The 259,824-nt window shown below is 41.2% G+C and overlaps 3 protein-coding genes across 6 annotated transcripts; 2 read left to right on the top strand and 1 right to left on the bottom strand.

The window, feature by feature from the left end:
• Positions 1–86,553: 86,553 nt before the first annotated feature.
• On the top strand, positions 86,554–194,394 carry LOC128733078 (J domain-containing protein). Of its 2 annotated transcripts, none has more exons than XM_053826677.1 (4): positions 86,554–86,800; positions 86,878–87,156; positions 140,555–140,656; positions 193,638–194,394. In XM_053826677.1, the coding sequence occupies exons 2-4, from the start codon at positions 87,067–87,069 to the stop codon at positions 193,971–193,973; spliced, it is 528 nt and encodes a 175-aa protein (XP_053682652.1). In that variant the 5' UTR covers positions 86,554–86,800; positions 86,878–87,066; the 3' UTR covers positions 193,974–194,394. The 2 variants fall into 2 exon arrangements, with proteins under 2 accessions (XP_053682652.1, XP_053682653.1); XM_053826678.1 differs by having other exon boundaries at positions 86,859–87,156.
• Positions 194,395–196,012: 1,618 nt separating this feature from the next.
• Positions 196,013–214,362, bottom strand: LOC128736354 (prolyl 4-hydroxylase subunit alpha-1-like). Its single transcript, XM_053830865.1, has 7 exons — positions 213,941–214,362; positions 204,441–204,667; positions 203,893–204,380; positions 203,516–203,688; positions 202,903–203,454; positions 196,593–196,758; positions 196,013–196,533 (listed from the first exon to the last, which is right to left on the bottom strand). The coding sequence occupies exons 1-7, from the start codon at positions 213,941–213,943 to the stop codon at positions 196,451–196,453; spliced, it is 1,692 nt and encodes a 563-aa protein (XP_053686840.1). The 5' UTR covers positions 213,944–214,362; the 3' UTR covers positions 196,013–196,450.
• Positions 214,363–221,706: 7,344 nt separating this feature from the next.
• Positions 221,707–233,526, top strand: LOC128744515 (neutral ceramidase-like). Of its 3 annotated transcripts, none has more exons than XM_053841580.1 (5): positions 221,707–221,897; positions 222,015–222,535; positions 222,817–223,032; positions 223,105–223,965; positions 232,378–233,526. In XM_053841580.1, exons 3-5 carry the CDS (start codon positions 222,898–222,900, stop codon positions 233,482–233,484), a joined length of 2,103 nt encoding a protein of 700 aa, XP_053697555.1. In that variant the 5' UTR covers positions 221,707–221,897; positions 222,015–222,535; positions 222,817–222,897; the 3' UTR covers positions 233,485–233,526. The 3 variants fall into 3 exon arrangements, with proteins under 3 accessions (XP_053697555.1, XP_053697566.1, XP_053697572.1); XM_053841591.1 differs by having other exon boundaries at positions 221,982–222,535; XM_053841597.1 differs by lacking the exon at positions 222,015–222,535.
• Positions 233,527–259,824: the final 26,298 nt, after the last annotated feature.

The following is a 259,824-nucleotide window of genomic DNA, read 5'->3' as shown; positions in this document are numbered from 1 at the left end:
CAGCATCGAACAATGAGATTAGTTTAGAACATTCAAGAGCGCGGATCGATTTAGTAACGGAAATAGTTTTCAAGATGGAGGGCAATGTGGCAAATTTAACTGCCAATAAATTTGCTCAAGGTTATTGGACAGATATAAATAAGAGGGAACGTGATGTAAATCAAATCAAATACCGCACTTGAATCGTCGTTTTCTAATCTGATTTTAGAAAGTATAACGGAACACTTACTCCTATTGAGTTGACCATCCAGTCAGTCCACTGGATCAACTTACCTGCAAATGAAAAAAAAGTCATTATTAAATGATGTGAATTTAGAGCAAGGATTTTTTGAACCAATGTATCAATGTAACAGCACAAGACTTTTCTTCATTTTTTTTAAATAATAAGTTGGCTGGAACATTTTCAACAGTTGCAAACAAATGCTCCAACTAACAGTCATTAATAAACATTCAAAAACTCACTAATTACTTCGCTTCATATATTTCATAAATCCAGCCCACCCCCCCAGTGGATATCGAAATATATTACATTCAGTTGTTCAACGTGTCCTCGGTCGAGCGATCGGTCAGAAGATGGCGTTCAGCGTTCACCATTAAATAGATCAACCGCGCTGGCTGTCGCAAGTTGTATATCAAAGGGGCCTGGCGTTTGGCCAATCTGTGTTGGTCAGACCCATCAACAGTTAACAGGTTTACTTTATGGGATTTGATTTAACTCAATCGCACGAGATGTTGCACGGCAGGGTAGTGGATCAATTTCGATTGATAAATTTTAACCGACAAAAACGTGTGTCGTGAAAGGTACAGTCAACAAGCAAATCGTGCCTAATTGCGGCCATATCCGGCGACTCTTTTATATTCCGCAGTTTTGTTTTGGCACGCTTCGGTTGTAGAGAAATTAGCTGTAAAACTTGTGAACAAGGCCGTTTCTGTCTTCATTTTGGGAGTTTAATCTATTCAAGAGGCCCGTTAACCTCGTTACTTAGAATAGTTTTCTGCAAAAAAACCTCAGCCGGTAATCGTTTAATTGGATTTTGAAACTAATTAGTAGTATCAAGTATCAGAATTAGAAACGAAATAATAAGTTACACGTGGAGATCGGGTCCGAGTTTTTTAACTCATTCTGCCACATCTCTAGCGTACCACAGGGGAGTAACCTTGGACCACTGCTTTTTCTCTTATTATAAATGAACTGTCAGTTCTCCTTCCACCTGTTGATCTGTTTATGCTGACAATGTAAAAATCTTCAGCGTTGAATTGCAACGCCTTGTGGACAAATTTGAAGATTGGTGCGCGAGTAACATGCTTACCGTCAGCAACTTAACCCGAATCATCCCAATGATATTATTATTTTTTGAAACGGTGGTTCTACAATTGATGAAGGGACGGTAAGGGAAAGTAATGACATTTTTTTTAATGGATGGGAAAGAGTGGAATGGTGAGGGGGAGGGGGGTTATTGGTAGCTACGCTTAACAAGTTGTTGTTGTGACTTCTACCTTTTGTCCACAAAAGTCTACGTTCAATTTCAAGACTAATTTCAAGTCCGATTTCAACTTTAGTTTTAAGTTCAATTTAAAACCAATTTACATTCGTTTCCAAATTTAAGTTTTCATTAATGTAAAGTGATGATGGAAAACTCCAGGCAAAAGTCGAAAAACTATGTTCTGTCACATGAAAATTTTTGGATTTTTTTTGTATTTGATGGTCAATTTTTAATATTAATAGAACTTAATTGAATAATGTTAACATTTTTTGTTCTTCCTGAGTTATACACAGATGGATTACCGTTGGATCAGTCATCTGCCGCTCATGGAGAAAAATATGGAAAAGAGCACGGGAGAAAATGTGACAAAAATTGAACAAACGGGATAGAAAAACAGGTAAAACGCGAAAGAGGAAAATAGGAAAAAATAACACGAAAAATAAATGGAAGGGAAAACGGGACGTGAAAATAAAAAAATGAAAAAGAAGAAAACGGAAGAAGTAAAAGGCAAAACAAAGCAAAAAAGAGAAGAGAAAAGAAGAAAAATACAGAAACGAGTGAAACTGGAACAAAAAATTCAGAAACGAGAGAAACTGGAACAAAAAAGGAGAAAAATCAGAATGGAAAAGATGGAAAATAGGAGATAATACGGGAGCAGGAAAGTATAGAAACGAGCACAGAAATAGAGAAAATTTGAGAAATAAATAAACGGAATACAAACGGGATAAAATGGAAGAGAAAAACAGAACTTGAAAGAAAAGAAGGAAAAGCATTAATAAAGCGAAGAACGAACGCCGAGAACAGACGAAAACGATAAAATAAAGAAGCAGTTAACACGACAGAAAACAAAAGTCAGTGAGACAAGGAAAGGAGAAAAACGGGTCTATAAATGGGGAAAAATGGGCATGAAAATAAGGAACACGGAATAAAAAATAAAAAACGAAACAAAAAAGAAAAACAAAAGGAAAATCTGGCCCGAAAAGGGCGATACACGGAACAGGAGAAGAAGACAAAGAGGACACAGCAAGCAGATAAAAGGGAACACGAGAGCAAAAAGGAAGGAAAACGAGACAAGAAAGGGAAAGAGAAAGAGAAAACAAGAAAAACCAAAAGAAAACCGAAGAATAGCGAGAGAAAGAAAAAAGAAACCGGATACAGAAAACGAGGGAACGGGAAAAACAGAACAAACGGGATATAAAAAGAGAAATATTTAACAAAAAAGGGGAAAATGAGAAAGAAAAAGAAGAAAAGAAAAATTGGAAAAATCGTCCAGAGGAAAATGTAAAACGGGAGATATAAAGACAAAAACAAACGACAGTAAAGAAAGAAAAACGAAGAGAAAAGGAAAAGAGAAAGTTGGGATGGAACAAGGGAAAATAATACAGAAAGAGAAGAAAAAATTTAGAAAAAATTGACCAAAGAACAAGGAAAAACGAGAGAGAAAAAGACAAAAAAAATGAGAATAAAAAAGGATAACCGGTGAGCAATTGACAGTGACAGAAAAGAATAAAAACGCGGCATCTGAAAGAGGAAAAACGGAGCAGACGAAGACGTTAAACGAGAAGGAAAAGAGATAAAATGAGTTAGATAACAGGAAAAAAGGGAAAATAACAGACGAAAGACGAAAAAGAAATTTTCTATACCTATAAAAATGGATTTCTGTCTGTCTGTCTGTCCGTATGTTCCTTATAGAATCGAAAACTACTGAACAGATCGGTGTGAAAATTCGCATGTAGGGGTTTTTGGGGCCAAGGAAGGTTTTTATGATGGTTAGAGACCCCTCACCCTACTAAGAGCTGGGGCTCCCATACAAATCTGTACCTATAAAAATGGATTTCTGTCTGTCTGCCCGTATGTTCCTTATAGAATCGAAAAGTACTGAACCGATCGGCGTGAAAATTTGCATGTAAGAATTTTTGGGGCCAAGGAAAGTTTTTATGATGGTTAGAGACCCCTCACCCCACTAAGAGCTGGGGCTCCCATACAAATCTGTACCTATAAAAATGGATTTCTGTCTGTCTGCCCGTATATTCCTTATAGAATCGAAAAGTACTGAACCGATCGGCGTGAAAATTTGCATGTAAGGGTTTTTGGGGCCAAGGAAAGCTTTTATGATGGTTAGAGACCTCTCACTAAGAGGGGGGGGGGCTCCCATAACAAATCTATACCTATAAAAATGGATATCTGTCTGTCTGTCCGTCCGAATGCTCCTTAAAGAATTGAAAACCACTGAACCAATCGGCATGAAAAACATGTAGGGGTTTTTGGGGCCGAGGAAGATTCTTATGATGGTTGGAGACTTCTCTCCCACTAAAAGGGGGGCTCCCATACAAATCTATACCTTTAAAAATGTATTTCTGCCAGTTTGTCCGTCCGTATGCTCCTTATAGAATCGAAAAGTATGAACCGATCGGCGTGAAAAACATGCAAGAGTTTTTGGGGCCGAGGAAGATTCTTATGATGGTTAGAGACTTCTCCCCCACTAAGAAAGGGGGGGGGGGGAGCTGCCAGACAAATGAAACACAAATTTCTGTCTATTTGTCCGTATGTTCCTTATAGAATCGAAAACTACTGAACCGTTCGGCGTGAAAATTCGCATGTAGGGATTTTTGGGGCCGGGGAAGGTTCTTATGATAGTAAGAGATCCCTCCCCCACTGCCATACAAATGAAATACAAATTTCCTCATAACTCTAGAACTCATCAAGCAAATGGAACCAAATTTGACATGTGGGTGTTTTTGGAGGCAATTTTTTTTTCTATGGTGAGTTGACACCCCTCCCCTCTTTAGGAGGGGAATTATGAACCTCCCGACCTATAAGAGGTGGGCTCCCATAGAAATGAAATACAAATTTCCTCATAATTCGAGAACTAAACAAGCAAATGGAACCAAATTTGGCATGTGGGAGATTTTAGAAGCATAAACTTATTTTATGATGGTTTGAGACCCCTCAGAATAAACGAAGAAACGGAACAATGAAAAAAAAAAACACGCGACAGAAAAAAAGAAAAACAAGAGAAGAAAAGAAAATCGAAAGTAGAAGGAAGAAAAGTGAGAGGAACACCAATAAAATGGTACAAAATGTAGAAAATAGTAATCAAAAAATAGTAAAACGGGGCTGGAAGAGCAAAAGGGACAGAAAAAAGGTAACCGTACCCCGTTAGATATACGGACGATAGTTATACAAACGTTAAGCATACGGACGTTAAGCATAGCGGACGTTAGACAGAAATACATTCGACATAAATATGTTGTGTATAATGAACGTTAAGCGTAACGGACGACAGACGAAACGGACGTTAGGCGACCTGCTATTAGCTTGCAAGTCGTCCAACCGAATCAGTTTCAAAATACATTGCATACAGGGTGAGTCGGATTATCTATGAATGGCCGAAATAACAAATGGCATAATATGTCTAATGGCCGAATCACAAATGGTCGAATCACGAATGGCCGAATCACCAAAGGCCGAAACACGAATGTCACATTCGGCCGAAAATATTCACGGCCTTCAACCTGCACAAATGTTAGTTATATGCAGTCTTTACTCGCTGCCAGGGCTTGTTCGTTCACTTTGACTCAATGTTGATTCATTTGCCAATACCGTCTCAGTCGAGCAAAATTTGACAAAGTTATGTATGGGACATTTGTAGAACTAGTTATTATCTACAATTTTGCTGAATAAAGTTTTACTGTATCTTTTGTATTCACGGTGCTACAATGCTAGTACCTTATTAGTGACTAAATGAATGCTCATTTAGTTACTAATGACGTACTAGCATTGTATCATCGTAAATACAAAAGATACAGCAAAACTTTATTCAGCAAAATTGAAAATGATAACTAGTTCTACAAATGTTCCACACACAACTTTGTCAAATTTTGCTCCGCTGAGACGGTACTGTCAAATGAATCAACTTTGAGTCAAAGTGAACGAACAAGCCCTGCTCGCTGCCGTTCGTTCGTTATTTAAAATTGGTCATGAAAACCACTACAGGAACGTAATAAAACATAGAATTGTTACTAGGGTTAAGTCTATCGTCCATTATGCCTAACGTTCATTATGACCATAAATCGCGCTTCCAAAAGAGGTAAAACGTTTGGTAAACGACGAAACATGTCAATCCTAGTTTCAAGTTCGAATCTAATTTCAAGTTCATCTCCAAATTCAAGTCTAATTTAACGTCCATTGTCAAGCTATATTTCAAGTTCAATTGTATGTCCGATTTTAATCTCAATCTCAAGTCTAGTTTAAGTCAAATTTAAACTCCATCTCAATTTGAATTCATATTTCAAATATAATTCCAAGGGCAAGTCTACCCTCAAGTTCAATTTGAATTAATTTGAAATCCAAATTCAAGTTTAATTTCAAACCCAATTTGAAGTTCAAATTTCAAGTTAAATTTCAAGTCCAATTTCAAATAAAAACGTCAAATTATCTTTTAAGTCCGATTTCATATCTAATTCCAGGTAATACTTGCGATCCACATTACTCCTAAGTTAAGTGATATTTCATGCCCTATGTCAAGTCCGTTTTCTTGCCCAATTTCGACTTTAATTGCCAGTATAGTTCCAAGTCTAATTTCTAGTCCAATTTTAGCTTTGGTTCCCGGTGTGGTTGGTAAGTGCAATTGCACCCGAAAACTCGAAATTTTCAACCGGTAATCAGCCGGTATTTTTTGTCTGAAATTTAAAATCAAAAAGAAAGCTTTCCAATTAAATTCTACTATGTATATTTATTCCTGACAGATACGTATTTCGCCTACGACTTGCAGGCTTCCTCAGTAACTGTTTTCGAAAACAGACACTAGTCGTTGGCGAAAAACGTATCTGTGAAGAATAAATATACATAGTAGAATTTAATTGGAAAGTTTTCTTTTTAATTTTAAATTTCAGGTTTCAAATTCTACTTAGACGCTCCAAAAACTTCAGACGGCATTTTTGTGATAAATAATAGTAGATTCATCATGCTACTCGATTATTTTCCAGGCCAAAACATTTTCCTGAAAGTCGGGTGTTCTACCTTTTGTTTACGTCTGGACACGCTAGTGCTTGCGATCAGTATTTAGTTTCAGTACAGCCACAATATATCCACATATATCTACGTTCAATAAAAGTTCGACTTGATTTTATAGGTATTTTTACTTTATATGATATTTTTGTTGGCACCGTTTGTGCACACTCTCACGTTTCCAGCTATGGTAAATGCAAATCGGAAGATATTTATAGATGATCTTGAACTGAAGGAGCGGACTCTTTCCTCTTTCCACATGCTACGTAAATCTTTGTTCTTAGCTGGATAGGTGCCAGTTCAGCTGTACCGCAAACTGGATATTATTTACTTCTAAGGGAAAAGCGAAGATGAAAAATATTGATTTTGGACGGAAAAGACAAACATTTTTTTAAAACTGATTCGTAATATTTTTAAAATGATCTGAATGTTCGACAATCTAGCTGAATGGGAAAAAAAATAATTCCCCCAAGCCAATGAATGAATCTACCAAACGTACTAAAAGTTTCACCCAAAACAAATATGAATATCACGGCTGTCATCGCCTCGCACAACGCCAGCTAGCCAGAAGCACGGGGCTGCTGGCCTGCTACCAAACCCATATTATCCCAACGACGAACTAAACCGAAATCTTTTCCCTATTTTCATTCCCCACTGTCACGTTTCCGTGTAAATGTGTGTATGCGTGTATGTGAGGAATCGGCTGTAAAATTGGCTTATGCGAGTGCATTGAACTCCCATTAGGGAAGCACAGTCTCTCGGGGCATTTTCCACCTGCATCTGCCTGGTCTGCCCTGGGTTGGCCTGTCCTGGCCTCTGCAGCAAATGGTTTCAGCATTACCGAGAGCAGCCAGCAGCCGGCCGGGAAGGAAATTTCCTCCACCTTGTCGACGCGATTTTCCCGTTAATGAGCCATGCTAGCCGAACAAATTGTTTTAATTTTAACCCTAACCGATGTCGCAGTTGTGGTCATGTTCTTGGTACTTTTTTATTTATTAAAATTTATGGTTAGCAGGGTTGGGAAAACTTCCTTGCGTCGAGTTTCTGTTGTTAATTATAAATGGAGATTTGACACTTTGGCAGAACACTTTTCGGGACGTCAAATGACTGCTTGCAATTTGTTTTAGCGTTATTTGATATATGAGGTTGGATGGAAACCATTTTAGGGATGTCACTATACATCATTTATATTCTTATATAAATTCTTTTGAATTTTTATAGGGAAAAACTACCCTCACTTCCGAACGCGTAACCCATAAATCCGAATCGAATATTTTGCAATCCCTTTGACCGATTTTGACTACCTTTTCTATTGGCAATGATACCTTCATTTATTAAGTTATGCTGACAGCGAGCTTTGAAGTATTAGTGTTCGACCAAATACCAGAACGTGTGGTAGTTTGGAAGGCGGTCAACGAGAGGATGTATCCGTTGAGGATAAAGGGTCGTTTTTTCAATGACAGCATCATTGAGATTCACTACCCGCTCGAAGGTAGACCCGACGATGAGAAGGAAGTGTTCTACTCGCGGCTGGAAGCAACGTACGACAACTGTTCGTCACGGGACATCAGGTTTGCCATTAGGGATATGAACGCCTATTCAACTCCCGAAGACGGTTGGGGCAGAATACACTTGGTCATCGGAGAAGCCACTACCACGGTTCTAAGTGAAGAACATCGAAGTATACGAAATGATTGGTTTGAAGGGCCCAGAAGGACAGTGAAGATCGTGAAGAATTAGAACAACTATTCCGAGCGAATGACACGCTTTTGAAAGGGGGATATGAAGAGCTTTGAAACGAGGAGCACGATTTTCAGCAGTAGTAGCCAACTCCTAGGCTTCGCAGATGACTTTGGATTGCATAGCCAAGAACTTTGCGACGACGGAGGTAATCTACACCGAACTGAAAGCGGAATTTAGAAAGATTGGGCTAAAAATAAATGGCTCGAAAACTTAATATATGAAGAAGAGGCTCAAAGGAGACGAGCGCGCTTCCCATTTATCGTAAAGCGGGTAATCGTTGATGGCTCTGAACTAGAAGTGGTAGATGAGTACGTGTATTTGTTATCGTTAGTGACCACGGACAGCAACACTAGTAAGGAGATCCAGCAGCGCATTCAAACGAAAATCGGGCTTACTTTACCCTTCGCAAAACACTACGGTCAAGACAATGTACAAAAGGTAGGAGTATGGGGTTACGAACCTGGGTAACACAGTGGATCCAATCATACCTTACCGAATGCTCTGCTTTTGTCAGCATCAATGGTACTAATTCGGCTTGTTTCGAGGTGCCATCCGGTGTACCTCAAGGCAGCCATCTAGGACCCTTGATATTTGTACTTTTTGTTAACGAGCTGTGCAGCCGTTTGAGCTGTTCTAAACTTATGTTCGCAGACGACTTAAAGATATTCCGTGAAATTAAGTCCGCACTTGATGGGTGCCCTCTTCAAGGCGATATTAATTCTCTCTCACGATGGTGCACTCTGAACGGCATGGAAGTTAACGTCACGGAATGTTGCGTCATATCTTTTAGCCGTCTACGTGACCTCCTGCAAAACGATTACACTATCGGGCAAAGCCATTTACGTCGAGTACAGGCTATTAAGGATTTGAGCGTTACTATTGATCGTAAAGACAGGTTCAATGATCACATCTCTATAATAACAGCTAAGGCTTTCGCAATTCTAAGTTTCGTGAAAAGAAACACTACAGCATTTCAGAATATATACGCACTTAAATCTTTGTACTGTGCACTTGTCCGCGGCATTCTGGTATACGCTGTTGTTGTATTGGCCCCATACCATGCTTTGCATATCAATAGATTAGAGGCTATCCAAAAAAATCCAATTCCTGAGATATCCTCTGCGTTTTCTGCGCTGGCACGATCCTATAAATCTACCAGCCTATGGGGAACGCTGCAACCTGATCGACCTGCATTCGTTAGCTGCGAGACGGAAATTATTGCAAAGACTTTTTGTTTTCGGACTACTAAACGGAGATGTTGATTGCAGCTCTCTTGTAAACCAAGGCAATCCCCCGAAGGCAATTCCGGAATCATTCCCTTCTGTGGCAGCCGTACAAACTACGGGTACAACGAACCTTGGGCCATGTGCTACCGTGTCTTCAATGATGCTGGTGACGTGTACGATTTCGACATTAGTAAAATTATTTATAAGCGTAGGATACAACTATTAGACTAAAATAAATTGTCTGTACAACTCTAAATTGAAGATAATATAATATAAATAAATAAAACGCTTACTAAATCGTTAGTTCTTTGTGAACTTGAAGCTGAGACGCCCTTGCTGTGTTCGAGCGGAAGGTACTGCGGACGATATTTGGTGGAATACAAACTGACAGCCAAGATTGGTGGAGGTCACAGGCACTGGTTGGAGAGATTCCAATCGTTTGCCAAGTGAAAGTCGGTACCCTAGCAACAAATATTTGGCACTTTTAGTTGCAGCAACTCATTTATGACTGAAATTAGTCATAAACCGGTAGCCATAACCGGTTTGTAACAACTGTGCTACTAGGGTACGGTACGGTGGGCCGGACGCGTCGTAAGGATGCCGTACGACAGTGCGACGAAAACGGTTCTCTTCAACGATTCCACCTGCACCAGGAAGAAAGGGGCCCAACGTGCAACATGGCTCGACCAGCTCGAAAGCGACTTGCAATCAGGGCCCGACAACGTCACCTTCAGTTACAAATCGTCACTCCACAATGACGCAATGATGCTTCGGTTTCAACTGAAGCAGCACCGCTTCGCTTCAAAACTGGCTTCAATCAGCGTCAGTCTTCACTTCATCATGACGATCGGTTTTAAAGTTTCATTTATACCTTTATACGAAATATTCACTAGAAGGATAATAACTTTGAATGCAAATGAATCGCATTTGAGTATATTTCCATTTACATTTGAGTACATTGAGTACAACATATCCTACAGTGTAATGCATATTATAATTAACCTAGTCAACATCGACAAATCGTGCCTGACTTTCAGTGCCCTTATTAATACATACTAGATTCCTGTTTCAGAATCCCGAGGATTCCTATTTCTTAGTAAAGGAGATTCCTTTAGCGAGTTATAGGTATCTTGGGGATTTGCTTTTTGGATTCTTATTCAAGAATCCTGGTTATAGAACCATGGCATTCTGTATGAATCTTATGCAGAATTCCTAAATACGATTCCAATACGCGCAGTCCCAAAGAATCTATGCGAATCTTTTTGGTTCGTCCGGGTGGTCGTCACTTGAAACAATCGCTAACTTCAGCTGAACAAGTGGCTTCCTGTATGAAGCGAAGGTAAGAGACAGTCAGTTTCATTTATTTGTTTCGACGATGCCGGGCCCTGCTTGCGACTTCTGAGACCCCTGGCAAATTGGTGACGAGTGGCTTAAGCTCGAGTTGGATGGAGACGACTGCTTGAAACAGTCTTGACTATAACAACGACAGAGAAACGTCTTTGCACCATTATTTTTTATTCTATACTGGATTAATTAATTAATGGTACTGAAGATGGAAATAACCACACAACGGAAGGCTTCCAATGACCAGCATCAAAAGGCGAAGGCAGGCCAGCAGTGATATTGCTGACCCAGATCAATCTCAATTATAGCGACACAGCACAACAACTGTTGTGGCAGTCGACAACGGAATCGTTGTGTGATGTCGCAATAATTGCAGAGCCGTCCCGGTTGCATCTCGTAACGGTAGCTGGGCAGCTGATCGAGCAGCAATGGCTCAAATAAAGGTAATGGGGAAATTCCCGATCGAAGAGGTGGTTTCAAATCAGCACGAAGCCGTCGCGATCAACATCAACGGGATCTTCGCGTGCAGCTGTTACGCGCTCCCAAGATGGACCAGTTCAACCAGATACTGGACGCGCTGACCGAGAAACTCATCGGGCGAGACTTCAATCCTTGGGCTGTGGAGTGGGGCAGCAAACATGCTAATTCCAGAGGTTACAGTTTGTTGGTAGCCTTAGCTAAGCTGGAAGTCGCGCTGCTTAACGAAGGGCACTGTTAGTACATTTCGTAAGGACGGCCGTGAATCCGTCATCGACGTCACCTTTGGCAGTCCATCGCTGATGCCGAACATGAACTGGAGGGTTTGTGAAGGTATACCCACTGCAATCACCATGCGACTAAATATAGCATCGGTCGGCGTAATCCGGTAACAATGCAAAGAGCTAGGATCTGCGAATGGAAGTGGAAGACAACGGCCTTTGACAACGACTTGTTCGTTGAAGCGCTCTGGGTAGACAGCGGAAGATTGATTCTTAATGCGCGTGAGTTGACGGACACGCTGATGAGGGCATGTGATGCTACCATGGCCAGAAAACTGTAGCCGAGAAATGCCTTAGCAAACTTTGTGCTAACTGTCTCAGAGTCAGAAGACGAGTGCTGTGAGATAGAACGGCAGGGTAGCGTGAAGATCATGATTTTCGGATTGGCTAGGGCTGCTTTGAAGCAGGAGATAAAGCAAAGCACGTAAACTACAAGTAGCTGTGCCGACAAGCTGACGCCAACCCCTGGGGTGACCTGTATCGCATTGTTATGGCGAAAGCCGGAGATCCTTACACAACAACCAGGGGGATGTGCCCGGATAAGCTTAAGGCTATCGTGGAGGGACTTTTCCCGATGCTCGAGCCTACGTTTTGCCACCAACATCGTATATTGTAGAAGAAAGGGATAATGCCGACGGTCTGCAAGTCTCTAACGATAAATTAGTAGCAGTGGCTAAACGGCTAAAAATCAAGAAGGCACCCGGTCCGAATGGAGTCCCTAACGTGGCACAGTGGACAGTGCTACAAACATGACAAAAAGTTGGTCACTTCTCGAACCAATTGAAGCTCCAAAAGCTAGTGCTAGTGCCGAAGCCAGGAAAGCCTGCGGGGGATCCGGCGTCATATAGACCGATATGTTTGCTGAATACATGTGGAAAACTCCTGAGAAGATTATTCTGAACAGGTTGACGAGGTACACGGAAGGTGAAAGCGATCTCTCGAACATGCAGTTCTGCTTCCGGAAAGGGAAACCTACTGTAGATGCTATTCAGATAGTAGTCGAGCGAGCCGTGAAGTCGTCCAAACAGGAGTGAAGAGGAGATTATGTTTGCACCGTTGTATGCCTTCACCAACGCCTTCAACAGTGCTAGCATTCAGACCATTGCCGAGTCGTTGCATAGAATACAAGTCCCGGCATATCTCTGCAGAATTCTGAAGAGTTACTTCCGGAATCGGGTGCTTGTCTACGAAACAGCCAAGGAACGTAACACGATGAACATTGTGTTAGGTTAATATTTTTTTTGAAACGGTGGTTCTACAATTGATGAAGGGACGGTAAGGGAAAGAAATGAAAATTTTTTGGCGAAGGAGGGGAAAGAGCGGAACGGTGAGGAGGGGGGATGGCGGTATTGGAAGCTACGCTTAACAAGTAGTCGTTTTGACTCCTACCTTTTGTCCAACGCTGGAAGGTGCGTGGGTCGAACCAGGGCATGTGGCTCGCTGGTACTTGTACCAAAAGAGTATAAATCGGTGTGGTCATCTCTGAGAAACGTTCGACTAATTGACACCTTGAAAAAGCACATTTTTAAGCATAACTTTTGAACTGGTCGATTGTTTTCGATAAAACTCTCCCAAAACATTTGATGGTAAGAGCCTTCATTTGATACTAAAATTATTGAAATCGGTTGAGCGGTTCCGGAGAAAATCATGTCACGTAATTTTTATATTTTTTCTTATAACTTTTAAACTAAATGTCGGACCGCAAAACAATTCGATAGTAATCTACAAGGTGATATCACCTTTCAAATAAGCGTAATAGCGAACGAATCGGTTCAGCCATCTCCGAGAAACAGACGACTAAAGTCAAGCGTCACACACACACACACACGCACACACACACACACACACACACACACACACACACACACACACACACACACACACACACACATACACACATACACACATACACACACACACACACACATACACACATACACATACACACACATACACACACATACACACACACACACACACACACACACACACACACACACACACACACACACACACACACACACACACACACACACACACACACACACACACACACACACACACACACACACACACACACACACACACACACACACACCACCTACGGATCAGCTCATGTCTCGACAGGTGTAGCACAGATTATGTTTACAACTGCAACGACAGTGGAGAAATTACCAGCGAACTACCAATCCCGATTAGCATTGTCTCGGCAGACGCATCGATGGAGCGACGAGCGCGACGGAGCAAACCAAGCTTGGACAGAAGCGCTACGAGGGCGGCCGTGAGAGGATGGATGATATGTTGGTCGCCATCCCTGGATCGGTTCGCGTCTCGACAGGTGAAGTGGAAGTGCAGTGGTGAACTCGACGGAGCAGTGCTGAGCCTAACAAGAAACCCTGCGAGGGTGGCCGTGAGGAGATGGAAGTCATGACGGTCGCCATCTTGGATCGGTACACGTCTCGACAGGTGCAAGGAAAGTGGTCGGTGAAGGAGTGAAGGGAAAGTGAACTGGCGAAAACGACGGAGCAGTACTGAGCCCAACAAGAAACCCTGCGAGGGTGGCCGTTAGGAGATGGCAGTCAAGACGGTCGCCATCTCTGGATTGGTACACGTTTCGACAGGTGCAAGGGAAGTGGTTGGTGAAGGAGAATGTAGTAGCAACAAGAATGGCAGAACCCTGCGAGGGTAAATGTGAAGGAGTGGACGGTCGTCATCTCCGGATCTGGGTGTACAGACACAGCCTCCCCCGAAGTAATACTTAACGGTAGTTCCGGGGGGGGGGGGGGGGGTTAAGGTCAGACACCCGTGAGGTTTTTAGTGGGTTAGAGTCCCACACTGTACCACGTGATGTAGCAATACATCATTAGTGTGCCTGGCATTGAGCGTGTCCTCACGAAAAAAAAAACACACACACACACACAGACATTGCTCAATTCGTCGAACCTTATCGATTGGTATATGTGACTGGGCCTCGGATCACCTTCGAGTTTTTCGACCAATTTATATTGTGTCCAGAATTAAACCGAATAGCTACAGGTTTAGTAGTAGCAAGCGACGCCTGCTGGCTAATGTATCATCGTCGATACTGCGATACGGAGGTCTAGCTGGATCAAAGCTTAGCAGCACGTACGAGCTCATGGCCGTGAGAGTCGCCCGTGCATACAGAGCAATATCGTCGGAAGTAGTATGCGTTATCGCTGGAATGATCCCCATTGTCATCATTCTTTGTGGAAGATAACGAGTGTTACGGACGAAGAAGCATTCAGTTCAGAAGTTCAGCAGCTGGGGAGGGAGGAATTATTGACCGAGTCATAGCAAGACTGGGACACGGCCGAGAACGGTAGATGGACGCACCGATTTATACCGGTTCAGACGATCTGGTTGAACAGGAAACATGGAGAAGTCGGCTTTCACGTGAACCAGTTTCTGTCGGGTCATGGCCAGGGCTTCGACCGATCCTTTTTTTCTACCGCAGTCCCACCAACGCGCATTCAAGTTCACACCGTCCGTTTAGTGATGGAATACGAACGCTATGCATAACACAACTGGCAGTTTGCTCAGTCAAACGCCGATGGCACGCAGTAGTATGAACGGATTCTAAAGCTTTTTAACATTTTCGTTTCGATCAAGTTGCCTTTACCGTTTGGAGCAGCGAATGACTGCAAAACAGTCAAATGACTGGCAATCACCACGCTACGAAAAGCAACCGCACAATCGTATGATTCAATACTACAAAAAAACAACCACTACATGTGCATGGAAGAAGTCGGTCGGACTCCGTCCAATACAAACGAATATTTTGCTTGCGTCGGACCGACGTCTGGGTGACAAACTTTTACTGTGAGCAGCCGATTTGGAGACAAAAAGAGAAACGAAAAAATACGTCACCGTATGCTTCCAGTCAGTTTGCAGTTTATATTCTCAAAGCGCAAAGCAAAACGGGAGATCGACTGTTTGCTTTTGCTGAGATGCCGCATGAATTGTAAGATGGCAGCAGCGCAAGCGGCAGATTGACTGGATTCAAAAAACAATCAAATGATCGTTCAAAAAGCGGAGTTTGAATGCGGAAAGTTCGCATTCACGGCAGTCACATTCAACTTGCGATCCCTTTTTAAGCCCTGGTCATGGCAGACGAGAAGTGGAGAGAGAGAGAGAGAGAGAGAGAGAGAGAGCAACTATTGCCTCACACTCTTCTGTAGTCGGAAAATTGGATTTCCCAAAATTATCTAGCTTTAACGCAGCGATTTAAATGCTATCGTTGAGAAAACTTGCGTTGCAATACGTTTATGTCTCCGTGAAAATTGAAAGAGAAAAGCACCAAAGAGAATATCTCAATGTCGCTTAAGTCTTTCATTTTTCTATTCTCCAGCCTTTTTTCCATAACCCTTTATTTTGCGGCCCTCAAATTTTTTTCGTTTAACTTCCGAAACTAACCCTTGCTAAGATGAAATCAGAAACATTAATGTCGTCTTAACGGGAAATTAGCAGTCATTAACTTTTCGTCGGAGAGCCCAATTTCGGAAGCAGTTTTTGAATCCAAAGGGGGGTTCTATTTAAAAAAATGTATTCACTGCATTCTTCTTGCCAATCTGAACTCAGCCAATATATTTTCATGAACAACCTTTTTGTTTCAAACAAAAAAACTGCTTTTGAAATTGGCAGAATCGATGACGACTAATTTCACCTTAAAGAAGTCTATTTTAATGAAACTCCAAGTGACTGTGAGTGTGGTAGACAGTTAAAGCATTAGGAGCAATATGAGAGAAATTTATGTTTAAATTATGTGTGTTTTTACTTACGAAAATTGTCATTGTTAAACGTAAAACATAAATTTCAATTCAGTGTGCAACTATGGTTAAAGAGGTTGCATGCATCTGATGATAGTCGACTAATCCCAAGCAACAATATAGGTTTTATTGCACTCTTATAACGGTTTTGAAGACCAATTTTGATCATTAAAGCCCTGACAGAGTAATAGAACACAAATTGTTGCTTGGGATAGATAGACTGAAACGTGACGTGTTAATAAAAGGATTTCAATGTTCTCATCATTTCACCGAACATATCTTATACATAACTAGGTTGACCTCTTCTGGTTCGAATCCCATAGTGATCGACTCGGATTAAGAACCATTTCTAACCAGGAGATCTTCTACATAACGCGGCAGAATATTGCGAACTACGAACCTAGCAGGTGTACTACAAATGATACTGTTATCATCTAGTTGCTCTTCCGCCATCTCATCTTGTCCCACCCTAAAAATGCTATACATAAAAAAGAATCAAGTGTTACCCACCGTCGTGATGATCTCCGTCCGAGACCATTCTTTCTCATAAATACCCATACTGGCTGTCACTAGGAAGTAAATTATCACAGCAAAACAAAAACTGAATCACAAAAGAATCACTTTACATCACTATTGAGACGGACCGGGGAACTATCTTGACATCGAGGTGATGATCCTCGCGTACTAGCATATGCGTGTTATCCAATTATGTATTCGCTGTCACGTTCACATGTGCTAACAATTTTTCCCGGTTTTCTATCAATCAATTCGGAATCGCATCCAATAAGCCAATTTCATCTGCTGAGTGCTGAAACAATAAACTTGCACATTTTAATCTTTTTAATTCTTCAATACTTTCATCGTAGAATGAAGCAATTTTTCCTTTTTTTCTGTATTTTTTTCTCACATTTACACTTCACTTTTCTACGTTGATTTATTTCTGATAAGAACTATTGATTTAAACAGATTCACTGTTGTACTTGAATTTAAATGAATATGAATTTGGAACATTTTGAAATTCCCAAAAAATATTCTCAAATTAAAAACTGCGTTTTCGCAACTCTGCTTTACGTTAATTAACATTATTTACGAGCATACATTTCTGGCTGTGACAGATTGACGGCCGGATCCTGCTGCTACCTACAAACCGTTTTTCTTACATCTTTAATGCTCCGCTAAATGGAAGCAAAAAATTAGCGCGTGACGCATGTCTGTCACCTAAATATAAGATTCACAAATCCAGAATTGTCTACCGTTTTTACCCCCATGCGTCAAGTAGTGAAATTGAAATCTTATCGCTCCGACGCGTCGGAAACTCGCAATCGAGATTGATCGCCACAGTTGAAAGGTTTAGCTTAAATCTTTCCGCAGTTTCAACCTGTTTGCATCAATTAATTGTCAACCTCGCAACCTCTTCTCGGGGGAGGAATTGTAGCGCTCACAAAAGTCCACCTTAGTTTAATGTTAATCGAAAAGAGATACAAATTTTACACAATCTAGTAATAAATCTACCAGACGGTAGACTAACGATGTTGGTTCGAAATTTTCAAGCACTCCCGAACGAGAAATAAAAATGAAACAACCAATAAATCCAGGTGGATCTAAATTTTATTATTTGCTTTAGAAAAAGGTGTTTGGAAATATCAAAGTGATGTTGAAAACATGTTTTTGTTGAACCAAATTTACCTTCTTTATTAACGAATAAAGAGGTTAAAGTATAAGGACTTGTCACTACAAAATGTAAAGAAAGCACATCATAATATTTCGAATAAAATGATGAAAATTGTGAAAAATCTCCATTTCCATCTCCGATTTGTAGCATAACACAACCATATCAGTGATTTGTTTTTGAATTAAAAATGTTCTTAAAACGCAAACGATGACCAATAATTTTTGAATAATTGACTGTTTTGCGTTTAGCTAACGTATCGAAGTTTATAGAAGCTTAAAGAAGCTTGATAAACATGTTTTGCAAAACTGGTGTTAGCCCACTCAAAGTCACACATGACTCATGGAAGGTAAAATGTAAACAAGCTCAGGCTTCTCCTGCAATGGCGAGTGAATGAGAATCCAATCCCTTTAGCCAGCTCGAACTTTTCCATTCACTTAGCTGGGTTCGAATCGCATTCGAAGTTCAATCTCAAGGCAAGTTTCGAAAAGTTGGCCGTTGCTGTTGGTCGAATAAATCACTCAACAGGGGCAGGCATTTGATTCGGAGTGCGCAGCAATTTTCACACTTTCACACGGTTGTTACTTTGTATCTGGGCGGGCCTCTCACACTACTGCCGCCTACCCGTGCGTGTACCGGTTCGAAACCGCCAACCTCCGCTGCCGTCACATCCAAGAGGTTCGAGACAAACCTCGAGTGATAAATTATCACGGTTTTGATCCACCCGCCAGACCAAACACGTATTTTGACAATCGAAAAAATCGGCAATATTTTTCTTTCCCGGTCCAGATCAGAAACGCGCTACGTCTCGGAATTTTCTGTTGTGTCGCGAAGCGAGAGATGATTTTTCACTTCCTTGTTAAGATTCGGTCGGCTGAGTAGAGTATAGTTTCTCACATTTTAACAAAATAAAACAGTGCCAAATTTCGTTACACGATCATCTCACAGTCCCCACAGGTTTATAATATCCAGATGTCGTTTCAGCCGATCAGCAAAGGACGGTCGAGTTCACTTTTCTTTGTTCGGTTGTGTCTCGACGAATTAAGGAAAAATACCATAATCGTAGTCAAGGCAGCTGTTAGGTCATTAATCTGCGGTAAACGCGCACTGCAATCCGATGTGGCCACCGCCCTTCGAACGGTGAAGAATAGAGGACCAGACACGCACTCACCGACACACACACGCAAACAGGTCCTCTCTAGTCGCGCCGCCCGACCTCTTCGATACAGAAGAAAGGTGTTGCTTACGGATCAGGGAAACGTGACACACTCAGCGGCTCTCGGTCTTCACGGGTTCGTATTCCGACTACGACTAAATTTTTGCCGGACTCGCTTCCAAAGAACTTGCGGCGGCGATTTTATTGAGACCAACCCACTATACGGAAACTTCATGCAGGCGGCGGCGGGTTGGTATAGAAAAATAAAAACCGGGAGATTTTCCACCAGAATTTTCACAGTTTCTGCCGTGTGCTTAAAATGCACAACCGGTGCTGCTTAGTATACCCCATTGGCATGTCCAATCGTACACCGGAGTGCGGTGTGGGACGCGACGCGACGCGACCAGCAGCGGTGCTCTCATATTTATGTTTCGCATTTTCAGTGTTTGTTTTCCTTACTTTCCACCGGATTTATCTGATACAGAGAGTGGCACAGTTATTCTGTGTGGCTGATTTTTCCAGATTTCATATCGTCCGTGAGTGTACTTTCCTTTTCTGTAAACGTTGCGAGCGTTGAACTAGTAAGATGGAACTCGTCGAATATCAATCAGGAATAAAGGAACAATATATAACTGCAATTTTTAACAGGGTTATGCAGTAAGTTACTTTCTGAACATATCTTACAACACTAGTAAACCTAGTAAAAAGTGAATTTGACCTTATTTAGTAATAACAAAAAATTTTAAACGAAATGTCAAATTCACAACCTTTTTGAAGAATATTTTTTTAAAGAACAAATTCATCTTATGAAAAAAAAGCAATACAATTTCTTCACTAAAGCATAACACACTAGTAATGTTAATTTTACGTTTTGGATAAGAACGGCCCATATTGGTAAGATTTATTCAACTTAGTCTACGAAGATGTCAACAATGGAATATTTTCTATATTTGCGAATTTTTGCATAATTTTCGAATCAATCAGCTCATAACAGTTTCAACTACTTTATCTAATGTCTATTTCATTTCTCAATCAGAGACATCAAAATGATGTACCATATGATAGACGATGTCCAACTGAAAAATAAACTGCAGTCCAGAAACCTAGCAAATATATTGAATTCGAATATTTTTGTCATTCATACATTAGATATCTTCTCTGAAAATAGGAATTGGTATTGGTATTGGTTGGAAAAATTGTTAAAATTGGAAGTGACCTTCCCCGATACACTTTGAGAAGTTGTTTGCTGATAGAAAGTTTGACATTCCGAAGAGGGATTTCTTAGGTCAGGGAGCCTAGTGCCCTCAGAAATACGGTCTGAGAATTTAAAGGCGGCGTGCCTACGTCAACGGAGCAGCGGTTTTCTCTTGCGCTGACGTAACTTTTCAGAACTGATGTTGCCGTGTTCGACCTAAGCTTACTTGCCCACTTATGGATCCATATTCGCCGGTTCGGTGGAACAAATAAGAGATCTTCACTAACGAAGATCACCCGTCATGGCTTTTACCGGCCGCCAGGACAGATTCTCATCAACAGCCCGGATGTCATTTGATATACTACGTCGCCATGACCCGCTGGCTCTGCCTCCTCTCCTTTATTCTTGCGGATTCCAATCATACGCTTCTTTGCAGATCTTGTTCGCTCTTCTCTTCAAGGAGTGTGCTCGATTAACTACCAGCTTACGTTCTATAATTTCTGTTTCGAGCACCAGGTGATTCGCAAATCTCTAAAGGTATCCATGGTGTGCCTGATTCATGTGGCTTCTCCAGTCTTGGAACCACCGTCGGTCGTTATCTAGGTACCAAGATATTGGAAGGTTTCCACCTGTTCAACTTGTTGTTCCTGGCCTGGCCTAGGTCGCCAGATTCAGAACACGCGTTAGTAACATTACAATCCAGTGCTAGCACCAACAGATGCTGCCGATCTGCAGGAGAAAGAGAGTTTCTACAGTCAGCTGAACAGCGTACTCGAGAGATTCACTTGGCCTATTTCAACGCAAAGATTTGCTCAAACAACGCGGACCTTGGAACGCCCATGACGCCATGGCCTAGGAGAGATGAGCGAAAACGGGGAGCTGTTCACAGAGTTTCGTGGTCTTTCTCCATACGCCAGCACATAAAGTCACGTGGGTTTCCCGCGATGGCCGAACAGAAAACCAAATCGACCACATCTGCGTCAGCCGAAAATGGCGAAGGAGTTATCTTGATGTACGCAACAAACGCAGTGCTGATATTGCATCCGACCATCGTCTTGGTTTCGCTGAGATACTGAGTTTGCGCGTCGCACGTGTCCAACGACGGGAGGAGAAAATTTGATACCGTTACGACGTCCGCCGATTGTAAAACCCTGAAGTGAAAAGGGACTTTGTCAAACAACTTGCATACTGAGCCTAGGAGTTGCCCCTGGTGAAGCCGTCGAAGAGCAATGGGCAGGCATCAAGAACGCCACCACAACCAGTGACGAAACCCTCGGCAAAGCACGCAGCGGGCGGAGGGAGTGGATATCGGACGAAACTTGGAAGAAGATAGATCGACGAGCGGAGAGAGGCGAAAGCCGGCATTGAGCGAGCGCAATCCAGATCGGCTTTGACAGTTGCCCGTCAACGAAACGTCGAACTGGAGATGGCTGTTAAACGATCTTGTAGGCGGCACAAGAGAGCCTGGACTAACTCCCTACCAGAACAAGGGGAAGCCGCCGCCGCCAATGGTGATATCCATTTGTTGTACGATATTTCTCGCCACCTTAATGGTGCCAGGATGAATACAAAAATGCCGCTGAAGGACAGTGCTGGTCAGCTACTGACTGACCGTACAGAACAGCTTAAGTGATGGACTGAACATTTTGAGCAACTCTTTCGAGTTTCAAATGTCAGAGACCAACAAAACCAACAGCGTATGACGCCTGCAGTTCGTCAATTCATCGCGTCAGGGATAGACCGTATTTCAGCCGAGCTGGTCAAAGCTGATCCATCTTTGTCAACCCAAATAATGTATCAGCTTGTCGGCAATATATGGGTAACCGCAACTTTTCCGGCGGACTGGATGCAGGGCAAATTGCTCAAAGTCTCTAAGAAAGGAGACCTAACTGAATGCGGTAACTGGCGTGGCATCACGTTGCTCTGTATTACTCTCAAAGCACTCTATAAGGTAATCCTGAACCGGATCCAGGGGAAGATTAACACTACTCTCCGGCGGTAGCGAGCTGGATTCCGTGCTGATCGATCATGCGTAGATCATATCCGCATTATACTGGAGCAGATCAACGAAAACCAGGACTCTCTTCTGCTGGTGTACGTTGACTTCGAAAAGGTGTTCGACCGTCTCAACCACGAAAACATCCGGGGCGCACTTAGGCGTTGAGGAGTTCCAGATAAGCTAGTCCATCTCATCGAGCCTCAGTATGAGGCGTTCTCTTGCATGGTTTTGTACAACAGCGTCTTGTCCGACCCCATAAGGGTTACTGCTGGCGTGAGACAGGGCTGCATTTTATCACCGTTTCTGTTTCTCATCGTTATGAATGAGATTAATTGGAGCAATAGATAGTAGACCAAATCGAGGATTGCTTTGGGATCCCCCAACGATGGAGCAGCTAAATGGCCTGGACCTAGCCGAAGATATTGCCTTGCTCGCACAACGCTGAACCGATATGCAGAGCAGATAAACTCTCCGAGAGCTCCCAGGCAGCAGATCTCAGTCAATGTAGCAAAAACTAAGTCTATGGTAGTGAACCCTGACAATCATAACAACTTCACAGTAGCGGAACACCAAATTGAGCAGGTAGACGCCTTTCAATATCTTGGTAGCCAGACAACGCCCGATGGTGGTACCAAGACTGATATAGCCACATGGATTAGAAAGGCCAGGGGTGCCTATGCAGGTCTGCAAAACATTTGGCGCTCAAACCAGATCACTCTACGTACAAAAGCCGGAATTTTTAATTTAAACTTTAAATTCGTTCTGCTGTATGCCTGCGAAACGTGGTGCGCCTCAGCGGAGACAACGCAAAAACTGCAGGTATTTATCAATCGGTGCCTGCCAAGGGCGCTAGCGCTTGGGGGCGCCAAAAATGGCCTGCATTTCAGTAAAACAAACAGCTACGTTCGTACTGCCAGCTCCATCCCGCAGCGAAGAAGTTGGACATGATAAAGCACTTCGTATCCGCCGAATAGAGCCAATCTGGCAATAACAACATCATCCCCCGCGACAAAGGCGAAACCGACGTGAAACGGACGCCTGGTTCCGGCCAACCGACAGTGCCGCGCGACCGTAACGTGCGGCAGAAACTGAAGATGAAGACCGAGAGTAAGGTGGTCTCATGCTTCCGCGTGTTAGACCGGGAAGTCGGAGGAACCGGCTAAATGGTGCAGAAGTATTTGGTCAAAATGGACATTTTTATGCGGAAGCATCAGCCTATGTTGGCTGTGTCTGAGTAGCATGCAATCGCCCAGCGAACGGCTGAAGGTGCTAGTGAAAACATCTTTCCAGCAAAGCACGTAGTCGCGGCTATAATTGTCGACGGAAACTACTTGGGCGGAAATGACTGGCAGAGGACCGACTACAGTAGTCCCCCGAATAAGGCGGTGGGTGGTGGTGTATGCTCACGGCGGTGTCTTAGTTGTCCATTACTAAATATTACTGATTTGGGAAACAAGGAGGCGCCAAATTGAGTTTCCGTCAAGGGCGCCCTCTGCCTGCGATGTATCATTTATGCCTGATGACCTGATAATTGGATATCCATTGAGGAACTTCATCGTCGCTGTCATCAACGGCCGATAGCAACAGAAATCCATGAACGTAGATGGAAGTGGATCGTTCATACCTTGAGGAAAGGAACGAACGAAATCTGCAGAGAAGTACTCGACTGGAATCCGCAAGGACAGCGTAAAAGAGGCAGACCCAAAGGCTTATGGCGACGCAGCTTATCCAACGACTTCCACGCTGTAGACGAGAACCTGGCGACAGGTAAAAGCCATGGTGGGTAACCGTCAACAGTGGAGATCTCTGATTTCATCCCTTTGTTCTGCCGAACCGGCGGACATGGCCACATAAGTAAGTAGGTAAGCTGCCAAGCCATCAAGTGACACATTAGCCATGCCTATAGTGATTTTCGAGCGTACAACCGTCTTGAAATCCGAACAAGTTGTGTTCTTTTGTCAACTTTAAGAAAAATGAAGATGGCCTCCGTATAGATCTATTTTGGACCAACGCTGCTGCATGATAAATATCAGCTCTTTGCAACACACTTCATGCAGGCTTTTAATCAATTTTCTGCTTCCTTGGAATAAATTGCCCAGGGACCGAAACGGCAACATTTTTTCTTTACATTTACCAGCATGCAATGCAATGTCAGACTCTAACCAATACCATCGCTCTGTGACACATTCCAGTGTTACGGAACTCAATTCGCAACCATTTTTACTGTATAAATTGGTTCTTATTTCATCAAATGTTTGGCAAATAGCTTGTAAAATCTGAGACTGAAGGGGACTTTACTTTCCAGTTATGTGCCAGGAATTTAGTTTAATAGAAACTGAACTTGCGAGGTATTCATGGTGTCCCGTAACGCTGGAATGTGTCCTGTACTGTATCTATATCGACAGTGCCTCTCTCTTGCACGTGTCGAGACTAACCCGAATACGTACATGATAATAAGCAAACATTTTCGTATGTCTGCCAACCATTCATACAAAATGTCGTGTAGAAATGACATGCATTTGTCGCTTTTTGCTTACAGTTGTAGTTGGAATAGTATGGAGCAGTGATAGAGAATAAGGTGTATTGGGGACCTTCTTATTTAAAACCGTGTTGTTTGGCGGAAAGCTGTATGTTTGGTTTACGTGCGCCACAGCAAAAGAGAATATAAAAAAGTGTCTCCAAGATTGGTGACATTTTCTCCCCGATATCGAAGAGTGTATGACACGTAGACCAAGAGATGTTTTCGTTGTTCTTGTCACCAACGCAGTACATTTTACATCCCTGAAATTGCCTCCGCTGTTAGATATTCCGAAAGCAGTCGTCAACCTCAACGTTTGACGTTTTTGCAGGTAACGGACGAGTAGCTCGACCTGACGGTATTTCATCTTATATCCTGAAAAACTGCGATACTGTTTTTGCTGGACCTCTTTCACAATTGCTCAATGTTTCAATCTAGCAGTGTAAGTTCCCTGTCCAATGGAAAACGAATTGATGTTCCCTGTACACAAGAAGTGTGATAAGCGGTACGTTGAAAACTATAGAGGAATTAAATCGTTATGTTCTAGCTCTAAAGTGCTCGAGATAATCGTGAATCGTGACCTTTGTTCGCTAACTGTCCATGCTACATTTCCTCAGACCTGCATGGATTTTTTTCCAAAACGTTCAGTCCCTACAAATCTCGTTGATTTAGTCTCGTTCTGCCTGCGCAACATGAACGAAGGAGTGCAAATTGAATTGACCTGAGAGCAGCGTTTGATCGGGTGGATCACAGCATTCTGCTTGCTAAACTAGAGAAACTGGAATTTTCTGCAACGTTATGCAAGTGGCTCCACTCGTACCTAACCCACCGTAGGCTGAGTGTGAAGATCGAGTCCGAGTTTTCCGACTCGTTGTGCAACATCTCTGGCGTACCACAGGGAAGCAACCTTGAACCACTACTTTTTGCTCTTTTCATAAATGAATTATCAGCTCTCCTGCCATCTGGTTGTCGGTCGGTTTTTATGCCGACGGTGTAAAAATCTTTAAAGTAATCAAAATGGATTCCGACTGCATTGAACTGCAACGCCTGGTGGGCTTGATTTTCTGTTTTTGTTTGGAACAGACTTCGCAACCAACTGTTAGAATAGAGGACAATTGCGGTGCTAGTGCTACGACCCTCTTGACTCTTACAGCCTCTTCCAGCTGAAATCGGAACATACAATTACTGACTTTGTTAGACCAACGTCATACTTCGAAGCCGTCTGGAAACATTCTTTATTGTTCCTAAAAGGCTGGATATAATTATGTTGTAAAGGAACAAATCTTCCACACGATTGGGATGAACATCCTCATCGAGCCACAGATGCCAGAATGCTTTTGTTGGATTAACATAATTTTTGATGACAGATTTCAATTCAAAAATCTCCTCAACCAAAGATGTAATGTTGCATTTAATCAACGGAGAAACAATTCCTTAATACACCAAATTTCCAAATTAAAATTAGATTCTGCTTTTTTATGATGTTACGTAAAAACCTGTCCCAAAAAAACACGGCCACTGATGGTCTTATGCAACGACAACATATATACCGAAAGTTATGCTTAAATCATGATTTACGTCGACAGATGGTTCGAGACCACTCGACGCTCGGAGTACCAACGTTGGCCAATAGTTACACCCGCCTCGGAAACACTTAGAACCAATTATAGAACCGTAAAATTATAAATTGTCATAAACTATGAACAGAAAAATATTCCTAGCCATTACAGCATTCGGCACTCGGAACAGTGCTGCTGAATTTCGAGTTTCTTTACGATGTTTATTGTGGCGTAAGCAACTCTGCCGACACCAGCCAGCCAACCAGCCAGCCAGCCGCAGTCCTACCAGCACAGAGGACGGAAAATGTGAATTATAAACAATCGACCGAGAGGATTACCCGTTAGCTTAACCTAATTTCTGGGTGTTCTGGCTGCAGCTTGCCTATCAATGAATCATGCGGAAAAATATCTGTTGTTTTGACAGCGAAAATGCCAAACCCAGCCCGCAAGGAGATGGGCCTGTCAATAGAGCGCGAGCAGATCATTTCGAGTAGGTTTTGTTTCTTCATGATTTTATTTTATGATATTATTTTTTGGAGTGTGGGTGACAGCAACCGTGCAACGGTTTAACAAAAATAAATAGATGGATAAAGGACGGTGTAATCCATTGCGACGTCTTTCGTTATATAATCCATCAAAACATTGCGAAAAAAAACTGAATCTAGTATAAGAACTAGAAAACGTAATTTCATTCGTTTATTGACCAATCAAGTGTAAATTTTATGGCAGAACTTAGCACTGATAAGTTCATGATAAAAATAGGATGCACACAGAGCAAATCGAATGTTAGTTACATCGTATGGCTTTGAATCAATTAAACGAACTGTAAACAAAGACTTTACGTACAGACAGTACTGACTGATTTAGTATTTGTATGAACTAGGATAGGAGAAGTCAGACTCGTGGTGACTGCAGTGACACCCACCTGATGTTTCCTGTTCTAGTGTATCTCTAGACTCATCTGATGCTACTGGTAACCTTCTACCAGTTAATATAACAGTTAATTCAATAAACCAGAATCCTGAACCTGCCATTTACAGGTGACAAACATAAATAATGAATATCAACGATCTTCCAAATGAGGTAGGCAAAAGATTATCGGCAATTTTTTTTTCAAATTTGAAGATTATGTTATCTGCTTTCAGATGTTGGAAAACATTTTTCGGTTTCTTCCGTTTCGAGATCTCAAAATCGCATCCATGGTTTGCACGCAATGGCATCGAACGATATTTTCACGAACGCGCATGCAGAATGTTATTCTAGAACTGATAACAGCTAGATTTAGAAATCTACCGCTCGTTGAACTGGAGATCAGTGAACGAAGTTACCGTAACATAAGAGTACTGTTCAATAGTGTTCAAGCCGATCAGCAGTCACAGTGGTACTTTCTTAAACTTCTTCGAAACTATCGTAACTCAGTACGGCGATTAGACATCGTTTGGAAAATCTATGATAAACCACTAGATTTGGTTCTGTTAGTGAAAATTGCAGAAATGGTTCCAATGCTGCAACAACTTAACATATTTGATCATCAAAACAATGGCTGTGAAGAAAATTCTAACCGATTGACCGGAATACCTCCAATGAAATTTTTGACCAAACTCCGCCTCCCTCGTTGTGTGATGGATGATTTTGGTTTTGATTTGGCACGATTTGCACCAAACACGAAAAACATTGATGTGGATTTTGGCAAAGGACACCCGTGGGAAGCGCTTGGCGCTTTGCAGCGCCAGCTGCTCACGATGTGTATAAAAATGGAATCCAAAGAAAATTTTGTACACTTTTGGACCCTAAACGCTACCAAACTACAAAAACTTCGACTGATTCGACATCAGTGTGAGGAGCTTGGTGAGTCGAATGATTTCGAAGTTGTTGGGGTTCGAACTTTTTTCCTAAACTGTCCGGTACTCACTGTCCTGAAGCTTGATTTGAAAGTCCCATCGGAAGTAGTTCAAATCATTGTTGAAAGCTGCTTACAACTGGAGTCGTTGATGCTGTGTTGCATAGACGATGGCTGGCAAATGTTATCCATCGTATGTAATTTGAAGAACCTAAAAAATCTTTCACTGATAGCGGCAACTTTTCACCCTCTTCTATCAGCTTATCAAACACTTCGTTTGCCAGGGTTGCAGCACATAACACTATGTGCACCGGATTTTTTGGATGTATCACAATTCTTCGAGCAACTGAATCGGGCGGCACCGAACCTAGCTACACTTCAACTAATTCACTACAGCCAAATATGTGACGAAGATTTGAATATAAGGACCCTGCAGGCTTTATTTCAAAGTAGAATGCAAATGTTAAGAAAACTCATCCTGTTCGATTTCGTATGTCGCTTCAATACTGGTAGAAAAGATTTTGTTTCACTGTTGAAAGGGTGTTTAATTTCAGTGTTGTGTATTTCCTTCGCATCTCATTGATCGGCTTAAGCTCTTTCCTCGGCTGAGTGAACTGTGGCTAACTAGCAGGGCACTTTCTCCATACTTTGAACCCGTGACGGTACCGGCAATCCGAAGGCTAGCTGTGGACGCTCCGGTAAGTGTTTCTCTTTTTTCGGAATGTTACAAATTGATAGTGTTCATTTTGCAGTTAAACCAATTTCTGCTCCGTTCGTTGCTGGAAGTTTTCCCATCGTTAACCAGATTGGAAGTATCGGAAGGAAACGGATTTCTTGATGAGAAAAATACGGGACACGCCATCAATTTTTGTAAAAAACGATCATTATTGGAAGACCGTGCTGATTTCTAGACATTCATATCTTGTAGTTCACAGGTCGTGTTGGAAATTCAGAAGAATATCTGTTAGTACGAATGTAGTGCCAGAACGTAAGAGGTTTTAAAAGTAAAACTAATAACCTATATCTGCTGCTGCATCTATTCGAACCACGAATTCGAAGAGCAGGTGGTACAAAAGAAGAGAAATGCTAACTGGAGTCAGCGTTTTGAACTGAGCAGTGTCGCCAGACAAATTCTACACGACGAATCTTCGCTTAGCTATTGTTCAATTTTGTAAGGCATTTAGTCTATTTATCATTTTCCGTTCCACGTTTCGATGAACAGTGTAACTTACAAGTGTGGAGATTCAGCAGTTGCTGATTTTAAAACTTGTTAGCCTCTTGAATACTAAGTTTACATATAATTTGAGCTACAAAGTTGTAGTTGAAAAAATTTCTTAGCCATACAAATAATGAATGTTTTAATCAGTCTCATCTTTTTGTGTTGACTTTTTGTGTTCTTAAAGAGAGTTTTTCAAGTAGACGAAGGAAATGACAGAATAATGTAATGAACGATAGCTGTTTTATAGTATCCTCACGGCGGAATGAGACGTTAAGTTAAAAGAGCGTAAGATTAGATTAAGGGACGGTCACTGAAGCAGCACTTACTAGGTGGATAGACCAAGCTATAACAATGGGAGCCAAATATAAATGGATTCGAACCCAACTTTTTTCTCAGGCCCCATAGTTCTCCGATACTGCGTAACCCTTGAGCCAAACAGGGCTAGTAAAAGGAATCTCTATAAACTGCATTGCTGTATCCCGCAAGCTATACCGGAGATGGCAGACCCATCAGCGGGATGTAGGTATCGCGACCCCGGTGAGGTAGTATACCGAAAACTCAATTACCACGAACAACGAACAAAGATATTCAGGACGGAACAATCGGTATAGGACACGGCAAGGGACAAGGAAACGATTAAGGGATAACGATTGGAAACTTGGTACCTGGAATGTCCGAACTCTCCATGAACCGGCACGGGCTGGCTTGCTTGCTCGAGAGCTGCATCAACTCGAAGTGGAGATCGCTGCTATACAGGAAGTTCGGTGGTCAAATTCCGGAGAAAGGGAGTTCCGTGCAGTAGACCCTATTGCAGGCACTTCTTTCAAGTACTACCACATCTACTACAGTGGCGGTAAGAAAGCTGAACACGGAGTCGGTTTCGTAGTGTTGGGAAAACAAAAGCAACGAGTTATCCGGTGGAGGCCCGTACATGACCGTATCTGCGTGTTGAGGATTAAGGGCAAATGCTTCAACTATAGCCTAATCAACTTATACGCACCGACAAATGATAAATCCGATGATGCTAAAGACGAGTTTTACGACAGACTTAAGAGGACCTATGGAGAGTGGCTAATCTCAAGTTTTTAGTCTTGACCTTGAAATGCGGTCATACATGTATATTAATATTTTTTTTGAAACGATGGTTCTACAATTGATGAAGGGACGGTCTTAGATTACAGCTTGGTTCGACTCATGCACCTTCCAGTATTGGACAAAAGGTAGGAGTCAAAATGACTACTTGTCAAGCATAGCTACCAATACCCCCCCCCTTCCTTTCCGCTCTTCCCCACCTTCACCAAAAAATTTTCATTTCTTTCCCTACCGTCCCTTCATCAATTGTAGAACCATCGTTTCAAAAAAAAATATTACTATGGAGAGTGCCCAAACCACGACGTGAAAATCATCATCGGAGATGCAAACGCGCAGATCAGGAGGGAGGAATTCTTCCGTCCAGTCATTGGAAGACATAGCCTCCATCTGTCGACCAATGATAACGGTCTGAGGCTCATAGATTTTGCCGCGGCCATCTGTAGCACATACTTTCCACGTTTGAATATTCGGAAACAAACCTGGAGGCATCCAAATGGAGACTTTAGTTCTCAGATCGATCATGTCTTGATTGACGGTCGACACTTTTCGTATTTATTTATTTATTTATTTATTTATTTATTTATTTATTTATTTATTTATTTATTCTTCGGATCATCTGACAACAAGGTCTACATGAGATAAAAAAACTACTAACTAACAAATTAAAATGAACTACGATTACGTAAACGACACTTGAACGTTTCACTGCTAATATTTAAATCAAACAAGTAGAACGCAGAGTTAAAAACTGCACACATAGCGGTAACAGGTTCATTTTGCCCATATAATGTCCGATGAAATGGAATTCTGAGGAAGTCAGTAGAACGAAGAACTCTCGAGGGCGCGTTCATATTGACCCTTGCCAGAATCCAAGGGGCATCAATTCTTCCACATAAAATATTTCCAACAAATACAGCACGCATATCATCCCTTCTCTTTTCCAATGTGTCCATGTCCAGCAGCTTACACCTGTGTTCATATGGAGGAAGTTCGACTGGATCCGTCCAGGGCAGATCCCGAAGCGCGTATCTGATAAACCTTTTTTGTACAGATTCGATCCGTGCAGTCCAAAGGCCGGTGTAAGGGCTCCAGACAACAGCTGCCGTCTCCAATGATGAGCGTACAAGTGCATAATACAAGGCTCTTAGGCAGTATGGATCACGAAACTCTCTTGCAATTTTCATTATGAACCCCAGGTTCTTGTTTGCTTTGGAAATGATGCTACTGTAATGGTCCTGAAATGTAAGCTCGGTATCCAACAGAACACCAAGATCCTTGACGACAGTTACGCGTTCAATATTCTGGCCGTTTATGGAATAACTGTATTGGATTGGAGCCTTCTGTCGGCTGTAGCTGATTACAGAGCACTTGGAGACACTGATACTGAGCCGGTTACATACACACCAACCATAAAACAAATCGATTAGCTTCTGTAATTCGATGCAATCAGCGATTGACCGAACTGCAAGGTAGATTTTGAGGTCATCAGCATACACGATTCTGCATCCTGATGCATCCTGGATGCATCCTGCATCCTGTATGTTATCGATGTACGGTCTTTTCGTAGACCAAATATCGACTCTGACCACTATCTCGTAGTGAGTAAGATTCGCGCAAGGCTGTCGAACACGGCGAAAGCTCGCACTGAGAGGACGCTGCGTTTCAACATCCAGCGGTTAACGGCAGACGGCGTAGCAGTGGAGTACGCCAGGAAGCTTGACCAGCGAATCGCTGAACAGCAGGTAGAAGAAGAAGATATAAATGGGCTGTGGATGTTCCCATGGTGCCATCCAAACAGCAGCGAGAGAGGTGGTAGGCACGACGCGTGGAAGACAGCGTAACAGCTGGTTTGATGCAGAATGCCAGAGAGTGACAGATGAAAAGAACCAGGCCAGGAGTCGCATGCTCACTGCGGCAACGCGCCAAAACAGAGAGAGATACAGAGAGACTAGAGCTGCGGAAAAAAGAATCCTTCGTCTAAAGAAACGCGAGTACGAAGAGCACGTGCTCACCGGTGTAGAGGAGCGATACGCTAGCAACGACACAAGGAGTTCCTATAAAATGGTGAGATGCAGGAATTTTGCCATGCCTGTGATGTGCAATGATAGTGCTGGCAACCGGCTTACCGACAAAACGGCGGTAGCAGCCAGGTGGAAGGAGCACTTTCAGACTCTATTGAATGGAGAGGTAAATGCGGAGATCAGCAGGGGCAGGATAGAAATTGTAAGCGATGGTCAAGCTGTGGAGCCACCAACACAGCAGGAGGTTAAAAAACCAAACAGTGAGCTGAGAAACGGTAAGGCTGCTGGGAAGGACGGTATCTTGGTTGAACTTCTAGAAGCGGGGAGCGAGCGGCTATACGAAGCAATCCACCGGATCATTGTCAGGATCTAGGAGGAAGAACAAATGCCGGAGGAGTGGTTGGATGGCCTCATTTGCCCAATTTTCAAAAAGGGAAATCGAATGGAGTGTAAAAACTATCGAGGAATTACATTGCTCAATTCTGCCTACAAGGTGCTTTCCCGTATCCTGTCCTGCAGACTGAGACCGTTAGCGGAGTCCTTCGTCGGCGAGTACCAAGCGGAAAAGTGGTTGGCAGGCATCATATGCCCCATTTTCAAAAAAGGACATCGACTCGAAAACTATCGAGGCATTTCATTGCTCAATTCTGGCTAGAAGTTGCTTCCCCGTATCCTGTACCGTAGACAGAAACCGTTAGTGGAATCCATCGTGAACGAGTATTCAGCTGGTTTTCGTGAGGGTCGCTCCACGTCAGTCCAGGTTCACGCTTCACGTCAAGCGTCAGTTACTAGACAAGTTCCGGGAGTACAACTTGCAGACTCGTCATCTGATTGTGAACTTTAAGGCGGCGAACGATTCAATCAAACGAAATGAGCAGAATGTGGCAGATAATGCTAGAACATGATTTTTCGATGAAACCGACGAAATTACGCCGATTCGCGCGACACTGGATGAGTTAAAATCATGCGCCAGGATAGCTGGTGAGACCTTGTTGAATGGACTGAAGCAAGCAGATGTACTCTGTAACCTGCTATTCAACATTGCTTTGGAAGGTGCAATACAAAGAGCAAACGTGGAAAGAGTCCCGTTTTCACGAAACCTGACATGTTTTTGGTTTTGCGAATGACATCAAATATCATCGGAAACAATCGCAGAGCAGTGGAAGAGGCTATTAGGCGAGATTGGGACTTACCATTAATACCGCCAAAACAAAGTACCTGGTTGCTGGCGGAGAACGTGTGACTCCAAACAGTATTCGTGCGAAAGTGGATCTGGATGGGGTGCGATATGAAGTAGATGAGTAATTCATATACCTTGGAACGCTCGTGACATGTGACAGCGATATAAGCCGCGAAGTGAAACAACGAATTGTAGTCGCGAATCGGGCGTTCTATGGATTACGTAGCCACTTGAAGTTCTGTAGTTTGCATAAAACTGGCGCTACCGAACACTAATCCTCCCGGTGACTCTGAATAGACATGAATCAAGGACTTTTCGGATGGCGTTATAAAATTAACTAAGACAGCTAATTGAGTGTGATAAATTTCCCATGGAAGGTAATTATATTAGCTTACTTGAAAAAAAAATCTACAGTTCGAACTCAGCTATCAGTCGAACTCTAGGCGAAAACAACTCTAGGCGAAGCTACTCCGTTCAGAAGTGTGCGCGTTCAAAGAACGGTACCCCGCCGTGTCTAAAACCGACACCATGCGGCATTTTGTGGACGCCGGATACACCCGTTCCGGCATCTATAACATCTTGGCACTATTGAACAATAATCAGAGTATCGAAAGAAAGCCCGGTTCCGGACGGCCGACGACCCTGAGCGACAAGAAGCTCCAAAGGATGCCGAAGAGGAAGACCGAGGGGAAAGTGGCTACATCGCTGTGTGCGCTTGGCCGGGAGGTCGGTGCAACCGGCCAAACAGTGAAAAAGTACTTAAGTAAAAAGACAAACATGGACATACACGTCAGAAAGCAGCAGTCCCGTCCACTGGTCTTGAAACTGCAGGCAATGGCGCAGAGGCACCGGCTAAATAAGATGGTCAAGACGATTTTCCCGTCGCGACGTGGCGGTGACGATGGACGACGAGACCTAGGGCGCAGATTTTTTCTGCAAGTAAGCTACTATAATTACCTTCCATCGGAAATTTACCAGACTCAGTAGTTTTTTTAATCTCCATCCGAAAAAAGTTCATTTTTTAATACATACGTTGGGTCGGTTCTAACCTGAGGTAGTATTTCTTCAACGACTGTAATGTTGACTGTTTTACCTGTAGAGTTCTGTTTTGCAAGGTAATCCCTGTTGGCAGGTTGGATCTTGAATTAGCTGAGCGCCATTTTGAATCTTGTTTCGCTAGGAAATGTGTTTCCATCCTCGCTTAGCAGTACTCTCTGTCGTTCCGTAACTTGCTGCTTCACCCAACATCGGGTTCAGTTCAGAACATTCTTCGACCGAGTTTAGATATTTCGCTCTTTGACCGATTTTTGCACCTGAACGAAATAATTTGGTAGAAAAAGGTCGTTTCCAGCTTGCCACGCGCTCACGTAAACGATGCGACACTAAAGGCCCTCGCAGAATTAGTACTTTATGGTAGCGATTGCGTAGATTTGACAGATTATCTGTCAAATTGTATGGGTGAACTGTCAATTTAACGCATACGCAACCGCAAAGTACCAATTCTGCGCGGGCCTTAATCCGCACAGAGTTGAATAGATTCTACAGGTGAACGAAGTGATAACAATACATCACAACACCCGCTGACACGGGTATTCCAATACCCCTCACCACAAAAACGATCCGACTCTCTAAAATGGCCGACTACCTGCATACGCTACCGCTCAACAATATTCAAACAAAAAAATGTAATCACACTTCAGGAGCTCTCCGTATATCATATATTTCGACATTTGAACGATTCTGCGAATTCCGCGAACGACGATATCTATACCTATAAAAATGGATTTCTGTCTGTCCCTATGTTCCTTTTAGAATCGAAAACTGCTAAACCGATCGGCGTGAAAATTTGCATGTAGGGGTTTTTGGGGCTAGGGAAGGTTCTCTCGATGGCAAAAGACCCCTCGCCCCACTAAGAGGGGGGGCTCCCATACAAATCTATGCCTATAAAAATGGATTTCTGTCTGCTCTATGTTCCTTATAGAATCGAAAACTACTGAACCGATCGGAGTGAAAAGAGGTTTTTGGGGCTAGGTAAGGTTCTTATGATGGTTAAAGATCCCTCTCCCCACTAAGAGGGGGGGGGGGGGCTGCCATACAAACCTTATCCCTATAAAAATGGATTTCTGTCTGTCTGCCAGAATGTTCCTTATAGAATCGAAATACAAATTTCCTCATAACTCCAGAACTAATCAAGCAAATGGAACAAAATATGACATGTGGGTGTTTTTGGAGACAAGAATTTTATCTATGGTGAATTGAAACCTTTCCCCGCGATAGGAGGAGGGCTCCTATACAAATGAAGTACAAGTTTCTTCATAACTCGAGAAGTAATCAAGCAAGTGGAAGCAAATTTGTATATTAAAACACCCATGAACGCCCCAGAAACTTGCAAAACTCAAGATTGTGACAAAGGTCATCCGAGATTCACGATTTATGTACAACACAGTTTAATTTGTGGCAATACGAAGTTTGTCGGGTCAGCTAGCCTGCTTATAAAAACAAAAACGCGACGCACAATTTTGCACATCCGATCACTTCAACTTGGAGTTAACTCCAAGAAACCGTTCGTAAGCACATGCTAGACCCGTGAACCGTAGTTAAAACAATAGGCATTTGTTAATGCTTATAGAGCTTTCTGACAACTTAAGCACCCACACTAGCAAACACGAAATACGCGTGTATATACATGATATTTGACTCATTTTGGGGAAGAGCTGATGCCTGTTTGGATCATTTTCAAGCACCAACACACACATAAATGGGAATGTCTATTATCGGCATTACTGTCAAAGCGACTACTGCAAAATATTAGCCAATATGATTCACGACTCGTCGAATGAAAATTAGCAATTAATTAGATAGTTCGAAATCACCATTTCACCACAAAAATATTTAGTTTCAAAAGCACTCGCCGCCGCGAGTAGTAAAAGTGGCTGCCAAAAATCAAAATGTAAACAAACAGAGAAGTGTTGCGAGTTTTTACGGAACGTTTCTTTTTCGTTTTTGTGATTAGAAATTAGATGGTTTTGTTGAATATAGATTGCCTGACATAAGGCCAATAAAACTCTGGTCACTCTATCTCAGTTCATTATCTTTGGGAAGGTGAAATGTAAAAATGATCACCTTTGGTTAAAATATCTTGATCATAATGAGCAAAGAAAGAAATGGAACCTATTGTGCTGTGTAAACATTACTTGTTTGTAGGTAAGTAATATTTCAGTATATATTTTAGATATCTTCCCGCTATACAGGCCAGAGTGGCCTTTCAATTGCTGCTCGGGCAAAAGAAAAAAAAACACTGTTTATTTCTCTTAAGCGTGACGCCAATACCGCTGCGCAGAGAGCGGTAAGATTTGGCACTCTGCTCACCAGCACCACACCAGCAGCGAGCGGAGCGCCAGGCAGCGGAGCAGTAGCGCACCAATACCAAGCACCATTTTGGACTCGGATAATTTGCTGCGCCCCAAGCCGGCAAAACAAATCTTCCGGAGGATAGTTCGTTCACATGTGTGTGTTTATGTGATGCGTGTGTGTTTAAAATTGAATTGGTGGCGCAACAGCGGCGCAAGCTAAAATTAACCGCGCAGATACTAAATTTGGAAATGTTTTGCGAATTCACCATTCACCATGCGCTTCCACCGAGTTTGAAGCGCGCGGTTGTGTGTGCGAATTTTGATGGCAGGCATGTGCTTGGCTGTGGTATAGAAGTCGCGAAGTTCTGCTCACATGGAAAACTGTGCCATAGGCCAGCAACCAAGACGAGCAACTGCCGCGAACTGGCAGTTCCTGTCCTGCATCAACAAAACTGGAGTACGAGCGTATAAGGAAGTATGTAATGGAAAGTCACCTATTAGACTAAGAGAAAGAAAAAAGTACTCGAATGGGTTATTGGCTTAGAAAGTCCAAAAATAATAGATGAACGCACCATCTGAACAAGCAAACGGAATTTTCCGTGCTGCATTCGTGTGAGTATTATTTATTACACAGTTTGTTTCGATGTACAAATTGGGTTGACCCACCGTGGCAAATAAATATTTCACACGTAAGTTGAGTGACTTTTCTGTTTCTCGAATATTTATTGTTCCCTTTTTTGTGGCTGTTATTATTATTTGAGTAACACTTTTCATTTGTTAATTTCCAACATAAAGATAATAACTTACTTTTTAAGTTGAGTTAATTTATATCGTTATATGTCACCCAATTCATCCTATTCTTACGAATTGTTATGATCGTCCGTAATTGAGACATCGTCATTATCATAACGCCAACGGCCGGCGGCGTTGCAAAGCAGCTACCAACCAATTCCGATTTTCTAACGGATTACATAAAAACAGTAGATGAGGTCTATTTTTATCTTCACACCCGCCTATGACGATATGGCGGGATTATACTGACTGCACGTAGTGAGCGACGGCTGGGTAAACCGATTCGATTTTACCTCAAAAATTTTTCAATAAATTCGCTAGTCAATTAATACTAAATACTCGACAATCGTTTTGTAGCGCACCGGTTAGATAAACCAACGCACAGTCTAAATTTATAGAAACCAAACAACGTTCAAACCTAATTGCAAACTAAGTTGCTTTCGATATATGCAAATAAATTGACTATAATTTTTCAACTGTGCAAAGATCGTGAACCAGACGAAATACATGAAAAAATGAAAATTGAAAAAAAAGCAGACACTTGAAATTTTTTTCTTCATCAGCTCGCGTGGTGCAAGATACTAAATATGGCTGACTGATTCTGGCTAAATAATAATTTTATAGCCAATCAAAACATGTTTCATAAAACTGTTCCAGCTTCCGTTACGAAATTGACGTATGGTCGATGAAAGTTAGTAAATAAACATAACACACACATACACAGTAGTTAATTCACCCATTCCCTCATTACCGGAAGCTTTGGTTTTGTTCCATTCTGACACTAATCTTTCTTAGATATAGATAGGTATGTACCATATGTCAGTCTTCTACTAAGCGTGCGCAGTTTGTTGGTTCAGTCAAGTACGACTACAACCCATTTCAAAGTCAAGGGATGTTGGTTTGGTTGGGTTATTCTCTTTATTTTTTCGACGTATTTCGGGAAATCATCTTCAAGGTAAACTAAACAGTCGTCAGTCCCGTTAGGTTGGTAACGCTTCTCTGCTGCCATGTCATGTGTCAGTGATGGATTGCCCTTAGTAGTAGTACCTACCACTGAAAGACTGTGAAAACGACGCAAATATTCACTAGACGAATTGATTCCAATAGCCAGATTTGTGGAACCGTTTTAGTGCTGTTAATGTAAATAGCGTGTTTGTTGGCTTCCATTAAGGCCTAAGCTTGGAAGTAATTTCAAAAGCACATAAATGTCAAGAGAAAATAATGTGTTTATTACGGTTGATGATAGCACTGGTGGTGTTTATTACACTTCCAATAAATTTTTGCATTGGTCCTAACAGTTCATCGGCAAACTGCTATTGAGCCGAATATAAACTATCCTATCCGTTTTTATGCGACTTAACAGTCTGTTTTAGAAAATAGTCTGTTTTACAAAATATCACTTAGCGCACGTTAGTGAAACGTCCTAGATGAACGACAAAAAAGATTTTCGGGTATTTGAAATCAGAAATTGCTCATGAAAATTCTGGCTTTAGTTTTCAAAAGGTCGCATAATGTATGTGAAAGGGTTGATTATGCGACTTTCTGAAAACTAAAGCCAGAATTCAAATTAGAGCGTTGCCCGTTAACGACGATGTTTCATCTCAAAACAAGTGAAACGGGCAGCACTGGTCGATCAACTGGTTTTAAATGTAAACAAAGCGGGATCTAAGCTAGGGAAGTCAATCATTTCGTTCAGCGTAGAAATAAAACAGTCAGTAAACAGTAAACTTTTCCGCTGCTGTAACGGCTTGATGAATCAGGCCAAAACTTTATATGGAAGAATACGCTTTTCCAGGTACTCCTACTTATACATTTTGGAATCCATTAAGTCGTGACAAATCAACGAAATCTGGGTTTTGTGTCCACAGCCTTACCAGATTATAAACTTTATTGTGAATTTACCGGTAAAAACGAGTTTGAGCTTACTAGCGACATCACCTCGACCGATGGTTTTAAAGAACTTTTGTCCGGAAAGCTGCCCGTAATCCATCTTCACTTACGTTTCGTCATCCATGAGGATGCATCTTTCGTACTTCGTTACAACCTCATAGTACAAATTCGAGGCACGTCTCTGTTGGCCACTAGATTCTGCTATCCTGTTTGGTTGCTTACTGACTCGAAAAGATGGAAATCCTTCTCACCGTTGTAATCCTTCTGACGGTGCTTTGGCTGGCATTGAATTTCTTGGCGATATCGTATAATTGTTCTCGATTCCTTCAAATGAAACTTCCGATCCATAGTTTCACTACGATGCTAGTTCTACTGCGAAGCTTAATCTATTGATCTTGCCGATCAATAGTATGACACTTAGGCACATGTTTGAGAACGCTGCACACGGTCTACACGTCAAATTTCAACGATTTCGCGATTTATGAACCTAACCGACGACGCGTTTCATCATATATAACTTCTTTTAAACAAAATTAATAATGACGAACTTTTCAGCACGGAAAGAGGAGCACATTTCAACACAAACTGCTATCAAAACATTCTAAATCCGATTTTTAGGAGCTCTGTAGTAAAATAGGCAGTGCCTCCCGATATTGAATGGCTCAAGCTTTTCGAGCAACCTTAATGGAGATCGGGTTACCAACCTTGGTGGAAACCAAGGTCGTGTGCTGATAAAATAGGAGCAGCTCTTTTGCGCTTCGTTGATTTCCGGTGAGACGCAGGACTGCGGTGACTTGCGTATGGTGTTTCTTTTGACGTAGGACTGCCTGTCTCAGGAAAGTAGCTGGTAGGGGAACTGTGGGTAAGACGAACAGGTTAAGAAGAACAGCTAATATAATACAAAGAACTTATGATTTATAAAACCTAAATACAGTTTACTTCAGTTCAACATATTGTTTTCAAAAGAAGCTAGTGAAATATTTAACAAAAAATGTTTTTCAATGTGTATTTTGAGTTTTAAAAATGGTCCGAAAAAGTGAACTTTTTTATTGCTGCGGGTGAAACGGACAATGTGTGGGGGTAAGATGGACAGGTATTGTGAATCGCCCCAACTGAGCGCATATTATTATTTTTGACCCTTAACAAATTGAATACGTAAAATATGGTGGTGTAGCGTGCAAAAAATGAAGGGGGCAGTCCACCCCCTCCCACTAGAGGCAGCCAATATAAAGTTGTTTAGCAGCGGCAATATGAACAAGCATTCCAAAAACTGTTTCATGCCTGGCCGCTGCTGATTTGTTTGAAGTTCGCGTTTTCCGGTTAAGTTTTCATTTAAATGCTTGAGATATCACTAAGAAGTAAAATCAACAATTTTAATCTAATATGTTCACTGACCATCTTACCCACACTAGCAGTTGTCCATTTCACCCCATCATTATACATTTTTTTAAAGCGTTCACAATTTTTCATACGCAAATGAAATTACGTATTATTTCAATGCAGACGTTACTTGAAAAGGTATTAAATCGAAATACTTCATGCTATGGGCAACATTTTGGTATTAAACCACTAAAAAAGCTTAATTCCGACGGAAAAAAAGTTACATCCAAACGCAGAATCATGTCCAATTTTTAGTTTTTTTGTACTTTATCGAAATTGGAAAGTTTTAAATGATGATTGAAACGTTCAGACATCATGAGATAGCAAGCTGGTTGGATTCCCATCAAAACATTTACGAATTTTAATGCTTAACTGGTAGAATCAACCACCTGTCCGTCTTACCCACCCTGTTCGTCTTACCCACAGTTCCCCTACAGGGAGTAATTTCAAAAACTCGAAAAATGCGAGCGTCACGAAAAAATGAAAGATTTTGAACGCTAATGACACATTCCACGCACTTGTACACCAAGAAATCGGTATTTAAAACTGCATATTTCAACTCATAACTGCTGAACATTTTCAAATTGTCAAGTATTGTCGAATTGTAGCCTCCTTCGTAGTCGTACGTAATATGACGAAAAAGTGAAGAAAAGATGATAAAAATATGATAAAAAGTTAGTCAAAAGACGACCAAAAGAACACACGACAAAAAACCTCAAACAGCGTTAAAACGCGAGAAAACATGCAAAACGGGCGATGAAAAGAGAGCGGGCAAACGTCAGAAAGACAAGGAAAGAAACAATGTAAAAGCAGTAAAAAGACACTGAAAAAATAGCAAAACAGTGATTGTTTGGATTCAATATTTCTTCCTAGCGGTCGAACCCTCTTGTACCGAATGGGTAATTTTCCCAACCTTTACACATACGACCGTATTCGTTCTGTACTGTAACAAGAGAGATGATTTCATTCGAAATATACCGCCATTGCGCACTGACGTGTTAAAACTAATCCCGCTCAATAAATGAAAAAAGTAAGGTGAAGTGCCTTGTTTCACTAAGTTATATCGCCGAAATTCGCCGCACCACCAAATCAAAAGAGACACCAAAAGCTGCAACGAGAAAGTCGAAAAAGAGCAGCATACCGCCGAAAACAGCGTCAAAAATTAAGGAAATACTATAAAAAGATCATAAAAGACCAAGAAATGGGTACGACTACAAAGAAAAGACAGCAAAGAGAGGATATAAGGTAAAAGGTGTCGAAAATACGATAAAAAGGATAAAATGAATTAGTAAAGATGAAGAAAACTTGATGACAAGTTGATGAAAAGACGAAATGCAATGAAAAGACACCGTAAAAACGGTAAAGAAGCTACAAAAATATTAAAAAAAGACACTAAAACAAGGCTATATAAATAGCAGTAAAACTGGCGATGGTGAAAACAGCAATAAAGAATGTTAAAAAAAACTGCAAATGACAATAAAAAGTCGCCATCAAGAGCAACAACGTTACAAAAGAAAATAGAAAATAACAGCTAATCGCTGAAAAGTGATGGTAAAAAAACGATAAAAATCGAAACCAGAGAACGACACTATACACATATAGAAATTACGAGAAATTAAAAACAAAAGACAAAAAACTAGAAAAGAAAATGAAAGTTGTAAAACGAAAAAATCAAGAACGAAACATCGCAAGTAACATTTGAAGTTTTATTATGCATTTATAACAGTTTTAGTGATTAAAACTGGCCATGAAAACTGCAATAAGAGTGTCATAAAACTGAAAATATTACATGGGATAAGAGTAAGGGTAATTGAATAATTAAAGTCTAATCTCAAATGTTGAAATTTGATTCAAAAAAGTACTAATTTTCTTCAAATGAAGCATAAATGTCGGTTGAACATTTTATTTAACCTAAAATTGGATTAAATTTCGCTTCTTCATAATTTTCAAACCAAATCCATGACCTTTGCTTCGGTTTATCACCGATGATAAAACTACAGATTTTTTATGCAAATTCTGACAACGCTGCCGCTGCGAGTGCTTGGCGCTTTTGAGAGACGACTGGTAAGATCAATCTTCGGCGGCGAACAGTACAACGGAGTATGAAGGCCGAGAATGAACCGTGCATTCGCGCAACTCCACTCCTTGAAAGGTGGCTGAAACTGGACGAATACAGTAGACAGGGCATATTGCAAAATGCCTCAAATTTGGTAGGGAAATAGGCGATCATCAGCACAGCAAGCAAGATGATTATACCCGGGGAGTGAGATATGTCAGTGAGTATACGGATTTGTTCAAGGGATTGGTGAGTGGCAACCAACAATGGATAAATTGGAGGAATTTAGTTCATCAGGCTATGTCATGGGACAAAAAAAATTAAAAAATTAAACAAAAAGGTAATATCAGCATACCATTTTAGGGGATGGTTTTCTTTTAGGACACCAACATAATTGTCACGTGATTGGAAGGAAAACTCTGTCTCTTTTTCGACGTATATGGAGCTGAATTTACCAATATGTTGAAAATCAGACCACCCAAGCAACCATCTGAGTTCTATTGTACTCTTATGATGGTCTTCAAGACCAATTTCGGTCTTAAATACCATCATAAGAGTGTAATGAAACCCAAATTGTTACTTGGGTAACCCTGTTGCGTACAGAAAGAATTTAACAGCGCAATCAGTTGATTTGCCAGCAGGCAGCAACCATGACGAATACAGTCGAGTGACTACGCTCGATGCTTTGTTCGTACTGTTAGATTCAGCCCGGCACGAAGTGGTTGACAGATGGAAGTAGTTCTTCGATGAGCATCTTAACGATGATCCAACAAAAGGAGATGCCACGGTAGTTAACCTAGGAGCGCCTACAAACGATAATAGCGTACCGTCTCCCGATCTCTAAGAGATCCGACGAGAAATCGGTCAGCTGAAGAATAATAGATCCTCCGGAAATGACGAACTCCCGGCAGAACTCTACAAAAATGGCCAAGAACTGCTAGCAACTGCACTTCACTGGATAATTTCAAGGATTCAGGAAAAGGAGAAACTACCGGAGGAGTTATGGCAGCTAATGCACTATTACGGTTTTTCGGACAAACGGAGCGAGTGATGTGTTATATGCGCGTTTCGTGGCACTCTCGAATTCTTTTGAATCGTGTAAAGGATTGCGGCAAGGAGATGGATTGTAATGTTGCGAATCGAGCGAGAAATCAACGCTCCTTGCTCACACGCGAGTGAATTTGAAAAAAACATACCATTCAATGCTTACACCTTGCACGCTGGCGTAAAAAAAACGGCCTCCGTTGCTGTGTGAAAGCATTCTGCTACCTCACACTCGCGCACGCACATCCTTACATCGTCTTCCTGCGTAGCTTATTCGCGAGTCAAATAACTCTTGAGCAATAAGCTGCCCGTGGCGCACTGGGATACAAATTCTGCATTACTTTTTCTTTTCTTCTTCATCTTCGCCCTCGATTCTACTCACGGGCGGGCGTGTGAGCCCTTGCGAGTAATCGGAATCAGCAGCTCGAGCTGCAACGACGAACGACAAGCGACGACTACAGCTGTTAGCTAAACACACCCTCTCAAAAACTCGTTGCAGTGCATGAATAAATTACACTGGGAGCCCGAGAGATGCGCTTATGCTCCCGAAAGAATGATACGAAAGAATTTATTTACCAAATTTTACCACACGAGTGTGGGCTTCGCAACACTGATGGACTGTTCTGTATGTTATTGAAGGTATGACCTGGTGAGCAAGCATCGAAACGAGAGGAACGATCTTCAGCAAGACTAGCCAACTCCTAGCCTTCACAGACAATTTCGACATCATTACTAGAAACCTTGGGACAGCGGAGGCAATCTACGCCAGGCTAAACACGGAGGCTAGTAGAATCAATGTGATACACACAGGTGTGGCAATGTTCGTTAAGTGGTGTTAGTGCAATGAAGACATTTCATCATGGTGTGGGTGGAATCGTAAGTCACGATGAAGTGTGACGTCAAACTCCAAAAACAAACCCCATTGTCCGAAGCGGTTTGTTTTTGTAGTTTGACGTCTTTTCTGATTTTTCGCTACTAATACCATCAAATGTCTTCATCTGTCACACCTTTTCAAACCTCATTGTAGTAGAATTAGGTTAAAATATAATATAATTTGATCTAGTTTATATCAAGATGTGTCACGAAAACCAGAATTCGGCCCTGCTTTATAACCAAAATGTAATAACACATGTTGTAAGTAACAGAACGAAACAGAATCATTCAAAAACAAAAATTCAAAAATGTTTGTTAGAATCATCTGATCGGGTAGCAGAGAGTGGCATAAGTGTATGAACCACGAGTTGCAGGCACTACTTGGAGAGATTCCCATTGTACACCTGGCAAAAGTTGAGGGACTACGGTAGGTCGGTCGCGTCGCAAGGATGCGCAAGAGTGTAAGACTAAGCAAGGAATAGAGTTTGACCAGGTCGAAACCGAATTGCGTGTGTCAAGACGCTGAACGGATTGGCGACTAGTAGCTTAGGACCGAGCAGAGTGGAGACGAATTCCTTATAAGGCAAGAGCCACTCCGGCTCTCTGCTGGTAGAAGAAGAAGATCCAGCCGGAGCAAAGAAAATGGGCACCATAAGACACTCAGTGTCTGTCAGATATAGGCAATCTGGTATATTTACAACGTCCTCTCCCTTTTGGAGAAAGACAAGAACATCAGATGGAAGCCTGGTTCCGGAAGCCCGATGGTGCAGCGCGACTGTAAAGTATGTACGTTGAAAGTAAAGTAAAGTAAAGTAAGCTGAAGAAAAAGACCGAAAACCAGGTGGCCGTATCGTTCCGCATTGTTCGGCCTAGAGGTCGGAGCAATTGGTCGAACGGTGGAGAAGCACCTGGTCAAAATGGACATTATTACGCGGAAGGATCAGTCGAGACCAGCCGTCACTGAGCAGCAGACGTCCTCCCAGAAGGAGATGACGTCAAATATATCTCCGACCACAATTTTCTGAAGAAGGTCCTTCTATGGCTGACGATCAACGAGAAGGGAATGTCCAAGCCACTGTTCTTTCCTTCGAGGTTTGTGGTGAACGGGGAGATTACAGTACGAAGCACATACTGGAAGTTTCATCAAGAAGTACTGCGCAACGGAGAGCGCTTCGGCCTATTATACCAAGAGAACACTGGAAGTGATGGACCTAAGATGCTAAAGATAAACGTCCTACCGGAGACCGCTAAGCCTCCCGATAGAAAGTTTTTGAGCGAACCTCCAACGGAGTATGTACTCCAATAATTTCGTTGCTGGAACGCAACGAAGCAGCTGATCGCCAAGGCCATGAAACAGCTGAAAAGCGTGTCGACATCCATCTTTTCATCGGTAATGGGTAAGGTTCCGATTATCTACCGTAAGGTCGCGTGGCAGGGCGTTAAAGCATTTTGGCAGAAGGCTTAATAAACATTGGTTGTAAGGAGACGCATGGTAAATACAATTCGATTGACGCTCACGAAATTACCACCAGAATTATGACTATTTCACATTTTTTAAACCAAGCTTAACAATTGTATGCACCAGATATTACTGGGTTAAAATCTAGCTGATTGTGACTGCATGTCACACAGGCTGAGCAAGTTTGCAGAGCGCGCCTGGTGCAAATTGTCCGATAAACGGCATCCGTCGTACTATGCGCTGCGCACACCCCAATTCACCCGTTTTCGGCAACTTGAAACAGCGAACGGCGCGGCGGCGACTTGAGTCCAAGGTCTAACGAGCTCAGCTCGACCACCTACACACAACGCGATGTCCGTTTCGCTTCGTTCTGAAGCGGCGGCGGCGGCGTCGTCCGTCAGTCACCAGCGCCCGAACTTCCCCTTGCGCTCGCCTGCCTGCAAGTGGAAAACAATGTTTGCCGCCGAATTTATTTCCTACCAAACACCTGTCGCCTGAATTTTTGATCACTCAACTTTATTCGCTCTCACACCATCTGGCGTAATTATCCGTCGTCCGGTGGAACTCTTTCTCATCAAACAATTTAAGTGCGCGTGTATGTCAAAACAGTGCGGTCGTTCAGTGTGGCGATTTGGCGGACTGCGCAGGTGCGAAGGTGAACCAATTTTGACGTCACCGTTCAATTCATACAAGTACAAGTCGGCCAATGTAAACATTGCAGCGTAAAGTACGGTCTTTGCACGAAAGGATTAATTCTGCACTTTTTAAAATATCTGCTATTTTCATTGCGTACGCTAAAATCTAGGTTACGCTGCCAAAATACAATCGTGCTTACGTGTTTTTAAATCAATCACATGTTGCAAATTTGTCAGAATAGTACGGCTACCCGTCATTTTTTCTTCTGACACCTGTAAAAGTGTGACCGAAATATTAGTTCCGTCTGTCATGCGTTGTGTTCGACGTACTTTCACCTGCGATAGCTAAAAACGCTGTCTTTCTACTTGACTCGTTGATTTCCAAGTTGACAAGTATACAGTAAGAATCGGTTATACGCAGTTATAAACAATCTAAACGGTGTCAACTTGTTTGTGGAATCAAAAACTTTGAACATACTTTAAATCTTCGATGCACGTTCCGTGCCGTATGCGTTGAACGAGTTAGCCCGATCTGTCGTCGTGCAGAATTTATTAAAAAAAAACGGAATATCAGATTAGCACATGCACAGTATTAATTAAATATCGTAGTAATGTACCGTACTTAGTCAAATGGAGCGGAAAAAAATTTACTAATTATTCGCATCTTTATTAGACTAAAAAGCATCAAGGATCTCCATCGAGTTGGAATGAATGGTGTCGCGTGACTATAAACGGATAGTTGGCACCAAGTTTTGAAATTCATTTATGAAAATGCATTCTGTAGAACAGCTGAAGGGAATAATTGGACTACGTCTTACGAAAAAAACTAAAAATACACGCGTCACGAAAAGTAGTTACGTTTTTTACACTTTTTTTTTTACAGATGGTTGCAAATCTCTAGGACCTTTCCTTACAAAGTTATCACTTATTTAAGCTTTATTTTTCCTTAACTTCTTGAGCCAAAAGCGATAACTTTGTAAGGAAAGGTCCTAGATATTTGCAATCTTCTGCAAAAACGTGAATTTTGAGTCCTTCAATAATCGCCTAGAACAATATATTCTTGTAAAATGCAATCAACATAAGCTAAGTATGAAAAGCTGATTTTCAAAGAATTTCCAAAGAAAATGCTCTATAGCTCTGCACTCCATAGAGATAGGAATGTCATTTCATTAGCAAAGTTATTTGTCTTTATATTTTCCATAACTTTGTCGAAGAAACCATGTGTCTATCTACCCGAGCAGGAGCGAAGAGCAAAATAATATAAAAACAATATCAAACTGCATTTTAATGGTATATTTTGTTATTGAATAGATATTGAGATACATTGATAACACATTTTGTTATTGCGTAGATAACTGATTTTGTTATCATATCTTATTTTGATTATTTAAAATGATTTTTTAATATCTCATATACTACTGCATTTGTTATTCAATACCTTAATAATACTAAAATATGTTGTTCTAAACTTTGAATACAGTCATGTTATTGCTTTATTATTCAAATAACACAAGTAATTATTCTTTTGGCCTTAAAGGAGTAAAATTTTGATATTATTTTTTGTTATTTTACCTACTATGTCAGCCAAAACGAGACCAAATTTTGATATGAGTTATTCGATTACCAATAACACATTTTGATATTATTTTGCTCTTTGCTCCTGCTCGGGTACTCACACAAAAGAATGGACGAACGCGAAACACATAAAACGTATGCTTGCCATGCTCTTATTTGGGTGGTTAGGGACAAGCGGAACCCATACAAATTTATGGTACTCGACTTAAGCTTTAAGGTGAAGCACTGATTTCATTAATCCACTTGCCCCATTTTACCCCATGGGCTACTGAAGCTATGGAAATTTAAAGCTTGGATATGCGATAACTCAGCAAGTAAAGGTCAGAGATTTGCGGTCTTCTCCAAAAACGTGTATTTTGAGAGCTCCGATGATTGCATAGAACATTGCATACTTGTAAAATGCAACTAAGAAAAGCTAAGTATGAAAAACCAATTATTAAAGAAGTTTTAAAGAATATGCCCTACAGTTCAGCACTCGATAAAGATAGAAATTTTATTTCTTCAGCAAAGTTACTTGTTTTTACATTATTTACAACTGTGTCTATATTTCCTAACACAAAAAAGTTATTTTTTTATTTTCATTATACTAAGCGATGACAAACTTTTGACAGTTTTAGATTAAGGGGTATATTCATACGAACAAAAGTGCTGAAGACTATAAATGATAAAATGAAAACAAAAGACACTAGGAAAAAAGTTCCGCTTTTTGCTCTTTTGGACTACTGTGCGCTGGCAGCTAAAGTTGGCGCTGTTTGAACCGCAATAGAATATAGTAGAAGTGTGCCTATTTGAGTTACATGAGGACTTTCTCGAGTAACTTTCCTTCTAGAGAGGAGTGGTTGTTAGGATACAAGGAAAGAAACATTTCCAACTATGGGTCCGAAGGGTTTCCTGTACGAAGGTAGCCCGCGGGTGCTGGTTTACTGCCGTGAGACGGTATGAGAGGAATCCTTCTCATTGGATAGTTACTACACCATTTTTTCAATTTAAGATCGTTTTCGATTTTAGATCTCTGTAATTATTTGCGAAGCTCAGTTTGCACTTCAGAAAGGACTGATAGACAAGATTATCTACCCAGTAAACCATTTGGTTTGTATATCTCGATTGCAACTGAGATATACGAAATCATATCTGAACGAAAAAGTTAGGGGTAGACGGGGTAAGATGGCCCCGCATTAGCAATTAAATTGCTAGCGTTGGAAAGTTTTTCGTCAATTTTTGAACCATCTAAATATCACGCGTCAATTTTCAGGCGGGGTAAGATTCTTTATCGAATCTAAATCTTCATAGGCCGACGGCGATGCGTTTGGGTAGTCGACTAATTTGTTTACCTTGGCTCACTGGTAACGGCAGGCAATGATACTAGTCGTGAGATTCGGAGGCGTATTAACAGCGGAAGACGTGCTTACTATGGGCTTCACAAGCAATTGCGGTCGAGCAGACCGCCCTTGTACAAAGCGTACCCTGTGCAAGACGCTTACTAGACCGGTTGTTCTCTACAAGCATGAAACATGGCCAATGCTCGAGGAGGACCTGCGAGTACTCTGTAACCGTCGGCTTAGTCTCTGCCCAAGATTTAGGAGACCGTCGCGCGTGCAAAATATTTTACCCCGCATGTTCCGCAATAAATTGTCAAGAGAGTAGTTGGAACACCCTATTGCGAACAGCTTTCCCCGATGACGTGTACGCAGCCATACGTCAACGGCTTCCACCCGCCCACCACCAGGGGACGGAAAATGGAGTCACACAACTAAGACAGTGAAGACAAGACTAAAATAAAAGTCTGAGCTGAGTGTAGGAAGCTACGTATCATAAACTTTTAGTGAAAAACCACTACAAATATACAAAGTTTAAAGGTAGACTAAAAAGACGTGCGAAAAGAAGCAAACAGCAGGTATAGCCATTCAGAAAATTCCTACGGCATATTTCCGACCATGACCGCTCCAAAACTCGACACTAAGCAAACCATCTCGCTCTTAAGACCCCTGAGTTTCCTGAGTTTTCTGCGTTTACCTGACGGTTACCAATGTGACCCGAAACTGTACCTGAGTTGTGCCGAATTTTGCCCTCACGTCCGCCGTTACCACCACATCCGTCAATCCTGAAGCTGAATGATCGCCAACGACGCCGTAACATTTACGCCGCGTAGTCGCTTATTCAGAGCCCCAAGTGAGCCCGCAGCCGGAACGCCGGGAGTAGGCCATCAAGCTTCGTGCCAAAAGTCATCGACCTGACCGCAAACGGATCCCGGTCAGCATCTCCGCCGGAAGTGAAACCCCTAGATATCAAAAGGTAGGAGTTACCGAGGGAAATCCGTTAATAAAGGGAACAGTTTAGCAGAAGGTTTTCAGGGGTTTTCTTGACAACAAGTCGCGAACGTTTGCAGTCCCTGAGGTTTGTTTTAGGAGGTGTCGTACGTGCTGGGTAGTTACGACCCCGCCAGTTACAACTCGGAGGTTTCGGAATACGAGTACTAAGAACGATCTTCGGCGGCGTACATGAAAACGGAGTATGGAGATGGAGGATGAACCACGGATGAATGATGAACCATCAGCCAAACGATGAACTTGCACAGCTCTATGGCGAACCCAGTATCTCAAAAGGTGACTAAAGCTGGACGGATACGATGGACAGGACATGTTGAATTCCAGGACATGTAGAATTCCAGACAACTACCCTGCAAAGATGGGGTTTGCCTCAAATCCAGTAGGAAGAAGACGATCAGGAGCGCAGCGAGCAAGATGGTTAGACCAGGTGGAGCGAGATCTGGCGAAGAGTACTCGGTGTCCGAGGAATTGGAAAGCAGTAGCCCACATCCGAGTTAACTGGCGAAACGTTGTTCAACAGGCGTTGTCTTAGGACGGAAAAATACTTAAGTAGGTAAGTAAATTTTCATCGGCATGTTTGAGCAAAAAATGTCCTGATTTTTAGTTGGATCGATATGGTCACCCTAGGTAAGAAGGACCATCAAAGGGGTTAAGACAGACCATGACAGAGTTAGACGGATCCTGGCAGTTTTTAAGCGTTTTTAGAGTTGCAAAACTAACTTCAATAGTATTTACTCAACAGAAACAAATTTTTTAAAGATTTTTCATAAAATAGCATAAAATTAGATTGTAACCAATATAAAATTAAATTGTACCGCTCAGCCAACTCAAATGCCAGTTCTTTGAACATACTGAGTCCATAGAACCGCTCCTTCAGTTCTAGCAAATGCTGAACAAGTTCAAGATCCGAGCCTCATTGTCGGCGTATCGTTACGTACTTTAATCTACCGACGAAGAGTGTGTTAATTCCGAATGTGGTAAATGTTGTCCAGTTGGACATACCTTTATCAATGGTTAATTTGACCTGATTCAGGCATCTACGCAAATAAAAACGAACATCACCTTTTATCTCGTTTTACAATCTTCACCAATTTGCATTTTTCACTCAAGCCGTACTATTTGACATACCTGTTTCGACAAACACAAAATAGAAATCGTTTTACAAACGTCAGCGATACGGAGAAACGTCGAAATACTGTTTGTTTTGCAAAAATCCCTTAAATTTGTTGCTACTAAAATTAGATCACACAAAGCCACGACCCGCTTACCAAAAATTTCGGATGCCTGGCAGAAATCGAACAGAACTAGTCTTCATTTTTCGCTCGATTCTCTTTATGTCAAATGTGACACTTTGAGGCAGGAGAAAAGCGGTTCATCAGTTTTGCAGTTTCGGGCAAAAGGTAAGAGAATAATATGGAACATGACAAAGCAGGTAGGGTAAGGTGGTGCAGAATGCACCGCTTAAGCAAAACATAATTTTGCAGAGCAACGGCGTGTTTGTTCCACGTTTTTCAACTTCTAGAAGACTTTGGGATCTTTTTTACTTTTACTCCTGGTGAAATTTCCTAACAAAAACCTATATTTTTTGTTATTTTTGACGATTTTTGGCAAGAGTCAAAATCATTATGTGAGGCAGAACGCCAAAGCCCGTGGACAAAACGCTCCAAGTTTGCCCAACTAGGCGTTAAATGCAACCAAAAAATTTACCATTCAATCACGTGTTCGATAAACTCCTAAAACTAGGCTGCCGAAATGGCGAAAGCGTTCGTTATAGCGTTTGTTGCAAACGCTTGTTTGCTGGGACATAACGGGTTCATATCTCAACATAATTGGCAATAAAATTTAATCATCTACTTTTCTCCAACTGATAATAAATAATCCGAAACAAAAGATGTACTGCAAATTCATTGGCGGAACTAGCGTTCATTGCTAGGGGGGGCTATAGCCCCCGGCATTTTTTCGACTATTTTATTTCCTCGGCATATTAAAATTAAATGTACATTGATGCATAGAAACTTTAAGTTGTGATGCATATAAAAATTACTCTCATGTTTTTATTATGTAAAGTTATCTAACTGTAGTTTTTTCTTAAATTTAAAAAATCCAGCTTAATTTTTCTAGGGGGGGGGGGGGGGGGTAAATGTCTCCTAAGCCCCACCTAGCCCCCCCCCCCTAGTTACGCCAATGTGCAAATTAAAAATATTTTATAACTGTTCGATCCTGCTGTGATGCATTCTGCCCCTGTTTTGTATTTTGAAGTTGTTTGCAATATATGTGATCGAGTATGATAGCATATCAATTAGATAGACTGTATTTATTATGAAATTTGCATACCGACTAGTGGTAAAAGCTTAAGAGAAAACCGTGATTTCTTACATGTGGAATGAGATCGCGGAAAATCGCTTGATTTTATTGGATGTGGCTATGTTTGATGCTTTTACATGCTACATAATTATGAATTAGCGTGTTTTACACCAAAATAAAATGCGCATTCATAATTTTACCAAATAGTTCTCGCGTTTTTAAGTAATTAATAGCATGGGCTATTCTACCCCCACGGTGCGTTCTGGACAGTCCTACCCTATAATTTAATTGTTAACCTGTTTATTGCACGCTTCGTGCTGCTACAGTCCGCCAAAAAGGAGGGAAAGCTGAATTGGTACAAAACCGTTTTTATTCGAAACCTCTGGCAGAAATCGAACCGAAATCCGGCAGAAAAACCGCGTCGAAATTTCTGCCCGAATCGGATGTGTCATTTCTGCTAGTTTTCACGGGTGACAGCGGCCAGAAATCCGGCAGAATGTCTGGCAGAAAAAGTTTTTCGCTGCCAGATTTTTGTTCGATTTCTGCCGGACGCGCCTAAGCGGGGACGAGCGAGGTTTGTTTTGATTCTAGTGTTGACGTTTCGTGTGGCCGATCACCACAGAGTGTTTAGAAAGTACTCAAATACGTTAGCAAAGAAGGTACGGTAGTATAATTGCAGAAAATTTAAGGATTTCTATTCGGAATCGATGTGGTCCGTCTTACCCTGCCGGATCTTCTTACTCCGTCTTACCCTATTTCATTGTTAAACCTTGTGACAAGGTGGCAAAATTTCTTTTGCAACACTCTAAGTTTAATTGCAATGTTCTAGTCAGATCACTGACCGGTCACTGCATACCATGTAAATTGTAACTGTCCTACAGTAACATAATCGCGTCATAAAAGCTTTGGATCCTACATCTTAAATGAATCGGATTTTAGGAAACTAAAATTGCGAGACGATTGTTCCGTGTTATTTTGGACGATAAAAATGATTGTTTTTCTAGAATGGAAAGAAAACCAAATTTATAAACCAGCAATGGTCACCTCGGTCATAAGGATCAATCACATCTAAAAACAAACAAAAAAAAACACACAAGGCTCTATGTTTTGTGCGATTACCGTCCTGTAGCGGTACCTGGGGTAATAAGCACCGTCGAGGCAAAATGCACCCCCTTTGTGTCTAAGCCAAAACACAATTTAAAAAAAATGTAATTCTGCCTGTTAAATCGATGTTTGCTTTGGCTATTATGTGAATTTGGCAGTTCTATCTAATAAGGAAACTTAAATAATAACAAAAATATGTTTTCTATAAATAACCTGTAACTTTTTGCTTCGCTTTACTAACACTTTTTAACTGCTCCGACCAGATTAATCGCTGGTAAATGTTATAATTCGATTAATTGTAGTTTGAGCTACACAATTCTGATAAACCATCAGAAGTTTTGATATTTATTACTATTGTTTTTACCAGGAATATTTTTTGTGTAAGTTCGGGGCAATATGCACCCCGTTATTCGGGGCAAAATGCACCCTCAGCAAACATGCTTTATTTACTTTGCTTCTTTTTAAAAATGACACGCAATTAGGTCCGAATGTCTAATATGTTGTCAGGTACTGTTAAACAACTGTAGTCAGCACTGGAGGCTGTTGAATACTGTGTATCAAAAATTATACTACTCGGGTACACGGAATTCCAAGGAAAACACACCTCCAATAATTCATCTTCCTTCCCTCGCTTAGGAACTGTAATCACAGCATTTGGGAAAAACTAGAAACGACATTGTCAGTTAGCACACACGAAATTCCCGTTAATTGATACAAAACATACATGGGTGCATTTTGCCCCGGCTAGTTGCATTTTCAGACTTTTGCCTCAGTTCCTCAGTATCAAAAATCACTTTGCACGACTTTTTCATAAATGTTTTCAGCATTATAGCTTCAGAAATTTTTAACTAATATTCATGAGATTATGCTCAGTATTTAAGATTGATGTTTGCTTTACGCTTTAATAGGGAAAAACCACGATTTCCTTAAACGGTACATATTACCCCAGGTTACCCTAATTGGATATGACCATTTAAAACCATCTGAGCTTGTTGATGGCAAAAGCAATTTTTCGATCAAACTGAACCGCCGAATGACCAGAGTAGACAGAAAATATCTGTTTTATTAAATTCATTTCTTGGTTAAATAGATTAGATCCGCTCCGAGGAGATATTGAACAATGTTATTTCGGGAAGTTTTGCATGAGCTTCTTCAAATAAAAATAAAATTGTGTTTGTGCTGAACGGAATTATAACTGGCCTTCAACACAGCTCCATGCCCTAGATAAATGACAGTGTTGAGCTACACGTTTTCGAAAATAATTTGCAATGAAAAGAACAACAAAGAAATGCATATATCATTAATCGTCGTACCAGCTCACGGTCATATTAAAAATTGTGCGCTGGCGATGGCGTCTTCGCCGTTCAACGCACCCACGGTGGCCATACAGGGGAAGGTCAGCGTAAATTTACTCCGCCATCGTCGAATACCGAATGCCACCCGACCTTAAGAGATTGCGATGACACTACTCAGTGTCGAGTGAGATTTATCTACTAGTGTTGCGTTTCCGGTTCATATCCAGCGATCCATTATCCTATCCGGCAAATTTACTATGGCCTTTTCAAAGGCCGTTGTAGAATAATGAAATACCAATGATTAAAATCTACCACCATTAAAACACCCGCAGTTTCGAATGAATACATTGTTGAATAATATTTGTTTTCACCGTTCAACATTCATTCGAATACAGCATTCTTCAAACTCACTGCTAATTCGACTTGGCCAAACTAGACAAATTATGGCCAGAAAACGCGAGTCCTCTCACTAATACTCCCGTGTTCAGAAAAAATATATCTTAATGTCCCTGTCTTCTGTCAGCAAGTAAATTTTCGCTCGCCGTAGAAAACGAACAAGATATGCCGAGATTTTAAAAATAGTTACATCTTTTTCGCTAGCGTTTTTATTTGCTTTTTACTTTCAGCAGCCAAACAGTCAACCGAACGGTCAGTCTGGTCTGGTTACAAATAAGTACACGCGTTTTTGGCTTACGAAAAATTCACGTACACATTCGCACGGAGCGCAGCGGAGAGTTGGCAAAAACAGTGCGATTTTTGCTAGGATGGCAACACTGCCGACTGAGCCGACGGAAAATGTCATCCGAATTATTTCTCTCAAAGTGGTTGATTATTTTTGCAATCATGCGAATCGTACTTACTTCCTGAATCCGGAAAGTGGTTGTTGATTTCCTCGTGACAGTGTGAGTCTCCTCGTAATCCATTATGTCTGGTTGTTTGGTTCGCACTAGCAGAATTTAATGTAATTTTCAGTCACTTTTCTCTCACTTTGAACTATTTAGCCAGAAATTTTCGCAGATAGAACTATCTTCTGTGACAGTAGTCGTAGATTTACACTTTGCACTTCAAAAAAATAACAAACTTGAGACACTTCTTGCAGCGAACAATCATAAAATCTGTGACCTTTTGTCTCCCGTTCAATCGTGTAGGATTAGCTTCTTTTTTTATGTGTTACATAAATAAACTCATAAGTTTTCGTTTTCTTCATTCACTTTCCCCGCAATCGACGATCGGCCTGCTTTGCGGGAAGCAAATATCCATATTCCTTTGGCGCAACTCGAGAGCGAGAAAGTGCAGAAAGGGGCTCCCGAAGAACGCACCTCGCACACCGTCAATCTAAACTTTTATTGGCCACCTGTCTGCACTGGATGCTGCTCATCAGAACACTTTCACGGCTCTTTTTCCAAGCGATTCTCGCGACACCGCAACACGCGTAATCCCTCTGGTTGAGTGTCAAATTACGCGTACAGATCAGTGCGGACTATCGTCGTATCCTACCGACCGACCGACCAACCGATCAACGATCGTCTCTCGTGTACTGGGTCCACTACTGTCAGCTGAGAATAAGAAGAGTAAATAGAACAACTGTCAATCAGTCGCATTTGCTCATGCTTTTTCCCACTGCAGATAGGTCCGCTCGAGGAGGCACACGAGAAAATTCACGCAAACTCACACAAACCCAACGGGCGCGCTCGAGTTGGAAAATTTCCTTCAAGTCAGCCGATTTTCCCAGAAGCTTACGCTTGTTGAAGCAAGGCCTGACAAAATGAGCACAACACACGAAGCGAAGCACGGCGAAAAAAGAGAATGTCTTTCAAGTGACCAATAAGAAGAAACGAGAGTGACAGAGAAAACGACTCACACAGACCCAGAGCGAGAGGAAAAGAAAAACAGCATACGTCATCGTCACCCACTGGCATCCCATCGGCGTCAGCTGATTGACGCATGAAAAGTATAAATATGAGATCCAAGACAGCATGCTTGCAGCTCCTTCGCTGTGATCCCCAACCGATACGCGTTCGATTGATACCACAATCGATAATGCAAAATTTAATTTCGATCTTGAAAAATGTTGACGTCATTCAGCCCGTTCAGCGTTTAAATAAAAGGTTTCGTTTTATGAACATTGTTTTGGTTTTTACAAATTGGATGCAGTTATGAATTTAAATGTTGCGTTAAAAAACCTGCATTTACGCTTCAATGACGGAGGCGGGTGTTAAAAAAATACTGCGATGCAGCATTCTCGGAAGTGTAGCGCTTGTTTGTCATTCAATTTATTACCGCCTATTTTTGCAAAGATGCCAGATTTGTAGACACACTAGCGCACAGCACAACACAGTTTTATTGCTAGGGAAAAACGAAGGTTTTCTAGACTGCTGGATGAGATCAATTAGAGTATGAATGTACTTTAATGCAAAAAACGAAAAGTGGTTTGATTGTGATTGTGACCGTTTTTATGGTTAATTTTCAATATTGCTGCATCGAAAATAAAATATTTTGATTTGAAATTAAAGAGCGGACGGTCGTAGCTAGGCTGAAGTTCAGGAAGTTCGATGGCCAAATTCCGGAGAAAGGGAGTTCCGCGCAGAAGACCGCATTGCAGGCACTTCTTTCAAGTACCACGTCTACTACAGTGGTTGTAGGAAGGCAGCATATGAAGTCGATTTCGTAGTGTTCGGAAAGCAAAAGCAACGAGTTATCCGGTGGAGGCCCGCAGATGACCGTATAAGTGTGTCGAGGATTAAGCGCAAATTCTTCAACTACAGTCAAATCAACGTATATGCACCGACAAATGATAAATCCGAGGATGCTGCGGAAGAATTGTACAACAGAATCGAGAGGACCTATGCAGAGTGCCCAAAACATGACGTGAAAACCATCATCGGAGAAGCAAGCGTGGAGATCGGGAGGGAGGACTTCTTCCGTCCTGTCATTGCAAGACATAGCTTTCATCTGCCGATCAACGATAACGGTCCGAGGGTCATAAATTTCACCACGGCCAGAGGAACGGCCATCTGTAGGATCTGCTTTCCATGTCTGAATACATATTCGGAAACACACCTGGAGGCATTCAAAGGGAGATTTTAGCTCTCAGATCGATCATGTCTCGATTGAGGATCGCCACTTTTCGAATGTCATAGATGTACAGTCTTTTCGGCAACCAAATATCGACTCTAACCACTATCACGTCGTGTATAAGATTCGTGCTATGTTATCAAATGCGGTGAATGCTCGCACTGAGAGGACGGTACGTTTCAACATCCAGCGTTTAACGGCAGATGGCGTGGCAGCGGAATACGCCAGAAAGCTGGGACTGTAGAGGAACCTCTATTGTGCCATTGAAACAACTGCAAGAGTGAGATTAGGCACGGTAAACACGGAGAACAATAGGATAGGAATTGTGTTGGCCAAGTTGTGATTGCGTGGTTGCGTAAGAAAAATCACTCGCGTCTGCTTTGTTTCCGTGTATGTATTTCTAAACTAAGCCTAACTTACAATTTCGGTAAATTCAATATTTTTCGATCGGGTCGATCGGGTGACGCGGTGTCCGAAGCACAGAAAAAGAGATCGAGATGACATTTGAACGGCCTATTATAGCTTCTGATGATCGATTAATTTTTGACAATAGTAGCAATCGATCAATCCAGGGAGTCTATCCAGGAAGGGAGCAGCGATAAACTGGTAGTAGATACGTCTCACGTATAAAGAGCGTAAATTTTGTGTACACATGAACAACAGGAAGAGATTAAGAAGGCAATCAGGTAATCAGCTGAAAAACGGTGAGGCTGCTGGAAAGGACGGTATCTCGGTTGAACTTCTGAAAGGACTTCTACGGGGAGCGAACGGCCGTACGAGGCAATCCACCGGATCATTGCCAGGATCTGGGAGAAAGAACAAATGACAGAGGTGTGGTTAGATGACCTTATTTGCCCTATTTTCAAGAAAGGACATCGACTCGACTAGATTCGAAAACTATTACATTGCTCAATTCTGCCTGAAAGGTGCTTTCCCGTATCCTGCTTTGTAAACTGAGACGCCTTTCGTCGGCGCGTACCGAGCTGTTTTTCGTGAGGGATGCTTCACGACGGATCAGACGTTTACCCTGCGTCAGTTACTAAACATGTTCCGGAAGTACAACTTGCAGACTCATTATTTGTTTGTGGACTTTAAAGCGGCGTACGATTCAGTCCAACGAAATGAGCTGTGGAAGCTAATGCTAGAACATGGTTTTCCGACGAAACTAATTATGCTGATTTGTAGGACGCTGGATGGCTCAAAATCATGCGTCAATACCGGGTGAATCCTCAGCCGCATCACGAAATTGGATGGACTGAAGCAAAGGGATACACTCTCTAACGTGCTATTTAACATTGCCTTGGAAGGTGCAATACGAAGAGCAAATGTGGAAATGAACGGGACTATCATCACGAAATGGGATTTCTGCGGATTACGCAGCCAGCTGAAGTCCCGTAGTTTGCAAATTCGCACAAAACTGGTGCACTACAGAACTTTAATCCTTTCGGTGGTCATGAATCATGGACGCTAAAGGGAGCTGACCGTCGTGCGCTTGGGGCTTTGAGCGTAAAATTCTGCAATCAATCCTTGGTGGCAAACTAGAAAACTAGGAGTATAGCGCAGATGCATTAATCACGAGCTGTATCAAGTTGTAAATATGCTGATATTGTGAAGGTAGTACAATGTGGTAGGCTGCGGTGGGCTGGGCACGTGGCCAGAATGCCCGATGAAAGAGCAACCAAAATTATTTTCAGCAGAGAACCAAAAAGAGGTCGTAGACTTCGGGGAAGACCCCGCACCCGATGGATGTGCGCTGTCGAGACCACACACGGTCAGCTGGTGTTCGAGTGGATTGGAGAACGATAACCCAGGCCCGGCAGTACTAGAACTAGAGGACCATTATTCGTTTGGCGCAGGATCGACTGACCGTCGACACAGGCATTGGATTCGATCGGCCGATTATGGTTGGCAAAATAATCAAACCAATTTGGCCCAAATTTGGGCGGATAATTCATTTCAGGTCAAAAACTGAAAGTCCCAAGTTAAACCTGCCCATCAATCCGATTCTAAGCAGGCGGGGCGGAATGTTGTGTCCATTTCCGTAGTTGACAATTGGCAAACAAATGTTGGATCAACTTATCCCGCATATATCCCGATGTTACAAACGAGTAAAGCTGCGCTATAGTATGAGCAAATCTCGAGGCAACTCAAGATCTTGAAGTTATAAAACGGGTAGAATAAGATGCAAATAATATCAGCATAATCTTCGTTTCCTGCCAAGTCGGTTACGATCTCACTTTAAAGTCGAATGCACTTAACCCTGTCGGTGGGTTAGTGTTTCGTGAAGTTGAAGATTGTTTTGCCAAAACATCGGAACTACGCGTCGTCAACCTGACACCAACGCACAGTACTCCACTAAAGGTTGTGACGTAGGGGAACCACCATTAAAATGCCGTCTGCCTTAATTGACGAAACTTGGCGGTGTGACCCAGGAATCTTCCTAATTGATCCATTAATATTGAGGTACGATGCTGGTCTGACAAGCCCTGGGCGTTGTTATTAGATAGTGTCAGTAGGGTCATTGCACTGACTCCGTAATTGTACTCAGTCGGCCAAATCTTTAATGACCTAAGACCAAAGTTTTTTTGAACATCCAAGAAAATCGTCTTTGAACATTAGATTTGGACTCAGGTATCGACGAAATGAAAACATGGAAGAGAAGCTTGGTACCTGGATCTCTACAGAGCTTTTTTGTACTCAAGCAGTCAAAACCCCCATACCCCCCCGATATTACGGCATGGTAGATGGTCTATCGCAAAGCTGTGAAAGTCCATGGCGCCGTTTCGTTAATCACAGCGACGTCAACGAAGACAGATCAAGACGTCATCGTTCTGCACGCAATTGTAGGCAACGTACCACAGCTGTTTGCCACGGGACATTGAGGCCGTTTCTGGGGATATGGACACTCAAAACGGTACTAAAGCAATGTGTAGACCGGTGAAGAGGCCGCATAGGTTGAACAACGACATGCACGATCACGGCTTTTTGAGGCTGTAAAAATGAGAAATACATTCTGCCTCTACGGGGTCCCGTAAAGATATATACCAGACCCCCTGTAGTTCATCTGACCAACTACCAATGAACCAAATTTATCACGTCATTATGAATGGTAGGATGGTTCTCTAACATACCTAATATAAGCTTCGGCTAGGTAGAGCTAGATGCTTCAACCCTCGAACCCCTCAACCCAAAACTACGCCAGGTAAGGAAATCCCGATGGAACTCTACAAAAATGGTAAGGAACTACTAGTAACGGCAGTTTACTGCCTAATTTCCAGTATTTGGGACGAGGAGAAACTACCGAATGAGTGGACAGAAGAAGTGATTTGTTCAATCTTCAAAACGAGTGAACAGCTGGATTGCTGTAATTACTGCTTCATAACGCTGATCAACGTTGCCTACTAAATGCTCTCCCAGATTTTGTTCCTTCACTCATTTCTGATCGTAAATGATTTCGTCTGGTAGTACCAGCTGAGCTTTATGGAAATCCGGGCTACTGAGATCTGACAGGAATGTCGGAAGTACAGCATACCCATACAAAACATTTTCGTGGCTTTTAGAGCGATATACGATAATGTCGAGCGCGAAGAGTTATGGCAGAAAATGACCAGTTGACTGACCCGACTGTTCGAAGCTACCCTGGAGCGAGTGATGTTCTATGTTCGTGTTTCGGGGGCACTCTGGAGCCTTTTCGGATCGCGTAAAGGGTTGCGGCAAGGTGATTTACTAATCTGTATGTTATTCATTGCTATTGAAGGTGGGTTCCAGCGAGCGTCAAACGTTAAATCCGTATTGCTGGTATGCTTGCAAAACGTGGTGCGTCTCAGCGAAGAAAACGCAAAAACCGCTGGCATTTCTCAACCGCTGCCTGCGATATTTAATCTGTGTCTGGTGGCCTGACAACTGAATATCCAACGAGGAACCACAACGTCAATATCATCAATTATTCATCCATGGCTTTGTAACAAGGACCAAGACGAAGTAAGGCGGATTGTGGTTACGTTGAAGGTTTGCTAGAGTTGTAAACATAACTTCAATAATCTATACCTATACAAATGAACTTAACGAATACTTATGTACTTGGAACCTACTGAACCGGCGTGGCGGCGTAACAATTTGTATGCGGGGGTTTTTGGAGCCGGGGAAGATTCCTATGATCCTCTGGAAGGAGGGGGCTCTCATACAAATGAAACGAATATTTCAACCAAACATGAGTATTATCTAGGGTACTAAAATATAAAACGTATATTTCTCGGGTAAGAAGCATGTTCTGATAAAAATTCGAACCCCTCTTTAGTCAAGAAAGGGAAATGCTCGAGCTACTCTCAGTGCCACATTATGTACAAGAAGTTAAATATAAGGTTATGCAAGAGAAAATTACGTTCAAACTTACAGGATACGGCGTAGTTTGAAAATTAAATTTTTGTCTATGAAATGGCATAATGGCATGTTTCAAATGAGACACCAATATCTGATCATTGCTTTAGAGTAAGGAGGGGTAAAAGTGCGATGCGGGTAAAAGTGCGATTCAATGATTTATCAGTGCGGATTCCGAGTAAATTGACTACATTGGCATGGATGGGTGACTACTTTGACAGCTTAAATCTATCATATACATTTGTTGTTTACGAATCATAGTTACTGAGTTATGGGGAAATGTTATTTTAGAACGGTTTTGATGTAATATTTCGTTGTACGGCAAATACGATATCAACAGGAGGATATTACTTATTGACAAATTGTAGCAGCGTTTTACATCACTCAGATATCTCTCTTGAAATTGTTAAGAAGAATTTACAAAATATATTTTGCTTTTCCATAAGTTAATCAAACCCCATCAAGCGCCTGGCGGGGCAAAAGTTCGATTTATTGACGGGGTAAAAGTTCGATTCATGGATCGAGAATCTAACTCATTTTACTGACGGGACGACGACACTATGCAAGTCCTTGCGACTTGTAGGGTACTGCGCGCGACGCTGTTCGTCCGTCAGTGTTATAGCCGCGATTCTCAACGGGGCTGTTCGGGGGAAAGGTTTCGTTTCTATCACGGAGCGAAAAAATTCCAGTTTGTTTCAAACGAAATTTTTATAACCTAAAAATATTTTTGTTTCAAAACGAAATTCTCTTTGAATCCAGAAAATAACAGTTTTGAATTAAAAGTAAAGTATTGTCAAATTGAGTTTTCGATGTAAATATTTTCATTTCAATCATACATATCCGTTTGAAACGAAATGAAATTTCTGTTTGTGCGTAAAACAATCATAAATGTGGTTGAAACTTCATTTTTACCTTTGTTATAGAGTAAGGATGCGATTTAATGATTTATCGGTGCAGATTCCGAGTAAATTGACTACATTGGCATTAATGGGTTACTACTTTGACTGCTTGAATCTAACGTAAACTTTGGTTGCTTAGCATAGTTGCTGAATTATGTGCAAATGTTATTTTAGGGCGGTTTTGATGTAATTTTTTGTTATAGGTACGGGTAATACGATATCAACAGGAGGATATTACTTGTTGAAAATTTGTAGCAGTGTTTTACATACCTCGCATATCTGTTTTGAAAATACGGTGTAAAGAGTTTACAAAATATATTTCGCTTTTCCATAATTTAATCAAACCCCGTCAAGCGCCTAATGGAGTAAAGGTGCGATTCACGGACGGGGCAATATTGCGATTCACGGACGAGGCAAAAATGTATAGCTTGTATACAGCTTTCGGCACTATATTACAAATACTAGAAATGGAAGATCTGCAGAAAACTGTGCTCTACAGATGTTGGTCGATGAAAAACAATGTTTTTTCACTGATGAAACAAAAACCAAACGTTTGGGAAAGTTTCGATCTAACGGAGGCTGCAATACACCAGCGCAAAATAGGAAAGGTGTAAATTGAGAATATTCCTTACCGAAACATACCACAGATTGACAATAATATGGTTTTGTTAGCTACTGCTGTGCTAATTTCATGAATTCGAGCTTCGCACTTTTGCCCCGCGGTATTCGAACTTTTGCCCCGCTAGTGGGGTAAAAGTGCGAATCGGCACTTGAGCAGAAGAATGAAGAATTTATTTTCGATAACACTATTATTGCAGATGATTTATAGTTGAATGTAAAGACATTGAGTAGCTGCATCACAATAAAACATATTTTGTTGTTATCCTTCTTTGTATCTCGCGAAAATTGATGACAACTTCAAACATCGCACTTATGCCCCGCCCTACTCTATATATTTTGATCATTTGGGTGCCTCCTTGAACGATGCAACATTTCGCAATCCGAGATTTTCCGACTGGGAACTCTTTGAGGAGGAACTGGCGACGAAATTTCAAGGATTCGAACCGACGATTGAGTCATCGATCGACTTGGATGTGGCTGTAGATGTCACAACATTTTTTATTGCGTAAGCTTTTGAAGTAGCCTGCCCGCTAAAAACTATTAAAACGACTAGAGGAAAACCATGGTGGAACTCTCATCTCGCGGAACTACAGAAACGATGCAGGAGAGCCTGGAATAGACGTCGTAGGGATGGCGTGCAGCCTTTCAAACAGGCCCGGAGAGCCAATGCAAAGGCTCTACGATCTTCAGCACGCACGTGCTGGCACAGGTTCTGCAGCAACGTTTCCAGTTTCGGCGAGGCAAGACGACTTAATAAAATACTGTCAAAATCGAAAGATTATCAGGTTAATAACATTCGAAGTTCGAACGGCGAATACTATTTTTATTTCCTTATTTAAATTGATACTTTTCGGTGAAACTTGATACAAAAACATTTATTTATAGTTTACGTTTCTGCCTACTCGATTCGGCCATCATCAGAAAATTTTAAATTCTTTGACATATAATAATTATTCGATTTTAATCTTCTTATTATTATGTGTCTAAGAATTTAAAATTTTCAGATGATGGCCGAATCGAGTAGGCAGAAACGTAAACTATAAATAAATGTTTTTATATCAAGTTTCACCGAAAAGTATCAATTATAATAATTTTCGCACGGTGATTAAAATAGACCAAAACGGCGAATACTGTTCGAATGACAATGAAATCCTGGAATGTCTCTTTTCGAAACGATCCAGAAATCGTTTTAGGTGGCTTAGACTCATGGGCTTTTGCTCGGAGACTTGTCACAACTGAAGCGATTGAGTGGGCCGTGAACAGCTTCTCTCCATACAAATCTCCTGGAACAGATGGAATATACCCTATTCTACTGTAGAAAGGATTCAAGTACTTCAAACACATTCTGAGAAGGATGTTTGTGTGTAGTATTGCTATTGGGTGCATCCCAACTCAATGGCGTGAAATAACCATTAAGTTTATTCCTAAAGGTGGACGCGCGACATACGAGCAAGCAAAAAGTTTTAGACCAATCAGTCTAACGTCTTTCTTGCTTAAATCACTTAAGCGGATTGTTATGACGTATCTTTCGCTTCCATTTTGGAGGCTGCACGTTATCATAATGTGCCTTCAATAGTCATAAAGTGGATAGAACAGATGCTTAGTAACCGATTGCTTTTTTCGTCCTTACGGCAAGCAAGCATTTGGAAGCAAAGTGTCTGTGGATGTCCACAAGGTGGCGTTCTCTCGCCTCTTTTATAGAACCTTGTGACGGATGGCCTACTGAGCAAACTCAATGGTCTAGGCTATCCGTCATATGGTTTTGCGGATGACTATCTCATCCTAGTAGTTGGAAAGTGCATAAGCACATTATTTGCCTTAATGCAGCAGGCACTACGTGTCGTAGAAACGTGGTGCCGAGAAACTGCACTTTCGGTAAATCCGAGCAAAACATCTATCGTCTTATTTTCAAGACGTAGAAATACCAATGGAGCTCGCGCTCTGCGCTTTTACGATTCGGATGTTGATGTGGTGAACGAAGTGAAGTACGTGGGGTTGATTCTCAACTCCAAGCTTGACTGGTCCACAAATATAGATTTCCGAATTAAAAAAGCGTGCATGGCCTTTGGGCAATGTAGACGAGCAATTGGCAACTCTTGGGGGCTTAAACCCAAATACATACACTGGTTATACACGGTCGTTGTCAGACCAATACTGGCGTATGGTTGTCTTGTATGGTGGCAGAGAGGGGAAGTTGTGACTGTCCAGATAAAGCTAAACCATCTTCAAAGGATGTGTTTAATGACAATGTCTGGTGCATTTACTACAATTCCTACTGCCGCCCTAGAAGCTATTTTCAATATTAAACCTCTTCACTTCCACCTGAAGCAAGAGGCACTAATATGTGCTTATCGACTACACGCGATTGGCCTTTGGCAGTCTGTGGACGGATCCACTGGTCATACTCGATTGTGGTCGCAAATTGTTGCTGAGGACAAGTTTGCCCTTGCTCCTAGCGATGTAACGCTCATGAGTACTTTGCCGTATAGGACTTTCTCAAGGGACTTTCCTCCTAGAGAGGAGTGGATGTCAGGCTATATGGAAAGGAAAATTTCCGACTATGTGGTCTGTTATACCGATGGTTCCTTGTACGAAGGTCGCGCGGGTGCTGGAATTGGAGGAATCCTATTTGTTGGGTAGTTAGTGCACCGTTTTTCAAGCTGAAATCTTTGCAATTATGTGCCGAGCTCAGTTTGCACCTCAGAAAGAACTAACAGGCAAGATTATCTTCTTCTGTTCTGACAGCCAAGCCGCTATAAAAGCCCTTTGTGCTGCTAATTCTAAATCTAAAACAGTCATCGCCTGCCACACCCAAGCATTCCAAATGCCGTTCATCTGGTTTGGGTTCCTGGGCATTCTGGTATAACCGGAAATAAATGGGCTGATGAACTAGCAAGATCTGGAGCAGAAAAGTTGGTTTTCGGACCGGAACCTGCTCTACCAATTGCGGCATGTTGGATAAAACAAAAAATTCGATCTTGGTTTTCATCTGAACATGTACGTTATTGGGAAAATCTTGAAACTTGTCGTCAAACGAAAAGTTTCATTGTTAAGCCTTGTGAGAAGGTTGCGAAATTTCTTTTGCAACACTCAAAGGTAAATTGCAGTATTCTTGTCAGATCACTGTCTGGTCACCGCAGACTAAATTATCATATGGCTACGATTCAGCGAGCTGAATCGTTTCATTGTAATTTATGTGAATCCGACTGCGGTACACCGTATCACGTAATTTGCAACTGTCCTGCAGTAGCACAATTGCGTCATAAGATCTTTGGATCTTACGTCTTAATTGAATCGGATTTTAGAAAACTAAAATTTTGATGTTTCCTATCGAAAGCGGTATTGAGCTATAAGCTCTTATTTATTTATTTATTGTTTTTTTATTTTATATATTTATTACTAGTCTTCGATAATATCGCAGACAGTTCCTAATATATGCTTATTCTAAATTTAAAAGCTGGAATTGGAGGAAATTCGAAATTATCATGAGTATACCCCCCCCCCTCCCCCCCCCCCTCCCCCCCCCGGGGGTGTACTATTGATAAGTTAACTACCAAGGATTGCAGTTTCCCCTCGGGGGTACAAAAACCTCTCGGTATGTATATGTTTGTGTTTGTCCAAATTCCTCATCCACCCCTTCCTATTCCTCCTGGAAGCTTTGTGCCTTGCCCATCTTGCCCGTGTCATCATTTACCTGATGAGGACGGGAGTTTTCCTTCCCGTAAATGATGACACGGGCAAGATGGGCAAGGCACAAAGCTTCCACATGATTGTGAGGAACGTGCTGATAAATGCTTATTGGCTTGCATTTAAATAGCATTGGTAATGCTTATTGGTTATCTGGGACACACTAACGGTTTTTTGCAGAAATTTTTTTCTTTTAATTCTGCTATGATGATACACTGATATGTAAACATTGCAGTAGAAAATACTATTATGACCTGTCAAAATTTATGGTAGTTTTCACGATATATTTCTAAAGCCATCGAGTGTTATTTGAGTGGTACTTGCTAGCTAGACGTAGATGGTTTTGGATCAGACAGGATAATCGCAGACTCAGGGACAATTTTTCTTCTAGAAGTGACACTTGGTTGTGGAAAGCGGGTGAGCTTTTAAATTTATATCATGCTTTGCACCACTTTGCACAAAGATTAAATTCAGTGTAATGGGCCTTTCCAAAGGTGTGTAACGCTATTAATTGAAATATTGTGATCAAGTTTCATTGACCAAATATGAAATAGGCCCTGTTTAATTAAAAATAAATATGTAGCGATAATGACATTGCCAATATTGCCATTGCCGTTTTTGCAATCCTCGAGAGATAAGATTATTACAACAAAACCTGTCTCCAGCAATTGTCTATACAATGCCAAATAAATTGTGGTTTTTTGACGATTAATGCCAATATCGGAGTGTAGTTAAAGCAAATGTTGGAAATGTTTATCTAGCACTAATAAGCTTAGTTATTAATAGATCTTTAGATCTTGATAAACAGATTTTAAACATTAAAAGCAACTTCCTTTCTATAGCTTTTTTAGAAAAGTTTTAATCATAATTTTGGAAACCGACTACATCAGTTACAACAACATCAACATTAAACAGATCACCGAATGTGTGCTACGATCGTCACTCGCCCTGTTCACGAATCGCTTCGCTTCGCATGTTGCCTCAGCTGTACGGATCGGCGAGTGTTTTAATTAATCAATAAATACTGTATTAATAAACTATCATCCTTCATTTCCGAAAATCGCTCGTTGCGTGCTCTGCTCCGATCGATGCTGTTACTCTAGGCTTTTCATCGCGTATTGCTAGCTCTTTCGCACTGCTTGATCTCGTATTTGTACGGAAAACCACTGAACACATCCGCTCGCGCAAGCGTGTAAATTATTTCGTGTCACTTGAGCCGTGAGCTCCGGTCACATTCTCTTAATCAAACTACCCGATCGATAAAAACAATTTCCAAGCTTCAGTTTCAACTTCTGCTATCTCCAAAGGAATTCTCGATGGTTCCTTGGTCGCACTGCCAACATCCGTTCGACCAACCGATCAATCTTGTATACCTTGTTGTGAAAAATTGAAAACCCAAAAACAACACACTTTTCTAACGCCAGACAAGTAACTCTCGCCGCACGCGAATCCAAAGAGACTCGTTTCCCGGCCAACTAACTCACTGCGACTGATGATCGGCCGGCGATGAGTGACGGTTAGCTTACTTTGTGGATTGGCTAAATGGAATGGGAGATTTATTTTCCTCCTCGAACCGGTCTCCGATCCGCCGGCCCGGCGCAACTGGCGGCGATCAAACAACACGTCAAGCGCCCCGGGGACGTACGGAGTCAGATGCTACCATCATGGATGGGGCTCAATGGCTAACCACGGGGTCACGATTGGTCTTTGTTCTGCTGGAAATTCGAGACCAACACGCGCGCGCACACTCGCGCGTCTCGTCTGGTAGGTAGGTTTTCCAGCACCACCATTTTCCTCAAACGCCGGCTCAAATCACTTGTGGTGTTGTTCAAACAAGGGTGCCTTGACTTGTGCCGAACAGGAAGCGCGGACGGAAGATGCAGTTGCAGAGCTCACAAACCTAGACGATACGCTAACAAAGCTGCTGCACGCTGAACGAATGCGCGTGGGCAAGTGATTTGAAAATCTCGAGGCGGCCTAAGAATGAAAAGAAAAATGAAAATTCTCGGAAAGAAAATGTTTCTTTTACTTTATCTTTCCGTGCTAGATGTAGATACGTTGTAATGGCAATAAGGAAACTAAAGGGATATTACAGTGACAACAGCAAAGCCAACGTGACTTATTTATGAGCTTGAATTTGAGAGAGGTTGGGCGTACATCAACAATACTTCTTGGATGATGAATGTAAATGAGGAAACAACTAGAGTTAAGTTTCGTTTATCACGAACTTCATTAGTTCTCTGCTCAGTAATAGACATATTACGCACCAATTTGGTGACAACTAACAATATTCTTTAGATCTTTAAAGACACCAAATGACATGATGTAGATATTTTTTGTTCTATTGATTTATATTATTTTATCCATTTTTCTCTAATAAACTTAAACCGTATCCGAAACTGTTGCGTCTTCGAGTGTTCCACGTTAATGACCAGGCGATGACCTCAGATTTCGGTTTTAGACACGACCCTGATGACTTGCTCCACATGGTTTCCCGTAATAATACGCACATAAAAAGTTATTCAGTTAAATAAACATTCAGTTGACAATTTCAAGATTCGCAATCTAGAAACCAGTCATAATACACGTTTGTCCCCTCTCACTTTAACGTATTGTCAAAGCCGGTGCGTTTAAATCAGTATGTCTTCGTCTTTCATCGTTCGCATTAGTGCTTCGGAAAATAATTTCCCATCGTGCACACACTTTTTTCTTTAAATTTTAGATCGATTTGTTCGTCCGGCCAAAATAACTACTGTAGACCGCTTTTTGCGCCTTACCGCGTCCTCCTCAGCGTGCCGCGGAATCGACGAATCGGCTCTTTCTTTCAGCAGCAATGCAAATGTGTGCGCGCTATTTATGTTTATTTTCTTTTCCATAGTCGTTTTTCATTGCTGCTCCCGAAATAGTTACCGGAAATTTATTGATGAGTTTAGTATGTATTTTGAAGGGATCAGTACAACGGAAACAACTTTTCGATTGTCATATTTTAGTACTGGAAGCTGTTGTTGATACCAATTGTTCTGCATATTATCATTCTTTAAAATTGGTCAAATCAATCTAATTAAACTTTGACATTTAATTTTTACACGTTTTTTTTTCTATTTTAGCTTCATCTGCAATTAATACAGTGGACTCTCGGAAAAGTTTGGTCGATTAACTTTTCCGAAATGTTAACTTTTTAGAGTAAATAGATTCTCGCAAATAGGTGCACACACACTCAGGATAAACAAATTTCTAGCACACCAACCGCTGAGGTCGTTCAGATGTCGTTGAAATTCATTGCAATCAGCTGTCGAACTTTCAATATGGTAAGACTTTAGATCGTCAGCATAAATTAAATAACGGCTTGTTGGTATTATGTTACAGATATCATTAAAAAAAGGAAAGATCCCAGATTACTTCCTTGTGGTACGCCCGACGAGTTGATGAAGCATTATGATTCATAACCGCCCATTTGTACAGATATAGATTACAGATACATCTTTGAGTTTTTGTGGATGTCGACAAGATGGTGTTCTCTCGTGTTAATCCTCCTCTTGTGGCGGATGGCCTATCTCAGGAAACTCAATGCAAGACAAGCTCATTTGTTTATTTTGTAAGTGATGGAAAACGCATTCAAAATGCAGTTTGTTAATGTTTCTCTTATGTGTGATATCTTGCGGTTCACCATAACACTATAACATGCTAAAAATACCAGGATACCACATTATGCTAGGACTATTCTACCTCAGAAGGGTCCCGATTTTTGCGATAAACACTGTAGGTTGCTCCAAACAACTGAAGCGAGGTGATTTCATCATTTAGCCAGATTTCATTTAGGATGACGTCGTACTCAGCATTGGAAACAGCTACAAACTGTTCATCGATTTTTGTGCGTAGACCTCTGACGTTCTGGTAATATATATTGAGCTCTTTTCTGCGTAATTACTTAAAGTTTATTCGTGAAAACTAAATCTATTCTTGCTTTTCACGTACATATACGATGTTGCTTTCCATGTGAAAACCTACCAAAAGAGAAAAAAAATTTTCCGGAGAATCGAATGGTACCCACCCACCCCTTTCCTGTTTGTCATCGGGAAGTGCCCCATTTCGCTCATTTTCCCATATTTCACTTATTTTTTATCCTCATCGGACTATACCAAGCACGGCTTTGAGAGAACATAACTTAAAAAAGTGATATTTTAGTGTAAAGTAGTCCAGTAGTACAATCGAATAGGGCTTATCCCATTTAGATTAGAGCACATTGGTTTTTTTGGTTGTGTTCCCGTTACCAAACTGAACCAAAAAAGGTTACAAATAGGGGAAAACTAGCAAAACGGGGCACTTCCTGATGACAAACAGGAAAGGAGTGGACATCATTCTTTTCTCCAGAAGATTTCACATTAATGCATTGTTTAAATTTCCACTGCTGTTTCATGCTAGTAGCGTTAGCACAATTTATTTATTTTATGCAAAAAGTTATTTTACATACGTTAAAAAATTTTTTACCCGCGATTTATAAAACCAATTTTTAAAAGTTGCGAGTGGAGGAGGGTGTGCAAAAAACATTTTAAAAATAATTTGCAATAGCCTTATCATTGTTCAAAATCTATCATTCTTTCGAGACGCTGGCCTAAATCTAAATCTTGGAATGACACCCTGCGGTAAGACATAGTTCTGCGTCAAAAAAAATTGACTGTAATAAGTTTTCACAAAATATTCTATGGGGGCGGAAAACTCGAATGAAAAACCGGTAAGACTATATTTTAATTTTGGGCAGTGATTGATTCAGACTGGAATCTGAAATTGCTCTGAACTCGTTTGAAATATACGACAAAGTGTAAAAACTGAAAACTCAAGGACCATACCTATATAGAAATATTTGTACAGCAGAACGATGTGTCTTCCATTGGAAAATACAAGATGTGTACATATTAGGTACATATCGAGTAGAAAGCGGATTGCTTCTATTTTCTGGGGATCAGCGATTTGACTCGAGTAACTAAAAACGTCGCAGGTTTAGTATCCCGTAGTGATAACTTTCCACGCTTCTGAGCTTGCATGCAATTTTGTGCGCAAGACGCGTGGACAGCGACATCTTACTGTCACTATCCGTACGTGTATTGCGCGCATTTTATTATTTTTCTTTCAGGTTCCAGCGCTCCAGCCTACGATGGTTAAACTTGGGTCAAGTTTATTTGCTCCGGTGATTCCGCTTATTCTTACATTTCTTCTTTCCTCATTGCTTAAACGGCCAAAATTACCGAAACAAAAATTTCAGCATAGGTAGGGTACGGGAGGGTATTTCCAGCACGCTACTAAATTCGGCATACATTACCTTTTTTTGCTGCGCTTTCCCAAATAAAACATTGCCGCCATATAACAATGCTGAAACGAATGTAGCACTCATAAACTTTAATGTGTTATAACTATTTTCATAAAAATATAAGTAATTTGCTTTATTCAATAAACATCAAAACTACTGTTTTTCCACTGGCAGGTAATCAGGCTGAAAAACCAGCAGCAATCGCTTACGCGTATCCGCTCTTGATGGTGGTTTGGAAAACACACAATTATGATCACGTTTACTTATTCTAGCAACTAAACAGCTGTGAACACAGAACAATTGTATTTCTTTTTATCACGGAAGGACACAAAAATTCCCCTCTGATATGAAAATATAAATCAATTTTCACTCACTAGCAAACTGCAGCATTTTGCTTTTAATTTCAGCATATGCTGCTTTATTTATACTACTACCAAGATGTGATGCAGTTGCGCCTGAAACTCTTCTATCGTGTTGACATAGCTAATATTTGAGTGACAACCACTTGCTTCTGGTGCTAATGTATATGTACGAGTCAATGATACACTAGCGCCAGCTGCAAGCTGTTGTCACTGTAAAACTAGTTATCTTCAGTGAACCGGTATCTAAGCAATACCGACACGTTATCCATCGGTCTCTCGTTTGATCTGTTTTTGAAAAGCATCTAATCCTTGTGCAAGCTATTTCGGCCGGTCGGATTTGAAAACACAGACACCACTATAGAAAATGGGCCCAATTTAGCCGCAGCGACTTCATCATTTCTCGTGACTATAACTCAAATTCAGTAGCGTTTCATTAAGACCAAAATACACGCCGTTATTCAGTAAATATTATTCTATCAACTGGTATAAAAATCTTGTCTCGAATCAATATAATTCCTGAATATTGTTTTTGCTACTGCTTAATGGGCTGAAAATACCCTCCCGTACCCTACCACTCGTTTGAAAATATACGAGAAAATATAAGAACTGAAATCTCAATGAACGTATGGGAATTTACCTTCGATTGGTAAATGCAAGGTTGTTTTCGCGTAGAAAGCAGATTCCATTTTTCTACTTTCTGGGGATCAGCGATTTGGCTCGAGTAAAAGCGTCGAATGCAAATAGAAATAGTATCCCGGAGTGATAATTTTCGATGCTTGTGAGCATGCATGCAATTTTGTGTGCAAGGATCGTGGACAGCGACATCTTATTGTCATTATCCGTGCGCTCATTGCGCGCAGTTTAAACTTGGGTCAAATTTATTCCTACATTCCTATTTCCCACATTGCTTGCTTAAAGCGAATTTTGGTTGTTCAAGTTTCTACGGCGAGCCGGAACGTCATTATCAAACCTTCCTGAGTGCAGGAGAACTATTTCTCCTCGAGCGCCCCATAGCCCAATTAGGTTGGATTAGTCGGACGACAAGGATAATCGCAAATAAACCATTCTTGTAATCTAGATGCACTAAAAACTGTTAATATTTTTTGAAACGGTAGTTCTTTTACTTCGTGTTATTCTGAGCCATTTCTTGAATTTAAAAAACGCCTGTACTACATTTTCCCTTTATTTTTCAATAGGTAATGGCAAACCATGCCAAAAATTTCGACAAAAAAAGTACAACACTTTTTCTAAAACTTGTATTATTCCACCTCAATTTTTTTTGGCGTTTATTGCCCTTCTTAAACGGCGCGTAATAAATTAACATCCCAGTAATGTAGTGTAGCAAATTGTATACTATGAACATGAAAAGATCACAGATTAGAATAAAAGCAGCCTAAAACTACTCAAGTGTACCGGCAATTTCTCATTTGTTTTTGGAACCCACGAAAGTATTTCGCTTTCAAAAATATGCTTAAACATCAATCAATTTCCACATACATGTTCAAAATGATTCAAAATAATGACATCAGTAAGTGCAGGAAAAAATGTTTGTAGTTGTAGAATGTTTCGAAAGGTAATTTTTTAATTTTGGCGTCGGACTACGTCTTTCCGCAGGGTGTCAAGAACTTGCTTGCATCCTTTTAATAGCTCTTGTCGAGCTTTTTAAGTATAAAATGGTTGCAATCGTAGAAAAATCGTTGATTGATTATATTTAGCTTTATTTTTGACCAACAGAAATTCGTGAACGTAGCTGGAAGTGGATTCTTCATACCTTTAGATAAGGAGCGAACGAGATCTGCAGAGAAGCACTCGACTAGAATCCGCAAGGGCAGCGTAGAGGAGGCAGACTCAGCTTTCCTTACAAAATTATCGCTTTTGGCTTGCGAAGTTAAGGAAAAATAAAGTTTAAATAAGCGATAACTTTGTGATAAAAGGTTTTAGAGATTTTCAGTCTTCAGCAAAAACATGTGTTTTGAGTTCTTCTATAACTTTGCCGAAGAAACCATGTGTCTATCTACTAACACAATAAAATAGACGTATATCGAGCCTTAAGCGAACGCGAAACACATAAAACGTATGCTTGCCGTACTCTCGTTTAGGTGGTTGGGGACAAGTGGAACTCATACAAGTTTATAGTATTTGACTTAAGCTATAAGATAAAGTGCTGATTTCATAAATTCGCTTGCTCCATTTTACCCCATGGGCTCGTGAAGCTATGCTTGAATATGCGATAACTTAGCAAGTAAAGGTCCAAGAGAATTTCGGTCTTCCACAAAGACGTGTATTTTGAGTGCTTCAATAATTGCTTAGAACATTGTATTCTTGTAAAACGCAACTAAGAAAAGCTAAGTATGAAAAACCAATTATTAAAGAAGTTTAAAAGAATATGCCACGGTGCTCCAAATGGCATTATTATCAAACAAAATTCTCCATAAAATCCGAGTATACCAGTCGATTTGTATTACTTTCCACCATCTTCAGTCAAAATTTTAAAAAAATCGTAGGCACAGTTTTGGTGAAACGGCCATTTAATGTCAAAAAGGCATAAATCTCGTAGCAAAAGACAAAATACATATACAATTGTGCTTATTTTATCACACAATGATTTGAAATAATCATACTGCTGCCATTATCATAAAAAGAACATAGTAGACCTTGTTCTGCACTACAACAAAAGTTAATGTAAGATTTATTTTTTTGAGATAGAGTAAGGTGGGGCAAAAGTCCGTTTGAAGGATTTATCAGTGCCGATTCCGCATAATTTGACAACATTAATATGGACTTGACATGCTTTGACAGCTTAAAGTCCATCATATACATTTACTATTTACGAATCATAATTGCAGAGTTAAATGGAAATGTTCAATTAGTGCGGTTTGGATGTTTTATTTCGTAATACGGGAAACGCAATATAAACATAGTTGAAGCAGCATTTCACATTACTCAAGCATCTCTTTTGAAAATGCGATGAGAAAAATTTACAAAATATATTTCTATTTTACATAATTTAATCAAATCCCGCCAAGCACCAAATGGGACAAAAGTGCAATTCAATTAGTGTATTAGCAAGTGCACTAATTTCATAAATTCAAACTTCGAACTTTTGCCTCGCGGTCAACGCACTTTTTCCGTGCTAATTTGGCAAAAGTGCGATTCGGCACCTGATCAGAAAAATGATGAATTTTAATACTATTTCTCCAGATGATTTATAGCTGAATGTGAAGATGTTGAGTTGTTACATCAATATTAAATATAGTTTACTGTTGTGCTTCATTTCATGAAAATTGAAGACAACTTCAAATGTCGCACTTATGCCCCACCTTACTCTAATGGATAATCACGAAGAAAATCGTAGGAAAGTTTTACGAAAAATAAAAATGCCCACTAGCGTGGCAAAAGTTCGTTTGAATCCAATTCATAATTACCAAAGCATTATTTACTTGTCCATGAGGGGTTAGTCCCGACGTAGTGATAGCATTCACGCCGAGGACCTGGGTTCAAATCCCAACCCCGCAGAAGTCACGAATGACCCAAGCTGGTTAAAGTGACTATAATCTAACAAAAAAAAACTTGTCCATGAATCGCACTTTTGCTCCGCCCGTAAATCGCATTTTTGCCCTACAAGACGTTTTAAGGGGTTTGATCAAATTATGGAAATAGAAATATATTTTGAGAATTTCTCTCACCGCATTTTTAAAAAAGGTATTTGAGTGATACGAAACGCTGCTGCAATGTTTCAACAAACAATAGCCTTCATATCAACAGGAGCCGTATTTGCCATATAACGAAATATTACATCAAAACCGCTCCAAAGTAACATTTACACTTAATTCAGCAATTATGCTTCATAAACAACAAATGTTTACGATAAATTCAAGCTGTCTCATGAGATAGCTACTGCAGTACTCGACTATTCATACTAATGTTGTCAAATTACGCGCAATCTGCACTGATAAACCATTGAATCACACTTTTGCCCCTCTTTACTCTATATATATTCACAAATATGCAGTTAATTAAAGCAAAATTCATTAATACACGAGAAAAAATTGGAAAACTCCTTTTAGTACTACAATATTTTATGTCTAAAGCTTGCCACTCACTAAAGAAGGCTACAAGTCCTAGCCAAAACGGCTTGTAGCCTTCTTTAGTGAGTGGCAAGCGACTTTACATAATAATTTATTATTATTATTCAAAACTCATTAAGTCATTCATATTTCCGTTATATTGCATGCAGCACATCTCAAAAATATTAAAATATTTGGTACACTTGTGCGCACTAAACAAGCGTATTTGTATAGCTATTGCGTCAATTTTCTTATGATTTATGCTCTTTTCATTTTAAAAGGGCATATCTCCAAAACCGTGCCTACGATTTTTTTTAAATTTCACCCAAATATAGTGGTAAGTGCTACAAATCGGCTGGTGTACTCAGATTTCATGGAGAATTTTTTTTGATAAAAACGCTATTTGGAGCACCGTGTATGCCCTATAGTTCAGCACTCGATAAAGATAGAAATTTTATTTATTCAGCAAAGTTGCTTGTTTTTACATTATTTACAACTTTGTCAAAAAACTATGCCTATATGTCCTAACTCAAAAAAGTATTTTTTTTATTTTCATTATAGTAAGCAATGACTAAATTGTAACAGTTTTAAATTAAGGGGGATATTCATACAAACAAATGTGCTGAAGACCATAAATGATAAAATGAAAACATAAGAAACTAGGAAAAAAGTTCCACTTTTCGTCCTTTTGGACTACTGTGCTATGGCGGGAAGCCGTCGGCAGTGGAGATCTCTGGTTTCATCCCTTTGTTCAGATTTCATCCCTTTGTACTAGAATCATATGGATCTTACTATTGCCTGATCTGGTTATTGCCAGAAGAGTCGATCCGTGTGGCATGTAAAAAAATTCAACTTGAAAGGATCTTTCTAAATTACTGATTGGGTCAATATAACATTTTCTTACCTATCGCGTCATTTGCGTTTCCATCAGTGCATTTAATATCCGAAAATTAAACTAATTTTTCCATCTGATATACATGTGCATTATTTATACTTATTAAGGCCAAATTTCTACTGTATAGATGCTTGATGAGCTAAAACGAAACAAATAATTAAATTAACATATTGACTTACCCGATAGCAAAGCTGTGAGGCTCAATCGACTACCGAATCGAAGTTTTAAAACTTCTAACTACTTTTTACTTTCAGGACGACGACACTATGCCGGCCCTTACGACTTGCAAGGTACTGCACGTGACGTTGTTCGTCTGTCAGCGTGTGTTAGCCGCGTTTCTCGGCGCGGGTTTTCGAGGGAAAGCCCCGTTCCTATGTAATCAACCCGGTAACAATGTGACAGTTCCCATACAAGTCAAGCGTACCTAAAACTGCTGGTTCATGGTTCACTACCGATGTTTGAAAACGGCGTAAAGATCAAAACGGGAGCTGTAAACATTTTTAAAAAAGAATTCTTTTGTGAACAGTAAATACTTATAAGCATGGAATTAAACCCATTCATTTTATGTTGACATATGATCGGGCGGTCTTATTTAAATAATGGAAAAGTGCCGTTTATCGCAAGATTTAATTGCATCATCAATCGTTATCAGCGTCGAAAAGGAACAAAGTGTCACACACAAAAATTATTAGTTCTAATGCAACATCTGCTAAATGTATTTGATTCCGTAAAATAAGAAAACTGAATTCTAAGTTTCATATTTTTTATTTTAGCATAATTATTTGTTTCACTCTCCCTGGTTTCTTAAATTCTATTACTCCTTTCGCATACTGTTCCAATCTACCCTTCAAATGTAAATCTGCCGTCAACTTGAGTACTAAATTTCTATGATTTAATAAAGCATCTTGCTCCATAATGTGTTCAGAAAGCAACCCAAATACATCCGGTTTATCGTTCCATACTTTCTAAATTGTTCGGCTCATTATGCTATCGTATTGCTTGGCGACATTGACGTTTTTTCTGTTGTTGGTCACTATTTTGAGCTCCAACTCTGCAGTTTTGCAAACGAATAAGATATCGTCATGAGCAGTAATCTCTGATGTCGCTATTAGATAATTCAGACAATGCTCACATTTAATTTTCGCTACCAGCTTTTTCTGTACAACTGCCGCCATCGAAATTGCATTATTCAAAAAAGAATCATCCACTGTCTTTCCGACCACATAGGGTAAGGAACGAGTTAAGCAGTGTTACCTATTTTAATCAGTTGAACATAAATGATCCGAAAATGCACTTTTTTATTCATATTTTCAAAATCTTTTGATAGGATCATCTTCACAAATCACTTAACCATACATTTGGTTCACACAAACACAATTTATTGGGTTTCCGACAAGAAATATGATGAATTAAAAATTGTTGTCCAAAAACGTACATTTTTCAGCTGCTCTTCAGCAATCGCCACCTTGCTACTGACGAATTCATCAAATTTTCAGCACTGATTACAACCACTCTGAAAGTCAAGCACTCAATTGTCACATACCATATTGTTCAGTCTCTTTTTTTCTATTATCTAAGGCTTTGTCACTAGCCGAAAGTTTTATTATTTTCTAACAAAACTGAAAACAAATTCTGAATTGATGGAACCTGTTCACCAGTAGCAGCAGCTGCAGCACAACTGATGAACTATCGTGTTGCCAAGATACTGTTTCGGTTCTGGAAATAAGAATTTTAAGTTTGAAATTAACTGAAACCTCCTATGGTGAAAACGTGGTTCAATACTTTTAAGAGAAATGTATGTTCATAATTAATTTTTCTTTATTAAAAACAACACAAAAGACAGCTTTTTCAATAATTTTCGAAGATTTTCTCAGTGATTTAATGAAGCAACGATGTGTTTCAATGTTATTTGCTTAGACAACACTGTTCTAAAGTTAGATCGTGTGCACTTCTATGTTTGCCTCTTTTGTTCTCCCACCATCCTTATGAACAGCGAGTGAGACGTCAAACTCGCAGTTTCCCATAAGAACACCAGAGAATAAAAGAGACGCCGAATACCGTTTGCCAAACGGTGCGGTGAGTGTATGCCCCGATAAACAATTTAGACAGATGGCATTTTACGCATATGCCGATACGCTATGCCGATTACGCATCAGATGCCGATTAGTAGGTCGCGGATAGGAACGCGAACTTACTGAATAGGGGGAAAAGTTCGAGGGATTTTTTAACGGGACGTAAAAAAATTCAGATTTCAGGATTGCTGAAAACAGCACCCTGCGGGTGAAAATGGGTTCGGTGTGTTCAAAATTAGTTCCACCGCTCCAACTTTTAAAGCGAAAAATCAAAAGTTTAGCTCAACAATAGTGTCTTCCAATGGTAACAGCTTGAAGAACTAAAGATAGCAAGAAGATTGGTATGCTGATATTCCCCACTTAGTCAACCCATCGCTTGTAATAAGGTAAAACAATCAGTGACCCGCTTAGACTGCTTAAAACTAGTTCTTTACCCTATTCATCGGGTTGAATGATTGGTTTATCGCTAATCTGTACGTTTTCCATGACACTTGGTCGAATGCTTATGCAATTGATATAGAATTGTGCTTTGTCCTCATCGTGTAGCATTTTCATCTCGTGAAACTCTTGGCAATTGGCACTAGCAGATATTGTAACTTTGTTATTAACGATGAGACGTTTATACGCAGCTTTAAATTGAACTGTTGTCGGGTTATTGTTGTTACCCCCTCTCGACCGAATTGCAGAAAAGAAACATTCTAGGGGATCCTGGATTAATCGGTAACAGCATATCTCCGGTATTTCCTGAAGATCCTCCACGTACCGTTTATACATTTCGCTGAAACTTTGAATAGCGATCATGAACCCCAAAAAACCAGTTTTGTTAATAGTTTCTATTATTGGTTTCCATTGTATAACGCCTTGCCTCTCTTGCTGCATCTTCAACTCACAAATATATGAGCGCATTTCATCAAACAGCAAATTGTATGAAAAAAAAATTTTCGGCATTCATGGGACGCTTAAAACCATTAGCGTGTGAATGTTTGGAATTAAAGACGTCAAATAAATCATTAAATAATCTAATAAACCGAATAGTTTCGGCACAACCCTCAAAGTTTTCATTTGTATCCATAAGCGTTTCCAAAGCTTCTGCCACGCTACGGCTCAAAGTTTGAGCGGCCAAATCTGCGCGCATTTTCTCATTGTGAAAGTTTACATGATGGTCTGAGAATTTCTCAGCCATTTTCGTACCAGACAAATTTTGAACTTTGTTCAACATATCGACGTACTTCCACTCAACAAATCCTTTTTTTGGTTTGAAACTTTCCTTTACCTGGGATGATTAAAAATTATTTTTGAATATCTAGTGGAATTCAAGAATCAACGAGGAAGCGCGAAAATGGAGCATTTTTCTCTGTTTGTCATTTTCCTTGGAATTAAATACAAAGAAAACTTATCCAAATTAATTCTACTATGTATATTTATTCTTGACAGATACGTATTTTTTCCTACGACTTGCAGGCTTCCTCAGTGTCTGTTTTTGAACTGACACTGAGACACTGAGAAAGCCTGTAAGTCGTAGGCGAAATACATATCTGTCAAGAATAAATATATATAGTAGAATTAATTTGGATAAGTTTTCTTTTTATTTAATTCCAGGTTTCGTATTCTATCAAGTTGCTCCAAAAACTTCCGTCATTTTCCTTACCTGCAAATGTGTTTCGAACTAGCTTAAGCATGTGGCACACATCTAGAATTATATATACGGATTCCGAAGTGCAAGGGTGTGGAAAATTTGTTTTGAAATTTGCATCATATTTTAAAGATGCACCCAATGTATTTGCAGTACTAAAATTTGTATTGAGTTCATCCAACGTAAAGGCAACCACAGTAACTCCAATTTCGTGAAGACTTCGGAGAATCGTTTCTACTAATGTCACTTTTTGCTCAGTGTCTAAGGAATCTGTAAAAAAATATGCAACTGGGATCTTAAAAGATGTCTTGATTCCCGTCACCATAAAGACGAGTGCTTCTTTGGCTACTGGCAACTCATCAGATTCTTCCTGCAAAAAATCAGCATACTGAACACCTCCCTCAAATCGTTTTGTAAAATGATTCCATTCAATATGACGACGAATTGCGACTTCATCCATCATCAAACAAACTAAAAGGCGCTCGTTCGTTGACTTTGCATTTGCGACCTGCATTTGCAAAGCAGCCATTGCTTCGGAAGTTATTCCGGGCTCTCCGTCAACGGACCGATACCACCTAATTACCGATTGAGGATGAGGCAAACGATTGGAAAATTCCTCACGAACAAACTTATATGCTCGCGGAGAATAGTAATGGAGAGTGACTGCGAATGCTCGTAATTCCCTGCTGTATTCCTTATTCAATCGCTTTGGAGCAGATAATTCCCTCAACAAGAGATTATCAGCACAGTAAACCTAAATTATTGACCAAATAGCTTCTACCATAATTATAAATCAATGTATCAAAATTTACCTTTAAATGATCGGTGGCACATTGCGAAATCATATTTTTATCTCTCGCATCTACAATCACCTGTTCTAAAGATATTACATGACACTGTAATCACATATACTTCTGTTTTATTCTATTTAAGGAAAGTTTCAATTTATCATAAGATTTTCGCAGCCGCGGTAGAGCTACAGAAGCATCTGCCGGTACAGCATTAGCTTTCTCAAATGCTTTAAATTCCCTACGCGAAAATGTTATCTTGAATATCAATTAAAAAAATTATCATTTATATTCACCTCCATTTCATCATCTGAGTTAAGTATTTCAATATTATCACTGTAAATATGCTTAAGAATAATTCAAATGTGTCTTGAAAACATGTCTACTCACATTTCATCGGAAGTAGTTTTCAAAAAAATAGTAGGAATGGTTTGTTTACGCAGTTGTCTTGTCTCTCCGATGGTTTCAAAATCTGTATCTAGAAAATGCTTGCTGCAAATACGTCGGTTTTGAATAGAACCTGGTAGTATTTGTTGTCCAGTAAAAATCAAAATCGACTTTATCCACTTTTTCAATCTCAGCTCTTGTTGTGGAAACCTTTATAAAATATAAGTAAATTAGGTCCGTAAATAGTATAATACTTATAAAAAATACCGGTGTCTGCTGATACCAACAAGGTAACGCGACGATAGATTAATTCCACACTCTTTAATAATACACTTCATGTTTATTTTACCGTCAAATCAACACCAAAAACTCGAATAATCTCTTTGAAAGCGTAAAAACAACGTTAGTTAAGCCAACACCCTCTTTTTGAATCTTTGTATAGATAGGTTTTTACGTCCACATTTCACGTAACAAAAGTAAACATTTCCTATAGAAATCAATGGTGCATCAATTTTGACCGGCCCGTAAAAACGATCATCGCGACATATTCAACACTGGCGGGTGTTATGGGAAACTGTCACATTGTTACGGGGTAGTATGTAATAGACTAATCTCAAGTTTTTTTTAGTCTTGACTTTGAAATGCGGTCATACATATATATTAATATTACAGCGGTGCTAACACACGCTGACAGACGAACAACGTCACGTGCAGTACCTTGTAAGTCGTAAGGGCCGGCATAGTGTCGTCGTCCTGAAAGTAAAAAGTAGTTAGAGTAAAACTTCTCGCTCGGTGGTAATCTGCAATTGATGTAGGAAGCGGCACAATATGTGTCGATAACCCAACCAAAACGCGTCGCTATGCTTGAGAAGTGGATTTGGCGGTCTCCTTTTGTCCAGCGCCTCTATGGTTCAAAGGTACAAGTACCAGCGAACCACAAGCCCTGGCGGGTGTTGTGGGTTCGAATCCGGTTATAATCTCAGATTACAGCTTGGCTCGACTCATGCACCTTCCAGCATTAGACAAAAGGTAGGAGTCAAAATGACTACTTGTCAAGCATAGCTACTAATACCCTCCTTCCTTTCCGCTCTTCCCCACCTTCACCAAAAAATTTTCATTTCTTTCCCCTACCGTCCCTTCATCAATTGTAGAACCATCGTTTGAAAAAAAAATTTTAATTCTTTTCCGATAATCATGACGAGTGGACTTATAGGGTTTCTCAATCAAACGATTCATTTGTGAAATTTCATAATATCGAACGTAATCGCATAAAATTTTATAGAGGCTCACTAAGCTTCTATCTTGTGAATTACGAAATTGAATGAAATCTTTCAAAATTTCGCACAGAAACTGTAGGCATGCATGAGTTAATTTGGAAATATTTTGGAAATCACTAATAACAACAGAATAAAAATATATTAAATTTGACTACCGACTACCGAGTTGTATGTCAACCGACACATGTGAAAAAACCCAGTAGTAGATTACTTTCCATAGTATTTTTGCTATGAAAGGAATCAGAAGTAACTCCCATCTCGATAGAATTCCCAAATCGGTCGTAGATGAACGATAAGAAAAAACTTGTCGTGTGGAAGAGCTCCGGAACCGATATTACTGTTGACTCAGCCTCTAGTAGCTATCAAAACCATCATCATTTCTCCTGGTAGGTACATGCAGATTTTGCTTTTGATAGGACGGCGAACAAACAGTATTGACTCAACCGTTTCTAAGGCGCAGCTGTTATTGACTGCTAAACGGAATACGAAGCATAAATAGGTCAATCCCTCATCCGCACTCGCGGGCACGGGTTTTCCCCCGCAGATCACCTGTTGTTTGTTTAGCGCCTCGAAAGCTCTCGCAGTAACTCTCGCTCCTCGCGCAAGGCGAGGTCATTCGGAAAGCTTTCCACTTATGTTTATACTCATCTCGCAGAAGTTTCGCACAGAGGAACCGATTTGGTACCTGCCTGTGTGTGCATCTCATTATGCTTCCCACGTCCAGGAGTAAGCTCCAGCATGCCATTGCATGCTACTGTTTCTCTCGGACAGCTGTTGGCGCTCCGAGAGCGGTTACGGCTGGAGTGGTATCGAATCCGTCGCCAGATCGTGCCGTTGTTAAAATGAAACTTTTTTTATTGTAGGGTAGTTTCTCGTAGGAATCATATTTAGTCCTCTAAATTTTGTATGTTTTTAACCATTTCAATTAATTTGAAAATTACTCAGAAATGTTATAACCATGTATTGTTGTACTATTCCAGTAAAACCCTTTTTAAAGTAAAATGCACTAAAGGTGGGTTCCGTGGAGGCGCAGAGCACTCCACACGGTACTGGCTGGGGCAGTAATATAGTCGAAGCCGGGGAATGGTTAACTAAATACACTGCGAGAGAATGGAACTTCGAGGGTTTGGAATTTAGAAAGGACTGTAGTGTCGGTAGTCGGTACGGTGTTTGGTGAACTTCGGAGCTGGATACGGACGGACCACGTCGGTCGCGGAAGCACGAAAGCTCGGCGGCTCAGTCAACTTTCGGTCGTCGACGCGTTCGCAACGTTTGTTCGCTCTTTGGTAAGCTCGGCAGGCAGGGGGTAAGCAACAGCAGCAGAAGAATTGCATCAAGCCATTGGCCACTGGTTTTACTTTGTGCCAAGGTCTTTTGCTCAGCTCGGTTCGGCGGTGGTCGGCGCTTTTTCTTGCTGCTTTTAACTAGTTTACCTACTTAATTCACGTGTTGGTTTGGTCATTTTGTGGTGAGTCAAATTGAAAGCTTCGCAAAAGTGTTTTGATTTAGCACGATTGTTTGATAAGAATCATCAATCAACGGCAGCAGCAGCAGCAGCAGCAGCATCCAAAGTTTCATCGGAAGCGTTGAGGTTTTGTTTTGGGTTGTGCACACTTATCAGCTGCCGAAAGTGAGAGTGCCTGACGTCGTCATCGTTCAGTGTGTTTCTGGTTCTGCTGGTGCCTGCAAGTGAGAGAAGAGAAACAAATATCACCAACAAACCCCGATCGCAAGATGAGCAGCGGCGTTGATGAGATTCTCACCTTCAAGCGCAATCCGGATGAGGACTTTTACGCGTTGCTTAAATGTGACGAAAATTCATCGGTAAGTCGAAAAGTATTGACTTTGTTTTGTCGGTTTGAAAGGTGTGTCAACCGAAAGGATTTTAGGGTGGGTGTTCAAGTATGTAACAGTATTGGCAGTAAAAATCTAGTTAATGATGTTTTGGTAAAGTTTGTGTATGTGATACTAAAAACAACTTTTATCTTTTATATGAAATATCGTTTTTCTTACTGAAATAAGCATTTTTTCTACAAATGGATTAAAATTTACGAGTATTTTCACTATACCCCATGCATAGAAGTCGAGAGGATTCAAATTCGGCGAAGAGGCAGGTCACTCTTTCGAAGAAACAAAATCCGGAAAATTGTCCTCACATCAAGCCTGTGTAGCTTTCGCCTGGTGAGACGATGCAGAACCTTGTTGGAAGTAGTGCATTCTTATGGTGTTCTTTTTGTCGATAGGAAGCAAATGGTTCTTCAAAACATTGTCGATGTAATATTTAATGTTGATTTTAGCACCAGGTTCAACGAACAGTAAATTTTTGGAGTGATTTCTCCATACCGTCACCCTGAAAACATTCTGGAACCTTTGAACAGCTAGAATGTCCCGAGGAATTTCAGAAATATGTCAGAATAGAAGATCATTTTGTTGTTTGTGGTGATCCTGTAGCAAGAACATTTCTGCGTCCGAAAACAGAATTTCACATTCACCGTGCCACCTGAGCAGCTGCCGACATCTTTCGACTCTTGCAACCTTCTGCTCTTCAGTCAAACCGTACACCCGTTGTTTGTTGACTGCGAAATTCCCAGTTCCTTGACCATCTTACATCCAGACTGATCTGGTTTCCGTCAAATTCGCTCTCTTACTCGTTTAATGGCTTCCGTTGTCCTTATAGTGCGTTTACGGTTTAGAATATTTTCCAAGAACCGGTTTCCTTGTATTGCTTGATGGTAGGAAAGATGAATCTTTTGTTTATTCTGAGTGGCGTCAGCTTCTTTAAAATATCATGCGTTCGAAAAGTTTTCAAAAACAGACTTAACACAAGCTACCTTTTTGCTTCCATGATTACCATGACTCTTAAACGAATGAAAATTCAAAACAAACTTGCAAACTGCGTTGACATTTGAATGTCTAAACGAAAAATATGCCGATAAATCTGTGATAACCCATTTTTAAATAAACACGCCCAAGAAACAATGACAGTTATGGCTACTCACCCTGTTGACTGGTATAATATATATACAGTTTTCCGTTTTAAAAATCTTATAATTAAATCAAAAAAGAGTTCTTATTGTTTTTTTTAGTTTTCTACGCATTACGATTACATATTAGATATAAGTGACGTTTAAATTTTGCATAATTTGATAATGGCTTATGGTAAATAAATGTCTTTGGGGCGAACCACTCAGCAAACAATTTAGTTTGTATATTTTGGTTGCCACTGAGAGATACGAAATCATATCCGCACGAAAAAGTTTTATTTCACACCACGTAAGAACATATAAGTACCAAAGTGGAAGCAATATACGTGCATAAATTTTGACAATTCTATACAACAATTTTTGGAAGACGCAACTTAATACTCCTCAATATACGATAAAGATATAACTAAAAGTTATAATCATGTATACTGCTTTATAATTCACAGCCATAAGTTGTATATGACGACACGCACTACTGCAAACCAACTTATTGTACACTTCGTTTTACCACATGAGTAATTCTCGCTGAAACGGGGCCACGACTGACGCGAGGTCTTCAAATATTGGAAATTTTGCACTTAATTGGCTGAAAATGGTTAAAAAATAAAATCTACACTTTTAGTACCTCGACATAGTGGACCCCTCGTTCGCCAAGGGGCCTAACAATTGAAAAAAATTGAATTTTGAGCAAACCTTGAGATGCATATGATATGGTATTTCATAAATTTTCCATGAAACTACTAACAAATGACCCGGTTCTGTAAAGAAGAAGAACAGGGCTTTCAAATGACGTAAAAAAATTTTGGCGGCCATCTTGGATTTGGTCGCCATATTGGATTTTATCAAAAAATCGTCGTTTTCACCATGAGCCCCCCAACCGACTTTCATTTTAAGACCACCATTGGAAATCTGAGAAAAAATTCTATAAGGAACATTCATTATGTTAGGTGTGCAATTGCTTTAACTGAATAAAACACCCAGTTATTTGTAGCAAGGTTCATAATTTTCATATAATTATTGTGATATTTCCAAAATTTGCTATGAAACAAACTACAAACGAAACGATTTTGTAAAGAGGAGAAATAGGGCTTATAAACGACGTGAAAAAAAAATTGGCGGCCATATTGGATTTGGCCACCACCCTCCTTCCACCTGGCTGCTACCGTCGTTTTGTCGGTAAGCAGGTTGCCAGCACTATCATTGCACATCACAGGCAAGGCAAAATTCCTGTATCTCACCATTTTATAGAAACTCCGTGTGTCGTTGCTGGCGTATCGCTCCTCTGCGTCGGCGAGCACGTGCTCCTCGTACCTACTCGCGTTTCTTTAGACGATGGATTCTTTTTTGCTCTCTCTGTTTTGACGTGTTGCCGTAGTGAGCATGCGACTCCTGGCCTGGTCACTCTCTGGCATTCGGCATCTAACCAGCTGTTACGCTGTCTACCACGCGTCGTGCCTACCAGCTCTCTCGCAGCTGTTTCGATGGCACCATGGATGTTGCTCCACAGCCCATTTATATCTTCTCCTTCTACCTGCTGTTCTGCGCTTCGTTGGACAAGCTTCCTGGCGTACTCCACAGCCATGTCGTCTGCCGCTAACCGCTGGATGTTGAAACGCAGCGTCAGCTCGGTGCGAGCTTTCGCCGTGTTCGACAGCCTTGCGCGAATCTAACTCACTATGAGATAATGGTTAGAGTTGATATTTGATCCCCGAAAGGACCGTACATCGATAACATCTGAAAAGTGTCGACCGTCAATCAAGACATCATCGATCTGAGAGCTAGAGTCTCCATTTGAATGCCTCCAAGTGTGTTTCCGAATATTCAAACGTGGAAAGTAGGTGCCACAGATGGCCATTCCTCTAGCCGCTGCAAAATTTATAAGCCTAAGACCGTTATCATTGGTCGACAGATGAAGGCTATGTCATCCAATGACTGCACGGAAGAATTCCTCCCTCCCGATCTGCGCATTTGCATCTCCGATGATGATTTCCACGACGTGTTTTGGGCACTCTCCATAGGTCCTCTCAAGCCTGTCGTAAAACTCGTCCTTAGCATCATCGGATTTAGCATTTGTTGGTGCGTATTAATTGATTAGGCTGTAGTTGAAGAATTTGCCCTTAATTCTCAACACGCATATACGGTCATCTACGGGCCTTCACCGGATAACTCGTTGCTTTTGTTTTCCCAACACTACGAAACCGACTCCATGTTCTGTTTTTTGCCGCCACTGTAGTAGATGTGGTACTTGAAAGAAGTGCCTGCAATAGGGTCTACTGCACGGAACTCTCTTTCTCCGGAATTTGGCCAACGAACTTCCTGAATACCAGCGATCTCCACTCCGACTTGATGCAACTCTCGAGCAAGCAAGCCAGCCCGTGCCGGTTCATGAAGAGTTCGGACATTCCAGGAACCAAGTTTCCAATCGTTATTCCTTAACCGTTTTCTTGTCTCTTGCCGTGTCCTATACCGATTGTTCCGTCCTGAATTTCTTTCTTTGTTATTCGTGGTAATTAAGTTTTCGGTATACACCGGGGTCGCGATACCTACATCCCGCTGATGGGTCTGCTATCTTAGGTATAGTTTGCGGGATACAGCATTTCCTATTCAGCCGCCCGTTCCGAGACAGACGCTGTGTGAGCCGCCCCTCACCTGGAGAACAGGCGCTCTAGTTTGCACCTCCTAACTTAGCTGCTCCAGTAAGTACATGAAGCATTTCCGGGTAAGGCCATCGACCGTCATCATTTGACAAATCCCGTTAAATATATCTGATCATTTTTCCAATTTTAATAATGTTCGAAAGGAATTTTTTTGTTAGAAAACACTACGCCAATTAACCAAAGTATTTGCCTGTTTTGTGATAAGTCAAACATGTTTCTTTACATCGATAAAGTTTTGTGCCCGTACTGCTACAGATCAAATTTTTACTCTCGACAAATGTTCCAGAAATACCGGAAGCACAACGTGCTCACGCATCATATTTTCGTGGATTTCAGGGCAGCAAAGATACAGTCGAACGCCAACAGCTATGGCAGATAATGCACGAGTACGGTTTTTCCGACAAACTGACGCGGCCGATCAAAGCTACCCTGAAGTGCGTAATGTGTAAAATGCGTGTTTCGGAAGCACTCTCGAGTCCTTTTGAGTCACACAGTGAGTTTCGGCATGGGGATTGACCGGGGGATTGATTCAACATCGCTATTGTGATTCGACAAGCGGGCACCGAAACGAGAGGAACGATCTTCAACAAGAGTTGCGGTCTCCTAGCCTTCGACATCATTGAAAACCTCGGGACGGCGTAGATTGCCTACGCCAGACTATAAACGGAGGTTAGGAGAATAAGGTTACAAATCAATGCGCCGAAAACCAAATATATGGTAAGAAGAGACTCCAAAGAAAACAACGGTTGGTTTATATGTCACCGCCAACAATAATATAGGCAAGGAGATTCAACGATGCATTCAAGCTGGAAGTCGAACCCACTTTTCTCTCCGCAAGACGCTTCCGGTAGTCTTCTACGTCCTTGGGACAGTAACTTTGGTTATGGAAGACATACGTGCATTTGCCGTATTTGAACGAAAGGTGTTGAGCGCTATTTTGGCGGATACAAACATATAAACCACGAGTTGCAGTTCCCATCGTAAACCTGGCGAAAATCGGGATACTACGATGGACTAGCGACGTCACATGGATGCCGGACAACTGAAATCCGTTCTCTCCAAGAATCCCATCGACACCAGGAATAGAGGGGCCCAACGTGTCTCGACCAGGTTGAAGCCGACTGGCGTGAGTTGAAACACTCAACGAATTGATGACGAGAAGGCCAGGAGTTCATTGGCGAGGAATTCTTGATACGACAAGAGCCATTTCGATTCTATGCTGTAAGTAAGAAGTATGTAAGAAGTAAGGTATTTGTAAGGCCTACCAGTTACTTCACCTCTGGGGCGACGGTCCTGCGCCGAACGAATTATGTTTCTCCAGTACTGTCGGTCTTGGATTGCCATTTTCCAATCCAGCTGAACATGCATCGTCCTCAACAGCGCACATCCATCGGGTGTGGGGTCTGCTCCGAAGTCAACGGGTTTTTCCTGGTTCTCTGCTGATAATAGTTTTGGTTACTCTTTCAACGGACATTCTGGCGACGTAACCAACCAACCGTAGCTTGTCACATTGTACTATCTTCACTGTGTCAGTATATTTGTTTACTTGAAATAGCTCGTAGTTCATGCGTTTGCGTTGCGCCACACTCCATTTTCCATTTTGCCTCCAAGTATAGATCGCAGAATTTTACGTTCAAAGACTCCAAGCGCACGTCGATCAGCTTCCCTTAGCGTTCATGAAAATATCAGTAAAGAACTACTGCGAGAAAAAGTGTTCTGTAGAGTGCCAGTTCTGTGCGAATTAGCAAACTACGGGCGTTCGTTTGGTGGTGTGAATGGATAGTCCCAATCTTGTTGCTCACCATTGTCTAATTGTTGGAAAAGATCGTCCGCAATTCTGATGCATGGTTTTGTCCCACCCAAAGTCACACGTATCAGCGTAACTAGATTTGTGCTACTAAATCGTACGCCGCCTTAAAGACCACAAACAGGTGATGGATTTTCTAGTTGTACTGCCGGAACTTGTCTAGTAACTGACGTAGGGTAAACATCTGATCCGTCGTGGAGCGACCTTCACAAACAACCGAATTACTGCGAACAACCGCTCGCTCTCCGCTTTTAGAAGTATGACCGGGATACCGTCCTTCCCAGCAGCCTTACCGTTTTCAGCTCTCTGATTGCCTTCTTAATCTCATCCTTTGTTGGTGGCAGCTTGGCCATCGCTCACAATTCATATCCTGTTAAGGCTGATCTCCGTGTTTCAACCTCTCCATTCAACAGCGTCTGGAAGGGATCCTTTCACCTGGCGGCTACCGCCGTTTTGTCAGCCAGCAGGTGGCCGGCACTATCATTACACTTCATAGGCATAGCTGCACCGACGGGTATATAGCGTCCTCTCAGTGCGAGCCTTTGTCGCGTTCGAAAGACTTGCGCGAATCTTACACACGACGAGATAGTGGTCAGAGTTGATATTTAGTTGAGAAAAGACCCGATGGCATCCGAAAAGTATCGACCATTAATCAAGACATGATCGGTTAAAGAGTTAGAGTCTTCATTTGGATGTTTCCAGGAGTGTTTTCGAATATTCAGACGTGGAAAGTAGGTGCTACAGATGGGCATTCCTCTGACAGAGGCAACATCTATGACCCTTGGAACGTTATCATTGGTCGACAAACGAAGGTTATGTCTTCCAATGACAGGACGGAAGAACTCCTCCCTTGCAATTTGCACATTTGCATCTCCGATGACTAATTTCACGTCGTGTTTTGGGTACTTTCCATAGGTGCTCTCGGACCTGTCATAGCATCCTTAACATCATCGGATTTATCATTTGTCGGTGCGTAGACGTTGATTAGACTGTAGTTGAAGAACTTTTCTTTAATTCTCAACACACATATACAGTCATCTACGGGCCTCTACCCCCACTGGTTAACTGGTTGCTTTTGCTGCCCTAACACTATGAAACCGGCTCCATATTATGCCTTTCTACCGCTACTGCGGTAGACGTGACGTACAAACTTGAAAGAAGTGCCTGCAATAGGGTCTACTGCGCGAAACTCCTGTTCTTCGCAATTTGGCCACCGACCTTCCTGAATAACGGCGATCTGCACTCCGAGTAGATGTAGATCTAGAGCAAGCAAGTTAGTTCGTACCGGTTTATGAAGAGTTCGAACACTCCAGTTACCAAGTTTTCCAATCGTTATCTATCAATGGTTTCCTTGTTCTTTGCCGTGTCCTATACCGATTGATTCGTTACGTGTTTCCAGTTTTGTTGTTCATGGTAAATGAGAGTTTTGGTTACCTTACTGGGGTAGCTATACCAACATCCCATTGATGGGTCTGCCATCTTAAGTATGGCTTGCGGGATTCAGAATTTCATATGCAGACAGACGCTGTTTGAGTCGCCCCTCATCTGGGGAACAGGCGCTGAAGTTCGCACCTGCTTAGCTACTCTAGTATCCAGATATGCAAAAATGCATCGAACAAAAAAACGTGCCTGTTTGTCGACTAATAGGGAGGTATAGTGATTCCAAATCGCGATGATAAACAAAACAAGACGACCAAAACATGATCCCGGAAGCTGTACGCGACGATACTGATGAAGTTCGATTACGTGGTGATGAGCAACAAAAACTACACCAAGGCTGTCTGCACATAAGCCTCCTGAGAAGATGTTTGGTATGGCATTCGAAACGGGAATGGTGGCAAACATTTTCAAGCATATCGAATTGTCCGAAGTAGCATAAAGAGCGTCATTTGTATACTGCTTTTCCTGAATCAACGCGATTGTTCCGTGCTGTTTTTGCCGGATTCAACATCCTGCCAATACGGAACCAACATTCTTGATTGACCAAATTTTGATTGTAATAGTCTTTAAGCAATTTTCCACCAAACCAAGGAAAGTTTATAAAAAACATCGAAGCATACCGAATACAAATTTTTAGAAAATTGCATGATGTTCTACAGATTTTGACGAATCCACATTTTGTTGCTAAAGCAAACATTCCAGCAAAAAAAATTGTGTCTGAGACAAGAATGTAATTTTTCCGACAGAATCAATTTAACTGGAGCTCAGACAGTTTCTCCCCAAAAGCAACTACATATTACACGTTTCGTTTACATGGGATGTACCGGTCGTATAAAAGAAAATTACTGCTTTTGCTTAACTGCTAGTTTTACTTGCTGTGAACATTGTACTAAATCAGCCACAATACATTGTCGGGTAGATAACTCGTGACACTGAACTTGTTTCTTGCGGAGATTTCTACTCCAAGCTGCTATAGGTATGAATGTTTCGCCGTTCCGCGCTCGGTGGAAAGAAATCGCAACCATGACAGGGAAATCCCCCGTACCCACACCAGAACGCGCGTCGTCGGTGTCGGCGAAGGCAACGACGACGGGCTGAAGTCACTACTCACCAACAGCCGTCATAATAATAGAATAAAAATACCGGGCGACGGCGTTGCTGATTCATTCATGTGCAAACTGTGCTTGTTCGGTGCATTTATGACGTCTGCACAGGTATCTCCGGCAGTGCCAGTCAGACGACCGATCGACCGACGGTAAGACAATTAGCAGTTACCTTCACCCGTATGCTAATAGCTGCACCAATCACGTGAGAAGTTTTGCGCAATTCGTGACTCGGGAACGGGTGAGTTCTAGCCGCACCGCGTGTTTCTATCTCGTGAGTGAACTTGTATGCAATTACAATTGATTTGTTGCTTTTAGGTTATAAAAGATTGTGTGTCAGCCTAACCTTTCAAACGAAATAAATCTTATTAATTATTGACGGTGTTGACAAACACACAGCAAACGTTAATTATTGAAGAAACCTACCTAACCGATTCCGGAGACAACCGGATTTTACGAATTATGTTTGTTATGTTAACATTTCCGGTTTTATAATCCAGAATTTTCACACACAAGCATGGTCACACCACTACCATTAACAACGATGCCGCCAAAGCTCAGAGAATCCGTTGTGTGTGCGCTTGACCCTAGAAGAGCATAAGTACCAAGGGAATTAATTATTCAAATGCTTCCAGTGAGTTGGTTTTACTGTGAAAATCCGAACCGCTGGTGTTGTTGAATTTTACATAAAGCTTGGTAGCTCATTAATATCCAGGTCTTTTTTTGTAAAAATTCCTATCTGGCATCCCGCTGAGCAGAACACAACAAATTAAGTCAATTAATAAATTTTGCAATGCAGACAAATCACTCATTTGATTTAGATTAAAAAAATGGAAATGCTGCATCCGATTTTGAACGGTAAAACTGTTTAACAATTAGTTACAACAATCTACTGTTTTTGTCTGCAGCCTTGTTGCAAAAATGTAGGTACAGTAATAGACAGGCCATTAAAATTATTCTCAAATCCCAAAGCCATTAGCAATGCAGTATAAAAGCTTGACAGTAAAAATGGTTGATAATAAAATGGTGAGCCACCAAACCATGGAAACACACTTTTACTACCCTTCACAATTTATTTTCATTCCCTCGGCTGCCGAGCAGATTGTTCTTTTCGCAAATCATCCACCATCTTCTCATCACGCCCTTCTCCTGGGAAGGGTTCGAAATCCAGACACATGACAATCACTGGTTATCGCCATGGACGGATTATTTTCCGATGGATTGCTTAAGCTTGTTGAACGACATTTAACGACGACGACGACAACTTCGACGACAGTTCATTTTCAATTTATCGAGTGTCTCGCTCCAGCAACCAAACGGAGCAGGAACGGATCTTTTACCTCGCTCTTCATGGCCCTGGGACTTCCAAGGAACAGGCAATAAGCGCGGAATTGTTTGGCACAGAGTTTGTTCGTTTTCTTTTGATGTAGTGTTTAACTCGCAAAAACTTCTCAGAATTTTGACGGTGCGCTTCAAGTTGGATCGCTGAACAAAGAGTTTAACAGCAGAAAATCAATTTCATTGCTCCCCCTGGAATGGCACTTCTGTGGCACGCATTCCGGCGTGCCTTTTCCCTCTTTTTACCCCTTTAACCTTTACAATGGCACGGGACTTGAACAACAAACAATTTATAAAGCTTTGCTTCTTAAAATATTTTGACAGTCAGGGAAAGTTTGCGGGCAGCACTAATTGATCGGTTTGTCTTTGCCATCGAAAAAAGCAGCAATTAAATTTAATCTTTCCTTAATAAATCTTTCAAGATTTAGTTTTACGGGCTATACGCACACAGCTTTGCAAGCTGGTACTGCACCAAAAGTTACTTGTTTCCAAAATGTGAGAATTTGCGACTACTAAAAATGGCTTAAACTTTCATAGAAAGTTTCATGTCCTATTTTGAACCTGATAAAGCAAATTTGATCCGAAATAGGCATCTGTCAAAATAGGCAAAATGTGACACACAAGTGTCATACGAATAACAAAACAATGAAACAAAATTGACTTACTAACGGTACAACAATAATAATACTAAAATGGCACCAAAATAATATAATACCATTTGAAAATGAATATGAATGAATTTGAATATAGGGTACTACCACTTGCTTTAGCACAACGTCCGTTCATAGCAATGGGCCTATCATGACAAAAAGAATTGTACATATTGAACGATCGGTCATATTCACTAGCTCCTGTATGAAGGGCCAAAAGGGAATTGGCCGGTAAGCAACATCACTTACACGTCCCAGGGGTGTTGAGAATCGCCTTCCAGGGCTAGATCCATGAGCCAATCGTTGAATAAGCCCTCTTAATGCAGAATGGTCCGGCAAGTTGGGAGAAGGGCCTGCTCGTTATCTATGATATGTTGTTAACCGGACCAAGGTTACCCTTAGAAAGTTGGCTGCTCCACTCTCCCTAAGCACACCACTTCAAACGAGTGCCCTGATAGTTATTATATATAATCATATATACAATACAATATAGAATATAGTATAATAGTTTAATTTTTCTCTCTGGTAATAATACACAAATTAAAGCAGAGCACTAATCTTCATAGTTTTTATGGTTCCTTGTTATGGTTAAAGGATGGTTCCAGAGTATCATCAAACACCAGAACACCTTAACTGTACCTCCTAAAAAAGAAATAAAAATGATTAGTATATTATTTAATACAATAATGGATCGTGTGATTCCGGTTGCCTAAACTACATTTGTAAGATTAGGCAGCCGGTATCACACGACAGCGCGCCTCCTAGCTCGGCTACTCCATTTCAAAGATGGAGCATTATGGAATATGACCGCGTGGAGGCGCTAGGTAGAAACTTGGGACGGCCAGAGCTATGTTGAACGCTTTATTATGTTGCCTTCCCCATTTCATACTCGCTAACTGATACCATTTGAAAATGATACACAAATTTAATAAAAATGATACATAATGGTACAAAGAAAAGTACAAAGCTAGAAAGAATGCAATGACGAAACATAGAAATGACACTAAAAGGACCTTACAAAGGCACCTAAATAACAAAACTTGACACTGAAATGGAAAACTAAAAAAAAAAAGCACAAAAATTAAAAACTTGTAAAAAAATATCAGAAATGCTACAAAAGTGGTAACGAAAAAATGAAACAAAACGTACGCTTAAGTCGCTTTAAAGGACATATTCTGCGTAAAATAATAGCGCATAAATAATTTTGAAGAAAAACTGCGCAAAAAATCACTTAAAAAGCGACTTGAGTGTTGTTGACGATTATCGGAACTCTGGCAAATTACTACCGTAAGCGTTTGTTCGTGCGCTTGTGGAATTCGTGCGCTTGTTAATATGGTAGAGTTTCGAAAGGCTCAACTTGAAAAGACGAATTTGCCTAAATAACTGTTCGATAAAAAATTGTAAAATAGTTTTTTTTGAAACGAGGGTACTACAATTGATGAAGAAACGGTAAGGGAAAGTAATGAAGAAAGATTTTTTTGGGAATGGAGGGGAAAGGGTGCAAAAGAAAGGGGGGGCAATGCGTAGCTACGCTTAACAAGTTGTCGTTGCGACTCCTACGTTTTGTCCAATGCTGGAAGGCGCATGGGTCGAACCAAGCTATAATTTCAGAAAAATCTTTCTTCATTACTTTCCCTTACCGTCCCTTCATCAATTGTTGAACCATCGCTTAAACAAAATAATGTATGCCTGACCGCATTTCAAGGTGATGACTAAAATCACGAGGTTTGGTAAAAAAAATGCAAAGTAGTCAACAAATAACTTTTTTCGGACAAAAAGCAAAATAAAATAGGTTTACTGACTAGTAGAGATTATCCCTTGGTAGAGCCCGAACGAGCGGCTACGAGTAAGGACAGCATATACCCAACATTTGAGCAGAATTGAAGGTCGTGAATATGACATTCAGCCATTGGTGATTCGGCCAATAGATCAATTATGCCATTTGTTATTTCAACCATTCGTGATTCGGCCATTCGTCGGTAATCCGTTGGTTTGCATAGCCATCCTACACCTCTGAGCCAAATAAAAAAAAACAAATTTTTGAATTACGCTCTTTTGACTCGAAATTCGGATTTCGACTATTTGTTATTCGGGCATTTGTGTTTCGGCCATTCGGTACTAGCCCCTAGGAAACAACATCGAGGAAACGTATGCTACTGACACGGTAATAGGTCTCGCACCTTTTAATGAGTGTAACTCATTTGCGCTTAACGGGAAACTAGCAGTCATTAACTTTTCGTCGGAAAGCCCAATTTCGGAAGCAGTTTTTGGGCACAAAAGCGGGATTCTGTTTATAAAAATGTAAATACTGCATTTTTATTGCCAATCTGAACACAGCGAATATATTTTCATGAACAGAATTTTTGTTTCAGACAAAAAAACTGCTTTTGAAATTGGCAGAATCGATGACGACTAATTTCACCTTAAGAGAAAAAAAATCTATAAAAATGGATTTCTGTCTGTCTGTCCGTATGTTCCTTATAGAATCGAAAACTACTGAACCGATCGGCGTGAAAATTTGCATGTAGAGGTTTTTGGGGCTAGGCAAGGTTCTCTCGATGGCAAAAGACCCCTCCCCCCACTAAGAGGGGGGGCTCCCATACAAATCTATGCCTATAAGAATGGATTTCTGTCTGCTCTGTTCCTTATAGAATCGAAAACTATTGAACCGATCGGAGTGAAAATTTGCATGTAGGGGTTTTTGGTGCCAGGAAAGGTTCTTATGATGGCTGGAGATCCCTCCCCCGAATAAGAGGGGGGGCTCCCATACAAATCTATTCCCATTAAAAAATGATTTCTGTCTGTCTGCCCGAATGTTCCTTATAGAATCGAAAACTACTGAACCGATCGGCGTGAAAATTTGCATATAGGGGTTTTTGGGGCCAGGGAAGGTTCTTATGATGGTTAGAGACCCCTCCCCCTGCTAAGAGGGGCGGCTCCCATACAAATGAAACATAAATTTCTGCATAACGCAAGCAAATGGAACAAAATTTTACAGGTAGGTGTTTTTGGAGACAAGAACTTTTTGTATGGTGAATTAAGACCCCTCCCCAGTTTAGGAGTGGGGGGGGGGCTCCCATACAAATGAAATACAAATTTCCTCGTAACTCCAGAACTAATCAAGCAAATGGAACCAAATTTAGCATGTGGGTGTTTTTGTAGGCAATTTTTTTTCTATGATGAATTGAGTCCCCTTCCCTCTTTAGGAGGGGAATAATGACCTCTCTTCCTTTTAAGAGGGGGGGGCTCCTATACAAATGAAATACAAATTTCCTCATAACTCGAGAACTAATTAATCAAATGGAACCATATGTGGCGTGTGGATGTTTTTGGAGGCATGAATTTTTTCTATGATGAGTTAGGACCCCTTACCTTTTTAGGAGGGGGGGCGCCCATACAAAAGAAAAATAAATTTCCGCATAACTCCAGAACTAATCAAGGGAATAGAACCAAATTTGGTGTTTTGGTAGGCAAGTTTTTTTCTATGGTGAATTGAGATCCCTCCCCTCTATAGGAGGGGAATAATGACCCCTCTCCCTTTTAAGAGGGGGGCTTCCACACAAATGAAATACAAATTTCCTCATAACTCAAGAACTAATTAATCAAATGGAACCATATTTGGCATGTGGGTGTTTTTGGAGGCATGATTTTTATTCTATGATGAATTTGGACCCCTCCCCACTTTAGGAGGGGGGACTTCTATACAAATTTTCTCATAACTTGAGAACTTACCAAGCAAATAGAACCAAATTTGGTATGTGGGGGGTTTTGGAGGCAGGAATTTTTTTATGATGGTTTGAGACCCCTCACCGCTGTGGTAGAGGGATAAAGACTCTCATACAAATAAAACAGAAATTTTGGCGTAACTCAAAAATTAATCGAACTCCAGAAATTTTAGACTCAAGAAGACCACCAAAAACTATCAATAGTAGCCACAGGCCGCGAGTGTTGCCGGCGACCTGCCGTCGGAAGCACCAGCCACTGCGGGGAAGCAGCCCCCCGTAGAGATCACCTCTATCTAGGTTTATTTATTTTCCTAGATCTACTGACCTCTATTACTTTCCTTCAGTTGGGTCACCCCTGCGAAATGGTACTTTCTACGAAAAGATTTTCCGTGAAATGGTACATCCTTTCGCGAAATGGTATTCTGCGAAACTCTATATTCCGCGTTATGGTCAACCGAGAATTGGTGTTTCGCAAAATGGTATTCGGCGAAATGGTTTGTAATGATGGCGAATATTTAAATCCTATCCGCTTTATTTTATCAGGCTAAGCAATGGGGGGAGTTGTTTTCTACTTTACTGTGAGGGAAATTTTTTATATTAAAACACCCATGAACTCCCCAGAAACTTGCAAAACTCGAGATTGTGACAAAGGTTAACCGAGATTCACGATTTATGTACAACACAGTTTAATTTGTGGCAATACGAAGTTTGTGGGGTCAGCTAGTACCAAATAAATCTATGTTAACTGGGCAGCCCCGATTCTCATTATATTGTGACGCAACGATGATTGACGCATTTTTTTTAAAAATATGCCTACCATTGAGTATGCCTAACGCTCATTATACCTAACGCATTTTTGCCTAACCTTCATTATGCCTAACGTCCGTATGCCTATCGTTCGTATGCCTGATGAGGTACTCACGGGACGAAAACGAAAACGAGTTAGATTAAAGAAGCTTCTCAATTCGGTGGTTCGATTACAATAGATCGAGGAAGAGGCACAATTTGTTTTCATAAATAACCCAACCCACCAGATGGTGGAGCTTGAAGATACGTCGCACGCACAATAAGGGAGTTGGGCAGTCTCCTTTTCTCCAGCGCCTCTATGGTTCAAAGGTACATTAGTACCAGCGAGTCACATGCCCTGGCGGGTGTTGTGGGTTCGAATTCGGTTATAATCTCAGATTATTGCTTGGTTCGTCCATAGCACCTTCCAGCATTGGACAAAAGGTAGGAGTCACAACGACTACATGTTAAGCGTAGTTACTAACAATGCTTTTATGTTTTAGATATCGTTTTAGCTGCTTCTGCTGCTTTTAGTTACACAAATTCAAATGTTGTTTTACGCGATGAACGTTTGATATGGTTTCGGAAATAAAAAAATAATGCGGTATTGTGACGGTTTAGAAAACAGAATCGAAACATATTTCGGAATATGAATAAGTGGCATTAAAATTAATTCCAAAATTGAAGCTGTCATATATTATGTCAACACAATTAGCAAAACGGTCTATTGGGTATAGCAAAAATTTGGTACCACACCTTCTACCAAGGTCCTACTGGGCACGATAGTGCTCATATTGTGCGCGTTATGCACGAACTGATACATTTACTTTGCTCAACAAACTGACTCAGATACACCTGACAAAGTCCATTAGTAGTTCACTATTAACTCTACCGATGATTGATGGAAGCAGGCAAAACCGTGACTGTGACGTAAGCGAAAAATGTACTACCACTTTCATCAAAACCCTGATTTTCCATCATTCTTAAAACCGTTTGATGGAGTGATGTTCTATTTAAAGGAAATTTGAGTCCTAAACGGAGTCTATTCTTTAAACTTGAAAAATAATTACTATGTACTTATATTGTGACACACAGAAACTGCTACTACGTCGGTCGAGGGGAAGGATGCTGAGTCGAAGAAACGCCAAACTAGACCAATTAGTGGGGAAAGTACGTGAAGTCTCTTCAGATTGCTTGCTTGCTTGCTTCTGGTTGCATGGTTCATTACTTTCACAACAGAGCAAATTGCTAGATTTTGTTGAAGCATTTTTGTTTGTGCAAAAAGGAGGACAGAGTAATTATTTTGTTCTTTTCGAGAAGAGGTAGCTTAAAAGACATTCTGCTTTTTTGGTCAAGCGTCATCATAAAAGCTGACTGACTGGGTCGAAAGGATGAAAGGACCTGAACGTCGAAGTTCATCGTGACACATCGACAGTGCTGAATTAATTGTTCCTGAAACTATTGTGACAATAACAACGACGAAGCGAAGTGACAGTCATTACAGCAGGATGGCCATTTTCTTTCCACCTAATCAAAGAAAGTGCCCGTCCATTGATATTGTACTTCGACTGAGGCTGCTCCTTTCTTACACGTGGCTGTATAGAATTGACACCAAGAACTAAGGGCAAAATAAATTATTTCACAATCGTTGCACCCATTCATTCCTATTCGACTAGGAGCAGATTGATGGCAATGGCAATGATTCGATTGTGAGCGAACGCGGAAAACTTTGTTTTCCGGAAGTTCTGCGTAAAGTTTGACGTTGGATGGGTGTCTTCTTTCTTACCGTCACCGTGTCTTGCCCGAGTTCCATTCGGTGATGTTTATTTATTCTTTGCAAATTGGATTCCGCAGTAAACCTTCGTCTAACGAAAACTTTCTTCTCATATGTACATGTAGAATGAAGACACCATATGCTGCCATCTTAAGATGTCATGGTTTTTTGCCTCTGCCAAGGCAGAATCTTTGCTAAGGCAAGTAAATATTAGGGTAGTAATATTTTTCGTTTTTCACTGATATTTTAATCAGATAATATCAACTTAATATATGTCTGGTTTGTATAGTACGAAAACAAATGCACTCTTTCTTATACTGACTACCCAAGCATCAATGTGAGTTTTATTGTACTTTTATGACGGCTTTCATGACCAATTTTGGTCTTCAATGCCATCATAAGAGTGTAATAAAATCCAAATTGTTACCTGGGTATTGAATGAAGATTGATCAAAAGTAAGTCAACCTGATTTGAAATGAGCAAATTATTGAATAAATTTCATACTATTTAATGTCTTCACGATTTGCTGATTCACGCATGTTTAGTTGCAAAAAGTCTTTCTGTAAGGATTGTAGACAAATCCCTTTACTGTTGGAAATAATCTTTTCCAAACTTATCAGTTTTTTTCAGCCCACACAGTTTTTCATATACAAATATTTACCCACTTCAATGAATTAGAATCCAATTTATTTTCGCGATAAAAAAAACTACCACCCTAATAAACATGTATGGCGCTTCACCATTACCAGCTAAAGTACAATTGCATTACTACTGACGGCAACCGTTACTGCAGTCTAAGAAACCTTTCTATTACATTATAGAGAACTTTTTGATAGACTGCTGAATGTGGAAAAATACGGAACTTCGAAGGACAGGTATTTACTGGTATGGTATTTACTGTGACAATCAAATGGCATACCAACTTGAGCATAGATGCTCTCTGATTGAGGAACAGTAGGACAAAAAATACTTTTTCTTTATCAAATTTAATGGTAAATATTATTGACAGTTTGATAGAAACAACCAATGAACAGAAATATCTGAGTCCAACTTACGGGTGTTGCAAGGTGAGGCCGAGCGTTGTCATGCTGTAAAATCACTTCTTGTACTAGATACTTAGAGCAATATCTGCGTAAACTTTTACGAGTGCTCGATGTATTTTAGCTGTCGTTTTCTTGAAAGAAGGAAAAAAATAAATAACTTCCCAAAAATGTCGATAAATTGGTTCAAAACAGATATATTTAAATTTCCAAAATTTTTTTGAAATCACAAATAGGGTTCAATTTGGTTTTAATTAACTTCCAATTTGACCATAGGTCTACAGGTATTGAGTAATATTACTAAGAGCTCAATTCGAAGTTAAAAAAATCAATTCTCAGTGAGCTCTAAATTAGATTCAAAGCAGGTTTAATTAGATATCAGGTAATTGGTTCTAAATATGCTTGTAATTAAGTTTCAATAAGGTTTCCAGTAATTCCCAATCAGTTCTCAACTAGGTTTCAAGAAGATCTGGATTAGGGCTCAATCAGATCGTAAAGAGGTTTCAATTGGGTTGCAAGTAGGTTTTTGTTAAACCTTATCAAAATTCAAAATAGGTCTTCAATGTGTTACAAGATTTTAATTGAGGCTTAACCCTCTAACAGGCAACACCGTAAAAATGATGCGATTATAGTAATGAATATTTTTCCACGTAAACATAGTGTCTCCCAATTGGTCTTGAGGTACGATACTGGTCTAACAAACCAGTTGTCGTGTGTTGGCATCTCGGCTGGGGGAGACTGTTAGAGTCAATAGGATCATCACAATTGTCCTGTACTCTAACAGCTGACTGCGAAGTCTGTTGTATAAAAAGCAGAAGGTCAAGTTCCGATAACGGAATATAGCACCTAGAGTTGGCTTTCAATATCTCACGTTAGTTTCAATTAAGTTTCAACGAGGTTTCGTTAGGTATCAATAAAATCTAAATTAGATTTTAATTAAATATCAATCGGGTCTTACACTAATAACTCACTCACGCCACTTTTAGTTATATCAACTTATAAACAGGTTTGATTTTGCTCATCTCAAACATATAGAGACAAAGCAAGCTGCTTCTCACAACGACCATGAGCTTTCGTATTCTGTTCAACCGTTTGCTCTCCCTCCGAATCATGCCTGAATTTTGTTTTCTCTTACAACCATTCATCTTGCGCAGAAGGAGCACAACTACAAGCAGAGCTAATCTTTTCTTCACACTCTGGAGACAAAAGACTATTCGGCTCCGTATTCCGAAGAGAACATCGTACAGACAATTATACGGACTGGAACGATTTGCTCCGTGACCTTGAGAGCATGCATTCGGTGGTACTCCGGTAGAAAAACTGACGCTCATTTGGGGGCAGAGAAAAGCAGAAACGCAATGTAAAAGCAAAACAGTTCGCCGATTGTCGGAGACGGTAGCATCCGACTGAGAAAGAGCAAATCGATTCGTCCTCTGTGCATTGTGAGTAAAACACCGAGAATTGAGATTTTGTTAGAGCACGGCACGGAAGCGGCGATGAACTGGAGGTGGTTGATGAATTCGTATATTTGGAATTTCTGGTCACCGCCGACATTAATACGAGTAAGGAGATTCAACGACCCATTCAAGCTGAAAATCGAGCCTACTTTTTCTTCGGCAAGATGCTTCGATCAAGGAGTATACGCCACCGCACAAAGCTGACGATGTACCTACTTACTTACGTGGCTTGCCGTCCTAAGACAAAGCCTGTTGAACAAAGTTTCTCCATGTAACTCGGTTAAGGCCTACCGCTCTCCAATTCCTCGGACACCGAGTACTCTCCGCCAGATCTCGCTCCACCTGGTCTAACCATCTTGCTCGCTGCGCTCCTGGTCGTCTTGTTCCTACCGGATTTGAGGCGAACACCATCTTTGCAGGGTAGTTGTCCGACATTCTTGCAACATGCCCTGCCCATCGTATCCGTCCAGCCTTAGCCACCTTCTGGATACTGGGTTCGCCATAGACCTGTGCGAGTTCATGGTTCATCCTCCGCCTCCATATTCCGTTTTCCTGTACGCCGCCGAAGATCGTTCTTAGCACTCGTCGTTCGAAACCTCCGAGCACTCGCAGGTCCTCCTCGAGCATTGTCCATGTTTCATGCCCGTAGAGAACAACCGGTCTAATAAGCGTCTTGTACAGGGTGCACTTTGTACGGGGACTTAGTCTGCTCGACCGCAATTGCTTGTGGAGCCCATAGTAAGCGCGACTTCCGCTCATAATACGCCTCCGAATCTCACGGCTGGTATCATTGTCCGCCGCCCAGCGAGCCAAGGTAGACAAATTCATCGACTACCTCAAACTCATCGCCGTCGATCACTATACTACTGCCCAAGCGGTGTCGTTCGGCCTAGGTTCCGCTGGCCAGCATGTACTTTGTTTTAGACGTATTTACTTTAACCCAATCTTTTCTGCCTCGCGCTTTAGTCTGGTGTACTGTTCAGCCACCGCCACAGATGTTCTGCCGATAATATCCATGTCATCGGCAAAGCTGACGAACTGACTAGATTTGTTGAATATCGTGCCCCGCGTGTTGATATCCGCTCGGTTCATAACACCTTGTAGCGCTATGTTGAACAGCAGGCATGAAGGACCATCACCTTGACGAAGCCCTCTGTGTGATTCGAATGAACTTGACAATCCACCCGTAATCCGAACACAGCACTATGTACCATCCATCGTAGATTTAATCAGTTTGATGAGCTTCCTGGGGAAGCTGTCGATGTACAAAACGCTAATTAGACCGGTAGTCCTCTACGGACTTGAGACAGTAACTTTGCTTACTGAAGACAGACGTGCACTTGCCGTATTTCAACGAAAGATTTTGCGGACTATTTTTGGCGGTGCACTCAGGGATAGTGGAGAGTGGAATAGCCGTATGAACCACGAGTTGCAGGCACTACTTGGAGAGTTTCCAATCGTGCACCTGGCACCGTGAAAAGTCGGGAGACTTCGGTGGGCCGGCCACGTCGCAAGGATGCCGGACGACTGTGCAGTGAAATCCGTTCTTTTCAAGAATCCCACCGGCACCAGGAATAGAAAGGCCTAACGTGGTAGATAGCTCGACCAGGTTAAAGCTAAACTTGCGTATGACGAGACGCGCAACGAATTGGTGACGAGTGACCCAGCACCGAGTACAATGGAGCGGAATTCTCGATACGGCAATAGGCACGCCGGCTCTCGGCTGGTAAAAAAACGGCAGAAACCTACTTATAACTGACTCAAATTAGTCACATAACAGTCAGCTGAACTGGTTATAACAAATGTGCTAATCAGTGCACAAGTAACCCTCAAAAAGGTCTGAATCACGCTTCAATCAGGTCCAAATTAGGTCTTGATTAGGTTGCGAATTGGTCTCTATAAGGGCTCAATTGAGTCTCAATCAGATCCCAATTCGTTCTCAAATTGGTGTTAAGAAGCTGAAGTTTTTGAAGCGTCTTAGTAGAATGCGAAACCTGGATATTAAATAAAAAGAACACTTCAATTTAATTCTACTATGTATATTTTATTCTTGACAGATGCGTATTTCGCCTACGACTTACAGGCTTCCTCAGTGTCTGTTTTCGAACTTCGAAAACGAAAACAGACACTGAGCCTGCAAGTCGTAGGCGAAATACGTATTTTACGTAATTTATCTGCCTTGCCGAGGCAGTCGAAGATCAGTAGACCACACAAAAACGCGAAGCAGAGAAGATTGGGTTGAAGATGAATACGACTAAAACGAAGTGAATGCTGGCGGGCGGCACCGAGCGCTACAGGGCCCGCTTAGGCAGCTGCTAGTACCGCGATAATCACGGGGATGAGTTTGAGGTGGTTGAGGAGTTTGTGTATACCTTGGCTCATTGGTAACAAAGGACAACAATACCAGTCGTGATATTAGAAGGCGTATTATCATCAGCGGAAGTCGGGCCTACTACGGACTCCACAAACACTTGCGGTCGAACAATCTGAGCCTCCGTACAAAGTTCACACTGTACAAAACAGTAATTAGACCGGTTGTCTTTTGCGGGCACGAAACGTGGACACTGCTAGAAGAGGACTTACGAGTGCTCGGAGTTTCCGAGCACCGGGTGCTAAAAACCATCTTTGGCGGTGTATCAAAAGAACGGTGTATAGAGCCGAGGAATGAACCACGAACTAGCGCATCTCTACGGCGAACCTAATATCCAGAAAGTTGTAAAGCTGGGTGGATTCGTTGGGCAGGATATGTTGCTAGAATGGAGTGCCACTTCGAAGGGACGCCATTTCGCCTTCATAAAAAAACTATAGCATTAAATAAATAAGTGGTTAATGTAAAACTTTATTCCTTCTCCTTTAGCAGCAGAAAACCGGGATGGCAAGTGGTGTATCTAGAGTTACTCTCCGCTATATTGGGTCCCGGGCTATTTGCCGCCAATTCGTTGAGCATCTCGACACAAGCAAATCGGCTCCTATCTGGTCGAGCCATCTAGTAAGTTGGGTCCCTCTATTCCTAAAGGCCCTCATACACGTACGAACATGTTGGCCGAAAATGTTGGTGAATTCATGTTCGTTCAACATTCTCGCCTGTGTAGGAGCGCCACGAACCAAGCAGGCAAAAGAAGATGTTGGGCTTGTCGCTCGACCTGAATGACCCGCCAACATTTTATTCGTTTCCAACCCAACATATGCGTACGTGTATAGGACCTTAAGGCCGATGAAGGTCCAGAAGAGAACAGATTCACTGCACGGTCATCCGGTATTCTTGTGATGTGACCGACCCATCGCACAGTGGGGAATCGCTGGCCAGCAGCCAAAAAATGAAAGTTCATTTCGACTCTCCGTTGCATTTTTCCTGTAATTCTATACTATTGAAGTGTTCAAATCCAAAATTTTTGATTAATATGACAAAATTTGAATTTTCTATGAATCTTGAAAGTATGCTATCTCAGCATGTTTTAGCGTTTTTTTGAAAAATAACCCAATATTTTAAAACATGCTAGAGGTCTAATGGTAGCTCGGATTTCAACGGTGTCTAAGGAAAAGTTCTTCAAAAAATAGTGCTGAATAAATCCCATTAATTGAGTATGCAGTAATTTTATCATAGTATGCCACAAATTTAATTTTCATTAAAAAAAGTGCCATATTTTCGCGTAAAACACGCTTAAAAGTTTTGAAGCCAAGGTTCGCCACTATTGACACTACCGATAAAAGTTAGCGTAAAATATAAGCTTTCAAATGGATATAGTCTCATTTAGCGCAGAGTAGCGCAGAGCACAGATGTTACGCTTGTAAGGCTACTATATCAGAATTCAACAATATAGACAAAATGCAAACACTCAAAGTAAACGTAGGATATCTTAATTATGGGACATTTCCTTTACATGGTAGGATAAGCTGCTTCGAATGTATGGTTCATATTGCATATTGACTAGATTTTAGAGGTTGGAGGAAATCTGGAGGATACAGCGATAGTAATGACGGAAATACAGCTCGAAGATCTTATGCCAATCCTGGTATTAGTTCTGAAATCACGGGTATAGATATGAAATTAATTAAAAGGTTGAGAAATTTTCTTATAGCAAGTTCTTGAACACATTATTTCAGAAAAATTCGAAACTTATTGTTTGTATACCAAAAACCTTTATGTCAGGGTATAGTCCTCATATAATACGTCCACTGCAATGCAAAGAATTTCAATTTGCGGTCATAAATGAATCTAGACAACTATATTGCTTGTAGGACGAATGACAGAAGGAGCACAAAAATAAGTTTTTTTTTGTTTAATTATAATCACTTTAACAACTCGGGTCATTCGTGACTTCTGCGGGGTTGGGAATTAAACCACGGTCCTCGGTGTGAGAGGCGTGAATGCTAGCCACTACACCGGTATTGACCCTCACGAAAATAAGGTTATTGCCTTATGCTAAAAATAGTGTTAAAAATACAAGACAATATTTTACATACAAAAATGCGTGTGAAAATACAAATCGTGATAGAATTATTCGTTTCCTTATTTCTCCGGATAAAGCTTATAGCTTCTTCAAAACGGAAAGGTGTAATTAGAAAAATCTTTCTGAGAACGCTATATTACTATTGAAGACGAAATGTGAAACGAGTGATTCTGCAGAAGGAGAAGAAGAAGAAGAAGAAGAAGAAGAAGAAGAAGAAGAAGAAGAAGAAAAAGAAGAAAAAGAAGATGGAGATAAAGAAGATTAAGTAAACTAATAAGGGGAAAAGCTTTGATTTTTGATTAATATTAACTTATATGGATTTTGTGTTGATTATTAAAGCTCGTACTTGCTTTGTATTGTTTTATATAATGTTTTATCCTATAAAAATCCATCTGCAATAGTTTTCTAAATGACCCTCATTTCTTATACGTTATTATGATGATGATGATGATGATGGGCCCACCTCTTACCCCTACGGAGGTTTGAGGTAGACTTTATACTTCAAAAATACTTAAAAAATAGTTGAAAACTCTTCCTAACACAAAATTTATACATTCTAATGCAAAATTAACTTGAAATTCGGACTCAGCATCCCAAAATTACTTAAGAACCACATATTATGCTTGATTTAAAAAGATTTTTTTGCTTGGCCAGCATTTGTATGGAGTCGCCCCACTGTGCATCGTACTCACTCTACTTTCGACGAGTGTACTTTGAGAATCATTCCAAGTAGTGCCTGCAGTGCATGGTTCATACGCCTACGCCATTCTTCGCTTTCCGTTTGCGTTCCACCTCCTCCTGATGAAAATCTATTCGCAACAAAATACAACAATCAAAACAATCAGATAAACGTGGTGGGAAAGTGGTATTGATGATATTAAATTATTTTGAAATTTTTCGGGAGAGATTTTCGAATCTCTTCACAATCCGCAATCAGCAGATAATTTGAGATATGAGGACAAAGTTTCTGAAGTAACAGGAAATATGAACCGAAATTTTTCGTTTTTGAAGGTTTTTCATTCTAATAATGGGTTTCAAGAAACCGACAATTCAAAAAAATGGCGGTTGACTGTAACTACAGAGACTGTAGATTACAGAGGCGCCGAGACACTCAAAATTCGCAAAATTTTGAACGAAAACGGAGCGTTACCTTTATTTATGATGGGACTCCCCGTTTTTTTCGAAATTTAGCGGATTTTGAGTGTCTCGGCGCCTCTGTAATCTACAGTCTCTGTAACTGTGACCAGCGTTGCGAAGCCCACACTCGTGTGGGCTAATTTTCTCACACAAGCGTACTCGTTCTAATGAATAGGCCGACATAAGCAATCCTTTCGGACTCCCGCTCTTGTTTATTCATGCACTGCAACGACTTTTGCGAGTGTGTATTTAGCTAACAGCCACGGCCGTCGCTCTCGCACGTCATTACAGCGTAAGCAACTGATACCGATCACTCGCGAGGACTCGCACTCCCGCCCGCGTGTAAAATCGAGGGGGTAAGATGAATAAGAAAACAAAAAGTAATGCAACGTCTGTATCCCAGTGTGCCGCTAGCCCTCACGGGCAGCTGGCTGCTCACGAGTTGGTTGCCTGCAAAAAGCACGCTACGAAACTGTGCGTTTGCGAGTGTGTAGGTAGTAAAATGTCTGCACACATCAACGCCGGCTGTTTTTCGTTTGTTCTGGGGGCGCCATTTTGAGAATTTGCGTGGAGCAACAAATTGGCCAGCGCCGGCTCTGCGAACAACTATCCTGTAAAAACGGGTTTCGCTTCGGGTACGGTAGGAACACGACGAAGAAAGGCACAGTCATAATACCACAATAATAATTTTGAAGATTTGAATTCTGGAACTACAGATGAATTGAGCTGAATCCACTTTACTGTGGCTGATATAAGCTAGTCTCATCGTTTGGACGACTTTTTATCGAAACTGTAGTTGACGGATCTTAGTCTTACATCGAAACGTACAGCAATCAGTTTTGGCTCTTACTGAAGTGACATGCTGGTTGCGTAATTCAGTGAAATTGAGAGATTACTTGGAATTGATGTTGTGATGTCAATCTTTGAGCAAACAGCAGCGAATGAACAGATGATATTCGATATCCTTGCTGGAAAGTTTTCTGCGTTGCGAAGCTTCGTAACATCAAAGCATCAAAGTGTGAGCGTCGTATGGGATCCGACCTCTACCTTCGCAGTGAAAACAATAACAATCAGGATTATCAAATTTTCCCTCTTGCATTAGCCTAATAGAGCAGAATGAGTCGAACGGTTTTAAGCCAAACTGAATCTGACAATTCATGCTCGATAAAAGCTTTCAGTGGTAAACAAATTAAAGGAGTGGATTTTTTTGACAACAAAGAGCGAATTTCAATTTTACTTCTCCTACTGAAAAAGGATATCGGAAGTTCTCTTCAAACCTATTGCCAGTTTCTAGTTTTTGGCAAATTGAATTAATCAGTCACACACAATCATAAAGCACCGTATCAGCTCGATTGATGGAAATGAGTTTCTTAGAATAGCTTGGTAACAATGCTTGTCATTAGTTTGTGCTAATTTGATACGAGAAATGGGTCGCCTCTGGTGATGGTTGGAACCGTACCGGTAACCTTTCTTCCCCGAAATCGACCGGTGATCTAGGAATGTCGACAGCTAGGAATGGCTAAAGGGTCGTATCATATTGTCAGTAACATGCTGTTGGCTAGGCAAGATAGGATGAATTAACTAAGCTACCGGGATCATTCTTCGGAGAGGCGAGATTATTTAGAAGGTGAAAAGCTGTGGAATTAGTTGCGAAGCTCAGTTGTTTCGGGCAAAGATTCTACCTACGTGAAAATGAATTAAAATGATATTTTCAGTTACCGCAGCAGCATGAGTCGTTGGTAACTTTTCGCATTATTTGCCATTATTTTAAATAGGTAATTTCAATGAAATGGCAATGCTTGGTGAGGAATAATCATGGCTGGAAACATCGAAACGCAATCAAGTCGGCAATGTTTGTCTACTCAATAAAGCATCGCAAATAAATACCCAAATAAATCGATTTCATTCCGTGAATCTCTCGCCCGTGTAAGTTAGCATATCAATAAAAATTTCCGACGGAAACGAAATCATCGCACAGCATCTAACATATTGTAGCAGCAGCATTAGCATGGCTTCGTATCGCATACACGGTCGAGGAGAAGACGTGTGTGTCGGTAAATATTTGCCCCGGGAACGTATCACCCGATATGAGATACGGTAAGAAGATACAGCTCCGTCCTAATCGAAATGTTTTGCTTACATTTGTTTCTCCATCCAGTCGGGCGGTATTGAAGCGGCAGGATACTGTAACGGCAGCAAATGGTGCGTGAGTTGAAGCAACTCATCCTGGGGAAAGTGTATGGGTTTTTACCGCATATTAAAGTTCTTCATTGAACCTTACAGGTACATTTACAAAATTAGAACTTTATTTTAATATTACAATTTTTTTAGAATTCATTTAAATTGCTAGTTCTTCTTACTTTATAAAGCTGGTTTAATTTGGATAACACAAACTCTTCCACCATTTGGTGGATTAATTTAGATTACTTTTGACTTGTCAAAGTTTGTGATCTCTTTCAAAGTTTTAATTGAATTGTAGGCATACATTATGCATACGTATTTGATGTTTAGCTTTTAATTTCTCACATCATAGAAGTGTGTTTCATCACTTAAATTTTACTGTGCAAACGCAATAGCGAACTTCTCAACATGAAATCTTATTTTGCTTTGCTCCAATTTAAAGTTAAGAACAAAAACTTCAAGCAAGCAAAGTTTTGCCCATATTTATGAGCAAGTATTAGGTATATTAAACAAAGTGGGGCCGAATCACTGTAATGGTTAGTATATGATTTTCAATATTGCTTTCAGCTGAAGTTTACCCTGCAATTTTATCATAAAAAATTTTTAATAGTAAAATCCAATATTGTTTTTGTTTCAACAGCATCGACGCAAAACCCCTGTAATTGATTGATGAACCCTAAGTAGAGCCGGCAAAGTCACACATTATTATCGGAACCTGCGTCATTCCACGTTAGCCTGCTTTACCGCGGCGGCGGCGACGGCGGGGCCTGTACGATGCCATTTTCCGTAATGCTTATTTATATACCTTCACCCTTTGCTCTCTTCGCAACGTTGAAACATATTAGCTTTGATGTTCTACTATTGAGTTTACGGTTTTCACATTCCTCCATGGCTATAGCCACGGTGCGAACCGGGAACCGAACATTCTTCAGGAGATTTTTGCATCGTAAGCCAGAAGATATTCGTTGCTAAATATAGGTAAGTTTCGGCAGCTGATAAGCTTTGCGAAATCCTTTATCAATTCAACCGAAACGTTCCGGTTGCTTGCACCATCCATTGGGTTACAAAGTACCAAATCTGTTTCGAAAATACCTAAAATGCCGTGTTCAAGTATTCAAGTTCCAAACTCTTACATTAAGTGCAAAGAGTTAAAGATGACAGAAAGATCACTTAGGTAAGATTCACTAGGATGGCAGCTTCACTTGCAAAGTGCAACTCAAAGTTCGTGTCCCAGTTTCGCAGCGAACAATTACTAACATGGCATTGTGGTTGACCCTTTCCCAGCAATCAGCACAACTTTCGTCACTGGGACGGACTTCATTTATGAGGATTTATGAGCCCTGCATGGCATAGTGGTGTACTTACGACTTAGCCACCACGGGACGGACGGAGGAAGTCATTAGCCATACATAGCACTTCCATCATCGTCAGGACAACCAACGAAAGTGGCCAGGGGGTAGGGATGGTAGGTACATGCCACTCTCAAAATACACAGAGTGCACTCACTCATTGCTGCCACCCGACGAGGGTGTTGGTGCCGGATACGCCGGTACCACCGGAGGGACGCGCGAGAGCTGCTGCAGTTAAGCCTTGGAACGTGGATAGCAGATAATGGGATGAACCGGTTGTTCGGAAAGCATCGGCTCTGGCTTTCGCCCAAGATTTATGCAAATGCCGGGGTAATGTTTGAATACGTAATAAGATGAAATACGCCCTCTGTTGTTCGCCGGACGCGAGCATGTCGGCATCAATCGTACATACTAGGTACGTGTCGGGACAGGATGGACAGGCAAGGACGAGTAAATATGCACGGAAAGTGAATTAGCTATTGTGTGTATGTGGGACAGCCACGACAAAGTTAATCGGTTTGAAATGTGGATGTTGATGATTGAATATATAATTGTTCGTGCCACTCAACCTTCGCGGAAAACGCGCTTAAGGATCAAGAGCTTAGCAGGAGTTTGTTGTACGTGTTGTTTTAGCCTACGGGAAGAGTATTTCGGGAACCGTGGCATTTGCATAGTAATTTAGTAGACCCACTTGAATCAGATCAGATTCTCGAGATGCTATATATTTTTCAAAACTTTATTTACGGCATTCGCGACTCCCTTTCAACGAGCTCTAGCAGCCAACTCGATCAGAAATATTGAAGGATATTTTCTGCACCTGGTTTCTGGCGATGCATTTTCATTGCATTCAACATTGGCCGCAAATTTGTAATCAAAACTTAATTTCTGCATTCGGCATTGTGCTGCCATGAAGAGGCACTGTTACTAGTTAATAGAACGACCACGGATTTTTGCCATTTTTGCCACCCGAGCAGCTTTCCACGCATTTATCGTTATATCTGTCATTCCAATGATTCCGTTCCCCGTGGCCGAGATTTAACCGATCCTGGCAACAGAGCCGAATGGCTCTCCCAATTACTGTGTTAACCGAATTTACCATTGACTTACATTTCCAAAAACTGAACTCCATATTTGCCAGTCCTCGGTGACTTTATATGAGTATGTGTGGGACTATGTAAATGTATGCACGTGTGTAAGTGCGCAAATGTATGATAAGATAACTGTAAGATGACTGAAAAACTGATTTCATAACCTCTAGATAAGTAGTAATGCCCGTATGCTGGTAAGCCCATTGCATTCAAAGTGAATTATCTTGCACAAAAGATACTCTTCAAGTACTGTACCTAGATACGAATTGTCGACAATTCTATTTGAATATCAATATAGCTACCGTGCCAATCTGCCGTGGTGATCTAGCGGTTATTACAGCTTTTTTCGAAACAGCTGTTGGGTGACATCTTTCAAAATTCGAAAGCAAACGAAAACAAGTTGGAAATAATTTGTCTAACAAACATAACCTGTAAAACCCAAGTGACACCTGCATTACTATTTGTCTAGGGACTCTAAAGTCTTTTGGCTGCATTGATTCGCCTACACTAGTCGTCATCGTCAGTAGCATAGAGCTGGAGTGGCCCGTGCTGTTTTAAGCAGTCGTCTCCATTCAACTCGATGATGGGCCACTCGTCGCCAAATACCCAGTCGTCTCAGAAGTTGTAAATCACTTTCAACCTGGTCTGTTTTCGTTGCACTAGCACTGTCTTCCGGCATCATTACGATACATCCGGCGAACCGTAGCCTACCCAGTTTCGCCAGATGTACGATGGGATTCTCTCCAAGCAGTGGCTGTAGCTCTAGATTCAAACGCCTCCGCCATTACGCCAATCTCCGCTTTCAGTTTGTACTCCACTAAATATCGTCCGCTCGAACACGGCAAGGACGCGTATATCCTCCTTGAGTAGCGTCACAACTTCAAGTCTATAAAAAATCACTGGGATTGGACTAATAAGGGTTTCATACATCGTCAGCTTCAAACGGCGGCGTATGCTTCTTGATCGTAGCGTTTTGCGAAGGGCACGGTAAATAGGCCCGATTTCCTGTTTGAATGCGCCGCTGGATCTCCTTACTAGTGTTGTTGTCTGTGGTCTCCAGCGATGCCAAATATCCGAGCACAACTTCCACTTCTAGTTCGTCACCGTCAACGGTTATCGTCTGTGGGAGGCACGCGTTTGTTTCTTTTGGGCCTCTTCCTTTCATGTATTTGATCTTCGATCATGGGCGTAGCGACGGGGAGGAGAAAATTTGTTATACACCCCCCTGGAGAAAAGTTGTTATACACTTTCAAGTTTGAAATTTCACAGCCAGCTGTTGTTTAGAGCACAGGAAAATGTACGGAGCTGATTGTACGATCCCCGTGGGCGTCGTCAGCTTAGAGCCGGGGTGTTTCGTGCTGTTTTAAACTCCATTCATTTCGACCTTGGATTACTCGTCGCCCATTTCCAAGGCATCTCTGAAGTCGCAATGTTTGCTTAAAAGATAAAAAATATCGGTTTAAACCTGGACGAGCTATCTTGCACGTTGAGTCGCTCCATGGCGGTGGGATTGTTGTACCGTTACCTTACCGTTCCTAGACCCGTTTTCTTTACGACATGACCGGTTTACTGTTGCCGACTTTAGCCAAATGTACGTTGTTTATCTTCCTAAGCAGTGTCTGTTGCCTTTGATTCATGCACCTCCGCTACTCTTCACTTTCAGCTTGTATTCCGTCAAACGTCGTCCGCAAAGCCCTCTATGAGCATGGCATATCGGTCTATTAGGGGGTTTGTACATTGTCAGGTTCGTGAAGTGGCTTATGCCTTTTAATCGCAATGTTTGGCGAAGGCCAAAGTAGGCCCGTTGTCCTGCTTGAATATGCCGCTAGATCTCTTTATTTATGTTGTTGTCTGCGGCTACCAGCGATCCCCCATACACGGGCTCATCTATCACGTCCACGTCTGGTTCGTCGCCGTCAATGATTACCGTCCGCGAAAAAGGTACGTTCGTCTCATTTGGTCGGTGTTAAATCAGACCGGACCAAGTCACAAAATTTAAGAGAATGAGTTGAATGAGAAGAATGACAGCAATCGACCACGAATTTTCTAATCTACATTTTACTCTAATCAGAATTCCTAAATGTTGCAAACAACCAGAGTTATGAGATGATTTCGAACAATTGATAGCTATAAACCATACAGAGCAGCAAACTTTGAACACGTTTTTCTCGAAATGAGAATTTTGTCACCTGGCTTGGTCTGACTTAACAGCCCAGATAACACAAAATTGTAATAGAAAGTTCACATTAAATCGTGTTCATGTCAATTTCACATTGGAATTGTATAATGATTAGAGTATGTCAAATCGAAGTGAACAATAAGTTGTTTTGCAGTCGTGCGTGTCTTCATATACAATTCATGAATTATAAAGCAGTATAGATAGATGATTGCAATATTTGATTATATCTTAATCATATATTCAGAAGTATTTAGTTGTGTGTTATAAAAACTACGCAAAATAGAATTACAAATAATTGTCAAAATTTTCGCACGTATATCGCCTCCACTTTGGTATATATATATGTTCTTATATGGCATGAAATATAACTTTTTCGTTCAGATATGATTTCGTATATCTCAGTTGCAATTGAGATATACAAACCAAATGGTTTACTGGGAGCGACCATTTGAGCCTCTATCATTCATGTCTTTGATCTTCGACGCGTTGGTTTTGAGCCCAATCCTCCCAGGCTCCGCTTTCAGTCTAGCACAGATGACCTTTGTCGTGGAAAAGTTTCTGGCTCCAAGTCACCTGCTCAGCCACCTGGCAAAGTCACCTGCTTAGCCAAGAATGTTGCTACCTTTACTGAGAATCAAACCTCTTGTTTCGATATCTGATCATCGGATCACTTTAAAAGCGATGTTGAGAATCATACAGGATCAGTTGTTCTGCAGCACCCTCGCCGAGACTCAGTTCTATGGACTTTAACAGCTTCTCCCAGCCGATATTCGAACATACAACGTGCCTCAATACCGGCTGCGAGGCTAAAATTTTAACTCTATTATTTCAATTTGATTTTTTTGTCTGACGAAGAATACTCAATTTGAACCAAAATAGTTTTCAACTAAAAATAATTCCCCATTTCCTGAATAAACTCCTCACGGTTAGGGTATATCAGATTTTTCTTGTAAACAAGCGATGTTAAATAGCATGGAAGATAAGCCATCACCTTGTTTCAACCTTGTCTCAACTCTCGCCGCGTCTAAAATGGGTACGAGAGTATTCCCGTGATGCGCACGAAACACGTTACTCGATTCAATGTAGCTCTGATCAGTCGCATCAGTTTATCCGACATTATCTGCCATAGCTGGTTTCGATCGACTGTATCGTATGCTGCTTTTAAATCAATAAAGATATGATGTGTGGGAACGTTGTACTGCCGCCATATCTGCAAGATCTGTCGAATGGTGAAAATTTGGTCCGCAGTGGCGCAAGCCGCCATGAAGCCCGCCCTATAATTCCTTGCGAAACCTTGTGCTATTGGTGACAGCCGGCATAACAGGATCTGGGACAGTACTTTGTAGGCGGCGTTTGTCAGCGTTCTGCGTTGATAGTTGCAGTAGTCGTGCCATTCAGCCCTTTTGTACATGGGACAAATCTCTCCTTCCATCCATTCCTACTGTAGCTTTTCCTCCTGCCAAATCCTCGAAATAATCTAGTGTAGAGCCTTTGCTAGCATTTCTCTGCCATGTTTATAAAGCTCTGCCGGTAGGCGATCCTTCCCAGCTGCTTTATTGGTCTTCAGCAGCCCGATTTCTCGTTTGACTTCTTGGAGATCAGGTGCTATGATATCTTTGCGTGGGAAAAAGGTGCTCGGGAAGCTGCAAAGTTTTTCATCATTGGCCGTTAGCGTTCGTGTCGGTGTGTCAGACCATACATTTCTTCCCCACCGACCTAGGCATTCATATCTCCGATGGTGATCTTGATGTCCCGTAGCGAGCAGCTGTCGTACATTGCATCCAGCCTCGCGTAGAACACTTCCTTTTTGTCGTCGGATCTACCGTCATACGGGCAGTGGACGTTGATGATGCAGTAATTGAAGAAACCGTCCTTTATCCTCAATAGAAACATTTTCTCGTTGATCGTCTTCCAATCTATCGTGCGATTCTGCATTCTGTCCAACACTACAAAACCCGTTTCCAGTTCGTTGGTGAAATTGGGCCTTTCCACCGCGGATCTTCCAAACCTTGTCTCCTGTTGTAGAGCTACGATACCGAGTTCACGAGGTTCAAGCTGTTCAAGCAACACCCGGTTGCCACCTGCGAAATTTAGCGATCTGCAATCTGTACCTGGTTGTCCCAATATCTTTTTGTTGAAAATTATGAGCTATTTCAGGAAAAATATCTTATATTTTTTTAAATAAAAATTCGAATCCGTATGTAATTTGTTTGCTTACTTACTTTACTCTACTTTAGTGGCAACGGTCCGTTACCGATCCTGCGCCGAACGAATTATTGTCCTCCAGTATTATCGGTTCTGTGCTGCCGTTCTCCATTCCCCACGAGCACCATCTTCATCGTCTTCAACAGCGCACACCCATCGGGTGCGGGGTCTGCCTCGGAGTCTACGGCCTCTACCTGGTTCTCTGCTGAAAATAGTTTTGGCTACTCTTTCGACGGACATTCTGGCCACGTGCCTAGTCCATCGCAGCCTGCTACATTGTACTACCTTCACTATATTAGACACATTCCAACGTGTCCCGTTACGACGAGGACCCGACTTTCATTGACATTTTGCTCCCGTTAGCAAAAAATACGTTTGTGACTAAGTTATTAAACAAGTTTAAAATTATGTCTGTTAAATGTACTTTCTAACGTAGTACTTACTTTTTGATTTAGATTGTTATTTAGGTAGGTATAACAAGTTACATTTCGTAACGGGACACCATCGCAGAAATACTGCTTTTTCCACCATGTTTTAATATGTGTACACTTCAATGTGCTAATTATTAAACGTTCTGTATGTTGATTGTGTTGAGAACTACGTTTTCTTTGTAGTTTAATAGTCACTGGTGTACAAGTGCGTGGAATGTGTCATCAGCATATTTGTATACTTGGTTGCACAATGAATTGAACGAGAATTGAACAATGTAATTCCTCGATAGTTTTTACGCTCGAGTCGATGTTCCTTTTTGAAAATTGAGCAAATGAGGCCACCCAACCACTCCTACGTAGAGTTCTGAATTGTGAGACTGGCCATGTCATTAAAAACTCGCATCATTAAACCAACGACACTCACTGATTACGTGAAACGTGTGTCGCTGGTTTACAAGTTGGATGACAAGTTCTCGCGAGTTACTAAGTTACCATTGCCAATCTCTAAATTTAGTACTCTACTCCTACGGTATTTGTTCTTCCACCCAGGTCCTGACAATGATCCGGTGGATTGCTTCGTACAGCCACTCGCTCCCCGCTGTTGGAAGTTCAGCCCGGAAACCGTCCTTCCCAGCAGACTTATCTCAGCCTTTCAGCTCACTGATTGCCTTCTTGACCTCCTCATGTGTTGGTGGCTCCACAGCTTGGTCATCGCTTACAATTCTTATCCTGTCTCTGTCTCTGGTGATCTCCGCTTTTACCTCTCCATTCAACAGGGTCTGGAAGTCCCCTTTGCTGCTACCACCGTTTTGTTAGTATGCGTTACCCTTTCCCGAAGGTAACCTGTTCTTTTCTTTGAAAATAAAACAACGTCTTTACGCTCACTACCGACCAGACGGGTCGGCGTGTCGAAACGGAATCTCCTAATTTATTGAAAACTTATTTTACAGTGGTACGTACTTCTTACTTGCTAAGTGATACTCTCCCTGAGGAAACTCCTCCTTCTCGAGGTAGTTTCGTCCTATTCTGCCTAGCGGCAGACCTCACGCTGTCCGTCGAGCTTCTCTCTCGCGCATACATTTTGTCCCCTCGCGCGGGGACTTTGTTTTTGTCAATACATGACATATTCTTATGAGCGAGTCTGGCACGCTCCGAGTATTTAGCCTCGCTGAGCGGCCAACCCTTTCATGTACATTCGCCACTGCTTAAGTCACGATACTTTAGCGAGGCAGGGTTCATCTACGGACTTTATCGGCCCAGAACCGTTCTGTGGTGTGTCACCAAGCGCGCTCAAATCCGAACTTCGGGCATGGGAACACAAAACAATAGAGGAAAATTGGAAATCCTCTATAGGACTAAGACAGTCCAAACGCTTTATACAGCCAGACCGTAAAAAAAGCCTATCATTGTTTAATTTGAAGAAAACCGAACTAAGCATAATAATAGGACTATTTACCGGTCACTGTCCGAGCAAACGCCATCTCAAAACGATTGGTAGGCTGGACAATGATACTTGCCAACTCTGCGAATTCGAAAGCGAAACCGCAGAACATCTGCTCTGCCAGTGCAGTGCACTAACTCTTCGCAGACTAAGAATCTTCGGTGAAGGAACAATGGAGCCTTTCGAAGTCTGGTCTGCAAATCCCAATCAGGTAATCAACTTCATAAGAAGTTCAATGCCGGACTGGGAGAAGAGGTATGAATTGACAATGACAAACACTTCCATCAATAGTGTTATGTCGGCAACTAATACCTAGACAAAAGAAAAAGTATACCACAATAGATCAAAATAATGGTCGCAGTGGTCAAATCTTCCGACAAAAAAAAGTCACGTGGCTTTAGCACCTCGAACAGTCCCGCGCTTCATTGTTTACCTTAGTTGGCAAAATGCAACGGCGCATTTGTTTTGGAAACTGTTCATTGCCGCAGGTTAAGAAACATGCGCGTTCGTTCACCTAGAATGTGGTGCAAACGCGACGTTTTTAATGTAAGTATTTCACCCTACCGGCGCTGTCGCTCGATCGAGTCACCGACCGGCGCGGGTAATCGAATTGAATGTTGAATTTATGTTCTGAGTCGACCGGGGTTGATTCATCCGGGTTCAGCCAGATGAAAATGCGTGCATGCAACATTACGAGGAAATGAGGGTGCCAGCACTATCATTGCACATCACAGGTGAGGCAAAATTCCTGCATCTCACCGTTTTGTAGAAACTCCGTGTGTCGTTGCTGACATATCGCTCCTCTGCACCAGCGAGCACGGCGGCGAGCAATTACCCATTGAGTATTTTCTCTTGAAAATTTAGGTAGAAGTAGTTTAGAGTGTATTGTTTACACTGTATTGTTAAAAAGAAACTAAAAAAGAACGGTCAAATTTATTTCCGTACTTTAGGGTACGTCTTGACTCGCTCACAGTCCACTTCAGAATTAGTAGTCTCGGTGATGGCGTCCTACGGGTTTCCTTAATATCTGAATATTCTTCAGATCATCAGTTGACGTCCCTAGTAACAATTTGGGTTTTATTACAGCCTTATGATGGTATTTAAGACCAAAAATGGTCTTGAAGACCACCATAAGAGTATAATAAAACTCACATTGTTGCTTGGGGTATGTGTTTATGCTGTGGGGCGAAAAGCTCACAGAGAGCATTAAACTTGCAATTGTTGAAAGGAATGGGGGTTGATTGATGGCCTGTAGGTTCGATATACACTGATAATAAATTTTGGTTTATAGTACGAAAACGAGCGTTTGCTTTACGAATTCTTTCGTTGTTTTCTACCACAAAGTAGATTCGTAAAATCAATCCTGAATGTTTTGTACATATTAACAAAGCTATATTCGTACGAATTATTGCATTTTACAAAGTGGTTCGTAGATTTAACGAATGCACGAAAAGGCTGTCGATAAAAATAATACTAGATTTCACTATTTCCCGATAGGTGTCAGTATGCTACATTACCGACACCTATCGAAAAATAGCGAAATCTTTATTATCTCTGAAAAAAAGCTGATTTTATCGGGAATCGAACTGAGCTCGATTGTCATACTTCTTTACGAACAGCCGACAACGCCGCAAGCCACAGAACCACAGCTACTGCATACCAAGAAGGTCATAATTGCACAAGTCTATTTTCTCTTCATACAATCTTCGCATCCCGTTTTCGTCGATAATGATGCCAGACAACAACCGTGCATCAAATGAGTCTTGATGCAAGACAGCTACGAATGTGCTCTCGTAAAAAATACGAACCATTTGTAATAACAACATTTGCGGTAGACAATAAGCCTACGAAAGTTTTTAAATGGTATGAAATTATTTGTACCAGCTACGAATATAGTTTTACGAATGTTTTTTCAAAAACAATACGAAATTATATTCTCAGTGTAGGATGGGATGGGATCGTGATCGGTGGTTTAGGTTTGTCGTCTACGACTCTGTTTACACTTGCCTTGCCTCCGCTTCCAGTGATTCGGACCCGTAAAGGAACGTCGCGAATTGATTTTGCGCAAGCACCTGGAAAATCCTTAACTATCTTATCGGGACATCGGATAACAACTCGGAATCGTGCACTCGACTGTATGTCGTGTGATTAAATATTACTACAAAACTCTGAGCATCGAACGGAAGGAGAAATGCGATCAGAATGGATGTTCTATTAGTGATCAGAACCACAAGCGTGTTGTGGAAGTGTTTAAGGTCAAAGACGTGGTCAAAAAGTTGAATTTGTTCAACTTGAGTTATGTGTCGCAACTACGTTCGCATCACGTGCGACGTAGTTGCGACACACAGGACAAGAATAAAACCGAAAGTCGCACGTCGATTATCACGATTTTCAACTGCAACAGCAATACAAGTGGGGAGCTTTGGCTGTCTGTTTTCTGTTGTATAATTGAATAAAATACTTGTTTCTTTGTTCCTATTAAGACGCCCGAGTAGATGAATTACTTCGAATTTGGCGCGTTCTCAACGGAAAATTAAACGCTTTAGCAGGCCTTTCAACACTATCCATATAGATCCTATTTGCCAAAGCTGCTAATAATGAAATAACAGTATAATTACTGTCAGAAATGGAATAAAACCATTGGTATTATGTTTTAAAATAGTAGCGGTAATATAAAAGACATTAATAGAATCAATATTGCTAAAGAATAGATCAGCTATCTATTTCGAAATAGGTACACCTAACAGTAGACAGATAAATCCAATTTGAAGTAATATGATAACGATACGCCAACAAGCTACCAGTGCGTGCGTTTTCCACGCGTAACACAATATGCGTCTATTTAGAGTCTAATCATTTGATAACGGTGTAAAAACTAGATATATTTCCCTGCCCTTCGCAATGTCATGGTTACACCGTTTGGCAAAATTCACCCACATCCAAACTTTGACATTGGGCCGATGCGGTGGGTTGGATGGGTGCCACCTGGGTTGGCTAAAGGTAGGGTTACAACAAAATCCAATTAACGCAATATCAGCACTCAGCCGGGTGGATCAAAATTTGACCTGTTCTATTGGCAAACGATGCACTCATCAATAATGGGTAGGACACTAATTGTGTTGGGGCTTTCCCTGTAGGTAGTCAACCGAAAAACGAAACCGAATGTTGGACGCTTTATGAATGAATAGAAAATCTAGCTGGAACAGCATCTGCTGCATGGTATATTGCATGAAAATTGTAAAAAGAATCAAAAGAATGCACATCAGCTTAGATTATTTTTAATGACCTAATTCGCATAGAAAGGTGTTCAGTCTTCAAATAAACTCTGGGTAAAGAGTAGCAAAAAATACATAAAATCATTGAGAGATCAAAACTAAATCAAACTCTCCGATGATGGTCGGTACAACCATCCAACATTGATAAATTGGCACAGCGGGATCGCGGTTCACCGGCGTCGGAAACATCACTCTGTGGAGCCAATAAATTTCGAGAGCGGTTTCTTTATACTAGCGTACACGCTATATAAGAGGGAGTATACGTCAAGCATTTCCCACCAATCGATCGATTCGACCGGACGAAGCAATCATTTTGCCAGCAAAATAACACCGCTGTCGATTGCGGAGCGATACTACTTTTTCTAGACAACAAAATTTATTTTCTCCACCCCAGAAGCCAATTAGGACAGATAATAAAATACGGTTGAATAATACAACACGTGTGATCGTTTAGTTTTCAAACAAATCATAAACATGATCCACACCACAGGTAGATAACTTTGGTTTAACGTTTAGAATTTTATATTGAACCGTGCTGTTTAGCTGAAACGCGTCTAGTTCTAGATAAAGGATACCATCGAAGTGATGATTCTGCTTTCCGTAGAAAACTTTGATAGGACACTATCAATCAATCTATCTATAATCTATACTATCAATAGTCACACCAAGTATTCATTTCAATCCGCTACAAAAATAAATGTTTTCAAGGCAAATTAATCACTGAACCTGGATAAATAGCACATCAAAGCTAGCAGTGTTAAATATTTGGATTACTCCTCCAAACAAATCTTATCACGAAAATCTATCGCTCTCTATTTTGAGCACGAAAACGGAAAATCCAAGCACCGTGAAGAAGAGGAAAGCGCTTTTTTTCATAATCTTGCAGGGATGGAGAAGAGCTAATTTTGGACTGAGGAAGTTGGCAATAGGTTGGAGTGAAATGATAAATCATTCACTGCAACGAATTATGATTCGCCTTTACGTGGAAGGTTTCGACGACCCTCCTTCTCCAGCTTTTCAAAGTGACGATAATTGAAAATTATCTTGAATTTACATCAATACGTGCCTGTTTGGAGCTTTTCGTAATCATTATAAAAGCTGCTTTCTTCGATTCTAAGCAAAAGAGCCCAGTTTCCAATAAAAGATTTACCTACCAGATTTGATGGACGTTTGCCTACAAGTCTCCACTGCAGGGGCGGACTTCAAAGCAGGCTTTACTCTGGTGAAACAGTGCATTGAACTGGAAAATTTAATTTCTTATCAGCACCGGCGTGCCGAGGCTGGGACACACTGGGCCAACCTTCTTTATTAAGTTTAATGGGAACAAAATTGATTTCAATTCGAACTTCATTTATTGTGCCTCATGGGAACAATTTTGGACCGCTGTTTTACAAAATTTAAGCTTTGTCATCCTCCTTTATTAGCACCCGATCAAATGAAAATACCAAAATTATAACAGGAAGAGTTTTAAATAACAAGTATTAACGGGTGGCAACTAAAATTTTGGAATTTTTTCGCGGCCCTTATGCTCAACAACAACGAGCTCAGAGAGAAGTTAGAGTATGTGTGTGCTAGCTCTCTCTCCTCTTTTTGTTAATATTTTTTATTTTGTTTATGCTTGCCCAGTTTTGCTAAAAATGGCGTCGAAACAAGAAGCATTTCGCGAGCGCGTTGTACACTTCTACGAACTGCATCAGAAATCTCGGCAAAAACTATACGGTACAACATTTAAAAAGCAAAAATGTTGCGGCTTCGATTGTTGACCATATCCTAAGATGCCCAACAACTATTCGCAAGCGAGGCAGTGGAAGACCAGCCACAATTATGGACGCAGAAAGACATCGTTCTCTTTCTCGTTTCGTCAACAACAAGCCCTCTGGTTTGGCTATCAATTAAGATGCACCAGACGAATGTTTGAAGAAAATTTTGATTCCGTTTCTACAAAAACATCATGCGGATGGACAATACGTGCTTTGGCCGGATAGAGCATCATCGCATTACGCCAAAAAACACAATCGTTCCTGAATACCCATTTGATCCCATTTTTACCCAAAAACCACAAAACCACGACCCGAAAAATCTGTCTCAGGGCGCCCAATCGAGATTTCTTGAGTTCCAAAAATAACTGAAGAGCCACGAATTGCAAACAATTGATTGGTAGAATCAAGAGATGCATTCGCAAAGTTGACATGACGGCCGTACAACGCTCCTGTTTCGACGTCAAACGAAAGCTTCGCCGAACAGCCACTTACGGACCGTTTTCAAATGTACACTAATTTTTTTCAACAATGGATAATGTATCTTTAATTTCGGTAAATCAGATCTTCTTCACATATCTTTGTCTTTTTTTGACAGCTTGAGAAAAAAATTCCAAAATTTTAGTTGCCACCCGTTATATAATAAAATCTTCTTTGCGTTTTGTTATAAACTTGGTCTCGTTCGTAGTTAAAAAAACAAAAATTGTAACAAAATCAGCTCTAGGCAAATTACTAATGTATCAAATTATGATATATTTTGATCTAGATTATATCAAGATGAGTTACAAAACTCAGCATTCTGCCCTGCTTTATTACAAAATTGAAACAAAGCGTGTTATAAGTAACAGAACTAGATAGAATCTTTGTAGAACAATTTGTGTGTCGCAAGTTTTTCTATCACATTTATAACAAAGTTTGATAGAAATATCAACTTGAGCTGCAATTATTTAATAATGTTGCTAGAATCATTTGATCTGGCAGCTTACTCACCGAAAAGTATCAATTTTAAAACAAATATATAAATACACGGTGGTCAAAAAATCGATTCAAAAACAAATTTAGTAACTGAAGTTTAAATAAACCGGTTTAAGGATGAGTTTACATTCACGAGCTATGATTCATCTTTATTGAAAATCTATTTTTAAAACCATTTGACCCCTTAATTGTCTGCATATAATCGGATCGGATTTTCTACCTAATCGTTGACATTCCCCGAGGGTTTTCGAAGAAGCTAAAGAAACCGCATCGAAAGAGTTAAAATGGAACCCGATGTCAGCCTAGCTATAGGCAAAAAAAATCTAACGAGAGCGGTAGAATGCTAAAAAAGGTGCAACGCGCGCGCCGGCGAAGCGAAAAATTGAAAACGGCAATTTAAAAGCTTTCCCAGGATGGGTGGGGCTGGTGATGGTGGTGGTGGATTGCCCGGCAGTAATGTGCCGAGAGCGAGGGATTACTTACTACAGAAGAGGTGGTGGTGATGGAGGGATTCTACAATGAAGTTGATTATAGGGAGATTCCTGGAATTTCATCGATTATTGAAACGATGGAACAATACCGAAACAAGGACGGGAAAAAATTAATACGATAGAATGTGAGAAACAAAAATGAACTAAGAATGTGAACAATTCGTGTAAAAAACACTTCCGCCCATGCCACGATAGTGGTGTTGTCATTTTAAAATAAATTGAAAAAGTTATTAATTATTAGGAATTTATTATTGGTTCCCTGGAATTTATGACTATTAATCTTATCCAACGAGTATTCCACTGGAAATACGAGCTAACCCCTGGCATGTTTCAAAAGACTCTTTCTGGCAGCAATTTTTTTAAAAATCGTTTTCAGTATATCAGATAATTTAATATTCGATTTAAAAAATATCAAAATTTCTTAAAAACTTAATTTTTGTCGGAGCATGTTTCAGCTGATGTACCATTAGCAGCAAAAAGTTTCGAAGCGGAGTATCCATTTTATCTACGCGGAAAACGGATTAACATAAGCCCCCCGGAGATATCCTGTGCTATAGAACAGAACAAGCAGATAATATTGTTATTGTTTGAGAAAATAAAGTTCTGTCTTTGTCGCTAACACTATAGTAGCTTACTCTGTCATTCAGTAATACTATTTCAGAGCCATACTAAAGTCTTACAGTCGTCTTACTTAAAAGCACTGGAAAATGAGTTTACTTACTTAGGGGAGATAAGGGAGTAAGTATCCAGCATAGTTCTTCCCATCCCATTACAAATCAATATAGAGCTTTTTTTCGGAAGGTTTACCCAAAACTGAAAGTGCACTGCACTGATGTCCTACTAAGGCATTCAACTGACAGCATACCGAAATCTCCCCTACCAGAGCGTGATAGATCTTCGTCGTTCACAGCTTCCCGGCGTACAGGCACCATCCCACTCAGGTGTTAAACGACTTCGGGCGGCGGCGGTGCTCTGCAGCAGCCCCAAACTGCACTGACGATGGCTGTTTGAGCTGAGCTTCTAGAAGAAGGCTAGAGGAATTGCGTTACTATATCTAAACACCTGCTTTCGGATAGGTGCGGCAATCCGTCACAACATTGCATCATGCTGCAAAGTGCACCACGGCCAGCTAGGGTGATTCACATTGGCATTTCCACAATGGAATTACCACAGCAGCGGAAAGGATTCGAGTGGTTTAATCTGTCTCTACGAAATTGTGTAACTGCATTTCTATGAACTTCGGCATAATGATTGGAGAACAATGACATAAATATTTGATCATTTTTATATAGAGATATGAGGCATTTAGGGCAAAAAAAAAAAAGATTTATAACATAATACCTGTTACAAGCTTTTTAGATTCAGCCTAAAATTGATATACTATGCATCCATTAATCTTCATTTTGAGAAATAGTTGCGAAGCAAGAAATAAAACAATTATAATCGAATAGTGAAAAATGATTTTTTTTTTCAATTTGTGCCCTACTGTTACAGGGACAGTTAATAGCTGTCCTGCTCCACTGAGTTTTCTAGTAGGTACTCTTGCAACAGGAATTAGTACTAATAGTTGCTAGCATGGTACACAGTGGATATTATCGAACCTTTGAAAGACTCCCATATATCAAATAATAATACATTAATTTGTACTTTTTATTTTCGTATTTTGCTTTCTAGTTTCAAAATTTTTAAATCATTTGGGGTAGCCCCCTCAGCTAGCACCAACTAGTATATCAATGTACGAAAATTATCGTAAATATCCCATAAAATATTCCAAATCATAACTAAAACTTGATAAAGTGGGTCCAAGCTGATTTTCTATCGTATATAATGTTAATAACTTACATACATACGATTTTCATCACAAAATCGTATAGCATTACGAAGCGTGTCGCGCTCAATCGGATATTATCGTATATAAATACTTGTATAGTCGTAACGCTTATAATTATTCTTAATAACGTGTATCCAAAATAGTACGGATATGCCAATTTTGCGCATCAAATACGATTTATGAGCATGTATATCTGTACGTAACGCTGACTTTTATTTTTTGTATTCATATGAAAATGCTAGCTGGGCCCAGGTTTCACAATATATCAAAATAATCAAATCTATAGATTAGTTGTTCGCAAGTGAGAGGCCGCCACTGAAGACTCGCGCCTGTGTGATTGAGCACAGGGTTGTCTACATTTTATGTGGTACAACGACCGGATGAGTATGCTACATTTGTTGATAATTTTGTTAACATGAGACCTGAAGATTAGCTGGCTGTCTAGCGTGAGTCCGAGGTAATCGACCTTATCGGACCACTGGATGACAGCATCACCAAACCGACCTCTTACATTCACAGCTAAAACAAGCCTCGGTGACTTCGAGTGTGGGAAGAGGGTAGCTTGGGTTTACACCGTATTGATCACAATTCTCCAGCTCGTAAAATAGTCTGTCAGAGCATCCAGACCTGTACATGATGTGTACACCGCCCTTTGGGAGAGCAGAGATGTCAAATGTATAAATGTTATGCAGAATAGGACCCATGATTCCTTGAGGCACACCTGTAGAATTGTTGAATATTTACAAACAGACAGTACTCAGAGACACCGGGTATGCCCTACCAGAGAGATAGCTTCTGTAGATCTTGATAGGATACATCGGAAAATTGTATCGATGCAGCTTCAACACCAGGCTGTCGAATGCCATTTCGATATCCAAGAGCGCCATTGCTGTCGTCCAGAAAGAATAAATTTAGAAACTCGTACAAATACACTTGGCAGAGGTAACAAAAGCAAGGGATGCCGAGAAGGATCTAATACACCCTTTTTGATCAAAAGTGGCTGAAAAAATATCTTCGACACGACAACCATCCGCTAACCATCAACGACGCAAAAGTAATAAACAACTGCTCAGCCTGGAAGATGGATGTGACGGAGAGTTTTGAGATTTCGTCGGAGTCGACGCCGTGTCGGCAGTGGCAGACTTCAGCATCATTAGGTCAGAAGATAGTTCTTCAAGGACCCGGTCGCAGGCATACTCGACCTCAAGCTTTACGATATCCTTGATAGGGGTGAAGAGTGGGTGGATTCGCATCTTTTTGGCGACAGAATCATCGTTACCGATGTCCTTCGGGAAGACCGAAAGTTGATTGCTCTCCAGGAGCCGCTCTGTTGCTGCGTCCGCGGTAGCAGCGAAATGCGTACGGGCCTTTATCGAGGGGGGCCTGAAAGTGGGGGATTTAATCGTTTACGACCCATGGCTTGCTACTTAGAGAGCACCAAACAGATTCTAACGCAGGCGAAGAAACACATTCTAATTTCGTTCAACACCCTAAGTCACCTAGACCTCAAGAGCTCTATCTTGTTCTTCAAATGAATAACATCACTCCTGGATGTAGAGACCAAACTGGGTTTTGACATTTTTGTGACTGATTAAGCCGAGAAAAATCCGAGAAATAACATCACTACTATTGACTCTCTCTCTCTCTCTCTCTCTCTCTCTCTCTCTCTCTCTCTCTCTCTCTCTCTCTCTCTCTCTCTCTCTCTCTCTCTCTCTCTATCTATATCTCTCACTATCTATCTATCTCTATCTCTATCTCTCTCTATCTATCTACCTGTGTGTGTGTGTGCGTGTGTGTGCGTGTGTGTGTGTGTATCTCGCTCGCCCTATTTATTGCTCTCGCTCTCTTTCTCTCTCGCACTTTCTCTAGCACTATCTCTCCGTCTATCTTTCTCCTAACTTTTTTATTCCATCACTTCTTCTACTACCTTCTATCATTACTCTTCACTCCACCATCCACTCATCCAAATCATTCCCACATTCAAAACAACCATTCATTCCACCGCACTGCCCACTCATCCGCCTCATTACTCCCAGGCTGCAACGCTTACTCATATTCCCATCCATTGATTCATGAATCCAACCATCGTACTATCCGATCGCCCTGGTCAAGAGACATCCTCCTCCCCTTTAGCCATTCTAAATTATTGTAAAAAATAAACTAAAGGGTCACATACATTTTAACTTATCTAATATATGAGAGCCTTGTCCGTAACCAAAGCCAAGCCCCTGACCCTTGACTAGTCCACTGGTAACATAACCTATTATAATTTTGTTAGCTCCTCCTGATCAGGTACTGATTTAAAACCCGCATTCGACCGAGTCTGCCACAAAATATTATGCCATAATTTCGTGGCAAGAGTTGTAGCTCGCTCCCTACTCGCGCTCTAAGCTTCTAGCATCGCAAGGGAGCATGCGCTCTGCTGTTAGTGACTGCTAATTTGTGGTTATGTTAGCTTCCACCAGTATGAAGTTTGTTTTCCACCAGTATGAAGTTCTCTACAACAGCACAGTGGAAAAACCACCAACAGTAACAAAAACCCGATTTAATCCACCTAGTGGTGAAAGGAACCTTTGTTATACGTTCTTACTTGCTATTTGAGATAGAAATCGACACGTCTTTGGAAAATAATTCATTTATTGGTTGTAGTTGCGTAGTGCGTTGGTTTACATAATATTTTCGAAAATTGAATAAGTTTACAAAATTTGAACAAAATAGGAACACTTCTAAATTTTGATGAAAAAAGGATCATGAAATTGCTGAGTAAGGATAAGTAAGTTGTTATTAATCTGAGTAAGTGCAAATAAAAGTAAGTTGTAAGAGGAAATCTTATCCTTTAGCATATACATTGTGTAGTAAAGGTCTAGTTTATAGGTTTTTGAACTATGCATAGTTTCCTGTAATGCCATTCTATTTGAATCACATCAATAGAGTTTTCTTGAATAATTTTCATCAATTTTTATACAACACGTGTAGGTTTTTCAACGCCATATTGTTATAAAGTAACAAATCGTTGTTTAACTAACGTATATTCTTCAACAAACTTATTGTGAGCAAAATATCATAATTAATCAATGCATTAATAATTTAAATTGTTGGGAAAATTTATGCAGCAAAACTATCAGCAAATGTAAAATGTTTAAAATGTATCCGTCTGCTGATAGTCGAGTAATTCGGAGTCAAAATTAGGGTATTCTTTATAATCAAAGTTCTACAGTTCCTAAACAAGCAAACATACAGGTATACTATTTTCAGAAAAGTTGTGTATTTTTACTATTTGTACAATTTTGTAGTACATGAAAAAGTCATGCAACAATTACAAAAAGAGCAATGATAGAAAAACTGATTTTACAAATTCATATACAATAAATAAGATTTTTCTATCTTCGCTGCAGAGATAGAAGGTTACTGTCTTCAGCAAAATTTCCTGTAATAATATGCTCTATAACTTTGCAGAACACATCAATGTGTTATCTATTTAAAAGGTCGTTAAAAGGTTAAAAGGTTAAAACATCAATGTGTTATATTGACACTGAAGAAAAATATTTTTTTTATTTCACTTTTAGGGGGTTTAATAAAAATTTAAATTCCACCAGACGATAGAGCTTCCAATTTCAAGAAACTCTTCCAAAGGTTCGATCAACCTAAAACCAAGTTTTTCCAGTCAAAACTCTAGTGCACACGTTTTCTTTGGTTTGGGGCTATTGTGCGCGCGAGTAACTGTGTTACAAAAGTTGGCGCGAGTGTTCGACGGTTAATATATTTTAATCGGTAAAACCAATTCTTATGAAATTTTGCATATATATTCGTAGTCTCAAAACCTCTCGTTTGATATTAAAATAATTGAAATTAGGTAAATTATCTTGGTTAAAATCATTATAAATTATTGTAAATTTTGGTGCGATGTATACGGTTGCTCATAACTTTCAAATTAAAAGGCCAATCAAAAAACCATTCAATAGTGATCTATTAGGATATATTATCTTTCAAATGAGACTAATAGCGCATAAATCGGTTTGGCCATCTCTAAGAAACAGGCGATAATTATTACCTTGTCAAAACAGGTTTTTTAAGCATAACTTTTAAACTACTTGTTTGTTTTCAATTAAAAATTGCTGAACAATTTAGCTTTAATAAGGGCTTTCATTTGATACTAAGATCGTTGAAATCGGTCATGTAGTTTTGAAGAAACCCGTGTCACGTATTTTTCACATTTTTGCTTATAACTCTTAAACGAAACGTCGTGTCACGAAACAAATCAATAGTGATCTACTAGACAATAACACCTTTCAAACAAAAGTAATAGCGAACCATTCGGTTCAGCCATCTCTGAGAAACAGGCGATAGGAAAAATCATTACATACACACACACACACACACACACACACACACACACACACACACACACACACACACACACACACACACACACACACACACACACACACACACACACACACACACACACACACACACACACACACACACACACACACACACACACACACACACACACACACACACACACACACACACACACACACACACACACACACACACACACACACACACACACACACACACGCACACACACACACACACATACACACACACACACAGACATTGCTCAAATCGTCGAACCCTATCAATTTCGTGTTTTTCGACCAAAGGTAAAAATTGAGTGTGCGTAAGGGATTCCCAGTAAGTGTATAAGTGCGTAGTAACCAGAGATTACATTTGTAAACATTTGCGTCCTAAATACGTACCTAACGGTAATCAGTACAATAACCAATGATAATCTTAAGTCACGGTGTTCAAGATACCGTTATTAAAAAATTAAATGGGCCATTTAAACGGCAAATGACAGTTGGTTTGAATTGCCACCCTGCACCTCTGAGCCAACTTTTAAAAAAATCGACCGACGAATTTTTGAGTTACGCCCTTTTGAAGTTTTAAAAGTTAGTTTGTTCATATAAGGTAAATAAAAATCTTCAATGACACTTCCAAAATAAACGTAAATCACAACCGGTATTGAATTTTTATGCAACATATCCCAATGCCGACCATTTTAGGAGTTTTACGCTGTATTGGGACTAACCGGAAATGTTCCGGCTTAAGTTATCACTGTTGGAAATAGCTTGAATCGAACATGAACAAATACTTATGATGCGACACCTCAAATTACGCCAGAATTTAAAAACTAGATAAATCAATGTCAGATCAACTACCTAGCACCACGTTGGTTATATCTGGACAAATTGCGGGGACTTCCAGGAATAACCAGACAAGGGGACAAGTTTCGTCCATGAACAAAACCTATCGTACGACACCTTAAATCACACTAGAATTCAATAACTAGATCAATGGAAACTAAATGTGCTATCTAGAGTCAGGTTTGGTCATATCTGGACACGTTTGGGGGACTCCGGAAACCCCTAGGAAATGACCAATTTCTAACATGAACAAAAACTTAAATCGCCTTAAACACCTTAAATCACACTAAATTTTTTAAAATAGATCCAAGTAAGCCAAATTGAGTACCCAGAACCACAATGGCCAATTCCGAACATGTCTTTAGTATCAAAAGTGTACTGACACATTCCAGCGTTACGGGACACAATTAGCACCCATTTTTACTATGTGAACTGGATCCTGTTTCACCATTTTTTTTGGTAAATACCTTGTAAAATGTTTGTTTAAAGAGGACATTATTTTTCACTTGAATATCAGGGATTTGATGAAACAGCAACTGATTTGCATAGTAGGGATGGTGTCCCGAAACGCTGGAACGTGTCACTACATTGTTTTATTGACTTCCCTAGGAGTTTCCGGAATGCCTCAAACGTGTCCAGATATGACCAAATTTGACCCTAGATAGCAGATTTAGCTTACATTGATTTAGTTATTGAATTCAAGTGTGATTTAAGGTGTCGCAAGATAAGTTTTAGTTCATGGACGAAACTGGCCACTTGTCTGGGTGTTACCTGCACACCTAGGGGACTTCCGGGGTCCCCGAAACTTGTCCAGATTCTTAACAAAGCATGCTACATTCCGTTATCGAATTTTGACCTTCTGTTTTAATACGACAGACTTCGCAGCCAGCGATTAGAGTGCAGAGCAATGGCAGCGTCAGTTGCTACGATCCTTTTAGACCAGCGTCATACCTCGAAGCCAACTGAGAGGTTCTTAACAAAATATGTTACAATTTAGATTAAACCATATCAAGGCCTGTTTAGAATCAGATGTTGACTAGAATAAATTTAGTAAGAATTTTTGTTATTTTAACCACTAACCGTCGCTCATTTATAACAACGGTTGTTATTATTTATCTAATTTATAACAATCGGTGTTAGAAAGGTTGGTAATAAACTAGTCCACTGGTAACATAACCTGTTATAATTTTGTTAGCTCCTCCTATTCGGGTACTGATTTAAAAGCCGTATTCGACCGAGTCTATCACAAAATATTATTGATTCGGATTCGGAAGCTTGGAATTTCTTTCGCGTTCACAATGGGGATACGGTCTTATCTAACCGGCCGTAGTTTATGCATCAAAATCGGTCCAGAAGAATCGTAATTGTTTTGCACTCTATCGAGAGTTCCTCAAGGAAGTAATTTAGGTCCTTTGCTTTTTACATTAGCCATCAACGAGCTCTCTATAGTGCTACCACCTGGATGGCACTTGCTTAACGCTGATGACATTAGGATGTACTGCCTGAAACCACAATTAATAATCGTGTTATTCAAAGCATGGCGCGTCGGTGTTCTTCAAGCACGGACGGCAGAAGTGTACACGAGCAATTTAGTAGTTCTGCGGATGAAGGAACTTTCTACGGATCAACAACTCGCATCTGCGGCGAAAATCGATGAAAAGTTGTCAAAAAGATGAGTTGTTAAAAAAGCGATGCCGAAAGCACGCGAAAACAACAACAGAAAACAGAATAGAAAAAACAAAAAACGCGACAGAAATACTCTTATAAAGCGTCAAGAAGACAACATAACCTGCCAAAAATATGATGAATAGAAAACGAATGCACGACAAAATGACTTCCAAAGAACGACGAGAAAGCATTAAAAAGCCAACATTTTTGTAGTTCTGACAACAAAAATGATGATGAAAACATAGCCAAAAAGTGACAGAAAGACAAGAAAAAACGGTGAAACGACTGTAAAAGACGATGACAAGACAAAAATACAACGAGAGACGACGAATAAAAAGAAAAGACATGACAAAAGACGGCGAAAAGACGTCGTAAAGACAACAATAAGGTGACGAAAAGACGACAAAATATAGATGAAAAGACAACGAAAGGACGATGGAAAGATGACAAAAAAACGTCAAAGAAGCGATAAAAACATCGAAAAAGGCAATGAAAAACAACAAAGATTATAAGTGGATGGAAAAAAGACAAAGAAGAGATGATAAAAAGACGGCAAAACAGTAACCAGAAATGCCAAAAAGACTACAAATGACAATAAAAACGCCATCAAATGAAAACTATTGTTCGATCGGTTTCAAATTTTTAAATGAAAGGTGAGACACGTTCTGCATTGTGTTTTATCCGTGGAAATTACAATAATAATCAAAATAATTTTCGAGTATTAAAATAAATCGTACAAAATGAAATCACAAAATCGACCCTTTTTTGTTTGAGGACATGTAGCTCAAAACTTCATTTCAAGTAGAAGGTTATAACTTGGTTATGTGTAGTGTACCTGGCTGGAAAGATGGTTTTTATATACAAAATCGTTACGAAATTGCTGGTTGAATATATTAACATACATACACCTTCATACTTGTGACCTTTCAAAGGTCCTTCCTTCCTGAAAATTGATTCCTTTTTCCAATTCCTGTCGCTTCCTAGAAAATGAAACGTTTCGTCATGCTTCATTGCATTTTCCGAAAATAAAAACGTGAGTTTCTCGTCCTCGTCCTCGTCGTCGGTATCGCTAGGTATTATCGCTCAAAATTTTCTGTCCGATTTCACTCATGACAACACAGCTCTCTGCTCACTTCATGGAACATGGAAGAAGATATAAACCAGATTTATTTGTCCCCATCCATTCCCATCCTCCAACTCGACCCCACTTGGATTACACTTTTCCGCATGAGCCACATCATCATGTCATCTGCAGGAAAGTTGGTAGATACGACTACTCTGCTGGTATGGAACTTGTACGGTACAGAAGCCACGTCAGAAAAGCGCACCCTTTTTCAGCCGGATCTGATGCTTACCGGCTGCCAGTCACACAGCAATCAGAATCGGAATTTTTGCCATTGTCAGTTATTTCTAGCAACAGGTGCCTTCTCCCCTGTGTTTCTCTCTTTCTCTCTCATCGTATTGCACCTCTAAACCAGGACAGTCAAGTTGTGTTATCACACTGAAAACACTCCGTTTGGTAAAACTATGTACATATAAGAGGTATTTTTCTTCAATATACTACAGGTAGGCAGCTGTTACAAATCGGAATGGCACAGTGTCGTAGTCAAGGGGTTTCCGAAGCGCAACTGGCACCAAGTGTTAGGTTCAGTAACTTCGCCTGATGATGTTCCAATATTCAATAGGTACTTAGCAATACAAAAATAAATTGGCCCACGTCGCTGGAGGAGAACTCGTCAGGAAAGACAGTCAGCACAGTACATTCATTTGAACTGCTCTCTTTTTCCCTTGTTAGTACTCCGGACGTTCGGTGAATTTCCTGCACGATGCACGATGAGTTCGAATGCAGTTTTTACATAAAATCCAAATCAAGCCTGGACGACTGGAGTACGACCACGTGTGCAATCCAGCAAGCAGACGCTGCTACCGGCCAGTGAAACAAGCTATTCAGTACAATTTGCGGTCATCCGTACAGATTTTGCGGAGGGTTGAAACCAATTTACTTGGAACCGGGCCGGGCTTCGACCAGACGCTTCTCTTTCACCGCAAGGCATTGCGCTACATCCCGGTGAAATCCTGGTCGGCCATCGAAACAACTAGCAGAGCTACTCTTTTCAATTAATTTTCGCAGTTAACATTCTACTGCTGTGCCTTAGTGTTTCTGTTTTCATAGCTGATTTAATGGACTCCTGCCTGGCTGTATGGCCGAAATGGAACTGGTGTGCCAGCCCAGTCAGCAGGATAGGAGGATATTTTTCTGTTCAAACGACGAGAACACGCACACGGGCGAGGCGGTCGGTGGCTCGCTCTCCATCGCATCGGAACGACCTGGTTTCTGACTAACTTGATGAATATCGAATAGCCGTTTCTATAGGGCCACTTTAACGCTTGTCAGAATGAGTTAGTTTGATTGTGCTGAAGAGCTGAAGTCACTGTTGTTTTCATTTAAGGGAACAACTCCCATTGAAAACAGTTTCTGATTGGGGAAACTTCTGGTGTGCTAGAGTTTTGATACACTTTCTGAAATAACGCTTTAGTAAAAATAAATAAATAAATAATAAGGCGTGCTCAACGACCGGGCTCATTGCTGACTTAAACACTATTAATATTAAACGAAATTGTTATGAAGATTTATAGATCACATTATAGCCACAAGTTGAACAGACTATTACAGTCCTGTCAAAGCCGTCACCCTCCATTTAACATTACCACACGTATGCTCCTTTCTGTAACATTCGATCGAAATAGTTGCACTTTAACATACCACAAATGCTTTCTCTTCCTCGCAGGTCGAACAAATTCAAGCCGAGTACAAGGTGCTGGCACTCCAGTACCACCCGGACAAGAATGCAGGCGACAAGGATGCCGAAGCAATGTTCCAGAAATTGAAGGTAGGTAAATTGCAGATAGGCAGGTTGTGGTGTGGTGACACAATCAGCGGCACACATACGTCGTGACATTCTGCCACATCGTCGTAGGTGGCACATCGCATTTCTCACTCAAAGAGGTAGTCAGTAGTACGTGCCAATCAAAGCATTTGACCCGAGTGGAATTTGTTGATCCGAATCGTCGTCATGTAATTTGCTTTGTGGGTGAATCTGATGAACAAAAACGATTCGTTCAGATATGTCAAATGTGATTATATATTAGGGTTTATACTTTGATATTCAACTTTAAAAACCCTGTCGACCTATGGTCGATAGTTTAATGGAATCGATTACTTTAGCCTGTTCCTTCTGAATCTGAGTCGAACCTCCCCAGTGGTAATGCGGTTTTGATATTAATGCTGGGAAAACTAATTCTAAGTTCAAGTCGAAGTCCTATACCAACATCAACCCTAGCCTAAAACCTTAGTTTTAGTCCTAGCCCTAGCCCTAGCCCTAGCCCTAGCCCTAGCCCTAGCCCTAGCCCTAGCCCTAGCCCTAGCCCTAGCCCTAGCCCTAGCCCTAGCCCTAGCCCTAGCCCTAGCCCTAGCCCTAGCCCTAGCCCTAGCCCTAGCCCTAGCCCTAGCCCTAGCCCTAGCCCTAGCCCTAGCCCTAGCCCTAGCCCTAGCCCTAGCCCTAGCCCTAGCCCTAGCCCTAGCCCTAGCCCTAGCCCTAGCCCTAGCCCTAGCCCTAGCCCTAGCCCTAGCCCTAGCCCTAGCCCTAGCCCTAGCCCTAGCCCTAGCCCTAGCCCTAGCCCTAGCCCTAGCCCTAGCCCTAGCCCTAGCCCTAGCCCTAGCCCTAGCCCTAGCCCTAGCCCTAGCCCTAGCCCTAGCCCTAGCCCTAGCCCTAGCCCTAGCCCTAGCCCTAGCCCTAGCCCTAGCCCTAGCCCTAGCCCTAGCCCTAGCCCTAGCCCTAGCCCTAGCCCTAGCCCTAGCCCTAGCCCTAGCCCTAGCCCTAGCCCTAGCCCTAGCCCTAGCCCTAGCCCTAGCCCTAGCCCTAGCCCTAGCCCTAGCCCTAGCCCTAGCCCTAGCCCTAGCCCTAGCCCTAGCCCTAGCCCTAGCCCTAGCCCTAGCCCTAGCCCTAGCCCTAGCCCTAGCCCTAGCCCTAGCCCTAGCCCTAGCCCTAGCCCTAGCCCTAGCCCTAGCCCTAGCCCTAGCCCTAGCCCTAGCCCTAGCCCTAGCCCTAGCCCTAGCCCTAGCCCTAGCCCTAGCCCTAGCCCTAGCCCTAGCCCTAGCCCTAGCCCTAGCCCTAGCCCTAGCCCTAGCCCTAGCCTAGTCGTTCGAGCTGCACCAGATTCTAGATTCTAGATTTAGACCAAATTTTTATAGGATTAATACAGGTTTTTGGATCAAATTTGTGTCCGGAACTGGACCGCAATATAAACCAGATTTTGGGTCACATATTTAATCAGATTTTAAACCAGCAATCAGATTTTGGAAAAGATTTTAAACCAGATTATAAACCAGGACCATATTTTGGACCTGGACTATGTCATGGACCAGATTTTTGATCAAATTTTGTTCCAGATTTGAACTAGATTCTGACCAAATTTTGAACCAAATTTTTGATCCGATTTTTGACCAGATTTTGGACCCAGGTTCTAGCTCTGGGCTGGACCTACATTAGATTTTGGACCAGATTTAGGACCCTTTTTTTAGATATTGACCTAATATTTTGCATAATATTTTGGACCACAATTTTGATCAGATTGTGAACCTGGCCCACATTACAGACTTGAACCAGATCTTGAAGCTGCATTATATTTTGGACCACATTTTTTAGATTTGGACCAGATTACGGATCTTGCTCTGATTCAAGACAACATTTTTATAATTATGGATTATGGGCCAGATTTTGAATCAAATTCTAATCATATTTTAGGAAATATGATCAGATTTTAAACAAGATTCTGGACCTGGACTAGATTGCGCACATTATTTATCAAAATTTTTTCCAGAATTTGTAATAAACGTTGGAACAGATTTTAACTAGATTCTGAACCAGATTTTGGACTAAATTTTTGATTAGATTTTGACCAGATTTTGGACCTAAACCAAATTTTAGACCTTCATCATAATCTGGGTCAGATTTGGGATCATATTTTTATCAAATTTAGACCAGTTTTAGGATATTTTGGACCACACTTTTGATCAATTTTTGGATCAGAAGTGAGACCAAATTCAAAAACCACATTCTGGATCACATTTTTATTAGATTTTGGTACAGATTTTGGATCAAATTTTGGGCCAGATTTTCAAACTGGGCCAACTGTGAGTCTGGGAGCACGGTTCCGGTTGTTTGCTACTTTATACGTTTGCTGTTTATACGAACGCTCCGTTTTTCTAGAAATTTTCAGTGTTAAATCAAAGTATTTATTGATATAGTTTGCGCGAGTGTACTGTTTAGTGTTTGTTCTTTCCTGTAGTATGCTGATCATGTCGATTGGCAAGAGATGAGTATACATTTTCAAAGTTAAAATAGTTTCCAAACACATGTCATGGGAACAAAACAAACCTGATAAACCCCGATAAAATTCTTCCAGATGCCAATTATCGAAAATTATTTTCGATATTTATTGACGAAAAGTGGTTTCATTTGACATGTAGTTGGCGCTACGGTAGAAATTATTCTTTTATGCATCAAAATGAAATTGATCTAGCAGAATTTTGCAATTATGATTTTATTCAACGAAATACGTGCCAGAATAATGAAAATTATTCTGGAAGTATGGATATGTAAAAATATCCATGCGGGTCTTATTGTTTATGAAGGCGACCTCGGAATGTACGTATATATCCAGGCATTCTAGAAATGGGTCACTGGATGAACAATAGACCTATCACCTTCCATCTCCAGGACTAAAATTATTTGCATTTACAGAAACAAACTTCCAGGATGCAAGTAATTTTTTACATAAAAGCGCTGCCGGTCAGTGGGCGATGAATTGTAGACACACACACACACACACACACACACACACACACACACACACACACACACACACACACACACACACACACACACACACACACACACACACACACACACACACACACACACACACACACACACACACACACATACACACACACACATACACACACACACATACACACACACACATACACACACACACACATACACACACACACACATACACACACACACACATACACACACACACACACACATACACACACACACACATACACACACACACACATACACACACACACACATACACACACACACACACATACACACACAGATTTTCAAACTGGGCCAACTATAAACAAGATTTAGATTAAATTTTGAACCTCAAGCAAATTTTGGGTCACATTTTCAATCAAATTTTAAACCAGCAACGAGATATTGGGTCGTATTATAAATCGGATTCTGGACCGGGTCCATATATTAAACTTGCACATTTTTTTTAATCAAATTTTGTTCCAGATTTTGGAACAGATTTGGACTAGATTGTAGACCAAGTTTTGAACCACATTTTTGATCAGATTTTGGATCCAGATTCTAGACCTGGTTCCAGAGCCGTAGCGTGACTTTGTGGCGACCCTGGCGATAGCCCGATTTGGCGCATTCTCTTTTCTTAAATCAGTGTTCCTTCGAAATTTATTACTTTTTAGAATTAGACTGCCATACACGATTCGTACAACTCCCGAAATCCAGTACTTCGCCACACTTGAGAGTGATGTTCAGGTAGTTTTTGGCGCCCCCTAGAGCTAGCGCTCATGGCGGGGGCCATTCTGGCCAACTGAACGCTACGACGTTGAATCAGAAGATCTAAGAGCATAGGCGAAATGGCGGAGGCAGTGCTTGGCGTGTGGTCGGAAGCTAGAAGAAAAGGAAGCAGCGAAAAGTGGAAGAAGCAGAGAGAAAGACGACAAGATGAAGGGCAAACCGAAGCACTTTAGAGAGAGGAAATAGGAGGTATGCCCTGATTATTGAAACGACGAACAGGGCGACGTATGCAGCAATTCTCCGGAAAGTGTGGGATGAATTAGAATTGGAGGAATTAGAGTTAAAACTCCCCTCTGACACTCTGTAAAATCTCGACGGATAGGGTCAATACGCCATCTACGGATGACCATGGTAATTTTTAAGTTGTATATGTGCCATCACTCTAGCATCACAACTATACTGATATCATTGTATGACATCGTACATGAACATCACACGCATACATTCTTTCAGATGGTTGCGATCACTAACACTTAGCATAAGCAGTAGTAACTCCCTTGGGATAAGAGATGGCGTTAAAAGTATCATCCTTTGCTGTGTATATGCGAACCTCCTTCTATGCCCAGTCTTGAGTTCTAGAGCCTTCGATTAAAACCAGGTGCACCCAAAAAGGAGGAATGCTCTTCGAGCTGAAGAAGGATCAAGTGCTCGGCCTTCAACGGAGTTCATCGAGAAGTCACTGGCGAATAAAGCAAACGTTCAGGTCCTCACGCAAGAAACAGTCATTGAAAGCAGAAACCTGGATGAGATTACTACGGAGGGCGAGCCTTTGAATGCGATGAAAGTAGTTCAATGTGGTGTGGGAGACGTACCTATGACAATCATAACTCTCGCTGTGGTATGTAGACAACGTCTATTCAACTCTCTACGGCTGTGGCCAACAAGTCATTGGTTGGCCAATTTGTTCATTAAGAGATGTTCCTCGAACAAGGAACGAAATGGAGAGAGGTTTTAAATACATGTGCTTCGGTCATCTGATGAGGAATTGCAAAGATCCTGACAGATCTGATCAGAGCTGGAAATGCGGTGAAAAGGGACGAATTTCAAGAGGCTGTACGAAGCAGCCAAGGCAAAACAGAGAATGGCGACGACTTTCCAGGCGTACAAGATGGCGTTGACTGACCAACAATGATGGAGGTTACCTAGTTCAACCACAATCAATGCGACATAAATAGCATAGCATCTGTTGTGACAATCGACAACGAAAGCTGGGTGCGAAGTCGCGTTGATCGCAGAGCCGTACAGAGTTCCACCTCACAATGGTAACTGGGTCGCGGATAGGACTGCCGTACATTTCCCATTCAAGAGGTGATTTCAATTTTGTATGAAGGGGTCGTGATCGCCAAATTAATGGGATCTATATATGTAGTTGTTGCGCTCCGTCAAGGTGGACTATAGAGTAGTTCCAACAAATGACGGACGCGCTTACTGAAAAGCTCATGGGAAGAAGGTCGATAGTTATCGGAGCAGATTTTATTGCTTGAACAGTGGAGTGGGGTAGTAGGTGGACCAATGCCAGAGGATATAGCTTACTAGAGGCCCCAGTAAAACTGGAGGTAGTATTATCGAACGTAGATACGGCTAACATTTTCGGTAAGGACGGTCACGAATCGATCAACGCCGTTTTCCGAGCCCTTCGCCAGTGGCAAATTAAAGGCTTTGTTAGGAGTATGCCGATAGCGACAGCTTGGCTTACCAGTATAGGGCAGGTCAACAAAACGTTGTAGCAGAACGTGGCATACAAGAATCTCTTTATTGAGGTACTTAGGGTGGCTTAAAAACACTTTAATATGGGCATGTGATGCAACAATTCCCACAAAGTTGGAACCGAAGGTTCTACAGCGATCAGCTTATTGATCGAACGAACAGCTCGACGACCTCCGTAGCAAAAAGACGGGTTCAAGAAGCTAAAAGCGTAGCAGAACGAGACGAGCGTGGCTAGGTGAGCTGCCAAGAGTATACAGGTGTCCGCTGAGCAGCTCATAACTGTTGCAAGAGGCCTGAAAGCGAAGAAGGCAGAATTTCTAACGTAGCCCTGAAGTCATAATACAAGCATTTCCGGACATGTTCAGGGTGGTGTTGCAGAACTGTCTACAGGAAGGTCACTTCCCAGACAGGTGTAAGGTACAGAAGTTAGTATTACTGCCAAAGCCGGAAGAGCCTCCGGAAAATCCAATTTGTTTGCTGGATACACTCGGAGAACTGTTCGAAAGGTTCAACAGATTGACGAAGTTTACGGAGAGCGAATATGGTCTGTTGAGGATGGAGTTCGGATTTCGGAAAGGGAAGTCAACGGTTGACGCTATCCGGGCAGTAGTCGAGAATGCCAAGAAGTTGACCAAATAAAAGCGAAGGAGCGAACGATACTGCGCGGCGATAACCATCGACGTTAAAAAGAACTTCAATAGCAGGTGGTGGGAGGCTATAGCCACGTCACTGGACAAAATGAGAGTCCCAGGCTACCTCAAGATGCTGAAGAGTTACTTCCAGAACCAAGTGGTGATGTACGAGACGGCTAAGGGGCAGCGATCGGTGAACATTACGGCGGGAGTCCCCCAAGTCTATGTTCTCGGTCCAACGCTAAGGAACGGAATGCACAAAGGTGTGTTGACTCTAAAATTACCCAAAGGGGCAGGGATTGTTGGCGTTGTGGACGACATCTTACTGTCAGTAGGAAGTAAAACACTAGAAGAGGTAGAAATTCTGGCCACGGAGGCTATCGGTACAATTGAGAGATGGATGCAAGGAGCGAAGCTCCAGATAGCTCACTACAAAACGATGGAGTTGTTGACCAGTAACTGCAAAGCGGTGCAGCGGGTGGAAATCACTGTTAGAGAGTACGCCATAGCCTCGAAGTGAGTACTGAAGCATCTAGGAGTGATGATCGACGATCGGCTTAATTTCGATAACCACGTGGGCTAGTCTGTGAGAAGGCGGCGAAGGCCATCAATAACTACGGACATAGCAGTAGTAAGTGTCGACTTCTGACCAGTTTTTCCCTGTTCCCACACACATACACACTAACCTCAGTTACGTTATCATTATGTCTCATCACGCAACCACTCATTTGTACACGCTCATTCAGTGTTAGACAAATAACAGTGTGGCCAAATTAATGATCAGTACAATTCCAAGGATCCGCTCTTAGAAATTCTAACATTCTTAGTAAGAAAGGAATATCATTTCGATATTTTCGTCTGTAATAAAATAATTTATTCCCTGTGATATACTTTCACCGTTTCACTTTACTCGGGAAACTTAAGGGGACATGAACAACTAAAAATTTTGAAAAAATCATTATCTTTTTATTTCAGATTTTGATTCTGCAATCTTTTCCGCTTATTTTGATACTAAATTTGCAATGATCCGACCACGGGAAGTGGTCGAAAAACGAGCATACACATTAGCATTCCAGTGCGGCGTGGAACAACTTCGGCGAAATAAAACGCCGCTCCTAGAAAACCACGATTTTCAAACTTTATGTACCTTTTTCTCAGAAACTACACAACGTATTGGAACAAACTTTTTTTTGTTTTGTTGGTAGTAGCTTGGCAAAGACTTTTATATCTTTTCAGTTTCGTAAACTAAACATAGCTAGAGAAAAAAGAAACAGAAGACAAAATTTTATTTTTTCAGGCATCTATTTTTCTTCTTTTTTGTTTTTCTCTAGCTGTGTTTAGTTTAGCTTATGTGTATGATCGTTTTTCGACCACTTCCCGAGGTCGGATCATTACAAATTTAGTATCAAAATAAGCGGAAAAGATTGCAGAATCAAAATCTGAAATAAAAAAATAATGATTTTTTCAAAATGTTTAGTCGTTTATGTCCCCTTAAGCAGTCGGCATTACTGGACACAGTCGACAGACAAGAAATACACCGAGTATGGTTGAGAATTTCTTCGGAACTGGCTTTCGCTTTGTGCGACTGTGAAATGCTCATCTGTAATTATGTCAACCGATGCTGTTAACTATTGCATTTCTAGTGGTTCTCGACGAAATTGTTTCGCTACTACATATTAAAGTTACTTTCACAATGTCATCTTTAAGCAAGGAAATCTGTTACCCAAATTGCAGCATAACTTCGCTAATAGAATTTTGCAACAACAAGATTTTTGTGAAATGTAATGTGATATGTAATGCTTGTCATTCAGTCATCAGTCTAAAAGCAACTCGTCTGTATACAGCAACGTAACAATAACGCTCATTAATCATAAATTTTTGGTCTCAAGTAACTTCGATATTAATGAAGACTTCTCTTTAAGATCGTGCCATATCTTTGCAGAGAGCTAAGCGTTGATTTTGTTTAACTTTTATTTTATTAAATGGAATTTTCCAACTATTTCCGGTATAATCCGGTATTCAAGCAAATATAAAACATTCAATTTATGAGACCTTCAGCATTCATTCTGCCGGGGCGTATAGCAAAAAACTATCCAGTTGAATAATTAATATTCGCCAGAAAACCGAAACGAAGCTAGGCTTCTATTTTCAGGACAAAGCATCGAAGGTTTCGATGTAGGTACCTACACTCGACCGGAGTATATCGATCTTTTGCATTTCGTGTCATGAAACAATTTTTGCTTGACGATAGTGGCAGCAGCAGCAGCAGCAGCAGCCGTAAGCTCACTCCCGTTTGGTCGAGATTGAAAGGATAAAAAACCATTTCCTTTCTTCCTATCAATTTTAATAATTAACCTACCGAATGCTTTGTGCCATCATTCTTCATTTCACGTAAATCGCTAACTACCCACCGAGACGAGCCACATTGTCTGCTTGAAACAATACAGGTTAGGGTATTTTTAATTTATCTACGGTATGTCGTTTCCAATTAGAGGAGGTTGTGTTACAGCAGCCAGCAGCCGCAGAATGTCATGGTAGATGAAACATTGCAAAAATTCAACATTTGCTATTAGGTAGGTACAACGTAACCCTTCCAGTTGGCCTCGAGGTACGACGCTGGTCTAGCAGGCCAGTCATCACATGTTCGAATCTCGACTGGGAGAGGCTGTAAGAGTCAATAGAATCATAGCACTACTAACGCCGCAATTGTCCTGTACTCTAACAGTTCAAATAAGCATAGAAAGTCTAGTTCCGAAAGACGGAAGGCTTTACTTTTTTTTCCTACGCTACCCTTTCGGAAAACAATCCGAAAGAGTGAAACATTGAAATGACACAGCCTCTTCAACAGCAACAGCCGAATAACCAACACGAATCATTAATGGCCCACAAGAGATACGAATGCTTAGAGACAGGGCATCACCGGATTGAGTTCCGTGTTGCGTCGTGGAACATGGGCGAAAGGAGTGGAAGCGTCCTTTATGGCGACTAACTGAAACCAAGTTAGTCGGAAAATAATTCGCAAACGGTCCATAAGAATTTCCGCTGCCGTGGGTGCAATGAAGCGGAAGTAAGCTGCTGGCTGGATCGTAAAATTCCGGGAACTCTGCTGACTCTGCACAGTAAGGGCTTACAATTTTGTGAGAAGACTTATAGAAAGCAAATGAATTAATTTGGACCTAACCAGCTGGATCGGTCAGCCACGTATTTTGCTTAATTTTGGATGAAAATTAAACTTGGACTTACTTAAAACAACTAAATATAAGTTTATTGAAAACATTCAGTTTTTTTAAAGTTAAACCTTGGGCAGTTTACCGGTCTTCACAATTTTAACCGAAGAAAACGGGTGCAAAACAAAATCCTTTCGGTGACTACAAGTCGTTGTTACTTATTAATCAACCAAATCACAGAGCTGTCATATGTAAAATTTTCAATTCCCTCGTTGCCAAGCGCTCTTCATTCAAGAGCAAATGTAGGCATGCATCATATATGAGCGGAAAATAAGATATTGGCATGTCAGGGTACCTCTTAGTTTCTAGAGATGAGAGCTTTTCCATGCTTTGTCAAGTTGGTTATGGAATCCAATTTGTAGGGAAAACGAAGAAAAGCCCCCGGTAAGTGGAAAAAGGTGCCTGCTATAGGAAGGACATGACAATCGTTATATTTAGTACCCGAATCCTGGAAATTTTTTTTTAACTAAATCAATTTAACTTCTTTAGATTGCTTTTTCGGGTCTGTCGCAAAATTGCCAAGAGTCCAATATAAATCATCTTGTTCATTTGTATGTTATTTACAATTGGGCACAGCATCGTAAATTGATTTCCTTCCTTTAGAAATAAATAAGTAGAATACAAGTTGCAAAATAATAGATTTTCTGAGATTTGTGGTTTGTAATAATTCTCGTTCGTTTTTTGACGATTTTTTACAATGCAATTTCTCAATGTGCAACCGGGAAGTTCGGAATTGAATTGACAATCCCGCTATTGAATAATAAGCCATAAAAAAATTAATTGCGTTAAAATTGGTTCAGCCTCAAGTGAAATTTTAATTTCAAGCCCAATTTAAGCCAATTTTCAAGTACGGTTTGAAGTTTAAATACAACTCAATTGTTATGCCCAATCACAAGTTCTTGAAATTGAACTGTTAATTTTAAGTCCAATTCCAAGTCTAATTTAATTTCAATGTCACCTCCGACATCTGGTCAGGTAAGTCTGGTGTCAAGCGTAATTTGAAGTCCAATTCATGTTATCTTTAAATGTTCCATTTTAAATCCAATTTCTGGTCTGCGCTAATTTTAATTCTACCACCTAAATTACTTACTTACTTACTTACTTAGGTGGCTTGCCGTCCTAAGACAAAGCCTGTTGAACAAAATTTCTCCATGTAACTCGGTTGAGGGCTACCGCTCTCCAATTCCTCGGACACCGAGTACTCTCCGCCAGATCTCGCTCCACCTGGTCTAACCATCTTGCTCACTGCGCTCCTGGTCGTCTTGTTCCTACCGGATTTGAGGCGAACACCATCTTTGCAGGGTAGTTGTCCGGCATTCTTGCAACATGCCCTGCCCATCGCATCCGTCCAGCTTTAGCTACCTTCTGGATACTGGGTTCGCCATAGAGCTGTGCGAGTTCATGGTTCATGTACGCCGCCGAAGATCGTTCTTAGCACCACCTAAATTAGATAATTTATTTCGAATTGAACCTTAAATAGGACATTGAATTGGACATACCAAATTGGGCTTGAAATCGAAGGTGCAATTGGAATTAAATTAGACTCCGAATTGGACTTAAAATGGGACATTAAATTGGACTTGAATTCTGGTCTAAATTGCGAAATAGGCTTTAAATCGGGACATTAAAATATAACCTCAATTAGACTTCAAATTGCACCTGAAACTAGACCTGAATGTGACTTTAAAATTGGACATTAAATTGCACTAGAAATTGTACCTGAAACCGGCGGTGAAATCTGACCCAAAAGATTTCATGTCCAATTTAATGTTCCTTTTTAGGTCCAATTCCGAATCCAATTTAGTTCCAATTTCATCTCCAATCTTAACCCTCTAACGGGCAACATCATAAAAACGATGCAATCAAGCTAATGAATATATGAATGAATAGCTCAGGTGTTGATTTTCGTGCAAAAATAATTGTCTGAAGGAGTGCCAGGTCAAAAAAGTCTAATTTCTCTTTTTATTTCCCCATGTCTAACGCTCTATCCAGATATTTTTTGAATTCAGATATATTACAAAATTGAAATAAAGCATGCAAATTATACATATAAAAATTTTTAGGCCAATAATTTTGTTCTAAATGTCCTTTTTTTTAAAGTAAAGATATTCCCTTTTCGTGCAATAATTTTTTTCGGATTTTTCCTGAATTTTTGTTTTTGATAGATGATAACTTTTGAATGCATGGCCAAAATGTTGTGATATTAATATCAAAATGTCAAGAAATCTATTCTGAACACATTTTTCATATTATCAATTCAAAACAAATTACATATGTGGCTCTGGAGCTCCAAAAGCGAAGGTCGTATACAGACGGCCTTACCCGTTAGGGGGTTAAGACCAATTTGGTCTGTCCAATTTAATGTCTCATTTTAAGTCCAAATCCGAGTGTAATTTAGTTCCAATTAACAGCCAATTTTTTTAGATCCAATTTTTGTGACATTTAACATCTGCTTTTAAGGCCAGCTACAATTCTAGTTTCAAGTGCAATTTGAAATTCAATTGAGGACCATTTCCGTGCTCCATTTTAAAACCAATTTCTTAGTCAAGTTGAATTTCAATTTTAGCACCGATTTCAAGTTCAATTTCAAGTCCCGTGAAGGTCCAAGGTACCAGCGGATACGATTTTATATCCAATTGCATGTCCCATTCTAGGTCCAGTTCCGAACCAAGTTGCTCTCCAAATTTACCTCTGGTTTCAAGTCCAATTTCAAGTGCAATTTAATGTCCGATTTCAAGGCCAAATGCAAATCTAGCTTCAAGCATAATTTAAAGTTCATTTGAAGACCAATATTATTTACCCACTTTAAAATCAATTTCTAGTTAAGTTAAATTTCAATTTTATCAGCGATTTCAAGTCCAGTTTCATATCCCGTTGAAGTCCAATTTCATGTCCAAATTCCCAGTCTAAAATCAAATCAAATTTCAAAGTCTAATTTAGGTCCGATTTCATGTCCAATTTAAAGTCCTATTGGGTATTTTAGCGGTATACAAATTTTTGTATATTCTGATAAGATATGATGTTACTGTATCGTCACATGAAGAATTTTTCAAATTTGACTAGTGGAAGTAATAAAAAAAAACCCGATTTAATCCACCTAGTGGTGAAAGGAACCTTTGTTATACGGTCTCCATCTTGCGTAGAGCGTTTGTTTACATATTTTTTTGGAAATTGAATAAGTTTACAAAATTTTAACAAAATAGGAGCACTTATAAATTTTGATAGATCCTTTTTTCATGAAATTGCCGAGTAAGTACTGAGTAAGAGTGTTACTAATTTGAGTAAGTGCAAGTAAAAGTAAGTTGTAAGAGGAAATATTACTCTTTAACATATACATTGCGTAATAAAGGTCTAGTTTATAGGTTTTTGAACTATGCATAATTTCCTGTAATGGCATTCTATTTGACTCAATAAAGTTACTCACGCTGTTGTATTTCGTACAACACGTGTAGGTTTTAGAATGCCATATTGTTATAAAGTTACAAATCGATGTTTTACTAACATATATTCTTCAATAAAGTTGTTATGAGCAAAATGCCATATTTTTTTTTATTTAGAGTGGTTTTAACACAAAGGGTCATTCACCAAAATGCCATAATTATTTAATGCATTAATACTTTAAATTGTTGGCAAAATAGATCTGCAAAAACTGACATCACAGAAACGAAGCAATGTGAGGTGTACCGCAATTGGCCCCAACTGAAATTTTCTCTCATTTCTTCATATGGAAAAATGGTGTATGTATGCAGCAAAACTATTAGCAAATGTAAAATGTTTTAAGTGTATCCGTCTGTCGATAGTCGGGTAATTCGGGGTCAAAATTAGGGTATTTTTTTATAATCAAAGTTCTACAGTTACTAAACAAGCAAAGTTATGTATTTTTACTATTTGTACAACATGAAAAAGTCATACAACAATTACAAAACGAGCTAAAATGGAAAAACTGATTTTACAAACTCATATAAAATAAATTAGATTTTTCTATCTTCGCTGAAGAGACAGAAGGGTACTGTCTTCAGCAAAGTTTCTGGTAATAATATGCTCTTAAACTTTACAAATCATATCAATGTGTTATATCTTAACTGAAGAAAAACATTTTTTTTATTTCACTTCTAGGGGGATTAATCAAAATTTAAATTCTACCAGACGATAGAGCTTGCAATTTCAAGAAACTCTTCCAAAGGTGCGATAAACCTAAAACCAAGTTTTCCTAGTCAAAACTCGTTTTAATCAATCGTCAAAAACGTTTTTTTGGTTTAGGGCTATTGTCTCGCGCGAGCAACCGTGTTACAAGAGTTGGCGCGAGTGTTCAAGGGTTAATATCTTTTGACCTGCAAAACCAATTCTTCTGAAATTTTGCAGATATATTTGCAGCAATAAAACCTCTAATTTGATGCCAAACTAATTTAAACTAGATAAATTATCTAAGATGAAATCGTCGAAAATAATTGTAAATTTTAATGTGTTGTATACGATTGCTCATAACTTTTGAATTAAACGTCCAATCAAAAAACAAATCAATAGTGATCTATTAGGCTATATTACCTTTCAAATGAGAATAATAGCGCATAAATCGGTTCAGCTAACTCTGAGAAACAGGCGATCATTTGTACCTAGTCCAAACAGGTTTTTTAAGGCTAACTTTTAAACTGCTTGTCCGTTTTCAATAAAACTTGGTAAAAAGTTTAGTAACAGCAAGAGCTTTCGTTTGGTACTAAGATTTGGATTAATTGGTTGCGTAGTTCCGGAGAAACGCGTGTCACGTAGTTTTCACATTTTTGCTTATAACTTTTAAACGAAACGTCGGACCGCAAAGCAATTCAATAGTGATATACTAGGCAATAATACCTTTCAAACAAAAGTAAAAGCGGTCAAATCGGTGCAGCCACCTTCGAAAAACAGGCGATAGAAAATTAGCTGCACACACACACATACACACATACACACATACACACATACACACATACACACACACACACAGACATTGCTCAGTTCGTCGAGCTCTATCGATTGGTATATGTGATTCGGCCCTCCGGGCCTCGGATCAATTTCGTGTTTTTCGACCAATTTCTAAACCTTTGTTATATAGTATAACAAAGGTAAAAACATTTTTTTTGTATTTAAAAAAAATTTGGAATTAGGAATTAGACGATAGCTTATAAGTAAACCTCGTTTCTTCTTAGCTTGCTTTAGACAACACAGTGAATAGATACACCATGGTCATCGGACGATACAAGTTTCATATGAGAGCTGTCAAAAGCTCGGTCAAAATGAAGAGCTCTATTAGAATGATAGAAGCGAGGGAGAGAATTTCTGACATCATGTCAATCAATCAGCTTGGTTGATATCTGTCAAACAGCAAGTCGTACTATTTTTGATTTTTATTCGTTTTTTTATCAAATATTAACTGAATTGAAATAAAAAAAGAACTGTTGGATTCAGGAAACGACGGGCTATCAAATGAGACCAAAAAACACTATTTTGGAAAAATTAAAATACCCAATTCCGAATCAAATTAGTTCCAATTTCATCTCCGATCTAAAGTCCTATTTGGTCTGTCCAATTTAATGTCTCGTTTTAAGTCCAAATTCGAGTGTAATCTAGTTCCAATTTCACCTCCGATTTCTCCCCAAATTTCTAGTGCAATTCAATGTCCTATTTTAAAGTCGAATTCAGATCTAATTTCAAGAGCAATTTGAAGTTCAATTTTGGTGTCCCATTTTAAAACCAATTTCTAGTCAAATTAAATTTTACCTCCGATTTCTAGTCCAGTTTCGAATCCAATTGAGGTCCAATTCCAGGTCCAACTCCCAGTCTAATATCAAATCAGATTGCAAGTTCAATTTCAAAGTCTAATTTAGGTCCGATTCCGTTCCAATTTCATCGCTGATCTTACATCCAATTCGGTCTGTCCAATTTAATGTCCCATTTTAAGATCAATTCCTTCATACTTCCTTCCTTTATACAAAAACTTCACGCACAACGCCTTACCAATACTAGGGCTTTGCGAACTGCAAACCTGTCTATTCATCTATGATGTTACAAAAAATTCAAACATGCATCATAATATTATTTTGCCGGTTAGAGCTCATGGCCATAACACAAGGTACGCTAATAACTTGGCCAGGTCCCGAGCACTCAGTACCCTTGGTCAAACGCGAATATCTGTTTACGGCCCTTCTGCATATAATAAAATTCCAGAGCACTTTAAGCTAATCAACAATAGACTGCTATTTAAGAAAAGCTTGAAACAGTATTACAGGTCTAAAGTCAATATATTCTTAATTTAATTTCGAATCAACCACAGCTTAATGTTAGTAAATACACTCTATTAATGTTTAGATAAAAATATTTCTTATTTTTAACCTGCATTGTAAAATCCACTATTTATGTTTATTTAGGTTGTTGGGATCCCTTCAAAGGAACAAAGTTCCACTGGGAATCCCCTTTTCGTAGTTCATCACTTTCAAACACACCAATTAATAGGGATGGGAATCGAAAGCCAAAGTATCGATATCTGGTATCGCAATATATCGGACCGATCCGATACTGAGTAATGTGTATATCGCAACCAAAATATCGATACTTCGATATTCACCGATATCGAAACCCGAAATATTCAGAAAGTTTTCAGTTACGATCCGTCACGGGTTTGCGATGCAGCCACCTGCCTCGTTTATGTCGCCGGCATCTCCGCACCTCCAAGATACCGTATACGTTCCACTCGACAATGTTCGCTGCAGATTTATTGGTCAGGCGCGTCAAGCGGGCGTTTTTTAACTAGAAGCACCAGGACTAGAACTGATCAGTTTCAAACAAATTTTTCAATAGATTGGTCTAAAATGCAAGAAAATATCCTGGTAAGATTTTATAGTTCATAGTTTGTTATATTTCAACAAAAGTAGCATCATAAATGCTTACATTAACTCCTATAATCAGAAAGGTGTTGGATGTAATTTAGATTCGCATAAGTTTACCTTCTCACATTATTTATTCACATTGTGTTATTCTAGGGGGAAAAATATTAAAGATAATCCACATCGCAAGATAAAATTCCAAATTAGAATCAGACATTGGCAAAACACCGAACGTAGCTTATACGGTCGTTACCGCTTCCTAAGACGACGCAACCAAGTTCATCTCTTTTTCATACATGCAAACAAACACGAAGTGTGGCTAGGAATTTATTGGTGGTGTTGAATTTGTCATACTTTTAGCACCAGTTTTCAATGCACTCGGTTAACACATTTCCGAGTTAACTGATATCGGTCAACGCGAGTTAACTGATATCGGCAAGACTGTCATCTGCATATAATTTGAGTGAAGCCGAAATGTTTGGTCCTGGGGTCCAAGTTGAAAGCTCTACTTTCAGCTAATTTCGGTAAAGCCCCATATATCCGGAAACATCTAATAAACTAATGTTAAGTAATAAAAAAGTTTTTCGATTTTCTGAAATATTTTGAGTGTCACAAGGCATGGCTGGATTATGAGATTCGCATTCTTAGGTAGAGAATATAAATAAGGGGGCATCCATTTTAAAACAAATAGTTAAATTTTTTGAATGAACACTTTTTTTTAACATATATATGTGAACAGGACTCATTTATTCTATGTAGTATGAACTCTCCATTAAGGCTTTACAGAATATGCAGTACACATTAAAATAATATGCAGTACATTAAATTTTGCATCTAAGGTAGTCTGAAGTTTTTGGAGCGTCTTAGTAGAATACGAAACCTAAAATTAAAAAAGAAGAAAACTTATCCAATTTAATTCTACTATGTCTAGGTTTTCTTCTTTTTAAATTTTAGATCTAAGGTAGTGTTGAATGACTACACGATTGAAGAAATACAAAAAAATCCGTCAGGAAAGTTCTTCTAAGGCGTGTTGCTGCAAGACGTCAGCAGGAAGCCCCGATTCTTTCAACTAGATCAGACGAATTTGAGTGAATGAATGTAAAGGGCGTGGATATGCGCGAAACATTAATCGACGACACATCAGCGACTTCTGAAGCGTATCCGATTGCAGCAACTGAAGATCATCTTCAAAATCCGCGAATCGATGACTTATAAGCTCGAAAATTTTCCATTTTTTATTTGCTGAAATTCATTTGATAGCTTTAAATAAAAAGGGTGGAATGAATATTTAATTTTTTTGTTGTGAAGGGGGGGGGGATTGTCGTGACGTGACGTACTTTCTCAGAGGGGGGTCACGAATGTGTGACGAAATGTGACAAGGGGGGGAGGGGGGTAGATTTTGTTCAAAATTTGCGTGACGTACTAAATGGATGTCGCCTAACTGATCAGGAGCAGGATCGGTTTAAAGCAAATTATCATACGTAGCTCGCTTCACAGTTCACAGTATAAATGGTTCTTGGAAATCAATCTGCGCTTGCAATGATACGATTAAAGAAACTGACTAAAGAAAAGACACTGCAGCTCAGTCACTCACGGCCTCCTGTCATCATTAAACCTAATTTGCTCAACGATGATTGTTGTGCGTGACTCTGTTCAAAGTTGCTAGGAAAAGTTCGAACAATATTTTTTTGAGTTCAACATTTAAGCGATTTTATGAACTGTACGATACAAATTTGATTGCCTGGTGTTTTCGTTAGACAGCACGGATCGATTTCGTGATGATACGATGATATTTGTTGCCGTTTGCTTGCAGTCATTATTTTCTGCCGCGTTCATCGACTGATACGCCGCAAGTTTTCGAGCAAAAGATTCAGAAGGTTTCATCGAGATTCATGCGCACTTGGTTTCGACGAACTGAAAATGAGTTACCTGTCACTTCTTTAGTCAGATTCTTTAGATACGATGTTCGGTGGTGGCTTCAGGAAACAAGTAACCTAACAGTCCGTTGATATCGGCATCCACCGTAGAAGAGTATTCTCAAGTTTGCAAAAACACACATGGAAGCGCTTGATTTCAGTTGGCTAGCAAAAAGAAACACGTCCAGCACATATCCAAGGATCTTTTACAAAGCTAGCATACGTAATCCCGAGTGTTACCGAAGTGCTAAAAACCGACGTCTGAAAGATAACACCGAAACGGGTTGCGGTTGCTTTTTTGAGCGTGCAGTTCATTTTATCAGGCAGTGTACCGCCTCAAATAAACTTTGTAGCATTTTTCAAATGCGACATGCAGTGGTTCAGCTTTTAGACATGCCTGTTTGGAAGCTTGAGAACTGAAAAACGCGAGTTCGATAATTTGGCAAAAAGTTATGCGTGAAGAACTGGCCTTTTTGTAGCTTTCGATACCTCTAATATCGGATGAAAAGGTATCGATATCCGATAATATCGCATGGTAAAATATCGATGCCGGTTACTCGATATATCGGAAGAAAATATCGATACCTCCGGTAAAAATATCGCACATCCCTACCAATTAATTACACGTTCTATTTTATATTGTAATATATCTTTTTCGTTCTTTGTTTATTTTCGTTGTTCATTATTTTAGATGAGTCCATTACCAGGGGGCTCGTACTTAGAGCTTTTTGGTGTGGGGGTAGTGGTGGGTTATTTAAAAAAAAAAAAAAAAGATCAATTCCTACTCTAATTTAATTGTAATGTCACCTCCGATGTTAGGTCCTACTCCAAGCGCAATGTGATGACCAATTTAAGACTGGTTTCAAGTGTAATTTGAAGTCCAATTTTGATTATATTTCAATGCCATATGTTCAATCCAATTTCCAGTCTAATTTAATTTAAATTTTACTACTGACTAGGGTCAGATTACATGTCGAATTTAATGTTTCATTTTAAGTCCAATTCTGACTCTAATTTAATTCCTATTTCACCTCCAATTTCAAACCCAATTTCATCTGCTCAATTTAACGTTCCATTTCAGGTCCAATTCCGAGTCTAATTCAGTTCCAAATTTAGCTCTGATTTTAGGTCTAATTTCCCGTGCAATATGATATCCGGTTTCAAGATCGAATTCAGGTCTAATTTCAAGTGCAATTTGAAGTCCAATTTTGGTGTCCCATTTTAAAACCAATTTCTAGTCAAATTAAATTTAAATTTTACCATCGATTTCAAATCCAACTACAGGTATACCTCCATAGTACGTACCCTCGTTAGTACGTACCCTCGATAAGACGTACCCTCTATAATACGTACATTTTGCCTCGATAGTACGTACATTTCCTAACAATGATTTTTTTAGTTTCTATATAAAGCAGAAACATTTTTATGAATATTTATGAGTCAATACAAGCAAATACGTATTCAATAATTATAAATTTTTGAATAATATTAGTTATTTCTATTATGTAAAAAACCATTATTTTAAAATTAAAAACAGTTCTTAAATAGTAAATTAATCAAATATACGTTCTAAATAACAGTTATTTAAGCATTCCGGGCAGACTCATGGTCGCTACTAGATTTTGCAGATGTTTGCTCAGAGAATTCACCTTTTCTGCGATTCGCATTCTTCCCAACTGCGACGGGTGAATATATGTTGTCGTCATTATACAAGAATTATTCTACTTTCTTCGAAGAAAAAATTACGTTGCACTAGTAATTAAACTATCCACATTAATTTTGTTGTAAAGTTAAACACACATGCATTTTTTTTCTCAGAGTTTCGAAGATTGGACAATTATGCTTTTATTTATAAGCGTTTGCTAAATAAAAGCATGTCTGTCCCACGTGTATTTTTTTTTTATTTTTAACAGTAGGGTCTTTTTCTAATTCCCGTCGTAATAAGGAAAGCCATTCTAATTTTCATCATTTGCTGGATGGATTTAGTGAATACTCCAAAAGTTCTTGTACTGATTTGACTAAAACACACTTACCTTCCGATCCGTGAACTTTGAAATCACTGAAAAGCGATTATTAAAGCATATTATTGAAATTACGCAACTGACTTTATTGCTAAAATTCGTCGTACCGTTTTAAAATCCGTCCAACAAAATTTTTCTTCGTCCGAACTAAAAATCACAACAATGTTTACGAAGCTAACGCGCATGTATCTGTGTAGGACGGCATGACAAAGGTTATTCTACAAAATTTCTGCAGGTCAGGCAAGTTTTTCTGGCTGTAGAATAACGACAATGCCTTGCGTGAGTTATTTTCATTTATGAATGACGGAAATTAAAACGATTAGTCGACATTGTCTTCTTCGTCGCACGAAAAAACGTAGGAAACTTGGCTGGTAGGACTTCTTTAATGATAAAAAGCATTTAAAAAGATCTCAGCTCACTTTGATTGATTGCGTATGATAGACAACTAACTAAAATATTAGGGAATAACTAGTTTTGCATTGTGTGTCATAAAAATGCTGATATTTTTAATAATTTGTGTTGGATAGGACGGGAATAGGCGATTACGACGATGTAGCAACATACCCTACATGGCGGAAGATAGTTCCTATGCTAATGTATGCGCAACCGGAACGCTCCAATAATATTTCAGGACTTTAAGCTCGTGATTAAAGAAGCCAAGAAAGACGTCGCGGTCTGGTTTCGAAATACACAATTTATAAATCCCAATATCTCGAAGGCATTCGAAAGACTATATTCAAAAAAGGGCAGCTTCACTGCTAAATACAAACTTGATGAAGTTTGAATTTCGAGCTTCAAGTATGCTCTGCTGTCGAAAAAAACAACACGAGCTATTTTTTGAAAACTTCTCAAATGAAAAAAAATCACCATAAAGGACATTGTGGAATGTGTTGTCGAAACATAGAGAAAAGTCGCTCTATCAAATACTCGTCTCCCTGTCATCGCCGAAGAAAATTGTGCCTGTGTGAAATCTTTGCCGATTAAGAAAAAATCGTGGTAGAACTTTGATATAAACACAGAAATAAACATTATTGTCATATTATCTTTTTGTTAAGTTATTATCTCACTCAAAAGAGGCGAAAATTAAAAGAATATTGTTACCTAAATTGACCAAAAAAATGTTTATAATGGACAATATTATTATGGGACAGTTGCTTTTCTTTTGTATATTGAACTGATCAAGTTTGATATTTTTGGAAAATTTTTCGAGCAAAGTCCGTCTAAATTACAGTTTGTAAGGTAAATTAGGATATAAATAAGCTACTTCCGTGTTTTTCTCAAAATCGATCAATATTCACATGGGACAGGTATGCTTTCCTACGCAGATAAGTAGCCTTATAGGAATTCTCCAATTCACGCAGTCTACAGCTGAAGCTTCGATTATTGTAGTTAACTATTTTCTGTTCATAGCATTCACTCAGCTTGTTGTCCAGCATATAGACTGCAAGTTCACTCGATTAATATTAGTGGATTTGGAATGAAATATCCCGAATGACGGCAATTGAGCTCCTCTTGTCATGTTTCCTCATTCTAGCATGTATTTACAACTATGTACCAAACCTTAACCTAGATTTATTCGATTAAAATATGTAAATTTTCAATTTGAGAGAGAATTTTGAAAAAATAGGTGTTTTTGGATTCTTTTTGCTTTACTTTTCAACTATTTTTTAACATTTGTAGTTTTTTTCCAAAATAATTTTACTAAGATAATTATTTATTTTATAATATCTGATCTGATCTATCTAATTTGGAAGTTTCAGACAATATTTAGTATAATAAAAATAATACTTTACCTTAAAAATTGTGATTCGATAATACGTACGTTTCGATAGTACGTACGCTAAACGATGCGCGGATGTACGTACTATCGAGGTATACCTGTACAAATCCCATGCAGGTCCAATTTTTAGTTTAATAGCAAATCAAAATTCAAGTTTAATTTCAAACTCTAATTTAGGTCCAATTCTGAACCTAATTTAGTTCCAATTTCATCTCCGAACGAAAGACCATTTTGGTCTCTCCAATTCAGTGTCCCATTTTAACTCCAATGCCGAGTTTAATTTAATTTCAATTTCACCACTAATTTCTGGTTCCATTTATAGTGCAATTTAATGTCCAATTTTAAGGTGAATAACAATTCTAATTTCAAGTGCAATTTGAAGCTCAATTGTGTACCAATTTTAGTGTCCCATTTTACAACCAATTTCTAGTCTAATTTAATTTTAACTTTACCTCGTCACCTCGATTTAGGTCCGATTCCAGGACAAATTAACTGTCCCATTTTAAGTCCAATTCCGAATCTAAACTAGTTCCAATTTCATCTACGATCTAAAGTCCAATTTGGTCTGTCCAATTTCAGTGTCCCAGTTTACGTCCGATTCCGAGTTTAATTTAGTTCCAATTTCACCGACAATTGTAGGTCCAATTTCTTGTGCAATTTAATATCCGCTCTTAATGTCAACTTTAGGTCTAACATCAATTGCGATTTGAAGTTCAATTTCAAATGGGATAGAAAAACAGGAAAAAGACAAGAAAGAAAGAGAAGAAAAAAAAACTAACATGAAAAACGAAAATCAAAGGCTTAAATGTAGAAAAAAGGGGTAGAAAACGGCAGGAGATAAAAGGTAAAACCAGGCAAAAATTAGGACACTGGACAAAATAAAAGGAAAGAGAAAAGAGAAAAGAAAATAGAACAAAGAACGAAAGCCGTTAAAGAAATGAGGACAAACTTGACTAAAAAAGGAGTAAAAACTGAATAAAAAAGAAAAAACGGGATAGAAAAAGAGGAAAAGAAAATGATATAATACGGGATAATGGGAATTGAGAAATAAGAAGAGAAAAATAGGAAATTGCGAAGAAAAAATGTTTACGGAAGACAAACGGGATCGAACGAAGAACGGAACGTGACAGAAAAGGAAGAAAATTAGGATTGAAACCTGCTAAAAATTTACTTTTCCTTCTATTTTTAAGCTCATTTTCCAATCTCGTTTTTTTTATTTTTTGTCCCGTTAACTTTTTTTTTCTTTTCTTCTGTTTTTCTTCCGGTTTTCCCTTATTTTTCTTTTCCACTTTTTTTACATTTCCCGTTTTGTGCCGTTTCCTCTCCGATTGTGTGGCAATTTTTTTTTCGTTTTTCTTTTTTTCGTGCCAGTTTTTCTTCTATAACTCTAATTCGTTTTTCTCTTTTTCTATCGTCTGATTAATTTTTATCCTTTTCTCTGCTTTATCTTTCCGTTTCGTGTTTCGTGTTTCGAAAAAAACGCTATTTCCTGTCTCATTTATTTTAATTTTTAATCCTGCTTGTTCTCTTGTTTTTCACTTATTTTTTTACAAGTTTCTCTTTCGTTTCATAACGTTGCTCCTCTAGTTCTTGTGTTCGCAGTTTTAGTCTTTATAACACTTCTTCTCATTTTTCGTTTTCTCTATTCCTTTTTTCATCTCTTAGATGTTTCTTTTTTCTGTTTCGTTTTTCGTCTTATTTGTTCCGTTTTTCCTCTTTTAGACGCCTCGTTTATTCACATTTTTCTATCACGTTTATTCTGTTTTTGGTTTCGTCGTCGTCTCCACAGTATTACCTTGATCTTTAGTCCGTTTTTCTTTTCTTCTGTTTCTGTCTCATTTTCCCCTCTCATTTCTCTTTCCCATTTTGTCCCATCCTACTGCTTTTCCGCGTTTTCTCTATCGGTTCTCTCTCGATTCTTTTTCTTTTGTTTTTTTTTGGATTGCTTTCCTTATCTCGCTTTCCCTTTGTTTCTTTCCTATTTTCTCAACATTTATGTAGTTCCCGTTTTTCCTTTTCCGGCCAGCTGATTCCTCTTTCATTCTTTTTTGTCTCGTTTTATGCACGTTGCAATACCTGATGTTCCTCCTATTCTGTCACGTTCTTCGTTTGATACCGTTTATCTGCCATTAACATTTTTTCTTCGCAATTTCCTCTTTTTCTTTTCTCGTTTCTCAATTTTCATAATCCCGTATTTTTTTTCCTTTTCTTTTCCTCTTTTTCTATCCCGTTTTTATTCTTTTTTGTTCGGTTTTTCTCTTTTTTTTTGTCGAGTTTGTCCTCATTTCTTTCTCGTTTATAGTTTTTCCTTCTTTTTGTTTTCTCTTCCCACTTTTTTTGGTCCAGTGTCAGTGTCAGTCAGGTTATTCCTTTTTTCTTCTCCCGTTTTATTTTTTTCTCCTTTTTTCTACATTTACGTCCCATTTTCCTTCCAATTGTATCACGATTTTCCTTTCGATATGTAAAATTCACATATCTCATTCCCATTTTGTCCCATCTCACTGCTTTTAAATCCCGTGAGACCTCTTTTTCCCGTTTTCATCGTTTCTTCTGCCGTCTTTGTATTTTCCACTCGCTATTTTTCTTTTCCTTTTGTTTTTTCTGTATTTTCTTTATCTCGTTTTCGCTTTTTTCTTTCCCGTTTTCTCAACGAAAAACGTAACAGAAAAGAGAAAAACATGAAGAAAATCACGACTGAATAGGGCAAAAGCGGGACAGGAAAAGAAGAGATAGAGGAAACAGTAGAAAAAGTTAAAACAAAAAGGAACTCGAAACAAAGAGGAAAACAATAAGACAAATAAATAGTGAGAAGATGGGACACAAAAAGAAAACAAAAACAGGGAAAACAAGATAAGAAAGGGATTACGGAGAAATAAAAAGGAAAAGAAGAACAGCGGTTGAGAGAAAATAAAACCGGTGCGGGAAACGAGGAACACGGGATATAAAAGCAGTAAGATGGGACAACAAGGGGCACGGGAATGAGATATGAAAACGGTACAGAAACAAACGTAAAGAAAAACAGACCAATAAACAAGTTAATTGATAATTGAGAAAAAGTTGAAAAGTGAGAGATAAAAAGCAAAGGGAAAAAAAGGAATCAAAAACAGAATAAACGTGACTGCGAAAAAATGAGGCATCTAAAAGAGGAAAAACAAAAAAACGTGAAGGAGTGTTAGTAAGACAGAAACTGGAAACAAATAAACGGGAGGAGGAAAGCCATCAAACAGAAAAGAAAATTGTAAATTGAGTGAAAAGCAAGAGGACAAACAGAACTGAACATAAGAAAAAATGGAACATATAATGAAGAAAAACGGAAGGGGGCCAGTCCCGGTGTATTGGTTAGCATTTACGCCTCTCACACCGAGGACCCGGGTTCAAGTCACAACCCCGCAGAAGTTACGAATGACCTAAAAGTGTTAAAGTGACTATAATCTACCAAAAAAAAAAGAAAAACGAAACAATGAATAAAAAAACACGTTCCGGAAAAAATAAACAAGAGAAAAAAACCGGAGAAATATAGAAACAGAAGACAAAAACAGGAAAAACGGGCCGAAGAACAAGAACAAACTGGGGAGAAAAAGATGAAAAACGAGAGATAAAAACCGAAAGAACAAAGGTAAAACCAAAAACAGAAGAGACGTTACAGAAAAAACGAGGCATCTTTAAGAGGTAAAACGGAACAGAGAAGAAGAAAAATGAGGAGTGTTAGAAAGACAAAACATGAGTAAAAAACAAGAGACAAATAGGACTGAAGATGACAAAAAAATGGGATAGGAAATGAAGAAAAACGGAAGAATGAATCAAAACACCCGACGGAAAAGATAAACCCGAGAAAATGATAAAAACTGGGCAAACGATAGAAAAATGCTGTAGAGAAATAAAAGAAAAGCTTGCATTAAAAAGGAGAAACGATAACAAAATCGTCACATAATGGGAAAGAAAACGGGACGTATATGTAGAAAAGATTAAAAAGAATAAAACGAGTGAAAAAAGGGAGAACCCGAGGAAAAACAGAGAAAAAGAATTAATAAGAAATTAAGTTAATAAGAAAGTTAACGAAATAAAAAACCAAAAAAACGAGATTGGAACTAAACTGAAATGAGGAAGAAACAGGACCAAAACGGCCAAAAACGGGACAGAAGACGAACGGGAAAAACAAGAGTGAAATGGAGGGATAACGAGACAAATAGTGGGACATAGATGGGATACAAAAAGAAAAAAAAACCTGACAGAAAAACGAGAAAGTGTAAGACAAAAGACAAGATAGAAAAAAATTAAGAAGTAACCAATAGAAAGAATAGCGGGTGAGAGAAAAAAGAGCCGATGCAGGAAACGAGGAAAACGGGAAAAAGAGGTGTAACGGTTATATTCCGTGTGGTTATCAATAAGATGGAATAAAATGGGAAAGGGGAATAGGAATGAGACGGGAAAATGGGACAGCAACTGAAAAAAGAAAAACAGGAAAACCGGAAGAAGAAGGTAAAAGTAGAGAGAGAAAAAGACTAAAACCAGAGAGCAAAGGGAAAAAGGGTCTAAAACAGAATAAACGAAACAGAGAGGACAAACGTAAAAACGGAACAGAGAAGACAAGAAAAAAGAGAAGATGGATAAAAGAGAGGAATATCAGGATAGAAAATAATACAAAATGAGACAAGAAACGGAGAAAATCGGGGCACTGAATCAAAAACCACGGAACAGAAATAGATAAATGAGAGAGAAAGAGTAAAAAGGTCTGAAAAAAGAAGAAAATTGCAGCAAAAACCAATAAAACGGTACAGAAAAGAAGAAAAATGGAATAAAAAGTGGAAAAATGGGACAGAAAAACAAAAAAAAAGGAGAAGAAAGGAGGTGAAATGTGTGTGCGAGTGAGACGAAATATGCCAATCTTAATTTCAAGTAAAATATTGTGTCTGTTTTCGTGTCCATTCTCAAATTCAGGTATAATCTAGTGTTCAATGTCAAGTTCGATTTCGGGTCAAATTTTGAGAAACATCTGAATTCCAGTTTCATGTCTAATTCCAAATGTTATTCCTAGTTTAATACGAATTTAAATCTAATTAATATCCCAAGCTAAAATATTCTTCTGAAAGATTCTGAAAGGCCCCAACTTTTGTCTATGTCTGAGCACGTTAGTGGTGAGGTATGATGATTGAATTTACACTTTACAAATAAACATACGTGGTGACCGTTCGAAACCCATCGCCAGCGGAAGATATAATCTATTTTTTTCTGCTATATCTAAATGAAATCAATAATCGATGTCCCTTTTTCGCGCATCGTACTGAAGCTGCTGCTGCTGCGGGTGGGAAGCGGAGCATGAATAAACAAATCATTGTCGGTTCACCGCTTTTTATCACTGACTGTCGGGTCGATGACGGAAATTACTGATATACATCCTACAAAACTGGATATACCGACCTGGAAACCGATATGCCGGCGCGGCGGAAGGATTAATGAACCGTCATTGTGGAATGAGAGAGAGAGAGTGCCGGGATGCTGCACCGAAAACTTCTAGTGGCACACAGCTACAGCTGTGTGTGCAGTGATGTGTTAAACGGTTTCCAACCAGGATTTGGTATCGCACAAACATGTGGTTGAATTCCTAATGTAGAACTATGGTTCGCTTGTGCAACGAAAATAATAGCGAAGCGGGAATGTTTTCTGGGGAAATATAAAAACATTCCTTCCGTTGAATAAATAGCTGAAACGCGCAACAGGTCCGTGATATGATGGATATGATCAATTTTTAATCAGGAGAACAGAACACATTTATTATTTTTACTCTTATTCATTCCATTAATTACGACTGAAAATGTGTGGATTTGGATTTTCAACTACACAGTCGAGCCACAGTCAGCTTGCGGTTGTGTCGAACATTCCTTACCAGTTTTTTACGAGCCATAATGACGGACGGCATAATCTTTGTTCGTAATATTTGAACAGCATTTTGGACATTACAATAATGTATCGCCTGCCGACAACGTCAAACGAAATTACAATAAACGAAAACATCGATCAAAGTTTTAACTAATTTGCTTCCACCGGGTGGTTGATTTTGAAAAGCATGCGGCTTAAAAAACTAAACTTTGTGATCTAAAATATCAGTCAAGAGGAAGAAACTTGACTGACAGGTCAGTCGAGCAATCATTCAGCACTGCAATCCATGAATGAATTGTTTTAAAGGGTAGAAAACTGACAAAGACAAACACTGTGAACAGTTCAGTAGTCATGTCCGTGGGCTGACAGATAAAAGAATTGTAAGCGCTGAGTGCATTTTACATTCGCCTTCCTGCAGGGCTTGTTCGAGCACTGGTTAGAATCTTCTCGGTCCATAACACCTTGTAGCGCTATGTTGAACAATAGGCAGAAAGATCTTCGCCCTGACGAGGTCCTCTGTGTGATTCGAATGAACTCGACAATTCACCCGAAATCCGAACAGAGCAGTGCTTACAACTATAACTACACATAATAATCCTATGATAAATATCGGAATTCGGATAGTTCTGAATCAAATAAGTTTCTCCGTCGGTAAACCAACATCTTCAGTCTTGAATTTCACGCCACGTTTCTCACGCTGTATTATTCTGAACGGTCACTTTTTCCAATTTCACTTCACACGGTCTCCTAAACTCCTGATAATATTCGTGAATCCATTTGTTTGCAACTGTAAAATCATCATCATGTGAGTTACAATTCGTCGTAAAATGCTGTTTCAGCTGTACATACCCCATTTGGATCCCAACAGTACCGGACAAGCACCGTGCAGGGTCCTTTCGTCACCGGTTCCATCGTGATGCAAATTGTACCAAAATATGGCCCTGCCACGTTTGGGAAATACTCCCAACCCAAGGTTCGGGAACACTGTTGCACCTCCTTGTTCTACGTCACTGAGCTAAAATTTTACCTCTTAATTATCTATCAGATACACACACACTAATCCTCGAAGAAAAACTCACATAATACATCAACGTTGCAATCCGGTTCCCCGTACCCAGATCGGCATAAGCCGGAGTACCATTTGCGGGCTTTGACCAGTCATAATGTGGCAAATACTGTCCACCTATGCCGTAATTATTCACTTGAAGCTGTTCGTACGCTTGTGGATCTAATCCGCTTATGTCCATCGTTCGTTGAGTAATTCTCTTGACAAGTGGATGAGCATGATCATCCAGCCAACCGTTTTGACTTGTTCTAGACTTGGAAACTTCCTTATTGCTGTTTTCACCCACCATCGAACGACGAATAGTCGGTCGGCCCAGTTCAAGCAGCTTATCGATTTCTTTTCCGGACAGGGCGTCGTGATAAATTTCAATCAGTGGATCTAAACTAGCTTCCTCCAGTTTAAAAGGAGCTATCCGAAGGAACGGACTTTTACTGGATTCGTAGCGGCATTTGAGCTTGGATTTTTTCGAATCAGATCTATGATCTTCGCCGCGACAAAGAGCTTCGTACGAACCGTAGTTAGGTTCGCTGTTTGGTTTCGGACCATACTCCTTCACATGTTCCAACCACTGTTCAATGACTTTTTTCTTCTCAAGACCTCTTTCGTGTGCGGGATTAATTTTCAGCAACTCCTTAGTATACTCCATCGCTTCCTCATAATTGCCATTTTCCGCGAGCGTATATGATAGAAAGTCTAAAATCTCAGACTTACTGACGCCCGGGGAAGTTTCCATACTCCACCGGCGGAGAGATTCTTTGAGCCATGAAATTGAATGTTTAAAACGCTTCGTTTGGCTCATTACCACACCGACGGTGTAACATTCGTCCGCCGTCAATTTTCGTCCCGTTGAAAAGTCACGAATTTTTCCGTCGGCAAGTTCCACGGTATCCAGCTGATATACGTGTTGCAGAGTGGCCAGCCCATCCGCTACTCCTGTGTAGTCATCGTGCGAAGGTAACGCCGTGGAATTGTCAATCAATTGAACCCCTACCGGTAGTTTCATAAGTTCATCTATATTGACGTAATCTTTGATTAGTCGCTTTGTCATCAAAAAAGCATTTACTGGGTTGGACAAAAATAAAATCCTATTCTTCGAAGCTGCTGCGGTATCACTTTCGAGCATTTCCTTTTGCCGTTTCAGGAATTTAATCTTTTCCTCGGTCAAGCGAATGTACTTGTCCAGTCGGCCCAAAATGGTCTTTTCGCTATCCAAAAGATATTCCATATTCTTCACCGATGTATAGTATTCGCTTGGATAGTTGTCCGCGGCCACGTAAACAACTCCGAGCAGCAGAAGCCACACACACCGTTGGCGGCTTGTGGCCATTTTCGGCTACATTCGACAGTATACTGAACGTGACAAATTGCCAGTAGCTCGCGGATCGACGGGCGTCTTATCACCGAAATAAATCGTATCAGCAAAATAGCGTTTCCTAATTGATAAGCGCGCTTCGATTTCAAACTTTCTACATCTAAACTGCAGTATTTTCATGTTCGGAGTGACCTCAACCAGGTGCCTCCCCGAGCCATTAACTGACATTTGTTTCTCGCCAAAATTCGGCGAGTTTGAAGAAGCGATAGCGTCATCAACTACATTGAGATCAATTTGTGATAGAGCACTTCGTCAATGTTAGCGAGAGCAGTGCCATCGATAAGAGGATGATTGTTTGATGTTTTTTCTATTCTTTAGTATACACCGTTCGTTACTTTACATTGTCAAAAAATTGATATTGTTATCTCCCAGCCGACAAAAATGACAGGTTTCAATCGTGCGTGAGTGACCGGACAGAAACGTCCATACAAACCGGAACTTTTTCCTGATGTATTTATTTTTAACTTTCTTCCAAGTGTGTTGTTAGATAAATTGATGACAATCATTACACAAAATCTATTACAGAATTAAAAGAACAATTTGTATTCTTTGTAATAAAAGTTGAACATGAAAAATGCTATTTATTTATTTTATGAATCAAAATTTTCATAATCTCGTTAACGGGAAATGAGCAGTCATTAACATGTCATCGGAAAGCGCAATTTCGGAAGTAGTTTTTGGGAACAAAACTGGGGTTCTGTATTAAAAATGTATTCACTGCATTCTTCTTGCCAATCTAAACTCAGCGAATATATTTTCATGAACAGAATTTTTGTTTTAAACAAAAAAACTGCTTTTGAAATGTGCAAAAGCATTGACGACTTATTTCACCTTAAATTACGTTGTGAGTGTAAACTGTAAACAAATCATAGTACGCGTTTGTTGTGAAGACAAGTTTTTTTTTGTTTATACCATAGCATTAAGGGAACAAACGCGTCGCGAATTGAATTATCGTAAAACTGCGGTGTTTGTGTGTGTGTGTGTGTTTTTTTCGTGGGGAAACGCTCAATGCCAGGCACACTAATGCGATGTTCTCTATTACTAAGGTACAGCGAACGTGATACGTTTTTGTTTGTAATATGCTAAAAAGTATAGGAGTGTTGGTATCATCCTTATACAGCACAATGTTTATGCTTTTTTATACCCGTAGAATGTTGAGATTGACGTCATCTCTGTTGTTTACATCATTTGCATTTGGTGTTTGCTAACACCAACAAACGGGATATTCCTCCACACTTTTACTACTGCACATCGACGCTAATAATGTATGTTTACATCAATGAGGTTTAAAAAGGTGTGGCAGACGAAGACATTTGATGGTATTAGTAGCGAAAAATCAGAAAACGACATCAAACTACAAAAACAAACCGCGTCGGACAATGGGGTTTGTTTTTGAAGTTTGACGTCACGCTTCATCGTGATTGGTCGATTTACGATTCCATCCACACCATGATGAAATTTCTTCATTGCACTAACACCACTTAACCAACATTGCCACACCTGTATATATCACATTGTGTTTACATCACGTGACACACGTGTGAGACTCTCTTCGGAGCCAGGCTGTGTCTGTACATCGCTCCGTAGAAATGATGACCGTCACTTACTTCCTTACTTACTTACTTAACGCCTAACGTCTAACGTCTTACGACAAGGCCTGCGCAGTATAATTTCTCCATCTGTATCGGTCCATGGCACCTGATCTCCAGTTCCGCGGGTACCCAGTGCTCGCCAGATCTCGCTCCACCTGGTCTTGCCACCTCGTTCGCGGTGCTCCTCTTCGTCTTGTTCCTACCGGATTTAGTGCGAAAACCATTTTTGCAGGATAGTTGTCCGACATTCTAGCAACATGTCCTGCTCAACGTATCCGTCCAGCTTTAACCACTTTCTGAATACTTGGTTCGCCGTAGAGACGCGCGAGCTCGTGATTTATTCTTCGCCTCCATACACCGTTCTCTTGCACTCCTCTTCTAGCAGTGTCCACGTTTCGTGCCCGTAGGGGACAACCGGTCTAATTAGCGTTTTTTACAGTATGCACTTTGTACGGGGGCACAAATTGTTCGACCGCAAGTGTTTGTGGAGTCCGTAGTAGGCGCGGCTTCCACTGACAATACGTCTTTTAATCTCACGGCTGGTATTGTTGTCCTCTGTTGCCAGTGAGCCAAGATATACGAACTCGTCGACTACCTCGAACTCATCCCCGTCGATTACCACGGTACTGCCCAAGTGGGCCCTGTCGCGCTCGGTTCCGCCCGCCAGCATATACTTCGTTTTAGACGTATTTATCTTCAATCCAATCTTCTCTGCTTCGCGTTTTAGTCTGGTGCACTGATCTTCCACCGCCTCAAATGTGCTGCCGACAGCATCCACGTCGTCAGCAAAGCAGTAAAATTGACTGGATTTATTAAAAATCGTGCCCCGCATTTCAATCGCCGCTCGTCTTATAGCACTTTCAAGCGCAATGTTAAATGGCAGGCCGGAAAGGCCATCTCCTTGTCGAAGTCCCCTGTGAGATTCGAATGGGTCCGACAATCCACCCGAGATTCTCACACAGCACTGGATCCCATCCATCGTAGCCATGATAAGTCTAGTAAGCTTACCCGAAAAGCCGTTTTCGTCCAAAATTTTCCATAGCTCTTGTCGGTTTACGCTATCATATGCGGCTTTGAAATCGATGAACAGGTGGTGCGTGGGAACTCGAAATTCGCTGCACTTCTGAAGGATCTGCCGCAGGGTGAAGATTTGGTCCGTTGTAGACCAACCCTCCATGAAGCCGGCCTGGTAACTTCCCACAAATCTATTGGCTATTGGCGATAGTCGATGAAAGATGACTTGGGACAGCACTTTGTTGGCGGCATTCAGGATAGTGATTGCTCGGAAGTTCTCACAATCCAGCTTATCACTTTTTTTGTAGATAGGGCAAATAACCCCGTCTTTTCACTCCTCCGGTAGTCGTTCCGTATCCCAAATCTTGACAATCAGTTGATGCAGACAGCCGGCCAACTTGTCCGGGCCCATTTTAATAAGTTCCGCTCCAATGCCATCCTTTCCCGCTGCTTTGTTGTTCTTCAGCCGCTGCATGGTTTCTTTAACTTCCCTTATCGATGGGGGTGGCACATCTTCATTGCTTGCTACACCAATGTGATGGCTTCCACCGCCAGCATGGTCTTCCGCCTGCACGCCATTCAGGTGTTCATCGTAGTGCTGCTTCCACCTTTCGATCACCGCATGGTTGTCAGTCAAGATACCTCCATCTTTATCTATGCACATTTCGACCCGCGGCCTTTGCGAGATCCGTTGAGTCTCTGATAGAACTTCCGTTTGTTGTGAAAGCAGTACAGCTGTTCGAGTTCTTCGCAGTCCTTCTCCTCTTGGTAACACTTCTTCTCCTTGAAGAGTCGGGTTTGCTGCCTCCGCTTCTATTTATATCGGTTCACATTCTGACGGGTGGCTCTACGCATCATTTGTACCCGCGCTGCGTTCTTCTCGGCCAATATCTGCTGGCATTCCTCAGCAAACCATTCGTTACGTCGATTCGGTGCCACACGGCCTAGGACGTTCTCCGCTACGCTGTTAATGACTGTTTTCACGGCATTCCAACAGTCCTCAAGAGGAGCTTCATCCAGCTCACCCTCTTCCGGTAGCGCGGTTTCGAGAGATAACGCGTAGTTTTCGGCGACCTCTGGTTGCTTCAGTCGCGCTAGATTATACCGTGGCGGACGCCGGTATCGTATTTTGTTTACAACAGATAGTTTTTGACGTATCCTTACCATCACTAGGTAGTGATCCGAATCAATGTTAGCTCCCGGATAGGTTCTGACGTCGATAATGTCTGAAAAGTGCCGATTATCTATCAGAACGTGGTCGATTTGTGATTCTATCTGGTTGGGTGATCTCCAGGTGTACCGATGTTAGAGGTTATGCTGGAAGAAGGTACTACGTATGGCCATGTTCTTGGAGGCGGCGAAGTCGACAAGTCTTAGGCCGTTTTCGTCCGTTTGCGGCTGAGCGCTGAACCGTCCAATCACCGGTTTGAATTCCTCCTTCTGACCAACCTGAGCATTACAGTCCGCGATGATAATTTTGACATCACGTCTTGGGCAGCGGTCGCATTCACGCTCCAACTGCGCCTAGATTTCGTCTTTGTCATAATCGGTACTTCCGAGGTGAGGGCTGTGCACGTTAATTATGCTTATATTGAAGAATCGGCCCTTGATTCTTAATCTGCACATTCAGGGATTGATCGGCCACCACCCGATCACCCGCTTGGCGACCGTCATGACTTCCATATTCTCACGGTCATCCTCGCAGGGTTTCTTATCGAGCTCAGCACTGCTCCGTCGAGTTCGTTGGGTTTCTAACCTTCCACAGTGTCGCTGCTTCATGCTTGCCTCTCCGCTTCCACTACGTCTTTTAAGCTGACCTAGTTAGCGTTGTTTATCCGTTGGTCGTCTCTTCATTTTTGTTGCAGCTACACCATAATCTGTGCTATTACACTGTTGACGGCATTCCAAGTACTCACTTCCCGACACATTTCGTGTACTACGTTATCCACGGTCAAAGGTAACATCTCGCTTCGCACCGCGTCAAATCTCGGGCATTCGAAGACAACGTGCTTCGCTATTTCTTCTACTTTCGCCCATTCTGGACAGGCAGGTGTCGCTGCGTGTCCGAACCGGTGCAGGTATTACATGAAACAATCGTGCCCCGACAGAAACTGCGTCAAGTGAAAGCTAACTTGCCCATGCTTCCTGTTCAACCAGGTCGATAGAACCGGTATGAGCCAATACGTCCACCTACCGTTCTCAACCCAGGCCCAATTCTGCTGCCATGTACCCAACGATTCCTCCCTTACCAGCTGCCGAATTCCGCGGATGTGCCTTCGCCAGTAGCATTCGTTATCTTCCTTCAAGATGATGCAGATGAGAAGCATTCAGGCCGGTAACACATATTGCCTCCGTTGATATGGTTCTGTATGCATTGGCTACTCTCACGGCCATGAGCCCGAAAGTACTATTTAGCCTTCGCGATTCCGCTTGGTTCGCAGTGCTACGATCTAGACTAGGGCTCCATATCGATGTACCGACGATGATACAGTGGCCAGTAGTCGTCGTTTGCTGCTACTAGGCCCGTGCCTATTCGCAATAATTCTGGCTATCGAGTTGATTGTCTGCCACAAACGTAGTCGACCTGACCGTTGAAGGTAAGCCTATCATCAATCATTACTCCAAGATGCTTAAGCATACGCGATGAGACAATTACGTGCTTTCCAACAATGATTTCCAACCACTTTACGGCTTTACAAGTACTGACCAGCTGGATTCCGTTTGATGGTGGACTATTAGTAGCTTTGCCCTTTGCATCCAGTTTTCTATTGTTCTTATTGCTCCGGTTGCTAGCATTTTCATCTCCTGCATCGCCTATCACCGATAAGACAATGTCATCAGCAAAGCAGAGAATAATTTCATTTCAATGGGCAATTTCAGCGTTAATGCCCCGTCGTACATCCCGTTCCAACGCATTGGGCCGAGGATGAAGCCTTGCGGTACTGCCGCCGTAATGTTCTTCGTCTTACGCCCCTTGACGGTCTCGTAGACTAGCCGGTTCCGGTTCAGGAAGTAACTCTTCAGAATGCTGCATAAATATCCCGGGACCTACATTCTATGCAGCGACTCGGCAATGGCCTCGCAGGTTTAGTACTGTTGAAGGCGTTTTTCACGTCGTTACAACGGTGCAACAACGGTGTCCTCTTCGCTTCTGTTTGGACGACTTCGCGGCTAGCTCAAGTTTTATCGGAATAGAATCCACCGCAGACTTCCCTTTCCGGAACCCAAACTGCATGCTCACCAGACCATGTTCACCTTTCGTGTACCTCGTCAGTCTGTTCAGGATAATCCTCTCCAGGAGTTTCCCGCATGTATCCAGTAGACATATTGGCCTATATGACGCCGGATCCCTCGCAGGCTTTCCTGGCTTCAGCAACAGCTCTTGGTATTTTTGCATCACTGTCCTGAACATGCTTGTATTGCAGCCTTCAGGGTCACGTTAGGAATTCTATCCAACCCTGGCGTCTTCTTGAATTTTAGCCGTCTAACCACTGGCGATAATTCCTCGTTAGAGACATGTAGACCGTCACGGTGTTAGTAGTCACTTGTAGACTGTACGGTGTTGGTGGCCATATCGTAGGCTCATGCGTCGGGAAAAGTCCCTCCACAAATGCTTTCAGCTTTTCCGGACACAAAACTCCCGGACTTTCCGGACTTCTCCCTAGCTGTCTCAGGACATCAACAGAAGGATTTTATTATTCTACAGCCCTAAACATTGTAATATTCAGGAATCTAGTTACTGTCTAGCAAACAAAGACAAATGTTCGTAATTTCCCTTGTTTTTAATCTTTCTCTTTTTCGGAATGGAACCTGATCCACAGACAAACTTAACCTTCATCCTAAATAGTGCCGGAGGAGAAACCCATTTCCGCACCGGAAAAACGAATGTATGCTATTTTCTCAACTATGCGAAAACACTACGAATCACATCGCATCGCATCGGGGTGGTAACTTTAGCCGTCCGTTTTCAGTTTCAAGCAACCATTTCGCTCGTTGCTTTAGCAACTTAATGAAGCGATTAATTATGGTTAGCTACCCGTTGTTGGTTCATGGCGCGTTGCAAAATGCTGCTTCCGCTTCCTTAAGGATAATATTCTTTTATGGACTTCATCACCTCTTTTTTTGTCGTTCAGAGGCTGGCGTAAATGAAAACTTCTACGGCGTCTTAGCCAGTTCATAAACTTGTCTCGCCACCACGGACTGGTTGGGTATGTTTCATTCTTAGCGTTCCGATGACTGCAAAAAACAAGATGCAACCACTAGTAACCGCGTGGTGCCTTACGATGGATGGCTTCTTAATCGCCTTATTGTTCATTTTGTTTAGTACCTACTGCTACAACTAGCGAGGTGGTAACATTGTACCACGTTCCTTTGCCGAGCGGTGTGATGCATATAGTGGTGGGCAGTTGCTAAGTCCTTCGGTAAAATAAATTGCCCATCAACGGGTTGCGTGACTACACATGATCCCCGTGTCCGGTCGAAGTATTTATTGCTACTGATGACGATATCGACGATTGATAAAGATACATATAGCAATTAGAATCTAGGGAGTGGTACACGGATATGAACATTTGAACATTTTCTAATTTACTCCAGTTGATTAACTACAGATGTTTGAGTTTTTCAAAATTATGGAAACCGAGCTAGGATGTAGAGTGTTTTTTGTTATCAAAATCGTATATCAAACGTATATCAGATACACTTAAAATTTGCCTGTTTAATCGAGCTCTGCAGGAAACCAATTGTAGTAACACTCTACTGTGCGATCTCATCTAAGAAACAGCCCTTACTATCAACAAACCAGGAAAAATATAAAAATTCTCGATGCGTTACCAACGGTAAATAAAAGGAAATTACTATTGAAACATTGAAACATATTTCTACTCTCTCCACTTTTTGCTCTGTTTGATTTGTAAGACTTTCGATCGACCCTTCGATCTGCCGACCTTTCATTCTATCGACTTTTGTCTGTCGACCTTTCGTCTTACAACTGACATTCTACAAATATGGATATTTGTTTCTCATTCATTATTGACGAGCAAGCAGAACCAGAATCAGAATAAAGGAACAAGTTGAAGTCCACAATGTATTATGAAACTTAAATGGATTCATATTTTAAGACTGGAAGGCTGCACCTAAGACAAATACTCATTTCCTGGGAAGGATTAACGAAGTATGCCCCAAACTGCAAAAAGAAGCTTAGCAAAGTAGGAATTAGCCTTTCACAATTCTAAATAGCTACAAATAGGCATCGGAAAATGAAAACCTGGGAAAGACAAACATTTTGTCGGATATGCTCAAACAAATAAGCCATCTGCATGCAGCAAAAAGTCGCGTGACACGGTTTATGTCAACGTTCCGCATTCATTCTAAATGCACTTTGACTGGTTGTTTACGTGCACTAATTTTACTGCAGCGAATACCTACTAGGACTAAAAGCCAGTCTCTCGCACAGAAAAATTCGTTCTTTCTTCCCCCGTTCCATAGGTGGAGCAACGCCAAAACGCTAGCTGCTGCAGATGACAACCCTCCTTCTAACGTGCTTAGGTTATTTTTTCTCCTTTTTGCCATACAACAGTCTTGAACAAACTCCGGTCTAAATCAAATGTGTGCACTCGTGCCATTTTCCTCCTCTTATACCTCATTATACCTTACCGAAAGGACACGACAGTCTTTTGTCTTTTGTCAGGGAAAAAAGATCCACCTACCCGCATTCGAATGCCGGGCACCACACTGCCGCGCCGTCATCCAGGCTAAGGCATATTAAAGCAAGCAGCCTCTTGTACGGGATGGGATCAAGAGCATTACGTAAGCTCGTTCCCCGCAGGACGAAAGGTGATTTTTACTACTAACATACATTAGGGTGATGGGTAAACTGTTGGTGGATTTTCTTACCAGTGCAAAACCGGTCCGAAATTGCAGTTCAAACTTGAATAAAAAATGAGGATTTGTTTTTTTGAGTACACACAGAAAGAAATTCAAACTTCAAAATCAGAAAAATTACTCGTAATTACTGGATTCTAACCTCTGTTTTATTAAACTACATCGTAAATAATAATAGTCATCATTATTTTGACCTTTTGAGGTATGCTTCTTCTATTCTAAGTAGTCTTGATATTTCTCGAAATGTATTTAGTGTAGGGGAAGATGGGTAAGACGGCCCCCCCAAGCGAATAAATTGCTAGCATAAAATGTGTACGAAAACTCACCTTTTTTGTTCCACACATGGAAAAGCATTCATTTATCTACCATTAAAAATTATATAAAGAATTAATTAGTCTATTTTTTCGTAATTTTTCATCAATTTTCAAAACGTCTAAAAATTACTCGTTCACAACCAAGCGGGGTAAGAACCAAAGGGGCAAGACGGACCATGGCGGAGTAAGACGGATTGTGGCAGATTTGAAGGTTTCTCTGAGTTGTAAACACAATTTCAATATTATTGACTAAGTAAGAACAAGTTCTTAAGGGGTTTTTCGGTACATGCTAAAAGAAGGTATAGTTTAATTTAGACACCTGGAATTTTACTACTAGTTCAATTTTGAAAATAAACGTAGACGTTAATTTACTCCACTGGTTTTTATTTACTCTTTTCTTGGCGTTATTTCTGTTGATTTGTCAGCAGGTCGTTTACTCTTTGAATACCCTTCACTTTAGGTGAAGGCAAAGAAGGCAACACATTAAATGAGCCGTTAAGTGAATTGGAATCATCGACTTTTGATTCCATTAGATCCAAATTTACATTGATTGTGTTATTCGAATGGCACTTGTTGGCTTCTTTTGACATGGGAGGCTTTGTGTTAGACAGGATGATCTCAGATTCAGGGATAATTTTTATTACAGGTGTGCTCTATTTCGAAAAAGGCACTGATGAAGCCTGCAAGTCGTAAACGAAATGCGTAGGTATCTGCCAAAATAATAAAATAGTTAGTCAAATTTAACAGGAAAAAAGTTGGTTTTTCCATTCAATATTTTTAAAATCTATTAAGACACTAAACAGAAGAATTTTAGGCAATTATGAGCATTATAACGTATGGTCTTTTTACCCCGTGAAAAATGCCCCGTCTTATCCCTAGTTAACAATTTACATTATTTTGATTTTATCTCTCAATCCGTAGTATTTTATATAACTTTTCCGCCATACGCAGAACGAGAATTGCCCAATTAAAGTCAGTGGTAAGAGAAACGACAAAATACATACATAGCTTTTTTGCTGAAAAACCTTAAATTTGTTGCTGCTGAAATTATATCGCATGAAGACACTGCGAACGAAAAGTTTGTTTTGATTCTAGTTTTGACGTTGGATACGGCCGAGTGCCTCAAGTTGTCTCGAAAGTGTTTAGATAGGCTAATAAACGAAACATTCTGGGGCATTTGTAGAAAATTTAATGATTTCTTGACGAAATCGATGTGGTCCCTCTTACCCCGCCGGGCCTGCTTACCCCTTGTTCCCCTACGAAGCCTAGAAGTTATGATAGTTTTTTTTAATCATTCGTTTAAAAACCAAAGAAGTTTGTCGTCGTCAGCAGCCGTCCCCTTGTCTCAATCCTCCCCAGTAAACCATTTGGTTTGTATATCTCGATTGCAACTGAGAAATACGACATCATAACTGAACGAAAAAGTTATATTTCACGCCAGATAACAACATGTAGGGTACAAAATCTGTTTGGGATAAGGTCGGTGAAGGTTAAATCGGCAGCGAATCTGCAATACCTAATCCACACAGCTAGAAAGCACCCTCGCTGTCTATAAATTCTAAATCATACGGTCTATTCGTGGGATGCATTTCTGATCCATTTGATGGCCAATAAGTTAGATCCAAATACACGGCGGGAATGGGAGGCCACATCATCTGGAACCATACCACCATCGTACAAACAACTGGGAAACTTTATTGCCGTAAGATTTCAGATGTTAAGCGCTCTATCCATCAAGCGGAAATTACCTCCGGATGCGACGATGCCACAAAAACCATTCCAGATTGATGAAACGTGCGGAAATCTCTGCCGCGTTATGGGCGTGTCATGGATAAAGCTTTTTGTCGGTTGGTGGTGCCGGAGTCTTTTTTACTGGCCACATTGCTTCCAGAAGCAGAAAGCCTTTAATCGAAAACTACAGAAATCAAAACTAGGCATTCTGTCAAATCTTGACGGACAGGGTTAGTACGCCCTCTACGGATTACGGTGGTAACTTTTAGGTACTAAATGTGCCATCACTCTAGCATCACAACCACACCGGCACCATTGCATGACAGCAACATCACACATATGCATTCTTTCAGATGGTTGAAATCACTAACACTAAAAAGCAGTAGTAGGGTATGTTGCTTCTTCGTCGTAATTGCCTATTCCCGTCCTATCCAACACAAAATTATTAAAAATATCAGCATTTTTATGACACACAATGCAAAACTAGTTATTCCCTAATATTTTAGTTTGTTGTCTATCATACGCGATCAATAAAAGTGAGCTTAGATCTATTTGAATGCTTTTTGTCATTAAAGAAGTCCTACCAGCCAAATTTCCTTCGTTTTTTCGTGCGACGAAGAAGAAAATGTCGACTAATCGTTTTAGTTTCCGTCATTCATAAAATGAAAATGACTCACGCAAGGCATTGTCGTTATTCTACAGCCATGAAAACTTGCCTGACCTGCAGAAATTTTGCAAAATAACATTTGTCATGCCGTCCTACACAAATACATGCGCGTTACCTTCGTAAACATTGTTGTGATTTTTAGTTCGGACGATGAAAAATTTTGATGGACGGATTGTAAAACGGTACGACGAATTTAGGAGATAATGTCAGTTGCGTAATTTCAATAATTTGCTTTAATAATCGCTTTTCAGTAATTTCGAAGTTCTCAGATCGGAAGGTAAGTGTGTTTTAGTCAAATCAGCACAAGAACTTTTGGAGCATTCATTAAATCCATCCAACAAACGATGAAAATTAGAATGGCTTTACTTACTATGACGGGAATTAGAAATAAACCCTAGCTCCCTTGAAATAAGAGATGGCGTTAGTGATATCGTCCTTTGCTGTGTATATGCGAACCTTCTACTATGCCCAGTGTTGAGTTCGCTTTAAACCAAACGCTGTCGGCTGTGGGTCGGGACCTTTACCCCACTTAGTCGTAATGTCTGCGGGATTCTGTTCCGATGGAACCCAACACCAGTTTTCCACGTCGGTTATCGTCAGCAATAGGACATCATACGAACCGTTGCTTTTCAAGAGATGGCGCTTTTCTGGTGGTAGTAAAATCAAAATTTCGTACTTATTTATGTTTACCTACCTGAAAAACAATCACTAATCATATTTTATTTGTCATCCGAGAACCCTGAAAAGCTAAAGCCCTATAAAGATACATTTATAGGGCTTTATGAAAAGCGTGGCCGAGAGCCAGGAGCTGATATCTTTGCGACATTTCAATTCGAAAAAATTAAATTTCGCAATATGAACGCAATAAATAAAAACAATGTTTACCAACTATTTATTGGTTCAGGTGTCAAAGGTTATATTGCGATTAGTGATAAACACAAAAGAGACTGAGATGCATGAGAGAGTAAGGTTGTTGTGTTCAGTAAATTTATTGTCGCGCAAAACTCAGCTGTTACGCTATACGAAGTAACGACATCTGTTGTATTCATCAGGGAAACATTGATAGTTTCAGGCAAAGTCTCACGCATGGCGCATGATGGAACACTTGCGCCAACTTCTGTTATTTATTATCAGAATCCAGAGGCGGTGTCCTATTCTCCTATTGTGCAAGCCACAAACTGTCAGTATCTGCGATGTTTAGACCACAACCAGGAGGTAACGGTAGCAGAATCACTCCACAGAAATTTATTCGTGATGCGTACAGCATGACTTTCCTCGATAAACTGCATCAAACCGATACCCAGGCAAGCTGCAAGTAACTCCCAGCGGGGTACCGACTGCGTTTTCAGCGGTGCGACCTTGGTTTTAGCCATGATCTGCACGTTTATAGGAATTCCCTTGTGATTCAACGTCCAGAAGTAGGTTGTAGCGGTATGAATCACGAACTACAGGCACTGCTTGGAGAGATTCCCATCGTACACCTGGCGAAAGTTGGGAGACTACGATGGGCCGGCCACGTTGCAAGGATGCCAGGCGACTGTGTAGTGAAATCCGTTCTGTTCAAGAACCCCACCGGCACCAGGAATAGAGGGGCTCAACGTGCTAGATGGCTCGACCAGGTTGAAGCCGACTTGCGTGTGTCGAGACGCGCAACGAATTGGCGACGAGTAGCCCAGGACCGAGTACAATGGAGAGGAATTCTTGATACGGCAAGAGCCACCCCGGCTCTCGGCTGAATAAGTAAGTAAGTAAGTAAGTAGGTTGTAGCGCAGGAGGAAAACTCACTTGCGTCAACATAGATGAATAATTGTAGCTGTCCGAAACGATTACCTGTAGCTTTCGGGAAGTAACACTGTAGAATTATCAGCACGCGAACGTCCAATTTCTCCACCTTCTGTCCTGATCATCGTCCTCCGTCTCATCCCATTGGATTCTAGCTTTCCACACATCCTGCGGCAAGATCTTACCGTGGACTATAAAGAGGCACAACAGGTCGAAATGTGATATCAAATTCTTCAACAACTGTCTCTTAGTGGGAGGTTCGTTTCTGTCTATCAAACTATCGATTGCCGGCGTCTTTACCATAGAGAAACTCAGGTAATCTTCGCCTGTCGACCACAAAGACAGAAGTCCGAGCACGCGCTCATAGCCTTCGACTTATCGCTACCAACTGTTAATCTTCTCTAAGAGCTACTTCTTCGAGACTGTTCAATATTTTGCTACTGTTCGACAGTCAATTCCTTAGTTCAAAACCGCCATTCTTATGAATGGAGCACATTTCTTGAGACACTTTGATTGCCTTCTCGACCGATTCATAGCTCTTCAGCGAATCGTCTATCTATGTAATATTTTGAGTTTTATTGCGCTCTTACTGCGATTACTATAACCAATTTTGGCACCAGAACCGTCATAAGTATGCAATAAAACCAGAATTGTTACTAGAATACAACTCCTTCGACGACTTGGAGGGTGCAACTCACTAAATTCCGCCTCATTTTTATTTTTAATGGATTCCGACGACGCACGAGAGCTTGTCGACCTAAAAATGATAACATTATTAAAATTATTTGCCCGCCCAGTTAGCTCCGGGGTACGATGCTGGCCTAACAAACCAGTCGTCGTATGTTCGAAATTCGACTGGACGGTGCCGCTACAAAGTTAATAGGATCTTTGCACTAGCCCCAGAATTTTCCTGTACTCTAATAACCGGCTACGAAGTCTGTCGATAAAGAAGGGTCAAGTCCTGAAGGATGTTTATACCCATGGCTTTGCTTTTATCAACAAAATAGACATCCGAAACATTAGATGGTCCACCACACCACAGAAACCGTTGCGAATGGCAATTCTCTTCGCGTATTTAGACTTGGTGGAACTTGGAACTCTGCTTGATTTCCGCGGAGACGGACCTTAAATTGTCAAAAGCGGACTAGAACACCAGGGAGCAACGTCAGCTGGTCTGGACCCTTCAGCAGTACTGAATTTATATGACTAATCAGCTTTTGAATGCTGATATGTGACTAATACAAAGTTTCGCGTAGTGCTGGATGGTTACCTGGGCAGTTTCGTAGTGGTTTCCGACACGAATCGTAGTATCTTTCAGTATTCGCTCGGTAGGCATTTCTTCCTCCGACATAAGCGGCATTGCTTATTTGCTTATTGCTAACTTCATTGATGAAAAAATCGTTGCCAAGATCATGCAAGGTTTTGTCCGCCATACAGTCACACATGTGACAGGTCACGACAGACCTCTCCTGGTCACTAGCCCCGTTGCTATCGCATTTTTTTCGCTGCAACGCGTATCTTTAGCGGTACCATAAAATTTAGGTTATTTACCCAACTAATACTTTCCGAACGAACCACATCGCAGAGCTTTGAAACCGGAGGTTCTTTAAGGTATGCATACCATTTAGCTAATCCACCGTACGAAAGCGTTTGCTTAGGGAGTGATAGAGAGAAACCGTATTTGTACGAATACCTTGTAGCTAGCGTTTACCAACGTTATGTCGCGATAGTTACAACAGTCGATCCGAGCTTTTTTAATATAGATGGTACAACCAACTCCTTTCTTCCATTCCTCTGACAGCTTCTTCTTCTCTCCTCCTGGAAATAACCCAATGTAAAGTAATAGTAAGCGTTCTTCGGCCATGTTGATAAAGCTCTGCTGCTAGGCAGTCTTTACCGGCTTGTTAGTCTTCAACATGCCGATTTTTCATTTGACTTCTCGGAGATCAGGTTTTGGGATATCACTCTCAATTCGTTGGCTCCGGTGGGATTGGCGATGAGCAGCATTTCAGTAAAGCAAACATATACGCTCGATGCTTTGTTCGTACTGCCAACTCCATCCCGTAGCGAAGAAGTGGGACTTGGTAAAACACTTCATATTCGCCGAGTAGAGCCAAGCTGACAATTACAACATCCTCCATCGCGAGAAAGGCGAAAGCGCTGAACGAAAACCTGGTTCCGGCCAACCAACAGTGCTGCGCGGCCGTAAAGTATAGCAAAAACTGAAGATGAAGACCGAGAGCATGGTGTTCTCATCGTTTCGCGCCTTAGGCAAGGAGGTCGGAGGAACCAGCTAAGTGGTGGAGAAGTACCGTGTCAAAATGCACATTTTATGCGGAAGCAGTAGTCACTGCTGGCTGTGTCTGAGTAATGCCCAGGCAATTGCCCAGCGAACGGCTGAAGGTGCTAGTGAAAACATCTTTTCAGCGAAGCACGATGTCGCAGTCATAATGGGCGACGAAAACTATTTAGGTGGAAACGACTGGCGGTGGACCGCTTACTTTACGTCCCCCATCAAGAAGATTAGCGATGTCGTCAAGTATATCGTCCTATAGAAGATCTTTCTGTGGCTGATGACCAGCGAGAAGAGAATGTTCAAGCCGCTGTTATTTTCTTCGGGGTTTACAGTGAACGAAGAGATACGAAGATATAGTACGAAGTACCTACCGGAAGTTGCCGCATTCATGAAGAAGTAATGCACAAAGGACGCGCAAGTCTTATGGCCGGTCCTCATCTTCACCCATAATGCCAAAACATCACTAGAGGAGATTAACCGGCTGAAGAAAAATGTTGTACCGACGATCACCAACTGCTACCAACAAAAAATTTTTGGCGAAACTCAAACGGAGAATTTACTCTAATAATTTTGTAGTCAAAACAGAGAACGAGCTGATCGCCAAGGCCACAAAAGAGTTGAATAATATGACGTCTATCTTTTGATCGGCCATCGCGTGGTTAGTGTAAAGCCTGGCACCTGGCAGGGCGTCAAAGCATTTTTATAGAAAGCTTCATCGCCATCCGAAATTATCCGAAAAAAATCTACACCGACGAGATTCTTCACTACATGTTGAGCACGTTTAGGTTATCCAGTTAGAATTTTATACGCTTTGTAAATTAGTTATCTAGGTAATCTGAACTTACTTATTATTTTTAAATACTTTTTAACAATAATTTTAATCAATTTTAGCTTGTGTTCAACGTGTCTTTCCGATTTTTGCTTGACTACTTGTTTTTGTTCACAATTCGATCCATCACTGTGACACACGTCAAATACGCCCGGTGAAAAATAAATGCTCAGCACGTAGTCTACACTGCCAAACATCTGGCATCTGGGGGCTATTCGCCATCACGATTACAAATGATGTAAACCTCGACAAAGTGGCATAAAGAATATGTTGCTTATTAGGATACGTCGGTCGTAAAAAACTTCACTACCCAACAAACATTCGTGTTATTTAATTGACTATTTAACGCTTGTTTTTTGATATTAGATATTGAATTGAATTTATTGAGTAATTATGCCTGTGAGCCTTAGATTAGCTAGATATTAGCTATAGAACAGTCATTTAAGCAGCTACACAACAAAAATGTTTGTTTGGAAAGAACACAGGACCAGGAGGGTTGATCTAGAATCTAGCATAGAGTTTTTTTGCTCCATGCAGTATTTTGCAAACATATTTTCTTTCTCAAAGTTTAATCCCACAAAATAAAAAAAATTGATTTGAGTTTTACTACATACTCATAACGATGGTTGTAACCAAAATTAGTTATCAAAACACCAAAGCTGCAGTTAATTTTATTTTGTTGCTTGCGGGTTTATCACCCTAACGTTCATCTCCCGAATCCAGTTAATGGCATCATGCACATTCGTATGGCCTTCGTCCTCACGTCTCGTGCGGACGTTATAGATGTTCCGCTAAGATAGGTAGCTAGTGAAATGGAAAAAATTGACCCGTCATTGCTTGCAGAGCAATTCAAGGGTTATTCACTAGCTACAAGATTTATCCTTCCGTAATAGGACCGATCTGGAATGTAATGTACCATGTACATGAATGTAAAATAGAAATTAAATGTTTAAATGAAAACCGCAAACTGAATTCAATTTTTTTTTTGAGAAAACTTTGTTGGATAACAAAACATCCGGTAAAGTTCGCAGTCAGTAGAGATAACGAAAATATGCTTCCTGGTGCCACAATACAACAATAGTTTCAATTGAAATATCTATCCCACTTTTGTTCGTTCGATACTGTTGAAGTAACAGGATCGTTTCGCCAGAATTGCTTCGGTACTTACGTGTGTGTCGTTAGTATCTCAACTGAAGCATCTCTTTGTACGCTTAGTATGTACGTAGTAGTAGTATGACACCCGTATACTATTATAGCAGTCGGTACTTTTCCAGAACCCACCCAGAGAAAAGTGCAGAATTGAACGAACCGTGCAATAATTATGCGACACACTAGCTATACTTGCGCCCGATGATGTAGACTATGTAGCGGCAGTGGGAAAAGTGTTTCCACATTTTCAGAACGTGCTGGTGCGAGTAGAATCGCAAGTACTTTTGCCTATGTGGCTCTGTTTGCATGGTAATGGCAAATGCTCGTTGCACGGTTCGCCTACCGGTAACACGTCGATAAAAATAGACGAAAGCAGCAGCTCAAGTGGTTTACTTTCTGATGAAGTTACGAAACGCGAAAAACTAAAAATCCCACTCGCGTATTATGCAGTTTTCCGAAGCAAGGCGGTTTGCCGGCTAGGTGGCTTTTCAGTCTATTTCATTTTCGAGAGCTTTTTTATGGTAATGGGGGAACAACTTTATGCGGTGACTTTCTTCAATGGTGTTAATTTTACTTAAATAAGAATTCCGTTATTACTGATGGCTTTATAAAACACTATCACGGTAGTCGGATCCTCTAACGAGTAAAATCGTCTGTAGACACTTGGTACGCAGAAAAGTTGTTTATTGTAGATAACCTCACTGATGACCAATGGTGTGCCCAGAGAATGAGAAACTACATATCCTATGATCGGCATGGATTCGTCCCTGGTCGCTCTGTGACAACGAACCTCCTCGATTTTACATCAAACCATATTCGGTTTGATCACGTGCCTAAAATCATCCTTGTGTGATAGAGTTTTGCTAGTTAAGCTTGGACAGGACTTATCGCCTACATTTACAAATAAGTCAGATGTACCGCAAGGTAGCACGCTTGACCTTCTCCTTTCCATTATTTTTTCAATGATGCAACGAATTCCATAGGAAATGGCTACCGGCTAGTTTACCCTGATGACCAGCCACGTAGCCAGAGGTGGGGGCCAGGAGCCCTATCTTGGCTCCTAATACATTATATGCATATCTTACTGCTTATAAATATAATTCATCACAATACATTTAATGTATTGTGGTTCTAAACGCAACAATATGCATATAAAACAGTTAAAATCAAATTTGGGCCCCCGCCCCCCCCCCCCCCCCTTCTGGCTACGTGGTTGCTGATGACTTAAAGATCTATCTGACGTTTAATTGCATCTAGGATTATTATCAACTTCAGGTTTTATTAGATAAATTCGTGACGTGATGTAAACTAAAATCTTTAATAATAAGCACTAATAAGTTGTTTAGAAACGGTGGTTCTACAATTGATGGAGGGACGGTAGGGGAAAGTAATGATTTTTTTTGGTGTGGAGGGGAAAGAGCGGGAAGGTGAGGGAGGGGGTTGGTAGCTACGAGTATAGCTTGGTTCGACCCATGCACCTTCCAGCATTGGACAAAAGGTAGGAGTCATAACGACTACTTGTTAAGCGTAACTACCAACACCCCCCCCCCCTCCCCGTTCTTTCCCCTCCACTCAAAAAAAATTTTCATTACTTTCCCGTACCGTCCCTCCATCAATTGTAGAACCAGTTTCTAAAAAATATTAATATTAATGCCTGACCGCATTTCAAGGTCAAAGACAAAAACACGAGTTTGGTCCACTAATAAGTGCCAAGCGATTACATTTCATTAAACTCAAACGCCAATTATTTTGAGTATAGTACTAATTGGCAAACGCTAAACAGAGTCGACTAGGTTAAAGATCTTGGCGTTATTCTGGGCTGTAAGGTGACGTTTGACAGGCACCACAAGGAAACCATTTCCAAAGTAAGTAGACAACTTGGGTTCATCCCATTTGAACACGCTTGCATGGTTTGGACTCCACACCAGCTAACATGAAACTTGCGAGTCGACCGTAAAGTCACTGGATGAAATTTACTTTGATTCTTATGTCGATTAAAAAATAAGAGTAAATATAATAAAATAAAGTATAACGGCCCGTACATATTTACATCCTGGCATATTAAATGCGGTGGTATCAGAAAATGAAAAAAAGTTGCATGCTATCCATTATAAATGGCACCTAAATAAAATGTGGTTGTTTAGAACGGACTGCAGCTTTAAAAATCTGTATAATCTGGTACTTGATTCACACTGAATAAAGCCATCTTTTCGACAACGATCATATAAAAATCATTTTATCAATGAATGGTCGTGTGAAGCAATTTCATTCGTCTATGGTTTTACCGATCCATATCTTTACAATCAATTATGGTCGTACTGAACCATATACTTCATTAAAAAATGATCGTACCGAATCATTGAATTCATCTATGGTCGTGCCGAATCATATGTTTAATGGAACATGACCGTAACGAATAATTTAATTCATCTTTATTTCTACATCGTAACATGGTTTTTATCCTGGCCTTTCTGTTTCAACCAACTTACTGGAATTTACCTCGCTGTGTATGTGCACCATGGAACAGGGCAACCAAATCGATGCCATTTATACTGATTTGAAAGCAGCATTTGATCGAGTCGATCATCAAATTCTTTTAGCCAAGCTTGACAAATTATGAGATTAATCCAGTATGCTTTCCTGGCTAGGTTCTTATCTTCGTACGCGCAGAATTACCTTTAAACTCTTCTCCTCTTAATCAAGGTGGTTTTAGAACGATTCCGGAGTACCTCAAGGAAGCATTTTGGGACCATTGCCATTTTCGCCGTTTGTCAACGATGTCACTAAGCTACTGCATCTTGGAACAAGGTTGTGTAAAAATTTGTATGTAGAAAACTGTAAAAATTTATTTGCCTATTGGTCCACCAATGATTGTTCAACACTTCAAAAATTGGTTGACTTGTTTGCGATTTGGTGCACCAGGACGTCAATCAGCATTCATAGTGCATTATTATTCTTAGCTTTTATCATAAAACACAGCCACTGGGTTTTGACTATCGCATCAACGGTACATTACCCAGCTAGCACCAAGTCGTACATCAATGTACAAAAATTATCGTAAATATCTCTTAATAAATTCGGAATCGTAACTAATGCTTAATAAATTGCGCCCAAATTGATTTTCAATTGTATATAATAATAATAATTGACATGCATACGATTTTCAGCACAGAATTGTATAACAGTATAGAGTGAGTGACGCTTGATCAGATTTTATCGTATATATACTTATATACATGTAATGCGTATAATTATTCCTCATCACGAATATCGCCTCCAAAATAGTACGGATATGCCAATTTTGCGCATCAAATACGATTTATAAGCATGTAGGTATATCTGTGCGTAATGTTGATTTTTTACTTTGATATAAAACATATAAAAATACTAGCTGGGTACTTCAGCGCAGAGATACTGTTATGGATGTTGACGTGGTATTGGACAGCCAACTGTCATTTAGACAGCACTATATCTACATTCTTAATAAAGCTTATCGTCCTCTTCAGAATCGGAGAAGAATTCTGTGATCCATATACTTTACGCACGCTTTACTGTTCCATAATTCGCTCCATTCTCTAGACAAGCTGTGTTGTTTGGAATCCTCTTTTGGATTCTTCGTATGGAGCGAATTCCGAATGTTGTCTTGGAGCAACCCGAATATCCTTCCCAAGCAGCACCATTTGTTGCATGAAGGGTTACGCAACTATAATTGAAACATTCAAGTATGGTAAAAGTTCGCATCAGTTACCTTTATCGAACTGTTATGTGATGGAAAAAGCGCAAGGTGGCTTTGTTTTGTAGAAGGTATGGCCGTTTGAATTTCATTAAAATTTTGCTTGTTCCGATCATATTGTCTAACCCCTGTACTGCCGCCATTCGCAAATCAGTCGTATTTTCTATAGAGCTTCCTATATCAATGGGACTGATATGCGGGTAGCGGCAGTGTACATCATTCAACAATGATCATACCGAATCATTCAATTCAACTATGGTCGTACTGAAACACATACATCATTCAACAATGATCATACCAATCTATTTAAGAAATCTATGGTCGTACCGTACCATATACTTTGTTCAACAATGATCGTACCGAATCATTTAGTTCATCTAGACGACACCGATGATAGCCGACACGATGACGCACCAAACTATTCATACCGTTTGTCGCACCGGCAGCACAGTGTATCGCTACCGAGATGGTATATTGTGCGAGGCATGTTCTGAAGTTCGGATAAGCGACAATATACCGTGAACGCCCGTTCGTTTGACTGCTTTTAATCTGAACACTTTTTAATTTGAACCCCGTTGGTTTGCACGACGTGCAAATTAAAAATGGTTCAAATGTCATTCTCAATATGACATCATTTGCTTATGCAGACAATGCACATAAACACGATTTGTTTGTACTGATCTAGCGTGTTTAATCTGTTTCACAATGCGTTTTCCCAACGATTATGGTAGAAATCTGATCGGAGAATGAAATATTCGCTGCTTGCAACTGCCAACTGAATCAAACCACCAAAACAATAACAAAGAACAGGGCAGCCAGTTCACACAAGCTCCAGCATATTTAGGGTTACCAGTTGTTCAAATTAAAAGCTAACCCCGTTAGTTTGCATGAGGAATCGTACAAACGAACGGGGGTCCGCTGTATAAGACGGGCATTCAACCCCCACAGTACGGAAGAAAAGTGGTCCACAGACTGTAATGCACAGACTGAATACGTGAACGCATGAAGAGGCACTAGTACTATGGGGTTGAAAGGCTCAAATTTTTTGTTTTATGCCGAATAGCAAGGAAGCATAAGGAAACAGTCACTGTTTTGGTTAGATTAGCTTAAGTTTCGAATCCTTCGGCTACTCTGTTGGTTGGTTTGCAAGCTTGAAGGTAGAGCAATCAAGGGCACCCCCCTTATGTTTGGTACTCAGATGTCTGTCGAGAGAAAAGTGAGTTGAGCCTGCAGAAGACCAAGGTCGAGGATTACAGAGATTGCGCCCAAGGGCCTTTTTCCCTGGTGTTAATTACACGACCTTCACCGTGGTTTACACAGATGTGAACCAACAATATCAATATTCATCAACCATTTTCGGCCAAGATGATCGTATCAATTATGTCATCTCGAGCAATTGAGATCCAAAATGTTATTTGAAAAGATTTGATAAGAACATGACGAAAGCACAGGAATGTCCCATAAAAAATACTTTCTTGTTCGAGGGGTACCCCTGTTGTACGTTAATATTTGGGAATATCGATTATAGATGGTGCTATTGTTCAGGCAAAATTCAGGCAAAACATGATATTTTTTTTTATTTTTCCTCCAAGAATTAGGTATGTCTATTTGTTTGTGCTTCAATTTCCAAAAGTGTTCTACGTGACTAAAAAATAAAAATGATTACAATAATTAATAGGGAAAATTTTCGAATCAGTACGAACAATTATCCTAATATCGTTCCTTTTCTGCTTTCTTCAACTTCCAGGAAGCCAAGGAAATCCTGTGCGATCCGGAGCGGCGGGCCAACTATGACAAGTGGCGCAGCAGCGGCATCCAGATCAGCTACAAGAACTGGGTCGGCATGAAGGAACACGTCCAGCAGAGCATGCACTGGGCCACCCCGAAAACCAAGGACCGAATGTTGCCGGAAACCGGTGCCGCGGCTGGTGCCGGCAGTGGTCTGAGCGCCGGTCAACCCAACCCGGCTCACCGACGTGCATCGGAGGGCGGTGCAGCGCTGTACTACGGCGGTCGGAAGGGCGAGTGGGGCTCGGAGAATCCGAGCGAGGTGGTCAACAAGTTCCGTAATTATGAAATTTAAGCCCCCCTGGAGTGGAGGGTGGAAAGGGTGTTTGGTTTTATTGTTTTTTTTTTTTCGTTTTCGTTACGAATGATTGATGTGTGGTGAATTGGGCGGTGGATCGAGCTTCTTGAGTTTTCAGACCGGCTGCTAGCTGATTGCAGTGAACCCCTCCTACGTGCTCCTTTTTACCGCCAGCTGGATGCCGGTTTAGAAGACACTCGAAGTCGCTCGTTCAATCGAGAGGAGCTTGCACCTACTTATTGATGTATGATGTTTTATTTTACTTAATTTGTTGTTTTTAATTGAAAGATTGTTTTTAATGCCTTGTTTTCAAATATAAAATATTCCCAGGGGGATTAATTAAATAAAAATGTTAAAACAAATAACATTGTCAAAATAAATTTCAAGCAAAATGATTGTTGTTTCATACAAAATAATTGTCTCGTGTTATTCGTAAACCAGTCAAGTGAATTATATAGAAACATTAAAATGATAATATAACTGTATGATATGTGTTGATTGAAGAATGTACATGTAAAATCAAAAAATCCAACTAGATGTTACAGCAGAAAATAGTGCATACTGAAATATATATCTGAAGAGTATTTAACTTGTAGTCGATTTTCCTTGTGTTGCCAGTAGGAAGAAACCGAGCAGATAAGATCAGAGGTTTTAGAGTAATAATTTCCATATATAAAAAAACAACAACATGAATGCAAAAATCGGCTATCTTCCTTCTCGGTGCCAGCAACCGGACCACTGAGCCGGTTGCCGCGGAAAAAATACATTCTATACAATCGGAGAGACGTCAGCACTGGGAGTAAACATGTTGGTAATGTTTTTGTGAAATTTTGTACACTCTAATGATTATAATAGAATAAAATAGTAAAACAACTAGAGTTAAACCGTCTATATAATGGAATATTTTGCTCGCTCCGTTGTTCAAATGAACTGTTGTTTTTGATATTGTAGTCTACTTTTCCTATACACTAGCACGTAAGTAAGAGAGAAACATTAACAGCAAGTTGTCGAGGACAATGCAACTCTGGTAACAGCAGATTTTACCCCAAATTCGAATTTATTGCGTAAATAAACTAGCAAAACGCAATCGAGCAAAGACTCCGCAACCCGTCTATCTTTCCTAAGACTTTATTCAGCCAACGCCAACAAATATGTAGGTAATATTGGCGAACCAACCCATCCCGATCTATGAGAATATATTTTTGTAACTTATTCTATTTGAACAATTTTATACACTGTTACCTATACAATACTACAAAATTATATATTATCAAGCACGCTGTTCTGCATTCGAACTGACCAACAAAGTTCCATATTTGAGTAAAAATTTCCGCATATCCACCTATCGATTACAAATGCGTATTTGCCTAATCAAAGGATGAAATTATAGAAAAAATAGGAATATCTTTCAAAGCAGCTCTAAAACGAGTCGTGAAAATTAATATTGTGGTTTAGGTGACACCTTTTACCGAAACCTTATTCCTGATTCCCAGCCTCTAGAAAGGGAGTTAATGTGCAGAACAGTATTTACGAGTAGAAAGTGATATATCACAATCCTCCAGCAAAAAAATTTCCAACCTCCACAATTGAACAATAGCGTAAAGAGAACTGAACGGACACTCAATTATTGGTGTTTACCATTCTGTTAAATAGAAATAGTCTGCAACAATAAATTGGTAAATATTAAAGCTCAAAAAAATCACGTATAATATGGACAGCCTTAGGCTGTCCGTAAAATGTAATTTGATCAAATGCCAAAACAAAACAAACAAAAAAAAACACTAGACATGTATACATCCGTTAGAATAAATGTGATAAAAGATAAATAAGAACACATATTGTACGATGTTGCATCTTCACCTACAAAAAAAAACAAACAACAAATTGAACCGAAACATGAATGTAACAAAACACATGACATCACCTAACTAAAATAAAAAATCACAAAAAAACTCATCCCGACTCAAAGCAAAATTTCTTTCGAAAAGCCAAATATCACATTCCAGTTTTGCTGTTTTTCTGTTAGAAATCTTTATTTACAACTAGGCGTAGGTATCTCATGAAGACATCGCTTGAGTAGCAGTGGCAAATCTGTGGCCAACAGATTATGATGCCATATAATAACAGAAGAAACAGAAATTCACTACTAAAATGAACAACTTTACGCTTACGAAGATTCGTTGATTAAATAAAATGCTATAGGACTAAGAATCTAAAACTAAAGCAGAGAGCAGAGATAAAAACCTAATGAGAAATGCAAATTTTGGTGTTCAATTGGTTATCCTATCGGTTGCGGCGAAGGACTTCCTCCTTCGCCCAACCCTCGCGAAATGGAATCATCACTGGTGACAGTGACTATAGTACTGCTGGATGAGAAATGCTTCTTATATGGCAACTTGTCTAGATTCACGTTACGCTAAAATATATTAGTCCAGGTCCAGTTCGTCCAGTTCATCCTCGTAGACAATCCGCTGTCAGAACTCCTCCGGATGATCCGGTTGCAGCTCACACGGGCGACGAAATTCTTGGCCCCGTTCGTGGATCCATTTGTTGGAGACTGGAAAGTGGAGTTATGTTAACAATTGAGAATGTTACAGTAAAAGTCAAGATCCATACCCCACTTAGTACCGGTCAGCACAGGACAGGCAGCATGGCGTGTTGCGTAGTCGCCATTTCCGGACGCATGAAGGTTATACCAGAAAGCCGCGGTTCCCTTCTTCGGCCATAGCGCTGTCCGTATGCTTGGAAACACGGTGGCTCCACCTTGTGTCACGTCACTCATCTGAAAAAGATCACATAGAATCAACTCTCTTGAAAATGCTAGCAATTGCAAAGAGGAGACCAAAAGGAAAAAAATATGCACTTTCCCCGTTTATTTATAGAATAAACAGACTTTTCTTTACTTTTCGACGTAAGACTACGTGGGTGTCATGCCAAGATATCTAAAAATGCTAGCGCCCCGAAAAGTTGTTAGATTTTAATTGTTAATAACTCCACGATTTTCTATAGATTTACACGAATTGATTGGAAAGCCTTTCACGCATTGATCTCTTTTAAGATTTAAACTTTCTGAAATTTTTCTGGTAGAGCTCCTTTATGTAATGGAACGGCAAGAAGCTCGGAAGTGTGATTTTTTATTTGGCATTCCCCGATTTTGCCTCTGGTATAAGTATTCGCTATTGTCAATCCCTGGTGTACCTAGGCTGGGGCACACTGGAGCACGTTCCCCAGCTTCCGTAGTAGATTCAATATATATGGAATAGTTCCCCACCGCAGTCGAGTTATTCCTACCAGCGAACAACAGTCGTCCCGGGCCTGCGTGTGGGTATACGGACCAAAATTTCATGCCAGGCAAGTGCAACAACTTCTATGTATAACAATTCTTTAGATGAGGCAGTTCCCGTTTCTAGCTCTGTGTCTGACCCGCTGCAGAACTCCTCCAATTCATCAATGCTGATTTACTATCAGAACGTGCGTGGACTTCGAACGAAACTCTTTTGCTGTTTTATTTATAACTTTTTTGCTGTTTTATTTATAACTTCGATAAAATCGTTTTAACAGAAACCGGGCTTGACGAGAAGATTCATTTGCAATAGCGTATTCTCCGTCTTTCGATTGCGATCGTAACCAGCAAAATAGCAGAATCCCGTAGAAGAGGTGTGTTGATCATGATCTCTAATAAGCTCAGTCGCTCCATCGACTCATCCTCGATTTACGAAACACTTATGCAGCTATGGGCGAGAGTCCTAGTAGCCGAGCGTTCTCTGAGCGTCGGTGCAACCTGCTTGCCCCCGATACCGACCGTATAGTCGATGCCAGAAGTATCAGCGAACAAATCGACTCACTTGGTAGTGTGTATTCTCATCCGGCGTCGAATGACTTAGCGCTGCTCTTCGGTGATTAGAACCAGTCCAGTTTAGTTTGGAATGTTCCTGTAAATGGTTGTCCTAGCATCGACTACCAATGCTCCCACGCTTCCGCAGCTTGTACCGCACTGTTAGATGGTTTCTTTTCCTACGGCTTGATACAAATTAATTCAGTGTTAAACAGGAATAATCGCTTGTTAGAGCTGATGCTGATCAATGATCCCGCTATACAACTTAGCTCGATTACCAAGGCGGCCGAACCTATCGTGACCAGCTCGCAAGCGTCCATGGAGAAACGCGCATCTTCGTCAATTGAAACGTGCAAGATCGTCTGCTCTTTGCACATTTCAAAGATCACGCTGCCAAACCACCAAGCAATAATTTAACCGTGCCGGTACCGATTTTCGAGCGTACAGCTGTATAAGCTTCTGTATGAACTGTATACTCTACGAATACAAGGAAATCTTCGCAGAAACCTGAAGAAGTTCTGGTCATTTGTCAACTCTAAGAAAAACGAAGACGGCCTGTCTGTGGATCTTTTTCTGGACCAACGTAAAGCCAACGTTGCTCGTGATAAATGCTACCTGTTTGCTACACACTTCAATCAGACTTTTAATCGTTTTCCGGCTTCCTTGGAACAAACTGCCTCTGCTATTAGAAACAAACCTGTCGAGGTCATCAACCTCAACGTTTTTCGTGTAACGGAGGAGATTGTCGAAACTCGGAAGCTCGCAAAATTAAAATAAATATTCGTTAGTGGCCGGACCTGACGGTATTCCATCTTACATCCTGAAAAAGTGTTCTGCTGTTCTCGCTAGATCTCATTCACTATTGTCCCATGGTTCAATCTAGCAGTGTAAGTTTCCTACTCTATGGAAAGAATCAGTAATATTCCCTGTATACAAGAAGGCTACGATAGGCGCAACGTTCAAAACTACCGAGGAATTAAATCGTTATGCTCCATTTCTGAAGTGTACGAAGTAATCGTGAACGACGCTTTGTTCGCTAGCTGTCAACACTACATTTCTTCAGACCAGCATGGTTTAGTTTCCAAAACGTTTAGTCTCCACGAACCTCGTCCATCACGTCTCGTTCTGCCTGCGCAATATGAATAAGGGAGCGCAAATGGATGCAATGCACACAGATCTGAAAGCAGCGTTTGATCAGGTGACTCACGGCATCCTCCTTGCTAGGCTGTAGAAGCTAGCAGTTTTAATATCATTTTACACTCGTACCTAACACACCGTAGACTGAGTGTGAAGATCGGGTGCGAGTTTTCTAACTCGTTCTGCCACATCTCCGGTATACCACAGGAGAGTAACCTTGGACCGCTGCTTTTCTCTCTTTTTATAAATGAACTGTTATAACTGAACTGTCCTTAAACTGTTTCTGGAAGTTTCAGAAACTGAACGGATGTGCCGCGAGCCGAAATGGGTCGGGATAAGACTGACAGTATTCTGACGGACGATCGTGAGGTGACTGATAGGTGGAAGCAGCACTTCGACGAACACCTGAATGGCGCTCAAGCGGAGAACCATGGCAGCGGGGAAAGCGATTTAGACGGTGCAACAAACAGGGAAGAGGTGCCAGCCCAAACGATAGGCGAAGTTAAGGAGGCTACCACGCAGCTAAAGAACAACAAGTCAGCTGGAAAAGATGGCATCGGAGCGGAGCTTATTAAAATGGGACCAGAAAAGCTGGCCGTTTGTATACACCGACTAATTGTTCGAATTTGGGATACGGAACATCTATCGGAGGAGTTGAAAGATGGGGTTATCTGCCCGATCTATTAAAAGAGAGACAAGTTGGACTGTGAGAACTATCGAGCGATCACCGTTCTCAATGCCGCCTATAAAGTGTTGTCCCAAATCATTTTCCGCTGACTATCACCAATTGTGAATAGATTTGTGCGAACTTATCAAGTCGGCTTCGTTGAAGGTCGGTCTACAACGGATCAAATATTTACACTGCGGCAAATCCTCCAAAAGGGCCGTGAATACAGAGTTCCCACGCATCATTTATTCGTTGACTTCAAAGCCGCATATGATACCATCGACCGGAAAGAGCTATGGAAAATCACGGACGAGAACAGCTTCCCCAGGAAGCTCATCAAACTGATTAAATCTACGATGGATGGTACACAGTGCTGTGTTCGGATTTCGGGTGGATTTTCAAGTTCATTCGAATCACACAGAGGGCTTCGTCAAGGTGATGGTCTTTCATGCCTGCTGTTCAACATAGCGCTACAAGGTGTTATGAACCGAGCGGATATCAACACGCGGGGCACGATATTCAACAAATCTAGTCAATTCGTCTGCTTTGCCGATGACATGGATATTATCGGCAGAACATCTGTGGCGGTGACTGAACAGTACACCAGACTAAAGCGCGAAGCACAAAAGATTGGGTTAAAGGTAAACACGTCTAAAACAAAGTACATGCTGGCCAGCGGAACCGAGGCCGAACGACACCGCTTGGGCCATAATATATTGATCGACGGCGATGAGTTTGAGGTAGTCAATGAATTTGTCTACCTTTGCTCACTGGTAACGGCGGACAATGATACCAGCCGTGAGATTCGGAGGCGTATTATCAGCTGGACGGATACGATGGGCAGGACATGTTGCAAGAATGCCGGAGAATTACCCTGCAAAGATGGTGTTCACTTCAAATCCGGTAGGAACAAGACGACCAGGAGCGCAGCGAGCAAGATGGATAGACCAGGTGGAGCGAGATCTGGCGGAGAGTACTCGGTGTCCGAGGAATTGGAGAGCGGTAGCCCTCAACCCAGTTACATGAAGAAACTTTGTTCAACAGGCTTTGTCTTAGGACGGCAAACCACTTAAGTAAGTAAGTAGTCATTAAACTGTTATTGAACGCCAAGGAGCACATCCAGCAGTGCCCGAGAGCCGTAGAAGGCATCTTAAAGAGTCTCTACTTTGATGATTGCCTTTCAGTTTCGGCAGTGAAAGAGAAGCAGAAAAGGTATCGGAGGATTCCATCTACGCAACTGGAGATCGAATAGCAAAAGGGGCCTGACACGTCTAAGAGAATCGGCAGAGGAAGACAGCAAAAACCTTAATCTAGACTAAGGGAAACCGGTGAATCGAGTCCAATTACGGTAATCCTGCTAAACACTAATGACACTAACATTATGGAAAGATGTTTTATCTTGAATATTGCTATGTTTATAGCACCAACCTGTGTTTTGGACCCACAGAAAATCCTGCGCCGGATAAGAGTGTTCGTAAGATCCTCGCACCAGCTGTAGCTTAGATGCACATGTATTAGTTTCAGCTTTATAAAAAGCATTGAAGTATCGAGCTGCGATGCTTGCTAGGAAAGCATGATGTCTTGTCAGAGTTCTGGTTTGGTTACATACAAGGTTCTTATATATTAGATTTATTTTCTAAGCCAGTGTAATCCAGCGATATATCCTATTCTTCTTCTTCTGGCAGCATAGAGCCGAGTGGCTCTTATTGTATCAAGAATTTCTCTCCAATATACTCGAACCTGAGGCATTTTTGCTACGGCCCACTGTAGTCACCCAACTTTCGCCAGGTGTTCGATGGGAATCTCTCCAAGTACAATAACTCGTGATTCATACGCCTACATCACACTCCGCTTTCCGTTTGTACTCCGCCAAAAACAGTCCGCAAAACCTTTCGTTCAAATAGGGCCAAGTGCACGTATGTCTTCTGTAAGCAAAGTTATTGTTTCAAGTCCGTAGAGGACTATTGGTCTGATTAGTGTTTTGTGCGCCAACTTTGTAGCTCCAGGGTAGCCTTGATAAGCCGCGTTAGTTTATCCGGACAGAGCTGGCGTTACAACGCGCGAGGCCCTGTGCAGATTAAGCAGCGAGGCTTTTTCTGTATGCCACAAGGGCATTGGATAAAATGCCACTGAGATAGTCTAAATGTTTTAAATGACATTTCACGGAATGCTCATACCCATTGATGAAGTTAAGCTAGATAGTTGTAATCTTGTGTCCCAATTCGTTATTACATAATTAATAAAATCAATTATCTTTTGGGATTTGGGCTCTAACCAGGTAGCACACATTAGGTCCACTTAGTTGAAGCAACCGGATTACGACTGAAATTAGTCATATTTCGGTTACCACAATAACTTTATAACGATAGGATAGGGAGGAAACTTCCGAAGAAGTTATGCCTAGATAAAGCATTAGCCACGTAATTGCAGAACAGATGCGTTGAACTTTCAAGTTCAGCTACAAAAGCGGTAGGTTTCGGTATCATCCGATATTCTTGAAATAATAAAAGCGGGACAGAGTTCAGTTAGGATTCCCGTAATTGTGCGTAGTTTGCTACGAGTTAAGTTGAGTAGTTTTTCAACTACTGTAAGATTTGGGTAGATAAACTGTTTAATTGTGAAGTCTGCAATCCTGTATTTGATTCCATCGAGATGCATAATCTAGGCGGGTAGCGCAGTTAAGTTTTTTATCCATAATTATTTTGAGCAGTTGGACTGCTTTACTGAAGCTCAGCCTGACACTAATCAGTATGGTGGAAGTAATAGTACGTTTTCTCCATATAGTGAATGCTAACGACAGTTTTTGTGGGGTTTATATTAAGCTCGTCTTGTAAGCAGCATAACACGATGGTGTTTAGAGCTCCTAAGAAACAACTTGACAATACTGCGTTAATCTTTCATCTGACGTTCTACGTAAGTTCTACGTTAACGGCCTAAGCAATAGTCTCATAACCAACCTGCGGTATCTTGCGAAGGAGTGCGTCGGTCACCAGTGTCCAAAGCAAGGGGGAGGGAACTCCTTGTGTACATACTTTGATCACCGAAATCGTGACCGGCGTTTCTCCCAATGATGCTGTGATTTTTCTGCTTTCATAGATTTGGCGACGAAATACAAATTTATTTCCACTAGGTACTTCAAATGCAAATGTGAATTCGGCACTATCTATCGATGCAAAAGGGTGATGAATAAAAGATTTTTTAAATAGATTGCTTTAGGTCTCAAACGTGTCATTCATTCTATATCGAAAATTAGACTTCGTTAATTCGTTAAAGGAGCAGCTACTTACATAGAATAGTACGGTCGCAATACGGTTTCCCGTTCCCAGGCTTTTAAATGCATTCTTCTCCTCCCTCCGTGCGAAATCAAAATGCGGTTCGTAGTGACCGCCAATGCCATAGTTGACAACCTGCAGCTCTTCGGCCGTCAACATTGACAGGCCCGTCATATCTTCCACACGCTGTCCGATCGCCCTAATGTACGGATGCTCCTCGTCCTTCAGCCAGGCCGATTTACTGATCCGATAGTTGGCGACTTCCAGTTCGCCAGTTTTGTAGTTCTGAACCGTCGCCCGACGGAACCGTGGCTTAGCCAATCTCTTCATAACTTCGATCTCTTGATCGGACATAACATCATGGTAGATAACGATGTACGGTTTCAGGTGAGCTTCTTCCAGCTTCAGTGGTGCTAACTTGAGGAACGCAGAATTATTGGTTACGTATCGACACGTCAGCTTGGACAAGTACGCCACCGTCCGATTGGCTTCACCCCGGCACAGCTGTTCGTACAACTTTCGTTCCGACGTGTCATAGGCGTTCGGGCCCATGTCCGTGCGAATTTGCTACAAGTGCAAATTAGGTGTTTTATGAGATGGACAATCAAATCAATTCGAACAAACTTACGGTGGTTGTATCTACCGGGACATCTTCGCTTCCATCGTCCCCGCGGAGAGCTTTCTGGTTGGCTTCCTTCGCCAGTTCCTTTTCGTAGTAAGCTTTGTTGCCAATTGCACGCTCATGATTTGGCACAAGTTCAAGCAGCTCATTGGTCATTAGCAATGCGGTTTGCATGTTTCCTAAAAATAATAATTAATATCATCACTATTTACTATTTACAGCTCAAAGCCAAAACAACATATTAGATGTTTCTCTGTGCTAATAATGTGCTTTTATTATTTCTGAAGGTTATTATTTTTTGCACCGTATACAGAAGGTAAACGAACGCGTGAATCCAATCATCGATCGATTCGATTGATCATGAGCACCCCAATTAAACTTACCTTCCTTGAAGGTGGAAAATGCCAGATACTCCAACACGTCGGCCTTCGTCGTCGTTCGGTTAACCTCCTGCGAGAGCCGATTCATTGCCTCTCGCATCCACAGCATCGTGTGGTAATAGTCTCCGTTCAGGTATGTTTGCCGGCCGACTTCGAAACAATCACCGGCTGACATTTCGGTTCGGTACTGTACGCCGTTCAATTCGCCACGAGCCACCGAAGCTGTGTTCAATTTGTACGTGTCTTGCAGCCGCATCAGGGCTACGGCCGCCCCATTTAGATCCTCATCCGAAGGAAACTTGAGAACATCTCTGTAGTTGGTAACGTTTTCCAGGAAATCTGCACCCACATCGTAGGACATGAGGTTTTCCACCTCTCGCCAATCGGTCGTAAGGCGTTTGGTCAGCAAAAATGCGTTGACCGGATTGGACAGATACGCGCTGACGTCTTTCGCGGCTTCTGCATGCTCGCGCTGGTATTCGGCATACTTTCTGTAATTTATGCACCAACATCTTGAATTGAACAAAATTACTTTGTGCAACGAAACTTACCGCCGCAGCAGCTCCAGCTTGTCCTCCTGTACGCGAATGTACTTTTCCAGATTGGTCATCAGTACGACCTCCGTTTCCATCAGTTCTTCCATGTCGGCCAGTGCCGTGAACAATTCGCTGCAAGCCGTCTGGAAGTTGGCTAGAGCTAGAGCTAGCAGGAGCAGCGCCCGCACTGCCGTCGATGATGTGTGCGATTTGCCGAGATTCATCATAGTGAGTACTTGCATCTGGATGGAGAAGCCATATATTAATACTTTTTTGTTATATGCCATGCGACATGCTATGCTACATGCTATGAGACAGACCAGCTTCTACGAATAAGAGCAGCTGGGCCAAAAACTTAATCTCGACAGTTTGAGGAGGCGTTAAGATTCTAGCGCGTTTTGTGAAGCATTATAAAAATTATGTTCGATTATAACTTTCAGTTAGGTATTGTAAAGGTTTTCCATGTGAACCCTCTAGATAAACTTATGCCGCAGGGTTCAGCTTTAGTTTTCAACGTTATTAGTTCATAAAATGATATAAAAATTTCACATTAATTTGGATAGATATCCTAATAATTGTAAAAATTATCTAAACTTATTTAATAGATCGGAATAAAAATTACAATTAGCAGAAAGCATGCGGAAAACATTGATTTTTATCACTAAAAAACCTTTTTTTTAGTTGGACTGTGTCTTTGTGTCTTACCGCATTTTCTAAGAGGCAATAAAAAAGTGCAACGTTGGAGAAAGAGATTTCTAACAATAAAAACTTTTTACTACTGAATGTTATGTTTGTTTCTACACACATTTTCTTTGTGTTCGCCTTTCTTCCCAGAAATGGTTAACAAATTGGTAGACCGTTTAGCTACTACCTATGCTTTCGATTATTTTCACTTCAGAAAAAAAATATCAATCTTCTTGTTCAAGCTGGTCGATGACTGATAATTTGGTCGCATGTTCGGTTGACAAGTTAATATTACTAAGTAAGGTAAAGTAAGTAGTAAGTAAGGATAAAATTGACAGTAAATGGACGGTTAACCAGTGGACAACCGGTAGCGAGTGCATTTAATGATTTCTTTTGTACCATTGGACCCCAGCTTGCCTCAACGATAAACAGTCGTCGCGAAATCGACAAATAAGGTTAGGAACCTTATAGCAATCCAGTGCTATGCGTCAACAGATGCTGCCGACCTGCAGGAGAAATAGAGTTTTTACAGCCAGCTGAACAGCGGGGCTGAGAAAATCCCGAAGGGGAACATCCAAATCCACTTGGGCAACTTCAACGCGAAGATTAGCACAAACAACGCGGACCTTGAACGCGTCATGGAACGCCATGGCCTAGGAGAGATGAGCGAAAACGGGGAGTTGTTTACAGAATTCAGGTGTAATAATAACGTGGTCATTGGTGGATCGCTCTTCCTCCATAGACCAGTACATTAAGTCACATGAGTTTCCCGCGACGGCCGAACAGAAAACCAAATGGACCACATCTGCATCAGCCGAAAATGGCGAAGGAGCCTTCTTGATGTACGCAACAAATACAGTGCTGATATCGCATCTGACCATGTTATCGCTGAAATACGTTTACGCGTCGCACGCGTCCAACGACGGGAGGAGAAAGTTGGGTGCCATTACGACGTCCGCCGATTGGAGAATCCTGAGGTGAAAAGGGTCTTTGTCGAACAACTTGAATTCCGAGCCTCGGAGTTGCCACCTGGTGGAACCGTTGAAGAGCAATGAACCGGCATCAAGAACGTCTTCATCACGACCAGTGATGAAACCCTCGGTAAAGCGCGCACCGGGCGGAGGGAGTGGATTTCGGATGAAACTTGGAGGAAGATCGACAAGCGGAGAGAGGTGACAGCCAGCATTGAGCGAGTGCGAACCAGATCGGCTACGACAGCTGCCCATCAACGATACGCCGAACTGGAGAGGGCTGTTAAACGTGCTTGTAGGCGGGACAAAGGAGCCTGGACTAACTCCCTAACCGAACAAGGAGAAACCGCCGCCGCCAATAGTGATATCCGTTTGTTGTACGATATTACTCGCCGCCTTTATGGTGCCAGGATGAATATAAAGATGCCGCTAAAGGACAGAGCTGGTCAGCTGCTAACTGACCGTACAGAACAGCTTAAGCGATGGACTGAACATTTTGAACCATTCTTCCTAGTTTCTAATGTCAGAGACCAACAAAACCAGCAGCACAAGACGCCTACAGTTTGTCGAATTAATCGCGTTAACTCGGAGGCGCCATCGCTGGATGAAATTGTAGCAGCCACCAAGAGTATGAAATCCAATTGAGCGCCAGGGATAGACTGACCCATCTTTGTCAGCCCAAATGATACATCAGCTTTTCAGCAATATATATGGGAAACCGCAACTTTACCGGTAGACTGGACGCAGTCCAGTCAAAGTCCCTAAGAAAGGAGACCTAACTGAATGCGGTAACTGGCGTGGCATCACGTTGCTCTGTATTACTCTCAAAGTACTCTGTAAGGTAATCCTTAACCGGATCCAGGAGAAGATCGACGCTACTCTCCGGCGGCAGCAAGCTGGATTCTCTACTGGCCGATCATGTGTAGACCATATCACAACGCTCCGCATTATGTTGGAGCAGATCAACGAATTCCAGGACTCTCTTCTGCTGGTGTTTGTTGACTTCGAAAAGGCGTTCGACCGACTCAACCACAAAAACATCTGGGGCGCACTTAGGTGTAGAGGAGTTCCAGATAAGCAAGTCCATCTCATCGAGGCTCAGTACGAGGCATTCTCGTGCAGGGTTTTGCACGACGGCGTCTTGTCCGACCCCATAAGGGTTACTGCGGGCGTGAGACAGGGCTGCATTTTATCACCGCTTCTGTTTCTCATCGTTATGGATGAGATATTAGTTGGAGCAATTGACAGTAGACCAAATCGAGGATTACCTTGGAATCCTCTAACGATGGAGCAGCTAAATGACCTCGACCTAGCCGACGGTACTGTCTTGCTCGCACAATGCCGAGACGATATGCAGAGCAAGTTAGATGACCTCTCCGAGAGCTCCCAGGCAGCAGGTCTCACAGTCTATGGTAGTGAACATTGACAATTCCACCAACTTCACATTAGCAGGACAACAAGTTTCAATATCTTGGTAGCCAGACAACGCCCGACGGTGGTACCAAAACTGATATAGCCTCGCGGATCAGGAAGGCCAGGGGTGCCTTTGCAGGTCTGCGAAATATTCGGCACTCAAACCAGATCACTCTACGAACGAAAACTCGAATCTTTAATTCAAACGTTAAATCCGTACAGCTGTATGCCTACGAAACGTGGTGCGTCTCAGAGGAGACAACGCAAAAACTGTATGTATTCAATAACCGGTGCCTGCGATATATCATTCGTGCCTGGTGGCCTGATAACTGGATATCCAATAAGGACCTCCATCGTTGGTGTCATCAACGGCCGATAACAACAGGAATTCGTGAACGTAGGTGGAAGTGGATCGGACAGTACACTAACAGCAGCCAATGAGGTAGTTGATGAGATTTATACGACAATAGATTCTAGGAAACTGATAGGAGTAAAAGGGCTCCTATGCTGCAAAAGCTAATACTCTAGCTTTTGCAGCAAAATCTCATGGTCGATAGTGTCGAACGCTTTCTTTAAATCAAGATAGAGTACTCCTATCAGAGGGAGTCAGAGATTCCAAATGACTTGATCCGCAACTACCTTTCTGAGAGAAACCAATTCATCAGCGTAAACGGGATAAATAGCTTTCTGCGTCCATTGACGGTCGGTTGACGTTCCACAAGGTAGCAATCTTAGACCACTGTTATTCCTTCTCTACGTAAATGATATACCTAGACTCAACCTACACGGAAAATCGCGATTGTTTGCTGACTATACTTCGTTATCGTACGAGGGTCCAAGCCTGGATAGCATAATTCGTCGAATGGAGGAAGATCACGTTAAGCTCCAAGATTTATTTAATGAAAATTTGCTGTCACTGAACTTATCTAAGATGAAATTCAGGCCCAGTTTCAAATCCAATTTTAACTGCAATTTCCAGTTCAATTTGAAAGAAATTTTTGAGCCCAAATTGAAATCTGATTTACTGCCCCTATGTTAAGTCCGATTTCAAATCTAATTTTAACTCTAATTTCTAGTCCCATTTCCACCCAGTTAACTTCGAGGTAGGGTAATGTCGTTATCGTCGGGCCACTGTTATGGTCGGGCCACCACGATTTGTTCAGTTTTAGTAACTCGTGATACCTTTGTACAAGTATTGTAAAACTTATTACTGTGACAGCTAACTTTTCACAATATTGTGAGTTTCAATCGTGTATTCAAAACACGCGTACGAATTCACTGAAAGAAACAATACAAAAAAAGTTTTGCAGGTGCAGTTAACTTTTCTTCAAGAAATGATTCTTGAAATGCAATTATCGGGATAAATATTGAAAATTTATAGTGTGTTGTGCTCTTTTCGAAGGCTATTGCAAAATCCCGTCCTGTTAGGTATTTGGGTAGGGTAAGGGGGAAAATGCTACAAAAGCGCTTATTGTAAAGGTCGGGCCACTTGAGTAGCCATGGTTGGGCCACCATAATTTTAAGCACAGAAGCGCAATTTTCGCTTGAGAACGTCAGTCGCGGGAAATGTGATGAAATAAAGCCTAATTAGTACAATAAAAACCTAGATTGTTGTTGATTTTTCATTGCAGTAGTACACATCGGTAAACGCGATTGTAGTAATATTGATTTTACAAGATCACCAAAAATTTCGCAAGGATGTTATTAAAAATAGGATATTTATACTTATATGGGCCGTTGCTCACGAAATTCATTCTTTTGATGTCTCTACATAGAGTTTCAATACGTATTTCTTGGATTAAGAGCGGTGGCCCAACCTGTACAACGTGGCCCGAGTATGACAACATTTTTTGTCTTCACGTAAATGCCTATAACTTTATTATTTTTTGAGCAATCAGTTCAAAATTTTCCAGAAGTATAGCTTATTCTTAGACCTTTCCAACGATCTATTTAGATTTTAAAAATCTTTTTAAAACCGAAGTTATGGGCGAATGTCAAAAAGGCGGCCCAACCACGACGACATTCCCCTACTCTTACAGATCCTATTACGCCGGCTGTCACCGATATCAGACAGTTTCGTAGGGAATTATCGGGTGATTTGCATAGGGGTCCGCGCAACTACCAAAGTTTTACCATCCGATAGATCCAGAAATGTTGGATGCGCTCCATACCCGCGCATCGCATCTTTATTGACTTCACAGCAGCATACGATACAGTCGATATTAAACTAAAAGTTTGTTCATGAATTTGGGATCGATGATGACCACGGACAACGCCAATAAGGAGATCCGGTGACGCATTCAAGCGGGAGGTCGGGTCTAGTTTACCTTTTACAAAACGTTGCAATCATTTATATTTACATTTATTCATTCCGATGATGTAGGACAACAGGGTCTACATGATAATACTAAAACAGTACATACGATCAGTTAAAATTAATAAAATTATAGACACGATTTCTAAAACAGTTACACGTAATACAAAAATCAAACAAATGATACACATTATTGAATGTAGCACACATTGCTCGAATTGGTTCATTTTGACCATAAGCCGTCCGATGAAAAGTCAGGCGTATAAAGTTACTGGATCGTAGAGGTCTCGCAGCTGCATTTATATCCACTTGCGCCAAAATTTTGGGTGTGTCTATTTCACCATAAAGCAATTTAACGATAAATATAGCACGCGTGCAGTTTTTTCTATTAGCCAAGGTATCCATGCTTAATAATCTACAACGACTTTCGTATGGGGGGAGCTCAAACGGGTTAGTCCATGGAAGGAACCTTCTTTGTACAGCCTCAATCCTTGTAGACCACGGAGTAGTATAAGGACTCCAAACTACTGCAGCTGTCTCGAGGGTAGACCGAACTAACGAGTAGTAAAATGATCTCAAACAATAGGGGTCACGGAAATCCTTCCCAATTCTCATGGTGAATCCCAAATTTTTGTTTGCTTTCGCGACAATGTAGCTATAGTGGCACTGGAAAGTCAATTCGGTATCGAACAACACCCCAAGGTCCTTCACCACTGTTTCAAGCTGAATTGGCAGGCTATTAATAGTGTAGCAGTAGGCTAAAGGCGATTTTTTCCTCGTAAACGTAATTACCATACATTTTGCCACGCTAATAGTCAGATGGTTGCACGTGCACCATCCGAAAAACAAATCGGCTAACTGTTGAAGCCGCGCGCAGTCCTCCTTCAACCGTACGACGGAAAAGATTTTCAAGTCGTCAGCATACAGAGCTCGACAACCAACTGGAAGCGCCAGGCAGACGTCACACGTCATTGAAGAAAAGCGAGAATAACAGTGGTCCCAAATTACTGCCTTGCGGTACACCCGACTTAATCTGGAACTCCTCAGACTTGAAGTCTCCAAGCTTTACTGATAGAAAGCGGTTGGAGAGGAACGATGTTAGCCAGCGTACGAATGAATCAGACGCTCCCAGGCGTCTTCACTTTGCTAAAAGCAGACGATGGTTGACACGATCAAAACGAGATGTAACAAGTAACACTACGCTGTAACACATCAGATATCAGTATTTCAAATACTTTAGAACCAGCGCAAAGTGAGGTGATTCCTCGGTAATTTGAAACAATCATGAAGCACATGCCGCCGTACGAATCTGACAGTATACAAAATTATCAATATACCGGTAATTGTTTATAGAGTTGAAGTTGTAACGCTGCTCACGGAAGACAGATACCCTCTTGCCGTGTTTGAATGGAAGGTGCTGCGGGTGGTATTGGACAGAATGCAAACTGAAAGCGAAGAGTGGCGGAGGCGTATGAATCGCTACAAGCACTACTTGGAGAGATTCACATCGTACATATGGCGAATATTGGTAGGCTACGGTGGACCGGAATCGTCGTAAGGTATTCAGACGAAAATGCAACAAATTTGGTTCTCTTCAAGAACCCCATCAGCACCAGGAATAGAGGGGCTCAACGAGTAAAATGATTCGACCAGGTCGAAAATGATTTGCAGCTTCTAAGACACCTGGGACGACCTTGTGACCCAAGAACGGTGATAAGCTTGACTTTGAGAATCACGGTTCTCAATGCCGTCAAAAAGTGCTCCCTCAAATAATTTTCCATCGATTACAAGTTGACTGCTATTTCTGAGGACGAAGTCGATGGATCAAATGTTTACTTTACGACAAATCCAAATCGTGAATTTCAACGCAGCGCAAGATTTAGTTAAACGAAATAAGCTAAAGCAAAGCCATGGATTTATACCGTCTTTAGACATTACCCTTCTTTATCGACAGACTTCGCAGCCGGCTGTTAGAGTACAGGAAAATTACGGGGCCAGTGCAACGATCCTGTATAAGCTGCGAAATAAGCTGCGGCAGGCAGATCAAAATGGTTTTTGGACAAACCAGATACATCTGGTTTAAAGAACTCTGGAACGATCAAAATCATGCATAGCAATTGTGGACAGGGATGGCACAATCACTTTGATTCAATTCACATTCATTTGACAGTACCGTCTCAGCTAAGCAAAATTTGACAAAGTTTTATATGGGACATTTGTAGAATTAGTTATTATATACAATTTTGCTGTATCCTCTGTAATTACGGCGTAACAATTCTAGTAACTCATTAGTGACTAAATGAACGTTCACTTAGTCACTAAAGAGGTACTAGCATTGTAGCACCGTAAATACCAAAGATACAGCAATACTTTATTCAGAAAAGTTATAGATAATAACTATTTCTTCAATCGTCCCATATATAACTTTTTCAAATTCTGCATGACTGAGACGGTACTGTCAAATGAATGTGAATTGAGTCAGAGTGATTGTACCATCCCTGATTGTGGATATGACGTCTGTTACTTTTGTCATACTGGATGGATTATAGAGAAGGAATATGCTCTTAATCTTATTATTCAACATGCCGTTTGAAAGGCCAGCATGTGGGACAAATGTGTAATAAAAACAACGTTATCATTTTTCAGAAATCTTCCACGGTTCTTACTTTTGAGACTTTCAAACTTTACTTTCAACAGTGATTAAACCATATTTGAAGGAGTAAAATATTAGAACCAACAAACATCATATGCCAAACGCTAGAAGCTGTCGGTATCATGTTTATAACTCAAACAATAAGTATCAAATTGCCAAGTGCCATTCCATGCGGTAAAAAGCCGAATAAAAACTGCCATGTAGTTGCTATGGCATTGTTAAACGATTCAAAGTGTATATAATATACGATCAATAACAATTTTATTGCATTGCCGTTCCACTGTCACTAATCAAACCAAACTCTAGTTCACGAGAAAAACTAAGAAGATTGCTCCCACTGCACATGCAGCACTCCCTAAACAACCAAAGCTGACGATCCCACACTGTTTCAAAACATATTATGTACTATTGCAGCTTGAGCAGCCGGCGCACTGTTGCACCAGTCCCTTCTACTCTTTATAACTAACATCAAATGATTTGTTTCTTATTCCGATCCGCGATAAACGCTGCGCAAGAGTGCAGCATCACGACTTCATCAATTTGAATAAATTCTCTTTGGCAATCTAATTGGATGAGCTTTTACACAGCTGATCTTTCATAAGATTTCCATCGATTTAGTTTTTTCTACTATTCACTCCATACATTTCCTACAGAGAAAGTTGACTACGTGACAATCACACATTCTGCCTACGCTCGGTCGAATCGCGTTAGATTCGATCATCTGCTTTTCCGCTTTTCTCATCTAGTTTTTTCCATTTTTATTCATCATTCTTCGGTAGTTCTGGCCTATGATGTATATACAGCAAGCCAAATGCTACGAGTAATATGTTTACCACATTTTTTCATCCGCTGCTGCTGTAACTCGTAGCATACTGCAGAGTGATAAGCCGCATGTTAGTAGACTTTTTTTTCATCACGTCGCAGCTTCGGCTATGTTCCAGAATAGAATCACAAATGGCAAAAGCCATATGCATTCAATGATAAACTAAAACGTGTATATTTACTGGTAACAGGTAAAGACTTCAATTAGCTATAATTTTGTAGGATACATTATACGTAAAATATTTTGTGAAAATATTTATATTATACGATTTTCTAACCGGTACGTAAGACACGCTGATACCATATTTTGTAAAAATTGTTTCGTCTAATTATATGCTGAAAAGCAGATACAGTGCTTCTATAGGAAAATCATGTTTAACATTTTCAGAATTTGAAATATTAAATCTATTTTGCTTATACCTCTAAACCATCGGTTTGTTAGTCCTCTGCCGGCAAAGGTGCAATTTTGCACGCCGGATATTCTAGGCGGGTACTGATATTAATAAATTACATTATTATCGAATGTCCTTCCTCATTGTACATATGATGAAGTGCGAAAAACACAAAAACATTAGAAGAAACCATAAATTCTTTCTGACTTGATGCCAGATGATGCTGGAGAGAGATTATTTTTAGCACTTTTGTTAAATGTACTTACCATCTAAAAAGATTCTTTAGGAAGGAAATCCACTTCGCACAGCACTTCCCCTTGAAAAGCAATCTTTCAACTATTGCTGATTATTCTTTTCTAATGAAAAATCTAGAATATTACGCACAATCATCACTCATTTCATATGTCGACGATAACATCTATCACTGTTCACTTCCTGCTGGTAAAATCTATCAGTTTTCTGACTCAATCAAACTTTTTGGATTCACACCGATTTGTTTATGTTACCGAGATGATGTTTGTTTTATGCAAGTTATTCTTGTCAGGCTTAGCAGATAAACGTGTAAGTGTAAGCGAGATATCACGGCAAAAATCGATAATGCATGTCGCCCGTTCGACTGCTGCTGACTGAACACTTTATGAATGAAGATGAAATGCCATCATCAGTAAATATATGTATGGAGAACAAACATACAGCAGTGCCGGAGAGATGAACCGACTCGGCAGACGATTCGTGAATGACTGACCGAATGAATGAACACGAACGTGGGTGCAACAAGGAAAGAGAAAGACAGCGAGACGGAATGTCAAATCTCGCCATTTCAACAAGCGAATCATATGAGTGTTGCCAGTTAAATGTTACGATAAAACGTTTGTTATGACTACTGATATTCTATAGTTTTTAAATAAATTCAAGAAATAGGCAGTAGCATCTAGAGTAGCATAGATCTTGTACCACCTGCATGTTTGGAACGAAATCAATATGGAAATTGATTCGGTTACTACGAGGTCAAAGTCACGACGCAAAGGGTTACGCACGACTTAAATATACGATGCTAGCTCATTAGAGATAAACAGAAAAAGTATCATCATCATCAAATTCGTCGTCGTAAATATTGTATATTTTAGTCGTGAGGGTTACGTAATTATTTTGTGAATTGTGATAAAATGATTGCATTTCGTGTGTCCGTGAAAGCATATTTTCATTCACTAACCCTGCCGTGCATCCGCAATACTTGGTGGCCGTCGAGAAACCAGGATGAAGCGTACATGACGAGCTATTTAAGTAGGCTTCAGAGACCACTTAGATGTTTCTAAATTAAAAAAATGCCGAATTCTCAGGAAACTGCTTGAACTTTCTGGAAGAGAAGAATAGCTACCTATTGAAGGGCATTCGCAGTAATTTTGAAATTGAAATTTTGCACCTCATAATCATTTGGCACTGAAGTAAAATTTCACTAAATGGTTTTTGCGGAGTCATTTTCAGCTTCCTTTTTCATTTAATATTGCTACCACCGTGAGAACGTCACAAGTATCTGAAGTACTGTGACGTTTTAGGTATTTGTCAATTCCATATACAGATTCATGTCGTCTACATATATAAATACTTTTCAGTGCTATGCAGTATTAAGGAAATGTCGTTTACACATAATATGAAAAGAAGTGGCCCCAAATGGGAACCCTAGAGAACCCCAAAGAAGACTAAAATAAGTACAGGAAGCGCATTTTGAAGGGGAATATTTTGATTTGTAACATGTGACCATGTCCCATATTAGTTCTACATTGTATTATTGTAAAATTATTGTATTTGTTTTTGCATGTTAGGAGTTAGGCTAGAAATATTGTTAAAGTTTAAATTAAAATTCCTTATCGACACGCCGCGGTTACCAATGGCTCCAACGCACGAATCGACCGGGAGCAGAGGAATCGCGTAACGCTTGGGAATTCTGCTTAAGCCTGCGAGAGGGCGTTGCTAGCCAATCAAAAAGGGGTCAAGGCTTTTTGGTGGGAAAGTTGAAGCGATCAGACGTGTCTCCGCTGTTCGGTGCAATTCCGTGATCCTATGTGATCATATGATTGAAATTGAGAACAAAATTAAACGTCGATCCACCATTCCGGATGTAATCCGCGTGGCCGTCGATTGTCGTGAAGTAACCCCGGCATCAGTTTGTCGTAAAATGAGCTCACGACCATAATACTCTACCCAAACCAATGTGGTAGCTAAGCAATTGTGCACGTATTCGGGCTGTCGAACGTGCATATCGTAATCGAGGTGATCTAAAAGTGTGTATATCGTAATCGAGGAGGTCCTAAAGTGAATTCCGGCCGAAACCGGGGTGAACGGATTGAGTCCGGTATGAAAATCGGCGCCCAGTCAGTATCATTCCCGTCCGTATCATAGCATATCTGTGCATAAGTCCGGAGCAGTGCGATTTATACACCACGTGGTAGTGCCTTCCGTACACGGGCTCAAGTGGAACCCGTACGTCAACAAATAATTGTTAAGATCACCGTGCCTCACCCTCCAGTTAAGTGTCGATCCAGGCAAAGGAACCGAGGAGCGTCCGGGAAAAGTGTAACCCTATTAAAATCGGTAGTTCAAGCAGCCCCTGGGGTTTAATGGTAAATCTACATGCTCGAGTCTAACCGTAAGTGAGCCCGTACTTACAGATTACTTTCCCTTTAATTCGACTGAAGCCATTTCAGCAGTACGAAATCTATTCCAATTTTCGCCAACTTCAAGAGCGATACAGATACATCGTTTCTGTCAAATGCCTCACTAATTTACTTACTGAAAGCGGAGTCTAGGGGAATTGGGTTAAAACTAAATGTATCGAAGACCAAATACATGATAGGAAGCAGCTCAAAGCAGATAAATGCGTGCCTCCCACGTACAGTAACCGTTGACGGCGACGACCTAAAAGCAGTAGATGAGCTCGTGTATTTGTGAATGCTGGTGACCGTGCTAAGGAGATCTAGCAACGCATTCAACTGGGAAATGGGGTCTGCTTTGCCCTTCGCAAAACACTATAATAGCTACGTTACGCTAGGTAATGTGTAAAATCCTTATTGGATCGGTAGTTCTTTATGGACTTGAAACTATTCTATTCAACAACTCTTCTTTAACGAAAACGGTTTTCTTTAACAACCCCACCGGGACTTGAAGAAGAATAACATCCGTTTGTTGATGCACTCACTTTTGTATACTTGTGATTTCATGGCATTATCCGTCATAAAAACGCTGGTTTTCTTGGAACTGGAACAGATTCCTCGCTAAACAGAGACTGGAAACTATTGGGAAGCTTGCCGCGAGTAAGAGCCTATTTGGTCCCCGGGATTTAGGTGAAACTGGCTTTCGCATAAATTTCGAGCAAGAAATAATCATGGCGTTTCGTTAGCACACCTGATCGTACAGCTTACGACACGGGTTGTTTCACTCTTCGGTTGAGTTGTCTACTTGCTCGGTAACACTGGTAGCACAGAACAGAAGTGGAAGTCCGAACGATTCGGCGATCAAAACTGGTAACAAAGTCTTTTTTGCTTTTATTTTTCTTTGGGAAGGTTTTCGCATAGAAGCGAATAACAGCAATATTAGCAGAACGCTCGCAGCCTATCGCATAGCAGCTTTCACATGCTTTCGTGTGCATTCGTAAGCGTTCGGGTCTTTTCGTGAAAAAAAGTGACTCGCCACCGCCAGGTTCGCTAGTATCTGTAGAAAGTAGCATGTACGTGTTTGGATTTTAACTTCCACTTCTGTTCTGTGCTGGTAGCCTTTGTGGAGAAGGATGGGACGCACAGTACAGCGGTTAGTATTCAATCTTTTCGCATAAATCATAATTCGTGATGTTCGGATTTCCCGCATTTGTACTTCCCGAGTTGATGCTAGTGAATTTTGCTGGTGCAATTATTTTTCTATTCTCCCCCTGTAAAGTGAAAATCTCGGAACCACGTTAGTTTTAAAATTCAAAAAAATTATACCGAGCAGAACTATTTTCATAAACAACAAAACGTTGTCAAATTTTCGCATATATAAGCGAGAGCGCTTATAGCGAAAAAATGAAGTGCCCGATTTCTAAATGATAAGCTCCTTATCTTTTTTTTCCACATCCGACAGAGAGTTCTGACTAAGCCTTAATCAGATTAGACGAGCTTGCTGGCTGCTAGTAAGCGAGTTTGAAAGCTGACACACCGGCCCGCCATACATAAGTATGGACTGGACCACATTGGTTAATAGCCTTCACTTGCTGCCATATACCGCAGACATCATACGAGACAATGCCGAAATAGCTGTGGAAGCCTTCTTGCAGGCATTGTCGACGTGGCTCCTGGACTTGAGCTTGTCGTCGACCACGCAGGAGTTTGAAGGACTGCGTTGAGGAAGGACCGCGTAGTGCAGTCTCCGACGCTGATATTTGCTTGCTGCACCGACTTGCGGTTATTCACTACGGTAACCTCCGTTTTACGATGCGCTAGCTCCTCGAGCGCATCCAATCTTCAACGATGCTTTTAGAGTGGGCGGCCGTAAACTCAACCTCTCTGATAGATTTACCGTAGGCTCCCAAGGTGATCTCCGCAAAGCCGACAATCACAATCCCTACCGGGAACTTTAGCTTCAACACCTCGTCATGCAAGGCCTTCCACAACGCCGGGTCCAGTGTGGAACCATGTAGAACCCCTGCGGTAATTGGAACGCACTTTGACCCTCCTCCTTTTTCTTTTCCAGAACAGCCACACCGGAACTTGGACGTTCCGAAGCGAGTTGGTTACGGAGTCCCAACTAGCGCTATTAAATGCATTTCTCAGCGTTCTACGCGAGGCTGGAGGCAACGTACGACAGCTGCTCGTCACGGGACATCAAGATCGTCATCGGGGATATGAATGCCCAGGTCAGTAGGGAAGAAATGTATAGACCGGTGGTAGGATCCCATAGCCTGCACACCCCCTGGCCTGGTGATCCGAAGCACCTTTTTCCCGCGCAAGGATATCCACAAAGCCACCTGCAGATCACGAGACCAACGTACAATGAACCAAATTGACCACGTTCGCATAGAGGGCCGGTTTTTTTTCTAACATCACGAACATATGCTCCCGTCGGGGTGCGGAAATTGATTCTGACCATTACCTAGTAGCAGTACATGTGCGCTCAAAGCTGTTCACCGTATACCGGACACGTCAAAGCCGCCCTCCTCGGCTGAACATCAGGCAGCTAGATAACCCACAAGCTGCCGAGAACTACGCGCGAATACTGAATGAGGCACTGCCTTCCTCCGAGGAGTTAGATGCTTCAAACCTCGAAGACGGTTGGGGCAGAATACGCTCGGCCATCGGAGAGGCCGCTACCGCGGCACTAGGTATTGAGCCTCGGAGTACACAAAATGATTGGTTTGATGGGGAATGCCAACAAGCGATGGAGGAGAAAAAAAATGCTTGGAAAAATTATCTAAGTATTGCCACTAGAGAGAACCTGGCCAAATACCGACGAGCTAGGAACCAGTTGACCACGATCCTGAGGAGAAAAAAGTGTCAAAAGGAGGACAGAGATCGTGAAGAATTAGAGCAACTATTCCGAGCTAATGATACGCGCAAGTTTTATGAGAAGGTGAACCAAGCTCGGAAGGGCTACACACCGAAACCTGACATGTGTAGGGACGAGGGAGGGAATCTAATTACAAACGAGCGCGAGGTGGTCGACAGGTGGAAGCAGTTCTTCGATGAACACCTCAATGGCGGAGTCGCAGAAGGAGGCGGAACGGAAATTAACCTAGGAGCGCCCATGGAAGATAGTAATGTCCTAGCACCTGATCTCCAAGAAGTCAAACGAGAAATCAGTCTGCTGAAGACCAATAAACCTGCTGGGAAGGACCGCCTACCGGCAAAGATTTATAACCATGGCGGAGAAACACTAGCAAAGGCTCTACACTGGGTTATTTCGAAGATTTCGGAGGAGGAAAAGCTACCGGAAGAATGGATGGAAGGAGTGGTTTGTCCTATCTACAAAAAGAGTGATCGGCTAGACTGCTGCAACTACCGTGGTATTACGCTGGTAGACGCCGCCTACAAGGTACTCTCCCAGATCCTGTTACGCCGGCTGTCACCGCTAGCACAAGGTTTCGTAGGGAATTATCAGGCGGGTTTCATGGGGGCTCGCGCAACTACGGACCAAATTTTTACTATTCGACAGATCTTGCAAAAATGTCGGGAGTACAACGTGCCCACGCATCACATCTTTATTGACTTCAAAGCAGCATACGATACAGTCGATCGAGACAAGCTATGGCAAATAATGCACGAATACGGTTTTCCGGACAAACTGACGCGACTGATCAGAGCTACATTGGATCGAGTGATGTGTTTCGTACGCTTCTCTGGGACACTCTCGAGTCCCTTCGAGACGCGACGAGGGTTGAGACAAGGAGACGGTCTATTCTGCATGCTGTTCAACATCGCTCTTGAGGGGGTGATCCGACGAGCGGGCATCGAAACGAGAGGCACGATTTTTACCAAGAGTAGCCAACTTCTAGGCTTTGCAAATGACTTCGATATCATTGCCAGGAACTTTGCGACGGAGGGGCAATATACAGACAGCCAGACTGAAAGCGGAGTCTAGGAGAATTGGGCTAAAAATAAATGCGTCGAAGACCAATTACATGAAAGGAAGAGGCTCAAAGGAAACAAACGCGCGCCTCCCACGGACGGTAACCGTTGACGGCGACGAACTAGAAGTGGTAGAGGAGTTCGTGTATTTGGGATCGCTGGTGACCGCGGACAACAACACTAGTAAGGAGATCCAGCGGCGCATCCAAGCGGAAAATCGGGCCTACTTTGCCCTTCGTAAAACGCTACGATCAGGAATCATACGCCGCCGCACGAAGCTAACAATGTACAAAACCATTATTAGACCAGTAGTTCTTTATGGACTTGAAGCCATGACGCTGCTTACGGAGGACATACGCCCCCTTGCCGTGTTTGAGCGGAAAGTGCTGCGGACGATATTTGGCGGAGTACAAACTGAAAGCGGAGAGTGGCGGAGGCGTATGAATCACGAGCTACAGGCACTGCTTGGGGAGACTCCCATCGTACATCTAGCGAAAGTTAGCAGGCTACGGTGGGCCGGGCACGTCGTAAGGATGCCGGACGACAGTGCGACGAAAATAGTCCTCTTCAACAACCCCTCCGACACCAGGAACGGGGGGGCCCAACGTGCACAATGGCTCGACCAGGTCGAAAGCGATTTGCGACTTCTGAGACGACTAGGAAATTGGCGACGAGTGGCCCAAGACCGAGTTGAATGGAGACGAGAGCTTGAAACAGCACGAGCCACCCCGGCTCTATGCTGCTGAAGAAGAAGAAGACTTTTTTAACATCCTCAGTGATTTATGGTAACAAATTACATACTATGAGCATGAAAAGATCACAAGTTTGAATAGAAACGGCCTAAAACTACTTAAGTGTACCATCAATGTCTCGTTTGTTTGAGAAACCCCAAATATCCATCAACTTTAAAGCCTCGTAATTTCAGCCAGAATCATTATTTTTATCAAAAAATAAGTCTACATAATGTATTTTAGATATTACCATAGAACTTCATACCAAAAAATATAAAGATTGGTTCGAAATTTTGAGAAAATCAGTTTTTTGTTATGTTCTAACAATAGTGTCGAGTGGACTTGTGGGGTTTCTCAAACAAACGATTCAAATAATTATGCCTTCAAATCTGGCATCTTTGAAAACGAACGATGCAAGCCTGCTGCCGCTATCGAGCACTAGATGGCCACTTAAAGTAAAACAGTCCCGTTAGGCGGGATTCATCTAAGGAAATGCGATTCATTGAAAGTTGACTGCGGTCAAAACAAAATAAAGAGATAAATGCAGTGGCTATCGGTGTGTGTGTGACAAAATTAGTAAAAAAATTCATTCATGATCATGTCGATAGTGTGCGAAAGGGCAGTCAGTACTGTAAGTACAGCGCAAACTATTCCTATATGTATAAATGCGTAGGTACTGGACAATGAAAGTAGCAGCGCAAAGAGTGAGAGTTGTTTATTATTTTTATTTTTAAATGTGTCATGAATTAAGGGCAATGGTAATGTTTACAAACCTTTAATATTTTTGTGATACCTGATGGATTACTCCGTGATTTCTTCGCCTAAAATATTGTGAATATTGTGTATAACTTGCGTAAGTTGTATGTACGGACGCAACCAACTTATATCCTGCATTCTAGGTATGTTGAACGCTATTTAATAACGCTAACATTAATTTTAAAACATTGTGCATCCCGTCGCATTTTCCGATTATTGATAACAAGCAACATAAGGTCAAGTGTCGCTACTGTGTATAGTTTCAGTACACCCGCCCATTCTATCCCCATCGCTTGTACGCGACGACATTATCTGATTTGGCGATAAAAACCGACACCCTTGCAATCGCACCACGAGTAAAAAACATCACACAAATAATATGGCTGAGGAGAACTTGTTTGACCAGATTTACTCGCAGCTTGTAAGCGATCCAGGAAGCACGGAGCAAACAGTGATTGAAGAAAAAAACCGTTCATTGCAGCAGTACAGCTGAGAACTTCAAAGTGTCCGGACGGGCAGACGGACGACGGGTGCGACAAGTGCTTCTTGGTTCAGAAAAGTAGTGTCGGAAGAAAGTTTAGGGCAAGTGTTAGTCTACTCTCTCCGTGGAGAAATCAAGTTATTCAGAGACAAAGAGTGAACTGTAAAAAAGCTACACACTGCAAGTAGTGGTTTTGTAGGCGAGTGACGAGTTCAAGAAACATTGCTAAAAGTGTACCGTTTGCATTGATTGGTGTTGGTATCGAGAAACACACTTGACTTGACTCTGCTGAAAGCATAAGTAAGTTTATGCAAGCCATCACAGTTTGCAAATTATTGCATAAAACACGCGAATACCTAATCGAAGTTAGTCAGGGTTCGAAAATAACTGTTTTTCTTTGATTTATCTAATCGGTTTGCTAATAACTGATTACAAATTGTATCCTTGCCTGGCGAGGGGGATTTAGCTTATCGCTGGCTGTGCACTGGCCGGGTGTGACTCCCGAACCCATTCATCAAGCTGAATCGCAAAAAAATAGGTAACAGGTTTATGGCGATGTTGATATTCTTGTGCACTTACAGCTCCAACCGCCATTGGATGATTGGAGGAGAACAGCGTTGTAGCTGGTCTTTGGGTCAACGTGCTTGCGCATCAACATCCACATGACGCAGCTAGCGAGGCTACGCTCCCTGTTGGTGGGCTTAGCGTTCTACATGGGCGTGACAAAGACTACGGCGGCATACCGAATCGGTGTTGGACGTGCAGACTGTACCGGGCCACCTGTCGAGATAGGATTTGTGCGTACCTACTATGATAAACATGTTTTCTTTGTTCTTATTTGAGTATGTTTCTCGTGTCTTCTGTTACAGATGGGTTATGCAGAGTTCTCACAGCGTGGTCATGGAATTCATCTGCGTCAATTTTCCCGTGCCTTCATATTCGAAGACGAACAGGGTGAACGAGTGGTGTTTGCCAGTGCGGACGCCGGAATGATGGGGCACGCAGTCAAGCGAGACGTGGTTGATTTACTGCAGAAAAAATATGGCGACATTTATCGGTTTGAGAATGTAGTGTTAAGCGGTACTCACAGCCATAGTGTACCGTCAGGATTCTTGATGTCGTTTCTGTACGATATTGCATCGCTAGGATTTGTACCGCAAAATTTCAATGCCTTGGTGGAAGGTATTACGCTAAGTATTGTTAGGGCACACGAAAGTATGCAGGAAGGCCGTGTTTACGTGTCGGACATCGAAGTTCAGGAAGCTAACATCAATCGAAGCCCTAGTGCTTACGAAAATAATCCTGAATCTGAGAAGGAATTCTATAAAGATTACACGGATAAAAAATTGGTTCAACTGCGCTTGGTGGGTAGTAATGGCCAGCTGATAGGAGCCATCAATTGGTTTGCTGTCCATCCGACGTCGATGAATAAAACGAACTGCTACGTTTCCAGTGACAATGTAGGATACGCTTCAATCATGCTCGAACAGGAAATCAATCCTGGCAGTATGCCAGGGCAGGGAGACTTCGTCGGGGCCGTAGCGGCCAGTAATCTCGGTGACGTTTCGCCCAACGTGATGGGACCCAAGTGTGAGAAAACCGGTTTGCCGTGTGATCTGCTTACGTCTTCCTGTCCCAGCGGTGCGGGTGCCTGTATCGCTTCCGGTCCCGGTAGTGACATGTTTGCGAGTACCAAAATGATTGCAACGAGAATTTACGCAGCAGCATCGGTGAGTACGGTGGGGTGGGGTGGGGTGGAGTGGACGAAGGATAGTTTTGCAGTTTTGTTGTTTGGGTTTGACCTTTCTTGATTGATGTGAGCAGCAATCAAAGCACCTACTGCTGTGCCTTCAGCTTAGATTTGCGCGCTGCAAAATAAGCGTGACGTCAGTTGTTGACAATAGTTTCGAGAGAGGAATATGTTATTGATGACGTCTGTTCGAATTGCTGTTAAAAGCGACTACGAGATAAAATTTCTAACATATAGCCATTTACAGCTGTGTTTTGTAGCAAGTTTGCCATCAAAAGTTATCCACTAATTGTTCGTATTGAGATAAAACATCGATAGCAGTCTGTGGAAGCAAATTCTCGTACATATGGCAGAATATCGTTGAAAATATTTTAGTGATTTGACTGCTAGTTCACCAACCCAGTTGATGAAAGGTTCAACACCAGCTTATGTGGGGCGCCTTATCGCTAAATATTTGCGTTGTTAAGAGAAATGCAACGCTTATTAACTTAGGGACTATATGCATCAAGAAATTATTAATAATACAATAATAATTATTACAATAATATTTGACTCAGGTGAGGAGCCGAACATAGGAGTCCCTGATCGTGGTGGCCGGGCGCCCAAATATGTTACTTGCAAGATTTTTGTTATGAAACAGTAAATTCTACTGCTCCGCGAATTTACTGTTTTTAATGTAACGGTTCGTCCTCATGTCAGTGTGGGAGGCTAAACAGTACTGTCACGATAGACCTCCGGCGATACAGGGGTTGGTGCAGGCCTTACAAGCAAGGTTGCCAACAGGTTTTTCCGAAAATCTGGCGAACACGAATAAAAGAGTCTGGCAAAAATCTGGTGGTCAATTAGTCCGATGGGGAGGCGTTTTCTTCAAAAAGTTTTCCTCGTTTTGCTCACCGCAGATGCAAATTTTGTCAAAAATTTTGTAACACAAGTAACTGTTTACATTACTATATTGCTGAGGATAATAAATGATTCTACAAATTCAACATTTTATTAAATTCTGCTTGGTTTAGGTGCAGTAATCAAAAGAGCAAAATCGAAGCGAAAAGAGTAGCCAAGCCTACTGGCCATTGGCATAGCTAGAGGGGGTGCCTGGGGTACCAGGCCCCCTCCAGAAATTTTCCTCATTGGAATTGGAAACCGGGAAAAAACTCAGTGTATATGTTCCCGCTGTGTAGGTATTTTCTTTTTCAAGCTGTTTCAAGCGTTCGTCTCCATTCAACTACATCTTGGACCACTCGTCGCAAATCACTTTCGACCTGGTCGAGCCATCTTGCACGTTGAGCCTCCCTGTTCCTGATGCTGGTGCAGTTGTTAACAAGAACTGTTTTCGTCGCATTGTAGCCTACTGACTTTCGCCAGATGACGATGGCAATCTCTCCAAACAGTGCTTATAGCTCATGATTCATACGTCTCCGCTGCTCACCGCTTTCAGTTTGTACTCCTCCAAATATCGTCCGCAGTACCTTCCGATCGAGCATAGCGTATGCCTAGCGTTTTTGAAGGGCAAAGGAAGTCTAATTTCCCGCTTAAATGTGCAACTAGATCCCCTTACTAGTGATGTTGTCCGTGTGCACCAGCAATCCCAAATACACGAACCCATCTGCCACGTCTAGTTCGTCGCCTTCCACAGTTACCGTCCGCGAGAGGCACGCGTTTGTTTCCTTTGAGTATTTGGTCTTGGCCGCATTTATGTTTAGAACACTCGTTCTAGATTCCGATTTCGTTGGACCACCCCTTCAGGTGCGATGTTGAATAGCATGCAAAATAAGCCGTCACCTTGTCCCAACTTTCGCCGCGTCTGCCATAGCTGGTCTCGATCGACTGTATCGTAAGTTGCTTTGAAATTAATAAAGATGTGATGCGCGGACAGGTTGTACTCCCGACATTTCTGGTAATTGCGCGGATCCTCATCAAGCCCGCCTGGTATTTCCCTACAAAACCTTGTGCTATCGGTGTCAGCCAGAGTAACAAGATCATTATCAAAATTTTTTTGAAAGGCACCCCGTAGGCCCCCTCCAGGGAAATTTGCTAGCTACGCCAATGCTACTGGCACGCAACCAAAAATCTGGCAAAATCCAGGTTTATCTAGTATACTGGCAATCGTGCATACAAGCCCTTACAATATCAGTTTATGAACCAAATAATTTGAATACGGAAAGAAACAATCGGCATAGACCAATGCAACGAAAAAGGACTAACGATTGGAAGCTTAAAACATGGAACTGCAAGTGTCAATTAACTGGGAAATACCGGCATTGCCGGCATTCTATCCGACTTATTAAGGCATTGAGCGCCCGCAAGTCCGACACTGTAACGCTGCAAGAGGTATGCTGGAAGAGGTCTACGGTACATTCAAATAGAAATGAACAACCAAGTGACCAAAGCTGCGGCAATGCACATGAGCTGGCTACAACTTGTATCGTGATGGGCGGCAGGCAAACGCGCATGATTGGGTTATGGTCAATCGACAGCTGTATTTGTAAGTTGACGGTTAGAAGCCATTTTTTCAACAATAGCATTATCAACGTGCATAGCCCATACATAGGAAGTGAGAAGGACGATAAGGAAGCCAGTTTACACGCAGCTTGGGCGTGAATACAATTGCCCAAGACATGGCGTTAAAATCGTCATCGGAGACCAGAAAATTCAGGTAGACCTGGAGGAGGAATTCAGAACGGTTATTGGAAAGTTCAGCGCACATTCGCTTACGAACGAAAACGACCATTCACTATGTGCGCGAAACGGTGCTGCCACCTTCCCAAGTTTGTTCTATTTGTGAAGTCGGTGCACAGGTTTGTTAAAGAGCGAAAAGAATAGACAAAACTTTGCACCAAATCTTCACAAACTTTCCATATGGCAGTTCCATGAGAGTACAAGAGATCGATTTGTGCTTACATAGCGAATTGTACACCTGGAGATCACCACAACAGACGGACTCACAAATCGACCTCATCCTTGATCCTCGGATATCATCAATGTTGGAACCTTTCGTGGCGCAAACATCTACTCTGACTACTACATTTTGATAGTTAAAGTGCGCCGAAGACTTTCCGTTGTTACCACCGTCTGGATCATAATCAGAAACATCCATCAATAGCGCAGCAGAAGATGCCATTGGGTTCGATGAAAGGAGTCGACATAAGGGCTGGTTCGACGAGGAATGTCAGAGGATGTTAGATGAGAAGAATACAGCGCGGGTGTCGAAGCTGCTGCAAGTGTTCCGTCAAAATGTGGAACGATATAGAAATAAACGCAGACAGCAAACTCAATTTTACCGGTATGAGAAGTGCCCCGCCTGGAAAAAGTGAGTTCGAAGACATGGTACAACTGTATCGTTCTAAGGAAACAAGTAAATTCTACGAGAAACAACGTACAAAGCAAAGGCTCTGTGCCGCGAGCCGAAACATGTCGAAATAAAGACGAAGGGATCTTGTCGGATGGATTTGAGATGAACGAAAGGTGGAAGCAGCACTACGATGAGCACCTGAATGGCGCGAAGACGGAATACCAAAACAAGGGGTAATGACTACATCAATGCGGTGGATGATGGTGATGTGCCGATTCCCACAATAGATGTAGTGATCGAAGTCATCAATCACCCTGAGAACAACAAGGCAGCTGGCAAAGATGGTATCGCAACGGAGCTTATAACGGCGCGGGCAGGTTGGCTGTACCGGTTGATAGTCAGGATCTGGGAAACAGAACAGCTACTGGAGGAGTGGAAGGGGAGGATGATATGACGAATATTCAAGAAGGGCAACAAGTTAGAATGTGAGCACTATCCAGCATTACCATTCTCATTGCCGCCTATAAAGTGCTCTCTCAGATCATCTTTCGACGTGTATCGCCGCTAGCAAGTATATTCGTGGGAAGTTTTCAAGCCGGTTTTGTGGACGGGCGATTGACAACGAACCAAATCTTTATGTTGCGACAAATCCTACAAAAGTGTCCCTACGCACCGCTTATTCATTAATATCAAGCTTACAAGACTAATTAAGGACACGATGGATGGTGTACAGTGCTGTGTTATCAAGCCCGTTTGAAACACGCAGGGGACTTCGAGCCAGCAACGGACATTGCCATGTTTCTGAGTCAGCAACGGACATTGCCATCATCTCGGTTCCATATCGCGTCCCTGGCGGAAACGGCAACTGGGTCTCGGATAGGTCCGGGACGACGGCTATTTGGACGACAAGCAGATTTCCGGTTCAAGAGGTTGTGTCAACTGCAGACGAGGGATTTGTGATTTCCAAAGTGGGTGGAGTGTTTTCTGATGCAACTGTTATGCTCCGCCGAGGTCTATCGAGCAGTTTACGCGGACAGTAGACCGAGTATCAGTTGTGGTGACTGGTCCAAGGCCAGTGGTTGTGGTGGGCGACTTTAACGCTTGGGCGGTAGAGTGGGGAAGTCGTCACACGAACCATAGGGGTCGGATTCTGCTCGAGACTCTGGCAAAGCTCAACGTAGATCTAACCAATGTCGGCACCATAAGTACCTTCAGTAGGAAAGGTGCGGAGTCTATCATCGATATGACATTCGGCAGTCCTGGTCTGATAGGAGACTGGAGGGTAGAAAAAGGCTACACTCACAGTGACCATCAGGCGGTCCGCTATGATGTCGGTCAGATAACGAGGCGGCAGACGGCGGGTAGAGCGGGCTCTCCAACCACCCGTGGATGGAAGTCATCGTACTTCGATCACGAAGTATTTGTGGAAGCGATCCGCAGAGAGTGCGGTGATCGCGGTATGCCCGATCCGAACGCTGATCATTTAGTTGAGGTACTGTCGCGAGCGTGTGACGCTACCATACCTAGGAGCTAGGAAAGGCCGACCTAGGTGTAGAGCAGGTCACCGGCTTACTAGTCGACAGATCAACTCCGCGGAGCGTGCTTTCGTGCGTGGATTATGCCTGCAAGATGGCTTCCACAGTTTTTTCGGCATTGTCTCGTATGATGTCTAATAGCTCTGCGGTTTATCGCAGCAAGCGAAGGTTATTCTCCAACGTGGTTCAGTCCATACTTAGGCGGGCCGATGTGGTCATCCGCGTTAGGAAGCAAAAGCGTGTCCCGAATGCGTGGATGCAGAGGAAACTGCAAAACATGCTTTCCTCATATGCTCCCGTTTCGTGGGCGCGAAAAGCGACATGATGGCAATGAGCGTACCGGACACTACTCCGGATAACTTAGACCAAAGGATGTGTTCTAGCTCGGACGTCTGGGGAGCGGTCAATGCGGCTGCTACCCAGATTGTACTTGAACTACAAAACCGTTGCACAGCCGATAAACGGCGAGTAAACAGCCTAGCTACCATAGTCCAGCAGTTATCTAAGGGGGTGCATTTAGTACAATAGCCTCTCCCTGAAGTAATACCGATAAGGTGGTGCCAGGGAGGATTGAGGCTGGAGGGCCGGCTATCCAACCCCACACTACCTGAGTTATCTTCCCAGGTGTCTGATATCTTCTCAGGTGCTTAGCAGATTTCCCTACTCGTAAAAAAGCGGACTTCGACAAGACGATGGTATTCTCTGCCTCCTGTTGAGCATCGCGCTAGTAGGTGTTATGAGCGGTATGTTTCGCTGGCAACGTGGACATTGTTGGAAGGGGACGATCCAGGCATTTGCAGAGCAATATACAAAGCTGAAACGTGAAACAGTGAAAGTTGGATTAGTGGTGATTACGTGTAAAACCAAGTATCTGTTGGCAGTAGGAACCGAGCCCGATCGAGCTCGAATAGGCTATAGTATGGTATTCGCCGAGGACGAATTCGAGGTGGTGGACAAATGTGTATACCTCGGATCGTTGATGACGTCGTATAACAACGGCAGTAGAGAAATAAGTCAACGTATTGTTGCCGAAAGTCGTACCTACTTCCGCCTCCACATGGCCCTAAGGTTTAGTTACCTTCACCTCCGTACCAAATATATCATGTACAAAACGCTATAAGCCCGGTAGTATTCTACGGGCACGAAACGTGCACAATGCTCGATGGGGACCTGAAATCACTGCCCGTTTATGAACGTCGTGTGGTATGTGAGAACGGTGTGTGGTGGTGCAGCTCTTCGGTGAACCCAGTATCCAGAAAGTTGCTAAAATTGGAATGGTAGTACAATGGATGGGACATGTTGCGAGAATGCCGGACAACAACCCCGCAAAACAATGGTATTCGCCTCGAAGCGGGTTGGTACCAGGTGACCGGTTAGACCAAGTAGAGCAAAACCTGAAAAGTGTGGTACATTCGAGAAATTGGAGACGGACAGCCATGGACCGAGTTTGTTGGCGGAACATTGTTATGCAGGTGAAATTCTAAAGACCTTCACACCAGGCTAAGTAAGTAAGTATCCTGTTGCATCCGATATGGTCGAAATATTTTCTAAAATGATCTAGAGATGTTCTAGAGAGTTCGGTTATGATTTATCTGTTAAGAATACATCAGCAATAGCTCTACTAACTATGAAGAAGGAAATATTTCAAGAAAGCTTTTCTGGGACGTTATCGATGTTCATCAATTCACAGATTTTGATAATCGACCATCTGACTAAAAAAGTGTCTAATTTAAACTGGTTACATTCCTGAACAAGATATACTCGTTGAGAAGATGGGTGACGGTGTTTTTCAGTTAAAAGGGTGTAATAGAATTTCGCTAATTGCAATCAACTAGAGGAATGGAAATAACGTTCTTGATCATTGAGTGAGTGTATCTGAATTCACCAACTCCTCGCACAAAACAAAATCTGTAGGAGCCACACAAAAGAAAATTGCACTCACTGTTGACAGATTTGTGGAAATTCGTCGAATAATATCGTAAAAATGTCGTGTTAGAATTAAACCCGTACAAGTAGTAAGCGGAAATCTTGAAACTAAAATAACAGGAAATTGACCAACCTCGTGTTTTTTGATTTAAAATAGATAGCGGAACTGTGGATAAAATGTCCAGTTGGGGAAAAGCGCGCCACTATACGCTGAAAGCTATGATACAATGTTCTGGTTTATATATGATTTTGCTTCATATGAACCAAATGTTCGGAGCATGATGACTAGCTCACTATTAGTACACTTCGCGTTTATCGCTTTCAAATTCGCCGGTTTGATTACAAAAATGTAATACAATGCTGATGATTGTGGTGCTTCAGAATTTTTTTTGCTAATTTCGTTGTCCACCTTCCTTAGGCAGTAAAATTGATCGATTTAATTGACGAACTTTTCCTGGCTAGATTAGATTGATTTATTTTACTTTTTATCAAGTTTGCCTGCATGGAATAAAGCTGCATAAGATTAGTCCGCTAATAAAGGCACTGCTGGCATGGAGTAATATTTGACACTGACTGATAACAGAAAGTGTACAGGAATCCCCTGAATAACGCGATGGGTGGTGCTGTACGCCCATCGCGATATCTCAGTGGTCCATTAATCAATAAAGTTGATTTTTGGTAGTTGACTAGGTTGTACCACATACTAACAATGTACCAAAAATCATTGGTTAAGGGACAAGCAAGAAATTGCCATGGGCGTACACCACCACCCACAGCGTTATTCGGGGGACTGCTGTATCTTTAGAGGTAGGTCGATAATCATTCCTATTCGATCAACTGCACCATAACTAGTCGAAAGTAATTGGAGGACTTTGATGTTTTGCTTTTGGGATTTTTTACTAAGCATGACAATACTTATGCCAAATATTCGTGGTATTGAGAATAATTCATGATATAGGCAAAAAGCAAAGCCTAGGTTCTACATTCCGTTATCGAAACTTGACCTTCTGTTTTATACGTTAGACTTAGCAGCCAGCTGTTAGAGTACAGGACAATTGCAGGGCCAGTTGCTACGATCCTATTGACTCTAACAGCCTCTCCCAGCCGAGATTCGAACATGCGACAACTGGCTTATTGGGCCAGCGTCATACCTCGAAGCCAACTGGGAGGCAAATATATAATATATAGGTATGTACATGAAAAAAATCCCTGGTTACTACGTCTAAGGCATCATTATGCGGCTACTTATGAAGGATTTTCGAGTGTATTAAATCTAATATATCATAGATTGTCACAAATTTAAAATGGCCAGATCATTTATTCAAAGAGCTTAACGGGAAACTAGCAGTCATTAACTTTTCGTCGGAAAGCTCGATTTCAGAACCAGTTTTTTGGCCCAAAAGCGGGATTCTGTTTATAAAAATGTAAATACTGCATTCTTTTTGCCTATCTGAACACAGCGAATATATTTTCATGAACAGAATTTTTGTTTCGAACAAAAAAACTGCTTTTGAAATTGGCAGAATCGATGACGACTAATTTCACCTTAACATCTTTCAGAAACTGCAAAAATTTACTTTCCCCACGATGCCAAAGTTGAAGTTTTTTGGCGATATTCTACAAAATGTGTTTTATTTTCCAGAAACTGCTGAAATCAAACGGCGGACGCGAGATTCGCGGCCCAATATCCTCCGCCCACCAGTTCATCGACATGACCAAGACGGTCGTTCCGTACTTCAATCGCACCACGAACCACGTTGAGGAAGTTCGCGGCTGTTATCCCGCCATGGGGTACAGTTTTGCAGCCGGAACGACCGACGGTCCGGGTGCGTTCGATTTCCGACAGGCCATGCTGACGGATACGACGTTCTGGAACACGGCACGGGATTTGATTGCCGTCCCGACGGCAGAGGACATCGAGTGTCAGGCCCCGAAACCGATACTGGTGGCGAGCGGGCGGACGACCTTTTCCTACGAAACGCAGCCGAAAATCGTTCCGGTACAGCTGCTGGTGCTTGGAGACTTTGCAATTGCGGCCGTTCCGGCCGAGTTTACCACTATGTCCGGTAGACGTTTGCGAAAGGTAATTGAGAACGCATCGGTTGATGCCGGTGGGAAGAAGGTACAGGTTGTGGTTGCTGGGCTGTCCAACATGTACACTAGCTACGTCGCTACTCCTGAGGAGTACGCAATTCAACGTTACGAAGGCGCTTCTACGCTGTACGGACCGCACACTTTAACAATATACTTAGATCGTTTTAAAAAGCTTATGGAAGCGATTGTCACTGGAGAGAAAGTTCAGCCAGGTCCTGAACCACCATTCGAAGATTACAAGCAAATAACGCTTTCAACCGGAGTTGTGTTCGATGGTCATCCTTTTCGAATGTATTTTGGTGATGTTCAAATTCAACCGGAGGAAAGTTACAAAAAGGGAGCTACAATCAAAGCGATGTTCGTGGCTGGCAATCCACGAAACAATTTAATGCACGAAAAGACCTACTTAACAGTGGAGAAGCAGGTGGGTGAAAACGACTGGAAGATTGTTGCGACGGATGCCAGTTGGGATACAAGATTCAAATGGATTCGAAAATCCACCCTATTCGCGTACAGCGACGTTGAGGTGGAGTGGGAGACTGGACAGGAGACTGAGCCCGGTACCTACCGGATACAGCATTTCGGCTACTGGAGGTACATACTGGGAGGCACATATCCGTACAACGGAACTACAAGGAATTTTAGCATTTTATAGATGAGATTTTTTATAGCAATGTATTATTTGTGATAAATACAAAGGAACTAGTCAAAGCATTACGAAAATCACTTTCTCTCATTGATAAACGATGGCAGCACACTCTATGCATGGGCGAGATATGCTAAAGCTGGCGGGCTCTCTGCGTTATGTTTTCTCTCCCGGAGTTTTAGCTTCATTTTTCTTTATCGCATTTTTATGTGCAGACGAACTAGACGCGACGCCGGTTCGACCGACGAACATATGTTTTTGTTTACGTCGGACACTGCTGATGCTGACGCATATAGAGTGAATAATAACAGAATGCTCAGTCAGAACGTTCCGTTTGCTTTAATTTTGTGTCGCAGTTCGAGTGAATGGTCGTTTTTTTCCTGTTTGTGTCGTCTGTAAGCCAAAGCGAGGATAGTTTTGCACACCCTCTTGTTGTGCTGCAGCTGGCCTGACGTACCATTCAATGTTCTATTGTATCGATTCAGTGATTCAGTCGCGTCTGACAATGCCGAGAGTAAACACGTGAAACCGTGAAGTCTCGTTTGTGCAGGGTGATCGCAAGTGATTCATAAGTTTAGTCGCATTTAGTTTCCTGTGTATTGTGAAAGTGATTATATGACGCGAGTGTTCATATTTTGCTGAAATAATCAAGGAAGTTACAAATATTGGTCGCAGAAGAAAAGTAAAGTGGGCAGAAAACAAAAACAGTTAGTTCTGTGTAGTGCTATTGAAGGATCAAATTACAACCGGACTCTAGTGTATTATTCATGTATCAAGTACATTCATTCATAACAATCCTTTCATGAACGGTTGAAAACAGTGTATCCTTTGACAACGACACGGTTATTTCCGGCAGTACAAGGTATGTATACCTAATGCGTATTTCATTTTCTAAATTAGGAACAATCATCACAAGAAAATCAAAAATATTGAGCATGCATAATATCTTTTTTGCTTTCTACTGTATAAATATATAGGAGATTCTTCCCGGGACCTTTACTTCAACTGGCAAATTTTAAGTGAAATAATTGACCCAAAAACTTACACGAATTTCTACATGTCCGGCTCGGTTGTGAAACAGTTAAATTCGCCGGTTATGAAAAATACGGAAAATCAATTATTCAATACTTAAACCATAGCTTAAACGATCACAAACACTTTTCAGGCGCATGAGAGCAAAATCTACATATTTGAGATCTCGAACTTCCTGTTTCAATGCATCTAAATTGTAAATCAGATTTGGATGATTAAATTAAGAAACTGATTAATTACTTTGCATTTGGGATGTTATTATATGGTTGTAGTGTTTTCATTTCATACTTCTCTATTTTCTTTTCTTCTTTACGAATTTTCCAAAAAACATCGGATTTGTTTTACACCCGGACACACTTTTTTTTTAGTCAATAAATACTCTGCCTCACAATTTCGCTATTACTTTTTTGTTTCAAGCGAAAAATGTATGCTGTCTTTAGCAAAAAGATACGTAAGTCTTCAATCTTTCAAATGCTTTAAAAAGATTCGAAATTGGATAAGCCGACCAAAAGCGATGGCAAAACAGCAAAATCTGTTTCACAACCGGGGGGATTCCACTAGTAGGTAGGTTTTATTTCTAATTCCCGTCGTAGTAAGTATAGCAATTATAATTTTCATCATTTGTTACACGGATTTAATTAATTCTCCAAAAGTTCTTGTGCTGATTTGACTAAAACACACTTACCCTCCGATCCGTGAACTTTTAAATCACTGAAAAGCGATTATTAAAGCATATTATTGAAATTACGCAACTCACTTTATTTATTAAATTCGTCGTACTGTTCTAAAATCCGTCCATCAAAATTTTTCATTGTCCGAACTAAAAATCACAACAACGGTTACAAAGCTAACGCGCATGTTTTTATGTAGGACGGCATGACAAATGTTATTCTGCAAAATTTCTGCAGGTCAGGCAAGTTTTCCTGGCTGTAGAATAACGACAATGCCTTGCGTGAGTTATTTTCATTTATGAATGACGGAAATTAAAACGATTAGTCGATATTTTCTTCTTCATCGCACGAAAAAACGTAGGAAATTTGACTGGTACAATTTTTTTAATGATAAAAAGCATTTAAATAGATCTTAGCTCACTTTGATTGATCGTGTATGATAGACAACAAACTAAAATATTAGGAAATAACTAGTTTTGCATTGTGTGTCATAAAAATGCTGTTATTTTGAATAATTTGTGTTGGATAGGACGGGAATAGGCAATTACGACGAGGCAGCGACATACCCTATAAAGGTAAAGGTTGCTCATCTTTTCAACGGTGGTTTTAAAATTGAAGTCGGTAGGGGGATCATGGCAAAACGGTGATTTTTCAATAAAATCCAATATGGCGACCAAATCCAAGATGACAGTCAAATTTTTTTTCACTTCATTTAAAAATTTAAATTTTGAAAATGCCACGATAAATATGAAAATTGTGAACCATGCTCAAATTATAATTGGTTGTTTAATTAGGTTAATGCCAATGCACACCTAATTTTAGGAATGTTTTTTGTAGCATTTTTTCTCATTTTTCCAATAGTTGTCTTAAAATGAACATCGGTTGGGGCTCATGGCGAAAACACTGATTTTTTGATAAAATCCAATATGGCGACCAAATTCAAGATGGTCATAAACAATTATTCTAAAAATTCAACCTTTTTTGAAACTTTCGTGCCCCTTGGCGAACGAGGGGTCCACTATTTCGAGGTATTAAAAGTGCAGTTCTTATTTTTTAGCTATTTTCAACCAATCGAGTGTAATAGTTTCAATACTTAAAGTCCTCAGTAGTGGCAGTAGTGTCAGTAGTGGCCCCGTTTCAGCGAGAATTACTCATGTTTACATCACATGGCACGGTGTGGGGCACTCTAACTCACTAAAAACTTCACTGGCCAAAAAACCCCGAACGGAACTACCGGTAAGTATTACTTCAGAGGAGGCTTTGTCTTCACACTGCTCCGTATACTTGTCGACACGTGTACCGATCCGGAGATGGCGACCGTCATAACATCTATCCCTTCACACCCACCCTCGCAAAATTTCTTCTGTATAACCATTCTAAGGCTCCTATCTTTTTTAGGCATTGACACTATCTTTCAGTACTAGCTCGCTGTTCATCTCTCCATCTACGCTACAGCTGTGACAGAATTTCTTTGCTCGCCATGTTTACAGCATTCCAGATGTCTTCGTCTCGGCACATTTCGCTATAATAATGTTATCCAAGTTAAGCGCAGGCAACTCACTCCGTACCGCTGCAAATCCAGGACAATCTAGGACCACGCGTTCCGGAGTTTCTTCAGTGTCTACACACTCAGGGCTAAGCGGCGATGTTGCATGGCCAAAGCGGTGCAAATATTGTCAGAAGCATCCATGTCCAGACATAAATTGCGTCCGGTAGAAATCTACCTCTCCATGCTTTCTATTCATCCAAATCGATAAGTCTGGAATGAGCCTCTAGGTCCATCGACCTTTATCTATTATATTGTAGTCTTCGACATCGACTCAATTCTAGTGGTTTTTCGAATTCCACGGGCCTTTCGCTCATAGTACTCGCTATCCTCCGATACCAATTGGAATCATTCCTGCAACTAGACACACTTGTTCGTATGAGACGGTTTTGTATACGCTTCTGACTCGCATGGCCATGAGCCGATGTTTTGTTCAGCCTTAATCTGTTCTGCTGGGTTTTGAGCGCCACAACCAGGGCTGGACCTCCGTACCACAGTATTAACAAAGATACATTAGCTAGAAGACGAAGAACTGCAGTTCTTCGGCATAAGCCTGGAAAGCGCAATGATCTCCTTTCACGCCTTTTCCCAAGCATAATCTACATGACTATTACGATTTAGTCAGTCGGGGACCATCATGGCCAAGTGTTTCAAACTACGCCGCCGCGAGACAATAAGATGCTCCATTAGGATGACTGCCCTCTGCACCGCCTTGCAGTTGCTAACCAGGAGTATCTCCGTTTCGTAATGCGCAATTTGCAGCTTTACTTCCTGTATCTTGTTTTCGATCATATCGATTGCCACCATTTTCACCTTCTCCAACGATTCGCCTGTTACCGTTACAACGACAACGTCTGCAAAACCCACGATTTCCACATTTTTGGGAAGCTTTAGTGTTAGTACTCCGTAGTACATTGCATAGTGTTGGCCCAAGAATTGATCCTAGCGGAACTCCTGCCATAACCTTAATAGATCTGGGTCCAACGCTCGTCTCATAAACCAGTATTAGATTTTGGAAATAACTGCTCAGAATCCTGCACAGGTAGTATGGAACCCTCATTCCGTGTAGAGATTCTGTGATAGCTTCCCAGCTAGCGCTGTTAAAGGCATTCTTAATATCTATCGTTATCACAGCACAATAACTATTTCCCCTCCGTTTCTGTTTAGACTCTAATTGCATCTACTGTTGATCTCCCTCTCCTTAAAGCCAAAACCGAATTGCGCTTTTGACAGACATCCCTCAGGCTACCCCGTGTAACTTTCATCAATCTATTGAGAACTATTCTTACCAGAAGTTTGCTGTGTGTATCCAATAAGCAGATAGGCCTGTACGATGTTGAATCTCCCAGGGGTTAACCTAGTTTTGGTAGCAACACAAGCTTTTCTATCTTCCTCCCATCCGGAAAAAATCTTTCATTCAGATATTTCTGCATCACCACTTGGAATATATCCGGGATGCTCCGAAAAAAGTCCCTCAACAATAACTTTTAGCTTGTCCGGCCACATCTCATGTTACTCGCAATCGGACAACTATACGAAAAAAGCAGTTGGTTTAATCCACGGTTACCCGTGCTGTTGCTGTAGTACTCTATCTTAAAGAAATTTACGGTTTTCAGCAAGGTTGATCAGCAGACAAAGATCTGTCAATCGGTGGATAAAATTTCCTAAAGTTTTTACCAAGTGGCACTAGTATTCGAGTGAATTATGTTCTGTTTTAGATATAACAGAAGGAGACGGGACGGATGTTAACCTAGGAGTGCCTACAAACGATAACAGCGTGCTGGTTCCCGATCTCGAAGAGATCCTGTGACAAATCAGTTAGCAGAAGAACAACAGAGCCACCGAATAGGACCGATTCCGATAGAACTCTACAAAAATGGCCAAGATCCGCTAGCAATGGCCCTTTACTGATAATTTCAAGGATTTGGGAGGAAATGAAACTACTGGAGGAGTGGTTGGAATGTGCGATTTGTCCCATCTACGAAAAGGGCGATCAGCTAGATTGCTATAATTACCGCGGCATTACACTGGTCAACGCTATCTACAAGGTGCTCTCCTAGATTTTGTTAGGTCGACTATCCCCAATAGCAAGAGAATTCGTAGGGCAGTACCTGACGGGCTTTATAAGAGCCCGTGCTACTACGGATCAAATTTTCACTCTCACTTTTCGTGTATTTTAGAGGCAGCATACAGTACAGTCTACCGGGAATATCAGCTATGGCAGATAATGCACAAGAACGGTTTTCCGGACAAACTGACGTGGCTGACCCTGAATCGAGAGATGTGCTACGTGCGTGTTTCGGGGGCACTCTTGAGTCCCTTAGAATCGCGTATAGGGTTGTGGCAAGAGGATCGACTATCCGGTCCTGTTATTCAATTTCGCTATTGAAGGGGTGATCCGGCGAGCGGGCATCGTAAGGAGAGAAACGATCTCCAGCAAAGGTAGCTTCTAGCTTTCGCAGATGGCCTCGACATCATTACTAGACTTACCTTGAGACGGCGGAGGCTATCTACGTCAGACTAAAACAGTGGCTAGAAGGATTCGGTTTCAAATCAATGCGTTGATAATAGGGACGTAAAATGTACTGGTTGGTGACCAAAATCTGAAGACATTTGACATTATTTCTTCAACCAGTCTTTCGGCAGATTTCTAGTTCACACACACCGAGAAGAAATACCAGAATAACGACAGCATCGCTTGGTCGTCGTGTCGTACACACTTCGAAGCGGCAACGACACGCTTCAATAGTCTAGCACCATGTATGACAAAAGGTGTACTGGTTTTTGGTATTGTCGTTTGCTGCTTCTTTCGTATGCCTACAGTTTTCCCCACATAATGCGGATCCAAAGAAGAACGTTTCCAAGTTAAAACTAACTCTACTGTTTCTATTCTTACAAGATCTTTAAAGTAGTGATCAGCCACAAAACTGACCCATAATGCAACAATTTTCATTACATAAAGTTCAGGTGAAAAACGCATCAATAATTACACCTTATTCTCTATCGCTTGTCCATACTATTCCAGCTAGCACTGTAAGCAAAAAGCGGCGAATGCCTGTCATTTCTACACTGTGACATTTTCTGCGACTGGTCACAGTGCAAATAAGAATGTTTGCGTATTATCATGTACGTATTCGAGCTAGTTTCAACGCATCAAGATATAGGCTCACTCGATACAGAAACAATACGAAGCGGCGGTATTGGCTAAGGCTCTGACATGGCACTGCATTCTGGCAAATGTATAGAAAAAATGTAACCGTTTCGGTCCCTGGTTAAAAACCAAATATATGGCAGGAAGAGGGTCCAGAGAAAGAGGCTCGTTCTCAAAATTCTGCGATCAATTCTTGACGGCAAGTATAACTTAGGTGCTTGGGTTACAAGATCTTCCAAGTAGATATATAAGAATGTTACATTAAAAGGCGGCAGTGTATTGGAAGTGACGATGTCGGACGAGCTGGCAGTAGGAATTATATGCAGAATCATACGGACAGAGCCCGACACCTTTGTGGCATACCCCTAGTAAGATAGATGCCAAAGTAAGAGCCAGATATACTATGACTGCAGGATAAATTAATTATCAGTCGTCAGGGATTAGCGTGACCTTATCATGTGATTTTTAATGTTTCTAATAGAATGATTTTAATTTAATTAAATTAAAATAAGATTTCTTTTATATTATCATTGTTCCCAGCCTTCCTAGTGGTGAAAGTTGCTAACAATCAGCCACTTCAAATATTTTTCTTTATCTTTCTACCTGATAATCAAGCCTCTTTACCGGTTATAAGTTCATCCTTTTAAAATCGTCCGATGTAAACGTTTCTTATAAAATCTTACGCTATGGCTAGTAACTCGTTTAGTGCCAATCTGACCGCTTTAAGAACATACCTACCTGAAGTTTTTGTGAAAAGAAACATTGTTAACATAAATGACTTATTTGTGACCGGTGCGGTAAAGTGAACTCTGTAAACATAAAACACAGAACAATTAAGGGTTGATTTTGTGTATATTACGAAGGTAGGTCAACGTGACCGGTGTTGAATAATCAGAAAGTTCAGTTCATTGATTTCTTGGTAAATTGTAACAGAGAAAAACTTCACAATCACATCCTCGCATTATCTTACGAGTTTTTTCATAACCTTCAAGATTTAAAAAGTGCAACTGCATTCACTTTTCGCTAAATGCTAACTAGTTCAATCTGCCTCTTTGAAACACACGAGAAACAAGGCAATTAAGCAAGTACAGTTACTTGAACCACAACCTCATTTCCACAACTTACATCGGCCATGGTGCGGTTTGCAGGTTTCCAGAAGGTACCTCAGCGCGAAATGTTGTAGGAGGCAATGCATCACCCATATGGCACACAACGCACTTGATGGCTGCAGTTTGCTTGTGCAGCATTGAGATCAATACCGTCAACAATTATCATCTCCAAAGGCTCCGGATTGCTTTTGCGTGCATTCAACGTCGTGCCTCAACGTAAATACAGCAAACACGTTGACCGTCACGTCGATGACCTGCGAGGCTGTTGTGCTCTCTGCGGTCTCTGAAGTGCATCGGGTGTGTGAGCCTCGTAGTAGTAACACTACGCGGCGTGTTTCACAATGACAGCGGCAATGTACTCCTTTTTAAAGATAATTACATGTAACTATAGTATTGAAGCAAAGCATTGAGCACCAATGAAAAAAGTAGAAAAAAGATCATATTTATTGTCTCCAGCACAATGAAAGGTGTCTGACCTAGAGGTTGCCAACACCAATCAATGGGTAGGTTATTTAATATTTAATGTTTTACAACGGACAAATCACGCTCAGTTGGAAATACGAGGAAAAAAAACTTCCATGTTTGCCTTTACGTAAGCGTAGAATTGGTTAACAAACTAGAACTGGACATGTTTAAACAAAAGTGCTGGGTCACAAGCATAGGTGCTACGAACATATTCGACTCAAACTTCCGTGATGCTCAAAAAACCTGTTCAACTGCGGAAGTAAATACAAGCAGGTCCGTGACACAGCACTATTCTATGCTGAATTGATTAGGAATGCAGTCGGCGAAAAAAATTACCGTTCATGTATCGGTAAAGATGGGTCTTTCTTATGATTCGTTAAAGTTGGAAGCTTCATAACTCATTTTGTTCAAAGCTGAATTCAGTTAAACCACATAATATGCGGTGCCATGTCACATGGCACATGCGGGCGTAGGGCTCATGTGGTGTGGTGTGGTGTCAAAGGTAAAATAATTGCTTGGAATTTTTATCATTGGATCATTTAGTAATTCATTAAACAGAAATGAAGCTTAATCGCTTTTCTAAACTTAGCCTTATCATACAACTTTTCTATAGAAGAAAAGTAAATTTTTACAGTTGCCGTATTAATATCAACAGGTATAAAAGTAATATTTTGAGACGATTATTCAGGTGACTTTCTGTCAAACACAAGTTTTTCAACCCAATATCTTGCTTACCGCTTTGCGACCGGTGCCGTTTCTGTTTCATTCGAAGGTGAATCTGGTACATATTTTCAATTCCAATAGAGCGGTTCTTTGACCAAAACGGTTAAAATTTTGAATTGATATCGGTTTACTGGTCTTTCAGGTTTTAGAAGGTTCGATAACGCGCCGGCGGCTTATTAGTCGTCAAAATTTGAACGGTATTCGACCTTGTCAGGTCGTAAAGTCTAAACTGTCTAGCCCAAAACCGGAAAGTCAAAATTATTTAATCGAAAAAGGTAATAGGTATGCGATAATATGTGTTAAACAGCTGGGGGAGTTCCCGGAAAATTAATGAACCATGATCATTATAGTGATCAACCGTTTAGTGAACAAACGATTCTTGTTTTTTGGCTATTCATATTCTGCTCTACTCTATCGAACAATCATGAGAACCACATAATTAATTTGTATTGATTTTGGTTATGTTGGCTCCATTATAATAATTTATACTAAATTATCGTAGATTTATTTCGACCTAATTATTCGATGAATGTTTTTGTCGAAGGTACGAATGTTTAAACATGTCGAATGCCGAATGGACTCATAAATGAACAACAATGGATAGCTTGCGTTGAGTCGAACCGCTTCCTTCCAGGTCCTGAGGTACGATATTGGCACAGACAAACGGACATAACTCTTGGAAGAAAAATCAACAAAACAACTAGCACCCTCTATGATCGACATTCCCAAATATAAAATAGCAACAGGAGTATCCCTCGAACTAGCAAGTATTTTTTATGGGGCATTCCCCTTCTTTCGTTAAAAAGTGCCACTTCGATCAAAACGGAGACATTCCCAACTAAGCCCAAATTTGAAATGACGGTTTAATCGGTACGAAGAATGGAAAACGAGTGTTATGTCTGTTTGTCAGTGCTTTTACAGCTGACTGCGATGTTTGTTGTATAACCATAACCACAAAAGGTTATGTTCCGAAGTCGGATGTAGCAGATAGGCTTTCTGACCATTCATGCCACAGGATACTGCTAGGTGACATAGAGGTACTAGATGAATCTACGTTCGCCATATTCCATGTGGATGCTACCGGGTTAAATATTGCCTAACTTTTTTCCATGTGTGGACTCATTACTGCGAACAGTATAGTTGATCTATTGTAATATCGCCCGGGTGTTTGCTGTTTGACCTGCACTACATTTCTTTTTGCTATTATCGCTATTGAGTGAGCGATATGCTTATTTAATTTTATGCGCGGTTGTGTGTGTTGGGGGTTTACTCTTCCTTCAAAGCGTGATCTACTTTAACCCATTTATTCCAGCACTATCCCGGGACGTGAAAATCGTCATCGGTGACATGAACGCGCAGGTAGGACGGGAAGCTATATATAGACCGGTAATCGGGCCAAACAGCCTGCATGCCGCAACGAACGACAACGGCCAACGATGCGTAAATTTTGCAGCTTCCCGCGGAATGGTAGTCCGAAGTACCTTCTTCCCCCGCAAAGATATCCACAAGGCCACCTGGAGATCACCAGACCAACGAATAGAAAACCAAATTGACCATATTCTAATCGACGGTAAATTCTTCTCTGATGTTATAAACGTTCGCACCTACCGCAGTGCGAATATAGATTCGGATCATTTCCTAGTTGCAGTTTGCATGCGCTCAAAACTCTCGACGGTGCATAACACGCGTCGAAGTCGTACGCCGCGACCCAACATCGAGCAGCTACGAGTCACCGGAGTTGCCCAGGAATACGCGCGGCAGCTACCAACGGAAGAGCAACGGAAGCAGCGCTACCAACGGAAGAGCAACTTGGCGCAGCAACTCTTGAAGATGGTTGGAAAGGCATTAGGACCGCCATCGGTAGCACTGCACTAGCGGCACTAGGTACAATGAATCCGAACCGAAGAAACGATTGGTTCGACGGCGAATGCGAGCAATTAGTGCAGGAGAAGAATGCAGCACGTGCGAGGATGCTGCAATACCGTACGAGGGCGAATGTGGATCGATATAAACAAGCACGGAACAGGCAAAACTCAGTCTTCCGGAGGAAAAAGCGCCAACAGGAAGATCGGGATCGCGAGGCGATGGAAGAACTGTACCGTGCTAACGATAAACGGAGGTTCTACGAGAAGTTAAACCGCTCGCGCAAAGGCCATGTGCCGCAGGCCGATATGTGTCGAGACTCAGACGGTAATCTTCTCACGAACGAACGTGAGGTGATCGAGAGGTGGAAGCAGTATTATGACGAGCACCTTAACAGCGATGTAGCTGAACATGGAGGTGACGATATGGCAATAGATCTTGGAGCACGTGCAGAAGACGACAGAATACCAGCCCCTGACCTCCAGGAGGTAGCAGAAGAGATCGGTCGGCTGAAGAACAATAAAGCGGCTGGGGCTGATCAGCTACCCGGCGAGCTGCTGAAATACGGTGGTGACGCACTGGCTAGAGCGCTGCACTGGGTCATTGTCAAGATTTGGGAGGATGAGCTACTACCGGAGGAGTGGACGGAAGGCATCGTGTGTCCGATCTACAAAAAGGGCGACAAGTTGGATTGTTGCAATTACCGCGCAATCACACTGTTGAACGCCGCCTACAAGGTACTCTCCCAACTTTTATGTCGTCGACTATCACCATTTGCAAAGGAGTTCGTGGGGCAATATCAAGCGGGATTCATGGGTGCCCGTGCCACCACGGACCAGATTTTCGCGCTTCGGCAAGTGTTGCAGAAATGTCGCGAATACAACGTGCCCACGCATCATTTATTCATCGACTTCAAATCGGCGTACGACACGATCGATCGAGATCAGCTATGGCAGATTATGCACTACTACGGATTTCCGGATAAACTAACGCGATTGGTCAAGGCGACGATGGATCGAGTAATGTGTGTTGTTCGAGTATCAGGGGCAGTCTCGAGTCCCTTTGGATCTCGAAGAGGGTTACGGCAAGGTGATGGGCTTTCATGTTTGCTGTTTAACATCGCTTTGGAGGGTGTGATAAGAAGAGCGGGTATAGACACGAGTGGCACGATATTCACGAAGTCCGTCCAGCTTCTTGGTTTCGCTGACGACGTTGACATCATTACACGTACCTTTGAGAGGATGGCGGAAACGTACATCGGACTGAAAGCTGAAGCCAAACGGATAGGACTTGTCATTAATGTATCGAAAACAAAATACATGAAAGGAAGAGGTTCTAAAGAAGTGAATGCTGACCTCCCTCCCCGAATTCATTTAGACGGTGATGAAATCGAGGTGGTAGAAGAGTTCGTGTATCTGGGCTCACTGGTTACCGCAGACAACGACACCAGCAGAGAAATACAAAGACGCATTATGGCAGGAAATCGTGCCTACTTTGGACTCCGTAGGACGCTGCGATCGAACAAAATTCGCCACCGCACGAAGTTAACAATCTACAAGACGCTGATTAGACCGGTAGTCCTTTACGGCCATGAGACATGGACTATGCTCGTGGAGGACCAACGCGCCCTTAGTGTTTTCGAACGGAAGGTGTTGCGCACCATCTACGGCGGAGTGCAGATGGAAGACGGAACGTGGAGGAGGCGAATGAACCATGAATTGCATCAGCTGCTTAGGGAACCACCCATCGCTGCCACTGCAAAAATCGGTCGCCTGCGATGGGCTGGGCATGTCGTGAGGATGTCGGACGACTGCCCGGTTAAAAAAGTTCTCAATAACGATCCGACTGGAACGAGACGGCGGGGCGCGCAGCGAGCAAGATGGATCGATCAAGTGGAAGGCGACCTGCGGACCCTACGTAGACTACGTGGCTGGCGAATTGCGGCCATGGACCGAGTAGAATGGAGACGACTTCTTCGTACAGCAGAGGAAACCACGGCCTGGAGCTGATTAAGTAAGTCCAGCACTATCCCATATTATAGCCGTCGCTGGCGAGGACTCCTTCCTTCCTCTGACCAGTACACTTAACTATAGGAGGGACTTTTTGCACTGTGAAGAGGTTTCAGTGGGTAAATATATAGAATTCAGCATGAAGGAAGGGTAAACGAGGAGGGCCTGAGAATAAACCCATGCTAAAGTCACTTGACATCGAATGGCTTGATTCTACTAAGATTCGAACCCACGACCACTCGCTTATCAAAGAAGACTAAGTAATCTTGCGGCTACGGAGCCCCCTTTGCCTAACTTACTTACTTATCCTGGTACGATATGCTTTAGGATTTCACCTGCATAACAATCTTCCGCCAACAAACTCAGTCCATGGCTGTCCGTCTCCAATTTCTCGAATGTCCCACACTTTCCAGGTCTTGCTCCACTTGGTCTAACCATCGAGCACCTTGCGTACCTCTGCGTTTGGTACCAACCGGATTCGAGGAGAATACCATTTTTAGGTGGTTTTTGTCCGGCATTCTCACAACATCCCGCCCATTGTACCCTTTCAGCTTTAGCAACTCTCTGGACACTGGGTTCGCCAAAGAGCTGCGCGAGCTCGTGATTCATCCTTACACCGCCAAAAATGGTTCTAAGCACACGACGGTCAACAACGGCCAGTGCTTTCAAGTTCCCGTCAAGCATTATCCGCGTTTCGTGCTCGTAGAGGACTACTGCTCTTATAAGCGTTTTGTACATGGTACATTTGATACGGGGGCGAATCTTACCAGATCTGGCCGGTGAAGGCCCAAACTCAATGGGTTGTGGGCCGGTCAAGGTCAGGTTTAGCCCTGTACCAACCTAGATAACCACTATATTGAGAGCTGTAATACTTCTTTCTACCATCACGCGCTACCGGCTGGGACGCAACCGGGTCTGAGTCGACCAAATACCAGTCTTTGGTTGTATCCTCGGTAGTGTGCTAACAAGAAAAGGGGGGTATCTAGTACCTGCGGGACACTCTACGCTCAGATGACTAGTGCCGATCTAGCTCTGCACCCTATCCTCATGAAGAATAACGGTACAACCCTCGCATGGCCTCGCTACCTCCCTGATGAATAAATATCTTATTCAGATCGAGGATAACACCGAGGACGCTACTGGAGGTAAAGATGATTTCTTTGCCGAAATTAGCAAGTTGGCGCGTTTACCGTCAATGAAGAAAGGTAGCCCCCCCGGAATCGGAGACGCAAACCCACCGAAATCAGGTGCAAAGCCCAAGAAGGGGAGCCCCCCGAAAACGGGGTTGCTGCCCAAGAAGAAGTCGACTACAAAAGTTCAACATCCCAGTTAGACCGCAGGGGGCTGCTACTGCTAGCTCAGCTAAAAAAGTTTGCGACAGCGGTAGTAAAAAATTGAACGAGGGCGTGGCAAGTTATCTAATTGCATGCGTAGGGCTACCTTCCGCCAGTAGCAAGCTGGAGGAAGCCAAAAGGTTGGTGGACGAGTTGTTCTTGTTCATCAACTCGCGGTCTAATGTCTCTCTCGTTATTAAAAAGCTAGCGGTGAGCCTCCGCCGGAGAGGCAAGAGCTTTTGAAGCGATGTGAAATCGCCGAAGCTCAGACCACGCTTGACGAAGGACCGACGTTGGTCGCAAAGAGGCAGCGGACTGACCGCGCCTCTACCAGCAAACAGGTGGAGGCGGTCCCGCATGGTGCAACCAGATTCGAAGACGATTGGCGAGTAGTTAGGCGCCGAATCGGGCCTGCCAGGGCAACACCTTGGTAGTGAAGCTGATAAGTCAACTGTTGTACGCCGATCTACTTCGCAAAGTGAAGGGGGACCACAAGTTTCAGGAGCTTGGGGCCAACGTGGTAAAGTCCCACCGAACCCGGGCCAGAGATATGTTCTTCGAGCTCCAAGAGAACGCGGCGGTCAAAAGTTCGAAGTACACGGCCAAGGCCCCAGCGTACTGTTATCGAGTGCAAACACTCAAAGAGATTACGAGGGAAAATGACCTGAAGGGTGCACTCTGGGGCCAGCTCAAGGGTAAGGTGGCACCCACAGACATCAAACTGCGAAAGGCATATTCTGAACTTCCTCGTTCTTCATTCATTGCTTGATAGTTTTGCGTAGTGTCGTCTTGCAAGGCCAGCGGCACCAACCCCCCTATCTCGCCGGAGGACCAACGAAACTCAAAAGTTCGAACTCCTTCCCTGTCGGCATACAACCTTCGCTTCCATCGCGGTTGGCTACCCGATCTCCACTAAGGCTGCTTGTATTCCGGCTGGTACCACAAGGAATGAATAAGAGGCTGTGTACCACTGCGGGGTCTATTTTATGATATAATACGCTCTCCCAGCTGAGATTCAAACCTACGACGACTGGATTGTCAATCCAGGGTCGTACCGGCGAGGCAATCTAAGAGGCTCTCTCACTCCATTACGATACTGTAAAACGAACGAAGTACGGAAATACAGAAAAATACCTGGAAGATATCACAACAGTTCAAAAGTCTGGTCGCAGTGGTAATGTTTATACAGAAAATAAAAGTTATTTTGTGTGGCAATGTAGGGCCCAAGTTATGTCCAGATAGCTTAATTAGTATTGCAAATGCAGGATGGTGAATACGGCACGTTCGGCATTCCGACATGCAGAGGACGCGGTGGTGACCCATTCCACTGAACTGTTGAATCGAGCCAGTAAGCCGGCTGTGTGGAGAGTTTCACCGAACGATCTTGAGCTGGCGAACCGAGGCGCAGCTCGAGAGTGCTGGTCGAGTCGCGATAGCTAACAGATCGTTTGCCATCTAGTCAAACGAACAGTTAGTCACACGAGCTGCTATAGTTGTCCTACGGCGAGTCGAAAGCCAGCCAGTCGACGGAAATAAAAGTGTGATCCTCCATTGCGAATAGTCAGTCCGCACGAGGTCCTGCAAAATGTCATTCCGTCATCATTTATCGATGTTGCCTCGGCATTAACCAGTAATTCGGCAGCTTGGTCCTGTTCGGGCGCCTAGTGGAATCTTTCATTTGTGAATCCCCAGTCCGCACGCATATACCCATAATTCAACGAGTTGTCATCGTACGCCATCCGGTTTACGAACGGTAATCCTGTAGCATACCGTACCCAATTTCCACAGTCGCCTTCAGGCCGCCAGGTTACGTCCGGCCTCTTCGAAGACGAACCACGAGACGAGACTTTCTAACCTCGCAGCCCACACGGATAACCGGCTAGAACACCGTCGACTCACCAGCCCCGCCGTCCATGTTTCGAGTGAATAAAATTTCGTGAAAGGTACGTTTTGTTAGGTCAATCCACACATCCGAAATCTGCTCCGTAACCACAACGCCCTAGGACTCGCAAGCAAAAAAGGCCTTCCGTGCCCACTCCACGACTCCCAGACCAGGAGTCGGAGCTTTAGCAGCTTCCCCTTTTGGGTTGCTGCGCCTTTCCGAGGCAAGAGCTGATAACAAGAACAACGTTTTCGCGAGAACACTCAGATATGTCCTTATTTGTGATGTTCTCCGATCGCCATATAAACTCGTACTTTCCTCTACAAGTGGTTACCAATGATGCTGGAAGACCAGAGGTGTTGGAATGACGATACAGATCGTGTTGGTCTTACCCAACCTCCTGTTTATTTTACATTCTTTGGCTGCTTCGCATACTGCATAATAATGTTTCTCATGTTTTTGTTTTAATGCCGGTCAAGTAGTAGGCTATTAGTAAACTAGCATGCTGTTTTTCTTGAGTTGATTTTTTTTTGTGAAAAAAACGCTTAGTCGCCTTTGCCATTATCTGCTATAATATTATGTTCCGACAACTGAACCGGCATCTTACTATCGTCACCCGGTGTGAGATTAGCATTCGCCCGCTGATTCTTCGTTTACGGCCGAGTTTGTTTCACACTATGGTGCCAACTGATCCTAAGTGGTTTGCAATCGGTAGCGGCATAATAATTAGCGAAGTTCTTTAAGCATTAGAATTATTTTTTTTTTGTTTAGGCTTCTAGCGATAAAAGCTAAAAAATAGACTGGATTTGGAAGAAAATATCGTCGCAAAAGTTAACATCCGTTCAAAATAATAATAATCGAATATTTTATTTATAAACCAAAACCAAATAAATTCATCCGATTATCTAATAATCGCGAAATAACATTATCAGCCAACTATTACTATAATTGAATGACATTATCAGCACCTTATCACATCTCAAAATCACAGTCATAAATCATTTTGTTTGTCATCAAGATGCTCAGATCAAGATCACAAGACAAATTGCATTTCTCGGATCACCAGTAGCGCAGGTTTTACGATAATCATCCTTTTTTACCACTAAAACATGCGATTCTCAAACATATATTCTGTACTGTTGTTATTAACAGATGTACGAAAATTTATGAGTATTGATTCTGTTGCAATTTTTCGTCCGTGCCTTCACCTTCGTTGTATTTGCTGAGAATGACAACTATGTTCAATAGTCCTCTCTACTGTGTCAAGGGGTAACTCTGTAAAATTAACCTTCGCAAACTGAAGCTGAGGCGCATTCATTCTTTAATTATTATTAAATATGCTATTTAATTTTACCGTGGGGGTCCGAAACCAAACCATGCGGTCCATCCTTCAGGTCCCCAGCTCAATGCCATATTGGCACCAGGCCACGGTACCCACTACGGACTCCGTTCGTTGGCGCTGAAGTTGGGCGCACCATTGCACTTTCGAAGAAAAACCTCCGGGCTCCCGTTACCTGCCATGCCAGACCGTTGTCGCCCGCCGGCCACGCCACCGCGGCGCTGCTCTTTCGGTACGCATTCATCACCCAAAATGATTACAACATCAGCTGGCTTGGTTGACCGTCTTTTTTCCAGCTTGCCTTCAGTATCGAGAGTGAACTCACGTAGAAAGCTCGTGGTCGCGTGCGCGTGCGGTAAGGTGCAGTAAAGGTGTGCTCGAAGCGTTTTTGTGCCCGATTTTGGCGACAAGTTCAAGTTTTGCACTATCGATTGGGACAGTTTTGCCTTTTGGAAGGGTTTGTTTGCGTCTGTGTACTTGTAACCGTAGTACAGGAAAGGACAAGGGTTGGCCTGAATATTTACCAGGAAGATTCGTTCAATTGGCCAGACGGGTGATTTACTTGTGTTATTAGCACAATTCATAAAAAAGAAGAATTGCTCAGTGGAAATCAGAGCAAATGGTTACATAACCGATCTACCGCATTAAGTGTCCATGTTTACATTGAATAGATAGATAGAAGTAATATGTAGAAAATACGAAGAAAACGTGCATCATTTGCGTAAAAAATGCACCGAAAACAGTCGAATCTCACGGTGTATCAGGCGTCGAAATGGTAATTCTTTCATCAAGATTTAGACATGTCGATCTATCGGGTAAAAAAAGCGGCGGTGTTATTCTGTCTTCAGCTGATTGACTGCAAAAATAAATAATATAACAGAAGTAAAACTAAATAGCGGAGCGATTGAACGTTCATTCCGATTTTCAACAATCACTTTGCGTGTGATACAAGTATACACTGGATAAAACTTGATAAAAGTTGACAACACCGCTGATGGTCGTATTTGTATTGCTTGGTGTGTGTTGTTGAACGTGATTTGTCTTCTCCGCACCATGTCGTCACGCTTTGTTTGTCAGCAACAGAAGCAGCAGAAGGCATTCAAGAGTGGTAAAATAGCAGCAAATAACTAGCTAACCGTCTAGCTAAGTTGTTGAATCGGCGGGTAATGGAAGCAAAAAGTGATAACAAGGAACTACGACGATAGAGGTATTATGCAATGATTGTACTATAAGAACGTTTACTATTTAGAATAAGATCCGAGCTTTCTTGGTAGTTGACAAGTGTTTGAAATTGTAATTGGGAGATAGATTACCGGTTAGGCAGGGCAGATGTGTGGTTCGATTCTGGGCCTAATCCTGTGTATCTGATTTACAACTGATCTTCCCAACCGCATCAAAAATGCAGTTATGGTCCTGTGCTAATACAAGCATTTCCCTATCCCGAGCCCTTTCTTTGACACTAAACAATAATTACTTCAGCAGAGAAAATTGAGTTGTTATTTGTAATAGGTCTGGCAATGTTAAGTGCTTAGCCCTAGCTTTTGACTAAAAGCCTTACTTGAGATGTCAATATTCACTCATAAACACAAGTTCTAAGCAAACTGATTTTGAACGCAGCATAGTGTTAAGACATACAGTGACACCACTTGGCATGCTAACGACAACATGTGCGCAGTGTAGCAATATTGAGCAATAAACCAACTCCATTCGTGAATAAATTTGGCAACATCACAATAAGTTCAACATTATTATTCATATCAGGTTCCTAATCTGCCTATTATACCGCCACGGTGGTGGTGCCCGAACGCTCGGACGCATTTTACTTTCCTTTTCGACGCTCCACGACAGGAGTACCGTTAGCAGGGGAGAGATTGAACCATCTCCAAGTGACTTTATTGAACTCCAGAAACAAAAATTTTGGCGCAAAGCCGTGTCATATGGTTACCCCGTCTGACAGTAAGTACACATGAAGCACTCGATCATTACTCAGCCTTGACCTTGGCTGAGTTAGCTTCATTGACGGACTCAGTGAAGAAAAAAAGTAAAAGAAATGGTCATCGCAGCATGGTGCACTACACATACGCGAGCACCTACGCGCAAATACAAAACCTGACTTTTGATAATAATTACCGCTAGTGTTTCGTTGGCTTTGCCACTGAACCGGCAACGACTGGTACTGGTATGTGCGGTTCAAGCTGTCGGAACGCCGCGTAATTATAAATGTGATGGATTTTTTAAAAAGCCCTGTACTGAATGTAAAAAACTTAAAACGTAAATTAAATTTTAATTTGACCGGTCCCATTAACTTTACACTTATTAATATCTAGTTTACAGTTCGGAAAATGAAACACTGACTTTGACACAGGATAGGATACATTACACCGTTACGGGAGACAATTAGCACCCATTTTTACTGTGTGAACTGCTTAATGTTTCACCAATTTTTGACAAATAAAAAAACCTTGTAAAATAGTTGATTAACAAGAACATTATCCTCCACTTGAATGTCAGGGAATTAATGAAATAGCAACTGATTAGCACAGTAGGGATGGTGTCCTGTAACGCTGGAATGTGTCATAGGACCAGGCTTGCGGCCTGGGAACATTTCTCGTTGACTACTATGAATAGGCTATAAATAGATTGCAGCGTAATAGCAACGTAAACACAAGCGAAAAAGTCAAACTTTCTTCAGTAGGGTATTGTCGTTATCGTCGGGCCACTATTATGGGCGGGCCATCACGATTCTACAGTTTTAGTAACTCATTATATCTATGATACAACCATTGTAATTATTGTGGGTTTCAATCGTGTATTCAAAACACCCGTACTGAATTCAGTGACTAAATCTTACAAAAAAAGTTTTCCAGGCGCAATGAACTTTTCTTCAAGAATTGATTCATGAAATGCAATTATCGAGATAAATTTTGAACATGTATGAAGTGTGTAGTGCTGCACACGAAGACTATAGAAAAATCCGCTCCAGTAAGGTGTTTGGGAAGGTAAAAATTGTAAAGGTCGGGCCACTTGAGTAGTCATGGTTGGGTCACCATAATTTTAAGCGCAGATGCGCAATAATCGCTAGAGAATATCAGTCACTAGAAAATGTGACGAAATAAAGCAAAATTAATACGATAAAGACCTAGATTTTTGTTGTTTTTTCATTGTAGTTGTACACTTCGGAAAAGGCGATTGTAGCAATATTGATTTTACAAGATCGCCAAAATTTCGCAAAAATGCAATTAAAAATAGGGTATTTGTACCTATATGAACCATTGTCCACGGAAATCATTCTTTTCATGTCTCTATATAGAATTTCAATACGTATGTCTTAGATTTTCTGCAGTGGCTTAACCTCTACAATATGGCCCGACTATGACAACATTTTTTGTCTTCACGTAAATGCCTACAACTTTTTTATTTTTCAAGCAATCAGTTCAAAACTTTTCGGAAATAAACCTTATTCTTAGACTTTTGCAATGCTATATTTAGATTTCCAAAATTCCTTTTGAAACGATAGTTATGGGCGAGTTCCAAAACGTGGCCCAACCACGACGACACTCCCCTAATATTGTAGACAGGGTGCTGGATGGGTTCGTCTACGGCTGGTCTTCGTCTACTTTCCAGACATAGAGACATAAAACCAGCATTATAACCAATTTGGATGCGAATTACGTTCAAACTAACCTGGTATTGATATTTATGGATTTTCTCTTCTCTTCTTTCCTCTATCGAGGAAAAGAATATGATAAAAAATTACTATTTTTCACTTTTTGTTCAAAAAATAGAAGTCCTGTTGATTTTTCTACCAGTTTTGAGTATGATGAAGAGAATCTGCTGATCGCTCGGAGTAACTACTTGAAATTTTGAGCTGTGGTTCGAACTATTTCCACTTTTTTTTATAGTAGTTGAGTAGCTCCTGCACACGGCTCGAAGAATACATGCATAGATTTTTGTAAATAATTGCTGTCTGTTCATGATGATAAACGAAAGAAATCTTGCTTATAACGAAGTGAATTTTCGTATAACGAACTCCCGCTGGAGCATGAAAGATTATCCCACTGAGAAATGTAAGTCAATGAATGGAGTTTCCTCCATTGAGTGAATTACCAGTCGATAAAAAATTGCAGTGAGTTCCGAAATATGTTTTCGGGCTTAATGGGTATACATGGGCACTAGGTATTGAGTAGGGCTGTCTAACCGGTAGTACCGGTAGTACCGAAACCGGTAATACCGACCAATTTTTGAATATCGAAATACCGGTTTTGGAAAGGCAAAAAACCGGCATTTCCGGTATTTTCTATTTTCCTAGTTTTTCTAAACTCATACGAAAAAGAACTGAGTTTGATAGAGGATTGTAAAACGCATAGAAAAACAACTTGGTGTTAATGCTGATGAGATTCTTCTACTGCTAGCAATGAAGAGGGTGAAACTTCGGGTTAAATAATTAGATCTCGTTTAAGGCACAGTAGAGCATCTTTTCTGTAAAATTGGTTCATTGTATGAGCCAGGCGTCGCATTTTAATTTATTTTTGAACAACTTGATATTTAAAAACCTCCAAATAATTCGAAGCTCTCAAATAGCAAACTTAGAAAACAATATCAGGGCCCAGCAATGTCACTTACTAGGTATATAGTAAATCGTTTTCATTTCATCATGACGACCGGTTTTAAAGCTTCATTTGTAATTTTCCATAACTTTGAATGCAATTGAATTGAATTTGAATAACATTTCCTACAATTTAACGCATATTATAATTAACACAACATTGACAAATCGTCAGTCGTCGTCATTTGAAACAGTCATTAATTTCAGCTGAAACTTACTTGAAATGTTCTGTTCAACAAATCAAACAAGTCGCTTCATGCATGAAGCAAAGGTAAGATAAAGTCAACTTAATGTATTTGTTTCAACAACGCCGGGCTAAGGATCTTTGCGCTTTTTGAGCATCCTTGCCATCAAAGCCATTTGTCAGGAAAGAATTTGGAATATTTTCCAAGTCTTTCGAGTAATACATTGATTAAACAAGCAAATGAAATCTCTAAGTCACTATTGCGAATAGTCGGACTGATAACAGAGAAGAGAAGGTATCTGTGAACGATAATGAAGGGCATGACGCTATGCAAGGGCTCCGATTGGGAGATAAAGGAAAAATTCATGAAGAGATTGTAGGAGACCGGGGCGTTCATTATGCTGGAAGCTATACCGGGTTTTTGAAAATACTTTAAAGCGAGGTTCCCTACTATAAATTTAAGAAATGAAAGAAAAATTCATGATGCGCTTAAAGCCATTCGTCAAACCTCGATGATAGCGGAAATTTTTTCAATCGTTGGAAGTGTTGACAACAAAACCCGTTCTAGTAAGGGAAATAAATCGTGTCTTATATGTTTAAATTCTACTTTGCCGTGCAACAATACTGTAGCTAACGTTCGAAAATAAAGACGTTTATCGAAAAACATCAACAATTCTATTGATTTCGAATAATCTGCTAATACCGGTATTACCGGTATTTTCTACGCCAATACCGAAATACCGGTTTTCACCAAAAGCTCCCAATACCGACAGCCCTAGTATTGAGCCTCGGAGTATACAAAATGATTGGTTTGATGGGGAATGCCAACAAGCGGTGGAGGGGAATACCGACGAGCTAGGAACCAGTTGACCACGATCCTGAGAAGGAAAAAGCGCTAAAAGGAGGACAGAGATCGTGAAGAATTAGAACAACTATTCCGAGCTAATGACACGCGCAAGTTTTATGAGACGGTGAACCAAACTCTGTGTAGGGACGAGGGAAGCAATCTAATCACAAACGAACGCGAGGTGGTCGATAGATGGAAGCAGTTCTTCGATGAACACCTCAATGACGAAGTCGCAGAAGGAGGCGGAACGGAAATTAACCTAGGAGCGCCCATGGAAGATAATGTCCTAGTACCTGGTACCTGGTATAATGTAATGTCCTAGTACCTGGTACCTGGTATAATGTAATGTCCTAGTACCTGATCTCCAAGAAGTCTTACGAGAAATCGGGCTGCTGAAGACCAATAAAGCCGCTGGGAAGGACCGCCTACCGGCAGAGCGTTATAAACATGGCGGAGAAACGCTAGCAAGCGCTCTACGCTGGGTTGTTTCGAGGATTTGGGAGAAGGAAAAGCTACTGGAGGAATGGTTGGAAGGAGTGGTTTGTCCCATCTACAAAAAGGGTGGTCGGCTAGACTGCTGCAACTATTGCGGTATTAGGTTGGTAAACGCTGCCTACAAGGTACTCTCCCAGAGTCCCAGATCCTGTTACGCCGGTTGTCACCGATAGCAGAAGGTTTCGTAAGGAATTATCAGGCGGGTTTCATAGGGGTTCACGCAACTACGGGCCAAATTTTTACTATCCGATAGATCTTGCAGAAATATCGGGATTACAACGTGCCCACGCATCACATCTTTATTGACTTCAAAGCAGCATACAATACAGTCGATCGAGACAAACTATGGCAGATAATGCATGAACACGGTTTTTCGGACAAACTGACGCGACTGATCAGAGCTACATTGGATCGAGTGATGTGTTTCGTACGCATCTCTGGGACACTCTCGAGTCCCTTCGAGACGCGGTGAGAGTTGAGACAAGGTGACGGTTTATCCTGCATGCTGTTCAACATCACTCCTGAGGGGGTGATCCGACGAGCGGGCCTCGAAACGAGAGGCATGATTTTTACCAAGGGTAGCCAACTTCTAGGCTTTGCAGAGGACTTCGATATCATAGCCAGGAACTTTGCGACGGCGGAGGCAATCTACGCCAGACTGAAAGCGGAGTCTAGGAGAATTGCGCTAAAAATAAATGCGTCGAAGACCAAATACATGAAACGAAGAGGCTCAAAGGAAACAAACGCGCGTCTCCCACGGACGGTAACCGTTGACGGCGACGAACTAGAAGTGGTAGAGGAGTTCGTGTATTTGGGATCGCTGGAGACCGCGGACAGCAACAGTAGTATGGAGATCCAGCGGCGCTTCCAAGCGGGAAATCGGGCCTACTTTGTCCTTCGTAAAACGCTACGATCAGGAAACATAAACCGCCGCACGAAGTTAACAATGTACAAAACCCTTATTAGACCGGTAGTTCTTTAAAACCGTGACGCTGTTGACGGAGGACAGGCGCGACCTTGTCGTTTCGAGCGGAAAGTGCTGCGGACGATATTTGGTGAAGTACAAAATGAAAGCAGAGGGTTGCGGAGGCGTATGAACCACGAGCTACATCTAGCGAAAGTTAGCAGGCTACGGTGGGCCAGACACGTCGTAAGGATGCCGGACGACAGTGCGACGAAAATAGTCCTTTTCAACAACCCCACCGGCATTAGGAACAGGGGGCTCAACGTGCACGATGGCTCGACCAGGTCGAAAACGATTTGCAACTTCTGAGACGACTAGGAAATTGGCGACGAGTGGCCCAAGACCGAGTTAATTGGAGACGAGTGCTTGAAACAGCACGAGCCACCCCGGCTCTATGCTGAAGAAAAAGAAGAAGAAGAAGAACATTATGGTAGTTGTCTTTATGGCATTCGTACGTATGGCAACCGTCCGTATGGTAAACGTATATATGGCTAATGGGGTGTCATCGATGGTGCTCTCAAAGTTTCTGAAGAATACATACTCCATGTATCCAGGTGCCTGTATGCAGTGCAGATTCGCGATACTTTTCATCCATCCCAATTTTGAACGAGATAAAATTCATAGCGCTCAAGTCGGCATGCTTGTTTGTCAACGGAATAACCTTGATTGGATCTTCGTAGTACAAAAAATCCTTAACTAACACGCCAACAGTTTCTATTTTTGCACTGGAATGAATTCGGGACAGATATTGCCAGAATAGTTGTTAGGGAGAGGAACGGTTAACACGGTTTGCAAAGCGGTTGACATTGTACCGATAAGATGCGGCTTGTTGAAATTTGCACACTTTTCCCGGTGACTTCTTCGGCGGTTGTCCAGTCGCGTGTCTTGACGTTGGCAGTTTCAGTAACCTTCATTGAGAGTTGATCCAATCGCTGGGCATTGACGTGAACGGCGCTTTTCGATTCGCTAATAGTTTCGCCATGGTTGTCAATGATCAATGAAACTGCTCAGCTCAACGACGACATGACCCCTTTGAAGCGACCCATTTTCATTGACATTAATTGACGCGCTCATCGTACATCCAGAGAAAATTTTTCCACTCAAGTAGAACTTCCATGAAAGCCGTATTTTTTGCGCATTTAACGTGTGCGATTTGGTCTTCAAAACCCATGTACTTAATATACCCATCATCGGCATGAACCGGTTTAGCGCACTGATTCCATCGTAAAACGGATTGAAAATTGAAAATTCACTTTTTTGTTAGCGTTTCGGTGACGCCTAACATGGATCGACTTTTTCGACGTTCTATTGACGGCTAATCCGCATCGCCTTTTCTGTTCCCGTTCCGCAAGTAAACAGTAAACGCACAATTTCACTCACTATAATTTTGCGTGGATTCTATGTACACTTTTCACGTTCGATTTGCCTTATCAACTTGAATTTCATTTCGCTTATAAAAATTATTTCAACCAAAAATCACGTAAACAAACAGCGTACAGTATTGCCAAATAGACGCTACAAGTAAACTAGGAAAAGATTTAGGAAGAGGAAGAAGAACTATAACAACGCAAGTACCGATTGTCGCCCGCTTTGCAAAACTTTTTTTTCGAAACAATTGATAAAGTTCTGTAGAGCTAAACATGTATTTTCCGTCATACATGCATTGAAGTGGAACATTCATCCATAAAAGACCCGCCTAGTAAATCTGCGAAAACGAAATGGTATAAATACCTAGATACTATCTTTGTGTAGTCCAACGCTAAGCCTGCCAATTCGTGTCCTTAGGCACAGACTATTCTACTTTTTGTATTAAAAAAAGCGAGAACTCAGTTGTGCACTTGCTTCTTGCTTAGTCTTAAAGCTAATATTATCGACAAATCAACTAACTACCCACTGTAGCTTATATGTAGTGTTTCAAACTCGAATTCGTTCGATTACGAATTTGAATTCGAGTTTGTATCACTGTAATTACATCAAACGCAAATTCGTCTAAATAACGAGGATCAGGAAGCTTTAAAAAACATTATTCCAAATGGAACATACCGATATCGGAGCATGAAATACGAATGTACCGATGTACCTGGTTGATCAGTTGAGAGTTAAGTAATCTTAATTTGTCTTATTGATGA

Source organism: Sabethes cyaneus, chromosome 1 (assembly GCF_943734655.1).
Source record: "Sabethes cyaneus chromosome 1, idSabCyanKW18_F2, whole genome shotgun sequence".
NCBI classification, from domain to species: domain Eukaryota; kingdom Metazoa; phylum Arthropoda; class Insecta; order Diptera; family Culicidae; genus Sabethes; species Sabethes cyaneus.
This window is presented reverse-complemented; position numbering and strand designations above follow the sequence as displayed.

Bases quoted from the DNA above. Each gene is read 5' to 3' on its own strand.
- LOC128744515 (XM_053841597.1), top strand. From the start codon at position 222,898: ATGACGCAGCTAGCGAGGCTACGCTCCCTGTTGGTGGGCTTAGCGTTC. The intron at 223,033-223,104 runs GTGCGTACCTAC...CTTCTGTTACAG, and splicing joins CACCTGTCGAGATAGGATTT to ATGGGTTATGCAGAGTTCTC. The intron at 223,966-232,377 runs GTGAGTACGGTG...TTTATTTTCCAG, and splicing joins GAATTTACGCAGCAGCATCG to AAACTGCTGAAATCAAACGG.
- LOC128736354 (XM_053830865.1), bottom strand. The intron at 204,381-204,440 runs GTAAGTTTCGTT...CATAAATTACAG, and splicing joins AAGCTGGAGCTGCTGCGGCG to AAAGTATGCCGAATACCAGC. The intron at 196,534-196,592 runs GTATGGATCTTG...TCCACTTTCCAG, and splicing joins GCTGACCGGTACTAAGTGGG to TCTCCAACAAATGGATCCAC.
- LOC128733078 (XM_053826677.1), top strand. From the start codon at position 87,067: ATGAGCAGCGGCGTTGATGAGATTCTCACCTTCAAGCGCAATCCGGAT. The intron at 87,157-140,554 runs GTAAGTCGAAAA...TCTTCCTCGCAG, and splicing joins AATGTGACGAAAATTCATCG to GTCGAACAAATTCAAGCCGA. The intron at 140,657-193,637 runs GTAGGTAAATTG...TTCAACTTCCAG, and splicing joins CAATGTTCCAGAAATTGAAG to GAAGCCAAGGAAATCCTGTG.